The 288,358-nt window shown below is 33.5% G+C and overlaps 10 protein-coding genes, 1 long non-coding RNA gene and 1 pseudogene across 16 annotated transcripts in view; 4 read left to right on the top strand and 8 right to left on the bottom strand.

Moving 5' to 3' along the window:
* Positions 1-35,745, bottom strand: part of LOC134254833 (uncharacterized) — a 255,399-nt gene extending 219,654 nt beyond the window's left edge. Inside the window, exon 1 of the long non-coding RNA XR_009989390.1 lies at positions 35,682-35,745. This is a non-coding gene — a long non-coding RNA (uncharacterized LOC134254833). The remainder of the gene's footprint in view (positions 1-35,681) is intronic.
* On the bottom strand, positions 16,444-30,765 carry LOC134254800 (protein trunk-like). Of its 4 annotated transcripts, none has more exons than XM_062737321.1 (3): positions 30,685-30,765; positions 19,293-19,677; positions 16,444-17,896 (listed from the first exon to the last, which is right to left on the bottom strand). In XM_062737321.1, exons 2-3 carry the CDS (start codon positions 19,374-19,376, stop codon positions 17,030-17,032), a joined length of 951 nt encoding a protein of 316 aa, XP_062593305.1. In that variant the 5' UTR covers positions 19,377-19,677; positions 30,685-30,765; the 3' UTR covers positions 16,444-17,029. The 4 variants fall into 4 exon arrangements, with proteins under 4 accessions (XP_062593305.1, XP_062593302.1, XP_062593304.1 ...); XM_062737318.1 differs by lacking the exon at positions 30,685-30,765 and adding an exon at positions 21,075-21,436; XM_062737320.1 differs by lacking the exon at positions 30,685-30,765 and adding an exon at positions 21,075-21,436 and having other exon boundaries at positions 19,293-19,674.
* A 50,447-nt stretch (positions 35,746-86,192) lies between the features above and the next one.
* LOC134254805 (adenylosuccinate synthetase-like) lies at positions 86,193-101,571 on the bottom strand. The gene is made up of 12 exons (XM_062737325.1): positions 101,215-101,571; positions 97,912-98,067; positions 96,029-96,107; positions 92,673-92,718; positions 92,251-92,312; positions 91,782-91,863; positions 91,460-91,583; positions 90,970-91,124; positions 89,934-89,975; positions 88,723-88,831; positions 88,035-88,184; positions 86,193-87,033 (listed from the first exon to the last, which is right to left on the bottom strand). Exons 1-12 carry the CDS (start codon positions 101,432-101,434, stop codon positions 86,981-86,983), a joined length of 1,278 nt encoding a protein of 425 aa, XP_062593309.1. The 5' UTR covers positions 101,435-101,571; the 3' UTR covers positions 86,193-86,980.
* A 5,620-nt stretch (positions 101,572-107,191) lies between these two features.
* On the bottom strand, positions 107,192-121,539 carry LOC134254801 (uncharacterized; the record flags this gene model as incomplete). Its single annotated transcript, XM_062737322.1, has 6 exons — positions 107,192-107,504; positions 111,252-111,397; positions 115,665-115,824; positions 119,068-119,264; positions 120,331-120,520; positions 121,157-121,539. Coding segments are annotated over 6 exons (1,323 nt in total), but the record flags the coding sequence as incomplete, so codon positions are not given.
* Positions 121,540-124,432: 2,893 nt separating this feature from the next.
* On the top strand, positions 124,433-137,111 carry LOC134254824 (acetyl-coenzyme A synthetase 2-like, mitochondrial). The gene is given in 13 exon segments (XM_062737355.1): positions 124,433-124,960; positions 130,609-130,705; positions 131,073-131,272; positions 131,425-131,597; positions 131,999-132,151; positions 132,585-132,753; positions 133,880-133,939; positions 134,053-134,309; positions 134,531-134,657; positions 134,745-134,872; positions 135,295-135,358; positions 136,181-136,302; positions 136,493-137,111. Coding segments are annotated over 13 exon segments (2,049 nt in total). The 5' UTR covers positions 124,433-124,635; the 3' UTR covers positions 136,667-137,111.
* Positions 137,112-142,209: 5,098 nt separating this feature from the next.
* LOC134254815 (mitochondrial import inner membrane translocase subunit Tim9-like) lies at positions 142,210-156,496 on the bottom strand. Of its 2 annotated transcripts, none has more exons than XM_062737343.1 (4): positions 156,303-156,496; positions 144,305-144,370; positions 142,901-142,996; positions 142,210-142,659 (listed from the first exon to the last, which is right to left on the bottom strand). In XM_062737343.1, exons 2-4 carry the CDS (start codon positions 144,353-144,355, stop codon positions 142,531-142,533), a joined length of 276 nt encoding a protein of 91 aa, XP_062593327.1. In that variant the 5' UTR covers positions 144,356-144,370; positions 156,303-156,496; the 3' UTR covers positions 142,210-142,530. The 2 variants fall into 2 exon arrangements, with proteins under 2 accessions (XP_062593327.1, XP_062593326.1); XM_062737342.1 differs by lacking the exon at positions 156,303-156,496 and adding an exon at positions 145,426-145,485.
* Positions 145,819-207,843, top strand: LOC134254816 (TALPID3 protein-like). The gene is given in 32 exon segments (XM_062737344.1): positions 145,819-146,035; positions 146,487-147,460; positions 147,677-147,960; positions 148,272-148,414; positions 148,630-148,795; positions 149,085-149,279; positions 149,705-149,981; positions 151,572-151,659; positions 182,694-182,796; positions 184,674-184,718; positions 185,574-185,639; positions 193,721-193,935; positions 196,531-196,603; positions 197,032-197,089; positions 197,092-197,180; positions 197,449-197,614; positions 197,771-197,878; positions 198,078-198,295; positions 198,646-198,876; positions 199,918-200,129; positions 200,400-200,542; positions 201,144-201,370; positions 202,345-202,591; positions 202,813-202,970; positions 203,105-203,301; positions 203,563-203,783; positions 204,023-204,111; positions 204,248-204,428; positions 204,659-205,246; positions 206,317-206,490; positions 206,627-206,752; positions 207,187-207,843. Coding segments are annotated over 32 exon segments (6,447 nt in total). The 5' UTR covers positions 145,819-145,967; the 3' UTR covers positions 207,504-207,843.
* On the top strand, positions 164,732-167,973 carry LOC134254817 (probable E3 ubiquitin-protein ligase IRF2BPL). Its single transcript, XM_062737345.1, has one exon. It carries the CDS (start codon positions 165,536-165,538, stop codon positions 167,336-167,338), a length of 1,803 nt encoding a protein of 600 aa, XP_062593329.1. The 5' UTR covers positions 164,732-165,535; the 3' UTR covers positions 167,339-167,973.
* Positions 176,049-178,843, bottom strand: LOC134254823 (uncharacterized; annotated as a pseudogene).
* An 11,559-nt stretch (positions 207,844-219,402) lies between the features above and the next one.
* LOC134254798 (microtubule-associated proteins 1A/1B light chain 3C-like) lies at positions 219,403-228,432 on the bottom strand. Its single transcript, XM_062737316.1, has 4 exons — positions 228,256-228,432; positions 222,044-222,099; positions 221,523-221,629; positions 219,403-221,213 (listed from the first exon to the last, which is right to left on the bottom strand). The coding sequence occupies exons 1-4, from the start codon at positions 228,326-228,328 to the stop codon at positions 221,048-221,050; spliced, it is 402 nt and encodes a 133-aa protein (XP_062593300.1). The 5' UTR covers positions 228,329-228,432; the 3' UTR covers positions 219,403-221,047.
* Positions 228,433-238,768: 10,336 nt separating this feature from the next.
* On the top strand, positions 238,769-246,705 carry LOC134254825 (uncharacterized). Of its 2 annotated transcripts, none has more exons than XM_062737357.1 (7): positions 238,769-238,859; positions 241,630-242,790; positions 243,303-243,551; positions 244,100-244,182; positions 244,405-244,600; positions 245,223-245,331; positions 245,651-246,705. In XM_062737357.1, the coding sequence occupies exons 1-7, from the start codon at positions 238,835-238,837 to the stop codon at positions 246,540-246,542; spliced, it is 2,715 nt and encodes a 904-aa protein (XP_062593341.1). In that variant the 5' UTR covers positions 238,769-238,834; the 3' UTR covers positions 246,543-246,705. The 2 variants fall into 2 exon arrangements, with proteins under 2 accessions (XP_062593341.1, XP_062593340.1); XM_062737356.1 differs by having other exon boundaries at positions 245,220-245,331.
* Positions 246,706-252,736: 6,031 nt separating this feature from the next.
* Positions 252,737-262,904, bottom strand: LOC134254826 (neurotrimin-like). The gene is made up of 6 exons (XM_062737358.1): positions 262,775-262,904; positions 261,141-261,217; positions 260,703-260,907; positions 257,149-257,301; positions 253,312-253,443; positions 252,737-253,163 (listed from the first exon to the last, which is right to left on the bottom strand). Exons 1-6 carry the CDS (start codon positions 262,848-262,850, stop codon positions 252,775-252,777), a joined length of 1,032 nt encoding a protein of 343 aa, XP_062593342.1. The 5' UTR covers positions 262,851-262,904; the 3' UTR covers positions 252,737-252,774.
* Positions 262,905-288,358: the final 25,454 nt, after the last annotated feature.

Genomic DNA, 288,358 nt, shown 5'->3' with positions numbered 1-288,358 from the left:
TGATTCTTAAATTTTTATCTGCAGAGAGAAAGAGAAAGGAGTGAGATTCGTTACTTTAAGAGACTTATTATTGCGCCCCGTTACTAGCAGACCTATTTTTGTATTCATATGAATTTGTGCAAAATCTTATGCACGAAAAGAGGAAAACACTTGTTGTGGCCTTCAACTCTACATTTAGATATATATCGACGACGTATTTTCAATTAACAATGGTAATTTCCATTCTTTGTCGATACGATATATCCTGGTAAGCTTGAGATAAAAAGATACCACAGAGTCTGACACATCTGTTTCATATTTGGATATTTTTCTTAAAAAGACGTTAATGGTGTCATCTAACAACCAAACTCTTTGATAACGTGATGACATTAAATTTTCCATCGTCAACTTGTGTGACCGTTCGGCAGGGGATGCTCACTCCTCCATTGCACCTGCTCCCACCTCTGATGATTTAGAAGTCTGTGTTTGCTCTGCTCCCATTTTGTATTGTTTTATGGACTTTTGGTCTTGAATACTGTTCGTTATCTCCACGTGTTGCACATAGTATACACAAAAAAACGGCTAACGGACTACTCAAAATAGAACATTTGTCTCATCGTCACAAATAAGTTAAATAAATATGTGCAATTTTGCCCAAAACGGTCAAATGACTTTCTTGTTCGTTCACCAATATTATTATTATTACGCACCGTTTGTACAACATGAAGGTGGTGGTAATCGGTGGTGGTCAAGGAGGTTACCATTGCGGTGGAGTCCATGTGAACCTGAAATGAATGAGACATTTCTATCATTTCCCCTACAGCAGTCTTCCAGTGGTATAGCATTTCCAACCAGTCTATTACACTTTTGGTTGCAAATCTTGCTTTAGTCTCCATGTTTAAAATGCTGATTACCACATTTTTTGATGTGTTCAGTAAATGGAATAAATTTGTGCTTACTGATGCAAGATACCCAAGGCAAAATAAACGACTGCCACTCAAAATTTTCCGGTTTTCCTATTCAGTGAATACAAGGAATATTTAAGAACTTTTTAAAACAATCTTTTTTAGGAAAACAAATTCATAGACTTGCAATTGCCAATATATATTACTAGTATACTGAAGAATTTATCATTTTAAAGGAAGCAAACAATTATCATATGCCACAATCAAAAACTGCATTCAATAATTCTGCAAACACTGCTGAAGAATTTTGCTTTGATATACTCTTTCAAAGCATTGTCATAGCGGTTTCCAGTAATTGTTCGACCAAGCCTCTGTCTTTACTCCTCACTGAAATATTAACAGCAATGAAGGAGAAACTGCAGGCATACTGTCCAACATGTTTGAGTGTTGTAAATCAGAAGGGGATGCTTGAAAAAATGTTTTTAAAAATTAATAATTCATTTAATCAAAATCAATAACATTTATATGAACGACTTTCAACATTTTAAACAACCATTCCACACTATAAATATAAGTTGGTTTTTTTTTTTAACATCATAGACGGACTGCTTTTGCAATAAGTTATTAAGACTGTAATTGACCTACCTTGTCATTACTCATTGTTTTTAAAACACTCTGATTGTAAACAAGACTACTACAAAGCTGATAAACGTATGCTTGAGTTTCTTGGCAATATAATATATGAAGCTTTTGTGGAGGAAAACTAGTATAGATGTAGTCTTTGTTGATCAGGTCTTCCAACAACCAGTCGGAGTGGCACTCTGTTATTAGCAGACCTAATTTTGCATTCATATGAAGCAGAATTTGTCATTAAAAACTTGAACATGATAAAAGAAATTAAATATACCTAGTATACCAGTGATCTTGAAACAAAAAAAAAGTGTTCTTTCCTTTGAATATTTTATTTAAAAAATGACCTTAATGGAAAGCTAACAACAAAACTTTATGATAAACATGACTACTTAAAATTTCTATCGTCAACTTCCCTTATATTTGTAGCAATACTATAGTATACCCTTATCATCTCCACATGAAGTTAATGTCTTCCTTTTTCTATTTTCAATTTCTAAAACGATGCAAGCTATTGACAAACTATTGTTGAACAGTTTCGTTTAAGGTCAGCATTTCGCAAGTGTTATGGTCATTATAATGACTTTGACAACAAATACAGTCTATCACTAAGTCTGTATGCTGACTGACGTTTATTACTCTAATTTGAATTGCCTAATTTTACTTTGGTCCATTAATGACAAGGACACAAAGTACATAGTATGGAGCATGTGACCGTCCGATAGGAGATCCCAACCCCTCCACGGCGCTGATCGCACCTCTCATGTTTTTTTTTTTTGAGGTTCTTGTTTGCTCTTCTCCTAATTTGTATAATTTTATTATAGATTTGTATAATTTTATTATAGATTTGTATAATTTTATTATAGATTTGTATAATTTTATTATAGATTTGTATAATTTTGTTATAGATTTGTATCATTTTATTATAGATTTGTATAATTTTGTTATAGATTTGTATCATTTTATTATAGATTTGTATAATTTTGTTATAGATTTGTATCATTTTATTATAGATTTGTATCATTTTATTATAGATTTGTATCATTTTATTATAGATTTTGAGTCTGATTACTGTTCGTTTACATATCCAAACTTATTCATCACTAAAGGGAATGTACTTAGTACAAAAAGTTTTTAAACCGAGGCATGCTACTCGCATATAACTTAATGTTACAGGGTTTCCAACAATATCGTTTAAAGTCGGCATTTCTTAAATTCAAAGGTCGTTTCAATGGCATTGTTAGCAAATAAAACCTATGACTGGATCGTGTTTTGGACGAATTATTTATTTCCTATTGCATTTGTTTAATACTAAATTTGACTTAGGAATCTACTTGATCAATATCTAGGGCTCGCCGCGGGTTTGACAGATCTGGATGCTTACTCCCTCTGTAACTACCCTGTTCCAACTTTGTGGATTTTCCGGAGATCCGTCTTATGTCCTGTTGGTGGAATTTTTTTTATTGTAGGTTGATAAAAATAAATATATGATAATATATAACTTTAATGAGAGACATATTAAAGCAACAAACAATTAAAAAAAATGGGAATGAAGGCAAATAAATTATTCATTTTAGATATGAAAATATAGAAGGGTTTTTTGAAGATTTCAAATTAATGGTTGGATAATTTCAGTAAACTCAGTGCATTTGTTGTTTTCCGAAATCTGGGATTTAATTTTGTTTCTCATTTACTCAATGTTTTTTGCAAGCCCCAACTTTCACATCAATAAATGTTACATTAGCAACATAGGTATCAATGAAAGACAACAATACAGAGGCATCTTAAAATCTGAGTTCCAATGATTTTTTGAAGTGTTGTTATAAGAAGACTAGTTTACGTGTTGAAAGATGCAGATGCAGTCACATGCATGAGTGTGACATGGGAAATATATTAACAAAAGATGTGGGTTTACCAAGGAAGTATAGAGTACGAAGTATTGAGTTAAGGATCCACTTTCACTGCACATTTTTGTGTAAAAGGAATGTAAGATAGAACTAAAATCTGCACTATATTTCCAATAAATTAAAGTATTTAGAAGATACTTTTTAAAAAGTCAAAAAACAAAGAAAAAACATCAGTGTACATATATATTGTCTTCATAGATTAAAAAATATTCTTTTTTTAAATGCGCAGTATAATTATCCCATTAACTATTTTTGAATTAAAATGAAAACAAACACATAAACATATTATCACCTCTAAAATATGCAAATTACTACAAGAAATATATTTTATTTAAGTAAGTGTAAATAGAGCTTTCCATTGTTTGAAAGTCATAAAAGTAAGTTAAAAATGGAAATAGTACATGTATATTATTTTATTGTGAGTAAAATAATAGATGTGTATTATGTGTAAAAAAAAGTTCTTTGTGTGAAAGAATAAATACACCACTTCATGTATCAAAGAGGCTTTTGAGTATAAAACTAGAGGTATTGTGAGCAATGAGCTCACTAAATGATACCCCCCGCCTCCCATATGAATATATTGGCAGTATCCATGTTTTGCTCTGGAAAATCCAAAATATATGTCAGATCAAAAAGTAAAATAGGAGGTATATTTTATGGCAATATGTAATAAAGATTCTTGTGAAAGTTTCATTAAATTTCCTTAAAAATGGTATGAGAGGAGTATATTAAGAGATTGTGAGTAAAATAATAGATGTGTATTATTTGTAAAAAAAAGTTCTTTGTGTGAAAGAATAAATACACCACTTCATGTATCAAAGAGGCTATTGAGTATAAAATAAATCAAATCTCTGACAAGCCTAGGAACAAATTTAGGCGACCTATTGACACTTTTAACCATGGAACCCCTCAAGAGACTTGTACTACGCCAATTCAATGTCATCAGAGACTATGCTAGAGTATTTGACATTTTCATTAAGACTGTCTTCTTGGAATTTATTTAACTCTAATTACTAAGTTAATTGTTCGTTACATAGTTCTAACTATAGATTTATTATTTTATTCATCTTAATTATACTGGACTGAAGTTTTAATGCAAGACCTGGCATAAAATAGTAGGCTCCTAGAATTACTGGGTCAGTATGTCAGTTGTAGTGACAATATTAAATTATTCCAGGTAACTCGCCACCTAAGAATTCTTTCAGAGAAGGGGATGAGTTATGTTCTCAACATTCCAGAATAGATCTTATGTTTGTGAATGCAATGCAGATTTCAAGGACAACGTGTCAATTTCATTAGTGCAAAAACTGCACTTTGTTCTGTTAAAAAGGCACTCCAAACTCCAAGAACGTTTACAATAAAAAAAACCTTAGTACCAGAGGGTTCTATTTCAAGGAATTCACCAGGAATCACTTCCAAAACTAGTCATGTATAGAACAAAACTACCATCAGTAAATGACCCTCTGTGCTTTAATGACTGTGCTGCGATGTAATTGTTTGCCCACAGAATGGTCTTTTTTTTTTTTTACATGAATTAGAAATGAACACTATGTATAACGATGTCAATTAGTTTAAACTTCAACAAGACATTTCCTGTTTCTTAATTTCAAACTGTATTTCTGTTGGAATGTTAATGATCTCCCATTCAGTTTTAGTTGGAATATTTTTCAGTATACAAATCTGTCAAAAACTAATAAAATCCACCCACATTGGACAATTTTAAGTGCAAAAATCGCAAGTGGCTACTACAAAGCTACAAAAATATATCTAAAACCCCGCATTTTGTATTTATAAAATGAGTGAGCTTGTTTCGCAACTTCTGAATTCAAAAAAAAGTTTCAAATGACTTCCGATTGTGAGTTTGGATTTGTTTGTGTTAAGAATTTCCCTTTGCTGAGGGCTATACAGGTTAAAATCAAAGAAGAAACATAAAAACTGTCCCGGAAAACACCCGCCACTTTAACTTCTGTTGACTTCCTCTTCGTGTTAATAGTAAATGGCACTAGTTGTTTACTTTGGTTTTAATATGGTTGTGGTTTTCCCGAGTCTGCTGTTTCCGATTATGACAACAGCCAAAGAATAACTCCTATTTGTTTTTATACTCACACATACTTCATTAAGCTGATTAGATTTTTTTATCCATAGAATTGATAATGCTTTTTTCAATAATTGGCCTTTATTGCGGAAGATTTGAACAATGTTCTTCCTACGCTTAAAAAAGAGCAAGTCGTTTTCTCATTTGTCATTACACCGGAACATGGTACGGACTGAATCGGACTGGTGGAAATTCTACCGTCCATCTACTAATAAAGGAATAATTAATGGGTGTGTGAAATTTAAACGAAATCCATCAGCTATTGACATATCAGTTTTATTTTCAGCTACTTTGGAAACAATAAGGCACTGTTAGAAATATATCAAATGTATACTACAATTCAGAAATAGGCTTTTATAATAAATTTATTGCTATTTGAAAATATATTTCTCTTTTCTGGGGTTTTCTTACTAAAATATGTAATTAGGAGACCAGGAAATGAAAATGATATATATAAAAATTATTCAATTTTCCAGTACAATTATATCTCTCTCTCTCTCTCATAAATAGTATATTACTAAACTACTCAAACATATTTTATAACGAAATATTTTTTTCAAAAATTATTAATATAATGTACATGTAGGTTGGATAACGCTAGAGAACATAAAGAGAACAAGAAACATATATTCGTATGATCTGCAATGCTCATTGTGCATTTAGATGTTATTCACCCCAGATGCACGAATGTTCTACTGACAGAACATGGGATTACTTTTTCCAATAAAACATACAAACAAGTATTGTATGACAAAATTTTGAACAATAATACATGTACATTAATTCTAAAAATATCTGGTAATGAAATGATTAATTCAATTACATATATAGCATAGGAAAAATAATGTATGTTAGTAATAGTAATTTAAACTTCATAGTGTATTCATATAGCATATGAAGAAAAAAGGGTTCCTATTGCAATAAAATTCTAATTTTTGATTTAGTCTTGACATTTTTAAATCAAACAGACCGACACATTTACGTCTTTTCATATAACGTTTTTCATGAATTATTAAGGAATCCATTGAAACTATATAAATTGTGAGCAGAGCAAACACGGGCCTCTTGATGTGGGACCAGGTGCCATGGGAGATTAAACATACCTTGTCATCGTCATTGGGTAAAAAGAAAAAAGCTCAGTAGACAGTTAAGTAATAAGTAATCTACAAAAGAAAATGAAAAAAAATGATGGTTTATGATAAAAACCGTTTCTTTTGTTTCATCAACGTGTTTTTCAATAGCATGTCGCATTCTAGAAATTGTATGTCGAGCATGCGCTATTGAGAGACAAAACTCCATTTGCAGGTGGTAAAGATACATTGCTACATAAGTAAGGCAATTTAGCGATAGAAAAGTCAAAGTCATTATCATAAATTTTGATGTTAGTTAAATATTGACTTTTTTCCTATAAATATCTATATACAGGGTGTTTCACAATATGTGTCATACATCTAAGGACAGATTAGATAAATGGCAACAAAAGCTATATATACATTTTATATATCATTTTATTCAGCATATATTCAAAATTAAAATTTCTGAGTCAGAAGTAGCTAACATTCTCCACTTCTGTTACTATGGCAACAAAACCTAAAAATGTTATTCTTCAAGTGTTTCCCAACATTGCCCTAAATAACTATAAGAGAGAGACTAATGCTTAGAAATTTCTGACCACCGTTTAGTAAAATAAACAGAATATTTGAGGATTTTCTTGTTTTATATTTGCCTTTTTAGAACACTCAAAGTGCATATTTATTTTAATTTAAGGTTGCATTCAAATAAATGTGTCGTTTCAGAACTACCAGTATGTGTTAATTGGTGTCAACTTCTCTTTAGCTCTTCCTTTCAGTCAATCTTGCAAACTTCAACCGGCTCTGAACGGCTAATGTCTTAAAATGCTGAAATCTTAACTCAAATTTAAGATTTTTTTATTACACTTGATACACTTACCAGCATTTTTACAATCCATTTCCCTAGAATCAGATCTAACTTTCATGAGATTTTCTCAATGATTGACGTCTCTTTAATATTGTTTTCATCTTTTCATGATTTTTCTTCGGGGGGGGGGGGGGGGGGGGGGGGGGGGGGGGGGGGGGGGGGCAAGATTTAATTGTCTTTTATCTTTACATTATAATCAAGTTCAATCTCTCTAATTATTCTTTAATATATCAAAACTAGACAGCACTTTCTGTTGTGGATATTTTTCATCATCAAACCCTGCACATTATATATGATATCATTTTTATTTTATAAAATTTTACAACACAAGTTTTATTCTATTTTCAGAACATTTTGGAAGACCTGATCTCCAATAACAATTAACATAAAAAATGTCAATCGGAAACTCAAGCATCTTATAAAATCAACTTCAGAACACCGTACTTGGGTGTACAATCAGCATTATCTTCACAAAATAACTTTGCAAATGACCATGCAATGACCAAATAAAAGTATTATGAATTTTTAAACGATAATGTGTAACATTTTGTTACATCTGGTTTAACATTAGGTTAGAAGTTACAATGTTCTTCAGTTGTTTACTTTAATTCTATTAATCAATTTAGGAATAGCATTACACGGACACTCCCATATGTAATTTTATGCAATACATGCATGTGCCAAGAACGCTCTACTTACACATCCCTGACAATACACACTCTAACAATGAGTGTTCGTTATCGGGTGCGTGATGATAGGGATACCCAGCTGGTTGTTACTGATTCCACGCCCCTCCCAAACTGTGTGGTATATGGTGCTGCTAGCGCTGCCCATCTCCTTTAATTGAGGCGTCAAATACCACTCCCTGTGTGTAATCGGTATATGTTACTCGGGATGGTAAAAAAAACGAAACAATTGAAAATTTAAATTGTTTATAATAGTCGTTAAATATACAAAAGGTTATGTAAGGTGTAGAAGTTTAAAGGCTAATCTTGTTTCTACATTCTTGATTCTTGCATTGTATAGAAAAAAGAGAGTGTGGGTGATTAAAAAGGCCCTTTAGGTTTGAAAGTTTTTTTTCTCACATAGGATGATAAAAAAGATTGAGAGTAGATAAAGGATATCATTGAGAGCTGCTTTTTCAATAAAAATGGAACTCGGAAATTTACTAATCTTGACATTGGTCATTTGCAATATTTTATTTAAAAAGATTCTGATTGTAAACACAAGTTCTCTGAAGTTGACATCAGAATGATGCTTCAGTTTCTGATTGACAATATCTATAATGTTGTTTTGGAGACCATGTATTCCAACAATCTATTGGAATTCCCATAGGCACTAATTGTGTCCCGTTATTAAGAGGACCTATTCGGTATTCATATGAAGCAGAATTTGTCCAAAATCTTATACATGTAAAGAAGAAAACACTTCTTGTGGAATTCAACTCGAGGTATCGACGACGTATTGTCAATTAACAATGGTTATTTCCAAATAACCATTCTTATGTTGACAAGATATATCTGGGTGAGCTTGAAATAAAAGATATCACAGAGTCTGATACATCTCTTTCATATTTGGATCTTTTACTAGAAAAAAAATAATGGTTATAAAACAACCAAGGTTTATGATAAACGCGATGACTTGAACTTTTCAATCGTCAACTTCCCTTACTTATGCAGCAATATACCTTCATCACCGGTATACGGGGTTGATATATCTTAACTGATTCGATAGGCAAGTGCATGTTCATAAATAAAATCCCGTCAATTTTCCATAAATGTTATTATTCCTTGTGTATACCGGTATATAGGCAATAATATTATTTGAGATAAAAGTACTATGGCAACATGTATTCCGTATTACATCATTTAATAAAGGAAATTATATAAAATTACTGTGTAATATAAAATTTATCAGGTTTCTTCAAGTGGTAGTTGAAGTATATATCTTTTTTATTTCTTGGAAAACCGAGAAAGCGTTTACTATGAGCAGGTTTTGAGGTTGTATATTAATTGATTTCCCATGTTGATTAAATATGGGAATTTGGAAAGATTTTTATTAATTGTAAACAAATGATATGGCAATATACAAAGACAAATATTAATATTTATAAACAGCTTTGAACAAAAACCTTGGGATTACAGAAATTCATGTATCCAGAAACAGGTGTGTCTTAATTGTCAGAGGCATAATAAGTTAAGATCAAAGGAATTATTGCAAGACATTTACAAACAGAATGTGTTAGATAATTATTATAAAACATACATTGTCCCCAGTTTAGGTATTCTGTCACAAATTTTGACCTTATCAGATCATTAGACTTTGTTATCTGTCAAATTTCTCTTAGAAGTGTAAATCAACACAAAACTTTGCAGCCAATTTCTAATTATGTCACATTTCATACTGAATAACCCGGAGCTGCACCAATGAACATATATAGTACATAAAAGGGAATATTTTACGACTGATTTACAAAAAATAAAATATTTGCTTCAGTTATTATAAAGTGCAATTCCCGATCATTGAATATTTAGATCCTAAAAAAAATATTCATTTTACTATTAAATTAGTACCAGGCATGCTACTTGGAACCTCCCTCCTCGATGTATGATGACAAGCGACCAAATATCGCCTGCACATTCTAACTTCTCATCCTTTAAAATGTAATAATGACATGCCTGTAGCGGTCCATCAAAACCCTCTTACCTGGGACAATAAGGGCCAGTCATTAACGTTAATGATAATTGATATACATTTGAAATATGATACCACCAGCGTTGGCTACGTAATTACGTAACTATTTACAGTCATTTATTATTTTTTAAACATGCTCAGAAAGATCGTGACGTTTAAAGTTATTTAAAAATTTATATAAATTAAAAGTTTTCTACATCAATGTACTTGTTTCAATGTTATCATGACTTCTAGTTAACTAAATAGATATGAATTCAGTTAGTTCCTTTTTACTTTATTTATAAAAATCTTTATTCCTTGACTTTTTTTTCCTTTATGGATTTGACTTAACTTACAAACAGTAAATTATGAAAATTATTGTATCACTTGTGTATCTCAGCTTTCACCCATATGATAATTTATAATTCGAAGGTAAATTTTAATAATTTTAAAGAAAAGGATCTATCGTGTTCATTAACCAAGACAAGAAAAACGTGATCATTTCTTTTCGCCCGGAATTCAGCAATTGATACTTATCCGATTTCCATTTTGTTTCAAGTGTTCTTAGAAATTATTCATTTGTTAGTGACGAAACTTTAAGGGACATAGCATGTAATTCTAATTGCCTAATGTGTACAACAAAGTGGCTACCGCTTTTTTCTGTTTTTCAAAAACGTATGTAAACTTGAATCAAGGAGAATATTTACAGAACAGAGAGTAATGGCACGCGCCTTTTGACTGAATTTTTCTCGTCATTCATAACTTTTTAGTTTTTAAGTGTAACATAATGAAAAATGAAATGCTGGAAAAAGGATTCTTCTTTGTAAGCCTGAATTCATTTATGTACGTATAAGATTCTGGCAAGCAGACTTAAAATTCCTTGAATTTTGACTGGTCATTACTATATATTTGTTTATAGATACTAAGTACGAGTGTTTCCTTGTGAGTATGAGTGATAATAAATACATGTAAACTTTAATTTCCCTGTTTAACATTCTATTTTTTTTTTTCTGAAAAGAACTGATTAAAATTAGTTGGAGGTATAATTATACTTCAACTAATTGAAAATAAATAATAATTCTTTAGATAGGATGGAGTGAGGGGATCAGGTTGTGAAAAAAATATATATGAAATTACTGTACATCTCTCTCTCTCTCTCTCTCTCTCTCTCTCTCTGTGTTACTAAGCGAAGAAATTTTCATTTGTCTTCTAGGATTAAAGTGCTTAGAGGCAACATTAATTAAAAACACACAGACAATATTTTTAAAGAACAAAATAAGTTTTCCTTAATACGCGATCAATTTTCCTATCGGTACCAATTGCGCACCATAATTAGCAGACCTATTTTGTATTCATATGAGCAGGATCTGTTCAAACTCTTATACGTAAAAAAAGGAAATCACTTGCTTATGGCCTTCAAGTCGACATTTAGATATATCAACGAAGCATTGTCAATTAACAAGTTATTCTTAGTTATTCTTATGTCAACAAGATATATCCGGGTGAGCTTGAAATTAAAGATACCACAGAGTCTGACACATCTCTTTCATATTTGGATCTTTTACTAGAAAAAATGGTTATCTAACAATAATAAAGCTTTGTGATTAACGTGATCACTTTAACTTTTCAGTCGTCAACTTCCCTTACTTTTGCAGCAATATACTTTTGTCTCCCACATACGGAGTTTATACCTCAGTGGATTCGGTACGGAAAAGCATGTTCTACATATGAACAATTTCTAAAACGAGGTAATTTATTGACAAACAAGTTGATGAAGCAAGAATATCAGCAGTCTCGTTTAAAGTCATCATTTTGTAGGTTCTGTGGTCGTTAAAATGATCTTGTCAGCAATTACAATTTATCATTTAGTCAAATACTGACTGACTTTTTCATACTGATTGTTAGGCCATTATTTACACACTGAAATGTCCACGGATTTTTTCCGTTATTTCCGGATCATGACAAGGAATACACGGTAGGTGTGACCGGTCGGCAGGGGATATTCGCCCCACCATGGCACCTAATCCCATCTCTGATGTTTTCCAAGGAGGTCCGTGTTTGCTCTGCTCCTGTTTTGTAATGTTGAATAGACATTTGAGCTCGAAAACTGTTCGTTATCTACAAATATTTTATCATAGAATTTGACAGTCCTATATCTCAAATGTTTCTTCAGAAGTTTTGTCATGGCAAGTGAAAAATTATATATGGATACTTCCAATCAAGGCTTGTATATTTACAATGTACAGGTATTTCTAGGGAGTCGCTCTTAATGCTCACGTAATCCTTGTGACAAGACTCCTCTTGGTGCAATAACATTTTTGGCATCATTGCATTGACCTTCGAGTATGATCTGCATTTCAAAATGCTTTTTTAAATACAAACTACAAGGTCAAAGGGTCAAACTTGATGGTGTCCAATGGAAGGTCTTGTCACATGAAATTCACATCTATAATATATAACCCCTTAGCATCAATCATTCAAAAGATGGACAAGTGTATAGTTTTACAAAATAAGTGAAACTTTTAGGTCAAGGACAAATCGACAAAACTCTTAGTAACTTATCACAAGATATACACATATGATATATGAAAGTCCTAACACAAACCACTCAAAAGGTATCGCCAATGTAAACGTTTTTCAAATGTTAACTCAAAGGTCAAAGGGTAAACTTTTTTGTGCCCAAGGAAATGTCTTGTTACAAGAAATACACTATTATGAAAGCCCTAGCTTCAACTATACAAAACTTTTGACCAAGGTTAAAGTTTGTTGAACTTTCGTAAAAGGGGCTCAGACCCCAGGAACAAGACTTTAGTGGTCAAATCCTTTAGTAGTTAGTACTATGTACCAAAAGAAAGCCCTTGTTATACGGAATATACCGTAGTTGTGGAATATGAAAGCCATAGGCGTCGGACCAGGGGGGTTGGGGGGCTTACCCCCCCCCTTCGAACTTTTTTTGCAAATATATACATTATATAGGCATTGAACATTGGGATTTAACTTTTTTTGTTGGTTTACCCCCCCCCCCACTTTCCATTTGCTTCCGACGCCTATGAAAGCAGCAGATCCAACCAATCAAACACTAACCGAACAAAGACAGACCAAATACTAAATGGCCCCGATCAGTGTCTGGTAATATGTGTTTCTATAAAAAAATTACCTTGCCCATAAATTTGAATGTTTGGTGTCTGGTGTTAAATATTGAGTATGTATATTTTGTGACATGACCTTTCTTTAGGTGTAAACATTTTAAAGCCCTAGACCTTGGATTTTCTTTTTATAAATTCAAAAATTAACCAGGCATTCAGCTAAGCCATAATTTTTGAACAGTTAGAGCTAGGGTTTTTATATATCGCATGCATAATCAATATATTATCCAGATCTTTCTTTACTACTTTCGATCATGACCTTTCAGTTTGGCAAATTTTTGAAAAAAAACTCAAGCATTGTCTTTTAACTTTTGAATGGTTACTCGTATGGCTTTGGTATTTTACTAATGCATTCCTTGAGACAAAATCTTACCTATGGCTCCGTTTGGTTTTTAATGATCTCATTGACCTTGCAATATGGCGTACTTTTTGGAAAACTTAAACTTTTTAGGAAAGGTTGGTAACATATACATATATATTGCAATTATGATTTACATTTGAATTACTTGCTATAAGACATTTCTTTAAATATCAACATTTTTAAACGCTTGACTTTGGAGTTTGACGTACAATTTATGCAAAACCATGATTCTAAGCTGCTGTTTCACAAACACATCTTGCTTTTTACTGTAATGATTTACTAACATACTCTACAATGCTGTGATACAAGTTTAAAGTACATAACACACATAAAATTGTTTTGATAATATTGTTAATAATTGTTTTCTCAGCTAAATAAGAGCGGGTTTTGGTATAATTTTACAGTTAACAAATGCATAACTATGATACGCTTCTTAGGAAACGTATGAAGTGCAATTTTCAATATTTTGATGTAGATATTATTCAAAGAGATACCATGTTTATGGAATAGTTTCTTATATACATATGTAAATAAAGAAATATACATCAATATTTCTTGACACGATGCCTTTCTCAGTGATCTGTGTAAACAGTTCTGTCAAAGTGTGAATGCTTTTGTCACATTATATAGAAACTTACACTCCCCCTCCTCTCTGGACAGTTATTTTGGGCACCATGTTGTTTACCAAATTTTCTTGTATTTGTTATTGAACTGAATAACGCAGAAAAGCCATTTACTAAGAGCTGATAATAAAAGATATGTACTGAGAAATATCAAGAATTCAACACGTACAAAAGATGGAAAATTATACTGAAGTTGCCGCACACATCAAGAAGCCTTGGATGTCTCTTTGAAAAAGGTGAATTAAATATGACACGTTATATACAAAAATAAAAAAAATCAAATACACCTAGCAACATGGCTTATTTATTGCAGAGTTATTTAAAAAGATAAAATTTGCAATAAAAGACTGTGTCATTTGATAACTCTTGTAGTGTACGAACCCGATATTGTTATCTTATTAGTGAATTCCACTACAAATATCTTATACTAGTTTTACCGAATTCCTCCCGATGGAAAATCCCTTTGAGACACAGCTAGATTTTCTATAACCTCTACAGAGTAATGGACTTCTCTTGTCGCTATAGAACTTTTCTACTTTTAAGACAAATTAATTTTGATTACATAAACCACACTTTCAGTAGATATAATGTAAATTATAATCGGCTTTCATTTTGCTTCTTTACAAAATGTTTTTGGAATGTTCCTAAACCACAGAAGGCGCGAAAATCACACAGCTAGAAACATTGCTCAAAAAACCGCTGTCATTTTCTCGAGACACTGGGAATGCGAGATATATTACAAAATGACAGTGAAATTTATTTCAGCAGATCTAGGTAATTAATATCAAAGAGTAATGATATGCAGACATTTTTCATATCTGGTTTTTATTGATATTCTGACAATCTCAGCTTTACTCGGGTTTTGTGATTTATGAAGGGGTTAACGACTTTTTGGCAAAACAGAACATAGAACAAACAGGTTGAAAATTAATAAACACTTTGAAATAATTAAATTCACAGTGCGAATCAATCAGAATAATTGAAGAGTTCAACAAGATTTGCTGTATACTGTCAGAGGGTCGTTTATCAAATATTAGGTCACTCGTGTGGACATTGATAATCTACATTTAAAATTTCAATTTTGAATAAAAAAAGGTCTTTTACTTCATTTTTGTAAATGAGATGTTATTGTGGATGCGTTTTCTGTAGGAATAATTAAAATTTTAGTGGCCGTTATGTAGGTAACATAACGAGCGTAAAGAGATGAATGCGCTTATCTCTGCAGATGACACAGATAACCATTTAATTAAGCACATGTAGGTAAAAGTTTCTAAAGAGTAGGAGAAACTATTTCCATTTTAAAGTACATCTTAGCTGGGCGGGTCCTCGCCAAGTTGAATAGTTTTTATAGTTTCTACAGAAGTTTAATGTGGTGTGCAGTTTTTGGAATCTCTGCTTGACATTTCAGTTCAATTAAATCCTCATTTCAAACCTACCACAGTCTATATGATCGCGAGGTAATGATCTGTCTTTCATCACGAAGCAGATTACTTTCTAATAAAATACACACTTTGAAGATGGCAGCCTGGGTTGACACTGTAACAATTTTAGAATACCTTATTCAGCTATGCATATCCACGGGATGCCAGACGTGATTTATGACCGAGATTTGTGTTCGTGTGTGGACATGCATGTTGTGTAACCCTATGTCAAAAACAAAAGTTTGAGCTTAAGATATATTGCATTTGAAAGGAATCTACAGTACTACCTGAATAAAAAAAATCAAAATTCGGTTTTAAGCCGGGATTTTTAATAAATGGAGTTCTCTCTCTTTGAATGTATCGCGGGTGATACCAAAAGCTGCTGACACTTTAATGGTCGTTCTTACCACTGTGGCAGTGAGCTCGGACACGCGAATGCTTTCTGTCATATTTATCATCATTAATAAGGCCGTGTAAAATGACCTTGGGTGGTAGGGAGCACATTCCATAGAAACCCACGAGTTCACAAAGTAAGCCAGGCTGAAAGTCATACAGGCATCTGATTGTTTGGCAATAAGATATGAATCTTTGTCACCAGAATTAACATAGGACAGTGTCCTAAGAAGTATGTACATTATCAGCAGGCATCTGAGTGTTAATCGGAGTCGGACCTGATTTGCCTCACTGTGTAAAAGACACCATCTGAATTATAAATGTTGTCAAAATATCTCTCATACAGGATTTTCTCATCAAAACAAACGGAGGTTTAGGTTTTGTTATTTTGTATTATTTCATAAATACAACAAATAATTTAAATAGATTTAACAATTATATTAATATACATTATTCCCTGCACTGCAAGTGTTGATGTCACTTTCTTTAACTTTATACATGGCTCAATGCAAAGTTCATTGTTCATTCGAACATATCCTCATATCTTTGATTTTGTTGTCTTTAATTAAAAACAACATTAACCAACACAAATAGTTTAATTTTTCTTAAAAAGGTTTAAAAATGCGCCTTTTTGCGTCACACTGGCCACATCGTATATGAACACATTTGACATGGTTTTGAATCACGTGTATTTCACGTTTCTGGATTTCGAAGTGTGTGAAATTGTGTGTGGACTGTCCATATCTGGCAGGATCTCACGATACTGAATAATAAATACGAAACATACAACATTCACATACACTATATCCAATAAGAAAAATTGCACAATAATTAAGTGTTAATGTCAAATATTTTAAAATTTGGATTTCTTTCGGGAACCGAGTGTATTAAAATATCACAGTCGGGTACGATGGTCCTTCGGAATGTTGGCACGTGGAATGCACATTAAAGCTAGCTTTCACGACCGTGACTTTCTGCCGCCTTTGCCCCTCCGCCGACCGGAACCAATGCCACATTCACAGAACACGGTCACGTGGTACTTATCGAAGAACCATCGTTCCTCATAAGTTGTGTTAAGTCCATAACTTGGAACAGGATTGCAATTGTTCGGATCTCGTTTAAGAATCGTTACAGTATATTTCTTTGGAATACACTCATAGTAATTGAAAAAACACTTTTTAGACTTACACTGCGTCGACCGTATATATCCTGGAAAATATCCATCCTCCATTTTCAACCACACCTTCTTTGCTTTGCAAGTCCACGGTAATTTCTTTTTCTGTTTTAATTTTTTTGATTTCCTAATGAATCGTTTAAATTGTTTTCTCTTGGCTTTTGATTCCATTAATAACTGATAATGTGTTTTGAATTCATCAACACTTTGGAAATTGTTCGTATCCCTTTTCCGCCGCATAAACTGCATCGACTGAGGATAGTTCGGATGATTGGGATCCTCTGTGTATTTATGAATGTAACTATTTTTATCACTACTTGCTTGTTTTTTAGTACTAGATTCTTCCTCATCGTCAGAATCGTCGTCTGAGTTAAATCCATCATCGCTTACACTCGGGTCGTCACTTTGTAATAGATCGTCATCTATACTTCTTTTCACGGTGGCCTCGTCTAAGGCCATTTTAGAAGTGTCAAAGAAGTCTCCCATTCTCTGAGTCAAATGCTGCGGATCTACAGGTTTGCAGATCTGATTGCGAAACATGACAATTGTCCTGTTCTGTTGATTGACGATTGGACTAGGAAAAGCGTTGGCACACGATATCATCGTTAGGACACACAAAAGAAGGTGAAAAGTGTTATACTTGCTTTGTACCTGAAAAATAATTTAAAAATACATTAGAAAAAAAAGCCATATTTATTTTTCATTATATCACATGATTAATAAGCTGGGTTGAAAGTGAAGGGTAACCAGGTATCCCCCCAGCTGGGAGACCGAGTATTATCTGACAATTCATCTTCCACATCAGCATGAAATTCCTCATGCCGAGAGAAGAATGTCGGGCCCACAGGTAAACTACTTGTCCTGCATTTAAGTCCTCTCCAAATCACTTCATCTACTTATGCATTGTTAAATAAGAAAATAAACCATACAAAGTACACTGTCTTTATTTATTGCAAGTTGCCAAAAGCATTAAATATTCTTTACAAAAGTATTCTACTGTAAAATATTTGAAAAATTGCTATAATACCCAGCGACAGCGATGATTCGGCTCTTTTTCAAATTTACATTTTTTCATCTAAAAACCTAACAAACAAGCAGAGCAGCACAATGGTTCAAAGAATGTTGTTTTTCTACCCGTCGTTAACCAGGCAACGAGTGTGACCATCGGCCCGGGCCGGGTTTTCACTATCACTTTACGTAAAACAATCCACAATCCCCAGACCAGATATGAAAAACGGAATTTTTTACCCTCAAAAATTGTTAATTGAAGTATATTGAAATAAAAAAAGTCTTTTAAAATAAGAAAACTGAATGTAACAATTAAATAATCTCAAAAAATAATTTTAAAAGACTATAAAATAAAGGGGAAAATAAATAATAAAATAATGATGTAAAATGAATTTCAAAATTCAACAGATGGGGCTGTATTCCCAAAGTCACCAAAGCCTTCAAAAGAATGGCAAAAACTTGCAGATGTTGGCAAGTATTTGACGTGTATTTGTTTATAATCCGTGTTCAATTACACCGGCCAATTTATGGTCAAATTAATTCTAAAAGAAATAGCATGGTTCTTTGATAAGGTTTTTAAAAAAAGTTTGATAAGTCCTTATATATTTTTCTGCACTACATGCATGAGACAATTAGGAGGGGCTGTCATTTATAAAGAGGGGCTTCTGGGGAGGGTCTCATAAACTGGGTGACAAGAAAATTATAAATGCCATGTGGTTCTAAGCACCGTCTGATGTACCTGCCAACTCTTACACGTGTTATAAAGTCGGGTATTTTCATGATTTGTCAAACTGTCTTTAAAAGGTATTTAATGATCCAAGTTTTTTGAAGCTTTTAAATTTCATACGGAAAAGAAAAATTCACATTATACTGCAACCTAACTAAATTTTAGAGATTTACAGGTTCGAAATCTTTCGATACTGAATAGAACCTAGACAAAATTCTCAAGGTGTCTGCAAGGGGAATAGTATTATATAATCAAGCGTTAGAAAAATAATAAAGAAAATGTAATGGATGACATTGAGCAAAAAAGGAATACCTTTAGCACAGTCGGAGAAGCAACCATTTCACGGTCATTGGAACAGTAATAAGTAGTTTTTCTCTCTGTTGTTAATGAAATCATCTCAGCAACACGGCACAATGGAGTGGCCTTGGACGCGGGGCACCACGCCTTAATCTGGCCATCACAGATACTGGTTATATTCACAAGAACAAGTTATAATCCTCAAGGCAGGCAATCAACAATGAAATTAACTTCCAATAAACTTTATATATAGAGTGAAAATAACGTCCTCATCATCCAAATGAATGCGAGCGCAGGGCCTTTTCTGAGAAGTGTCTGGACCCGCGTTAGCAATGATCACTGGGGGACCATATTATACCAAACACCCACGCTGGTCTGTATGGGCACTGCTTCTGGTCTGCTACAAGGAGAAGTGAACATCACATAGATCAACAGTCAATAATATTCCTAAACATTTCATAATGATCTCTTTAATACTTTAAATCGATGTACCGCCTTACCGATACTCCGCCCAAATTCTAAGGCATTTGGATGATACAACTGAACATAAACACAATGGAAACGAAGGAGCCCGTGTAATTCTTAAAAAATATCTTTAAAAATTTGAGCGAAAATTATTCCGCCTGACTATCATGCGTAACCAGAATTATAATACATCCACACGTTGTGTGATTGTGTGTTCATTTATCAAATAGTTTCCCACTTAATGCAATGTTAATAAAAGTAAGCGATGCATTACAAAAACAGACAACTCTTTCAATATCTTAACTTCGAGCAATCGACTCTTCTGTGAAGTCAAAATATGTAATGCCAAACATGCACAACTTTCTATTTTAGAACATTTACGCAAGCATAGCGTAAACCCACGATTTCCAAACATGACAAAGGTCTAAAATATTTTATTTACAAAATACAAACCCTTTTCGTGTACCGATTTCAAACGCCTAGAGATGCGAGTTTGGTTTCAACCCCTCCAAAAAGTATTTGTTTAAGTGCCTTTATTAGCACAAAATTTCTATTTATGGAAGGGTATGCGATGATGTACTACAAACAAGAAAAAGTACAATACAGACTACAGTACGCTATTTCAAAAGGCGTCCAAAAACAGCGACATTTTATCGAAATCTAAATAAAAGTTTTCGATCACGAGTTTCCCATCATTACAGAGCTAGCTAATTTGAAAGTATTTATAATATCTTTATGTTCGTCTTCCGATCGCAACCTAATGTGGAATAATTTGGGCTACATTTTAATTGTGTTAAAATTACAGGGAGCTCATATAAAGTGCAAACAACGTTCTTCACTATCGTTTGAAACCCGAAAATGCTAAGCTTGCCTTATAGGCGGTAACTGTGTGTGAACTATTTCAAATATTCACATTTTGTGAAAAGATTACCTGACCTCGTAGATTTATGTGCAAGTATAAATTAAACTCGAGGGTAGATTAAACATACAAACACTGGTTGACATTTCTTTTTAATATTTGCAAAAATATTTTGTCATCTTGTCAATTGCGTAAGTCTGTGTCACTGAGACATAGATATCAGCGGTGCTTCTACCGGTGATCAGGTTCGACATCTGCATGCATGCGATTGAATTGTAATCAAAATGAACCTTAAATGGAAGAAAATCGATCTAAATAGTTTCTTGGGGTAGCATTTTAATCCTGTCTATAGAAATGTAAACACAAAATCAAATTGTTTGGGTAATATTGGTATCAAGATGCCCGATTTATCTTACACTCAGAAAAGTATTAAGATTTTGTTATCATGAGGAGAGCGAGTCGACGTAACTTACCTTCAAACAGATATAATCCACTCTATATTAAATTCCGTTTGTTCTAAAAAGTTAATTTATAAAAATCCCAAGACTAGAGAAATTAATCATTCACTTTGTTTGGAAGAAATGCTTGATTATTATACATCAACGAGGAGTGAAGTTACAAGTCGACTGTCACAGCGAATGCTTTAAACCCTTCTGCTAGCATCTAACGAAACTCAACTTATTCACACATCCGCGCCTCACCTGGGCTATTCATACCTGTGTATAGGACCGTAAAGCGAAGACCACTTTAATACCAACCCTGATAAATATATATGGGGATTATACGAAAGCCATGAAAACCGCAACTTATTCCTTTTTTAACTATCGATACATGATATTTTTTAATTCACTTTTGACTACAACCAAAGGAATTCACAAAAAGAAACTGAACCTTCCGGGTTAAAGAAAATTAATTCACCTTTAAAATACTTATGTTTTAAATTTTTAATCTCTTTTATGTGTAGTAACATTTTGATTCATTTATAAAGAAAAAAAAAACACGGTGATATGCGTCAATATTTGTGTTGAATATTTCCATAGGACCAGTTTCTATTTCAACATAATATCTACAACAGATGCTTTATCAAGCATAATCCTGTATGTTTTCAAAATTTAAAATTCACAGTATAAAGATTTAAAAGATTAAAACATATACATAGAGATGATTATATGTTAGTTTCTGATATGAAGTAAATGTTTGGTAATATACAAGCTCACAATAATCAGCCCATTTAGAATCATTATAGCAGATCAGATATTGAACTTTAAAACCCTAGACATATTTTGAGTAGATGGTCTTATCACCAATAAGTTTAACCCTCTTTAAAAATCATATGGGGAATTATTCACAATTTAACTTTCACACAAAGGAATTTTTTCGCAAGCAGAAAGGAATGAAGAAATTTGAAGGAAATATTTCCTTGCGTTTTACCTCACAAGCGTGGAAAGTCATGTGGTTTTTTTCTGACAAAGGGACACTTAAAAAATGAGATACACAGTTACTACTGTCCGTAGGTCCAAAATGGGTTATACAGAAATGGAGAAAACTAGACAGACCCCAACAAACCATCAATATTGACCTAAAAGCCGACAACCTGTTATTTACGACTTTAAAAAAATGTCAGCTACGCGCATCCAAGATATCTACTCTAACAAGCATGAAATATGTGCTTATTTGGGCGTTTATTTCGCGTAAACTAAGACGCTGGGACCATTCTTCCATTTCCGTAGCGTTGTAATCCAATTAACAGGCTGGTGGAATTAGCCCGCCCACTTATGTCATCTGTCAATTGTTTTTTGTGTTAATTTTCCTTACGGATTGAGGGTATTGTTGTCTTTTTACAAAAAATAATCCGAGCCCAGACGATGGATTCACCAAAAAGACCAATTCCAGTGTCTGGTGAACTTAATGCGAAAAATAAAACATGTTAGAATGGAAATCATTTACTCTAAATATCGCCTCCGAAGGTTAACTTTTTACTCTTTAATCCCGATCGTTGTAAGCCTGTGCTAATCCCATTAAAATGCACGTTATTGTGAGACAGAGTCAAGGTTTTCAACTCTTATCAAAGCTGAAAACGGAGGGGCCCTCTAGTTTAGTAAACTAAGGGAAAGAATAACTTCATTAATCATTTGTCAGTAAATGTTGACAAAGCTTTTTGGGAAGTTTATAAATGTACTTAAAGACATTATGAATATTAATAGATAAGTTTGAAACTTTAACATAGTATTACATATGCTTTGCATTCTTAGTGATTATGTAAATGGTTTGGTTTATTGTTGGGACAAATTTTATTACAATGTTTATCCGTCTTTTAAAATACATTAGATGATCGTGATGTTAAAACCACTAACAGGTCACAGTCAAAGTCCCCTGTCAATTTCTTTTTAAATAATGATCTTAGTCAAAAGTTTCCCCCTATCTGTCTCATAACACAAACTTGCACAGAGTGGGCAACTAGACGGGTGGCTCTATGAATTTATGAATTCTAATTGAAGGAAATAGCATTCTTATCATTTCAGTGTTAACAGTTAGGAAGGCATCGTCACGACTGACGGTAAATTCATGAAAAAAACTTGTTTTATTGACATTTTAAGATATTTCTGAACTTTGCCGAGAAAATGCATCTCTCTCTCTCTCAAAGTGGAAGTGCTAATAAAACTTGTTTCGAGTTTGATAAATTGCTAAGAGTGTTTCCCCATTCCTCAAACGTGTTAACTAGTTAATCTGAATACAAATGAGACTAATTGTTATACCGTTTGCAAAACATCTATAAAACGTTAAAACAAAAAACCGATACATCACCACGCAACAGATAACGTATATTGTATCCTATAGACCCCTCATGGTTTTCTTGCTTTGTTAAATGTTTGCCCTTACTTCCTATTTTATACCCCCCTTGGCTTTGTCCATTTGACCCCACGTGTATGTTTACAAAGTCAAAACAACATTTATCTTGATCATAGAAACAAAACATTTTTGCATGTATCTGCTAAAACGAATGGAATTCTCAATGATTTAAATATGCAACTTTTCTTGGTCATATGACAGCAAGTTTCCTTATGTTTTTGTTAAAAAAACATTGTGCATATGAACAGTATATAAAAACTTCTATGATAATAACAAATTAACATTAAATTGCTTTTTTCCCTTAATTTTCAGAAATCAGTGTCATTCTATATAGGAGACTTGGCAATTATTTTGGACAGGTGTTCAAGAAGCGCGTGTTTTACTTCAGATCACTGTCTTCAGATATACACCTACTTATGTACAATACTCAAGCACCGTATAATTATAGAAATTTATACTAATAAACGCTTTTTTATTGAGTCCTTCTTGAGTGCTTTACAAATGCATTCTATTTTTCTTATATTCCCGTCTTTTGTTGAAAACTTAAAAAACTTAAACACTCAGTCAAGTGTTTGCCTACAATTAAATATTTAAGGAAAATGAAATACGCCTATCATGTTCAGAATTTATAAAATACAACTTGTTTGACATTTAAATTCCAATATATGTACTGGAAATCAAAGGAATGACTTCATACATATTTTAAGGACAAACCACGACTGAGCACTTTGACATCATATTCTAGAGAAGGTCTCCATCCGAGAGGTCAATTCATGTCGATTACCCCCCCCCCTCCCCTACACACACATATATATTTCCTTAACATATGAAATAGTTGATTAAAATGTAAAAAGTTTTCAGAAACATAGATAATTTCCTTAGAAACTTCTGAGTGCGCTAAGAGTTCAGACTAGCTTGATCCATGGAGAGTTCGGTTCCGTGTTAAGTTTTTAATGAGTAGAATAAGCTACCTGTCATCCAGTAAAAGACGGCTGGAAAATCCAGACACAACAAATCACTAAACTCTCTCAATCCAAGCCAATTTTGGTCCTAACACTCTTACTTCAAAGCCAAATAAAAAACAATTCCTTTGACAGAAGTACTCCTGAAAACACACAACATACCATCAACGACCTTCACGAACCTAACGCACTACTCACAAAAACCGCGCAAGGAAACCGGGCTTTTACAATGTTTGTCACTTTACAAGTGCAAGAACATCTTACCATACCAAATAAAGCCGTAAACTATCAATTTTGACATATATTGGCTCAAGGAGAACAAACTGCAAACAAAATTTATCTGATCACGCTCTTAAAAATTAACCTAAATACGCTCATTGAAGTTCGAGGCGACCTATGCCCAAACTGACGTCAAATTGCTTCTAAACACTTTCATCATTTGACTCTTTGACAAATCTCTTAATTCTTTCTGTTTAATTATCAACCAACATCTGTATTTTCCAAACCACAAAATATAATTTTAGTTAGAATTCATTAGCTTAATTTGTGTTGAAATGTTGTCAGTTTATCATTCATAAAGTAGCGTTTTATCACGCAATTTAAATCTTTCGCTGTCGGGAGAAGTTATATAAAGTTACGTAAGAGCATGCAAACCTGCAAATTCTGTACTACAAATGTTCTTGTCGTGCAGGTCTAATATTTTTAACTCGTGTGTCCAATTTAGAAATATTTCCCATGACCCTGTGTAACGCTTTCATTGATAAGCCGCTGGTACATCTTTTATGACCTAATTCATGAGGAAATTTTTATCAATTTTCCTATAACATAGTCAAGATTTCCTTCCAACACCTTTGGTTGTAAACACGAAAAAATGCACTTCAGAAGTTTCCATACACTTATTTAATTAAACTTTAGGGTTTTCGAGTGAAGGTAATATAAAGGCATTTTTTCGTGTTTTGTTTGTTGTTCTGGTTCCTGTTATTTTTATACGATGCAATAATTTTTTTCTTTTTAAATTCGTATATCTACATAATATTAGAGCTACTTGAATCGAAACGTGCCCCCAGATGTTTGGGACGGCCTCCTTTGCACATACCTTCGAAAACATAAAGAAATAATTCAAACTACATTGAAGAGTTCCAGCAGACAAACAAATGAGGGGAAAGTAAGCACACCTGTAAATGGAGCATAGGTAACAGGGAACAGTGGTACTATTGCGTAACAAGGGATGATGCTAGGGGGTATGTTTATTTGTGCCTGTCCCTAAATGATGAATGTAGGGGAGCCCTCCACCATCCCAAATCTTTCTAGATTCATGATGCTTTACAGGTGTTTATTAAAATATAAGTAATTAAGAGAATTAAATGGTCAATTGATTCACAAAGTGTAGCTCTGGTTTGTGGTTTTAAAGTTTAATTCGGTCTTCGAAGACACACATGATTGTCATGTGCAATGTTAACGAGATTCTCATAACTTTAATTTTAAGGCAGGCATTGTGTAGAGTTTCAAATCTTGAATAAATTAATTAAACATTTATATAGTCATTAGTGAAAATCTTGATTTATGTCTGTTGAGGCCACCGACTTTTTACAAGCATGCCCTTGAAAGTCATATTTATATTCAAATACGCGACACCGAACGTTATACTGATACGACAGAGGTATTTGGCTTAGCGGACAGATCACCAGCTTGATGGAGAAAATTAAACGGGATACATGTGCCTAGTCAGATCTCAAGTAAAGTAACCTCTGAATTCCGCGATGTCACAACTGACACTGCGCAGGTACATCTACCCCTTACCAAGAATTCCTCCCCAGAGAAAGAAATGACCTGATTTCCGGTTTTCATGGTCTTGGGTTAAGTAACGGAAGTTTGAGGAAAGACGTTTAATGTTTAATAAAATTTTTATCTTTTTCATATGTAATAAAATTTGCATTCATGCATTTTCGTTTAGATCAGCTCAGAGAGCACTGCACTGTTTCTTGTCAAAACAGTCCCCTGATCGTAAAAGATTGTACACGTACAATGTACCAGTATAAAAGCAATCAAAATTCAGCGCAGTCTTCTTCAACAACTTATTAGCGTAAATCATCTAGAGTAAAGCCTCGTTTTGATTTTATCAATCATTTAATTTTACATAGACGAGTAAGCAGCGCAAAAGTGGTTCAAATTAATATTAGTAACAAAATGCAGATAGGACGTAACTTGCCGAAAAGTTCCCTTTTTTAAGCTATATACAGTGACAAACTTAAGAAGAAATTACAGATAGGAGGTTACCATAAAGTCTTCAAGTTACTACAAAGTGCCAAAACTAATCACAAAACACTTATAGGACGTTACCAGCCTAAAAGTTATTTTTCTTATGTTATATACAGTGTGAAACCAGACAACAAAATACAGATGGGAAGTAACTAGCCAAAAAATAACGTTTTCTATTTTATGCTTCGTGCAATGTCAGAATTGTGATAAAAAAATTAAACTAAAGGTGCGAATAATGAAAATGCTCGGATATATATCCTTTCACCTACACTTAATAAAAAAAAAGGAAGGAGGTATAATTTTTTAAGGAATAGAAATGACCACAGCGTGTTTAGAAACCCGAGGACAGCCTTCACATTTCAGGAGTATCTGGATAGTGTATCCTCTACCTTGTGAAGTATTATTATTCTCTGAAGGACACAAAAATATTATTACAAGTTACCAGTATAACAAATAACAGACAACACAAACAGTGTTCAATTATTGTCACAAGATGGATGTCTAGGGGGTATTTAGCATGTACCTAATAAAATACACGCGACAACCACAGGTTAAACTTGACCGCTGCAAATCTTATTACAAGGGTTCATGATTACATAAATAAATACCTTCCTAAAAAAATAAACTAACACAGTATCCTTTACGGGAAATTTTGCATTTGATTCGCCTTTAAATTTTGTTCACTTTAACAGCCATAATCTTTGATACAGTTGTTATTATTAAATTAAAAAGTCATATAAAGTGTTTCTGGTTCGTGCTTTTATTCATTTTTAAATCTTTTCAGCAAAATAGTAAGCTGTTCGTTTGGTTAATACGATGTTGACAATTTAATTTTACTGTTTTCGGAAGTTTTATATTTTAATTTAAACAAAAAACAGAAAAACCGCATAGATTTCTAGGATTCACAGGTGTTTGTTTCATTTTTTTTTTTTTTGCACGCTGTATGGAGGTTGTTTACAGTGACGTAAAATACCTAAAACTGAAAGTAATCCACTAAAAAATCACCTGCTGTGAAATTTCGCTCTAGGGGATCAAACGAAGACCCCCGATTTAACCTGCTATCCTCTTCCGCTTAAAGAGTCTAGGAATGTGAAATTCAATTCACATCAAATATCAAAAAACGTCGCCTTTTTCCTGTCATCATTTTCTTTTTAACTTTATGACATCTGTGTTGTCTTTGGCAATTAACATTAAAAATGTTTTTCTTTTTATCAAAAAAATGTGTGTTCATACTTATTGGCACAGAATACGCATATGAAATTAAACAGGTAAGGGAAATGCATGTCAGGCAAGGAATCTCGCGGATTGCATAATCAAGTCTCGATAGGGACCCAAAAGCCGACCCGTGTCATCAGTCACTTTGTTGGCTTTTTATGTGATGTCAAAGAGCCCCGTCGAAGGACGATGTGATTATTGATTGAAACATACGTGCCATTCTTTTTACATAAAGATAAATACATACTGAATAAAGTCGTCGGCCTTCATACTACCTTTTTTTCTGTAAAAACATTTTGCGAGTTTTCCCCGTACCACTCACACTACAAAAATGTATTAAATTATATAGTTTCGTAAGGAACTGAAAATTCCTAAGATACGAAGTAATAAGATTAGAGAAATATCAACAGATCAAGAGAAATAAGGGAACGAAAGCAAATCCCTCGCTTCAGTACAAGCGGTTGATGGTCGAGGAACGACAGAGCTTCTGAAATTGTATACACTATTTACTTATATCTAAAGGGGTCCACCCATTTGGCATCAAGTTCACAGTGCGCCACAGTCAACAGCCCATACAATTTTGACAGAAATAAATTGAAATCATATCGGATCCCAAATAGAATATTAGATTTCGTGCATATAAACCAATAATAACTCGGATCATCTTGACACTTAAAAAAAGTACAAAATTCCGGGCATTCCGCTTCAAAAGCATGTATCTCTGTATAGGCCCTACTCGTTATCATAACGATCATTCCACGCTTTAAAGGACTATTTACTTCACAGACTGTCGCTTGAGAGCTGACAGAACATTTTTTTTTTCTTTTCTAGAGGTCCTCGTACACTGAAACGTTTACCCAAAGTTGTACAAACCAGGCAATACATGTAGTTCTTACAGCGCCAAGCCTCCTCCCTGCTTGCTGCCTTTACTGCTGACATGGGCGCGCTGTTGGCACTAAATCTGAAACTTGACATAGTTGTGATATCTGGCCTCGCGGTGCAGTGTCAAGTGTTAAGGGCACCGACATACTATTAATGCAGCACGACATTGCACAAAACGTTTCTCTAGTTGATCATCATCTATCATAAATCAGGGGCCTGGCAAAGAACAGCAAGAGATTATACGGAAATACCTCGCAGAAGGTGCTCATATTGGTTTGAAGAAATACCAACTGGATCCTTTGATATTCCGAGTTCAGAATATTTGTTATTGGAGGAGAAATAGTCCAATATATTTCTATAATAAGCATATCAGTCTAAAATTTATAAATGTTAATCTGTCAATCAATATTGAACCTGTCATAAAAGAAACGTCTTATTTAAGACATTATTGTCTTTCAGTCAAGTATTGCTTCATTAATCAACATATATTCACATAATTCATAGGAAAAGAAAAAACAAACATGGGAATTAAAATAATATTTTACTTTGTGTACAAGTTTTGAGAGAAGAGGCTTATTAAGGAGGGACTAACCTTCATAAATTTTACTCCATACATAATATTTCGAATGAAAATATATCTAAATAGTGTCCTTTCTGAATTCTGACATATTTCATTTTATCAAATAAAATCGACAACAAAATCAGTCACGTCGCAGATTTTGATAAAATAAAATAGACAGTAAAGTTTATGATGAATAAATAAAATGCCAATTTGAATTGAGAAAGTATTAGCAAAACGACTAGTAGGTAAACCATCACAAAACTGTAGATCACAGATACTTCATACCGAGATCTCAGTTCAGAGGACATAAATATTACAGCTCTGTCTATCTGGCTGTCTTGTCCTTAGCTCTAATGTTGCAAATAAATTTACAGTACATTCCGAATGAGCATAAAAAAAATCATCCCTCAAGATTTTCAACTTAAATTTAATAATTTTTAATGAGATACTAATGTTGTTTACTTTTTTTTATTTTAGGTACTTAGTAATTCAAATATATTTATTTTTTAATTTGAAGAAAGGGGAGAAAATCAGCAAACGAGACACTTGTGCAGGATCGAAAATGAAGCTATTAAGGGGCTTTTGTCCATGTGATTTGTGCCTGGGAGAAATTGCATTTGGCACTAACACTTGCAAATTATACCTTGTTTAATATCTAAATCAAAGATCAAAGGCAGCAATGTATGAGTTTTAGGAGATTCGACATAGCATTTAATGCAATGTACACAGTTTTGAACTCGGTAAGGCAGCATTTTTTCTAACTTGAAGAGATAACATAATGTCAAATGCTTAAACACAGCGTATAGAAACACTTGTCCCGTCTACCTGCAGAAGTATGCACACATTAAAATGCAACTTGAAACCACTACATAACTTGCATAACCTCTTCAAGTAGTTCAACTAGTTTGGAAATGTAATTTGATTATAAAATCTGAAGAAATATTTGCATGCATTAACCATTTGTTTCTCAGATCTCTCTATCCCTCTCTCTCTCTCCCTCTCTGAGTCTCATTTTCTTTTCACTATATTTCAATCTTGTTTACTATTTGCCTGAAATAGAACAATGAAAGAGATAATCCTGGATTAATAAAAATGCAAAAATGTACCATCCATTCGAATAAAGAACGAATAATTGAATGCCAGCGTATATGAGTTCCTAGGATTCATAAAGAATCTATATCTGTTCTAATAACTAAGGTGTGTATAGTCTAGCAATCCTTTTGCCAATTTCTGCCTTTTTCTGATTAATTAGAAACCCCACATTTACCTTTAAAGCAAAGTTATTGATGTAAATCAAAATTTCAACTTCTTACTCTAGTTTTAAATTTTCTAAATGAAATTCACTTTCCTTACCTGTTGTATCTGTATATTGCTTCATGTAATTTTTAAATATAAATTTCCCCTATATCACGACGAAGGACATATCATTTTTTAATCTCAGGTAAACATTCTGAATAGAAATATTTCAGCCTTTCACATCCGCCGAATCACGTTGATCCAACATTGCACAAAAAGACAAGTGACTGACGAGTGCCTATGACCTATATTGGACTAGTTTAAAAGACATCTCTAATCTGTAGAAATTGAGGAATCGAAAATTCGAAATATACGACCATTATTTTCAGTATCAGAAGAAATTGAGAAACTGGAAATATATACGACCATTATTTTCAATACTTTGAAAAACTACATTCAAACTAACATAATGTTGGCTAGAACGTAACTTTTGCTTTTTTCGGTCAAATTCCGAATTTGCACTGGTTTTGTTGAAGATAACCTAAAACATAAGGTCCTGTAGGACTTTGCTATTTTGCTTATGTTGATTTAAGCAGCTCTAGGACTGTATCGGTGCGAAGTTGATAAATCCGTTTACAAAATTCTTTTCATCAAAGTAATCGTGTTTGCATATTGATAATATGGATCAATTACAGTGTGAAATCTAAATATAAACAACGTTCAACTCCCTTTTTATAAGTAGCTAGATGTCTTGAGGTACGATATATCGTAATTGTCGAGAACACTCTATGTACAGTGGCTCCTGAAAATATTTTGTAACACTATACAAATTCCACATCTAATAGCTTTCTTGAAATATTTGATGATCATTCAATGACAGAATTACACTTGATGTAAAGACAGAAAAAGCTTATTTATAATTGAATCTTATCTACAAATAGGGCGTTAGTTAACATTTAGTTTCCTTTTATTATCCTGCTCTGGGCCTGTTTACTTAGACCTTAAATGTGTACATATCTGTATTACAAGTTAGCCTGTGCAAACTTTAAAAAAGACAAAAAAATAACTCTAGAACCCCTTTTCTCTAATTAGATACCCACTTCTTGCATCCAATGAAAAATCCTGGTTTCACAGTCGGTGAATGTTAATTTCTCAATCATTTTACAAGTCATGCTAATCATTACGCTAAGATTTTGAATTTAATACAATTACCAATAAAGGACTTTGATCTTGTTCATTCCTTTTCAACTTTGTTAAATTCTCCTTAGATTCCAGAGCAATAACAAAGAACTGGAATGTGTGTATTTACAAATCATTACACTATCTATCCATTCTCCTCTTCTTCCTTTATCTATCAAAGGACCCGCTGGATGAATTTTTTGTTGGTTCTCGACTTTTGCTAAGTCATTTCTCGCACAACAGCAGTGAAATTGCTGAATCTGAATGCTTTTTTTCTTAGCACCGAAAAAATAATTATTTCTGAAAGAATGTTATGGTGTGAGTGAGTATACTTGTTTGATATAGAGAGCATCTTTTTAATTTCTGTTGGGCATTCTGTTCAAATGATACAGTTTAAACAATTCAATAATTGCCTGATGTAAAAATTACTCATACATTTATGATGATACATGTTTAAGTAACATATTCTATTTCTCCCACAAATATTTTAATGGTTTTTCTTCATTCACCATCTTAAAAATTAAAATTCGGAAAATGTGTTTTATGAAGAACTTTTTAGATGACTAACTTCTATTCATCATAAACATTTAGCATCATTGAGTAAAAATTTCTCTGCAGCAAAGCTAAATATTCTAAACAAAATTTGTGTATGCTCGACATTGATCTACGGAAAAAAATGTAAAGAATGAGAGCTTGCTTTAAGTAACCTGCGGACAAAGAGCGCACTGAAACCGGTGGATTATCCATGTTCCTTACAATAGAGCCCAGATATAAGACCCCAGACATTAATTACAAACGAGTCTTCTTTAATGCAACCCGTTGAGATAGAAATGTACATATAGCCCTTGGCCGGACGCGATAAATAAGACGATGATATAGCAGAAACGCTTTCTTTTTTTCTGTTAGATCCCTATTACAATGCGTAAAATAGCGGTCAAAATTGGCGGTCAGGTGACCATGGAACCAGCAAGGGTGACAACTGCACGAAACCAAATGTAGGAATCAATCGAGCGGAAGTTAGACAATTGGTCTCCTGGATAGGTATATAAGTATGCTGGAAACCATATCCCTGGGATCCTTACTTTCCATACTTATGATAGCAGTTATACTTATCTGGTACAGAATTTGAAGGGGTGTGGATTTCGTCCTCGCGTGAGATTCTATGGTGTTGTGTTTCAAACTGGAGAAAACTACAATTTCTCTTCTCGAGAAGATATTTGTAGGTCGTCTTTAACATGTTGTATTACCTATATGCCCGGAGTATATTCTTTGGAAGCTACCATTGCTTTTTTGTCAAAATTATATCTTATTTCAAATGCATTCACGGGTTCACTATTACACGCTAAAATATGTAAAGCATACATTTAAAAGATTTTCATTTTGGTCTTGTATTGTTGAATGTGTTTTCTTGAAACGAGGACCTAATAAAATCAAGCATAAAAATAATGTGGAGTGTTTGCGTCAACACACGATTTTTTTCAACCATAACATCGCTTCACCTGGTAATTATGTTGCTTTCTCATCCTTTAATACCGAATTCCAGTAAACAAAATGTAAGAGATATGTTTAGGAAAATTATAACACATTTAGTATTTTATTGTTTGGCTAAATCTGAACTTACCACCCAACACTAAGACCGATTATTTTTCAAATAATCATCACTATGAAACTTAACACTTTGCAGAGATTGTACTGATAGCGAATTAGGTTCTTTTCGTTGTTGCGTTCAACAGATGTGTTTTAGTGTACAGGGGCTGTGATCGAAAGAGTCCATCCTTAGACACTTCTATCTCACTGCCGAATTAAACCCAGGTCATTGCATTCTTCTTAGAGATAGTTATCGCGTATTACGTGACAAATTATGGTAAGGGGATATATTTATTGTATATATTATATGTATATATTATATGAAATGCTCACTCTTAAAAAAGTTTTACTTAGTAGTCATTTTTTACTTGAAATAACAAAGATAAGTAATAGATAATTACTAAGCATTTACTTAGAATTTTAAATCAATTACTGAAATATATGTCATTTACTAGATTCAAATGTTTTACTTGATTTTTGTATTTTAAAGAATTGTTTTACTTACACACTAAAAAGTTTTACTTAGTAATTTATATTTACTTAAATTTGTGTATATAAGTAATAACATTACTTGGTCTTTACTTACATTTTACCACTATTTACTATATAATTAATATTTTAATGCCCCCGTAAACAAAGTTTCGGGCGTATATAGTTTTTGTCGTGTCCGTCTGTCTGTCTAGCTGTCTGTCTAGCTGTCTCTCTGTTTGTCTGTTTATCCACAGAAACTTTTACCTTGCCCATAACTTTTGATTTAGCGGAGCTATGACTTTCATATTTCACACGTGTATTCCTTGTGACAAGACCTTTCTTTGAGTATCACCAAATTTGACCTTGACCTTGAAGTTTGACTCACTTATACACAAAAAATCCAAACTTATTCTTTATCCAAATCTTTTGAACAGTAAATACCAGGACATGTATACTTCACATATATATTTTTTGTTGAAAGAACTTTCATTGAATACCAACAACTATGAAATTTTGACCTTGACCATGGGGATTTCCATCCTTGGGAAAAAAACTTTAACCTTAGCCATAACGTTTGAACGGTAAGGAATAGTGCTTTCATACTTACATATATGTAATCATTTTGAGAAGACCATTCATAGGATACCAAGAACTTTGACCCTTTGACCTTGACCTTGGAGTTTGACCCACTTTTAAAAAGCAAACCTTGACTCTAACTTTAAAAGGATTAGGGTCAGTGCATTCATACTTTACATAGTTCATCCTTGTGACAAGACCATTCTTTGGGTACCACCAAATCTGTCCCTTTGTCTTTGACCTTGGCGTTTGACCTACATTTCAAAATTGGTAACCTTGACCTTAACTTCTGAAGGGTTAAGGCAAGTGTTTCCATATTTCACATATGTATTTTTTTTTGGCAAGACCTTTCATTAGATACCAATAACCTTGACCTTTTGACCTTGGAGATATCAAGAAATCCCAATAATTTAAATTTGCATTTAAGAAAAGTTTAACCTTTGAAATGTTGCCATACAGGGGCATAGGTGTTTCACAAACACATCTCGTTTGAATTGTATTTAATTGATTTACTTAAAACAAAAATTTATTTACTAAATCTAGAATTCAGATCAGTAATTACTTAAATATGGTAGTCTAATCACTAATTGTCTGTGAGGAGGAGTTATCTTTCTTCTAAATATTCCTTCATGTGAAAAAAAAGTCACACTAATAAAAATGCGACATTCTTGAAATGTTTAACCATTTTTAAAATGGTCCTTAAAAAAGTCACACTAATAAAAATGGTACTTGAAATATTTTTAAAATGAAACTTATTCAATTTTTAAGGCTTTCGAAGTATTACAAAGAAATTGGCAAAAGAAATAGAAAGTATAATTGTTTCCATCATGAGTAGATTTCTTCTATTAAACTATTCAGAGGGCCCAGTTAGGGAACTCTGAATTAAAGAAATCTGTGAGTAGTACTCACATGTCAGAGGGTCGGTACCTTGCAGTGTTTCTAGTAAATAATGTCGATTTTAGTAAATATGATAAGTATTTCATTTACTTAGTATTCTTTTGAGTAATAATATTCTAGATTTTAATTAATTTCAGAATTACATTTACTTAGTAATAATTCATAAAATTTAGTAAATAGAAAGCATATTATCTCTAAATTAAGTAATAATAATTTAACAAAAATGAGTAGTTCATTTACTAACTTTAAGTAATACAATTCCTATAATTTAAGTAATTCTATTGATACTTAGTAAATCATTTTATAAGTAAATGAATTCATCCTTATTACTAATTATGTTTACAATTACTAACCATGATAGTCATTTACTTGCTATTCTGACTAAATGGATTACTAATAATTACTAGTTTTTCTTAATCTAATATCTTATTTTAAAAACAACAAGTAAAACTTTTTTTAGAGTGCTCTTCTGAAGCATTCTGGCCTGAGAATGTGGATTGTTCTTTTGCATATATTACAATAGGAGGATTTATGTCTATCATATCATATATAAAACTCAAGGTTATGGAGCATTAAATGATTTAGCATTTAGGTTCAACATTTTTACCGGCAAGTTTGTGATGGTAACACACTTGAAGGTGATTGCAATATTTTAAGTACGACTTTCCCGGGCTTTCAAACGAACAATTTTTCCAAATAACTGACTATAGGCAATTGCAATGTTTCAAGTGACTTTACTAAAGTTTTAAAATGCTGATTTCTATACATCTTTGTCATGGTGATTCGGTACGGGAATGATCTAATCTTTAGTGCATCGAGTACTCGGTCATTATTAGAGAAACACGGTGTCTACTACATGATGATGGATTTTAAACAATCACTGGCAGTCTATAGTGCACAGTCAGAATTTGTATCACGATTACCAATATGTTTTCCAAATGAATCATACATAAAGCAAACAACCTTATAGACACCTTTCATTGCAAAAATGTATGCCCATTTAAGAACAACACCTTTTAACAACATTACAACAATGTTTCTGGCAAATTTTGCATATAATTAAAATGTTAATGAAAGCGATGAGATGGAAGCTATAAGGAAGGTGTCGTATTCTGATTGATCAACTTGTCGTCTGATGGATCATCAGTGCACACTTTTACAAAACCCATACCTTATTTAAAAAACAAAACAGTGCAACACTGAGGACCCGACAGTGACCAACACGGATCTCAAGAAATGGACCTCTTACAAAAGTCCACAGTTGTAAACGGGAACACACAAACTTACGGCGATGTAAAGAAAAAAGAAATCATCGTAGATTATTATTTTATTCATTAGATAATAGGGAACCGTGTCTCTTACGGGACCTTACCCCTTACTATACAGCCGTTTAATAAACGACTGTTGAAATTTAATTTTTTGTTTAGAACGTTTCCTCTTGAGTCGAAAAGTATGATTTGATCCCTGCGTGGCAGGACGTTTAGACCAGGCCCCCAGATGAGACTGTATAAAGCAAGGTACCATGTAGCAGTAGGTCATTGCACGAAAAACAGCCTTCGCTGCTGAATGACAGTAAGTGCCTATAGTGCAAGACTAAATTCGTACCCCTCTATCGCCAAGCGGTGGCGTTTCAAAATGAGTGTAAACTTCTCGAAGGAAAGTTGAACAAACATATAAAAAATTTAAACATTTTAAAAATAAATATTGCCCTTCATATTTGAAAGTAATAACGCGGCTTTTTGAAGGTCTGGTCATGATCTTGTAGTATATAAATATTTAGCTCACCTGAACGGAAAATATGCTATATGTACCGGTCGGGTATTTGCTTATTAAAATGAAAGGTCTTGGTGCTCTTAATATCGCCTTAAGGTAGTCCGTTCCTCAGGTTTATAAAATTATCAGTTAAGTAATCAAAACAACTCATAAAAGTATCTATGAATTCACAATATTACATAAATTTATCCACAGTATTTCTTTAAAGTTAAATATTAAAGTAAATCATGTTATATAGGGAAAATTATCAAATCTCCAATATTTTTGCAGAAAATGCGAATTGGAATATCAGCAATCCATTTTCTAATTGCAAATTGATCAACAAATATATTTTAGGTTAAAAAACGATATGTATCCAGGCAATCAGAGAAATTGTCTTGATTTTGATAGTTATTTGGTATTTTTTGTCCTCTATTTCCGTCATTTTTTCTACAATACATAGTGAAAAAGGCTTTTGCTACCATTGCAAGACACCACAAATCATTTCTTATTTCATATCATGCTAATAAGCATTGGTATCTAAGGCTGGATTCAAGAGAATCTTATTTCTCTAAAACTGTATTTATTTGTTTTCCTTTTATAGGGTACAAATGTAAACTTTGATAAGACCTTTACTAAGACTTCTAAAAATCTTGAATCTTATAAAGATGCATAATATGAAAATTGTTGCATGAAAAAAAAATCATTTTGAAGCTTCATTATGATGCATTTCAAATTAAATATCAATTTTTGGTGTTATCCTTCCTGGCTGAGGATCGGATATCCTTAACCCAGTGTTTATGATTTGACAAACTTTAATCTGCACCACCTTATCATGTTAAATAATTAAGTCACTACTTTTATGAGGAGCTTTTTATAACACAATGAGTTTATGAATATATCTTAGTAAGTTGTGCTATTTTTTAAAAGAAATAAATGTCGATTAATGGCAATGGTTATTGATTTAGAAATAAAATGGTACAGTTTGATTTTTAAATACTCGGTAACTTACTTAAATGCTTTAAAAATGTGTTCTTTGTTGAATTTCTAGAACTTTCAACAAATAGCGAGATCGGACATAAACGGAAAGGATTTGCACATTTTGTCTTTTAATCAATGACCAAAGTTTATTTCTTTTATATCAATTAAATCAAGTTTTGATTGAATAATTCATAAATGACGTTTTATGAAATAAATAAGCGCTTGCTTGTTGTCAGTTTTTTTTAATGCCAGTTACTTAGATCCGCCACCCCTTTTCTCTCTTCAGTGCTATTTCGAAGCTGTTATTCGAAAATGAAAGTAAACTTTTAATTTTTACGATAATTACTATGCGAGTGAAATCTGAATCTAATTTACGGACATTACCTTATACCTAGTGTATTCCTACAGACTTAAGGAAGAGTTTATTTGCAAAATTTGTTAATTTATAAGTATAGATTTTTCCATCTACAAGTATTCCTTTGCACAACTTTGACCTTTTATTTGGCACCAACCTATCCCTTAAGGTTAGTTGGAGAAGCTTAAATCGGAAGCTTTATACATATATTTTTTCTGACCCAGTACTTCTTGAGCAGAAATTTCAAATGACCTCACCCACTTTTCACCCATTCATAATTATCTCCCATGTATACAGGGTATGGTCCTTCATTTGAACTAATCCTTTTCATCCAAATATGCCCTGTGACAAGTTTGGTTTAACTTGGCCATTGGATCTGGAGACAGTAAAAAGGCGAAAAGATGACGACAGGCCATGGACAAATACTGAACAGAAAAGCTCAAGTGAGCTAAAATGAGTGGATTGGGTAGTGGATATAACATGCAACTCTCCTGATCCAGACCAAGGCTAGTATATGCAGGAAGTTACTGTTAACAGTCCATCTTTTGACCTGCTACCGATCATGTCGCGGTGTCTTCAATAAAGGCATTCTCTATTATTGTGTTTAGGGGGTCAGTTATGTCGATACGTTCATTAAAGTTCAGTCAGGGTTGTATATTCCATTCGTGCATTTACCTCTTTTTAAATGGAAAAATAATTATTTCTTGTCACTTTAATTAAATGCTAGCATCTGCTACCTACGCTTACGTTACGAAGAACAGAAATTGGATTTATTTCGATATATATTGCCCTTAAACACGAATATTGTTACCTTTTAAGGAATTCTTCGTGAGTAATTAGACGATATTTTCAAATAAAAATTCAAATGCGATGAGTATTCGCGTGTTTTCAAAACCGTCTTCATTAGACGTTTCTTCAAATAAGGGTTATATTTAAAAAAGTTTAGAATCACTTTGTTTGTTTTTCTTGTGAATGTCTTTAGTTTTTTTTTTTGCAATGTTTTTAATGAATCTAAAAAGGAAAGTTGTTGTTAGATATCAATGTACGTGATTCAAATAAAACAATATGGAGCGTTGCTTGCAAAAATCATAGTAGTATCAGCTTTTGACCTCGATCCAAATGACGTCACTAGCGTTGCGCACAAGGACAAACACACACGCACAACTCCTCCAACTCCGTTGCGATGGATAATTACGCTGATATTACTCTATATTTATGCATTATTGTGTTTCCTGATTTAGCTTTTCAAGAACTAAAATACTGACGAACCCGAAAAGTAAGACGTTTGATCCGAATAATCAGTTAAAACAAATTCCTACACTCTAACATTTTTTCGATATGTCAACTAGAAGTTAGAATAATATTGCCTAAGGAGGAATATACATTGTGTAATTAAATTTGACATGCTTTATTAAATGATTTGGAATCGAAAGTACATTGTCGAAGGACTAGAAGTTGGAAAAAGGATAGGAAGTGCGGAGCACTTGCAAATCAATAAAAGAATAAAAATAGAAAAAAACAAACATTATTCAATAAAAATATAAAAGCACCTGAGGACGTTTTTGCATTATCCTTGTACAAAGTATGCATAAAACATAACTCTATAGATATTCATTGTTAAAGACCATGTAGCAGTGAGCCAAGGTGGTATTTTTGAGCAGGTTTGAATCGGGTGCATCGTGTCAAAGTGGCCATAAATCTGATTGAACGTAAACCATCAATTACCGCCTAATTACAGTGTTTAGACCTCCAGTACGAACAGTAAAGACATGGTTTGGGCTGTCATGAATTCATCACCCGAAATCTCAGATTTCTTATATATTAAGTGTTTACATCCCAGAAGCTTAGAATACCTGGTATTATTGTTCATTTGTTCATTATATATGTATGTAAGCTGTACAATGGAGAGATGATTCAATAAGTAGAAAAATGTGACTTTTTGGCAAAAGAATGTTGAAAAGTTTTTTGAAGAGGGGTCAATATATGTGAAAAGTGATTGTGAACTTTTTCCATAGATTATTGAAAAAGTAAGAAAAGAAAAATTCCAGCACAAAAATGTATGGGGAAAACCCAGTATGTTAATTGTTAAACGGAAGTCTATATGCTTGACTTGAAAGACAGGAATTTATTGATTAACAAGAGTTTATTGGTTGACGGCAATAAAATGACTGGAGGTAAAGGTGATGTATTTATGACATTTGCTGATTGACATGTTGAAATATTGGAGTATAAGTTACATTTCAAAGAAGCTTAAAATATTATTTAAAAAATTGATAATGAATCATGAATGTCACGCTGTTATTCGAATTTCAATCATAATTTATATAAAGAGTATATTTAACCACCCTCCTATGTGTAGAATCTTTGTAAATTATTTGTAGACATTATAGAAGTATTTATAGAATACTCAAATTTTTGTGGTCAGATTGAATAGGCCTTACGGTAGGATGTCCCGCGGAAGAGAGTAAGGATGGCGTAAAACGGGGCCGATAAGCGCGGCGGACGAAGATAAAACTGATATTTGACTTAATCTGGTCGTTGGTTTCTCTTCAGAACAGGCTTAGAAATCACTGGTGGTGTTCATAACGCTGACCCCCGGGGCCCTGTCCAATGGTAAACAAACGGACAAATGACTGCCGACACCCAAAGAGACTAAAGCTCTTTTCTGAGCACAAACACAAACATGTTTTTAAAGCTTTTGGGTGCAAATCTTACAGTAATGTACAGTTTAAAAGATTAACTCGGGTGGCGACTTCTGTCAATGTAGATGGACAATGTTACAAAACCCAATGGCTGTTTTTCATTCTAATCAGCAAATATATCACAGAGAGGTCATCTAATATATGAAAATGTTTTTTAACGGGATAATTTATTGAAACTGCCATTGTTTTTACACAATGGACATTTAATGCTCAAATGTCAGCAAAATCAGTTTTTTATTCAAATTTGAATAAAACATACTCGGCAAAAGGAAGTCTTGTTTCCTTAATGCGACAAGACCCCTGTTTCTATGATGTAAAAAGGACGTTTGATTACAAATGTCTTTGTTCTTTCATGCGCAATGAAGGGTGTTTGTAATTCATATTTATTTTAATTTCTTACTAATTAATTCATAAGTTCTTAAAGAGGCAATAGAATATCTGGGATTTATGTTTAATATATGAAGCGTAAATAACGATTTCTACATGTATGTATGACTAATTACTGCGCATGAAATTAAATTTAGTTATTTTTATCTAGACTAAGTCACATTGCCAACCCGCATGGCAAATTATTGATAATGTTCATGTTTTTTATTTGAAAACTTTCATTGTTTTTTTTTAAATATTGTTTATATTTACATAGATAATAATGAAAATTAATCTGATTATCCTTATGACAAGGGGTTTATTGTTATTAAAATAGAAAACAAATAAAGAGAAATCAAAGAACTTTTTTTCATTTTGTTTAATTCACACCACGATCGACTATTAATGATAACTTAATTAAAAAAGAAACGAAGTTTGTTGTTCAGCAATATCACATGATAAGAAAAACATGATTCCATTTGCATGATACTTTTTTGATTCCTTCTCTACCTAAACAGAAGTTGGATAAAGGAAGTAGCTTTCCTTAAGTATTACAAAGCATTTTTTTTATTAGATTTATTTTCACCAAAGAAAAAAATATATATATCGAGAAAAATGCTAGAATATATAACAAAAAATGTTATAAAACACAATTGTTTGTAATCACCATGAAGTTCATATTTATTATATAACAAAAAAAACACAGCTTTCATTCAATCTAGCATTGAGGGCACGAAATATTTTTTTTAAATTTCAAAATCCTCTGTAAGATTTTAATTTTATTCTATACCAAACCTTTACATTACCATGGGAGAACGAAATAAATGTCTGGACTTCTTAAACCAGACCAATTAAAACTATTTTAAAATGATATTATCTACTTATGGAGTATTTCTAATTATTTCCGAGCCCAGACATGAAAACCATTTCAACATGCATTGCTGCAAATGGACATCCCGACCGCGAGTAAGCAGCTTTATCAAAATACATAAATACCACAAAGTATTATATGTGAGATGCCAACAATTCTATTTATAAAATTGTTTTTTTTACCATGTTCTTTTTCTTTTTGGTATTTGCGAGAGCGCAAGGGTGGTATTAAAATGTTCTCCTTCTCAGTTTACATTTATGTTTGTATGTAGAAAAAAATCAGAAAAAAATTAAGAGCCGGAAATTTTGCAACTGATTTTTGATGTTTATGATTATTTAAAATTATTTCAAATATAAATTTTTCAAAATTTTACAATCACAATCAAATTACATTGTTTTGTTTATCATTTTAAAACATTTAAGATGAACGTGAACATCACACTGTTGTTAACAAAATGTCAGAACTTAAATCAATTTGAAAGTGTTGCCGAGTCAGCATTCAGCAGACCTTGGATAAGCCTCTTTTATCAAGTTCGACGGAATCGAATCTAAAATACAAGAATTTTATAGTACAGTTTGTGTGACAAGGTCTTAATAATAGAATACCGTGTTTGCATTAGTCAATATTCATAAATATATTACGTTATCGTTTTGACAGATATTAATAAAAAAATTATCCAGCTTTAAATGGTTCAAAGAGTGCACAGCCCCTTCTTCACAAACAGTACATAACATGTCGATAATATTTAATGGCAAAAATAATCGGAGCAGAAATGGCAAAACTCAGTTAAAAGTACAAAATACTTTTCAACATCATTTGATGTATTTACATGATCCATATACGGCTTTAAAAATTATAAAGTCACAATAGGAAAATCTTATTTAATTTTTTAAACAAGAGGCCCATGGGCCACATCGCTCACCTGAGTAGCTTTGACCATGCTGTTCTTTACCAGATTTCCCCCTTGTAATAACCTATTGTGATTCCAAATTATGGCCCCGTCCTACCCCCGGGGGTCATGAATTGAACAATTTAGAATCTACACTACCCCAGGATGCTTTCACATAAGTTTCAGCTTTTTTGGCCCACTGGTTCTTGAGAAGAAGATTTTTATAGAATTTTCCTATATATTTCTATGTAAAACTTTGATTCTTTATTGTGGCCCCGCTCAACCCCCGGGGGTCACGAGTTAAACAATTTAGAATCTACACTACCCCAGGATGCTTCCACATAAGTTTCAGCTTTTCTGGCCCACTGGTTCTTGAGAAGAAGATTTTTAAAGAATTTTCCTATATATTTCTATGTAAAAATTTGATTCCTTATTGTGGCACCACCCAACCCCTGGGGGTCACAATTTGTATAATTTAGAATCTACACTATCCCAGGATGCTTCCACATAAGCTTCAGCTTTTCTGACCCAATGGTTCTTGAGAAAAAGATTTTTAAAATTTTTCCTATATATTTCAATGTAAAACTTTGATTCCCTATTGTTGCCCCGCCCAGCCCCCGGGGGTCATGATTTGAACAATTTAGAATCTACACTATCCCAGAATGCTTCCACATAAGTTTCAGCTTTTCTGGCCCCGTGGTTCTTGAGAAGAAGATTTTAAAAGTTTTTTCCTATATATTTCAATGTAAAAATTTGATTCCCTATTGTGGCCCCGCCCAACCTCCGGGGGTCATGATTTGAAGAATTTAGAATCTACACTACCCCAGGCTGCTTGCACATAAGTTTCAGCTTTTCTGGCCCACTGGTTCTTGAGAAGAAGATTTTTAAAGTTTTTCCTATATATTTCTATGTAAAACTTGGATTCCCTATTGTGGCCCCGCCCAACCCCCGGGGGCCATGATTTGAACAATTTAGAATCTACACTACCCCAGGATGCTTCCATATAAGTTTCAGCTTTTCTGGCCCAGTGGTTCTTGAGAAGAAGATTTTTTCAAGACCCCACCCTATTTTTGTCTTTTCTTGATTATCTCCCCTTTGGAGGGGACTTGGCCCTTCATTTTAACAATTTAAACTCCCCTTTACCCAAGGATGCTTTGTACCAAGTTTGGTTAAAATTGGCCCAGTGGTTCTTGAGAAGAAGTCGAAAATGTGAAAAGTTTACGGACGGACAGACGGAGAGACAGACAGACGGACGGACGGATCAGAAAAGCTCACTTGAGCCTTCGGCTCAGGTGAGCTAAAAATAGATTGGTCAAAAATAAGAAATAAGACATGTTCTACTTTTTATGAAGAATTTCGAGACAACGCTTAGAAAATGAATTATTCTTTGATAGGATTTTAGGATTTTTAAAACATGTTTTTTTTTAATCACCAGAAGAGTAAAATTCCAACTTTACAGTACGGCTTAATACAGTATTCAAATTTTTGAAAATTGAAACTCTTAACGTAAGTAAAACAGCTGTATATGTTATTTAAAGTGTATGTGTCATTATGTGCCTGTTGCGTTTCCCGTTTTGTCCGCCTCTTTTGGTGGAATATCTTTGGGATGAAACCGAACAAGCGCAAAGCGCCTAATTGCACACGGTGAGCAAAATTTACATTCATGTATATGCAAACTTTACACATTGGTGTATTTTTAAGCGCGTGTCAAATAATTGCATGGAAATCTTGATTATCCCAATCAAGATTTTCATGCAATTATTTTTACTCCTAGTGTAAAATTTACATCTAATCAGACTAGATGCAAATTTTTAAACTTTTAAGTAAGTAAAAATATAATTCCAACGTATTTTCAGTCACGTGATCACGTAGCAAAAAATATTGAAATTGTCTATAAAATATAGCATCATCGATTTCATTAATAAGACGCAATTTTTCTTACATTAGAAAAAAGAACGTTGATAACATGTTGCTTTATTAATTTTAATAATTATTATAAGTCGCTTTTAATAAGAAATGGCAATGTTTCATTTAGTGAAAGTTAAAAAGGAACTAGTCGATAGCCCAAACAAGCACATGTACTCACAAAATACTGCGAAAATGCAAACTTCACACTGATTAACATACAAATTGAGCGCGCATGTGAACACATCGCAAAAAATACCCATCAAGAGTAAAAGCAAATTAGCGCATCTCAACTGGACTTAAAATTCAAATTTCATTTGAGACAAAATCATGTCAAAATGGGGCCAAACTGTCGGGCTTTTATCCTATTATTTATCACTTTTATTTAGTTCAGGTTAGAAATTTATTTTAAGTGCCGACTCTATCATTTTATTTACTTAAGCTCTATTTGATATTTTTTTAAAGAAAGACTTAAGCTTGGATTCACATCAATAACAAAATAAGAAGATAAATTCGAGGTGATAGATACAGATCGACTCGTTTGACCACCAAGAACGGCATTAAAACATAAGAAAGTTTATAAGAGTCGACATATCTGGCCAAGATGAGGAATTTTGAAAATAATTGAAAATCATTTTGCAGCGAAGGATATTAAAAAAATAAATTGCAAACTACAGCACTTCTGTCCTTTACATGTATCATTATTCACTGCATTTCGATTAAGTAGTAAATTTAACAAGCCAAATTTTCTTTCATAAGTATATATATAAAATCCATTTACGATATGTATAATGAAGCAATATTGGATGAAAGTATCCAGTGTTGATAAAATATCATCATTGATTAACCTCAGTTTAACGAATGACTTGACTTACTTGACTTATTCCTGTTCGTTTCTTGGGGATCATAGGGCCGCACCAACACCGCCCCAGCAGACTCGTTATGGGCTAACCTTTCCAGACATTCTCCAGGTTTGCTTGGGTCTCCAAACTCTGTCTGGAGATGTGCCTGAAATGTGGTCAATCCATCCTCATTCTGTATGTCAATATACTTATATGGGATTTCGGCTGGTCCTCTCCCATAGACTGTTGTTGATATGGTGTCGGCCATCTGTTGTTAAGGATATGACAGAGACATGTATTGATGAAGTACTGTAGCTTGTTATTTGTTGTTTTTGTTACAGGTCTCAGAACTATATAAGAGAAATAGTTTAATTGACATTTGGGTTCAAAAATGCTGATTTTTCTGTTGGTGGAGAGTGCTTTATAATTCCAGATTTGATTGAGGGTATGCCTTGCCTTATTACTATCTGATTTTTGACATCGTCATCTGCACCACCTTCTTGTTGATGATACTCCCAAGATAAGTGAATCGTGAATCGGTAAGTTTTCCCATTTTTGGATTGATAATTCCTGTTTGTTATTGATTCTCTGTCCTGTTTTGGTATTTACTGAAGGCCAGTTTTTGAGCTTCTGATTCCAATCGTAATACCGTATATACTCTTCTATAAGTCGGTTGTATTTTTTGACGTTATTTTGGTTGGATTTGCTATTGACCCACTTATAAGTCGGTACAATTTTTTGCCAAAATTTGGTGACAATTTCAAGTGAATCCACTGATGTTTTAACCTGGTTTCAATTAAAATTTTTCGAAATGACGCTGATATTTAATCTTAAATTATTTTTAAAAAGGCAATACTCTCGTAAAATACAAATAACATTATTAAAATATGTAAATACTTGTACTTTTTATATGTAATCTAAGAATACGTAATTTATCTTATATATCCAGACATTTTCTTTGATAATCGTCGGACATGCAAATAAGATACTAGATCTACCTTTTAGCCTCCAGAAAAGTACCAATCTGTTTATGACTCGCCTGTAAGCCGGACATAGAGTTTTAGACCAATATTTAACTCCCAAAATACCGACTTATAGGCAAGTATATACGGTAATTTATCCTGAGTATGTTGTTGCTTGTGCGAAAGCAAGTCAAAGTCATCTGCAAAAATCAGGTCCTCAAGCTGTTTGGTGAAGGTTCACTGGAATCCGGTCTTACTGTCATTTGTTCTTTCCTGCATGATCCAGTCAATGACTATCAGGAATATGGTTGTTGAGAGGATGCAACCCTGTCTGACTCTTGTTTCCACATTAAAAGAATCTGTGAGCCTTTCATTGTGAATGATGTGACATGTGGCAACTTCCTGCAGATTCTTGATGACACTTGTGATCTTTGGTCGTATTCCACAAAGTCGCATTAAAAGTCCAGATAGTTGACGCCTTCTCAAAGTCCACGAAGATTAAGTAAAGAGGAGACTGCCATTTAATCTACTGTTCAATGATAAAACGAAGTGTTGCAATGTAATTTGTGCATGATCTGTGTTGACGGAACCCTGCTTGTTCTGATCTTAGTTGTAGTCCAGTGTTCCTTTCATTCTTTCCAAGATTATTCTTATTAGGATCTCACTAGCAATGAAACACACGATGCCTCGCCCATTTCACATTGCGACAGGTCCCCTTTTTATCATCTTCGCTAGCCAAGGGTTTCTGATACGCTACTCTCCTCATAAACCCTTGACATACGGTGAAGTCAAAAGACGGGATTGTTTTCGTCACGTGATCTCGAATCTATCAGGTATACCGTAGATTGCGTCATCGACAGAAATAAAGACGCGTGTAAATAAATTTAAATCAAATCTTTTCAAGAATAATTAAGAAGCAATAATTGAGTTATGTTTATAAATCTGAAGCTTCAATATTAATTCCTAATCATATATTTAGAAGATGTTGGATGACACCATAGCTATTCATAGAATAGCTTGTTATCTTATGGATCGTTGTTTACTTGCGTTTTTCATTTCCGAGACGAAAGAGTCAAGAAGTATCCCGAACGCAAATATCGTCATTTACAATAAACAATTGCTGATTGGTCGACCTGGGTGTACCGAATCCCAATCAGAACTCGAGAAAAAAAACCCAACTTCTATCTACACCGTATGCCAAGGGTTCATGAGGAGAGTAGCGTTTCAGAAACCCTTGGCTAGCGAAGATGCCTTTTTATGCGTAGTTTAACTATGTATCCTGCTTTCCACGCATCTGGTACTTTTTCCTTTTTTCCGTATATTTTGCAGTAGTGGTTTTAACATTCCTGTTGACGTTGTTGGAGTAGCTCGTGCCTTGGAAGGGATACCATCTGGACCAGCTGCCTTTCCATTTTTCTGTGTCTTTATAGCCTTGATGATTTCTATTCTAGATGGTGGTCCTGCATTGATGTTAAGTTCCTCTTTTATTGGTGGTATACTCGTAAGACTTGGTGGTTGATAAAAAACTTCCTTAAAGTGCTTTACCCATCTAGCTCTTTGTCCAATACCGATAATGATAATTTAACGAATAATAACGCATGTATGATAAAAATTATACAAAGATAAAGTGAACGGATAAAAAAGACATAAATGCAAAACTAAAAAATTGCCAAAAAACAATTCAAAATAAAACAAACTTAAAATAGAATCAGAAGACTGGCAAATCAGCAGGCTTCATTGTAAAACCCATTAGTTTGAGACTATGATTTCAATTTATGTGTACGATTCTTTAAAATTATAAGCACTACATAGAGAGATCTCAAAAAGTACTAAAAAATCAAATGTTACAAATACATTTATATTATGTTCCATAATTTACAGACTCTACAGGCATCTAGCATTAATAAGGAGTACTCATTAATAAGGATTATGACTTTGTCCTTTCTGCTTGCCATATAGCGTCAATTTAGAAAACAGCTGCTTTCTGTCGTCCATAATTGGTTGCTTCGTATTACTACATGTATATTATTGGCACCATAAGGAATTTTAAAGTAACCGAGGCCTTAAGTCATATCTCTTTTTTGGGGGAGAAAAATATCAAGCGCCTGTGGCACTTTTTAGTGTACTTCTCAAAAATTTGTTTTGTCTATTGGTTAAGTCTTTTACCTGTGAAGCACAATCAATTGATCCCAAATATGACAAAAAAGACGATGAACACTATATACTTTCCATAATTCATAAACACTTTTGAAACAATATAAAATCTTTATGTTCGGGGCATTTCAATTGTCAAGTCACAAGTTTTGCCCATGGTCAAATAAAAGAATATTAATTCAATTACAATACATTTGACTTGTAAATAAGTTGAAGAGATATTTAATCTTGAATTACAATCTACAGCTTTATGACAATAAATAAAAACTAACCAAATATCAAACAATCAGGAATGATAGGATGCTCTGTAAGCATTCAGAGAGAGAGAGAGAGAGAGTTCATTATACATAGCAGAAAATAATAGTTAACACATCTTGAACAATTATACATGCAAATATTTCTTTTAAAATTACAAAATACGATATGTGTCCTGTTTACATAGCTTCTAGTATATACGAAGACAGATTTTAATTTTTTTGTGAACAATATTATTTGCCGTCTTTAGCTGAAGTGTCAAGGACTAAAAGGGTCTAATGTGGAATATTGTACCTTGCCTTTTATAATAGATAAAAGATCTTAAAGACAAACTGTGATCTCTCAAAAAAGATGTACTGAATTGACCCTTAGTTCAAAGGTTAAGGTTATTTATAAGTCATTATGGTTTTAACTGATGTATCAATGACAGCCATAATTAAGTGAAATTAAGTGTCAGTGCAAATTTGTATATTACATGTATGTTGCATGCCAATGTTTAGAGAAACATTAATTAGTGAATAGAAATACATGTAAGTTTGATTAATATGTTAATATGATGGAAGAAATGACCACACAAACTGTAATTAAGCTTCTCGTAAGGAGGGTTGACTGAAGTCTACTGTTCGTGCAAATAAACATTAAACAAAGCGCCTAGGTCCAAAACTCGTTCAATTAGGAAAACTGACGATATATGGGAACACCTACATACAGAAATTCTACAATATCATTTAATAACCCCTTTTTCCTCTGGAGGTATTACGAATTTTCAATTAATTAAAATATTTTTGGAAAGCTAATTTCGAGTTTTGCCTTTCATTACAAAAATGTGAATATTTTTTTATGTACGAAGATGAAAATAGTATTTACTGTAAATTAATTATTGTGCAATAAGTAACATTCTAATTCCTCCTTGCAGCCATGACTAAAAAAAAATCAGTTGTTTTTTATCTTTAGAGAGAAAGTTATTAACCAAAATTTGTACTTAAAATGTAACTTTATCCCGAGATTCCCCAATTCCTCGATTTATTGACAGGGTGACTTGGCTCTTTTAATTCTAAAGATATATTCTTTTTTATTTCCAGCCAATAAAACATCATTAAGTAGCTTAAAATATGCTTTTGACGATAAGAAGCCAGAAACCCCTGGGGGTAATGTCGATATCTCATTTGTCCTTGAAAGAGGAACATTTAAAAAGGATACATTGGCAATATTCAATTTATGTACACGATGATGCGATAGTGTCAAATACATTTAAATCGTATTGCTAAATTTAGCTAAGTTATTCTTTTCCGACAACCAGGGGTGTTTAATAATTTTACTTTTGTGCATCTAAGCTCACCTGGACCAAACGCTGAAAATATAATTTATTTCCTTTCAGTTTGTATGTGGCTTTTTTTTTTTTAAATTCAATCTTTTTTCCAACACATAGTTGACTCAACGAATTAAGCAACATATAAAAACACTAGTTAAAGTTTTGGTCATATTAATAAATGAAAGCATCCTCGTTTAAACATCGAGTATACACAAAGGAACATTTCGACATCGTTGTCTTCTTAATAAAATAATCTTTTGAAAAAGGACTTTCAAATTGGTTTATCTTTTCTCGAGCAGATACATGGTTGTTAAAATTACATGTAGGTCAAATGGAAGCAAATACTAATATTACATAGAAAGGTGCAATTTCTTTCTATAAATGATTAAAATCATTTATATTCTTTTTCAAAAATAACAGATCGATACAATTATATAACCTGTATTAAGTCTTTTTAGATTGTAAGGTTTGTTGTAAGTCGAGAAAAACTCGAGTTACATGTACCTCCAAAAGGCTTCTTAAATTGATAGGATGCGTTTTTGCTTCAAACTTTTTGGATTGACTGAACTTCTATATGACTCTCAATTCCAAGCCTTATGAATAGCAAATTATACTTTTGATTCTATTTCCAAAATAATTCTAAGCCATGTGATCTATCTTGATTTTATTTCTGGTGATCTTAAAAAGGGACATCTTTTAAAAAATCAAACAAACAAAAACGAAATCAACATTTTTATTGAGACTTCTGTCCAGTTGGCATGATTGTCTGTGTTGATATGTAAAAGTACTCCAAATTTTTAACCTTTATAAAATGATGGATTTGAATGTGTTGCAGATGACTGCTATTGTGCCAATAGATGTATTTCTCAGTGTCCTTATGTATAGCATTTAAAAAGAATTTCGAAAAAAAAAGACACGCCGAAAAAATAAAGTTCTTCATTTTTTGTCATCTACAACCCACATTCCAATTAAAGTATTTGTAAATGATTGATAAAAAGAAATATTTAACACATCTTCTTTACCTAAACAAAATTTAATATACGCTTTCAAGGCATAAAAAAATGCTTTAACCATTGTTGCGCACACTAATTTCCTAGGAATGGGCACATCTTTACCAGAATAGAATCGTCCTATCTTTCAATTATATGCTCTTTGGTTAAACATTCACTCTTAATGTAAAGTGCTTTTTTTTTTTACATAGTTTACATATTAAATACTTGTTATGGTGTATAGTTTCTTAAATTGGATTTTAATTGAGATTTACAACACATTAGTGTCATTTGTTGGCGCATGCTCTTTTGAGAAGCACTGGACTGCATCTTATCATGATGTAATAGTGTCTCCTGGATCCAGCTTCGGTATTTTTCCTAGAGGTTACCTCATAAAAGCCAAAGCTCTGAAAATGATTTATTGACAAAAAGAGGGAAAAAATCAGTATATGAGTTTTCTTTTTAGCTAACCCGAGTTTAAAGTTTAACTGAGTTTAACTTTTTGGGGGGTCTGTTTATTGACATTTTACATACATATATTCAACTTTACAAGCACGTCATGTCTAATTCCATTTGGGTAAAGTGAACTTCCCAAGAGGCCAGGAATATAGTATCCAAGATTTTTTATTCACCTTTTTCTGCATATCAAGGAATTTTTATTGATAGTGACGTTCTTCCAAACTGAAAATATTTGGTTGATCCCCTCCTTATTGAATTTGCTTCCTTCTTTCCTTTATAATGTTCTGTTCAAAATATAAGATAGTTTTCTTTGAATTTTGAATTCCTTCCATATTAAATGCGCCAGATTGCGACGATCGAGGGCGAAAAGGGCAAAACATTCATGTATACAGTATTTTAATTCATCAAGAAGATAGAAGAACATAATTACATGTATAAAGTCTTGAACATACACTTATACATACACTTCAAAATTTTGTATATGATGTCAGAATGGATTTTTTGAGTTCTTTACAACAATGGAAATGCCACATTTTGCCATTTAACATTTGCCAAACTTTAAAAAAAAAAAAACAAGTATTTTTTTTTTTATCTCTTCACAACAATGGAAATACATTTTGCCATTGGTGTGCATACATGTCGTAGAAAATGTTAGTAGTAAAAAAAATCAAATAAAAAAATATTGAGATTTTTCAAGGAATAGTGAAGTTTATGCTCACAATAACATTGAAAATGCAAGCATTTCAATTCAGTTCATCCAAGCAACGGACCTGGACCTTTGGAGAGGACAAAGTCAGAGTCAACTGTTGTCCTCAAGAACGACTACTTCTTATACCAACTTTTATTTGCAGGCGAGAAATTATGACAAGATTTTGCGACCTTCATCTTTTCCTCGCGAATATTTCTCGTCGAGAAACATTTATTCCAGCTATCATAAACTAAACATGTAGGATCAAAAGAAAATATATATATATCTTGTGAAAATCTTGTGAATTTGCTTGATCGAAATTGGGAAAATTTTCCGTTTTATTTTAGACAAACTAACACATAAGATGAATTATAAAATGCGTACTCCAGTCGTCGATTCATTTTTAAAAATTCAAAGCTTTGAAAAAGTCCAAGTATATATGCACAAAATTATTTTTAATGTAAATGGCCTTTAAAAAAAAGCGAAAACAATAGGAGATCTTGTAAATGATATTTAATATGTTATATAAAGTGCGTATTGTGTGGACAGAATTTTTTGTCTTTGCAAAGTTTAAAGGTATTCAGGGGCTCGTTTACCTATGCCCAGAATCTACAAGGAAAAGTGAGCATAATTTAACAGGCTAAATTTTTACTTCACTTTGTTGTTAACTTGTACAACTGTATATTAGAGCGCAAAATGCTGAACCCCATTGTAACATTTTCAAATATCTGTTCATTTACTTCTTAAAATGAATTTTTTCTTGCAGGAGCACTTGATTTGTACAATAAAGTTGATTTGGTCCTCAAGATTTGATAAAAAAGAAAAAAATAATATCAATGATGGTTGTTCAATGCGCTTCTTTATAAATTCTGTCCACAAAAAAAAAAACACGTCTTGTAAAATAATTTTACATTATGAGCAGGTAGTCGGCTTATCAAGTATTTTTGAATTGAAAATTTCTGTATGAGTAATGAGGAAATTTAATCATCTTTCACTGAGATTCAGGGAATACATTCTGTAAGTATACATATATACATTTGTGTATTCACCTCGTTTATTTTTATTTTAAAAGTACATATAATAAGGATTAATAAATAATAATACCTGACATCCAGTATTGACAAAGCAATGGTTAGTACAGGTTTGACATACTAGACGTCCTGATTACGTTTAGGCTTCTTTGAACCAAGTTAAAAAATGGAAATACCATATTTTGTCATTTATAATGCGAAAACATAATTTAGAAGAGACCCATATAACAGTACTTTGTATCTAGGGCTAGGAGAATGCGTTTACATCAGTTCAAAGTTTAAAAAGATCAAACTAAAAAAAAGATAATTTTTCAAGGAATCGTGAAAGTTTTTACGTGTCATAATGATATTGATATGCAAGAATTTCAAGTCAGTTTATCCAAGAAACGGACCCAGACTTTTGGAGAGGACAAAGTTAAGGTCAACAGTTGTCCTCAAGAACAACTTACTTATACCAACTTTTTTTCACAGCCGAGAAAAAACGACACGGTTTCGTGCCATTAATCTTTTGCTCGCAAATATTTGTCGTCGCGAAAATGTAGGATCAAAAGGAATAAAAATTATATGTTCCCTAAAGGATCTCAAATGTAAAAAATGTGAGACGGTTGAAAAAAATATACATTTATAAGAGTCGTTTTCACATAAATATACCGTGTTCTTTATAATTCTACCACTTTACATAAAGCTAGGCATAGAAAGCCTAGGTGATTTTTTTTTATCGAAATTGGGAATAATCTCTGTTTAATTTTAGACAAACTGACACATAATAATAAGTCGTCGTTGTATTTTTTGAAATTATGCGCTTAGAAATGCCTAAAAGTATATCGGTATCAACACAAGTTTTTTTTTCTAATGTATATAGAGATTGCCAATTAAATAGCAGATCTTGTTAGTAATATTAATTTGTGATATACAGTGCATCAGCATTTTTTTGTTTTTACAAAATTAAAAAAAAAAAAGTATTCAGCGGCCTGTTAACTACCGTATATACTCGCCTATAAGTCGGTGTTTTGGGAGTTCAATTTTGGTCTTAAAGTCTATGTCCGTCTTATAGGCGAGTCATAGAGAGATAGGTATTTTTCTGGACGTCAAAAAATACAACCGACTTATATGCGAGTATTTACGGTATGTCCAAAAATCTGTAAGGAAAAGTTAGCATAATTTATCAGGCTAGATTGTTACTTCACTTCGTAGTTACATGTACAGTGTATATTAGAATTAAAATGCTGAACCCCATTGTGACATTTTCAAAACTCTTATCATATATATATATTTTTTTAATTACTCTTTATTGCAGAACTTAAATTGTAAAATAAAATTTATTTGGTCTTCATCATTAATGAAAAAGATTTACATACAGTTCCCGTTGAACAATTTGTCCTTATAAAGTCTGTCCACAAAGATACGTGTACATGTCTTGTAAAATATTTTTACATTATTAGCAGATTGTCGGCAGATCAATTTTTTTTAAATTGAAGATTTCTATTTGAATAATAAGGAAATTAAATCATCTTTCATTGAATTTCACGTATTATATTCTGTACATATGGATACATATATTCACCTTGTTTATTTTTTTTTTATTTAAGTATATCTAATAAGGATAAATAAATGTTAATACCTGACATGCAGTATTGACAAAGGAGTGGTCAGTACAGGTTTGACATACTAGACGTCCTGATTACGTTTAGGCTTCTTTGAACCAAGTAAAACATTTTTTAACACAAGTGTTTTTTTTTTCCTTTTTACAACAATGGAAAAACAACATTTTGCCATCTGTGTGCAAACATAATTTTTGAAACGATTTGAATACCAGTACTTTGTATTGAGGGCTAGGAGAATACAACTACATCTGTTCAAAGTGAAAAAAAAAATCAAACTAAAAAATTTGATTTTTTCAAGGAATCGTGAAACTTTTCACGTCACGTGCCATAATGATATTGATATGCAAGCATTTTAATTCAGTTTATCCAAGAAACGGGCCCAGACTTTTGGAGAGGACAAAGTTAAGGTCAACAGTTGTCCTCAAGAACAACTACTTAAAATACCCAACTTTTTTATTCACGGGCGAGAAATAACAAGAAGGTTTCGCGACCTTAATCTTTTGCTGGAGAATATGTCTCGTCCCAAAACAAGTTTTTTTTTTCTCGAGTTATTCATATACGCATAATCTTGCCTCAGTCGCAAAAATGGGTAGTCGTGGATGATGACGAAGCTAAAGTATCAATAATGAAAGATGTCGCAAATAAAAGTTGGTCTTCAATATCTGAAAAAAAAATTTTTTTTCGTGATATATATATCAGATAACTGATATTCTGAATATGGTATGAAGCAAAGAAAAAAAGAAAGAAAGAAAATGTCACGTGGATAATACCGAAGATCTGGTCACGTGGATAATACCGAACAGTTTGCATGCTTAAAGTCAGTTACTGAAGTTTGATATTGGATCTTGATGGCATTCTCTCTATCTTAGTTTCATTTTCTCTACGGGAAGTCCAAGGCATCAATCATCCAGCATAAAAATTTAGTTGTACTTCATTCATGTATTTTTCTTTAAATTTCCCATTCCCGCTCATCCACTCATAATAAAGTATGACCCTGGGTTAATCCGTAGAAATCATAAGTATGCCGTCCCATTGACAAGGAGGAGTGTGTTTCAGTCGGCGTAACAGCTGTGTAAAGGGGGATTGATTTACTCGAGTAGATGGCTGATGACACTTGCATAACATTTTGTTTACCATTCAATAAAATGCAATAAACAAGATGATATGTTATTTATTAGTTTCAATACAAATGTCCATTACAAAGAATTGCGAATAAATTCTTTAAAGCATTTCAAATATTTTATCGCTTTCGTTTCAGAATCTTTCGGTTGTTGTTATCAAGAAAATCTTTTTAAAAAATCGACAACCGGCAAATATCAAGGAGAATTCCGTCATACTCTTCTATTAAAAAATAACTCCATTGGATACATTTAAATGGGGAGATGGAAGCTTTTAACCATCAGCCGTACAAAATAAACCATGCAGAAATGTGACATATCTCAAATCCTATTTCACAGAAATTTGACCCCAATAATATTTCACGTATTTTTCAAGGTGAAATAATGAAGGGTGGGCGAACCTAGTTTAACCCCGAATTTCTCCATACTAATGTGAAAAATCAAATGTACAGAGGGTCGTAATATGTGACACCCGCTCTGTGTTTAACATTGTGAAATTCTTGATACATTTTTATAACATATATTTCAATTTATGCATGTGAAAATACCATACTACCCCTAAAATCATATGGTCGAAGGTTAAAGTTTATATTATTGAAAGATACCAGAAAAATTGAACTCAAATGTTTTGAGAGGGAGAGAAAAAACCAATTCTCAATATATGACAACTCTAAGAGAAAATCTAGATTTAGACGCATAAACAGTATTACTGTAATATAATAAATTTATCATAAATGAATGGAAAGTCTTTAATTCTCCAGGAATAGAAACCAAAGTTTGTAATGAACTTTACAAGTAGGATCAAAAGAAATAGAAATGATATGTTCCCTAAAGGGATTCAAATGTCAAAAATGTAATCTAGTTATTAATTAAAAGATATACTTATACATGCATGTGTAAGAGTTGTTTTCACGAATATATACCGCTTTCTTTATAAGTCTGCCACTTTACAATGAAGTTCGGCATTGGAAGCCTATGTGAATTTTCCTTATCGAAATTTGGAAATTTTCTAAAATATTGATGAATTATGAAGTGTATATTCAAATCGCTGGTTTATTTCTAAAAATAAAAAAAAGCCCAAAATTATATCAACGACAAAAAATAGTTTTATTGTAGAAAAAGAGAGGAAGCAAAAGCAGATCCTGTAATAATTGATGATTAATATACTTAACAGGATTTTTTGTCTTTGTAAAATTTAAAAAGTATTCATCGGCCTTTTGACCTATGCCCAGAATCTACATGGAAAAGGTACTCATAATTTAACAGCCTAAATTCTTCTCTACCGAAAAATTACTTCATAGAGTGCATGTCTATTAAAATGCTTATAACCTTATTGTGACATTTTCAAAACTCTCTGTTCATGATGATCAATTTTTAAAAAAAATCTTTATTGAAGGAGAACTTATTTTGTAAAATAATGTTGATTTGGTCTTCATCATTGGATAAAAATGTAAAAAAAAAATATTTACAGAGTCTATTGTACAATGCGATTCTTTATATGATCTTTCGACAAAGAAAAGCTTGTCTTTGATAATTTTACATGAGCAAAAAGTCGGGTTACCAATTAGGGTGAGTTCACCATGCATCGAACACATGCCTTGCTTCGGACAACTTTAGGCAATGAACTCTCTTTCAACTTAAGAGTTCTGTGTATTTATTTGTTTCTGTCTTAAAGATGAACATTTAATTTTTTTAATGATACTGATTGTTTTCATCATGTCGTTATAAAATTACCCCGAGAATGGCCTTGAAGTTACGTCATATTTTACATCATCAAAGGGGCATAATCCGAAATTTATGATATTGCAATTTTTAGAGTTATCGTTCTTTTAAATTCGACTTTCACGGAACGAGTCGGACTTAGATGAATTTTGTCAGAGATTAGTAATTTTACAAATATTATAAAGAAATTTCACTTCAATGTTTGTTTAATTCTTATTAGAGATGGTTTTTACTAGTATACTCATTTAACCGTACATCGGACACAAATTAACCATGCATCGGACACTTTCTGATGCAAAGTTAATCACTACCATTTTCATACAGAACCCAACTGACAGTTGGTTTTTGCTGAAATAGAAAATAAAAACTCTGAATTTACAGTCAAAATACAAGTTATCGATATATTACGTCTTGAATCTGATTCAATTCATTTCTACAAACCAGAGTATTTTAACGGATGAGAAAAAGGCGCGAATTACCGCATTACAAGCGTTTTAAAGCCTTTCAAAGGCAGAATAAGGCATATTGAATATTTCCATATTTGTGCAACGATCTCGTCAAATAAATTTAATTTGAGGGTTATTTCTTAGATAAATTATAAAAGTATATCTATATCAAGGATTTTAAAGCACTGTGATAAAGGTATGATATTTTTCGGTCGAAATACCGTCTGTCCGATGCATGGTTAATAATGCCCGATCCATGGTGAATTTTGAGTTTTTTAGAAAAAATCAATTTTTGGTGATATTTTCTCAATAAAAGGCTTATAATTGTGTCCCATATTTATATTTTAATTCATACTAAGTGTTAAACTCCATTTTTATAATTTTCCGTTGGTAGCGATATCACTAGAACTTGTTGAAGTACAAGGGTATCCGATGCATGGTGAATTCACCCTACATGTATTTTTGAATTGAAAATTTCAATATGAGTAATAAAATTTAAGCATCTTTCATTGAGTTCCAAGGTTCACATTCTGTACATATAGATACATATGTTCAGCTTGCTTATATTTAAGTACATCTAATAAGGAAAAACAAATGTTAATACCTAACATCCAGTATTGACAAACGAATGGTTACCACAGGTTTGACATATTAGACATTCTGATTAAATTTCTTCTTATCTGGAAGATGCAGCAAGTAAAAAAAAATCAAAACACAGGGAATTAGACAAGGGTAAAAGCAACTTGTAATATGCTACAATTTGCTTTGAATGTTGAGTTATTGTGAATGAATAATAGGAAAATTATTATTCTTACATGCTTATTGTTAGACCATTATTTACACACTGAATTGCTGACGGTTTTTTCCCGATCATGACAAGAAGCACACGGCGAGTGTGACCGGTCGGCAGGAGATGCCCACTCCTCCATGGCACTTGATCTCACCTCTGATGTTTTGGAGGTCCGTGTTTGCTCTGCTGCTATTTTGTATTGTTTAATGGACTTTTGAACTTGAATACTGTTCGTTATCTCCATATGTATATTTCATCTTAAGAAAATTAGATATCTTCTTCAATGTTTGAAACGTTGGTGCAGTCTTTTTTGTGGGTTAGAATGCATGGATTAAACTCTCTGAAACTAGGAATAGAAACAGTTACAAGATAAAGATCACCTTAGCTAGGGAGCAATATAGCCGAAAATAGAACGACTAAAACATAATTCATATACATGCTAATTAGGAATTTCAAAAACTATTTTTGGTCCATCGTAGAAAAAATCAGATTTTCATTTATTATTTTTTTTATTTTATTTTATTTTTTCTATTTTTTTTATTTTATTATTATTTTTTAAATATATATATATTTTTTTATTTTGCATTTCGGCCAAAAATAGCTCATGCAATTATACACGTTCCGTTCCCAGTGGGATGAACAAGCATAGATTTTGTAACATTTGTTGATACAAACCGTTTAAAAGCCTTCATTTTTACTTTACTGGATTAAATTAAAGAATTCCAAGATTTTATTGTCCCTGACTAAGACCTTTCACAAAACATATGCTTATAATTATATATTTAGGTTCAAGGATACAATTGCAATGACATTCTAATTCTGAATAATGGTATTCCTTGTTATAAATATTTTTCATGATATTGTCCGCTACCCAAAAAAAATAAATTGAAAAATTCTAAATTTTTGTTGAGGGCAGTATGACATTATGCATGAAGTGTAATATCAACAAAATACGTGTTTAGGCTTAAATTTTGATACACTAAAATTGAAATAGATTCAAACATTTTAATTAATGTGCTAAAAATGACTGTTCTCAGTAATCTGATGCCAAGGATCAAAGATTGTTGGGTTATATCAGAGATGCAAAGTTATATGATTACTTCTAAAACATAATACTTTGAAAACATTTCAAGATGTCAAATTTATTTATAGTACAAATTTGAAAGGCCACCAAAACTTCTTATTTCCTCACTTCTTTAGTTATCCTCTCAAATCAAATCACTTTGTATAACTTTGACATTTGAATTCATTGCCTACCCAAATTATGTTAAGGAAAATCTAGCATAGTCAAATTCTAATAATAATTTTCCGTTCTTCATATGAAGTAGCGAAATATCGCTAATTCCATTACACCCTCGGAAATCAATTGACAAAAATAACGGGTCATTGGTCCCTCCCTCTACTGTTGTAGTGAAACAGGTGTCGGGGAGATATTCCGAGTCATTCTCGTCATAACATCAATTCAACTGCAATCACAAGTAGGTGAATCGCGTGAAGTTTAATTGTGAAATAAGAGCTTATCAGAGTAATTTATTTGATATTGAGATAGAAACGCCTTGCAGCTGACAATGACGATACGATTTTGGTTTTAAATTGCTCAAGAGAAAGGGAGATAATTCATTTAGGCCCAAGTGATCCTGAAAACGCCTTTGAGACGGAAATGAAAATGACTGGAAATAAAGTGTACTAGAAAAAATGATATGAATATGTATTTGACTCATCCAGAGACCGAAAAGAAATTCTTCAATTCACTTCGAAATTTCCTAATCAATTATTAAAACTTCTTAATTTTCAAAAAAAAAAAAAACTCTTTGCATATAGTCATCTTACATGTTGAATTAATTTTTATTACTCACTCAAATTTTACAGCTACGAATTTACGATTTATTGAAATTAAAACATCACTTAAACATAAAGAAAATTCAAAAATTTCATGGTCAGGGTGTCAATTTTAAGAATAATATTTAATTATTTACTTTTATGGTTCAGTGTGCGAAAGTTGTGTCATAATATCACTCTTCAATCACTCTACAAATTTTCAGTAGTTAGAGCGTCTGCTCTACAGTCGCGAAGTAAGGGGTTGGTCCTTTCATCACGGGTTCGAATCCCGCCGTGGGAAGGGGAGACTGGTCCTTCGAATGAGACCGTACAAACCGAGGCACCGTGTCGCAGTAGGTGCTGACACGAAAACGATCCCTCACTGCTCAATGGCAGTAAGTGCAGAGTATATATGTAGGACACAATTTGCAGCTCTCCAAGTGGTGGCGTCTCTATGTGAGTGAAAAATTCTCCAGAGGGACTTTGAACAACATACAATTAATGAATCTACAAACTTTAAATAGACATTTTCTTAATTATATTTTGAAACATATGATTTATATTTCCTAATACTAAAGATCTCTTATTGTAAAATCAGCTCGTCAATCAATAATCTACATTCCAATGAACCCAGGCTTTTTATGCGCAAATACATTCCAGCTGGGTTCCTTTAATAACCTTTATAGGAGAGGCAAAAAAGCGTTACGTCATAAAGGTAAAGCAGGAAAACTAAAAATTTAAGATATTTCTTTGGATGATTTTGAATTGAAAAACAATTTTTAAAAATGATCAAGTCTTAGGTTCACGTTGTCATTTTCAATTTAATAAATTCACAAAGAGGGTGTGAATATAGACAACAATTGAGAAAATAGCAACTGTCAAGATTAAAAGCTAGTTACTACACCCTCTCAGTAAATTAAAACTTGAATATGTCATATAGATAAGCGAACTTATTGGATGTCTTCCGCTAGGGGACATGACTAGGACCAATTCTAAGGACCGTCAATACGAGTACAAGTACTTAACATAGTTTTAGAACATTTGGATGTTTATGTGCATATTTTTCATTGATTGGGCTGTTACAAGTACATATATATTTATCAGAGTTGATACAATATTGTTATGTTTGTGGAATGTGCAAATACCGGTATATAAGGGCATAAGTCTTAAAGTTTGACAAATCAACGAAGTCTATTGCATATCAGACAAATAAACGCTTCAATAGACCCACAGCAAATCATGGCAGAGCCTGATTCCGCCTGTAACGTTTGTTCGGACGCATGACAAAATGCCTCTGTGTTTTCAAAGCTTGAAATCTATGTCTAGGAGTACCCGGTGTCTGTATGAAGGAAAACAATGTCTATTGGTATGAAGAGTATGCACGACGCGGCAGTTTAAATTTTTGGTAATGATCACCCATTTCACTGCCAATCTTAATATTTACACGAACTATTTAAACAGCATCACCTCTGACAATAAGACGCTCGGGGTTTTTTGCACTGTCTTTGATCTGGGCGGCGCAATGTTTCTTTCAAATTCCATATTTATGTCTTGCATTACCTTTAGGTAATTTTTTAGGTGCACATTAAAATTCAGACAAAAACTATTTATTTAATAATAGCTACCTTGAATTCGTCATTATTTTTTTTTCAATATTTTATTAACAAAATGTAAAATGCATGTTTTTTTTTCTTTTTTTTTTAACCTAAATCAAAAAGACTATGTCACATTAAAATTCAAATATACATGCGTTATCTTAAATAATAATTTAAGCAGAATTTACATGTATCGTAGAAAAAAAATGTTTTACTTGCACCTAGTAAAGTTTCAATTTATGCACATTTTATAATGTAAGAAAGTACAAATAACTCCAGAAGGCTGTATAGGAGGAAATTTCTCAGAATTTTTAATATTCACACCTAATATATTCATACGTATGATCATTTTACGTGAATTGAAGACATATTATTAGTTACACAGTCAGTTAGTGACCTAATACGGATTCATACAGGGTGTGAAATGGAAATCCATATTTGGCGAGGCGAAGCCGAGTCCCAATACGGATTTCCATTTCACACCCTGTACAGTGGCGTAGCATCGTTTTTGAAAGTGGGGGGGGGGGGGGCAGGCAGAGAAATTTTTTTTTTTACTTACCTGAAAAAAATTGACAAGCAAAAAAAAAAAAAAAAAAAAAAAAGATAAAAGTTGCCCGAAGTCGAAAATCCTATTTCGTGGGGGGAGAAGGTAAACTTTTTTTCAGTGTCAACTACTTTTAGTACCAATTCTTATACTACATTTTCGGTACATTTCTGTAAGTGGGGGGCCAAACAGGCTTTGAATTAACATTTCCTATAGTGTAAGTAAGGTTGGGAAAATAAGTGGGGGGGGGGGGGGCAGGCCCCCCCGGATACTACGCCCCTGCTGTATGAATCCGTAGTAGGTCACTAACTGACTGTGTTACGAATTTATCCCGCTGAAGACCTTTTTCAATATAAAAAAAAAAATATTTGTGCATAGTATGAAAATATTAAGTTTTAATCCAATAACAATCAACATAAAATATCGTTACGGTAACAAGAAATTTAACTAAACTACCTACGTAAACCGTTTCTTAGACAAATTTGTAGATTGCTGATTAGTTAAAGGCTGATCACATGACGCCCTGAAATTTTCCATATTACGTCGCCGTCAAGGAGTAATATGAAAATCGCGCACGCGATTGCGTTCGAAGCGTTGCTTTTGTAAATAAAAATGGCGGCTTAGATTGGTCCTAGTGCGTTATTGGTCGACAGTCGATACTGCGATCAGTGGCGACATGATGATTGGTCCTAGGGCGTTATTGGTCGACAGTCGATACTGCGATAATAAAAAAAATAGACTCTATCCGGGTTCCATACAACAGTGGTTCCACAGTTCACGAATTTTATTCTCCATATATATTTTATAATTTTTCATACAAAACCCAAATTCTCAGTAACATTTATAATGGCAGTGTGCAAATGTTTTATTGCCTTAATCTAAATACGTATTATATAAGAAAAAAAAAGAAACGTTTGATTTTGTTTTGAACAATAGGGTTACAATGTGTACCAAAATGTTGATTTTGAGGCGCAGATATGAACATTATAAAATTCTGGAATCCTTGATTCGGAATACCTCATAAATACTGGCATATCTTCAAACGGTAATATTAAAGGGGTCAAATCTGGAAAAAAAAATTCCAGTACCTGAGCTGTATTGTGTTTTGATGTACAGGCATCCACAAATCGTCTGTCTTTTGAAGAATCATCTGAGATCAAGTTCATATCGAAGTAATTACTACGTATAGTGTTTCACCTATTGATACAAATTTTAATACTGTATCACTTTTCTGCAATTTCATTCTATTTTGACCAACATGAAGGGTCACGGAGTTATTCAGCGATTTACGGTAAGGCAATTCTTGTTGTACAGAATTCCAGCTGATGACTCGACTTAGTCGCCTACCGAACCAAAACTCTTACAACTGGACCTTAGGTAGTATTTCAGACTTCATTTTGATAGATAATATTAATTAGGCCCAGACCCATTAAAAAGATCGTCGATTAATCTTCACACCGAAGTATTTCTGAACAGATGACAATTAAAATATTAACACCATGCATTGTCATTCTTACAATTGGAATTTCGTCGTCCCAGACTGTGTTGTATCTTGTCCCATATAAACGGCACCACGGCAAAGAAATAGCCTTACTCATTCTTCTCCGCCGTCGCGTGGACGTAGTAGTCATGCCACACGCTTTGTAACCCCCTGATCCCACCCCCTAACCCAGGCAGCCGCATTGTCACACCAGTAAAGTGATGAAATGATCACCCAAGATAAGGAAGATAATTATGTTATTGTTCTGTTTAGATGTAGATATAGGTATATATAGGTGTAAGGGAATCCTGTGTGTCAGTCTTGTTTATTTCTTTGTTGTACATCCCCTGCTAAGTCGATGTATCAGTGATAATGGCTGCTGTTTAGATAGAAAGACAAACGCGGATTTTTGCCTCTGACAAAGGCATGGCTGTTTTATTTTCCATAAATGTATTTATCGTTTTAAATTTTTGACATATTTTGAGAATTTCCATTTCAATACTATCTTGTAGCCATTATAAGCATCTGACAGAACGTATTATTCGCATCATTTGCCTATGGATGATAGGAATAATAATCTTTTGTACACAAAGACTCAAAACGTGTCCCGTCATCGGTGAAAAAAGACGAATCTTAACGAATACACACAATATTAAAGGGATCAGCTGTACCGACTGATACATATCTCTCATGTTTTGCATTTAAATAATGCACCCTGTACAAACCACAAACGTGTGCCAAAATTGCAAAGTGAGTGACTTCACAAGTTATAGTTGGGTTGTCAATTCGTACCCCCCGACATAAAATTAGCAGCATTTACTTTTAATGTGTATTTATGTATACATCTAGAAAAAAAAATCATTATTGAGGTCGTGTATATTTTACTTCTTTTCAAAACAACAATCTCATGAAAATAATTAAAGTTCCATCAAATAAATTTTAAACTTAGGATTTGACTGTGATGATGTTTTACATCCTGTATACTAATAGAGCTTTTGAATGACCAGAAGTCTCTGTCGAGACTGTAGCTCTACTGGTTTATACTTAAAACAAAGGAAGAGAAAAGTAGCAGTTGGGACTCGAAACTTTAAAACAGCAAGAAATCAAAACCAATGCACAGAATTATGTATCTTTGTGTAGTCTACTTGTGTGCTAAGTTATACTGAAATCAGACCAAAACTGTAGGAGGAGTAGCAATTCGAAAGAATTTCACAGAAATTTCTTTTTTTAGTAACCACGACAACACCGTTCATCGAAATCAAAAACCGATGCACAGAATTATGTATCTTATTGTAGTCTACTTGTGTGCCAAGTTATATTGAAATCAGACCAAAACTGTAGGAGGAGTAGCATTTCGAAAGAATTTCACAGAAATTTCTATTTTTAGTATCCATGGCAACACCGTTCATCGAAATCAAAAACCAATGCATAGAATTATGTATTTTAGTGTAGTCTACTTGTGTGCCAAGTTATATTGAAATCAGACCAAAACTGTAGGAGGAGTAGCATTTCGAAAGAATTTCACAGAAATTTATATTTTTAGTAACCACAGCAACAGCGTTCATCGAAATCAAAAACCGATGCACAGAATTATGTATCTTAGTTTAGTCTACTTGTGTGCCAAGTTATATTGAAATCTGACCAAAACTGCAGGAGGAGTAGCATTTCGAAAGAATTTCACAGAAATTTATATTTTTAGTAACCACGGCAACATCGTTCATTGAAATCAAAAACCAATGCACAGAATTATGTATCTTATTGTAGTCTACTTGTGTGCCAAGTTATACTGAAATCGGACCAAAACTGTAGGAGGAGTAGCATTTCGAAAGAATTTCACAGAAATTTCTATTTTTAGTAACCACGGCAACACCGTTCATCGAAATCAAAAACTGATGCACAGAATTATGTATCGTAGTGTCGTCTACTTGTGTGCCAAGTTATATTGAAATCGGACTAAAACTGTAGGAGGAGTAGCATTTTGTAAAATTGTTTACAGACAGACAGACAGACGGACAGACAGACAGACGGACGGACGACGGACGCATTACTATCGCATAAGCTCTTCTGGTCTCTGACCAGTAGAGCTAAAAAAAGTAAGTGTTCTAAATAACGTACTTTCTAAGTAATTTTGTGAACTTAAAAAAAATACTTACTTTACTGAATGAATATAGGAGCTGATCTCTCGGTATAAAAATAGATTACAAGACGCCCATCGGCCACATCGCTCACCTGAGTAACGATGGAGGTGCTTTTCTCCACCACCCTCTATACATCTATATTCATATTTAAAACTCAAATCACGTAATGTGTGCCTAACCCCAACCAACCCCATCTCAGCGGTAAACAAATTTGAATCTACACTACACTATGATGCCTATAAATAAATATTACTAAATCACTCTTTAGGAAGATTATCAATCCCATATATTCTTTAAAAAAAATTGGTCGTCCATTATGGCCCTGCCCTACTACCAGGGGTCATGACTTGAACAGACTTGGTCTACACTACATTGTACCACGCAGTGCTCCCATGTATATATTAATATCATGGCTTAGCTGTACTAGAGGGACATTTTGAGGAATTTTCCAATTACGTGTACCTCCATCGCCCAGTTTTGGCCAATCCTACCCCGGGGGTCGTAATATAAACAAATTTACACTACCTGAGGGTGCTCCCATATACTAATACATGTGTAAAGTTAACTAACAGCTTCGCTAATTTTGTAAAGCTTTTTCCCCTGTACACTAGTGTTCCCATTTATAAAATTAATCGCCTATTTAGGCCCCTACCTAGCCATGGGGGCATATTTTATTTTTAAAAAAAATGATGAATCAATGATATGTATTGCAGCTTTGGCATGTTTAATTTCTTCTCTGGCACAGTGTTTACTGAAAAGATGTCTTTAATTTTTCACTTAATTGCCTCCCCTTATTAGAAAAAAACTTTTGAAAAAAAGATCTCCTTTACTAAATAATGCTTTGTGGCAAATTTGGTTGAAAAATCACCTAAATGGTCCTACAATAGAGGTTCTAAACACAGGCTCCTGGCGTTATTTATTTTTCTTTTAATAAAAAATATACCTATACCTATTATTATTATTATTATTATGTGGTTGAAAATGTGTGTGTGTGGGGGGGGGGGGATTAAAGACGACACAGGACAGACGGATGCCGGGACTCTTCAACCCGAAAAGCTCTCCTGAGTAGAGATAATACAATAGCAAAAAATCTTGTTCTTGCTATTTACCGGTTTATCATTGCATGAACACGGAGAGCAGAATGTATAATCATTTAAAAGTTAAAAACTGAAATTAATTTTCATATTAATACCTTGAATTTGATGAGCAAATTTCTAACAGGCTTTTGAAGCTAGAAACGATTAAACAAGTTATATCAGATTAATCGATTGCTGTTTGCATTGTGAAGATCTGTCTATAAATTGTGTGAGGCTCGCAACTAATTCAGTCAGGTTAGTTTGATCATCATCTTACTGATTAAACGACTAATCAAATTATTAATCAAATCCATTTATTGGCTTCCTCGGGGCTTCACCTTGAAACCTTTTAAAAATTAACATTCCAGACTAAAATGCTTTGTCACCATTGCTTTATAATTTGTTACATAACTTTTTCCGCCTCAGAACAAAATCATTTAGTTCTTAATTATTGTATTGAGAAATCAAAGCATTTTTGACAGGTAAATTGCTGGGCTTGATTGACCAGCGCTAGTTAAGTCATCGCCCTCACATCAGTTATTGCTTGAAAATGTTGCGTGTGCTAACTCACTAACATACGGATGTTGATTGTTTAGGAGACATTGTTTCTTATACCTACAGGACAGACCTATATCTAGGGGACAGGCCTATTTGATGTGGTGGGCTGTGGTGGAGAACTGTGTAGGATGAATGCGTGGCCCGGTACTGTATCGAGGGAGGTGTTGGGGAGAAATTCGTTCCCCATGTCTGGAGGGGACCATAAAGGAAACAGCGTGGTTTGACGAAGAGGCGTTGATCACATCAAGATGATGAATTAATACTAAAATATTTAAAAAATTACACTAATATTGCACTTTTTGTCTAATAAAATTTTGTTGGTATATATACATGTTCATCAATGACAATCTACGCCAAATAAAAAAAAAATATGTATACATATTTTTTTCTGTTACTTCTTTGACCTGTTCTGAGATAATAAGACCTTGCTTCCATTCGACGCATCATCCAAATTTCAAATATGAAAAAGTGATTGTATTCTATATAATTTTAATATCCTGTCTGATAACAAAAATTAATTGATTAACATTAAGAAATATATGCATGTATGGTTTTTTAAAGTAAAAGCTTCAATATCGTAAATTCTTGATGATGATTTCATTTCCCAATTTATTATTGACAATACGGTGTATTGTTAATTTTATTTCAGCATTTTTTTAATTGACCAAAAACTTGTTCAAAGTTATACCCGTTATATTTGAATTTTAATGATATCTACAATGCTATAACATTTATGTTATATTTAAATAACATACATTTAAATATAGGTTAAAATATTCTTCCTTTGTTAACATTGTAGATTGATTGGTTGTATGTTATTTAACGTCCCTCTTGAGAAATTTTCACTCATGGAGACGCCAACACTTGCCCGTGGACATCTTTGCTAGCCAAGGGTTTCCGATCCGAAATCTACTCTATAACGGTTGTAGAGAAGATTTCGGATCGGAAACCCTCGGCTAGCAAAGATGGCCGGTGGAGAGCTGCAAATTTTTTGTCCTATGCTGCACTTACGACCATTAAGCAGTGAGGAATCTTTTTCGTGCCAGCACCTACAGCGACACGGGACCTCGGTTTATACGGTCTCATCCGAAGGACCGGTCTCCACGTCCCAAAGTGGGAACTCCTTACTTCGCGTCAGTTCGCGACTCTAGAGCAGACGCTCTAACCGCTGCGCCACGCAGCACTGCAACCTAAAAGAGAGAGAGAGGGGGGAGGGGATGAACATTTCCATAATAAAGTAACGCTCGGGAAAAAAAGGGATAATATTTTGTGCCTGCAAGCCATATCAATACGCCTTCTTTTGGATTTAGATTGCACTTTACACCAAAAACAGAAATTAATAGTGCTAATTCCAGATGTGAAGTATATTGAATAACAAATTTCCCTTAATTGTTTAGATTATAGCCAGACAGACAACAATGAAAGGCGGTCAGATCCTATACCACAGATCTGTATAAGAATTTTATTTACCAATAGATTAATTAATTTGATAGAGATCTCTGGAATGTTATTGGAAGTTGTAGAATTGATTAGGCGATCGCAACTCTATACCACAGACCAAAAACAGTTCCTCGGTCGCAGACGACGGGAGCTGAAATTTACACGCTTGTTTGTTTTAATATAACGTATATATTGAAATTGTAAATATTGGGAGGAGCTGTTATATTAATAAACCTCGGCCCATAAATTAAGATAGAGCGATATCTCTTACTTAATCAAACGCTGCATTGAAGAAGGAATTCAACCCTTTTGAAATGATAATAGATAATGCCGAGGCCCGATAGAAACTAGGTTACTTTTAATTTACGTTTTCCCATAAATGACATAAATTTAAACATATTATATATAGGTGTGAAAATTAAAAACTCTTCAAGACACATAGAAGTAAACACAGAAGAATATGAACCGACTTTGAGTTTTTTTGTTTAGTTCCTTCCCCCTTTTTGTGAATTTTACAGTACAACTTCTTGAAAGTTAATCATCTGGATGACTTTTGTGTAATTCTTCGAATTTATAGAAGGGCATTCATTTATTTTTTATATGTCATCATTTTTTCTTTTGTTGGACACAGCAAATATAAACTAAGATTAGCTGTCACAAAATAAGACCTCAATTTCTTTACTTTTGACATAAGGTATTAATTTGACTTATCTTGTCATAAAGGATAACACGTTTATGTAGAAAAAGCCTACAAGAGAGAGAGAAATTAAAGTGTATATAATATAGCAAAGATATTTTAATCACTCTGAACTCGTGTAGCCCTGACATATGAAAAAATGTGCTTTATTGATGCAAATGTTTAACAATAAAGGTTTGTAAATCAAATCCAAATAAATATTCAGTTTATGTTAAGCCATGATATTTTTTTAGTATACAGATGCTTGGTTTATAATGATTTCTCGTGTCGTATACGTTTATCCCGAGCAAACTACTGAACTGAAAAGTTCTTACGAAATGATATGTTAGGAGGAGGTGGAGGAGTCTGAATGACATTTGTATATTATAATTTAGTATCTTAGACATTTCGTTAAGAACTGTTCTACTTCAACTGAAGTATTTTTATTTTACTTTTGTAGACAGTTTAGTAGACCTATGGACACGCAAGTTTTATACCCCCTAACCTTACATAGATTTATATACAAACTTGAAAAAATAGTGAATGTCGTGATGTTCGCTGAAACATTGCGATAACCACTCTTTTCTGCAATATTTCTACATATATTTTTAGAAATAATGTGTTTTTCAAAGAATTTTTTATTATTAGATTTGTCGTGACAACCTAAATTTAGACATAGTTATCCCCCCCCCAAAATATACTGATAGCGTACTGGCCACACAGTTTGAGTACAGGCGCCCCTAATGTTTAACAGCTCGTCAACTTTCATCCTCTTAGACATTTAGCTGGAAGCTGCTGTTGAATAATTTCTCCACTAGATTGACCTAAGTGCTGTCTCTGCTATGGTTATTTCTAAGAGAATTCTAAAAATTCTTTTATCAGATATAATTTCGTAAATATTAACAGCAGACGGATTACTTCAACTCGAAATAAAAAACGGAGAGAAAAAAATCAAGCAAAATTTAATAAATGTATCAGACACACCCAAATTCCATATTTGATATCGAAATTGATCATTATAAGAGTTGAAAATATATTAGATAGGCAATGAAAACGATCACCGACTGATCATCTTAAGGAATTGATCTCCAAACAACTATGTAATTTGACAGCCCGTCTATGATGTGCAGCTAATATAAATCCCATATATGCACCACGACGATACACAGCGAGCCGATCTTTTATTCAACGGGTGACCTTCTATAATGTGGGCCTGAAATCATCTTAGTTTATGTCATTTTTACAATAAAATCGATCAGGGGTATTAGAGTGCTTATCAAATGGTTATCAGTCCCCCTGTTTTCTCTATAAGGATTTGATCATGTCATTCTTCGTATTTACAGATATATACGATATAAATGTCCGTGTCAATCACACAAACACCTAATATTAATGCACTTGCAACCCTTAACTTGCAACTTCTGCAGTTTGTTTTGGTATTTATTATTTTTATTTTCATTTTAAAGATTAAAAATGCTGATGTTTTTAATTTCTACTCCGTAAAGCTAATTTCAAATTTTCTTCTGATATGTCAAATTTCTTTCATTTTTTCCCATCTTATTTTCGTAAACTGCATTATGAAGAGAAATTGTGGCGCCATGTAGATTTTAACGGAAAATTAATCACCGAAAAAAGGTAAAAGCAGACGTTCCTTGTGTAAATTTCTTACAGAATGCTCGATTACATGCCTAATGTGATGTAAAGTATACCTGTAACGCAAAAAACCTTCACAGACAGTTAAAATTTGTTGGGGGGGGATTAAGTATATGCAATATTTGATTTTAGCATTTTGTTTAATCTTTGATTCTTTTGAAGTTAAATTTACTAGCTGTTATATTTCAGATTATAATAAAAATATATAATTAGGTATAACCTGTTTTATTGTTTAATTGAAAAAAAAGTTAATACACAGTAAAAAAAATAACTAGTTAATGTCAACTAGTAGATTCACTGTCCATACAATCACAACCTTAATAGTAGTTTTACCAGATATATTTACTAGATAAGATTAGTAAATTTAGAAATGATAAGTAACTTTCACTAGGTATTTAAGTATCTATACGACCCCCGCTCCACAACTCACTATCTTAACCAGTAAACTGAAAGTTTACTAATCACGACCAACGCTTTACGAAATATATTAGTTAAATTCACTAGGTTTTTCTTTCATTGTAGAATAGGCATTATCCAATCTTCTTAACTAACAATTTTCTCCAAGAATTGACTAACTTTTCATTTTACTTGCATGATATTTCCTATCGCGCCCGACGCAGTGGATAGAGCGTCAGTGCTAGTGTTGCAGAATGAACAGCGGGTTCGAATCCACTGTTGGACCCGTGTCGCAATAGATGTTGACACGGAAAAAGATTCATAACTGCTGAATGCCCCAGAGTTCAGAGTTTCGGTATTTTGTGGTTACGTCCCCATATTGAGTGAAACAGTCTCAAGAAGAACGTACGTTCAACAACAAACATTTTATGATATTTTTCAATCGCTCGAAATCAACAACAGTAATTCTTTAAATGTTACAGGCTGAAATATCTGAGTTATCTCCTTTTTTACAGTGATTTTAATTTAAAAATTTCTCCACGTAACTTCAAAATTGGGTGCATTATCAAATTTTAATTTTAATTGCTTTGCTAAAAATGGTAAAAATAACAGATTTTGTTGATAAACCCCTAGCAAAAGAGTTGAATTTTAATCTTTCAAATATGCAAAGTACACACACAGGTGACTGACTTTTTAGGCATACCCGAGCTGTGTGGGCTTTTTTGAATTTTTCAAGTTCATTTTTTCATGAACATTAACTACCATTAGGATTCAGAAATCTTTCTGATGACATGCAAGGTCATGGCCAAAATGATTTTTTTTGGTTGTCTTCTTGGGAGCAAACCTTAAATATGCAACCTGATAAAAAGTATTTTTAAAAGTTAATAAAATCAACCCCGGGTCATTATAATATTTTCAACAAGACTGTAAAATAAAAACATCTACCATTGTAGCTCATGAGTCTCTTGTTTCCCTCTTACAATGGAGTTGGAGGAGATATAGTAACGCCATCGTGTGTGTTCTTTTGTGGGTGAGTGGGTTAGCGCTGTATGAAACGGAAATGAAGTAATATGCAACGAGATCAAAGTCGAATGCTGATTTGATTTACAGATAGGCTCTTTTCAAGCATCGTCTTAAGCCACGGTCTGGAGTCCGTATATACAAACTGTAGACAGATCTCTCCTACCCGACGGCCAGAATGGGAAAGGATCGTACATTTTGGCCTTGGTTTGCGACGATGCTTTTAGAGGGGATGCTCCGCTTTGCGGTGCTCTTGGTTTTATTTTAAACGAAAGTTCGTTTCATCTCAGCACATACTTTATTTGAAAGACATTTTGTAATCTTAATGGAGCCATATAATGTCAGAATTTGGAGCAAATCAGGAAACAGAAAACATATTCCAAACTTAAGTGCGGAAAATAAGCTAAAAGACAATATGTTTTAATGCCTTTGTCGTGAACTAGGAAGACATGTTAATGTCAAGATGACAAGCCAAGCAGAGAACTTTAAAGCCAAAAAACAAGACTGCGGCATGTCCAAGTATGTTACAGGTCAAAGGTACCTGTCAACCATTTGTATACCGTTTAGTTGACAATTTTAGCATAAAACAACGAACATTTTTGAAAATTCTAAACGCATGGTTCAAATAACAGGTTAAACAATGAGTGAATTTTAAAAAAAAAAATCGTTGAATAAACAAATATAAATGATAAAAAACGAGTAAATGTTTCACGCTGTTGTCTCAAAATAAAAAAAAAAACAGTTATGCATCTGTTTATCGGTAGATATTGACTCAAAAAATTAAATTATTCATGCAAAATTACATTGGGGACAGCTGAACATTACAACTGAATATTCCGCTAGATGCATATCTAGATGTAAAATCCCTATAAAATTGGGCTGGAGAGGTTTTATCGTTTTTTAGGAATATTCAAAAAAAATTATCCGTCATATTGAAAATATGATTATCCAGTTATGCCAGATGATGCATTGATTCTATTACAACGGACTTATAGTTTGTTGGGAATGAACCTGCTTTGAAAAGTAAATCAAATCCAGTGTACAACCCAAGCAACTTTAATCCAGGCGGGCATAGAGTTACTTGAGAATTGATCAGTTTGCTAGATCTAGCATCTCAAACCTGTCTTATATGTACATCCCCATATATTAAAGTAAATCATTCATGTCAGGTTGGTCCAGTGATGCTTAATGCCACATGGGAAAGAATCTGCTGCATAATATATACTAGTTGGTCAGATTCAGCATCCAAAGTCTAGACGCATACAGTCCTTAGATGCATCATCCATCCATCCATCGGATTTATTTTAGTACCCCTTAATATTATAAAAGAATGGCAATGTCCATGTTTTGCCACGGGCAACCTGAAATACATGTATGTGTCCGATCAAAAAGTATAATATGAGGCGCACAATGGCAAAATGTAACAAAGATTCTGTGGTAGTTTCATTAAATTTCACTCAGTGGTATGAGGAGTTGCAGATAAGAGATGGGTACCCCAAAGCGTAACAGAAGGACGTACACAGCCTAGGCCTGATCACTATATATCTCCATGCTTTTCAAGCGGGGAATAAAAAGGTGCTGTTTTGAAACCGTTTGTTTCAACAATCAACAAAATTTTCAAACCTACAAGAAGGGGTTTAGGGATTGCAATATGTGTCTGCAAATTCTTGCAAGAATAGCATTCACATTTTTAAACAAATACGCTGCTCACCTACCCTCGACTGACATTCGGCAGGCTTAGTTGTGTATTTTGAAAGACCGACTAAGTCGAATCTCATTCTACGAGTAAATCAACCGCTGCCCTCCACAGCAGACTCCAAACCACCAGAGCTCATAAACATTAAATGTCGTTAGTGTTTTGTGGGAGGGTTTAACAATATGAATTGAGGATAAGCCGAAGACTGGCCCCTCTCACCCGTAGTAGCGCCCTGGTGCTGTATCTACACAACCTCAGTCGCTTCCCGCGCGGCGGGTGATGCCCAAGTCCATTTGATCGCGTCACGCTCGTCCGCGCGTTTTGGACCCGTTTCATATTTTGATTGTAGGTAAATAGGACCTGTAAGCTCGCTCTCAATACGATCTAAAATTCTGAATACGATCATTTCAAATATCAATTTACATCACTTGACTCACGGTGAGAAAATGACATGAGTTTAAACCATCTGGTGAATTAATTCAAATTTCTTTCTCTTCAAATTTATTTTCACAAGCATATTCTTCAAGGTTTATTTAATGGTTATAACATTGAAATCAAATGGAATGAATGTTGAGAACTAATCTTTTGGAAAGATGTAAAATGATGTACGTTTTCTTTAAATCTATAACTGTCAGCATGAAGCTATCATTTGTAGTATCCTTACCTTAAGGATATCAAAGTATGTACAAAATGTAAAGCATGGTTCTGAAATCCCATACAATAGTCGCCTAATTTAAAACGCATCAACTTCATTTGTAGAAGGTCAACATAAGTCTACAATGTTGTTGTCAACAAAGCCTAACCACAGCGAAGGTATTACAAGAAAGGACATGACCCTGTTTTGAAACATAAACTGTCAATTACTTTAATGCGTTACAAAAACGATAAAATTCATTTTCTGTCAAAGGAATAACTTCTAGAAACCCATACATCTATAAAATGACATATTGTTATACTTTCTAGTGGACCATTAGCATAAATACCTATGCCTTGCACGTAAATCAGGATGCCAGTGTAAATTTTTAAGACGTGCTTATTCGGCTGATGTGATAATTTTATATTTTTGGTACGCGAAATCACGACCAATTGAATTCTGTTACAAGACATACATTTTTTAACATTGTTAACATTAATACCAAAGAGGGTTAAACAGTATACATCCTTTCATTATTTGATCAGTCAAGTAAACGGAATATTTCCAAATGTGTTGAGAAGGACTAAATGTGTTCTAGACTAATATGCCAGAGGCCAACGGTCGAGGGAAAAAGAACAAATGGAGCTGTTCTCAGCACAGAGTAGCTGCAGAACTGTAGTTCTGTGAAATTTTTTTTTAAAAAATCGAACAAATATTTAAAAACTTTTAGCTGTTAAATTTTCTCAAGCAGAGAGCTAAAGTTCTGCAGCTACGCTGCACAGAGGAAAAATACACTGTGTGGTGGTTTAATGACTTGTCAGACAAAATGACTGTTTATTACCTAATGGGTGCTCTAGTCCAACAGCTCACGGGTCTCTCACTACTGACAGGCGGTCAAATGCATTGCAAATTGTTCAAACAGAACAATTTATAGTCCTTCATTGTAACCCCCCCCCCCCCCCAAAAAAAAAATAAACATGGTACAAAACCAAAGTGGGGTTAAAATAAAATATGCTGTAGTTTTTCAATAATCCTATATGTTTCATTTCCTGCTTAACTAACATGCAAAAAACAATGGAAAAAAATTAGTCTATATAAAGAAATTTTTTACCTGAGTAATTGTGCTGATCTTCACAGACCTGTAATATTAAAGTTTGATTCAGAATTTTTTTTTACATAATTCTTATGTTGTCGTTGCCAGGAGCAAAACCGAACACAAAAAATGGTGGCACAACCAAAGGACTCCGAACACGACATCATCAGCATGAAATTTCCCTTTTAAGTATTTTGTATTTATTGAAGTTTACAAATCTCTGATACTAATTTGAGACAGCTTGCTCCTATTAGGAAAACTTGTAGAGAGAGACCTCTGCTCTCTGCGTTTGAAATTATAAAAATAAAAAAAAATCAAAGAAAGGCCTTTTTAATTAAATGCATACTTGTTAGATATTTGCACGTCGAGAAATTTTTTATGAGGACACTATTTTACTCATTAAAAATACATTTGCAAAGAATGAGTTTTCCAGCTATTGAGCAATTATGTCGAGTCATGGAAATCCATTACAAAACCCGGAAATCCGCATTGTTTTTGTCGTGACATGCCCCGACACAAAACTCATTATGTTGTCGATTTTAAGCCGTTTTTGTCGGTCACCCTAATCACTGAAATTGTGATTGTGACCTATATTCTTGATAGAAGACAGAGATTAACCGGTTAATCCCCTGTCTTAAATATTTCAAATTTCAGGAGTCCTTACAGCTCTGCACACTATTTCTTGTTAAAAAATTACTCTTTGTATCATATTGCTGCGATACGATCAAATTAAACGGAGTTCTGAAAGCGACATATTAACCTTGCTAGGACAAACTATTGACATGTGCCCATTAAAGGCTTACATCTGAGAAGAACGACTCGACCTGAGTTATTTTGTTTTCAAAGATATCCCGTGAGCAACAATTGTTTCGATAGGTTAAATATCTACTGTCCAACACCTTATTTTAAAGAAGACGACCCCCTTTGTGAAAAACAACCATCTTATCTCAATTGACAACAAAGCAGCTTGCTTTTTTCATTTACTAAACTTGTAATCAAACCCAGCTAAACACCACAGATTGATGTCACCAGCTTGTCTATTTCCTCGATTTTATCCCATTTATGATATAAGTAATGTTATTCCATTTGAGGAAATTATCAGCCGTTTTAAAATTCTTACTTCTGACCTACAAACTTCAATTGGTATGCCTCTATATAAAATTTTCTCACACTATATGGTTGCACACTCAAGCTATGTATCAACAAGATTGATAATTCATAGATAAAATTAAGAACAAGTTTTTAAGCGATCACTTCACAAAAACAATATTTGAAAATATCTCTAATGGCCTTAGCAGATGACATAACCTTTTCAGTTTCCTTGATTTTGACATAGATAGTGGCCCTGGAGGTATTTTTTCAAGAGAAATATTCTTTAAATTCAATTTGAGGGAGGAATCTTTCATTGTCTCGACATTAACCAGTTATAATAATTACTTGTATACAATGAATATCTAACGTACTTTTAGATGAAACGAATAACTGTAAATTTAATGTAATTTCTGTGCCATTACATTGGCAAGACCCTGGGATAAAGTGGACATAATATTGACGGCGGTTTTATATCTTATTATGCCGATAAATTTTGAACTTTAAACGTTTAGCAAAATTCTGTAAACACACAAACAAGGGAAGGGTTGCTGCAAATCCTTCACTTGTTGGGTTTACAGCTCTCTCTTTATGAATGATCTCCTTCATTATCGTTCTATTTCTGTTGTTTTACGAGGCTTTCAAATATTTTGGTACCATATACCGCTAATAATTACTACTGCATGGGATCGTCACACTAGGATGAAAATAGGTTTCTTAGAAAAACAATACCCCAGAGTCACGTTTTGTAAATTTCATTTATATTGATTGAAAATGTACACTATAATATGCTATTATTTGAAAAGTAATTAAACACAAGTATTTTTTTTATGATAATTGAGGACATTCAGATACTGTTCTTTTTTTTAATTAAAAGAACAAAATTTATTGTTATGCAAAAGCAAATGCAACGGAAAAGTTGTTCAAAATTAAGATTAAAGAATTGTAACGGTGCTTTGGTAAAATTTTCGACTGCTTCGTACGCACACCCTATTACCGGCAACTGCGACAACCGATGCAACTGTGACAACAGACGGCAAAGTAATCAATCGCTATGACAGAGACCTCATTGATATCATAATTTTGCATATTTATAACATTCATTTGTGGTTTACCGTTTTGATTTAACCTTAAACTATTTTTCTGTTAAATATAAAACTTTGATTTCTTATTGAAACAAAATAAGAACAAAATAAAGCTAAATTTCAATCGCTGTGCAGGAAAAATTGGTCAAATTGAGCTTATATGATAAAAGCTGCTATTCTTTGCTCACATTTCTTGTTGGATATAATAAATTTAGACTTTTTGAGGCATAACTTCAAAATATGGATAATTTTTGTTGCTTAATAAAAGCGCCACAAGCGTTTAATTTTGTTTGGTGAAATCATTTTGGCTATCGTGTACAACAGACGAGGCAAACAATGACAGCAGATTTAAAACGAAATACTTGTTAAGAAACAGTGGATACAAGTTGAATAATGTATAAATTTGCTGTATCCTGGTAAGCATCAAATCTCCTAAAGACATATTTTGGCTGTTAATATTGGTCATAAAGACATATTTTGGCTGTTAATATTGGTCATATGTATGGTACTTGCTATCACAGGTATTTAGGCTTACATCTGAGATTTAAAAAACTCATCGTTAAGATCTATTTTTTTAAATGTTCCTATTAAACACATGATGAATAAGTGTAATAAATATAATTTGTGGAAAAAAAATGTCCATTACACCTTATTTTATATCGAAGGGGGTGGGGTGTTCCTACCCCCTGTGTGAAAAACAACTGAATCAAACTATTATTCAATTGACACACAATAGCAGCTTGCTTTTTTCCCCACTTTACTAAACTTGTAATCAAACCCAGCTAAACACATTACAGATTGATGTCATCCAGCTTGTCCCATTTCCTTTATTTTATCCTCTTTATGATATAACTCGTAATGATTAAAATTATTTGTTAGGTTGTTGAAAATTCACTTCAAGCAAGTTTTAAAATTCTTACTTCTGACCTACAAACTTCAATTGGTATGCCTCTAAGGTAAAGTTATCCTCTCCACTATATGGTTGCACACTCAAGCTATGTATCAACAAGATTGATAATTCATAGACAAATATATATAAAACAAGTTTTTAAGCTATTTTGATCGCAACATCACAAAAACAATATTTGAAAATATCTCTAATGGTACAATTTTATGCAGATGATCATAACCTTTTCAGGAATCCTTGATTTTATTAAAACACCAAGTTAACTATTAAAACTTTTACATAAGAAATATTTTTATTATTTTTGAATAATTTACTTGTAGGTACTTTAGTGTGGTCCTTGATATTTCACCAGTTATAATAATTACTTGTATAAAGCAAAATCTAACGTACTTTTACCATGAAACGAATAACATGTAAATTTAATAACAGTTTGATTTTGCTGTGCAACCATTACTTGTGGCAAGACACCCCACCCCTCCGATATAAGTGGCTTAATAATTTTTTCCACAAATTATATTTATTACACTTATTCATCATGTGTATTAAATTTTGATCTTTAAACGTTTTTTTTTTAAATTCTGTAGGGACACACAATAATAACTGTGATGCAAATCCTTACATATGTTATTAACAGTCAAAATCTCTCTTGAGGAGATTTGATCTCTTACCAGGATATAGCAAATTTATACTTTGTTCAACGTTGCTTTCAAATATTTTGGTACCATATTTCGTTTTAATCTACTGTCATTGTTTGCCTCGTCACACACGATAGCCAAAATGATTTCACCAAAAAAATTAAACGCTTGTGTCACTTTTATGTAAAAAAATTTCCATATTTTGATATTATGCCTGAAAAAGTAAATTTATTATATCCAACAAGAAATTTGAAAAGTAATTTTTAAACACAATTTGACCAATTTTTCCTGCACAGCGATTGAAATTTAGCTTTATTTTGTTCTTTTTTTTTCAATAAGAAATCAATTATATTTAACAGAAAAAATTTATTGTTATGCAAAAGCAAATGCAACGGAAAAGTTGTTCAAAATTAAGATTAAAGAATTGTAACGGTGCTTTGGTAAAATTTTCGACTGCTTCGTACGGGAGGCGACTACCGGTAATGCCCGATTGCTCCGAATATAGCACAAAAAGTACTATGTGTGTAGTCCGATCGGATTCCTTTATTCTTCTCACACTTTAAATCTGGTATCATTGGGTTGTTGTATAGCAAGATAATAACAACATTGTGATAAGTGGGTGGGAGGACCCACGACTCGTACATTGTCCAAACATTGATGTACCATGACGACGCAAAAAAAGTAAACTTAACTGGCCAGTACTTTGAGTGTGAAATTACAGGTGCAGAGAACAAAGGGAGACATATTCGGAATACCCCCGTCTTTTTATTTCTTCAATGGGATTAAATTTCAAGTCTTGAAATTCTTATGGTAATCAACATGAAAAATACCTTCATATAATGTAGTTTTATGTAATGCGTGCTAATTGTGACGGATAGATTTTTTATTTCTAGTTAAGTTGTGTAAAGAAAAGTGTCAAATACCCGAAGTAAAAAAGAGCTTAAGAATTACCATATGTATGTGTTCTTCTGTGGGGTAGATCCGTAGGTAAGGTCGCGAACGTTGACGTATTGTTTGGCGTTTTACGAGTCGTTTGAACCTCCTCAGATGGAATTCAAGATGTGAGCACAAGATAACAAAATTAGGTAAAACTATTTTGTATTAATGCATACAATATGATAAAAAGACATTAAATGTTACCATTAATGTCTGAAGATATCCAAAAGCGGTCCTTCTCTAAGTGTATGGTGACGTAAAAGTACACCACCTGCAGAGTCCAGGACAAACCCTTAATTGTTACTGCGCATGACCATACGCACAGATGCACAATGATCCGTGCACTACTTCTGAATTATCTCCCTTATGAACCACATTGTGAACTTTCCTTAATTACGAAGAAAGATTTAAAACAGAGAATTTACAAACACATGAATCTCACGTAAGATTGACCTTGAAAACCTATTAAAAGTTATTTTGCTGCCGCGAAATTTTTGTGAACGAAAAAGCAACCACCACCTCCACAACATCCCCCACACTTTTTTTAATTAACCACATAATTTTTATTTGTGTGTCCGGAGGCGCTTTTTATGCACCACTTTTGTTTCCAATAAAGTTTGATGTTGTATTTTAACGCATTATCACATCTGTACGTTGTAACAATATTGTGGCTGGGAGACCACTGTTTTGTAATCATTTATTGAACTGCATTTCTGGTCAAGCTTTCCATGATTCTGGTATGTCTCCCAGCAAAATTCTTTGGTAATTGTTTTTTCTAAATGGACTTCATTTTCGTCAAAATAAATGACAAGATTTTTACACTTAACGTGTCTTCTGTTATGAATTTTGGAAACAAACAGAGCTGCTATGTTGCCTTGGTCTGCCAGTGAAGTTTTCAATTTTTAAACCGAAAAAGCTACTGACAAATAAGTTAATGTAACAAGGATTTCAACGTCTCCATATATATTTACCTATGGGTTGTATTTTGCCTGACATGTATTATTAATTATACACATGTACCATTCGAATTCTTAGGGTCCTTGATTGCTTTCATGCTAAATACTACGGAGTACTATGTAAACTTAATCAATACACAGGGCCCACGGCGGGTATTACCGGATAACAGGGTATTCTTACTTATCGTAGACAGTGATCCTACTTCTGTGTATACTGGATTTATGAAATTGATCACTGGTTTGTACATTTCCAAAAAACTCCTGTCTATCAAAATTGAGACGATAAATATATGATTGCTATATGAGTCGTTTACAAGGTAAAAATTAATAGAAACCATTTGTTCCATACTATCAGATTGCTACCTTTACTGTAGCCTAATACTTGAGTTTTATTCAGAACTGAACATTGCAACAGATGCAAGAGCGATAACTCAATCTCCAATAAACCCCATCCATGGTATAATAAAATATATCCCCAAAGCCTTTGTTATGTAAACCTGTCCGAAGAGCCTTCCCAAACTGATAAAGAAAGAATTATGATAACGTTCGGCATTCTTTTAGACTGAATGATTTCACATTCAAATCCGACCTCAAAACAGCTTCCAAAAACTCTAACCTGGTACCTTTTTTAACAAGCTAATTCAGAGAATTCGTGTCCCCCGCTTAGGGAAAAAGTCGGCTCCCCCTGACTGAATTTGTAGAATTATTAAATGTATACATGTATACTGAAGGAAATAAAATACATGTATGTCAATATGCATATAAAGATTTGATTGCTTATTCTTTAGTATGTGTATAGAAGATTTTTTTATATGGAATATTTATCACACTGTAATGATGATTTTATAACCTCATGAATTTTTCATTTCGCATGCTGAATACTATCATTTAGTAAAAAAAAAGGATTTAAAAAAAAAAGAAAGGTCCGTCCCGAGATTCGATCCCGGGACCTCTCACAGTCAAAGCGAGAGACATAACCACTAGACCACGGAATCGCTTCACGCGATGAGAAGTATATGCAGAACTGAAGTCACATACATGTATATATTCATGTTTTCATGTTCGGTATTCTCAAAATTTTACACAATCCATGGTGTTTGATTTATTTAGCCTTTATTAAACAGTTCTAATAGATGTAATAAGAACATAAAGTCCGCCGAGAACCTGTTTTATACGCAATAACTCTCCTCATGCCCCTGCGCTAATAATAGCGACATGTAATACTATAAATACTAATAAAAAAAACCGGGGCGGGGCACTTTGAGAGGGGCGAGAGACGTTTTAGGGAGTTTTGGTATAAAATTACATTGCATAAGCTCAAAATCTTCTTGAAATATCGCCCGGAAATGATAGTGTTACACACAGACAGAATGTCAAACTCCTTTTGACCTCAAAATCAATAGGGGTCTTCTTTAGGCCACAGGGAGTTGTTATGTAAAATTTCTTTGCAATAGCTCAAATGGTTCTACCTTTGCTTATTTATGACCTTGACCTTTGTTTTGACCTCAAAATCAATAGGGGTCCTATTTTTAAAAAGTAAAGGTCATACGTGCAATCAACATTCAAAGCAAGTCCAGTGCATTTTCATACTGCTGTTACATGTATCTCCGTATATTTCATTGCTAAATGTTACTACTTTGATTCTACTTTGGTTTAAAAATGAATAGAATCTTTTGGATGTCAGTCAAATATAATAAAAAGTTCAGATGACCAAAGAAAAAATTCCAAATAAAATGCACCAGAAAACTACATATTTTTTTTTTACAAGTGTGTTAATCTTATCCCGCATCATAAACTATTTTCAATACATTCTGAAGATTTTATAACCATCGAAATCGTGGGAACGGATGTTGTCCACCGAAAAAAAATCCTCGCCATTACCCTCTCTATCTATTTTCTTATGTCACATCACCAGTATCGTGTCCTTTGCTACCGTCCATTGTGTTTATATTTGCCAAATTAGCGTCAAGTGATATTTGTTATACCCCTGTGTTCTCACTTCACAGTAGGTGTTTTTATTTTCGAAAGAAAAGATTATCAGTGGATTTGGGGTCGTTACTCCGGATTTTTCTACACTTTATAAAAACTTTAATGAGCATCCTTTGATAATCCATGGAAGAGATACAAGAGTAGGATTAACTCGCAGAATTGGAGTGACAAGAACGGGAGAAAGGACCGCCATATTATTACTTTACTAACAACCTGTCAACGTGGCGCTAATCTTAATCTTTCATTTCTCTACAATTAGTTGGTTTCGGTTTACACTTTAAACTTAAAAAGTCACAAGACACGTGATAACGATGGAATTTTAAGATGACCACACATCAAAATGCAACAAAATATTTAGAAAATATATTTCATCAATAAAATGAAAGGGATTCATTATAATATACGTATCAGATTTTTTAAAGTCCAGGGTTCAGGTCAAAATCAATGATATAAAATGAAAAGTCTTGAATTTAAAACAAGAGGCCCAGGAGCCACATCGCTCACCTGAGCACATCGGCTAGGAAAAAGCACAGATCAGGTCAGAACTGAAAAGTTTACTGAAGGGGTTTACTAAAGATGACTAAAGATGGATTTTTCCTTTATTTTTCTATGTAAAACTTTGATCAACGTTTGTGGCCCCACTCTATCCCTGAGGAGGGAAGGGGGTTTATGATTTGAACAAACTAAAATCTACACTAAGGAGGATGATTCCTTATAAATATCACTAATCATAGCTTTGAAGTACTTGAGAAGAAGATTTAAAAAGATTTGCCTATATATTCCTATGTAAAACTTTCATCCGCCGTTATGGCCCCGTCCTACCCCCGGGGGTCATGATTTGAACAAACTTGAATCTACACTACCTGAGGATGATTCCACATGAGTTTCAATTTTCCTGGCCCAGTGGTTATTGAGAAGATTTTTACAGATTTTTCCTATATACTCCTATGTAAAACTTTGATCGGCCATTGTGGCCCCGACCTACCCCCGGGGGTCATGATTTGAACAAACTTGAATCTAATTAAACTACCTGAAGTGAATCCACATGAGTTTCATCTTTCCTGGCCCAGTGGTTCTTGAGAAGAAGATTTTAAAAATTGCATTTATTTTTCACTATTTCAAAATTATCTCCCCTTGGAAGAGGGCGTGGCCCTTCATTTGAATAAACTTCAATCCCCTTTACCCAAGGATACTTTATAGCAAGTTTGGTTGAAATTGGCCTAGTGGTTCTTGAGAAGAAGATGAAAATGTGAAAAGTTTATGACGACAACAACAACAACGACAGACAATGGACAAATTTTGATCAGAAATTAAAGATAAAATCAGGAAATTATGTTCTAGAAAATTTTACAAGAACCCTTTTTGAGCAAATAGTACAAAATTTTCTTGAAAAATATAGTGATGTTCATGTTTTAAGATCCAGCAGTGTTCATCAACATGAAATATTACATAAAAAGAAAATAAACAAACTGATGGATTTCAAAATCAACATGCATTGTTGCGACTTCAAAAATAGTGTTTTCAAATAGGAGCTGTCTGAAAATTATCATTTAAACAGAAACTCAGTCAATTGAGCATCACTAGATGAATTTATTTAGTGCCTACTAACTTTCCACAAATGCCCTATTAGACCACATTTAAAAACGATTTAAAACTTGTTCCAAATCTCCTTTATGAACACGCAGCTATTTCAATAAATTTATAACACAGAAAATATAAATATGAACACAATGAAGCAATACCCTCAAATCTGATTACAAGTAGACATTGATTAAAACATGTCTGTTACCCAATGAAAACATCTTATAACAAAATTTTTTATTTATTTTTTCACATTTAAAACGTAAACCCCAAAAAAATCATAAAAACAAAAGTTACAAGTGTTCTTTTTATCATCATTTAAAAACAATAACAATTTGGTGATCACAGTCTGTCAATTAAAACATGATTGATTGGAATTGTCTATTACCAAGTTTGGGAAAGTTCCACCACCATTTAGTACAGCAATAGTTTTTGTAAACATATAGGTGTGGATTTCAATAATTTTAAAATATTCCCATGCTTCCCCCTTCACTGGTCAAATCCCCGGGAAAATGTTAACTGACTTCAATGACAGAGTCCCTGGATTGCCCAACTCCAATCCACTTCACTGAAAAAAAACAAGACAGTAGTGTTTTACAAGATGCTATTACAAATAAACTAGAATAATATCGTCTGTTTCACAAAAATAATACTGCAAATTACAAAGACCTTAATCTTGCTTAAGGACAGATGAACAAACAAACTTTTGTCAAAAAAATTGAAAATAACAACTTGAGTCATGTTTGAATGAGTAAAATGAATAAGTTTAACCGCATAGTTTTTAAATTTTTATTCAAATTCTCACAAAAATTGGATTGGAAGTGAAAAATATTTGTATAGATTATTTAGGATGGTTTCAGAGACATAGAATTTTGAACATCATAGAAGGTTTACAATTTCTTTATACATGTGTATTCTAAAAATTTATTTATATAATACATCATTTTCAATGAAATAAGACCAAACAATACATGTATATACCAATCCAGGCATCCATTTTCTGTTTGTATCATCTGTCCTTAAATGTATAACAAGAATGTGTTAAAACTTCTTTCTGTGATGCATACAATATATTATTTTTCACAGTTTCTAAATTCTTTGACCTTGACATTGTCTACATGACCCTAGTTGAGTAGTTCAGGGTCATGCCATATCCTTTGACCATAAATAACCCTGAGGGCAAGTAATATTTGAAGTTACTAGCCGTGATAATGATGCATTTTTCCTCTCACAATTTCATTTATAAAGGAAACCCTTTCTTAATTATGCTATAGATATCTACAGGTCCTGTCTCAATGACTAAGGTATTTACCTTTTGGTCATAAGCAACTTTTATTCCTTGCATACATGTAATCTGCAAGTGTTTTTCTCCACTTGAAGTGTGGCAAACTCAAATGGTACAGTGTATATATTAATTCAACAAAGTTTGACCAAGAACAATTATTTAGTTTCAGAAATAAACTTGGACAAAATGTGTCTATAGACAGGCAGACACAGTGATTCCAATATGATGCCCTAAATTTTGTTAGTGGGGGTATAATACACTCATCAAAAGATTTCCTAACATACCTGGCACTCCGACCAACTCCTCGACCTTGTGTATGTAATTCTGGGCATTCTGAGGTAGATCTGAGAAATTTCTAGCTTCAGCTGTGGTTTGTTTCCAGCCTGGTAATGTCAGGTATTCTACCTTTACTCTGCAGAGATCCTCATCTAGAGCTATAATTACAGCAAGAAAACTTTATAATGAATGTGCAAATTAAGTGTAACAAAACAATCCATATAGGTAATACCTAATGCATGTTACTTTTAAAATATACTCAATATTTTATGCTTTTGAATACTTTTAAATGGGCAATTCATCAGCAGTACTCACTGATTTATCAATTCCTGACTGAATATCTGGCCCCGGGATCATGAAACATCTTAAGCTTAAGTCAAAATCTTTGAGTTGTACTAAATTGTTGTACAGTTGTACAGGCCAAAAGCAATCTGTTTTACAATATTGTTTTACAATAGTGTTGTTATTTGAAAAATTAAAGATTAATTCAATTAATAATAAATATTTTACAGGAGATCCAAAATCTGACTTAAGTCTAAGTCTCTTTCATGATCCTGGGCCCAGATCCTTATATTCAATCTTGAGTTAACAAACATCTGACAAATGTTCAGTGTGTCAAAATGAAAAAGGTATCTTATAAAAGAACACGTAATTTAAATATGAAAAATATAAACAATTTCTACAATGACAACTTACCTGGAAAACTGTCATAATTTTTCTCTCCATCTAGTTCATATGCTACACCTATCTTCACTTCATCAAAGTCGTCTAACACATCCAGCTTTGTTATTGCCAGACTGTGTAAATAAAAGAGGCCCATGGGCCACATCGCTCACCTGAGAAGCTTTGACCATTCTGTTCTTTAAGTTTTTGTTATACTTCCCCACCCTACCCCACTGATCATAATTTAGACATTTTTTTACCCCATGATCCTTCCATGGGCACACATGTTTCAGTTTTTTTGGCCCAGTGGTTCCTGAGATTTTCAAAGATTTTTCATATATTTCTATGTAAAACTTCTGCACACCAAATGCAACAAAGAATGCTTATATTCATAAGTGGTTCTTGAGAAGAAAATTTTCAAAGATTTTTCCTATATATTTCTATATAAAAAAATTGTTATTTTCTGTCATTATTTGAACAAGTTAGAATCAAATTGACTCAAAAGTTTAGTTTTCTGGCCCAGTGCAAAAATTTCTATATAAAACTTTGGCAATTTTGACAGCATGTTGATTTGAACAATTTAACACATTAGTTTTGCTTAGCCATAAGTTTCACTTTTCTGGCCCAGTGGTAAATTTTCAAAGATTTTTCCTATATATTTCTATGTAAAACTCATGTTTCCCCCGGGGGTCATGATTTGAACAATTTAGAATCTACACTATACCAGGATGCTTCCATATCCAGCCACCCAGTGGTTCTTGAGAAGAAGATTTTCAAAGATTTTTCTCCTTTCTATATAAAACTTTGATTCCCCATTGTGGCCCCGCCCTCACTCATGATTTGTACAATTTAGAATCTACATGCTTCCAATGTTTACTGGCAATTTCTCATTTTTTAATGACCCACTTTTTTGTCCTGATAAATGGAGGGGATATGTCCCTTCATTTTAACATATATAAGGATGCTTTGTAAAGTTTGGTAAAAATTGGCCCAGTGGAACACTCTCGAAAATGTGAAAAGTTTATCTGTGACAAAGTTATACAGGAGTTTTTGTTCTTCCAGAATTTTTTTATCTTGATTTAACAGCAATAAAACTAAAAAAAAAATTCTTTCAAATAAAAAGTTGTTTTTTTTTTTAAATTAATCAAAAGCCTGAAAAAATACACTGGCAATTTTGACAGCATGTTGGAGGAAACAACACATAGTTTTGCTTAGCAATTTCAAAAGATCTGCAAATAGGTCACTCCATACTCATGCCCAATGTTCACCAATTTCTCACCCACTTCCTGATAACATAATAATATATATAGTAAAAAAATAGTCTTAACACAAAGTTATACAGTATAGTACTTCCTTATATTTAACAGCCTAAAAAAAAATGTGTCCAAATAAAAAGTTGTTTTTTTTTAAATTAAAAATGGAAGGGACACACAAAACTTCATCTTCATTATCTGTTATACAATAGATTTGCAATGTCCATCCTAATAATATAAATCTAATTTCTTTTCTTTTTAAAAAAATAATTATAGTTACATTGTTGACATATGAAGGGTTTCATAAATTATTTTAATTAATTGCCATTGTCGAAGTGTTGTTCTGTTGTATAGTGATTGCATCCACACCATGACTCTAATGTTACAAGTACGATCGACTTACGATAAGGCGCGGTAAACAAATGGAGGAAATGGATTACAGTAATACTGGCATTACTGTACACACCCCTTGTTCGGCTAAAATTGGATTGAAGATCGTAAAAGTAAAGTCCTGATTAAAAAAATCTTTATATTGTTGTATTCATGTCTAAAAAATTACAGATTGTTTGTATTACAGTACTGGTCCAAAATGTGATTCATGTCATTCGACGCACCCTCTCAGTAGAAATTCATCCGCAACAACCATAATGTTTTTCTTGCGTGAAAATTAAACATAATATCGTTGTTTTGTAGTAGTATTAATTGAAGATACAATTGATTTAATTTTATATTCAAGCTATTATTCATTGTGAACGTTTTAAAGGAAATTGATTTACAGCTGTTGCTATTTTCTATTGCGGATGCATCCACTGACACGTGCGGTCACGTAAACCTGACTGATCGCTAGATGACGATCGGGCAAGCCCGACGCCATAAAAATGGAAGGGACACACACAACTTCACCTTCATTATCTGTTATACAATAGATTTGCACTGTGAGCAGATCCAGTAATAATATAAATAAACTTTTACAGCAGCAAAAGCTAAGCTTTCTTTGCTCTTTTTGAAGAAAATAATTAATAGTTACATTGTTGAGCTCTGTGGGAAATCCCCCACTGCCCACTCTTGTGAGGTAAGCTTTGACCACACCCACAATGTCCCCTAGACAGTGAGGAGGGATTCCTAGGCCAGTACACACCCCTCCAATACTGCAGTTCGAAGACGTCACGTAGGGATAAAGTCCTGTTAAAAAAATATTACGTTTCATAAATAAATTACAGAGTATTTACTGCAGTATGCAGTATTGAGGGGAATTCCAAGAACAGATTTTTATTTCTGTTAATCTAAATCTAGTACTGAAATTTTCATTGAAAGGTTGTTGGCCCAAATCCGTAGATTGCAAAGAGTTTTCAAGTTTTTGGGGGAACCCTTTAATTTGCTTGTCAATCATTCCCAATCCACCCTGAATAATCTATGATGCTTCATATCTGTATCAAAATGACCTTCAAAAGTGTATGCTTCTGTGTTTTATTTTCTATTCAAATTCATTTCACTGCTACAATTATACACTGTCCTACCAAAGTCTATGTCTAGAACATTAGACTGGGCTCCTTCAACCAGTATTGTTTTCCCATCCTTGATTGCCTTGGACAGAATTGGAATTGTATCCCTCACAAATGGCTTGACTTTGTTGCGCAAGATCTGGAATGCAAATTGACAAGACTAGCCTGTTGTGTGTACTGACAGTTTATAATTCAAAAAGTATCCTAACCTCATAAGGCAGTATAACTTGGGTAGCTATTAAATTTATTCCTCAAGTAGATTTGGAGGATAGATGGTATTTATGACTGGTCTAAAAATAAAACACATGATTACAAAGAAGGAAGTCAATCTCTCTACCTTATATCTCTCAAGTTCCTTGTTAACATCCACTTCTAAATCATGATGGTGACTCTTATAGTAGTCTATTAACTTCCTGAATCTGAAACAAGAGTTGAATACATCCATATTATATTCTGCGTATTTCTACACAAGTAAAATAAACATGGAACACAAGTTTAATACTTTGATCGTTCAATCCAACTCAATGAATAAAATATATTTTAAACTAATACTTTGTGAGAGACACTTATTTTTCCTTTCTGTGGTGTTAACAGACCTTCTGTTAAGGTATTTGGTAAAGCCTTCACACAGAGGTCTATGTGATTAAGAATTAATCTGTAAAATATTTTTTACATCTTAACACATACAATTCATTCACTCCCCTTTACCTTGATATATCCTTAGCTACTGTAATGAAAAGAAATTCAAGCATTTTGGAAACACAATGAAACTTAGGAAGGTGTGTAGGAAATGGAGCCATACTTACTTTTCTGTAAATAAAGAGAAGTCCCCCACAAGATCACCCACACGTAAACCATTACGAGTTGCCTGACAAAAATCAAATACTGTGAGTGTATTTTCAAATGTAGGTTCTATTAAAATGCTTCTATTCACTGAATCAACTACAGGTGACTTAAAACTCTTCACCCTATCTTTTTTTGTTTTGAAACTGAAAAATTTTGAATAACTTAATCACTGATGCTAAATTGTTAACCCAATCTCTTTATAAATTCATAAAGTTTCTTCCTCTTATTTTTACATATGTAAAATTCAAATCAAGGAATGAAAACTGTAAATTTTTTCCATGTTCGTCTTTAAACCAGACAAGCTTTAAGTTTTATATTTCCAAATAATTTCTTTCCACATTTTCCATTGATCCTTTAAGAATCAACAACAGATTTTGCATACCTTAGAGGAATAAGCTGGACCAATTCCCTTTTTAGTTGTTCCAATTCTATTTAAAAAAAATCATGATTAATAACCTACTGTTATGCAAATCTTACGTTACAGAGGCAGTATTACATTCATATTTTTATTACTATAACTACAGGGTTGTGGAAAACCACTTGCCCAGTCACAAATGCCAGTAAAATTTGCTGTGGGTGATTAATACACACAATAAAAGATCAGAATCAAAATCATTACATGTATATAACTTAATATGCACCGATAATCAATATATGCTTCAGTTGCATGGTTAAACAAAACCTAGTTGTCTCCCTTGACTCCAACAAAATTTGTTGCCATTTCCATCCCACATTGTGTGTGTTGTATTATTATGCTGTAATTTTTTAAATAAATTAAAATAGTGTGTTGTATTATTATGCTGTAATTTTTTAAAGAAATCAGAAAAGTTATAATTGGTGTTTTCAATTCTCATCCAACATTGTGTGTGTTGTATTATTATGCTGTAATTTTTTAAATACAATGCTATGAAAAGCAATGCATATATTATTGCAAATGGATTTATACATTCAGAGAGATCTGGCTGGTTCCAATATTTTTTTTTGAGTTCAAATAGCAAACACATGATGAACGCATTATTTGACGTGATAGATTTTTCAAAATGTTTAAATGAACTTATCCCTTTTCTCTCTCAATCTATTTTGGCATTAAAAGAGAAAATTTGAAAACCTGTACAAAAATTTCCTAATACTTTTTCTGCAAAACTTTATAGAATGTTTAAAAAGAAATCAGTTTTTAAAATTTTCAAGGCAATATTTGTTTGGATACTCCATGTAAAATTTACAGTAAAATTTCATAGAATTTGCAGAATGAGATAAAAATTCTATATTTTATGGAACAAAAGTGTTTCAACACATACTTGAATTAACGGGATTTTTGGATGTCAAATGTTCATATCAAAATAGTTTATCTTAGTTACACTTAGGGTTTCGTTTTCGATTGCGCCTCTCCTCATATATACGATTGCTTACAAAAACTTTACTAATTTATTTAAATATAAAATTTATGATTTGTGGTTTATTCTATAGATAGAAAAGATGATGATAAGTAAATATCTTAAAATTCTTTGATGTACCTGAAGCGGTTTTAATTTTAAGGCGCTAGTCCACGAATTTTTTGATAGCCCCTCGTACTTTCAGTTCTTTAACAAACGCTCTACTAACCTATATTATTTGTATTTGCATGCAAGCATATTAGTCAAACATGTTCGCCATTTATATCAAACATGAAGATTTACTGAAGTAGTTAATTTGCAATCTCCTTTGAAGTTAATGACAAGAAAGCAAACATTTGAGATTGTTCTTTAAGAAATGTTTAATAATCAGCTATGGCTGTGAACACTTCAGACTTAGTTATTCATAAATAATTTGAATAAATATAAATGCACACATTATTGCTTCTTAGATAAAATCATTACATGTACATAAAATTAATATGCCCCAATAAACAATAATTTTTTTTTAAACAAAACCTAGTGTCTTTATTTCTACAAAATTTATGGCCATTTCCATCCAACACTGTGTGTGTTGTATTATAATGCTGTAATTTTTTAATAAATTAGAAAAGTTATTTTTTTTTCACCGTATGCCAAGGGTTTATGCATGGAAAATGCAGAGAAGGCAAAATATCATGGAATGCAATATTCAATTAAAATGAAATGAACATAATTATTATTGTATCAAGATTTTTAAGATGAGAAAACCTGACAAAAATTTGAATGCTGCAAACATATTGATATTGTGATTTAAAAGAAATCATTTTAAAAAATTAAGAATTTTCTTTTGTTTTTATTTTTTATTAACATTTAATGACCTCCTTATAACTGTGAGCCCATGAATCCAAACATGAAAAGTTAAACCCAATTTAACCTTTCAAATTAAGGTAACCACAACCCTGAACTATACACCTGAATTTTATCAAAAGGTTTATTTACATATAAACATGTTGAAAATTGCACATGTCAACAACATAAAAAATTTCTAATGAAATATACTTGTATGTTTTATGCTTAGAAAAATTAGAACGAAATTTTGTTAAATGCCTTTATTGTAGTGAAATGGGGGCACTGTCAGAGATAGACATGACAAACATTTTGCCCTGGCCATATTACATACGGCAAAACTCTTCAATAAACAAAGAAATTTACAAATTAAAAAAAAATACATGATGAAATTCTTTGTTTTTCACATATATTAGGCCATTTTCACCATCTGTAAAAAATGAAAAGAAAAAAATTGCAAGGTTGCAGCACACAAAATTTGGAATTCATCCACTATGATTTTGTTTGTCGCAATGGGTTTACATAATTCAACACACGATTGCAATATTTTGTTTAAAAAATAAATAATTATATATTTTGAAATAATTTTTTCGCCATGCTTTATTTTTCTCTTAACACGCGACATTGTTTTAAATTTTTCCAAGGGGTAGAAAAGGGAATAGCTCTGTCAAAAATGGTTTACTGATATCATGTAATATATAGAAAAATAAAATATTCATTTAATTTAAATGATTTATAGACTTATTTTATTTTTTAAAAAACTGTAATCCATGCATATTTAAGTCCGCAATAAAAAGAGTGTGTATAAACACTTCAACATTTTTTCTAAGAGAAAGACAAAATCGTTTACTTTTAGTTGCAGTGTTTGTTTTTTTTTTAACTCACAAATTGAAATAAAACAGGATAAAATTAATGAATCTGTACCAAAAAAATTGATCCCTCAGTATTTTAGGTTGTGAAAAATAACTAGGTTCCAAAGTTGTTTATTAATTCAAATATTTAAAAAAATAATAGAAATGCCAACTCTCAATGCATAGTCTATAAAGCTAATGGTAAGCAAGATCGGCAAACATATAACTTAGACGCAATTTGACGTCATTTTAATTGTGACGTTAAATTTCATGTTCAATTGTGATGGCAGTCAAGGGTATTGTGACGTGCCTGAAACTGCAAATAATTGAAATTTTTCTAAGTTCAAGGCGTTAACTTTACACATAAAACCATGAAGACATGGACAGGATACATGAATTGATGACCTCTGTATAACTTTAGATAATCCAAACATTAAGTTCAAACTTCATTTAACCTTAAATTATTTTTAGAACTGGACTTACAAACTGTCCGGTTTCTCTTTACATATAAACATGTCACACTGCACATGTTAACAACATGCATTAAATTTCTAATGAATGGCATTCTGTGGTTTAAGAAAATCATGGTCGAGATCTAAAAGTGTTGCTAAATGCAAATAGTGACCAATGAAGGGAAAGATGACAGGACAGAGATAGACATGACAAACACTGATATATCAGGCATAAGATCAATACATAATTTCATTTCAGTATCTAGGCCATCCACCATCTGATGAACATCAAACACTGCATGAAAACAAAAAGTACAGTCATATTACACAACCTTACACTGCCAGTTTTTCTGACAATATAAAGCACTAACACCAGGCATATGGTTTCCTGTTATTTAAATTGATCATCATTTATCAATTTTCAATTTAAGGTTGCAGTATATCATGTAATTCATCCACTATGATTTTTTGTCCAGTATCTGTTTTTAATTTAAATCTAACAGCTTTTGTTTTAAGTTTATGAAATTATATATTTTTTAAAAATATTTATATGATTTATCTTGGTTGCACAAAGGGCAAACTTTCTCAAAAATGGTGCAATTGTAAAAAAACAGAACATTGTAGGTTTTACAGTAAGCAAGATATTTCTCCATTAAACTTAGCATCTCTTTGATGGTCCCAACAAACCCTCATGGGGGTCAAGGTTTTAAACAATTCGGGATTTCACAACATAATTTAAAAATTCATCCATAAGGATTTAGCAATGAATAATTTTAAATAAAGAATCCCACCCAATTTTATCTGCTTTTTTCTCTCCCTTAAGGCAGAGCCATTTCTATTCAAAATGAAAAACTTGCATTGAACATGTTGAAATTAAATCACATAAATTATACAGTTGCACAAAAAACAATACATTTCTATGAAAAGATGCACAACAGGGTAACATGTACCAAATATACTTCGTCTTTAATTATTTCCTTCTAAGGTTTCTTATGGATAATTTAAAAAGTCAGCATTGTTTCTTAAATTTGAGTTAGAAAAATGCTAAGAGCCTTCAAAAGGGCAGGAAGAATAAAACAGTTATGATCGAAAATATTGATTTAAAAAAAAAAAGCAAAGTTAACAAATTTTAGAACATGTTCATTTCTAATAAATCAAAGAATTCTATTTGACCTCTCTTATTCATACAATATTCAAAGTCAAAATAATCCATGATTAAGTCAATCAAATATTGATAGACCAATCATCTTAATCGATCTCCTTGATTAATAAAATATATACAAGGTCCTAAATCTTTTTTTGATTAAAGGGACATTTATAATTCATGAACATAAATCCCTATTTTGTATCTGCCACCTTCACATCAAAGAAACCATTTATATATTGGAAATTGCATGCATTTGTAAATATAGTTTGACGTCTTAGGAATAATGCACCAAATCCTTCATTTACAGACTCTGGTGTCATTCATATAATACAGTTGTGCGTTGTTACTCTGGATGCTTGGGTTCTCAAGCAAATTGCCTTGATTATTATAATGTCCTCCAGATTACTGAAACATACTTGGTATATACAGCTTATATCCTTTTACTTCACCATTGAGAAATTTTGTCAACTCCTGAACTGCCATAGATTCATTTACTTCACAATTTTTTCTTTTTCCAATATGTGATAATAAAACATTTTTTAAAAGTATTTTATCAGAATTTAAAATTTACAACAAATGTACCAAGTATTTAAAAAGATAGGAATTCATTTTGAATCTGGAAAAATTTCTGAGGCTTTATGTCAAGAAGTACAGACAAAAATACAGCAAGCTGCAAATAATTATTGCTGTGAATGGGTTTAACATGAAGCATATAGATCTATGAAAAAAATTGATGGCAACATTTATTTCCCTATAATAGGTCAAGGATTTCTCTAACATTCCATTTTACTAACAAGGCCTACACTGTGACAAATGAGTTATGAAGTCCTACACTACCTAAGTGAGCTCGGTTGGAGATCAATGAGTTATGACGTCATACAGTACCTAAGTGAGCTCGGTTTGAGATCAAAAGTCTACATTGTGACAAATGAGTTATGAAGTCCTACTCTACCTAAGTGAGCTCGGTTTGAGATCAGAAGTCGATCCTGCCAACCCTCCATTCCTTTCTCAGCATTCTTTTCAATTTCCTCAAACAAGTTTGGCAGATGTACCACAACCCCATTTCCTAAGGAGAAAATAATAAGATATATATTCATGTCCATGATAAAAATTTATAGAAAGAATGCATTGAATATTTTGGTTTAAATTGAATTGAAATTTCCAGTTTAATCCGCATGTTGAAAATTAAACGTGTGATTTTTTAATAAGAATGTCACTATAATGTCTTACATTTATATTAAGTACGTTTGACCTTTTTTTTTTTTACCAATAAAGCCTAAAATTTTGCAATTTTTTTTATTCAATTATCAATTAATACCATATAACTGCATAATTAAATATTCTACAGTATATTCATGTCCATGATAAAAATATATAGAAAGAATGCATTGAATATTTTGGTTTAAATTGAATTGAAATATTGTACAGAGTCCATTAATTCTATAGAGTTATCCTAAGCTTTGTAGTCAAATAACAATAAATCATGTGTGACTTTGCTAATAAGAATGATGCTTCTAAAATAAACATGGCTTACAGGTTTGAGTGGTACTGTTTGACCTTTTTTTTTTTTACCTGAATAAAGCCTACACTAAATTTTGCAATTTTTTTTTAAATCAATTATCAAAATTTAATTTTTTGAGGTTTCAGCATATAATTTACAATTTGCAATAAATGAGAAAATAGTTTGGGACTATGAAGTATAAATCTTCAAGGAAATGTTATGTCCAGTGTTTAATATAAAATTTCAAAAAGCAGTCTTTTTTGGTCACATAAACTTCTAAAATCACTTGGTTGGAAAGTTTCCCCTGTGATTTGTAAAAGAAATAATCTTTGTTTACAAAGATTAAAAAAAAATTAGAAAAATATATGTCTAAAAAATTTTACACGTGCAATTTTGATCAGAGTTAAAAAATTTGTTCATTATTGATGCATATGAGGTATGCAATTTTTGTCATATAGACACATTATGAATTTATTGCAATCTTGGGACAGTTTACGGAAGTTCAATGGGGTCTTGTTTTCTAGGTGCCTAATTAATGACAAAGGCAGACAACGGTGACAGCTGTGCACTTCTTGTAAATTTTCTCCACTGGGCAGTAGGTGGAAAATCAACCATGACGATGACGATAACGCGAAACAAGGCCATGTTACAGTATGACCAGCATTGTTTCGCTCACCTTCAACCAAAAAACAGAATTTCTAAGCATTATAATCATGATATAAAAATTTGAAGTTAAACATCTTTTCATGACCAATATATATTTTTCTTTCAGAAATTTAATTTTTTGCATTGTATCACGATGTTAATTTACAGTTTGCAATGAATGAGATAATAGTTTGGGACTATGAAGTATAAATCTTCAAGGAAATGTTATGTCCAGTTTTTAATATAAAATTTCAAAAAGTAGTTTTAAATTCTGAGTTCTAAACAACAGCTTAGAGCTATATATAGGCAAGCCATTTTTGGGCATGCATGTTCTAATAAAATCTCAATCTTTAGCAATAAATTAAGGCATAGCATATGTAATCTGCTTGCATAACTTCCACTGATTACTATATTTACATATAATTCAGGGCAATGTTCTTTCAAGTATTATCAAGTTTGACTTAAGTAACCCTCATACACGATGAATAAAAAAGTGTGGTGTTTATAACTCACAAATCAACATACATGGATCTAATGCTAGAAAACTGGCACTCATTCAATTTCTTTTTGGTTTATTCTGTGCATACTACTGGTTAATTCCCATAAACACTACTTAAAAAGTAAAACTAATTCCAAGGTTCAAAATCACTGAGGACTGGTGCCTGGGGCTAAGTTATTTTGGATTCCACATTGCAGTTATTTGGGGATTTTCTTAATATTTCAAAGAAATTATTACATCATTCAATATATTAAATACAACCCAAACAAAACAAAAAAACTATTATAAATAGAAGAACTTAAGAAAATCAATTTCTATATTTCATGTATTTTTTCTTAAATTTTAATAATAATCACTGAAAATTTAAATTTATCTCTATAAATGATAACTTAATTCTCTTTACCAGTAAAATAATTTATCATGACACATTTCCTGAGAAGGATCACACTTATAACAAATTTTAAAATTTATGTCTATAAATCTCTTTCAGTTTCTATCCCTAGGATTGTATTTTTATGTCTTTATTTTGGCCAAATTTAAGTGAAAAATTAAATGTCATAATCAAGAGAACTTGACAAAATTTACTCAAATTAAAAAGGAAACGACATAAACAAAGTTTTTTTTTTTTTAAATTAAAATGTAATGACTAATGTTATGCTTAGAGGATATTTCATAACAATGGAAAAAAATCTTCAAAATCTAAAATTATATAGGATTTATTTTTCTTATTGACAAAAAGGACATTAATTATACCATTTCCAATGCCTGGCAGTAGTAAAAACTGAGCATTGATAAACCCCAGGATATCTTTATCATTACTCCATAGAAATGAAAAAATCAGTTGTCAGGGACATTTAAATTAACCTAAAGAGAATCTGCACATTCAAAATCTCAGGAAACATTTTTCACTTCTGGAAGCATTACAATTTTTGATATTATAATTATATATTTTAAAGTGTTTATGAACATGTATCTGAGAAAAAAAATAAAATGCTACACTTGTATATATATATATACATTCATATGCCCTGTTTTATACAGGTGTCACTAATTATTGCCACTTGTTCCAGTAATTGCTCACAGCATTATTCTACTCCACTAACTAAAGACAACAGGCAGCCACATGATGCCAACACCTACATACACATCTTGTCCTATATATTCACTAGAGGCCTGCTAATACATAATATATTTAGTACAGCAAAGTGGCATTCATGGTAGTTCTGAAACCCACGAACGAAGTTTCATTCAAAGAGAGGCATGCAACACAAACAATATAGGCCTATTAGTAAATACTTTTTGAAATCTGTGTATTCCAAAATGAATCCAAAAAACATTAAAACACGATTATCAAATCCAATTTTTTAAAACAAGTGCTTATGTTATAAATGTGTAATATCAATTACAATAACTTCTTTTAAAAAAAAAGAATTAACAATTTTCTTTATAAAGCAATGTGACTATATGTTGACTCCAATATATTTTCCGAGTTTTGAAATCACCCCTGAATAAAATGCGTGGAAGGTCGGCCAAGGTTAACAATACACACAATGTTTAGCAATTCCATGATCACACAATGATGAAAAACATATTTCAAATAATTCTTTAACATTCCTGGAAGCAAATAGTACATAAAATGATAAAAACATGCAAAAACACGGAAATACATACCTGACATCGGCAGCAAATGTCGGCACTAGCAGCAATCATGTCAACAATTTTTCCTTTCCCTTCATCTCCCCATTGTGACCCCAGGACAACAGTTACAGGGTTTGTGGGTGCTAGTCTAGGTTTCTTAAGGGGTACACAGCCATTTACTGGCAGTGCCATGTTTTTGATAATATTAGGCTTTACAGCGCAAAGAAAGATTCGTGTTGTGTATCCAAACAGACAACAATCGTGTGCGCATGGCAGGGTAAAATAGCGCCAAATGATGCGTTCCGACTTTGACAAGTCATTCACTATAGCGCAGTCGACAGTTAATTTATCAAAAATGTCTTCAAGACAGAAAATTGATTTTATAGAGGAAGTTGTACTTAATTGAACTGTTAAACAATTATTTGTATAAATTTTTTCACCTTGAGAAAAAGGATGCTTTCAGATACCTGATATTAAAAAAAAAAATTCCAGCATGTGGAAATCAAGGAATTATTTAACATTTTACGTTTTCATGAATATCATAAATAAGGTAATACTGTACATCTTCCATAAATAAATCCATTGGAAAAATGATTTATATTTATTAAAATACCTGAAGAGGTAGAGCCACTTTAGGCCATATTTGGCCCTGAGAATTTCTGAAAAATCAAAACCAATCAGTTTAGGTTGCAAATGCAGTATTTATCACTTGGAGTGTTGGTGACCACGTGTCTATTAATCATGATGTAATTTCCCATCTAGTGAATGCATTATGACGTCATAAAATGCGTCATTTTCCTCATACCCTGTAAATTCCTTTGAAAATGGCCTAAAGTTGAAGCTTTTTTTCAATATTTCATATAGAGCACAACCTCTGATCCAAAATATGCAAATACATAATGAAAGCTCTGTTTCTGAAGATCAAAAAACATGTTTTATTTTTTGGATCATGGGCTGTGCTTATATGTTAATTCTTTGCTGAAGGTAATCAAATACGCATGTTTTCTGCAAATTTCAAGAACATTGGAATTTCTCAAACCCGTTTTCAAATATCTGGATTAATTCTCAAAAACAAAATTTATTATAGGAAATGAGAGCACCAAGTATCTACTTTCTTTTGATATATGACATGGGAAAGAGGGTGATAGTTAATTAATTGATATAAGTACAGGGCCATTTTATGTATAAGATGGCTCATGCTCTTTGATCATATTAATTGATGTAACTGACACTGCTCCCTTGATGCACCTGCATGCATGCATCTCATGCAAATTAATTAAAAACATGTACTTGAAGCACATCTTTTTAAAATTGAAAATTACATTACATTACATTTATTGACAATTATTGAATAAAGCAATCAAAGGTAAAATATAACTTTTATTAATATCACAGTGATATATTTTGGCACAGTCTATAGCATGGTTTGAACATATAATCATATCTGGTATCTAGAGAAAATTAACTTCTCCCCTAAAAATGTCTTAGGGGAAAAAAAAAGAAATAATAAAAAACAAGAGATGCTCGTGAAACACTTATGCCCCCTCCCTCTTGGATAAACATGTGAAGAAAATGAACAGAAACTGCAAATAATACATTAAGGACGTTCGATCCTGAGATTTTGAGTGGATTTTGGTCATGTCTTTTATTTATAAAATTCTGCATCATTTTTAAGTTCTAACAATAAATCTGAATTCTACAATGCAAATTGAACTATAATCAATCAAAAAACAGCGATTAAATTCCATTCAAGTAGAATTAAGCTAGGGACTATATTTTGTGGCGGAAGGTTTTTTAGACGAAAATGATCAGTTTTTCCCCTTTTGAACTATAACTGTATTGTTAATTTTAGATTCCTATTTCTCCATGCTGGTTGCACAGAAAGCTGTTTTTTGCAGTAAAACGTGTTATGCTGGTTCTGCAATATCTATTAAATTATTTCTTATGAATTCTTTCAACAAAGTGTGACAAATATAGTAAATGTATTCTGAAAATCCCGGAAAAAATTGAGTCAATTTTAACGTAAAATTGACACTTTTTTAGTAATATTTGAAAATTTACATCATATACCCCCACTTTTGATGTTCTTTTCTAAATATTCAAGATAACTTTGACCTATTTGCTTAAAATCAGAAAATGTTTAGGACTTTAAAATAATTTTCTTGCTTATTAAATTTTCAATGCCAGAAAAATCACATTTATTAGTGCAGAAAGGTTAAATAATTGATTATGCGAAGCAATTTGAAACTTTTTCTTCATCAAAATTTTAAAGTGTCCTTTTTTAAATAGACTTAGAGTTCATTTTGTTTCATGCATTATTTGGATAAAAATATTGAAGGGAAAACGTCGAAGATGTAATTTTTAATAAAACACAAATTTCAGTGCAAAATGGTCATATTAAATGTACTGTAGCACCAAAAGAAGCATTGACCCTTGTTTTTTGATTTGAATTTTAATTAAGCTATGTATGTAGAAACTAAAAATATACTTGGCAAAAAAGTTTTAAAACTTTAAATATCAGGATCGAACGTCGTTAATTGGAATTTTTCTAAGTCCAAGGGGCATAACTCTGCCAAAAATTGCTTGATCCTATCCAAAACATAACTTGACTTAGATATTCTTATGATGAATCTATATATCAAATTTCATTTCAGTATGTGCAGCTTCTGCAATAGGGCTGGGCAAAAATATTGATATTTCTGTATATTGCAATACAATGACAAAAAATATATAGTATTGCAATACGTTTCGGTAATATCAATATGCCGGCAAAATCCCTGACTAAGGAATTTTATCATTAAAGTATAATAACCAGAAGTCTCTGTCGAGACTGTAGCTCTACTGGTACTGATCAAAAACCGATGCACAGAATTATGTATCTTAGTGTAGTCTACTTGTGTGATAAGTTATATTGAAATCAGACCAAAACTGTAGAAGGAGTAGCATTTTAAAGGAATTCCACAGAAAATTCTACTTTTAGTAACCATGGCAACACCGCTCATCGAAATCAAAAACCGATGCACTATTCTATGTATCTTAGTGTAGTCTACTTGTGTGCCAAGTGATATTGAAATGAGACTAAAACTGTAGAAGGAGTAGCGTTTTAAAGAATTTCTCAGAAAATTCTATTTTTAGTAACCATGGCAACATCGTTCATCGAAATCAAAAACCGGTGCACTATTTTATGTATCTTAGTGTAGTCTACTTGTGTGCCAAGTTATATTGAAATCAGACCAAAACTTTAGAAGGAGTAGCATTTTAAAGGAATTCCTCAGAAAATTCTATTTTTAGTAACCATTGCAACACCGCTCATCAAAATCAAAAACTGATGCACTATTTTATGCATCTTAGTGTAGTCTACTTGTGTGCCAAGTGATATTGAAATGAGACTAAAACTGTAGAAGGAGTTGCATTTTAAAGGAATTTCACAGAAAATTCTATTTTTAGTAACCATGGCAACATCGTTCATCGAAATCAAAAATCGATGCACTATTTTATGCATCTTAGTGTAGTCTACTTGTGTGCCAAGTGATATTGAAATGAGACTAAAACTGTAGAAGGAGTTGCATTTTAAAGGAATTTCACAGAAATTTCTATTTTTAGTAACAATGACAACATCGTTCATCGAAATCAAAAATCGATGCACTATTTTATGTATCTTAGTGTAGTCTACTTGTGTGCCAACTTATATTGAAATCAGACCAAAACTGTAGGAGTAGCGTTTTAAAGGAATTTCTCAGAAAATTCTATTTTTAGTAACCATGGCATCACCGTTCATCGAAATCAAAAACCGATGCACTACTTTATGTATCTTAGTGTAGTCTACTTGTGTGCCAAGTTATATTGAAATCAGACCAAAACTGTAGAAGGAGTAGCGTTTTAAAGGAATTACTCAGAAAATTCTATATTTAGTAACCATGGCAACACCGTTCATCGAAATCAAAAACCGATGCACTATTTTATGTATCTTAGTGTAGTCTACTTGTGTGCCAAGTTATATTGAAATCAGACTAAAATTGTAGGAGGAGTAGCGTTTTGAAAAATTGTTTACAGACAGACGGACAGACAGACAGACAGATGGACGGACGCCGGACACATCACTATCGCATAAGCTCTTCTGGTCTCTGACCAGTAGAGCTAAAAATAAATATGAGAAAGGTTGTTATAAAGCCAAATAGTAAGACAGATGCTGTTTTATGAGTGTATTTCAGAGCATAACTTTAATAAAAGCGTGATCAACAAGATTTTTTTTTCGTTTTGCTTACTTATCATATTTAAGTACATTCTGCATGTTAAAGTTAATATAATAAGAAAATTATATTTTAATAACGATAAAAATATTGCAATACATATTGCAATACAGTTAAAAATATCACAATATATCACAATATGAAATCCATGGCCAATACCCAGCCCTATTCTGCAAAGAAAATGAATAGAAAATGTTGGTAGATTGACAGACAGACAGACAGTAGCAAAGCAATATGCCCTCCCTTCTTCAGAGGGTGGCAATTAAAAATAATGCCACTGTAAAATCCTTTTGTTCATTGATGCCTTATTTTCTTCACACAGTTTTTCATGATCAAGTCTATCAATTAAGGGTATATAAGCATTAAAAAAATTTCAATTGCAAAATGCATAAACTTAAGTTATATAAGTTACATAAAATGCACATATATCACAGTTCTGCACACAAATATTAGTAATATTAGTCTTTCATTGACAACTTTTCAAGGAATAACTGTCTTATTTTTCATTTTCATGATGTGATCAATCGACTGGCTTGCGTGATAATTTGCATAAACGCCTTTATGCATAAAATTATCACGCAAGCCAAATGATTGATCATCGTCATGAAATCAAAAAATCTGACAGTTATTCCTTATATTTACATGCTCTTGATTCCACCAATCCAAGTGCTACAAGCCCTGCTTCTGTCTAGCTATTTGTCCCGCCCTGCACGTGATTTTTTTTAACCGCGCCTATCGATGAACCAGTGCATTGATGGAGAAATAAAATACATTAACTACCCGTATTTGTAATTTTATCTTGGACAAAGACATTGGAAATGTAAATATATAGAGGATATTCAATGTTTTGTAGTTGAATATGGAATTTATTTCACGAGTGGGACAGGATTTTTTATATTTTCACGAGTGCGAAGCACGAGTGAAAATATCAAAAAATCCTGTCTCATGAGTGAAATAAATTCCATATTCAACTACAAAACATTGAATTTTCTGTTTATTACATTTTAAAAAAAAAAATTCTTTGATTTTTCCTTTGCCCCTGTCTTTTTGTAATATAGTCATAGGCTCGTGACGTCATAGTTGAGCGGTTGAGACGTCATAGCTAAGTGAGGTGAAAAGACTGTAAACATGAATTTAGCAACATATTTTTGGTAATTTTGACAGTTTTATTCGCTGTCAGAATGGTTTATTTATTTCCATCTATCTTATATTAGGTCAAGGAAGTTTTTTTTACAGCAATCTTCGTTATGGGAAGGGAAATCGAGAGTTTTCCCGCACTTCTGATATTCGTCACACTGTGACAGAATATCATTTTGATATCCTTTCACACTGTGACAGGATATCATTTTTATTCAATGAATAAATTACAGTATTTCACGGGTAAAAATGTAATAGATATGGATCATTCATCCAATGGTGGACCATTACATATGATTTCCTCCTATGTGAAAATGACAAACCATCTCTTGGATTATAATACATGAATCAGAAATGCATACATTATCTCTGTCAACAAATAATTAACATGTAAATCTGTATCCATCTACCCTTTGCTGGTCAGTCAGCATAAGACTAATGTATGCAATTTCTAAAAAATCAATGCATTGCAAACTCTCTCAAATATCTCAAGGTGATAAGCCGGCCCCCATTAATTTTCTGTTTTCTCTCCCCCCCTCCCCCAAACAAAATGCTGAGGGAATTGAACATTTTGTTACTACATGTAACTATGATAAAGATATGTTTACCATAAGGCAATGCATGATTCTTAAGAAAATGACCATTCTACATCTGATCCTTCAGTATTGAGTGAACTAGCAAACTGTGAGGAGTAGGATCCGTGGAATCCCACGGGATTGTAATGGCTGGTCTGGGAATCACTGTTGATGACGACACACGTGGAGGCCTCTATAGACTGGTAACTGTCTGTGGAGCAAACTAGAAGTCTGTGGCTCTCCTCTGTTGTTTTGTCAGCCATCTTATCCTCTTCTGAGGTCACAGGGGTCTCAACAGAGCTGGAAAATGTTAATGACATAATCACTCAGACAAATAATAATTGAGGTTTGTAAGGAAATTTATTTTTGCCCCCCATTTTATTTTGGTCCTTTGCACCCTACTTACAGATGGGATAATTCAAAGAAGGGTTGAATTCAAAGAACACATTAGAACTGTGACTAGGCAAATTCAAAATGGAGCAAAACTGCTTTCAAGTGTGAAAGAGCAAAAATAATGAAAGAACAAGAGGCCCATGGGCCACATTGCTCACCTGAGTACTGTAGCTTAGAAAAAGTAGAAATTGGTTTATTATTGAAAAGTTAAAATCCAAAAGTAATCCCATGATCAATCATGTATTTGTTATTCTTCAAAGAATTTTCCCATATATTTCTATGTAAAACTTTGGTCGGCCATTGGCCCCGCCCTACCCCCTGGGGTCATGATTTGAACAAATTTGAATCTACACTACCTGAGCATGCTTCCATATAAATATGATGAATAATGGCTTTGTCATTCTTGAGAAGAAGATTTTTAAAGAATTTTCCCATTAATTTCTATGTAAAACTTTGGTCGGCCATTTTGGCCCCGCCCCATCCCCGGGGGTCATGATTTGAACAAATTTGAATCTTCACTACCTGAGGATACTTCCATATAAATTTGATGAATTATGGCTTTGTCATTCTTGAGAAGAAGATTTTTAAAGAATTTTCCTATATATTTCTATGTAAAACTTTGGTCGGCCATTTTGGCCCCGCCCTACCCCCAGGGGTCATGATGTGAACAAACTTGAATCTTCACTACCTGAGGATGCTTCCATATAAATTTGATGAATTATGGCTCTGTCATTCTTGAGAAGAAGATTTTTAAAGAATTTTCCTATATATTTTCATGTAAAACTTTGGTCGGCCATTTTGGCCCCGCCCTACCCTCAGGGGTCATGATTTGAACAAACTTGAATCTTCACTACCTATGGATGCTTCCACATAAATTTGATGAATTATGGCTCTGTCATTCTTGAGAAGAAAACCTTTAAAGAATTTTCCTATATATTTCTATGTAAAACTTTGGTCGGCCATTTTGGCCCCGCCCTACCCCTGGTGGTCATGATTTGAACAAACTTGAATCTTCACTACCTGAGGATGCTTCCATATAAATTTGATGAATTATGGCTCTGTCATTCTTGAGAAGAAGATTTTTAAAGAATTTTCCTATATATTTCTATGTAAAACTTTGGTCGGCCATTTTGGCCCCGCCCTACCCCTGGGGGTCATGATTTCAACAAACTTCAATCTACACTACCTGAGGATGTTACCCCATAAGTTTCATCTTTCCTGGCACAGTGGTTCTTGAGAAGAAGATTTTTAAAGAATTTTCCAATATATTTCTATGTAAAACTTTGGTCGGCCATTTTGGCAAAACCCGCCCTACCCCCGGGGGTCATGATTTGAACAAACTTGAATCTACACTACCTGAGGATGTTACCCCATAAGTTTCATCTTTCCTGGCACAGTGGTTCTTGAGAAGAAGATTTTTAAAACATGCCACCAAATTTTCATTAATTCCCAATTATCTCCCCTTGAATGAGGGCGTGGCCCTTCATTTGAACAAACTTGAATCCCCTTCACCCAAGGATGCTTTGTGGCAAGTTTGGTTGAAATTGGCCCAGTGGTTCTTGAGAAGAAGTCGAAAATGTGAAAAGTTTACAGACAGACAGACAGACAGACGGACGGACAGACAGACAGACAGACGGACAGACGGACAGACAGACAGATGGACAGACGGACGCCGGACAAAATGTGATCAGAAAAGCTCACTTGAGCCTTCGGCTCAGGTGAGCTAAAAAGTGAGCAAGCTCACATACCCCACACTCCCCCAAAAGTCGAAGTGCTGAAATTCCCGGAAAATTTAAAGGAATCGGAATTTCTTGGTAATATGCACATCTACACATTGTGTCCTGAATATCTGCAAAGTTTCAAGAAATTGTGTGCAGCGGTTTATGAGGAGTTGCGCTGACAAACTGTTTATCTCTATATTAAATTTAAGATATGGACAAAAATCTCAGTGTAAAAGTGCGAAAATGCCCGGAAAAAATAAAGGAATTGGAATTTCCTGGTAATATGCACATCTACAAATTGTGTCCTAAGTATCTGCAAAGTTTCACGAAATTCTGTGCAGCGGTTTTTGAGGAGTTGCACTGATAAAACTAAGTTGAAAAGTGCCGAAATTCCAACAAAAGTAAAGGAATCGGAATTTCCTGGTAATATGCACATCTATACATTGTGTCCTTAATATCTGCAAAGTTTGACGAAATTCTGTGCAGTGGTTTATGAGGAATTGCGCTGACATAATGTTCATCTCTATATTCAAGGTATGGACAAAAATCTAAGTTGAAAAGTGCCAAAATTCCCAAAAAAATAAAGGAATCGGAATTTCCTGGTAATATGCACATCTACACATTGTGTCCTAAATATCTGCAAAGTTTGATGAAATTCTGTGAAGTGGTTTATGAGGAGTTGTGCTGACAAAATGTTCAACTCTATATTCAAGGTATGGACAAAAATCTAAAATTTTATCATTTTAGTGTGGAAATTCCCAGAAAAAATGAAGGAATTGGAATTTCCTGGTAATATGCATATCTACACAATGTGTCCTTAATATCTGCAAAGTTTGATGAAATTCTGTGCAGCGATTTAAGAGGAGTTGCGCTGACAAACTGTTCATCACTATATTCAAGATATGGCCAAAAAATCTTAATAGGAAGTGTGGAAATTCCCAGACAAAAATAAAGGAATCGGAATTTCCTGGTAATATGCACATCTACACATTGTGTCCTAAATATCTGCAAAGTTTGATGAAATTCTGTGCAACGATTTAAGAGGAGTTGCACTGACAAACTGTTCATCTCTATATTCAAGATATGGCCAAAAAATCTAAGTTGGAAGTGTGGAAATTCCCAGACAAAAATAAAGGAATCGGAATTTCCTGGTAATATGCACATCTACACAATGTGTCCTAAATATCTGCAAAGTTTGATGAAATTCTGTGCAGTGGTTTAAGAGGAGTTGCACTGACAAATGTTCATATCTATATTCAAGATATGGCCAAAAAATCTAAGTTGGAAGTGTGGAAATTCCCAGACAAAAATAAAGGAATCGGAATTTCCTGGTAATATGCACATCTACACATTGTGTTCTAAATAACTGCAAAGTTTGATGAAATTCTGTGCAACGATTTAAGAGGAGTTGCGCTGACAAACTGTTCATCTCTATATTCAAGATATGGCCAAAAAATCTAAGTTGGAAGTGTGGAAATTCCCAGACAAAAATAAAGGAATTGGAATTTCCTGGTAATATGCACATCTACACATTGTGTCCTAAATATCTGCAAAGTTTGACAAAATTCTGTGCAGTGGCTTAAGAGGAATTGCGCTAACAAATTGTTCATCTCTATATTCAAGGTATGGCCAAAAACCTAAGTTAAAAAGTGTAAAAATTCCCGGAAAATTTAAAGGAATTGGAATTTCTTGGTAATATGCACATCTACACATTGTGTCCTGAATATCTGCAAAGTTTCAAGAAATTCTCTGCAGCAGTTCATGAGGAGTTGCACTGACAAAAAACAGGACTGACGGACTGACTGACACTCTGATTGAATGACGGACGGGTCAAAAACATTATACATCACGCAACTTGTTGCATGGGGTATAATATGGGATGAAAACAACCCTATATACAGTATTGAAAATGTTGTTATAAACTGTAGCTTACCTTCTGTTGTAGCAATAGATGGATGGCAACATGATACAGATCGATGCTATACTGAGCCAGGTAGAGAGATGGACATCTGGGTGCCAGTGAAATGGCTGCTCATCAAACAAAGTCCAAAACAACACAACAACCGGGGTCTGTAGGCTCTAACAATCACAAAATGCCAAATAAGATGAATTATAATAGTAATTAATTCTTCTATATACATGTACTAATAAATAATTTAAAAGTTATATCCCCTTCATTGGAGTAAAAGACTTCAATCTTTCAGGTCTGTTTACCTAACAAGGTGGTTGGAAGCAATTTCAAGGGGGGATAGAGAAATTCCTTGATAAGTAAAAACTAGAGGTACTGTTAGCACTGAGCTCACTAAGTGATACCCCCTGCTTCCCATATGATTATAATGGCAAAGTCCATGTTTTGCTCTAGGAGACACGAAAAAAGTGTCAGATCAGAAAATAAATAGGAGGTGCACAATGGCATTATGTAATAAAGAATCTATGAAAGTATCATTAAGTTTTATTCAACAGTAGAGGAGGAGATGCAGATAAGAGATGGGTATCCTTCAATATTATAGAGAGAATAGCAGGTATCCATGTTTTGCTATGGGGAATCCAAAATATGTGTCCGATCAAAAAGTAAAATAGGAGATGCATAGTGGAACTCATCGTCGCAAACCACGTCCAAAATGTACGGTCCTCTCCCATTCCGGCCATGGTTGCATGAGACGAGATTTTCTCGTAGCTCATTAAAGTATTGACCAATGCGAGTAAAGCATAGTCGGAAATTGACCTTTAATGCGACCTTTCAATACCCAATCGCAGTGTAGGAAATACTGCTAATGTAATTTTTTGATTTCAATTGTGATGGAAACAAAACTTGTCATTGACTGAATATGACGTCACAATAGAGAGGCGTAAATATTCAAAATTATGACACTTTTTGTGATCAAGCAGCTACGGGTAGGAGAGATCTATATGTAGACTCCGGACCATGGCTTGAGATGATGAGTGGAACTATGTAACAAAGATTCTGTGAAAGTATCATTAAATTTCATTCAGCAATATACGAGGAGTTGCGGATAAGAGATGGGTATCCCAAAATGTAATGGACGGACAGACATACACACAGAAGGACAGACCAACTTACAGATGGACAGACATCATAATTACTATATACTAGTACTCTCCCACTTTTCAAGCCGGGGTATACCAAAATGTACATGTCCATCAAACACCGTTCCAATATCGCAGCTCATAGCCAAAGTTAAAAGATTTATTTCAAAAGTACATCAAACTCCAATGTCAAGAGGTCAAATGGTACCCAAAGTAAGATCTTGTCACAAGGAATGTGAAATAGAAAAGCCCTAGCACCAACCATTCCAAAGTTAGGCCAAGGTTTGAGTAGTTCAAAAGTAGGTAACATGCTAAGATCATGAGGTATAGAATACTGGTAACCAAAAGAAAGGTATTACAAGGAATACACATATGTTATATGAAAGCCCTTCCATCAACCTTTCAAAAGTTATGGCCAAGGTACACAAGCGCATCTGATTAACTTTGGCCATACTGTTTACCAGATTTCCCCCCATGTAATACCTATTGTGAACCCATCCTACCCCCAGTGGTCATTATTTGAACAATTTATAATCTACTCTACCCCAGGATCTTCCACATGTGGTTCTTGAGAAGAGGATTTAAAAAAAAAATCCTACATGTATGTATTTCAATGTAAAACTTGGATTTCATATGGTGGCCCTGCCCTATACCACAGGGTCATGATTTTCACAATTTAGAATCTACAATACCCCAGGATGCTTCCACATAAGTGTCAGCTTTTCTGACCCAGTGGTTCTTGAGAAGAAGATTTTTAAAGATTTTACCTTTATACGGGGTATATGAATGTAACACTTGCATTTCATACTTTGGCCACGCCATACTGCCTGGGGGGACATGGTTTTAACAATTTAGCATTTACTCTACCCCAGGACGCTTCCACATAAGTTTCAGCTTTTTAGACCCAGTGGTTCTTGAGATTTTTTATGACCCCACCCTATTTTTGTCTTTTCTTCATTTTCTCCCCTTGTAAAGGGACTTGACCCTTTATTTTTTAAAAAAATTTAAACTCCTCTTAACCCAAGGATGCTTTGTACCATGTTTGCCCAGTGGTTCTTGAGAAGAAGTTGAAAATGTGAAGAGTTTACAGACAGAGGGACGGATGACAGACAAGCAACTAGAGGTACTGTGATACATGTACCCCCGCCTCCCATATGATTATAATGGCAGTGTCCATGCTTTGCTGTGGGAAACCCAAAATATTTATTAATCAAAAAGTAAAATAGGAGGTGAACAATTGCAATATGTAATATAAGATTCTTTGAAAGTTTCATTAAATTTTATTCAGTGGTATGAGAGGAGTCGCGGATAAGAGATGGGTACCCCAAAGAGTAACAAACCGACGCACATACAGATGGACGGACGGACATACTGATTGCTATATACCTTTCCACTTTTCTAGCAGGGGGGGGGGGGGGTTAAATCTACACCTCCTAAGGATGCTTTTGAATTAATATGACACTTAACGGCTTTGTTGTTCATAAGATGAAAATTATTATTGATAAAGTCTTTACATTTCTCTAATGGCTCCTCTATCCTACCAAGTACCAATTGTCACAATGTAAACATGTTTAAATTTACATAACCTATTTTGATGCTTGTATGTTGATGATCAATCATGGCTTTGTTGTTTTTTGTGAAGAATTTTAACTAATTTTCCCATGTATTCCTACATAAAATATTGATCATCCACTGTGGCCCGACTCTTCCCCCTGGGATCATAATTTGAACAAACTTAAATCTACACTACCTTTTTTGATGCTTCCATATAACTCTGACCAATCATGGCTTTGCTGTTCTTGAGAAAAAGATTTTTAAAAGATTTTTCCTATGTAAAATTTTGACCCCCCAGTGTGCCCCCATCCTACCCAGAGGGTCATGATTTGTATTTCTTTGCTAAACTTTGATACCCAATGTGGCCCCACCCTACCCCAGGGGTCATAATTTGAACAATTCTGAATCTTCACTACCAGAGGATGCTTCCACATGAGTTTCATCTTTCCTGGCCCAGTGGTTCTTGAGAAGAAGATTTTTAAAGATTTTTCCTATGTATTCCATGTTAAACTTTGATACCCCATTGTGGCCCAACCCTACTCCCGGGGGTCATGATTTGAACAAACTTGAATCTACACTATATGAGAATGCTTCCACATGAATTTCATCATTCCTGGCTCAGTGGTTCTTGAAAGGAAGATTTTTAAAGATTTTCCCTATTTATTCCTATGTTAAACTTTGATACCCCATTGTGGCCCCACCTAACTCCCAGGGGTCATGATTTGAACAAACTTGAATCTACACTACATGAGGATGCTTCCACATGAGTTTCATCTTTCCTGGCCCAGTGGTTCTTGAGAAGAAGATTTTCAAAAGATGCCATTAATTTTTCACTAATTCACAATTATCTCCCCTTGAAAGATGGGATGGCCCTTCATTTGAACAAACTTGAATCCCACAATTTTGGTACACTCTTGATACTTACTTTGTTAATTTAATATCCAGAAGCAGAGAAAAAGATTTTTAAAGAATTCATGTATTTTCACTATACCTGGGGCCATAAAATTCACAATTTTGGAAAGGCACTCTTACTCATCATAAATATGTACTTAGTTGGTTTCTTTGAGCAGAGAAGAAGATTTTCAAAGAAATAATGCATTTTTCACTACCTACTTAGCAACTTGAACCCAGGGGCATGAATTTCACAATTTTGGTAAAGGACTCATTGCTGATTACAATCATGCAAACAGTTTGTCACCTCTTAAAGAAGAAGATTTTTAAAGATTGCATTAATTTTAGTGGTTTTGGCCCCACCCCTCAGGCCCCAGGGGGGCAAGATTTACCCATAGATGCTTTGTGCTAAATTTGGTTGAAATTGGTTCTGTGGTTGCAGTGAAATTGAAATGTTAACCACTTTTACAAAAATATATCAAACTTTACCCTTGGCCATATCTTTTGAACAGTTGGTACTAGGGCTTTCATACTTCAGTCACATGGGTATTCATTGTGACAAAGCCATTCAATGGGTAAAAATATTTTTGACCTTGTGACCTTGACCTTAGAGTTTTGCCCACTTTTAAAAAACTTTAACCTTGGCCATAACTTTTAAACAATAAGTACTAAGGCTTTCCGTATTTAACAGGTGTATTCCTTGTCAAAAGACCTTCCTTTGGATATCAACAATTTTGACTTTGACCTTGGAGTTTGACTTGCATTTTTAAAACTTCAACACTCGCTACAAGCTGCCATACAGAGGCATCGGTGTTTTCACAAACACATCTTGTTTAAATCTTTAAGTCCTTACCATGATAATAATGAGATAATTTGCTCCCTCTGAGAAATGTAAAAATAATACAACAAACAATCGTGTCAGGAGCATGGCTAGAATGGTTATCCCTGAGTACAGGTGTGTGACGGAGGGGCAGTCCGCAGCACCCACAAAACACTCAAAGTTAAAACTCAGTCTGAAAACAAAAACACCACAGCTTATTAACAGGGCTAAAATATAATACATGGGAACATATTTGAAACATATAAACAATACAGTAATTAAAATAAACATCACAGTATTTAAATATCCTCTAATTGACAGAAATACATGTTCATGTATGACTACAAAGCAAGTTTACGTAAAAAAAAAAGATGTGTTTGTGAAACACTGATGCCCCCGTATAGCAAAACAGCAAAGATTAAACTTTTCTAAAATGCAAATTAAATATATCAGTACCCACAGGAGGGTCTTCTCACAAGAAATAAGATTGTGAAATATGAAAGCCCTAGCACCACCTGTTCAAAAGGTATAGCCAAGGATAAGTTTTTGAAAGGTAGGTCAAACTGCAGGGTCAAGGTCAAAGGGTCAAAGTTGTTGGTTTCTTAAGAGAGGTTTTGTTACAAGTATTACATATGTGAAGTATGAAAGCCCTAGCCCTATACATTCAAAAGTTATGGCCAAGATTAAAGTTTTTACAAAGTAGGTCAACCTCCAAGGTCAAAGGGTCAAAGTTCTTGATATCCATGAAAGGTCTTGTCACAAGGATTAAATATGTGAAGTATGAAAGCCTTAGCCCTAGCCCTTTAAAAGTTATAGTTAAGGTTTGTTTTTTTAAAAATAGGTCAAACTACAAGGTCAAGGTCAAAGGGTCAAAGTTCTTGGTATCCAATGAAAGGTCTTCTCACAAGGATTACATATGTGAAGTACAACAAAACTTGTTTAGTACGAACACGGATATTGCGATTTCATGGATATAATGAAGTTTTCTTGGATTCTCCACTTTGAAAATTTTACAAATTCTTGATACAGATACTGTATACAGGGTTATTTTCACCCCTTGTTATTTTTGCTCTTTCACACTTGCAAATAATTTTGCCCCGTTTTAAATTCGCCCAGTAACAGTTTTGTATAAGAAATTATGCTGTGTTCTTTTAATTCGCCCCGTTTTAAATTCAGCAAATTGTAAGAAGGGCGACAGGGGCAAAAATAAAACCGGGCGAAATTTTCCTGTATATAATATAACGAATTACGGATATAGAGAAGTAATTTCACAGGTCCAAGTGACTTTGTAGTAACAGAGTTTTACTGCATGAAAGCCCAAGCCCTTACCGTTTAAAAGTTATGGCCAAGGTTAAATTTTTTTCATATGTACAGAAATCTCCAAGGTCAACGTCAATAGGTCAAAATTGATGGTCAATCAAAATGTAACAATCTGTGAGCCATGGCTCACTAGTAATACCCTAGCTCTGATGTGAATATACACTATATCACATTAATATACACAAGTTCAGTTATGGGATAAATAGGAGGTTAATATATCAAATTCATACAAAAATAAATCCCACCATATGGCATGCCTCAGCAAATAATGAGTTAGAATTTTAAGCATCTGCAATGAGTAGTTACTGAGAAAACTGTGATGAAAATTTGTTATGTATGGTACTGACAGACGCATGGATAAACAGGAAGATGACATCGGATTTGAACAAAAATGAATCCCATTGTATGGTATGCCTCAGTAAAGAACATGTGCTAAAATTTCGGGCATCTGCAGTTAGTAGTTTTTGAGAAAACTGTGACGAAAATTTGTTATGAGTGGTAGGGGCATGGATAAACACGATGATGACATCAGATTTGAACAAAAATGGATCCAATTATATAGCACGCCTCAGCAACAAATGTGCTAAAATTTCAAGCATCTGCAATGAGTAGTTGCAAAAGGTAAAAAATTTGTTACAACAACAGACAAGACAGTGGACAGATACACAATGGCTACAAAGTGAAATATGAAAGTCCTTTGGAGCAAGGGTATAAAAGCAAAAGGCCTCAAGGTTAAAGTTTTTGGCTAGGAAAAAACACAGACAGCTAGAACAGAAAGTAAACTGATGGACACAACAAAAACTATATACCCTCCCATCATAGATTAAACAAAAATGAATCTACACTACCTATTTCTCCTGTAAATATACAGTTGGCTTTGAATACATTGAAAATATAATTTAAATGGTTTCCCTATATGTTCTATGTAAAACTTTGATCAATTTTGGCCCCACCCTAAAAAATATTTGAACAAACTTTAATCTACACTACCTGAGGATGATTCCACATGAGAATCATCTTTCCTGACCCAAAGGTTCTTGAGAAGAAGATTTTTAAAGATTTTCCCTTTATATTCCTATGTAAAACTTTGATCGGTGGCCCCACCCTACCTCCGGGGGTCATGATTTGAACAAACTTGAATCTACACTACCTGAATGATTCCACATGAGTATCACATTAATTGGTTCAAGTTCAGTTAGAAGAAAAATTTTTAAAGATTTTTCCTATATATTCCTATTTAAAACTTTGAAAATGGCCCCACCCTACCCCCGGGGGGTCATGCCTTGAACAAACTTGAAACACTACCTGAGGATGATCCCAAAATTTCATCTTTCCTGGCCCATTGGTTCTTGAGAAGAAGATTTTGAAAGATTGTTCTTATATATTTCTTGGATCAGCCATTTTGGCCCCACCCTAAACCCGGGGGTCATGATTCAAACAAATTTGAATCTACACTACCTGGGGATAATTCCACTTGAGTTTCATCTTTCCTGGCCCATTGGTTCTTGAGAAGAAGATATTTTAAAGATTTTTTCTATATATTCTATGTAAAACTTTGATCGGCCATTTTGGCCCCATTACCCCAGGGGGTTTTTGAACAAACTTGAATCTACACTACCTGAATGATTTGTTTTCATGTTTGGCCCAGTGGTTCTTGAGAAGAAGATTTTTAAAAATGCCATTAATTTTTCTCTAATTCATTATTATCTCCCCTTGGAAAAGGGCCTGGCCCTTCATTTGAACAAACTTGAATTCCCTTCACCCAAGGATACTTTGTACCAAGTTTGGTTGATATTGGCCCAGTGGTTCTTGAGAAGAAGATGAAAATGTGAAAAGTTTACGACGACAACGACGACAACGACAACAACAACGACGACAGACAACGGACAAATTTTGATCAGAAAAGCTCACTTAAGCCTTCGGCTCAGGTGAGCTAAAAAGACAAACTGTACCAGTCAAATTTTATATATCATTCCAAAATCACCAAGTATGAGCTTTTAACAAATTCTTTTAATTTACCTACAAATATAAATACTTGTATACCTACATGCTGAAAATACGCATGGCATTAAGTTAAGAAGGTACACTTGATATGAGAAGAAGAGGACTTAATTACCCTTTCCAGAACATATTGATGGAGGCTGCATCCCCAAATCCAGGAATAAGATCAGTCCAGAAAAGAGCTAACAGAGATAGGAAACAAAATAAGTAGGACCAGAACATTATATACAGGGACTCCAGTGTAACATGGTCTTGTGTTCCTGAAGATTTGGCAGACTTCTCCAAAACAACATTCACTATGGTTTGTGGAATCTGAAAGTAAAAATTCTCACAGGTACTTTCATTTCCTTTTGTAAAGAGGTAATCATCAAAGCATCTGTTAGAAAATGTACTTCTGTAATGATGACATTTTATCTCAATGTAATGGCATATAATTTTGTGATGTGTCCTTATAAAAAAATAAAATTCTCATTGATAATAGTAGAAGGATAAGGTATATGTTTTTTTTAACTGATCAAATGATGAATATGTGGACTTATTTTTAATTAAAGAAAAATTCTTAAATAAAATATTTTAAGATTGCTTAACAATAAAGCACTACAAAGGTTATAACAAAGGTTGTTATGCACCATTCCTCAATATCTAGTAGATTAGACCACTGTAGGCTATAGCTTGAAACGAAACATTATAATGCAAAGATTGTATTTCAAACTACAAATTCCAGAAACTATTACATGTTCACATAGTAATACGTTCTATTTCCACTATTGAAGAGTTATAGTTCTTAGTGCGCTCTTTTGTGAAAAATTCGGAAGATATCTTGAAGATTTTTTTCTAAATTTAACATAAACATGTAAACAACACGTTGAATGTCGATGAACAAATCCTAACAAATGCATATGAAATATTTTATTGTTGTGGACTTTATTTGGATATTAATTTACATCTATTGGTGATCGTATGTATCTATTTATCGTAATGATACATTTAAAGACAAAATACATTTCGGAAATGTGCATATTTTTTCTCTAATGGACGATAAAGTTATCCCCCCTCTTTTTTCATATGTCTTTTAGTTCTTCTATTCTTTAGTTAGAATGACAAATGCACTGAACATTTAAAATTGGATTGATAATGGCATGTTTTTTATTATCCGCATTGCCATGCTGTCCCAGTCAGACGACCAAACGCATCTCTAATTCTGAAGAGTTCACTAATGGAAATACAACGTATTTGAGCAAACAAGTTAATTGATTTCTAAAATACATATATACAAGGTACACATGTATATCAAACAATATGTGCTCATAATACACAGTTTCAACTTAAAACCATCAAACATATTCTGAAGGAATATTCTTTCTGAGTGAATACTTACAAAACCCACAAAGTAGCATAGAGGCCATAGAATCCCTGCAATGCCAGAAGCTCCACCGTCATCTTTCTTTGAAGATTCATTTTCTAGATTTGGAAATATGCTTGGTATTAGAGCAATAAGCTCTGCACAGAACACCATAACAGCTGAGATTGCTTTCTGAATAGAAGGTTTCCTTCGAAGAATGATAAACCTAGTATAGTTAAAAACAAGAATAAAAATAAAAGTAATTAAAATAGGTACATGTAGCATTTTAAACCTGATCACTGATAGACCTCATAGAGTATTATACATATAGAAAGGATAATGATCCAATGAAGAACTTAAATTTATCAAGCGAGGTTTGATGAGGTGGTCAAATGAGCTATATAGTTAATTCAATCAATCATGCATATTTATAATTTGAGGATTATTTTTTCAAATCATTTTTAAATGAAGCAGCTTCATTTAAAAATGATTTGAAAAAATAATCCTCAAATTATAAATATGCATGTTCAAGCATACAAGTAAAAACAGTGGAGCATTCATTTTAAACAAGATTTTGTATTCGGTGAACAAAGGTTGATTTAATTGCCAGCTTAATTTTAGTCGATTGTAATCTATCAATTAATAGTGTTTGTTATCGACCTTACAGAAGGAGGAATATGATATAAGGCAGGTTTGATCAACAGTGGCCAGATTAACAGCTCAGTTGATATAGCACCTGACTAGTGATTCAGGAGACCCAAGTTTGAATCCTGGTTTGGTGCATATAAAAAACAAGATTTTAATATATCTGATAAAGGATCTAGAAAAATAATTATGTATATGTATCTGTGATCTAACAAACCTTGTCAAGAATGTCACAGGTATTGCAAAATTAGTTGCAAGTGCTTGTAGATATGGAGCTGTACGAGATCCATTGGCTGCATATACGAGAAAAATAGTAGACACCGCATCAGCAAGTCCGACAAAAAACAAGTCTCTTTTGCCTGAATTCACTTTTGCTTGGAACACATTTAGTACTTTTCCGAGTAATAAGATTGACGCTAATATCACTGTTGCTAGTACAAAATTAATTATGCTTACAATAAATATGACAGCGTAATTGTCTATCACATGTGCCGTTGAATTTCCACTTTTGTTGGCGGGTATCGTGGAGCTGCCAGCCATTGAATCCAACCATAATGGCGTGAAAATGGTTGATGTTGAAAGTCCAGTTACAATTCCAAATGCAAAGAAGCAGATATGTATTTTCGTTTACAAATTCCAGAAATAATGCTATAGTACATGCCCTGATTGATGATTGCATATATTTACTGAAAAAAGAGTTTTTATGTGCATAAACAACATATTTTTATTGGAAATTGTGAATATTATCAAACATTCTCAAAGAAGTTTCAAGAAAATGCCAAATAAAATATTTTTAAGGAATATTTTATTTGACAGAAAAATTACAGGGGTATACCCCAAATTTTAGGGTATAATGACCTGAATGACCTGATAAAATGAAAACCTTTAATAAAAGCAAGTTTTCATAATATTTGTTGCATTTTTCAAATCTAATTTATTTTCAGTAAGATAAATAAAGGTTTAACAAAAAGATTTTTCAAAAATATCGATTTTTAATTGCTCAAATGTGCTTTTAAAGAATTCCCTAATAATTTGATGTTCATTAATATATTCTTTTATTTCAGTCTTCATTCCATTTAAATAAATTTTTGAATGGTAAATATATGGAAAAATAATTTTAAAACTGTCAAGGTGTACATGTCTCTTTAATTCTGATTCATATTTTTAAGACCACAAAATGTATAATACACAATATCATGCATTTTATTGTAGAACTCATTGTCATGCATTTTTGCTGTGCTAAGGTTTTTTGGGCACAATAAAAATCTTTGAAGTAACTTTGAAAGCTTTGAAAAAATTAATGAACTTCGATTTTTTAATGAACAAAATTTATGAGAGACTGCATGGTAGGCAAATGTCAATTTCCAAATGCAAGAAAAAATGCAAATGTTTTAAATATACCTGGAGGAAATAAATGTTTTAAAACTTTGAGGAAGAAATTTAATTTATTTTTTTTCTTAATATTTGTATTTATTTGTATTTTCAAAACTTACAAACAGTCAGTTTACTACTAAAGTAATTTTTATTATTAAATAATATGTCGAATGAATGAAATATCTTGGGGATATAATTTCAAGTAGGATAAAAAGAATCACGAAAATTTTCAGTAAATATGAAAATTATGTAATATCTATGTACTACTTAAAAAAAAAAATTATTATTATTTACTTTTTTGTAAATTTGATAGGGATGCAAACTTCTTTGAACACGTACATGTATATGATCATATGCCAATATTCATCTGCAATATTCTATGGCAAATTGATCAATAAAAAAAAAAACAGTTTTGATATTCAAAAATTGCTTGTTTTTTATGTTTTTATTCTGTCTGATAGTGTCAAAGAGAACATAGAGGCCATACATATCCCCTTTACTACCTGGGGGTATATCCCATTTATGGCTTCTGTAATTATCACCTGTGTATTCCCAGTCAACCATGTTCTGCTGACCTCATACTTCATAAACACACCTCATAGACTCGTAACTCTCTTATTTATCCTTTAAATATTATATTAAAGACAAATTTAACAATAATAATAAAACTTTTGAATTTATATACTTTTGATAAGATTTTGATATGTCTATAACTACAAGTAGAAACAAAATTATTGGTTCATTAAAAATTGTTTTATCATTAACTAAAATTTATATTATGAACATTGATTAATCAAAATATCACGGCATTTCAAAATTTATTTTTTTTCAATTTAAATTGTTCTATTTAGGTATTTTTAAATTAAATTACATTAAAAATTTTGTTTAAGAAACATAGGTGTTGGAACGGGGAGGGGGGTTGGGGGGTTGGGTTGGTAAAGATTGAAATATAACAAAGGAATTGAACATTGGGGCGTAGGTTAAACAACCCGCCCCACCCCACCCCTTCCCAAATTTTTGATTTAGGACAATTTACTGTTTTTTTTTTCTTTTTTGTGTCGTTTAACATATGGGATCATTTGAAAATAAAAAGTTTTTTTTTCTTCAGTGAAATAGCAAGTTTTGGGATGTGTGGAAAATGAGATCTGGTTATTTAAAAATGCAAATTTTTCTTCGATTGAAACCAATAATGATTTTTAAAAAATCAGCTTTAATTTATTTATAAAAAGATATTCAACAATCAAGTCATTCCAAAATATTAGGTCATCAGATTATGTATCGGGTCATTTCAAAATATCAACAACTAGGTCATCAACTTTTTTTTACTATTATAATAAAATTCTTAAAATAATTTTCCTTTAAAAGTACATAGACTGTAAGTTCCAGTACAGAATCATCAAATATTATGAATAATTCCACCAATAATTTATTATCACATGCAAGCATGTTTTACATGATGCTATCAATATGCTTCATTTGTATATGCCTTTATTTCTTTCTAAAAAATTCACTATATATTTTTTCAAATATTTTTTTTCTAATATCTACATTAAGATTATATAACTTAAGATTATCAAGCAATTAATTAAATCACACATTTACATGTAAATCAGGTCAATCGGCATTATCAGGGCATTCAGAAATCAGGACATTATACCCGTTGCAAACTTCAAAAGCGATTTCCAACAATATACAATAGATAATTAAGCCCACACTGAATTAAACTACTTTTATATATGATCCTTAAAAGGTATAAAATCAAATTGTAAATTTTAAGTTTTGCTAAGTTGGGTTTATTAGAAGTTTTTATACTATCAGGTCATCAGGTCATTATACCCTAAAATCAGGACATTATACCCCTGTCAATTTTCCCTGTCAAATAAAACTTAATAAAAATATTTTATTTAGCATTTTCTTCATGATTCTTATAGAAAATAATGATATTAACAATTTCCATTAAAAATAACATTGTTTATGCACATAAAAACTCTTTATTTCAGTATACATATGTAATCAGGTCAATCAGGGCATTATACTATCAGGGCATTATACCTTTCCTTCAAATCATGTGACCGCAGCCTTATCATGTGATCTACTTTCGCTTTGGAAAAAACAATGTCAAGTGCGTAAAATCATAAAAATGTACTAAAAACTTTGTCAACTTTTTTTGACATGTTTAACATTGTACCCTGTTATTAATACGTAATTTTAAGACATTGGATTACATGGATTTTTAGTCTGTAACAGTAATTTATATATATGGTCAAAAAGTCACGTGACTGAAGTTATCGCTGTCCAGTTTGCAGAGGTAGTGAAACTCAAATGGCTTGCACAAAGAAGTACAGATTTCTTTTGAGCAAATATTTTGTACGTCCTTACAGTGCAAAAGATATCGCGAGGACAGCAGCATGCATCCACTGGCTGCAGCAACGACAGCTGACAACGAAATTCCCCGAATTTCAGAATGACCAAAACCTGCGGGGTCATGACCAAATTTATAACTTCAGCTTGGAGAATCCCGATAGGTTTTGGAGCACTCTCGCCAGATCTCGATTACAATGGGCTAGGGATTTTGAAACTGTTAAGGACTGTGATATTAGAAAGGGGCATATACGATGGTTTTTGGGAGGCCAGCTGAATGCATCAGGTAATTGGCACAAAATTACAATATTAACGCCGCAAAGGGGCTTAGACACAGAATAGAGGTTTAAATAATTATATTTTCAGTATTATATCACGACTAACGTGTTGCCAGAGTATTTCACATTGAATTATTATGAAAATGTGTTAATTAAGAATTTTTATGTCACCTTCACTTCATAATAATCTGAAATTGAATCTGATAAAAAATTGTAAATTAAAGGGCAATATGCAACTATGTTCAGGTCCCTTCAAGGGTTTTGAATAACATGAAAATTGCAGGGTAAACAAAGATATAAGTAAACTATGCAATTGATAAAAATTATGGAGTTCACAAATTACTATTAGAAAGTAGGAAAAGAATTAAGGGGTCAACAGTAATTAATAATAAATGTCATAAATTCACACAGGGATGAAAGGTTAAGAGCTAACAGTACTTAATTCATACTTTAAACAATGCTTGTAATGCTACCTTTTATGGATATCATTATCTTTATTAACTCGATCATAATCACAAATCATGGCCAATTTATGTATGATCCTCTCCAATTTTGGCCGGTAGGAAAGGGCTATGAACAAACTCTGGACCATAGCTTGAAAAGATGGTTAAAATTGTTAGTCTGAACAATTCCCAGTAGGGTAAAATTGCAATTGGTTGCCAATATGGCACAGTGGTTAGAGCATCTGCTCTTAAATCGCGGATTAAGGAGCTGATCCTTATGTTGCATGTTCAAATCCCACTGTATAAAATCAATCAATCAATCAAATCCCACTGGGGGACTTGGAGACTGATCTTTCGAATGCGAATATATAAACTGAGATTCCACAAACAAACAATATTCCAGTTGCCTCACATTTACTCTTACATAGAGTTTTCACTACCAGAATTGATGCTACAGCTAGGCTTAAGATGATGCACATATTAATTTTATCCATGTTTTAATACGGAGAGCAAACTTAGCATGCATTCTTATATAGATATCTCTATGATGTTGCATAACAGAAATGAATTAAGGTATAAATGTTGACGTGGGATGTTGCTTGTGACATTATTTTACAAACATTCCAATTTCTATTTAGGAAGTTTTGTTCAGTACCTAACTATTACCTTAAATAAGTTTATAATTTTCATAGATGTCAATGCAGATGATCAAGTGCGAATAAGTACTGGTATACATGTGCATAAATTTTCATCATATATATGTTAAACTAGAGGTAGTGTGAGCAATGAGCTCACTAAATGATACATCCCACCTCCCATAGGAGTTTAATGGCAGTGTCCATGTTTTGCTTTGGTAAACCCAAAATATGTGTTGAATCAAAAAGTAAAATAGGAGGTGCACAATGGCAATATGTAATAAAGATTCTGTGAAAGTTTCATCAAAGAACTATATGCGGTATATTGCATATATTTGCCCCCACAAAAGTCAAATTTTGAAAACTTCCTGAAATGTGCTGAATTCAATAAATTGTATGAGAAATACAAATTAACAGAAAATATTATAGTGTCAAAGCAGTGTATTCACAGTTTTTGTTTTTATGACGTCACAAACTAGTCTGATTTATATCCTTTTTTCAGAAAGAGGACAAAATGGACAAAATTTCAACAATTTTATCTTTTAAATTTATAGAGCGCAAGTTTGTTCAGGAACAATATTGACATATTTCATTGATATTATCATTCTACACATTATATCAAAATATTGATCCTGAACACACATGCACTCGGTGACTTTTACTCAAAATATCGACGAAATATGTACATTTTTCTGTAAAATTCATAAAAAACGAAAATATACGTCATGTTTGTGACGTCATTACGTACATATGGCGTCATTACTTATGAAAATATTCAGTGCTTTGAAGTCAACATGTACTCCCCTGTTCAAGAACTTAATTAAATATATCTCCATCAAAGTTTGATTTGGGGGGCAAATATTGGTTATTACCGAATAAAGTTCTTTCATTCAGTGATATGAAAGGTGTTGCGGATAAGAGATGGGTACCCCAAAGCGTAACAGACAGACGGATGGATGTATGGACAGCTAGACGGACATACCATATACCCTCCCGCTTTTCAAGCAGGGGTTATAATTAGGCAATATTATATTGGCTTAAAAATAACATTTTGAGCAGTAAAAAATAATCATTTTTTCCAGCCCTATTAATCAAATAGTGATAACCTAGCTGATACAAGTGCATAGTATAAATTTTCATATAACATTTACTTGTAGAATTATAGTTTCTGTTTAACAAATTTTACGTGAATTACAAAGTTTATAAATTTTATGAATTAGACTTTGAGCCTGAATATTTAAATACCAGAAAATACTGGTAATGGGTTATATTTTTTTAATACTTCCTAGTGATTTATCTAAGCTTAGACTGTGTACTTTGATCCTAGACTAGCTTGTCCTTATAAACATGATAAATAATAAAAGAATTTTTTTTAAATCACCTAATTCAGTCAGGTGATTTATCAATGTTTTTTGTTATGCATATAAATTTCTCCTCACTTATTTCAGCAATCTAAAGTAGTGTACATTCATGCTTGTTCATGTTTTGCCCCTCGTGCATAAATCACCTCATAGGGAATTCAACATTTCATTAGATACGGCCAAACCATGGACTGAGAAAAAAAGAGATATTCTATGATTCGATCAAGAGAACAAGATTAAATTAGAACATGAAGAAAATGCTTGAGTTTAAATAAAGGGTTTATATAATACAGTTGAACTTCGGTATCTCAAACTCTGATATCTCGAATACCATGGATATATCAAAGTGATTTGGAAGTCCATACCGTATTCTTTAAGTATTTTACCTTCGATATCTCGAAATCTCAGATATCTCTCAGTTTTTTTCTCAGTCCCATCAGGTTCAAGATAACATTTTGACTGTATATTTTTTTCAAAATTTTAATATTTTAGTTTGATTGTTTAAAACATGTTCATGAGTGTCAAAACCTCCTATTTACACATCAGCGCATTTATTTTTAGCTCTACTGGTCAGAGACCAGAAGAGCTTATGCGATAGTAATGCGTCCGGCGTCCGTCCGTCTGTCTGTCTGTAAACAATATTTCAAAACGCTACTCCTCCTACAATTTAAGTCTGATTCCAATATTACTTGGCACACAAGTAGACTACACTAAGATACATAGAATAGTGCATCGATTTTTGATTTCGATGAACGGTGTTGCCATGGTTACTAAAAATAGAATTTTCTGTGAAATTCCTTAAAAACGCTACTCCTTCTACAGTTTTGGTCTGATTTCAATATAACTTGGCACACAAGTAGACTACACTAAGATACATAGAATAGTGCATCGGTTTTTGATTTCGATGACCTACATTTTATGTTGCCATAGTTACTAAAAATAGAATTTTCTGTGAAATTCCTTTAAAACGCTACTCCTTCTACAGTTTTGGTCTGATTTCAATATAACTTGGCACACAAGTAGACTACACTAAGATACATAGAATAGTGCATCAGTTTTTGATTTCGATGAACGGTGTTGCCATGGTTACTAAAAATAGAATTTTCTGTGAAATTCCTTAAAAACGCTACTCCTTCTACAGGTTTGGTCTGATTTCAATTTAACTTGGCACACAAGTAGACTACACTAAGATACATAAAATAGTGCATCAGTTTTTGATTTCGATGAACGGTGTTGCCATGGTTACTAAAAATAGAATTTTCTGTGAAATTCCTTAAAAACGCTACTCCTTCTACAGTTTTGGTCTGATTTCAATATAACTTGGCACACAAGTAGACTACACTAAGATACATGGAATAGTGCATCGGTTTTTGATTTCGATGAACGGTGTTGCCATAGTTACTAAAAATAGAATTTTCTGTGAAATTCCTTTAAAACGCTACTCCTTCTACAGTTTTGGTCTGATTTCAATTTAACTTGGCACACAAGTAGACTACAGTAAGATACATAGAATAGTGCATTGATTTTTGATTTCGATGAACGGTGTTGCCATGGTTACTAAAAATAGAATTTTCTGTGAAATTCCTTAAAAACGCTACTCCTTCTACAGTTTTGGTCTGATTTCAATTTAACTTGGCACACAAGTAGACTACACTAAGATACAAAGAATAGTGCATCGGTTTTTGATTTCGGTGAACGGTGTTGCCATGGTTACTAAAAATAGAATTTTCTGTGAAATTCCTTTAAAACGCTACTCCTTCTACAGTTTTGGTCTGATTTCAATTTAACTTGGCACACAAGTAGACTACAGTAAGATACATAGAATAGTGCATCGGTTTTTGATTTCGATGAACGGTGTTGCCATGGTTACTAAAAATAGAATTTTCTGTGAAATTCCTTAAAAACGCTACTCCTTCTACAGCTTTGGTCTGATTTCAGTATAACGTGGCACACAAGTAGACTACACTAAGATACAAAGTGCATCGGTTTTTAATTTCGATGAACGATGTTGCCATGGTTACTAAAAATAGAATTTTCTGTGAAATTCCTTTGAAATGCTACTCCTTCTACAGTTTTGGTCTGATTTCAATTTAACTTGGCACACAAGTAGACTACACTAAGATACATAGAATAGTGCATCGGTTTTTGATTTCGATGAACGGTGTTGCCATGGTTACTAGAAATAGAATTTTCCGTTAAATTCCTTTAAAACGCTACTCCTTCTACAGTTTTAGTTTGATTTCAAAATAAGTTGGCACACAAGTAGACTACACAAAGAAACTTAAAATAGTGCAATGGTTTTTGATAAGTACAAACCAGTAGAGCTACAGTCTCGACAGAGACTTCTGGTTTTTGAAGTTTTAACTTTCTACTATGTTTTTCATGCAAACTTTTTATGCGCCCGGATCGATAGATCCGAGGCATATATTGTTTTTGTCCTGTCTGTCTTTTTGTCTGTTTGTTTGTTTGTCTGTTTGTCTGCAAACTTTATCCATCGCCATAACTTTTGAACCACGAAAGATAGAGACTTTATATTAAGTAAGCATACTCCACTTATTAAGCTCTTTCAAATGACAACAAGGTCAATGACCTTGTGATCTTGACTGTGGCCTATATGCTAAAAATAGCTTTTTTTCTCCAAATTTTAACCTTCACCATAACTTTTGAACCATGAAAGATAGAAACTTCATATTTGATAAGCTTACTCCACTAATCAAGTTCTTTCAAATGACACCAAGGTCAATGACCTTGTGATCTTGACTGTGACCTATATGCTAAAAATAGCTTTTTTCACCTTTGTTGCCGCCGGGCACATAGTGTTTCAAAAACACATCTTGTTAACCTAAGTTTTATTTGTTCTTTTAATTTTCTGTTTTAAAGGAATATAAATTCTTTATTACAAACTCATCGAAACTTGTATTAAGCAGCTTTAATCTTATTTTATATGTTATATCTGTGCTTAATTAATTCTTATAGTCTTATTAGCTTTTTATGACTGGTAAATTTTGAATATACATTTGTATATGTTATTCTTAGTTAGAGTTATTGTTTTTAATTTGGATTTCGATTTGTATCACTGTATTGTATTGCTATATCTTGTTTGTTGTAAAGCACTTTTGAACATTTCCATGAAAAAAGGGCTATATAAATCTGGTAAAATAAAAAATAAAATAAATAATCAAATTATCAAAGTCAATGTGAAATATGACTTTTTCAGTGAATTGTGTTGATCGGCATCTTGACAGTCTTGGAGATTCTGATGCTTTGATTTGGGAGAAAGACGAGCCAGGCACAGAGGAGCATGTCACATACAAGTTAGTATCGATTACGGAAATAGTCACATACAAGTTAGTATCGATTATGGAAATGGTCACATACAAGTTAGTATCGAATACAGAAATAGTCACATACAAGATAGTATCGAATACGGAAATAGATCATCTGTCAGTCTCCAGTACTGAAATACTTTCACTGTCAGTCTTGAGAACCAAAATAGTTTTACTGTCAGTCTTTAGTTCTTAAATAGATCTTTTGTCAGTCTTGAGCTAGGAAATAGATTCACTGTCAGCATGGTCAGTCTTGAGTTCTGAAATAGATTCTCTGTCAATCTTGAGTTGAGTTAAACGTATATTCAGTGCTGAAAGTCTTTATATTCACAATTTTTTTTCTCATTTCCAACAGGCAACTATCGCAAATGGTGAACAGAATCGCCAACATGCTGAAGAACCATGGAGTGAAGAAAGGAGACAGAGTTGCCATCTATCTGCCCACCTCCCCTGTTGCCATCGCGGCCATGTTGGCATGTGCCAGGATAGGGGCAGTCCACAGTGTTGTGTTTGCAGGATTCAGTGCTGAGGCATTGGCAGGCAGAATCCTGGATGGTAGATTTTGCTTACTGATTTGCTTACTTCTATCCTGAAATGGAAACCTTTAATGTCGGTTTAATAACCTGCTTCAGTTTTGTTAAGGTAACTTTTTTCTTTGATAGTGATATGATCTGTTAATTTGTACTCTTGTCATTTATTCCTTTTAGCCGATGCAGAGACAGTGATCACTGCAGATGAGGGTGTACGTGGAGGTCGATCCATTCCGCTAAAGAAAACTGTGGATGAAGCGGTATCTCAGTGTCCCTGTGTCAAACGAGTGTTTGTTTATCAGCGGACAGGAAATGGATCATTAGGCAAGAATGACTTCTCCTTGGACGAAGTATGTATTCTGATTGATATATAACAATTTATTTGTATGCTATAAAATCAATTATTATCATGGGGCCTTCATCTGAGGAAAAAATACTGGTTTTTAGTGATCTGATTTCATGGTTGAAAAGGCAGACTGAATTTATAGTTATAAAAGTTTTAATTTATTTGATACAGGTATTGATATTGAACAATTATCCCCTAAAATAAAAGAATCTTTACTTTTTGTATACCCTTTAATTCTAATTTAGAATAACATAAGTTTGTAATAGATTATTTCCAGCTTTACTGGACAGGAATTATGAAACAATTATTTAAACTGTGAAAGTCAAACTATGCATGTTGTGCTGAAATGTACTCACAATGTGAGTACAAATAAATACATAAAATGCAGATTTGTTTTCTCCTCAGGAAATGGCCAAGGAGTCAGATATTTGTGAGCCAGAGAAAATGGAGAGTGAAGATTACTTGTTTATGTTGTACACCTCAGGGTCAACAGGAAAACCCAAAGGCATTGCCCATTCCACTGCTGGGTACCTGTTGTATGCTCTGATGACTCAGAAGGTAACTTTCTAACTGTACCTTATATCATTGCTCCCCTCACTCTTTACACAAAAACATTAATACATTTACTGGAACAGGTAAATGTTTATAACTGAATGCATGAGATGACCTGGGTCTCACTAGTTTTAAGCATTTATCACATTTGAACTTAATATTCACCCATTATACCAATATACAGAGTGTATAGAGCTTGTTGAACGATTTCATTGAAATTTAGATTTTGAGCACATAACTATTTTCTCTGTACTGAAATTAACTTTATTTTGAAAGCATGCATATATTTTACTACAGATTTGGGGAGAGATTTGGGTGTGTGGCAGACATTGTATAAAATGATTGACTTTGTTTTGCCTCATGTATTTGACTACAAAGTTGGAGAGAGATTTGGGTGTGTGGCAGACATTGTATAAAATGATTGACTTTGTTTTGACAGCATGTATTTGACTACAAAGTTGGAGAGAGATTTGGGTGTGTGGCAGACATTGGCTGGATCACCGGACACAGTTACGTGGTGTATGGACCGCTACTTAATGGAGCCACCACAGTCCTCTTTGAAAGTACCCCAATTTACCCTGATGCAGGTCAGTGAAAATGGGCAAAAAGTAAATAAAAATGACATTATACAGTTGATATTTTATGACAGTGTAAACTTCATGTATTGGTTCCATCTTCACTTAGTAGTGTTGTTATGATAGATGCCGGCTATCAAAAAATTGTCGCTGAAGGCAGCACATTGGCGACAATTGATAGAAAATTTTAAAATCAATTCACTAAAAATTTTTAAAACAGATTGGTTTATCTTTAAAATTTATCAAAGGACAATCCTATATTTCAGTTATTTCAATTGTACAAAATGTTTTTTAATCCAAATTGTTGTCTAATCCGGCAAATATCTCTGGAACCAGTGATGGTCAGATTAGACAAGTTTTACTGTATATTCAAATGCCATGTGTTTTCGCACTGATTTCCCAAGAACGTTTTTCCATATAAAATTCTCTTTATAACGCCAAATTCGCAGATACCCTGTTTTCACAACAAACGTCCATTTTTAAGTGTCAATTATCTCGAGAGACAGGTGCATGTGGTCAGTGAAGCGCGGCTAATTGGTTGACGCAATCCCTGTTTTAAAGCATTCAAAGCCAGTCAAGGTTCATGCAATTAAGTAAATTAAATTAACAATAATTTTAACATGAACTGTTAGAATAATTTTGTTTTCTGTTTAATAAAATAATTTATAAGTCAACGCTTCGCCACGAAAGCGGTCGTTGTAAATTAAAGTACGCCGATAACGATATTATTTTGATGATCTCTGCTTTTAAAACAATGCAAAGTTTGCTTAAAAAATAATTATAAGTCAGAAATTGTGAGTTTCATTAACAATGATTTCATAAACAATGAATTTATTCAGGAAGCTATTTTGGATGTGGCTATATATCACGACGGGCATTTTTTTTTCAAAACGTACATGCATACACATTTACTTGTCTTAATTTCAACTGTATATTGTTTTATTGTATTAAAAAAATTACTTGAAGTATTTTCAAATTTAGAAATATGTTTATATATACATGTACATGTGATAATAAGAATAGAAACGCTAAATGGTATTTCTAAGAACGATAACTCTGTGTCTTATTTCCTAAAAGATGGAAAATTCAATTCATCGCCAAATTCGTTATACCGCCATGATCTCTAAATTACAAAAGTATATATGTGTTACTTAACAAGTTACAAGTGTGAATATGTACCTGGCCCCCACAGCTCTACAAATACTGATATGTTCTAGGATGTGGTAAGAAATTGATTATATTGATATTTTCTTGCTTCTTATTTTATTAAGTCTCTTACTAATTAAAAAAGAACCTCTGGTTAATTTAAATATTTACATGCATATGGATATTGCTTTTATGTCAAAACATATTCATTGTCTATATTTCTCCTAATTTTTTCAGTTGGGGAGCCACTGAACCATGAAGCCTTTGAGTGGTACCGCGATGTGGTGGGGGAGGGGAGATGTGATGTGGTGGACACGTGGTGGCAGACAGAGACCGGTGGAATCTGCATCACGCCCCGCCCCTCAGAGGCGGGGGCCCCAATCCTGGCAGCCATGCCAATGAGGCCTTTTTATGGAATTGCTCCTGTACTATTGGATCAGAATGTAGGATATATTTGTACACCAGTGTTTACATGAATTTTTGTATTGTTTAAGTTTCTTCCTGCTTAAATTGTTAAACACTATATTTTGTGAAAATTTAAGAGAGATAATTTATTCCATTAGGGAGTACTGAACTAACAATCTGATGTTTTCCTGTAATTCTTTTGCTAATTGTCCTCTGATGTTATAATCATTAAGTTAACAAACATTTTTGTAATAACTAGGGAAAAGAAGTAGCTGGCAATGATGCTAAAGGTGCCCTGTGTATCAAGTCAGTGTGGCCAGGAATGGCCCGGACAATTTATGGTGACCACAAGCGATTTCTGGACACCTATTATAATCCATACCCAGGTATCATGATTACCCATAATTCCCCCTGTACATTCCCTATACATTCTTCCTTTCTCTTTTTTTATCATTATTTATTGCTATTTATAGGATATTACTTCAGTGGAGATGGAGCCAGGAGAACAGCTGATGGGCACTATCAGATAACAGGACGGATGGACGATGTTCTGAATATTAGCGGACACAGGCTGGGTACAGCTGAAATTGAGGATGTATTGGTATGTTTAATGACTCGAGGTGCTGTTTAATTAATTTTTAAGTTTTTGTGTTCCTCCTTGATGCAAAGGTATTTATTATCTTTATGTCCATTCTTCCCATAACTGTTTGTTCATCACACTTCTGTTTCAAAGAAAACTTTTAAAGATATTTTCGTATTACTGGTACACTGTTACAAAGGGAAAAATGACATGCATTATTTCCTGACTTTGACCTTCCTTATGACTTAACCTTACTATTAGTTTCTTACTTATTGCATTTAGCACAATTAGGAAGAAACTGCTCATAAAAAAATTTTCAGTATTTTAATCACAAGCTCTTTTTGCTCCATATAGACTTGGTCAGATTACTAGTATGTTATATGAGTCAGAGAAGCTGTTTATTTTGCTGTGTTTTAATTTTAAAACTCTTCATTTCTATAAAGGATGACCAGGAAGAAATAGCAGAATCAGCTGTTGTAGGGTATCCTCATGACGTCAAGGGAGAAGGCAAGTAGTCAAAGGGAAATAATTCAAATAAGACCTGCCTACCCTTCCGCTTTTGGCGTAATTTTTCCACTTTTAACCACGAAATTCCATTACGCCACTGATATTAATTTTATGCTTTTGATATTTTGGTTTAAAATTCTTTATGATTTAGAGTTAAATGAGTTTTGTATGAAAATTTTTGTGTTAGTAGTTACAAGCAAACTGGTACGGCGAAGATTCGAAAGAAGACGAGAGGGCACTACTTACGTTAACTATTGAATGATATTGCAATAAGGACAGCAATTTTTATGCTCAACTTAGTTTATTTTAACATTGCTATAGAGAAATGCGAGTGTTAAAAAGATGTAGTACAAGGTTATAATGAACGATTTGTGTAAACTTGCAAACGCAAGCCTGCAATTAAATGACTTGATACAAATTGACCAAAGTCTTCATTAAGGATGTAGGGTTGAATTGAGTTTGATATAGGATATTGGAATTTTACATTTTTTGCCAAAAGATGATTCGAAAAAGAAAATTTTATGCCATCTTTGCTTAGTAATGTACAATGTTGGTTGTTTGAAAGAAATAAAGTACATGAATAATAGTAAAAACAACAAATGAGGAAAACATGATTGATTACGCTTTTACCTCTAAAATTCCACCAAAAATTTACGGAAATTACACCCTTGCAATGAAAAGGGTAGGCAGGTCTGAAATAAGGCTAAGATCAAAATCTAGAGTGGAGAATATTCCATCATAAGAATTTGTTGTAACGATTGCAATATAATTGTTTTGTATATTTTTGTGTTTGTGAATGTGAGGTAGTGTTTTTCGTTTTAGGTATTTATGCGTTTGTGGTTCTGAAGGGTGAGTCTCACAAGGCTGATGACAAGTTAGCGGAGGAAATGAGAGTCATGGTGAAGACCAGGATTTCTTCATTCGCACAGCCAGATAAAATTCTGGTAGATATTCTCCGGTGTTAAAAATAATTATTTGGGTATATATAATACGAAGGTCAATATCTACAAGTATTTATTCAGAAGTAGGACTTTGAAATATGATTTGATTCAATTGTCACTCTAGGACTTATGAGCTTGATTATATACTGTTAGTTATTTCGATATCCATTCAATCATAAAAAATGAATTTCAGTTCACTCCTGGGCTTCCTAAGACAAGATCTGGTAAGATCATGAGGAGAATACTGAGGAAGATCGCGGCAGATAAACCTGACGAGCTCGGAGACACTTCCACGCTGTTTGATCCATCTATTGTCGATGCCATCGTAAACAAACATCAAACTGTCTACGGAACAAAGAAGGACTGAGTGGCCCTTAATAGTGGGTTAAATACAGACTGTGGATATTCTCAGTTATGTAGAGGCCTTTATTAATCTTTGAATGATTTTTACAATTTATTGATAATTGTTGTAGATTAGCATGTTTTAGAAAAATCAGTATTAAAACAGGGATCTGATGATTTATATATTCTTTAGGCTGTGGTTGGAACTCTTTTTTATTCAATGTTATTTAAATGTAGGCTACATGATTGATATAGCAACTTCTTTTTTTTTATATTATATATATCATTTCGTACAGCACAATTTTTTTTTATAAAACTGTCTTATGAATCTAAGAGGTTAAATGTTTGATTGATTGATTGAAACCTGGTTTTGGATGAGATAGATGCAATATTTTTTTTACATCCAATTTTTGATAAAACTGTCTTATGAATCTTAGACGTTAAATGTTTGATTGATTGAAACCTGGTTTAATTTGCATAAGATATTTTTTTTTTTACATCTTGATTGCTTTTAAAAATAAATGAAATGATAGTTTTATGCATTCAAAATGCTTTCTATAGTGCATATCCAAGATAAATGTATATGTTTGTGGCCATTATTTAAACAAATTAAATCACAATGGGAAATTTTTCTTGTATGAAAATGGAAAATTTTGTATACCGGTAATGCAAAAAAATGTTAAATAGAGGGTGGTTTATGCTACCAGTAAAAAAAATGCCAATCAAAGCATGCAATACAATAAAACTTCATGAAAGCAAACATAGTTATTTACAAATTTGTGCTTACAATAAAGTTACATGTATATGTAATCATCCACTGCTTGAAAAAAAGAGCAAATAAGTGGACATAACCAAAACTGAAAGTAACCAAGCAAATTCTGCTGTCCTTGACAATCCCTATAATTGGTTTACTTATACATTTATTTGGAATACAGTATTTTTTTTTAAACTATGCATGCTCTTCCTGTTCCTTGGAATATGATAAATTCGTTGAAAAACAGCTTTAATTTTCTATATTTGAAAGTATTAATTATTGTCACCATTTCAATGCATCAGTCTATGTACTTGAACATGTATAATTTTTTTATGAAACTTATATGTTATTTTGAAATAATTTTCTAAGAGTTCTTTATATTATTTAATATTGTAATACTGAGTGCTAATGAAGAAAAGAATTTCCTTAAATATTTTTGAAATTTTCTGCCACCATAAATTTTTATACAACACATGTTCATTAATTATCAAATTTTTATGTAGTTAATTGTTATAGTTTGTTAGAAATCCTTATAAGATTTGTTACTGTTAAATCAGAAGTCATTGATTGATAAATTTACACTTGTATATATATTAAAGTTTAAATTTTGTTTTTATAAAAATAGTCATATAGAAAATTTTCTGTTAAATAGCAAAACAATGTTTTTATTGTTTTTACAGCATGCACCCCTGATATCAGTGTGTAATGAATGTTTTTTATTCAAGACCTTGTTTTTTATGTAGTTAATTGTTATAGTTTGTTAGAAATCCTTATAAGATTTGTTACTATTAAATCAGAAGTCACTGATTGATAAATTTACACTTGTAATGAATTTTGTTTTTAAAAATGATTATAGAGCAAGATTATTGTAATGAATGTTTTGTATTCAAGACCTTGTTTTCTTAGTCCATGTGACGATCGTTTTTAAAATTAAGCAAGATTATGGATTAGACATCCAGATTAGTCAAGTTTTACTGTTTATGCTGAAGGTCTCTTACAGGAAGAATTTTGTATTCATGGACTTTTTTGTGGATCGCTTGCATGCTTTTTCTGCCTGTTAGTTTAAGGTGCTGCTTGTTAAATGATTTTTTATAACAAGAACAAAATGTTTATTTTCCACAATGTATTCAAGCTACACTTTTGAAATTTTTGTTGATATAGATTTTAGTGAAACTGTTAAAGCTTTGTATTTTTTTTTTTTTACACATGTGGTAAAATACTTGTCAGATAAAGGTGCCTGTAAAAGTTGTACTAGTTGTCTTATGGTAGTCTTTTATTAATTTGAAATAAAACGAACAGCATTACTTTATATTACCAAATTAGACATCTCAGTGTGAACTATGTTAACAGAGAGTAGGTTGTATAATTTGTATCACTGATGATTTCTGTGTTATCATAACCTAACTTTTCCTCATCCTGCTACATACATGTACCTGTAAGCTTGCTTATTGTATTCTATCTGTATTTGAATTTGTATACATAGTATATATCATATACAAGTAGCAAAATTTTTATATAAAATCTGGTTATGGATGAGAATAATTGTTGCTTATAGAGATTGTTGCTTTTGTGTACCATAGAATGATGTTACCATAGAATGATGACATATTAACTGCAAATAATAGATGTATTCTGTAGGAATTTTGTTGGTGTAATGTGGACTCTTTTTTTAATATTCTTTACATACACTTTTTTATATGCATTATGAATCAATGGGTTTATACTTGTTTGTCATAAAGCAACGATGTTAAAAATAATGCAACAATTGATTTGAATTCCTTGAATATGTCTGACAGCTAGTGTTGAAAAAAGTATCTATACAATGGTAATTATTAAATATATCCTAGACCTATGTTTTAAAGTTCTTTGTGCACTTCAGCCATTTAAAGGCTCAAAATATTTTTAGCTCGATCATCTTGGAAAAAAAGTCAAGTTTATGCTGCATTCTATTCCTGTGTAAGATTTAGGAACAATTCCATTCCCAACTTGAATGGATGATAATCTAGAGATAACACTCTACCAGCATCTAACTTATTTTTTTTTCAGATGAGTGATGGTTAAAGTTTTAGAGCACACGAAATTTTTTGGAGCAGGTCTCATTCATAAATATCAGTAACTTTCTATGATAACTTGCAGAGATGAAGATGCACATAAAGATATACACACTTGCTTCAGATGCTGGAAATGTCTAGATGAGAGTAATGAGTGAATAGGTCTAGAATTTTGGAGCAAGTTCATTATAAGTAACTACTGGAGTATTGGTCATTTAGGTATGCTTCTGAGACTGGATGGAACCTACACATTATGGCCAATTAAGCAGTTGAATTTTTTGGATAAGGTCCATCGAGTAATTTTAATTCAATCCTACTCAGACAAGAATTCTGTAGATGATGCAGTCATAGGGAAAGACACTACCAGAGCACTTGTTTGATGTGAAAATTTGCTCTACTAAACAAGGGTTGAGAAGAGGTTTAAAATGTTTTCAAATGTGTTTTAATAAAACCTGCATGTTTATATTTTTTAAATTTTCAACTCCAGAATTATGGGATCATTGTCAAGCAAACTGTGTGAAGAAAGGATCAATTTTTACTTCAGAACAAAGGGGCTTAGGCACCTTCCCAGCTCAGGCTCTGTAAGACAGAGCACTTGATTCTCCTAAATCAAACTGGGATCCACAACCTTCTGAAGTTTTCCTGAAACTTTTATCATCATCAAAGCACATACTCACAATTCCGTAGACAAATGACAGCTTCGATAGTCAAGAGGCCCATGGGCCTTATAGGTCACCTGAGCATCATGCAACAACTTTCCAATGATTGAGTTTGGTTCATGTTTTAAACTAGCATGGCATTCAAAATTTTGAAAAAGGAACCATTACTCATCATAACTAGATTTAACATATTTTCACTATAATCAATAGAGCCCCACCTTAACACAAGAAAACTTTACCCTGGGGCCATAAAACTCACAATTTTGGAAGAGGCATTCTTGCTCATCATAACTATGTACTTAGTTAGTTTATTTAATACCCAGGAGCAGAGAAGAAGATTTTCAAAGAATTAATGTATTTTCACTATATAATCAACAGAGCCCCACCCTAACACCAGAACCCCTGACCCAGGGGCCATGAAATTCACAATTTTGAAAGAGACATTCTTGCTCATTATAACTATGTGCTTAGTTAGTTTATTTAATACCCAGGAGCAGAGAAGAAGATTTTCAAACAATTTCTGCATTTTCTCTATATAATCAATAGAGCCCCACCCTAACACAAGAACCCCTGACCCTGGGGCCATAAAATTCACAATTTTGGAAGAGGCATTCTTGCTCATTATAACTATATACTTAGTTAATTCATTGAATACCCAGCAGCAGAGAAGATTTTCAAACAACTTCTGCATTTTCTCTATATAATCAACAGAGCCCCGCCCTAACACAAGAACCCCTGACCCTGGGGCCATAAAATTCACAATTTTGGAAGAGGCATTCTTGCTCATCATAACTATATACTTAGTTAGTTCGTTGAATACCTAGGAGCAGAGAAGAAGATTTTCAAACAATTTCTGCATTTTCTCTATGTAATCAACAGAGCCCCACCCTAGCACTAGAACCCCTGACCCTGGGGCCATAAAATTCACAATTTTGCAAAAGGCATTCTTCCTTATCATAAATATGTACTTGGTTAGTTTATTTAATATAGTTTATTTAATATACAGGAGCAGAGAAGAAGATTTTTAAAGAAATAGTCAATTTTCACTATATAATCAATAGAGCCCCGCCCTAGCACTAGAACCCCTGACACTGGGGCCATAAAATTCACAATTTTGTAAAAGGCATTCTTCCTCATCATAAATATGTACTTGGTTAGTTTATTTAATATACAGGAGCAGAGAAGAAGATTTTTAAAGAAATAGTCCATTTTCACTATATAATCAATAGAGCCCCGCCCTAGCACTAGAACCCCTGACCCTGGAGCCATAAAATTCACAATTTTGTAAAAGGCATTCTTCCTTATCATAAATATGTACTTGGTTAGTTTATTTAATATACAGGAGCAGAGAAGAAGATTTTTAAAGAAATAGTCCATTTTCACTATATAATCAATAGAGCCCCGCCCTAGCACTAGAACCCCTGACCCTGGAGCCATAAAATTCACAATTTTGCAAAAGGCATTCTTCCTCATGATAACTATGTACTTAGTAAGTTTATATAATACCCAGGAGCAGAGAAGAAGATTTTTAAAGAAACAATGCTTTTCACTATATAATAAATAGAGCCCCACCCTAGCACTAGAACCCCAACCCTGGGGCCATGAATTTCACAATTTTGGTAGAGGACTCAATGGTCATTACATTCATGCCAACAGTTTGCCTGCTTGATGTCCAGGAGTAAAGTAGAAGATTTTTAAAGATTGCACTAATTTTAGTGGTTTTGGCCCCACCCCTCAGGCCCCAGGGGGGCAGGGACCATGAAATTCACAATTTTTGTTCCCCTTCACCCATAAATGCTTTATGTAAAATTTGGTGGAAATTGTTGAGTGGTTGCAGAGAAGAAGCTGAAAATGTTCAAATGTTAACACACGACGCACGACGAACGATGCACGACGACGGACAAAAACAGATAGCCAGGTGACCTAAAAATCTTGATAAAGCTAAAGAGATATTGAACAAATTAGGTAAAAAGAATGTAAGCCCTACAAAAAATCTTCCCAAATCTTTTTTTATGGGGAATAAAAACTGATAAAAACAATATGTATCTCCTCCCCTTGATCAGATAATAAAATGTCCCAGACCTGAAGGGTTAAGAAAGACAAATTTACTTGAACATACAAGTAATACTTTAATACATATTTTTGACAATTTATGTCACATTTCAGTCATTTCACATCCATAAAAAAAATGCCTAACATTTTCATTTCTCAATATTTTGGTGTACTTGATTCCATGATTTTGCAATTTTTAAAAGAATTCATACATTTTTATATATAAATTTTCATAATCATGACAATTGTGCTTCCAAAAAGAATTGGTGATGACATCCCATTTCTCTCTACAATTGTCATTATGGACACAACGATCCTTAAAATGGATCTTAACAAATCTAGTTAAATGTCCTCCTAAGTAAAATGGCAATCATCAACTCTTTCCAGCCATTGTTTTATATGGTGAGTCATCTGTATGCTGTAAATGGTGCTCCTGGAATCGGGTAGATATCCTCTGTGTGGACTTCAAATATTTCTCTAAGCAGTTTAGGGAACAGCTATTCTGAAATCAGAAATAAACCATGATAAATGGTGAGTGGATCAAAAATTTAGCTTTCAAATATTTCATTAAAAAAATGTAGCAATATGGGAAAATATGACTTAACTGTATGTGTTGAAGAGGAAATGTTTACTAACATTGGAGATTGTTAAAAAGGGAAAAATATGTACTAAATCATGTTTTAGGCAAATAGCAAGGCTCATGTATATCTTAATGTCACAGAAGTTACCAAAACATTACATACCTCAGCATTTGAAATTTTTCTTGTAGTAAAATCATGAATACAGTCTTTAAAACACATCTGTGTAATTTTATTATATGCTCCAATAAACTCTTTAAACTGAAAATAAAAACACCGCAATATTAGTTCAGCTTGGAGTGAAACAAATAAATTAAATATCTGTATTTTACTAACACAAAAAGGGGCTTACTTATTTCTAGAAATACCACATATATTCTTTAATTAGATAGAGATATTGCCCAAAATCACTTCTCAAAAAATGAACAAGAGAATTGTTTGTAAAACACTTATGCCCCCCTCTCCCATATAACTTGGATTTATTTTTTTAGGACATACATCTGTCAAAAATGGCTTGGTCATACCCAAAACAGAACTTGAGCTAGATATTCCTATGATAAATCTGTATACTAAATTTCATTTCAGTATGTGCAACCTCTGAAAAGAAAATGAACGGAAACTGTTCTTTAAAATTTCTTGGTCCAAGGGGCATAACTCTGTCAAAAATGGCTTGATCGTACCCAAAACAAAACTTGACCAAGATATTCTTATGACAGTCTTCACGAAAAAGAAAAATTGTCACAGGACATTCGGACAGACAGTTAACACAATTTTACAGGACCAAACAAATTTTTACCAGTCCAATACTTTTATCATATAATGATCATAACGAAGTTACTTCATAGCATTTGAATCAATCAACAGATACCACATTAAAAGATTAACTGAAATGTTTCTTTTTCTTTCCTGGTACTGTTCCATCGAAATATTTTAGAGACATCGTGGCGGAAGTAGATTTTAAAACAATCACAATCAACAAAACATTTTTAATAATGTGTTTTGGTATTAGTTAATTAAAGCATCTATATGATGAAATAGGAAATATATATAATTAAAAACCTGACCAAAACAAACTTCGGACAAACGGACCGATTTTACTAGTCAGTACATCGGACCAATAAGATTTTCACCTGTTTTGTCCGACGGACCGGTGCTTTTGGGATAGACTGTTATGATAAATCTATATACTAAATTACATTTCAGTATGTGCAATGGTTATGAAGAAAATGAATGGAAACTTGGTGGAGCGACCGACAGACAGTAGCAAAGCAATATGCCCTCCCTCCTTCCAAATTGGGGGGGGGGGGGGGGGGTAAAAAAAATGAGAGAAATTTCACACATCATTGTTATACTTATTTTTTGCATACATACAAACTTGCTATTCAAAATTTTACTAATTATATCACAAAGGCACTGCAAAAGTAAACGTCAATCTCTTTATAAGTTATTACTTCTGTTGTGAAAATACTAACACATACTCATAAGAGCATTACTATATATCCTCCAACTTTGTTGCCATGGAATAGTATTTAAGCATATTTATAATAGATACTCTAACAAGTAGCTAACCTGCTTAACTGCAGCCTCAGGATCTATTTCTTGTGTTTCTTGTGTTGCCATGCTCTATATATTTATCTGAAAAAAAAATGTTTTGTAAAACACTTGATGCCCCCGGCCTATATGACAGTTCATGGCAAAGATTACAGTATCTTAAATGCAAGTCAAACTCTAAGGTCATGCAAGCAAAAATAAAGATACCCACAGGTGTGGCCACAAAGACAACACTTATAAAATATAAGAAAGCCATAATACCAACCATTCAAAAAAATTATGACCAGGTCATATGTTAATTGCCCAAAGAAATGTCTTATTACAAGAAACACATTTTGTAAAATCTGAAAGCCCCAGCACTATCTGTTCAAAAGACGTAGCCAAGCTTAAAGATTTCTAAAAATATGTTGAACTCCAAGGTCAAAATTGTTGGTATACCTGAGGGAATGTCTTTCTTATTGTTTATATAAAAAAAAAACAAAAACAAAAACAAAAAACACTAGCAACAACTTTTCTAAAGGTTAATGGCCAAAGTTAAATATTATTTTAAAAGCAAGTGAGTCTCTAAAGTCAAGGCCAAAAAGTAAAAAATTGTACCCTAGGAAAGTTATGTCATCGATCGTTGGCTACCCATGACTCCATCATCACCAGGTGATAGGTAAACAACAAGATCACATGTGGGTATCCAACGAGGAAGAACGGTCTTATTACAATTTTTTAGAATACAAAAATGCAAAGTATGAAAGCTATACCACCAACCACTCAAAAGTGCCATAAGGACAAGGTTAAAGTTAAGTAAAATTTTGCATAATATGAACAGTTCCCTGGTATATTCATTCAGATAACTCATTCCTTGACCTTGGAGTTTTATTTGCATTTTACTTTAAAAACTTTAACATTCACAAAAAAACCCCTCCCAAATGTGAATACCAGTGTTTCATAAACACATCATGCTTAAAACTTGGATACCTTCATTGAACAAATTCGAAATGACATTGAATGATTTATAAACATTTTCCGTGAGTTACAAAATATTTCGGTTCAAACCAGATTGTTTTAACTATTGTCATAAAATTGTGATCACAATAAGTCAAATCACTGTAAGAACATCCAAAATGCAACGGCATGTGTTTGTTTACCTTCCCACGTGGGTGCTTTTGACAAGTTTCAACATATACTTCTTCTATCGTAAATGATTCAAAGAAAACCTAAATCCAATAAAATAAATTTTGATTGGATAATCTATATTTACATTTCATAAAAGTAGAAATATATTAAGAATTACAAAATCTATACATGTAAAATTGATGAATTATATATCTTTTAAATAAATATATGAAATTAATTATAAAAATGTAAATAATTTTACTAAAACATTATTTATCAACATTTTACGACAAGCATGAACTAGAAAATGCACCAATGAAAATTCTCGTTCTATTCGAAACTCAAGAAATATTTTTGTTGACGATATGAATGCAGCGGGTGTAACAAAATAGTTTTGATAGAAAAATACCAAGAAAACGTAGCGTATCGCGTATAATAATTATGAAGATGTGATGGATAAGTATTAATGAAAATGTAAAGTGTTACAAGAAAATCACGCAAGTAAGTGCATTTCGCAGTGTAGCAATATGCATTCGAATTTCCTCACTTGTGAAATGCACTGTGAATAGAAGAAATGGAGGGTATGCTTGAGTTGCTGTCAACGACAGACGCAGCAGTTAAGGCCTTAGATAGAACAAGCAGGTAAGTGCTTCAAGCTAAATATGCTTAGTGGTTTGTATAAGCTTAAAGTTGACATGATATGAGGTAATTCACTATATTTAAGGAGTGTAGCTTATTTAACAAAAAATGTAGGCCCACATTTTCAATGCCTATGTTATGTCTATCTTAATTATTTACAAAAACGGGGGTTGGGGGTGGGCTTAGCACCCTCTCTTTCAGTTATTTTGCCTATGCTATTTCCTATTACATTCAGCTAAAACATTGACGTCACATTTTTAGTAACCTTCTATGGCTCGTGTTTTTTGAATATCATATAGTTTCCAGGAGATCAGTAGCTCCCTGGTGGGAAAAAAATTGAGAGGGATCATTGTAACCAGGGAACATCAGTTAGAACTATATATAAAACACTTCTTCTCATATAAAAAGAGATTATTTTAAAAACTCTTATGTTAGTTTGTTGGTTATATTCCAGATCCCAATCATCAATAAGCAGCAGGTCATCATCAGGATCAAAGAAGAAGAGTGCATCAGAAGTACCAGACAGTGGAATTGGTCAAACTGAGGACAGATCTCAGAAATCTAAGGCATCTCACAGTAGAGATACTGATGAGCTAGATATATCTCAGCACAGCTCTGATGTCAGTACAACAGCCAGCGATGTATTGATCAGGTCCACTACAGCAGCACCGGGAGAGAAAAGTATCTTAGATGATGTAACTTTTCAGAGTGTTGATAATACAAGCAACATTTCAAAGTGTTCAAAATATTCCTATGGAAAAGAAAACTTCAACAGTTCTGGACCTGTTAAAGTGAAAGTGTCTTCTAAATTGCTGAGAGAAATTAAGTCTCCTTATGAAAGCCCAAGGGAGGAAACAAATACTGGAGAGGAATCCCCCAAAGTTCAGAATGTACAACCAGAGTTCAATCCAAGTAAATCAAAGGTACAGAGTAGCAGTATAGGGATACGCAAAATCTCAACAGAATCTAAGGCAAGTTCTAGAGGAGGAGATACTTCTAGATCACACAGTGGAGCTTCAGATGTTCATAAACCATCTAGTCGACCAAACTCAGCAACTTCAAAGTCCTCCACTGTTAGCCAGCCTGGATCTATAGCTAAAGGACCTTCTTCAAAGTCACTAAAAGATTCAAAGACAGTTAGCGAGACTTCTGTATCAAAACCTGTAAGTAACAACCCCAAGGATATCATAACTCTACAAAGCACCCCACAGAGAAAACAGCCTGCTCAACCTCAGAAACCAAATACACCAGAAAAACGAAGGAAGACTGAAGGATTCTCTCAACCTGGTTTTGTAGACCGGCATACACCTGAAAAATTGTACAGAGACAAGAAAATTCTTCGTAACGAGGATGATGATACAGGCAGCTATATTGAAGAGTTCTGTAAAAAACCAACAGAAAGACAGGATGTGGTGCCAGAAAAATTAGGTATTATTATGAGTGAATTGTACAAAATTAAACATGTCTATCAGTTTATGAAAAACATTCAAAAAAAACAAATTCTTTTGTTCATATTTCAGAAATGTAAAACATCATTCCTAAAGTTACTTGCCTGTGTTTCAATGTCTCTTTTATCTGACCTATTTTTTTTCTGAGGAAAAAAAAATGTTGAATTATTCATTTTGTTTGTTTGTTTCCAAATAGTAACAGAATCAGTAGAGACCAGCATTAACAGTGCCACTAGTAGTCAACCAGAGATTGTCACCATACCCGAGAGGATTGTTACCATATCAACCAGGAGCTCAGTCTCCTCTGACCACTCACTCAGTGACTCGGGTCAGATCCTCACCGTCCAGGAGAGACTGGTCACGATCTCAGCAGGTCAGCCAATGGAGGACGAGGATTTTACTGTCAGTCACACTAAAGTGGAGGAGGAGGAAGAAAAAATCCCACCAAGACTGCCTGATAAATTCCATCAATATACCAAGGTAAGTCCTCAGGGAGCCTCATCTAACAAATACATCTGCTCAGGAAACTGGTTTATTTTTATTCTGTGTTGTTTTTTTTAAACCAGTTTATAAGTTTTTTTATCATTTACTATTAATTACTATCTTAAACCAATCTATCATCCCTAAAGGATTTAGTAATAAAAGATTATTCAGAGTCTGGAAATTCCTCAATAAATCATATTTAAATTGCATATTAATTTTGTAAAATTCTCCATTATCAAAAATCATAAAGTTTAACAATAGATTTGTAGTTTATGTATGTGTACCAAATATTCTTTCCTTCCATGAAGCACCAGAGTGGTGGGTTGAGGCAGGGATCAGAAAGCAGTGGAGTTTCTGTTATGGAGCATCCATCTGATTCAGATGACATCCATGTTGAAAAGTTCCGCTTGTCAGAAAAGCAACAGTTGATGAAAGAAAATTTTACCAAGAGGTAACATTAAGCAACAATTGATGAAAGAAAATTTTACGAAGAGGTAACATCTTCAAGAAATAATACAAGAAGAACTTAGAATAAACCATTTACTTTGTGTATTACTATAAAAATTCAAAATATTAAAAATTTGAAAGAGCATGGAGAAAAATGAAATCTTAAAAAAATTCCTGTTCATGTGAATTTTATATGTTCATCAATTTTTTGATATTAAGGTTGCAAGGGGGTCCTAAAAAGAGGGTTGTTCAGCCTAGACTTATTGGTCCAGCTGCCAAGTCAACAAAGAAGGAAACTAAGGAGCCAACTATCCAGAACACAGAGGCCATTACTGCTGCAGTGGCTGCTAGTGCCGCAATAGCTGCCACACAACCATTTCTTAAGGTATAGCTGTAGGACCTAGTGGAAAATAGCACTGAATGATTTTAAATGATAAAAAAAGATCTTACTTGAAATTTTTTACTTAGTATTGAATTCATAATATATCATATATTTTGGAATTTCCTTTCATTCTACTGTGACAATGTGTTAGTCTGTATACATAGGTATTTTGATTATCAGCAAGCACCTCTACGACTGGAAAAAGCTTGCTTTTGATATACACTTTTATGATCAATGATGAAGATAAATATACATATTTGCTGTTTTTAAAAAAAAACGTGTTTAATGTTAGGCACAACAAGAACTAGAGAACAAAATGACCAGCATTCTGAATCAGATAGGCAGTCTCCAGTCTGACGTGGCCCCTCCACTGAAGGGGGATACAGAATCTGAGAGGGTAGCCCAGCTGGAGAAACAGCTGGCCAAGGTCACAGAGCAGAGAATACAACATCTAGAGAAGTTACAAGAACAACAGGTGGCCATGCAGGTATTTTATGTTCAACCTTGCAGGGTTACATGACTCCTACCTTTTGGAGAATTTTCAGTAGTTTGGCCATTTTTAGTCAGAACAGAGCAACCAAACAATTTGTTAAAGATGGCCTTAGTCATATATTGATGTCCATGTGGACAGAACTAACTTTTACATCTAACTGCTAAGGTATACAATTATAGTTATTTGAACTCTTGGGTAAATGTGTATGTTTTTTTTTAAAATAGCAATTAGCATTTCAGATTCACCTCATTATTAATTGAAAACAGATAATATAACAAGATCCTCAACAAGTTAATTTTCTGTTATCAGTATTCATCAGAGCTGTAATGTAAATGTGTATAAAAGGTTTAGATTCATAATAAACCTTTTAATACACCTTTTATTCTTTTAAAATTATTCATTAACTTTTACTGTTACAGGCAAAATTGTTATCGTTATCAAGAACACCACAAAATCGAACTGAAGTTCCCAGATCTAAATCACCAACAATAAGGTCTCCTTCATGGAGTCCACCTGTCCAGAGGAAGAAAGAATTTCCACCAAAACCAATCATAAAGACGACGGTCCCAAAACCTGGTCACGGGGATTACAACCAGGAGCAGTTCCGGGATCACAGATCCCCCGAGACCCCCAAACCCAGGACCAACCCTCCCAAACCTCTGTCTTTTGAATTCCGAAACAAGAAACAACCATCAAGTAAAGTATTTCTGACTTTGTCTGTAATATGTGTATATTTTCTTGTACTTCTCTATTTATGTGTACTTAAATTTATGCTTCAGGTGTTTAACATTTTAGAATTATGATTCATCAAAACTTTATATTAAATTAGTCAAGGTGAATTTAACCCTTACTATATTTCAAGAATTGATAGTTTCTAAATTAATTGGATATTGGTGTCATTTTCAAAATATTTTTTAGTCACCATTGACTAGTAAAAATGGCCAATAGCAAGTCTGTCCAAAAATGGGCCTGAAAAATTCAACTGATGTATAAATAGATCAACTTATAGGCGAGACAGCATTGTGGATTTTTTTAGGACAAATCTTGATATTTCCTTGAAAGAAATCATTCATGAGGATTTATTTTGTGGTAGTTCAAAAATTCAAAGACACATGCATTGCCAGAAGAATGGCATATCTTTTCAAAAATGTTTGCTTGATGATAATTGCAAAACTTTAGAAATCACAAAATTTTCACCTTGAAACAGAAATCCTCCAGCATCGGGGAAGCCTTCGTTAACCTGACAACTCTCAGCTCAAAAACTTAAGAGTTCTTAGAGAAATTGTTTGAAGTGGCCATGAAAAATATTCAATGTGCAATGACATCTCTTCTTACGTGATTGTAATCTTTATCAACAATTAAAGAGGGAGTCAACTTCTGAATTAAAGTATACCAGAATTTGGCTCTATGCTAGCATTTCACTCCACGGTATTGCAAAAATCTGGATGTTCATTTTTAAAAGAACCTCAATTTTGGATAAAAGCTTTAAAAATTATAAATTGTTGATAAACACTGGGTTATTCTACGTGTTTGCAGGGGATTCCATAAAACAATAACATACTATTTACCAGTGTTTTTCTGTTTTTCATAGCCTTGATTTTGTTTATTAGTCAACAAATATGTAGTTTAAATATTCTTGTTCTACATGTATAAGCTAATCAAATTAAATGTATTATTAGCACTTTAATGTCAAATCATAAGACATTTTTTTCAAAACAGATTGACAATTTTATAATCATTGTTAATTGTATGAAATATTTATATTTTTTTGTTGATATGAAATATAAGAAGGTCATACAAACAAATATTTGTCTGATTTTACAGACAAAATTATTGACAATTTACTTATGGAATTACATATGAATTTTTCAAATGGAGCATATGTTTATTCAGTTAAATACAGAATTTTGATATTTGAAATAAGATGATACTTTAAAGTTGTTCACATGTTTACTGATAAAATTGATGACTTTTTCTATTTATTCAATGATGATTGGTGTCACTTATTGCCCATACTTAGAACTGAATCTCTGTTTGCTGGAATTGTGGTTGTTGTTCTCTTACCATGTATGGATATGCAGGAATAGTTTTTACTTCAATTATTTTTTTAATGATTTGCATGCTAAGTTTTAGCAGATCAATTTAGACTTGATAATTAATTGTACCATTATTTAACCCTAGTACATCTAGAAATATTTTGTTTGTTATTCTGCCAGACATACTTGTTTACAGTATTACTTGAAATGAGAAAGTTGAAAGTTTAACTTTGGTATCCTTTTTTTGCAGCTCGAGGGATACTGGAGGAAATCTTGGCATCTGATGCATCCCCTCGCCGTGACGTCCCAGAGCCCACCAAATACGAAGACAAAGACAAGTAAGTAGTGAAGGGAAAAATGACAAATGTCAAAATAAATCATGTAAATAGGGAGAAAGTCAGACTTCCTCACGAGTATAAAGAGTATAAAAAAAAAATTAAAAAAGACATAAAGCCCAACTTACGGAGAGTTGGGAATTCAGACAAGCAGAAAATGTGAAGGAAGCACAACTCAAATAAAATATAAAGTTTGATGTCAATTTCCAACACAGCCAATCACAATTTCTGGCTTGCAAGAATTAAATAGAGGAGTAAATATTTCAAGTGATTTATACACATTAAAATCCTGTTTCTGATCTGATATTTTTTTTTATCTTTGAATTTATGATGATATGAAAAATAGTGTTTGTAACATCACTATAAGCATGTTTCAGTTATAACATGGGTAGGATGTGTATAAAACATCCTCATTTTATCTGTTTGGAAGTACATATAGGTGACTTTTCTTCTCTATATATATGCAGATGAACTGAGTTTTAGAGTGTGGGTTTAAGATAATGTATTACAGACTGATTTTTTCTTCGATGAGTGCACTTTTAATTAAATTACTGCCTTTAAGGAGATTTGCAACAAGACGTACAAAGTACCTATAGCTTTAAATATATAAATTTCATACTGGATATGTTAATTTAGAACTTAGAGTTTATGTTCTTATGATCAAAATGAAGAGATATATACCTATGAGTGAATTTTTAGCTCTACTGGTCAGAGACCAGAAGAGCTTATGTGATAGTAATGCGTCCGTCGTCCGTCCGTCTGTCTGTCTGTCTGTCTGTCTAAACAATTTTTCAAAATGCTACTCCTCCTACAGTTTTGGTTTGATTTCAATATAACTTGGCACACAAGTAGACTACACTAAGATACATAATTCTGTGCATCGGTTTTTGATTTTGATTAACGGTGTTGCCATGGTTACTAAAAATAGAAATTTCTGTGAATTTTCTTCAAAATGCTACTCCTCCTACAGTTTTGGTCCGATTTCAATATAACTTGGCACACAAGTAGACTACACTAAGATACATAATTCTGTGCATCGGTTTTTGATTTCAATGAACGGTGTTGCCCTTGTTACTAAAAATAGAAATTTCTGTGAAATGCTTTCAAAATGCTACTTCTCCTACAGTTTTGGTCCGATTTCAATATAACTTGGCACACAAGTAGACTACACTAAGATACATAATTCTCTAGATCGGTTTTTGATTTCGATGAACGGTGTTGCCATGGTTACTAAAAATAGAAATTTCTGTGAAATGCTTTCAAAATGCTACTTCTCCTACAGTTTTAGTCCGATTTCAATATAACTTGGCACATAACTAGACTACACTAAGATACATAATTCTGTGCATAGGTTTTTGATTTTGATGAACGGTGTTGCCCTTGTTACTAAAATAGAAATTTCTGTGAAATGCTTTCAAAATGCTACTCCTCCTACAGTTTGGTCCGATTTCAGTATGACTTGGCACACAAATAGACTATACTAAGATACATAATTCTGTGCATTGGTTTTTATTTTGATGAGCGGCAAGGATAATTTCTCTATTTATTGCTGTAAAAACCAGTAGAGCTACAGTCTCTACAGAGACTTCTGGTTTTAAATTGTGAAAAACAAAACTTTTCTGCAAAATATTCTTTTTGCAAAATTTTTATCATACACTGTACTTTTATAAAAATGTGTGTATTCTTAGGGTTGTTCAAACCCAAGCAATAAAATTTTTTTTTTCTTAGAAACTCACATATTAAACCACTACACCACAGAAATATGACAGAAACATACTCGCTTCAGTCATGTTAAATATGGCTCTTTATAAAGCTGATTTCAAATATTTCTCAGAAAAATGTGAATGTTCATTGTCATTAAAGTGTATTAAATTTTTATGGTATAAGGTCTTTTATCCATGATTTGTTATACAGAAAAATGAACATTTTTTAATGTATACTTTGAGGATACATTTGAAAAAAATGAAATGAAGAATCAGTCAAATTAGATTTCTCTAGAGCTCATTATTATTTTATAAATCTGAATACAGGTAATTGAATGGACCATAAGATATTGGCAACAGTAAATGGTGTTATGTATCTTCATATGAATGAATGATTCCAATCAATGGATTATACTCAATTTTACTAGTATATTTTACAACCTCAGATAGATTGTTAGAAAGCATCCATTTCATTACTTGAGATGTAAGGAACACAAGTATGAGATAAGCTTGTTTATCTCCTAGTAACCCACTAAATTATCTCCTCATTGAATGGGACAATAACATTGAAATATATACAAATTAATTGATTCTGTTCTTATGGAAATGGTATATTAAAAGAGTTTAAGTGAGATGTAAAAAACGAAGCCTGTTTACTTCCTGGTTCAAGAAAACATGGGAGATAACACAAACCCAAAACTTTTCAAAACATTGTCCTTTGAACAGAATTTTGTATAAATATTAAAAAGATAAGTTAGGAGAAAAATCTAAATGACTGAAAGGACAGAAAAGTACTAAGCTCTGTTACACAGAATACATGAGTATATTAATTTTCTTTGAGAATTAATTTACAAAAAAAAAAAAAAATAAAAGCTGCAATTTTTCATGAATAAGGGTATGTTCATGATTTATAGGTGTATAATTATACTATACAATGGAATTAAATCGTTATTTAAAAAAAAAAAACAAAGAATCACGAGAATGTGGATTGAGAGAGTGTTGATACACTTAACAAAAAGTGGGAATTTGAGTATTTGCATTAACACTAAAATTATTGATTAGTAGACATATCTACGGAAGCCCATTAGTGCCAACCTGTATATATAAAGGAAAAGCGATATATAAAAGCAAACCTCTATATATAAAGAAAATGCGATATATATAAAGAAAACCTCGATATATATAAAGAAAACCTCGATATATATAAAGGAAATGCGATATATATAAAGAAAACCTCGATATATATAAAGGAAATGCGATATATATAAACAAAACTTCGATATATATAAAGAGAAAATTTTCCACTGCCTGACCTTTAACATGTTTAATGAGCTACATTACATCGCCAACATATGATAAGCAACTCCCGGTCCAATGTTTTGATTTCAATCAGTTGGTTTTGCCGTTTCAGGATGGTATTCAGCGTGTTGTGTTTTCTTCCTTTGTGTATCTTGATAATTATGACAATTAAATCTAAAGCTTAAACACTCTGTTCTCCTTACATTTCAGACGTGTTGGGCAGAATTACACCAATGAGTGATTTTTCGGCTTAAAATGTATATTACATAGCACTAAATGTTGGGAGTCTTTTTCAATCGAAATATAATTTTCGGTGCAAAAATACAGATGTGTTTTATCATTTTTTATAAGTTCTTTAACGTTTTACTATGTTTTTACATGATGTAGATTTTCAAATCGATTTAATTTACAATGTGGGACAAAAATCCGCAGTTTAATTATGTAAATGTGCATGCACTGACTCGTTTCTTTTTATCTTTTAACAAATACTTTATTTTTTTCACACCAAAAGACCCTTAAATTATTACATACTAGTATACGGTAAAAGTACATGTCGCTTTCTTCCCTCATATTCAAATGCACTGGGTACCTTCATCTCTCCCCTCCCGATTCTTTTTTTTCTTTTTTTTTCAATCAATGGGCGTACTCGTAAATTATTTTTATAATGAATTTAAATAAATTTGAATTAGGGCATTAAAAAAGTTCTTGTTAAGACCCCACCTTTAACATTATATTTTCATAAATTCTCGATTGTGAAACCAAAGTTAGTAAGTTTGGTGAAAAAAAAAACAAGGTAGGTTGTAAAAAAACGAAGTTAATCAAAATACATGTAAAGCCAATAAAACACAGAAAATACAATACATATGTTACATTAAAACATGTAAAAGTTTAAATCTAAAGTTTAAACTTATCTGTAACTATCTAGATAAGTTTAAACTTTAGATTTAAACTTTTAATGTAACGCATATACTTAATTATGAATGCATTTAAATAAATGTTCTTCTTCTCAATTAAGTGCATTATTTTAAGTAATGTTGATATATGCATGTACAAACAAATAAACACTATTAAATAGCAACATTTTTCCGATTCTGGGAAAGTTCTGAGTACTGTATAACTGATTTCCCCCTGCCAGGAGTTAATCTGTATATAATCTTGATGGACAGCTGAGTGCTACAGGTCACGCAGTGGAAAAATTTCTCTTTATATATATCACATTTCTCTTTATGTATATCGAGGTTTTGTTTATAATATATATATCGCTTTTCTCTTTTTATATATCGAGGTTTTGTTTATATATATCACATTTCCTTTATAGATATCCAGGTTTCGTTTATATATATCGCATTTCCTTTATATATATCCAGGTTTTGTTTATATATATTGTATTTCCTTTATATATCGAGGTTTGCTTTTATATATTGCATTTCCTTTATATATAGAGGTTGGCACTAATGGGCTTCCGTACATATCGGGTTATTTTTCTGATAAATAGCAGTGAAAAGGAAGTTTAGTATTAACATTCCTCAGTAAACAAGCTCTTCTTTTTAAGGAGATAAAATCTGATTAATAGGCATAACTCAACATCACCTTAAACTGACATTTAATCTAAGATAAGAATATTAGTATAATCATATAGATCACCATGGGCTTATTTGGTAGAATCCTACAATTAACAGCTGATTTGTATGTCATCTGTATCATGCTGTACATCACTCTGTCACCCCCAGACAGCGATTAGTGTCGGTACACGCCCACCTGGAGACGGTAAAGCTGCTGGTATTGTCTCCTGGCAGGTTTCCTGTGTCTCAGAATTCACCCTGACAGGAATCACGTAGGCAGCTGTTAAAATGTAAAACAATTCCTATAGAGAGGTGCATGTTTCTGAGTCCTTAGTGTGATTATATTTATATAACTAGGATATTCTGATCAGGGAAAAAGGATTGATACATCTGTACGTGTCATAGAAGACCAAGTATAGTAAATTATTGGCTTTGCGAGTAAAGGAAATTTTCAACAAGCTATCGGTATTTAAAAAAAACACACAAACACAAGAAATAAAGAAATAAAAATCCATATTGAAAGAATTGTACATGTGTTACTGTAAACATAATATAGTGGTAAGTATGTTCCATAGGCACTTGTTTTGGTAAAAATTGTTTTAATTAACCCATAGTATAATAATAACACACAGCATCCAACTCCAAATTACATGGAGTACCGCCCTTCCCAAAATTACACTCATTTACATACACTCATTTACACTTTCAGAGGAGATGCTCGGACAGTGTTTTTTACCATTGTGTTTTTAGGATATTTTATCTACACAACCATATGCATGCTTGTCTTTATTTTCTTTTATCTCCATAAACTGCATCAAAACTCTGCTTGACATGTGGAAAAGTGGAATTACACCCGTTAAAAACTAAAATATATAGACAACACAAGCAGAAAACAGACATTGGACACTCTCTGATCAGAAATGTTCACCTGAGCCTTAATATGGCTCTGAGTGATTTAAAATGAGATCAATTATACAATATGACATAGATTGTAAATTACCAAATAAGTATCCACTATCCAACAGAATTCAAATTAAACTGCATATGTTTAAATAGGGAGATGTTCTTGAATGGGAATTTTCCTTTGAAGAATATAAATAATTATTAATTAGTAAAGAATCAATATAATACAGACTGCCCATCATTTTTATCTTTTTATCAAACTTCATATGCTGATACATATTGATGAGAGCTTTTCAACTGCATCAACATTTTTTTTTACCTTGACTAGTTCAGTTTAAAGAAACCATTCAAGATAGTATAATCAAACTTCATATGCTGATGATAAACATGTACTAGCTATTCAACTGCATCAACAATTTTTTTTTTACTTAGACTTTTACTTTTACCTTGTCTTCAGTTTTCTTTAAAAAGTATTTAGCTCAGTTAAAAAAGTTAAAAGATTGGTGAAATCAAACTTCTTTTTTTGTTACACGCTGATGTTAGCTTTTCAACTACATCAACATTTTTTATCTTTAACCTTGACCTCACTCTTCAATATTAGTATATAACTCAATTTTTAATAAATGTTCAAGATAGTATTATCAAACTTCATATGTTGATACAAACCAAAATAGGCTATTCAATTGCATCAACTTTTTTTTTACCTTGACCTTTCCTTGGACCTTGACCTCACTTTTCTTAAATAAGAATTTAGCCCAGTTTTTAGAAAAATCATCCAAGATAGTGAAATCAAACTTCATATGCTGATACATTATTACTGTACTCTATTCAACTACATCAACATTTTTTAACCTTAACCTTTCTTTTAACACTTTTCTTAAATTTAAGTTTAGCTCAGTTTTAAAGAAACCATTGATTCAGAAGATATTTTTATCAAACTTCATATGCTGATACATATGATGTAAGCTATTCAATTGCATCAAAATTAGGTAAAAAATAAAGAACTCTGTATACTTTTAAGAGCTTGTAGAAGGTAAATGAATTTTTGTATAACCATATTTACTGTGTACATTATTGGGTTATGTCAGAGACCATGGAAAAGCCCAGTGTCTTAATAAACTTTGCTGGGCCATAAGATTCTATCATTCTTTTCAGACCAAATTTTGTTTGCCATCTGTCTGGCATCTAGCATAAATCTGTCATCTGTAAAATTTACAGTCTGACATCTTCCTCAGAAGCAACCTACCAGCCTCAATCAAAATTATCCAAAAGCATTAGGAGCACATTTCTCCCCAAAGGCAGAATAACTATAGAGATAATTAAATAACTATAGTCTTTGTCACTGGAGTAAACAAACAAAAAGGCAACAATTTATCCATATCATATATAATATAATATAGTGTGTTGGAAAATGTTTGAAACTGTTTTTTCTTTAGAGACAAGGATACATATAGAAAATTCAATGTTGTTTTGTTGGATATAGAATTTATTTCATGTTGGGATATCAATTCTAAAACATTGATTTTTTTGTTTGTTATATTTACGTTGATTTTCTTTTTGCTTCACATTTTAATAAACTATAGCATCAAACATTGAAGGTTGTGACATGTCATAGCAGTAAATATGGATATTAATAATATTTTGATGAAAATATCAGTTTTAGTCTGTCTCATAATCCTTTCTATACTCTTTGCTATCCTATATATAAAAGAGTACTTTTTTCATAAGTGCTATTCATGAAGTGGATGAAAATCTCAAGTTCCACAGTCCTTCTCTGAAAAAGTAAATTGCTTCAAAATTTGTTTTAAAAAGTCATCAAATACAAATGACTATAAACAGATGAAATCAATTTTTGGGGGGGGGGGGTGGTGGAATTAATCAATTCATTTATTTACACATAGTCTAAGATTGAGGAATTTGTCAATAAAAGAAAAGCAGCTATTTTTTTTTCAGAAAATAATACAGATTGAATAATCATATATTTCTGAAAATATTTTTAATTTCTATAATTCAAAGGAATGTAATTGACTGCTTTACATAAAATGGCATTAACTCTTGCAAATAATTGATGTAAAAATCAATTTATTGCATAAGTTCTCATTTTCCACATTTCTGTCAGCATTACAGCATTGCTAGGATGCAGATGCTATCTTGAAATTTCTAGAATTCTACAACAAAAGACACTAAATGAGACCTTGCCTAGTGTATACACTACAATGGCTTCCTGCTATTAATAGGGTACTTGGTCTGACATGGTATAATGAGTACAAGGCATTTTCTGGAAAAATGTTTATCAGTTCACAAAAAAGCAAGTGAGTACTTTTGTACTGGTATGTAGTATTGCATAAATTCAGTTCTTGGAAATCCATACAAATAATTCTTTCTTAATTCATTATTAAATACACTGACAGAAATATTATGATATTTTTTTCAGTTTTCTGTGTACAGTTTCTTGAAAATTTGTCACATTTTTTAAAACACAATTTTCTGGGACACCCCCTTCCTCCATAGAATAAATATACTCTCTGTTCTGTTGTAAAAGTATGTTATTTATACACCATTTATCCATTTCCTTGTACATGTGTGGGTGGTTATGATTTATATTGTCATGGCTTTTTGTCTGCGGAGTCCAGTTGTGATCCCCCTATTTTTACGATAATGATTTCTCCTTTCCATGACTTCTTCACCCTTGGCATTTCATCCTCGTTAATCCTAGCTAGTAATTGACAGAAGGCATGACTAACCATTCTTATTTGCAGTTAATACTTTTTTTTCTTTTTTAAACGTGTTTTTTCATCTCATGTGGTTCAAGCATTACTATTGACTAAGTCTCAGAATACCATTTACGTGGGTTGATCCAAAAGTTGTGTCACAACTACTTAAAAAAAGAACTTAATATAGTAATCTTTTGGCGTATTTTTGACATTTGCTTTGAAGTTTCTTTCAGATATATGCAATACTTTTAAAAATATTAGAAACACAATGTAAGGTCCCTCCTATGCAAGAATGTGCCAACTTCGTTTAATATGACGTTTATATATAATTTCAATATTACAAAGTCTCAAAACAAGACCTTATAGCAAAATGTCTGTCAGGGTAATGAAAAAGAAACACTGTAGAGGATAAAAAGGACATAAAAGGTATGGGATGGGCGGTCAACATTACCGCTACATCGCCAAAAATTTCAACTCATTACCGCTACATTTTTTCAAATTTTCGACCGATCATTACCGCTACATTTTTTTGGCCGAAAACAACTCATTACCGCTACATATTGAACAAGCCAGGTATGGTACAGAATATGATTTCCAATCAACAGAATTCACTCACTATATAGTTGAGTACAATTTCGATTTGAATTCTAATCAGAAGAATGTGAAGATTGTGGGTTTTATCTATGAGCAGTGCTTGATTTTATTTTTAAAACTTTTAAAGTGGTTTATGAAATAAAATTAGATTTTTAATATAAAAGAAAGTAAAACATCCTGCTCAAAGTCTTATTTTTATCTCCCAGAGCAGAGGAAACCAGACTTATACTTGTATAATATGTTGTACATGTACTTTACACATATAAGCGGCTGGCTAACGAAAGAGACAATGTAGCGGTAATGTAAACTGTTATATGTAGCGGTAATGTAACGTTTTTTGTAGTGGTAATGACTATGTAGCGGTAATGAAAATTTCGAAAATGTAGTGGTAATGATACGCACCCATGTGGATGAAGTGAAAATTTGTTTCGAAAGTGACATATATAAAGTTGGTAAAATTCGTGCCGGGCGACGATAGACAAAACCCTGAAGGTTGTGCTAATATTTGAAAAGGTTTTTTTTTATTGAATAAATTTTAAAGCGAAAATCAAAATAGATAGGCATATTAATATATATCATTTAATTATTTAAAGATTTAATTTATAGCAGCTATTAAGACATTACTTTTGGACATTACTTTTACTTTTCGTAATATCCATGATTCACTGGAGTTTGTGATTACAAGAAAATAAAAATTAAATGTTATCACTTCACAGTGATTCGAAATCGGTATTGTTCTAATGGCTTATTAGTATATATGGATGTATAGTGTAAAGAACATCTCATATGATTGATTTAAAAGACAAACGAACAGAAAGATTTTTACATGCAGTATTTATGCCGTTTTCAAGTTTCAACAGTTTTATCAGAAATAACTACATTCTTGCTAACCCCCCCCCAACCCCCGCCCCCCAAAAAATAATAATAATAATAATAATAAAGCAATAAAAATAAACTCCAAAAATTAAACTGTTGTGTTGTAGGCAAGTTTCATTAGTGTAATAAAAAAGGTTATGTCTACTACCACTGAATATCAGTTTTTATAAGCTTCATATTCTTGCCTTGTATGTGTTGTGTGCTGCTACAAAAGTGAAGGGGGTTCTACCATTTTTTGGCTGCTATTTTGTGATCCCAAAACACCTCAAAATTCTTTTGATAATGAGATTAGTAGACAATAGAATATTTTTGTTTCAGATTTTTTTTCCCATTTATTAACTTTGGAAATTGTTAGGAAAACATTTTGGAGCTTATAGAGAAGCAGACTAGAAATATACGTGAAGTTTTAAATATATTATAATATGTTATTTATTCTCGTAATGCCCATGAAATATATTGGATATGATCTTATCACTAAAGACAGGTATTTAAATTCATACGAATCGTAAAAACCTGAAATTATAGTACTTTCGTTTAACATACCAATTACATTGCAACGTTTCACATTAACCCATAAAATTATTTTGAACCTATCAGCGGTGTTATGATATTGTGCATAGGATATAATTGGGTCATTCTTTTAATGTAAATGTTACTGCCGGGAGTGAAATTGTGGGCACTTCCTGTTATTTTGAGCCTCCGTGGTGCTTATCTGTAGCGTAGCAGGGGGTCTCAGGAAAACATTGTGTCACTAAATTGGGACATGTTCTGAATTCATGAATATCAATTTCACAGAACTTAATTTTTTACGAGTCCTGGAGGATTACCTTGACCTAAATAGTAAAAGAAAGTCCCTCCATATAATTTCTTGGTACATACATATGTGTCTTTATTTTTGAAAACAAGCATATCTCAACAGTGATTCACCTTGAGGGGAAATCAAATTACACAGTCTTCAACACCTACAGTACTTAAATAATCCACGGCATGCGAGCTTTGACAAGAAAGCTCACCAAAAATATCCGAGTCTTTCATTTATCTGATACTGTGCAGTGTATATAGTTCTGCTTTTGTCAGATGTCTTGGACAGTGTTCAGTTATCTGTCAGTCTGCTAAAAATGACGGAAAAACAGGGTCATTGCATGAAATAAATTACATCAAGAATTCACAGATAATTTGCTTCCAATTTACGTCTAACGTCACCACACAATTTCATTCAGTACTGTCATTGCGGTTATTTAAAGCTACATGTATGAAACATCTCAATAGTATTAATCATTGTATTGTCTTTTGAAATGTTAAATCATGTTCTACTTTTATCTTCTACTTGCGTGACAAAATGCCATACATTTTATTGTTTTATAAGCTTCACTGTCATAATTGTAAACAGTGCATATGTATTTAAATATGCAACTCGCATGTCGAAGGGTGATCGAATTGCTGGAAAACTTATTAATTTCTTATCATTCGTGCCGTCTGTACCGCGACTTGTCGTGTGGATCTACGGAGTTGCTAATTGTCTTCCGTGCCCGAAGCCTGTCTTTCGTTGTATCTGGAAGTGAAGTTGCGTGACTTATCGAAAATGACACAATCTGTCATCGACGCGCCAATCCCCTTGCTAAGTGACCGTGCTGCCGACTTATCTTTTTTCCAGTGCATCTATCGTATACATTTCAGAGTAATATGTTGAAAACATTCACATCATAAATGTAATATAACATCCCCGACTACCCCTTAATATGTATCGGCATGCACATCTCCTGTGGATTTTTTTTCTACCACTATATAATCTAAAATTTCAAATAGGCATGTTGCATCGATTTTCGAAAGCACCCCCCCCCAAATACAGCAAGACACCCCTCCCTCCACATCAGTAACATAGAAGTATCACATGAAAGGTATATAAACTTCCCACCTTTTGTTGTTAAGCCTGACTGAAAATAATCTGAATATTGAGTACACCATTCTGATGTTAAAGTAGTACATTGTTTATATGTACATGCACTAGTCCTTTTCATCGCAGTTTTGAACATACATTGTAGTTTGTTCACAGTACATACTTGTAGTTGCTTTTCATTTTATTCATGGGTAATTTTACCCAGCCCTTTTCAACTATATAAATTTCTCTAATTTTGTTATATTAGATTTAAGAATATGGACGACCTATTCTTTAGAATATTGCACATTTTTTTTATAGATTAGATTAAAAATTATGTATACAACAATACGCACATGTATAAACATAATAATGCTAATTCTCATGATCATTCTAATTCTCGTGCCGAGTGGCACAGTGGTTAGAGCGTCTGCTCTAGACTCGCGGAGTTACTTACGTCGCCGGTTTGAATCCCACTGTATGACGTGGCGACCGTTCCTTCGGATGAGACCGTATAAATCGAGGTCCTTTGTCACAGTAGGTGCTGGCACGAAAAAGGTCTCTCACTGCTGCAGCTCAATGGCCTTAAGTGCCGAGTATACATGTAGGTTAGAATTTGTAGCGCTCCACCAAGCGCCTTCACATGAGTGAAAAATTCTCGAGAGGGACGTTAAACAACAAATAACCAAATAACCTAATTCCCATGCTACCTAAATGTTTTGTTTATGTATCTTTATATTCTGAGTTTTTATACTGTATTGCAAGTTCACAGGAATGTATATTTGGCGATTTTTGATATTGATTAATATTTGGAAGTTAGTTTTGAAAAAAATGGTTAATGACACGAACGACGATATCTTTTGTATAGGTCATCGGAATCGTTCAGGTGTCAGAAGTCTAATTTAATTACTATCAATAAAGGTTGACTCGTGAAAAAGATTTACATGTAGGTCATGTATAAATTGCTGTAAATAAGAAATTAGGAGGTGAGAGTAGAAATCATTCGTTGTTTCCAAAGAAAGCAATGACGTCATCGCCTCCTTATGTTCACCGAAGTAATAAACTGCCTTACATATATTTTAATTCTAAATGCACTTTTCAAAGCATAGATTTTTTCACCCCTCCAGCAATTGACATTTAGGGAAAGAAAAAGACGTAATAGAAAATAGTTTAATGACCTTCACTGATTTTCCATGACCTTGTTTTTCTCGGATACAGTTAAAATTGCGACATCTGTAATTTATTACACAAGAGATGCAACAGTGAAACGTCTAAAAAAATAACTTCAACTCAGCGGAAATCGATTGTTGATGAAAATAGAACTACTGGCTAAGTACCAATTATCTATGGCTGTGACGTCATTTTGAACATCGAAACGATTTGTTTCCATGGCGAGAAGAAAATTGGGACACACGCGGCAAGGTTCTCACACGTTTCGATAGATTTTTTCATATTGATTTTCTGTTTTGAATACAGTTTCTTTTTACAAGATATGGACCCCTTTCTGACTTTAATGCTAGGTTATTGATGTTCCTGTCTGTGTTCCAAGTTCATATCAGGGGGAATCTGGAAATCGCGTTCCTGTCACGAACGTGAAATGACATAAAGACACGCAAGTGAACGCGATTTAATTAATTCTGTGCAAGGAAATTTGTTTGCGGCACGAACTTTCTCCATTTTATCAACACAATTTTTTCCGATTTTCATGTCGAGGCATATAATTCACGAATACACCAATTACTACATGTAAATTTCTATCCCGGGACATGGTATTGTTGGTATAGAATGTAACAGTTATCGCGTGTTGGCCTGTTGTTTAGGAAGAAAATTGCCAGTCTTGAGCAGTTTAAATAAAAGCCACCTTCGGTGAAGACGTGTCATTTTGATTTAAAGCATATCATAACAAAATACGCCTGAGCCGATTTGATAATTATGCGATCTTTAGTCACCTAGAGATGAATGAATAGCCGAGATATTTTGTAAGTTTGCGTGACGCTGTATATTTTTGTCCTGATGTCTCCATCGGATCTCCTCGCTAGTACATTTGGAATCCAATTACAATTGCGTGCAAGGGCTTTATGGATGGGTTTTCCGGTGAACAACGCATTGTGCAGGGAGAAGTATAATGTGTCTATCAGTAGAGTAACTGTCGACTGTGCAAGCCTGATTGAGTTTTAAGTATTGAGAAATCCGCATGCGCAAGAATGCTTTGTATTGTTGATTTTCAAGTGGATGGCGGTTTTGTTGACATTCGTGTGTATGATGTGATAGAGTGTTGACGTATAAAAGAAAACTAAGTGACTTGCCTTGGGATACATTGTTTTTACATTCCATTTAGGGAAATTTTAGACAATGTCGATGCCTCACCGAACACAGAGACAGCAATGCTACTTGTGCGATTTACCCCGCATGCCATGGGCAATGCTGCATGATTTTTCCGAGCCCGTGTGCCGAGGATGTGTCAACTATGAAGGAGCAGATAGAATAGAAATGGTTCTGGACAGTGCAAGGAGTATGAAAAGGTCACATGGTTTCCACGAGAGTCGTCAGTCTATGAAACACCATGGGCTGCCACCCCAGAGGACTGCAATTGACCAACACAGTTCTTTGGATCACCCACGTGGTCACCCGTCTTTAGAACGGTACGACAGCCGCTCGAGAAACATGATGGCTGACTATAACTCGCCGCCACAAAACCATTCAAGCGCAGTTCCAGCAAGAGTCGAGGACCAGCTCCCGGAGCACCACCGTGGGCCTAACATTCCAATTTCGTCCGCACGGGCCGTTTCTGCAGTTTTCCCCTTACACCACCTTCCTGACCACAATGCCCGATTTTGTGCCCATCCACAAGGAAGACCCGGGTATGTACCAAACCCTAATGTAACGTCAATGGGTGGTCATACTCTCCAGCATACCAAGAAGCGTAGCGCGGATCATGATGAAGATGAATCAACGAGCGGTCACCATGAAGATAACATCTTTAAATTCACGTCTCCAGAAGATATGGCTAAGCGTCCACAGATTGTGCGTGAAACAATTGCAGCATTGTCATCTGCAGTGCCATTCGAAATCCGATTTAAGAAAGACCATCATTTTCTTGGCCGCGTTTTTGCATTTGATTCCACTTCAAAAAATGGAGTTGATTTTGAATTAAAAGTATTCATGGAATACCCTCTTGGTTCAGGTAACATTTACAACAGTGCATCGAGTGTTGTCAAGCAAATGCATTTAGATAGTATGAAAGATGTAGGGAAGGGGTTATCTTCCGGTTACAAGTATTTGGAATATGACATGAAACATGGTTCAAATGACTGGAAAATTTTGAATGAACTTTTATCTGAGACTGTTAGATTCTTTAAAGAGCCAGTAAAACCAGAAATAATTCCATCCCCCTTCCACAACCCAAGCTTACCGCCCTTACCGACACCAAATACAAGACCCCATGTTCCTTTAGTCCATACCAGAAGTCAAGGCTCTCATGGATCGTTTGAGGGACAGTCGAAGAAGAGAAAAGCTTCTCCTGAACCTGATAATGATTTAGGAGAACAGAGAAAGCGTCAACAATGGATTCAAAGCCAATCGGAAGCACTCAAAATGACCATGAATTCGACTGGGTATGCGTCTGCGGGATCTTCATCAACATCTCCCTCCAGTAACCATACCCCTACACCGCCAGATGGCGCAAATATGAACGGCCCTTCGCCAATGGCAGCACTGATGAATGTCACTGATAATATTACTTCTGGTCCTGTTTCACCTAACAACCGGAACTCTCACCATTCCCCGGGTGGCTCGCAAGGACCGTCTGCAAGACGAGGACCGCCAATGTCCATCAAAGTTGGCACCCCTTCGTCGTTACTGGAAACCAATGTGCAGAATTCAGAGACCTTAAAATGCACGCTTTGTCATGAACGTCTTGAGGACACTCATTTTGTTCAATGTCCATCTGTGAGTGAGCACAAGTTCTGTTTCCCTTGCTCTAGGAATAGCATCAAGCTACAAGGGGCCGCTTCAGAGGTGTATTGTCCCAGTGGTAAAAAGTGTCCTTTAGTTGGGTCCAACGTACCGTGGGCCTTCATGCAGGGGGAAATCGCTACAATCCTGGGAGGTGATGTAAGATCAGATATGAATATTAAAAAAGAGCGCGATACGTGACTAAAATAATAAAACGACAGTTTTAAAAAAAGAAGAAAACCGTTACCCAAAACGGTATGATTTTCTCTCCACTTATATTGTCCAAGCCTGTGTCTTGAATGCTGGACGATGTTTGCGATCGATGTTTTTCGAAGAAAATAAAAACGAATCGCCTATTTCACGTGTCTGAGGGAAACAGAAGTTTTTGAAAAGGGTGAAGGACGATTAGAAATTGATAGTGCAAAGGAAGAGTTGACTGGGTTAAAACATGCAAGAATTTTAACTAAAAGTGCGTGTGCAGTATCACAGATACATATACGTGTAGAAATATTTCATTTTTTTGTAGTTTTTTTACACGCTGAAAACCATATGTTTACGTCAACAACAGTTTATGAAAGCTTTCTGAACTTTTAGTGTTTAATTAACACAGCATCAATTTGTCTTAGGTATTTTTTACGTCTTTGTTACTTTTTAGCTTTTTTAAATGTGCCCAATTGGAATCTTGCATGTGATGGTACTTCACGACTATTCGTGAAGGAGCACGTGCTAGTACTTCTTTGAATACATATGTACTTTCTGTCGTGAAGAATGTATTGTTTTGTTTGGTTTATTTAAATTTTTATTGTTATGTATATACATGTATGTTATTCGTGAATTGAATACAAAAAAAAAAAGTTACAGTGACATTAAATTCTGACTTCTGGTTTTATTTAATTTGCAATTTGATTAAACGAGGAACATTTATATTTCTTCACGTGTTTGTCGTCTGCACCATCCATTGACGAAACGTCTACGGTCTTTTTTCAGAATTTTGCAATAGTAACCTATATTTTGTTTGTTATTTCAACGAAGCGCGTTTTCTTTGTTGTAATTTAAACATTATCAAGTGCCCACTTGAATCGTCAGAGTTATATGCAATTCACAGTTTCTCAAAAAAGCAGTGTGCATATATATAAATAAATAGAGGGAAGTTACACGAGCCGCGTTGTCGAGACGACGCTTCCTTTCTCATGCATTACAGGGTTTCCAGATTTTAACTTGTATTTCGGGAAAAAGTTTCTTTATGAATTGGAAATGAGCAACGACTTTTTAGTGCATGTGGCACGTGCCTCTCTGAACCTCTTTGGTTCACTGCAAGAATAATCTTTATTTGAAAAAAGAATCGAGAGGGGAAAAAATTAATAGTTTCTTGAAGAAAAATTTATCTTAATAAGGATACGTATTCAAAAATAAAGATTTCTTTCCCCAGAAATAGAAGAATTTGTATATATTTAAAGCTAAGTTAGCAGACCTAGTACGAGAAATGACGCACAGTGCCGATATTTATATTGGACATGTGAGTCATTAACATTTAGTCAACAGAGGAGCGCGAATTTGTCGTCACGTTACCTGACGATTAAGATATTTGATGGATGGGGTAACTTTCTCAGTAGTGGATTATCATAAGTTTCTACGTCATTAAAAAAGGAGATGCAATTATTATAGTGGAAATGCTGTTCATTCAATTATTTATATGTACAATTATTTATGTACATGTCACATTTACGCTATAGCATGGATACTGGTATTTAGCTCACTTGAATTTGGTTATGCCCTTTTTTTTCTTTTTTTTTTTTTAATTTTCTAATTCTTTAAGACTATTGGGTCAATTTCAATCATACTTAGCAGAATATCTTTTTAGTGAAGGGAATACAGATGAGGAGCTTTGCCTTTTTTCAGGATTTGGTAATCAGTAAAAGGCAAATGGCGTTGTTTCATTTAGAAATCTACCCAAGAACCATTTAGCTATATAAAAGATCAAAATTACAGGAGAGCTTCATGAAATACGTATTTAATTACACTTTAAATTAATTTTACAATAAAACTCGAAAAAATACAATTTATGGCGTAATGATTGTAAATATTGTTAAAAGAAAAGCCGCATGAGGTTAAAAAGAACTGCAGAATATTAATAAGTTTTATGGAATACTTGAGGCTTCATGAACTGATGTTTTGTAACTTTATTGACATCCACTTCTTAATGCCGTTTTAATGGATGAAAGGTCTTCATCTGTCAAATTCATTCCCGGAAAAAAAAGAAACCAAAGTGCACCGAGAAAATTGGTGGTGCAATATAGATTCAAACATATTTTCTTCCTCCTGGTGTCGAAATGGAGTGGACTTTAAAATTTATCGCCGCTAAGCAGAAACAATAGCGCAATCGTGCATGTGTGTTTGTTTGTGTGTTATGTCCTCTGTGAAACAGAAGTGACGTATAGATTGAATCGGTATAGATGTCGAACGCTGAAATGCTCTTTTCGAGGGAATGCTTATTTGGGGTGCCCTTGTTTAGATTATAGCTTAAAATTTAAATTCTGACTTGACTCGCAATTCGGTATTTTTCAACAAACGGATATGCTAATACATATTGACGAGCATTGTTTAACTTCACTAATATTTTATGCCCCGCCATGATTATGACCGGGGTATATAAAGTTTGTCATGTCAAACTGCCATCCTTTCATCCTTTTGTCCTTTCATCACGTTTTGCGCATAGCTCAGTTTCTTAGCTCATTTTTAGCTCTACTGTCTACTGGTCAGAGACCAGAAGAGCTTATGCAAAAGTAAGGTGTCCGTCGTCCGTCTAGCTGTCCGTCTGTCTGTAAACAATTTTTATGTCTAGTTCCTGTCAACAATTTTTCAAAATGCTACTTCTCCTACAGTTTTGGTCTGATTTCAATATAACTTGACACACAAGAAAACTATTTTAAGATACATAATTCAGTGCATCAGTTTTTGATTTCGATGAAAGGTGTTGTCATGGTCACTAAAAATAGAAATTTCTGTGAAATTCATTTAAAATGCTACTCCTCCTACAGTTTTGGTTTGATTTCAATATAACTTGGCACACAAATAGACTACACTGATATACACAATCCAGTGCATCGGTTTTTGATTTCGATGTACGGTGTTGTCATGGTTACTAAAAATAGAAATTCCTGTGAAATTCCTTTAAAATGCCACTTCTCCTACAGTTTTGGTCTGATATCAATATAACTTGGCACACAAGTAGTCTATACTAACTAAAGATACATAATCCAGTGCATCGGTTTTTGATTTTGATGAACGATGTTGCTGTGGTTACTAAAAATAGAAATTTCTGTGAAATTCCTTTAGAATGCTACCCCTCCTACAATTTTGGTGTGATTTCAATATAATTTTGCACACAAGTAGTCTACACTAAGATACATGATTCTGTTTATTGTTGCCTGTTTCAAAGTTTTAAATCTAAATGCTACTTTTCCTTTGTTAAATGTACAGACCAGTAGAGCTAATATTGGTGAGAGCTTTTCAACTGCATTGATTTTTTTTTTCATTACCTTGACCTTTCCCTTGACCTCTCTTTTTTTAAATTAGTGTTTACCTTAGATATAAATTAGCCATTCAAGACTTCTTATGCTGGTACATACTGAAGTAAACTATCCAATACTTCAAGATTTATTTTAACCTTGACATTTCCTTTGACCTTGGCCATCATTTTTAAAAAATAGTTTTTTAATTCAGTTTTAAAGATACCATTCAAGACATGGTTATCAAACTTCATATGCTGATACATACTGAAGTAAGCTATTCAATTGTCAATCATCATTTTTTTTACCTTGACCTTAAATAAATGTTAGTTCAATGTAAAGAAAAAAAATCAAGATGGTATAACCAAAATTCGAATGCTGATACATAATTCTGTGAGCTAAACAATTGCATTAACTTATGTTTATCTTGACCTTTCCTTTGATCTTGACCTCACTTTTCTTAAATTTGTGTTTAGCCAAGTTTTGAAGAAATCATTCATGATATTTTTGTCAAACTTCACATGCTAATACATTCTGATGTAAGCTGTTCAACTGCTTCAACAATTTTTTACATTGACCTTTACTTTGACCATGATATCACTTTTCTTAAATAAGTTTAACCCAGTTTTAAATAAACCAATCAAGACATTTTATCAAACTTAATATGCTGATCAGTGTCAGAAATAAGCTATTCAACTTAATAAAAAAAAGAAACTTTTGACTTTGAACTTTTTTTTTGACCCCAACCTCATTTTTTTTAAATCTGCATTTTGCTTAGTTTTAAAGAAACCATTAAAGATATTTTTTATATAAACTATATGCAATTAAACATAATTTGTTGAGAATTTATCATATATATGTAAGACTCCAAAGTCCGATGGTGACGCCAAAGTCCGATGGTCTTGCCAAACCCCGATGGTCTGCGCAAAACCCCGATGGCTCATTGTCTTTACGGGCGCCAGAGTCCGATGGCCACACCAAAGTCCGATGGCTCGTTTCCTATGAGACGCGCGACGTTAAAGTGCAATGGTCTGACACGCCGAAGTCCGATGGTGCGGATGAACAATCAACGTTTATGACGTCACAATAATCCGACGTCAATCCTTGACGCTGTTGTCCTGCATTCAAAAGCAATCATTTCTGAATTCGTCCTCGAATACAATTTTTATTATTGATTTTGCTTATTGCTTGCAGCTTCCAGAGATATTAGGGTCAGTCCTCGCACACCACTCGATTGATTAGGGTTAGTCCTTGCAATTGCACAACCCGAGTGAATTAGGGTTAGTCCTCGCACCCAAGTCGAGTGATTAGGGTTAGTATTGCCCCAACTCAAGATATTTAGGTAATTGTTAATACACACTTTTCGAGCAGTAGTCTCGCACCTGCCTGAGAGTTAAGGGTTAGTTTTCGCATTTATTTAAACTTATTCTAAAGACCTTTGCATGTCGCGGCATTTAGGTTTGGCGCATTGCTACTATGACGTCATAAACATTAATTGTTTTCCGCACCGTCGGACTTTGGCGTGTCAGACCATCGGGGTTTGGCGCAGACCATCGGACTTTGGCGTGACCATCGGACTTTGGAGTCCCATCGCACTTTGGAGTCCTACATATATATATATATATATATATATATATATATATATATATATATATATATATATGTATATATATATATATATATATATATAGGGCATGTCCTATGGACATATTTTCTATTTTCGTTAGAGAGAACATATTGTTGAATATGTTGCTATGTATATGCATTTATTCTCGTGCTTGATCGAAAAAATCTTAAATCATTCATTTTTTAATGGCAAGAGAAAATAAGGTCAGATGACTAATTCAAAGGTAATTGATAGGTGTTGATATTGTGATCATATTTAATTCAATATTCCTTTTGTAGGAAATGCTTTACTTTGCAGTACCTTTGTTTGATTTGTAAAAGACCCCTCTCCTCACATAGGGGTGTGCTGAACATGCTAATTAGATGTTGAAGAGTCATTGTTAAAATTCTTATATCATATAAGATATGTCACTGGTTTTTCTTTATTTAGGTAAAATTAAAAATAGAATTCTTCATTTCTTATTCTATTTTATCAGTAGGTAATAATTGAACATTTGTTATCAACCCTTAGAGAAACTGAAATAAAACACCCATTCCATTGAAACTAGACCTAGGCTAGAAACATGCTGCCATATTATATCTTAGAGACTGTCAGTCGATAGAAGAATTGATTGCTTGTAAATCTAACATTGAAATTTTTTTAGAAAGTTTTATCTGTGATGTCTGTTGAAGTCTAGCTTTTTATTAATCTAGATTTTAGAATTTTCCCAAGGAATAGCTCTGTTGACCAGTCTAGCACTGGGTGGGTCAATGCAATGGAAGAGGCCCTTATGACACATGCACTTGACCTTTTCATTTCGTTTCCATTGACGTTATCTCTACATTAAATAAGTTTTATAGAATAATTATTTGTTTTGATGCTACACAAATATTTGTGCAAAACAACATATTAGAGAATGTCACAAATACTTGTTTTCGTACAGTGATTTTTCAGTCAGTTTAATCAATAAAGTACACCTGTTTATGACAGGAAGCAGAAAATATTGCTATTTTCAAAAGTTTCTACTGTTGCTAATTAAGGATTTCAGCTGATTTGTACAGTATAATTCTGTGATTTCAATTATGATATTTCTGACACTGAAACAGATAAACACAAATAAGATACATATATTTGAAATAATACATGCGTAAATTACTTCCAATTTATTATTTCCATGAATGTCAAAAAAAAATGTTGCTTTTTTTAAAATATAGACAGTCTTAGTTGATAGGGACAACTAAGGAGCACACAAAATCTTCAGCTGATATTAAGAGTCTATAACTAGCTTGCTTGTGACAGATTATTTCCCGGGAATTCCAGTGTTGCTACATGCCAACACTTATCAAAATTAATCTGTTGCCTGGCATATACTGTACTAGGAATCAACATGGAGATAGAACCCAGCTTGATGATTGTTGAATGTACACCCACGGCAAAAGAATTGACACAAAAGACAATCTTGCAATTAAATGGGATGCATTACAATCTTTTTATCAATTATACCCAGTCTTTTTGCTTTTTTCCCCCTTCTTGCTGTTTTTTTTTTGAAAGTTGACTGCAATATTTATGCTGTTATATAGGACAGCATAAAAGTACATTGTAGGTCTCTATATTTCATAAGAAAATGAGTTGCTCTGGATTGAAATATGAAGAAGTACATAGACAATGACACACATTCAAACTTAATATTAAATTGAGCTCAATCGGACCAAAAAAAAAAAAACAGGATAAAATATCTGAGGGTTCATATATATATATATATATATATATATATATATATATATATATATATATATGCTGGACATGGCATAATGATGATCTAGAAATGAAATAATGATGATCTGGGCATGAAAAATGATGAACATGACCTGACAGAATAAGAAATAGCAAAAATAGCAGGGTGAGGAAGTAGGCAGGATATAATGAGGAACAGGGCAGACATCATTAGGAAATGGAAATGACATGATGACGGTCTAGATAATAATATAGTAAGGAAAGATCATGACATAATGTCAGGAACTCAGGACTTGACATAAGGAGGAACAGGACATGGCATAGTGAGGAACTAGTTATGAAATAATGTGGAAATGGGCATGAAATGAGGAGGAAACTTGACATGAGAGAAATAGAAACTAGACAGAATAAAATGAGGAACTGGAAAGCAATGACTAGTAAATAAAATGGCAGGATGAGAAAGATATGACATAAGGAAGTGGAATTGGCATAATTATTATCTCAGAAAAGTGTAACGCAAACAAATGGTAACTTGAAATTAATTTTATTAAAGTGTGGCGATATTATGGGCACGGCTGTTATTTAGTTTCAAATGCAAAACAAACAATATCATATGGGCAATGGGCAGCCAAGACAAGAGCATGCCCCAATCAAATGCACAAACAACATTCAACATCAAAGCAAATCATATATCAAGGTCATTACCAAAGGTCAAAGTTCATATAGTGGTAAGTCAAAGTTCATACAACATCAAAAGTTCAAAGTTCACAACATCAAAGTTCAAAGTTCACCATATATATATATAGAAAGCATTGACCCTGGGAGGTGCAGAGGTCAAAGCTTACAATATAATTACCAAAATGCCGCTTATATGCCACAAGTTCCCTGAGATGAGGATCAGAATGAAACTCATCCAGGGAACTCCGCCACCATGGTGGGGGTAGAGCGGCATATACAAAGCCGTACCCAGGACCCTTGCTAATTGGGAAAGCAGGATTGACCATGGGCAACGATAGCCTCAAGTCCCCCCTGGAGAGAGTTTAGAAAAATGTTATTCCCCAACGAGGATACAGTGTACCCCATCCTGTAAAAATAAAGCTGGATCAGGTTTAATGTCTGAATGGCGAATTATTTTGCAAGACAATTGCAGCTATACCAGAATTAACCCGTTTGCGTGCATTTTCCATAGCTTTTAAATTTGCTGAATAGCGCCATTGGAAATTAAATGACCATATAATCCTACTGTTTCGAAAGTGATTCCTTTTAAAACCAACTGCTTTGCAACCACCCTTATTTTTCTGATCGATATATATATATATATATATATATATATATATATTTATTTTACTTAACTGGATATATAACCCTGCCACCACAGTGAGATGTGTTTTCTTTCTAATGTCAAATTTGTACCACCTGGTCTTAATACAGCTTCCAAAAAGGCGTGCTTGATTATTGATGAACCCACCAACCATATTGTCTGTATATCTAAAATTAGATTAAAACTTTGGTATGCGAATGTAGGATTTGTAAGAATCAGATTTCCAACGACCAGATCTCTGAATGTCATGAGTTGAAAATCCTTTTAACGCGAGATCAGTACTCGCGCCGATTTGAGATTTGTATCCTGGATACCAGGAAATTTAGGTGCTTTACTGCCTTACAAAGTACCCCCGTAAATTGATATCGTGTGAGTGGGGATAAATCGAAGTGTCATAATGTACCTGAATCCTCTGGACGGATGCTGACGTATTTAGTAATGAGCTGATATGGACATGCTACACCACCCTGCTTATCTATTTGAAGTACTGTGCCTTTACCTAACTGGTCCGTTTTCGAATACCGGATAGTCAGTAAGAGAGATTGCGTTTCGTGATTAATGGACAAATTGTCGAATTGAATTGTGTTTTGTTGATCACCTTCTCTTGTATTAACTGTTAATTCGCCAACTCTTAAAAATCCATGAAATGCCAGGGAAAATGCAGCCGAGAAAAGAGCTGTTTCAAAAGCATTGGTACATATTATGGGCAGAATTGAATAATATTTAGCAAAATTGTTTTCGTTATTGGCAGTCTAGTTTTTTATGTCTCAAACGTTTCATGCCCTGCAATAACTTTGTAACCAAGAACTCTGGGGTTGGATCGTGAACACTCTGCAATTTACAATAAAATGAAATGGCAGACAAGTATGACCTCACGGTACCATATGCGAGGCCGGATGATGATGAATGCAAAACGAATTGCACGACTGAGTTTAATGTAGGGGGCCATGGCGTGCAATCAATGAGTCTACATACTTTGTAATATGCTGCCATTCCAGCCCGATGAGATTTATGTGTGTTTTCAGATACTGAGGCGTCTAAAAGTTTAGCAAACTCAGGCTGGAGATGATGTTGCGGAAATTTTTTCCCTGGCATGTGGAGCTGCTTTAATCTGGCCCACTGCTTACGAGAAATTGAATCAGCAACTACATTGTCTTTACTTGGTATGTAAACTGCACGAAACAGAATATTATAATTCATAGAAGCAAGGACAAATGGTCTAAGTAGTTTCATGACCCGCTCTGATTTAGAAGTGAGTTTATTTATTATAGCGACTACAGCTTGATTGTCTATATGGAGAATGATCTTTTTATTAGCGAGTTTGTTACCCCATAAATAGACGGCCAAGACCACCGGAACTAACTCTAAAAAGGTCATGTCTTTAAGTAGGTCATTGGACGCCCAGGTCTCTGGCCAAGGGTAAAAACACCATTCCCCTTTGAAATAAGCACCACATCCCAAGTAAGACGAACCGGAACTATCTGTGTAAAAATTAATGTTGTTGTCTGACGTCCACTCAATATCTAAAAAATACACAGTCCCATTAAATGATTCAAGAAAATTAATCCACATGTACAAGTCCTGACGCATTGATTGAGTTATCCTTATGTGATAATGTAATTCTGAAACTCCTATTGTAGCATTATAAAGCCGACGCAGAAATGCCCTACCTTCTTATGGCTCTTGTAAAGAAATTCAGTTTACCTAAAACAGATTGTAATTGTTGGAGTGTCATCTTGCGTTGAACAACGAGATGGTGTAAAATACCCTGTAGCTCTAAGCATTTTGAATTGGGGATCTTAACTAGCATATGATAAGTATCTATCTCAAAACCTAAAAATGTCATAACCATAGTAGGGCCTTCAGATTTGTCCTCGGCAATAGGAACACCTATATCATCGCAGACGTCTTGAAAATTCGACATAAGATCTTGACAGGAATGGGCATCCCTCCCAGCAAATATAAAATCATCTAGATAATGATCCATTGTTGATGTTTTAGAACGCTTTAGCCCACTGCAAAATTGTAGAAAAATCCTCGAAAACCTTACACGAAATGGAGCACCCCATAGGTAAACATTTGTCTATGAAATAATTACCCTGAAATTAAAAACCCAGGAGATCAAAATCGCCGGGAAATATTGGAAAAGTCGAAATGCGGATTTTATATCTCGCTTTTTTCCCTAATTTAGCAATCATCTGAATCACTGAATCAAAGGATGAATATTGTACAGCAGTTTCACAAGGATCTATGTATGAATTTACACTACTAAACTTCGGGAAAGAGAGGTGCGTTATTTTATCCCCCTTCGGCACTAGCCCAATTGGAGATAACCTAAGATTAGAAATTGGTATTTTCGTGAAAGGACCCTGTATCCTCCCCATTTCAATTTCTTTATCGATTTTCTCTTTAAGTTCATTAGGATGATCGTCCGCGGATTTCAAATTATTACATTGAATTGGTAATCTAGGCCCATGATAATGAAGTTTAAACCCTTGAGAGAACCCTTGGATTAGGCGATTTGCTATGATTCTGTTAGGATAGTGGACGAGACATTTTTTAAGGGCGTGTACATTAATAGGCGTTGAACCTAGACGCCATAGATTGCGGGGTGAGGAATCTTGGTCTTGAGTAGGTGGGGCGCTGGGTGTTGCTGCTGGAATACCCCCTATAATTGGTATTTGCATTGGTTGAATACCCCTTATAGTTGGTATTTGCATTGGTGGTTTGTGGAAAGAACTTGACTGTCCATAGAATTGACCACTTGAATTTTGTTGGCGAAATATTTGTGCGGAAAGTGTTTGAGGCTTGTGTAAGGCAATGTATCTGTTTTACTACCACATCGAATACAACTGTGTTTATACATGCATGGGAATTTGTCACAAGATCCCTTGTAATTGAAATTGAAGCATTTATCATTATTGGTTTTGGGTGCATTTGTTACGTTATAAGCGGGCCAGAATGCATATACATCAACCATAATTCCGAGTCAATTTCACCCCAAGAAGACACAGGATTTTGCTCTTTGCGCAGCCTAAACTGCGTATCATATTCTTTCCAAGATATAGCCCCCCTGCTAACACCCATTCTTACGGTCTGTATGTACTTAAGTAGGTCAAGAGTCTTGGCGGGATGTGCACTCAAGTACACACTTGCAAATATGAGCATAAGGTCAGTCCATTGCTCAATATTTTCTACCTTTTTTGGGTTGGCATCTTTATAAATTATCTCACCCATACTATTCATAACTAATTTCTTTTCATCAGACCCTGATTTTGGTGTTAAAATGTGGCCAAATCAATATACTGCCCACTAATAATACGTTGTTTGACTGTGCTAGAAACATTCATACCAATCATATGTATTGATGGGACAGGAGCAGGGGTGGTACCAACATCTGTTGGAGTTGAGATTGTTGCTCCAGAGGTGGTCGGTGCAAAGGATGGCCCTGCACTTGTCGTCAACATGGGTTGCGCTTCCGCCACAACGGAAGTTGATGGAGCCTGGGTCGGTGGTATTGGTACATGTACTGGACATCCTGCCGTACGCCGTCGATATATCTGTGTTCACAGACACCGTAGCCTGACTACCACTTGGCTGCTGTGTGGCAGTCGCTGCTGGTTGAGCCATTCTACGCTTCTTAGCTCTCGGTGGCATCGTGTTCAGAAAAGAAAAGAAAATTCTTTATTTATATATATATATATATTATTTTTTATATTTGTAAGAAGAAATTTAAATTAATTATCTCCTCATTCTCACATGCCTTATTATTTCTTTTTATAAAGTTAGCCTAATTTTTTATTTATTTATTTATTTATTAAATTTTTTATTATTATTATTATTATTATTTTTATTTATTTATTTTATTTTATTTTATTTTTTTTTTTTTTTTTTATCTCCCCTTGGTATGGAAATCTGAAACGTGTCGGATCAATTTATAAAACAAAGAAAATTTAATTAAGCCAAAGCAATATGATATAAATCCTAACGATCAAGATAATTGACTTAATAATCATTATATCTTATCACATACTTACATCATATAATCTGTTTTAATGAAAACTTATATAGATACAACGTGGTCGGCTAATACAAAATGGCCACAACAGACGCTAGAAAAAAATTATCATTATAAAATCAAGGATCATCGGGAAATCATGAAAAAATACTCCTAAATTGATTGCAGCAAACAACTACCAAATAGATAACAAAAACATCCATAGAATTATACCCATTAACTATTTTTCTAAATATCTAAATTTGCAAAAAATTATCCTTTAAAATTGCACCAACCTCATTCATATAGTCTGTGAATGAAAAAGGATTAACGGAAGTTGACTCAGGGGGAATAACTCTAATTGATTATAGGGATTATAGGCGGATCTATGGATTTTGTAATATGGGAAATTAACACTTTCTTCGATAAAAGCCTCCAATTCGAATAGAATTGGATGTGATAAAAACTGGACGTAAAAAATGAGGCATTAGACATAGATAATAAAGGAACTAGACATAAAATAATGAGGAGCTAGACATGAAATGATGCAGAACTAGACTTGAAATTAAGAGGAACTAAATATGAAATAATGAGGAGCTAGACATAAATAGTGAGGAACTAGACATATTAAATATTAATGAGGAACTAGACATAAATAATGGGGAACTGGATTTTAAAATGAGAAACTAGATATGAATAATGAGGTATTAGACATAAAAAATGAGGAACTAGCCATAATTAATGAAGAATTAGACATAAATATAGAAGAACTAAACATTAATGATGAGGAGCTGGACATAAATAATGAGGAATTAGGCATAAATTATAAAGAATTAGATATTAATAATGTGAAAATAGACATAAAGAGTTATTAGACATAAATAATGAGGAACTAGACATTAAATGGGTCTATGAGGAACTAAATAATAATGAAGGATTAATCATGATATTTAATGGAACTTGGATTTACATGTATGAGGACCTCTTTGTGACATAATGAGGCACTAAAAAAGTCGAAATATATTACAGAACTGGACATTAATAATGAGGAACTGGACATTAAATAAAAAGGATTTTTTAAGCATTTATGGCCATTCCACAATTTCAAAGTTTCTTATAACAAATTTCATTGTGGCCTGCATGCCAAATTTCAGGTATGAATTTTATACACTTTAATGATTTATTGGGTAAAATAAAGATTAAGCTTTATTTATATCAATTGCCATAGTCATCTATCAAATGTAAGTTTTCTGTATATATCATAGAAAGGAATAGGATTTAATAATTTATTTCACCTCTTTCCAGAGTTACAATGTATTGGACAATTAATTTTGTTAGTTTAATAAAGTATTATTTTGTAATGATTAAATGTTCACTTAAAAAAAATGTTTGCTCACAGTTCTATGATCATCTTTTTAAAAAAATTTTACTCCAGTACAGTAAAACATGTTTAGTATGAACACGGATATTGCGAATTCATGGATATTATAGCGAAGTTATCTTGGATCCTCAGCTATATAAATTCAACCTACTCCTCATACGGATATAAAGTAATTTCATAAATCCCAGTGACTTCGTTATAACCAAGTTTTACTGTATCTGTTATTTGCACCTTAACTTATCAAGAAGTCTTTTCAAAGGTGATGTTATTTCTGCTTTTAAAAATGTATCTCAAGCACTATTTCATTCTGGTGAATTAAGTCAAAGTAAATTTGAGTATCTAACAATTTTCAACAAGTTTCACAGGAAATATTGCAGGCACACCTTCACAATAAAAACAAATTGTCCAATGTTCAGAAAAAAATAATTTAAATATAATTGAGACACTTTCCTGACCAAATTACCTCTTTTTTATGCTCATATACAAAGGATGTCTTCAATGAAAAAGTGATTTATGAGCCATCCCTTTAAAAGATAGTGACAGAAGATGTCAGGCAATTGGTGTTTTTATCTTAAATAAGTGTCTGATCGTAAAATAACAGGGTTTATTTGTCACAAATTTGCTGAAAAATGATTAGAAAATAAAAAAAAAAAGATTGAAGCAATATCTTAGACTCGTTGACAGGTGTTTTGTATTCTAGTCCATTGAACCAGATGCTTTTTAATATACAGGACTTGTGATTTGTCAGGACTGTACGTGAAAAAATGTGAAGCATATGAATGGAAATGATCCCTTGTTTTCAACCAAACACCACATATGGAAAAATGATCTTCCAATTTACATGCAAGACATGTTCAAGTGATTTAGAGTGGCAGGCTGCAAACACTCATTAGTATTCAAGAGCAGAGCTTACAGCAGAACTGATTCAAGTCATACAAGTTGTGTAAACTCCTTGGAATGTTTTTGGGCGATCCTTTAAAAAATCAACATTCAATCATTGTCTTTTTGCAAAAATAAAAAAAAGCATTAGTTATCAAAATTATGTTTCTTGTAAAATTAAAATGGATTTTTAGTAATGTCTTAATTCAAAGCCTGTAAATAGAGAATGAATACTGGTAACTGGTGCAGAAATGTTAATATTCAGGTAAATAAATGAAGTGCTTTCTAAATGGAAAGTGTAATGGATATTTTTAATTTGAAGGAAATCATTTTGAAATAACCTTTTCTAAGGAATTTCAAAATTCTGTTCATGTTTTGCTCTGATTCTTAAAGTCGACACTTGAATTGCTAAAGAGATTGAAATGGGTTTTTTTTATGTTGCTTCAACTTAATTAAAAGATAATTTGTTTCAAATGTTTCTTAGAGAATTTGGCCAGTGATTTAGTCTTTAAATTAAACCATTTTGGGGCTGGAAATCTGTTATAGTCAAAGGTTTTTGTTCAGTTGAAAATTGCATTCATTTCTTTGTTGATGACATATTCTTATGATATCATCTTCATACTTTACAAAAAAGTAGATAAGGATGATATTTTTGAACACAATTTGAGGGTTAACCTTAAAATTTGACCTTGACTTTAAATAAATGAAAAATGTATATCTGTTGAGGATGACCTTCAGCTTCTAATAATAAGCACACACAAATAAAACGAGATCACATACTTTACTGGGGTAAAGCGTAAATTAAAGAGTTTGTAGTTGGCCTTGACCTTTAGTTTAAGAATTTGGTTAATATGAAAAATGTATGTCTTTCCCAAAGGTTTTAAAGAAAGGACAGTGAACTTAAGGGATATAAGCAATTACATTTATATCAAAGCAGAATTGTAGGTCCTAGACCATTCACACTATACATACTGTATACTTTTTGGAAGGTCCTGCAGTGTCAAAAATAGGGCACTATACATGTACTGCTTTGAATGAGAAACAAGTTTAACCATTTATAAACATGTTTTTGCATTGATCACATTTTGAATTGTGTAAATTTTTGTAAAGTGTTAATTATTTTGTGTAGATTGAGAGGAGAGGGTGTGGAGAAGTCACCAGCCGTGAAGAGAGCCGAGAGACTGGTTCACGACATTGAGGAGGTCAAGGACAGATTACAACAGGAAGTCTCTGTAAGTATGCTTATCATCTCTGTTGCTTAAACTGAATTTGTCTAGCTAACATTACAGTACAAAAAATGTATCATGCAATTAAAGTGAATTCATGAAACTTAATGATGTAATTTATAAAATATTTATTTAATAACACAATTTATCTAATAGATAAATGGCAATAAAAGAAAAAACAAATTGTAGTTGATAATTTTAAAGTTCATGGATTTTCTTTAAACTGGATGTGAAACATGTCCTTAAATCTTTTTTTCATTTTTTCAAAACAGTGATGGGGTATGAATGATTTAGATTATGATGACCCAATTTCATCTCTTTTTTATTTATCGATATGCTATTAAAATGTCAATGCAATTCTAGAAAACATGTGCTCTGATTGAATTTTAAACTTTAAAAATCCAATTAATAGGTGATCAATTAAAACAAGGAAATACCTAGTTTATTCTATTATTCAATTACTAACTGATTTACTGTGATATGTGCTTCAATTGTCAGGTCATATTTGATCTCATTAAAATTTGTCAGAAAAGACCCAGCCCCATCCATACAAATTATGTCAGATGCAAATACCATGTCAGAAAGCAAAACAGCACACTGCCCTGGAGCAAGTTATTTTGGAAGCACAGATAAATGGAATTAATTTTAATGAAGTATCTTTTGTTGACAATTGACCAAGTTTCTGTATATATTCTGTGTCATTATCAGGGCTATAAAGTACGTAAATGGAAACTTTAGAGAACATAAATTTCAGATGGCATTCCTTGCAGGTCATTAACCGCAGCATTTCCAGGGTAGACAACTTGAAATTTTACTTTTACAGTAGGGTTCAATAAATAATGCAAAAGGCCATAAAGAATAAGAAAAACACCATAAATCATTAGGTTTTTTGCTGAATGTCTACAAAAATATCATGATTTGTTCAAGTCCTTGGAATTAATTTGAGCTAAAGCTGTGTCCACCATGGGCTTGAACATAACCCATGATATTTCTGTACACAGTACTAAAAAACTTTAAGGTGTTTTAATTTGTCGAGGACTAATAACATTAACAAAACCTACAAAAATCAATTTTTTTGTCTGCGAAATTCTCTTTCTCTTGTCATCTTGTTTACTGATTAGGTCACAGAAAAGGGGCACTACTCTAAATTCAATCACAATATTGACAAACTGGTAAGGAAGAATGAATTTATCAATTTTTTTAAAGGGAAAATAATCCTGGGCAGGCATAATTTTTCCTTATTTTATCTGCATTCTGCTGTCTTAATTTCACTTTTCACTATCCAAAAGAAACATATGACTTTCATTAAGCAATGGCAGACTGTCATTATAGTCTGAGCATAGCAAAATTGAACTTTAATGAGTTTCTTTAAATTTTCATTTTTCAGTTTTTTTTTTCAATGTGTTGATCTCACCATCTCTGGTGTTTTACTTGTGTACATAACAATGCTTCTACAAACTATATAGATCAAAAGGTCAGATGTCAAAGAAAAAAGAAATATTCACAGATCTTAATTTTAAGTCTGATCTCCGTCCTCATATCCGTGGGTGTAGAAATTGACCTATACATATTATTAGACCTCTAATGTGAAATAAAATTGAACTTGATTTTACATGTATTTCTTGAATTATAAAGGATATATTTTGAATTATAAGAGATAAATTTTCTTCATATGATTTCAAAAATGTATGTTAAATTAGTAAGAAATTTTCTTGTGATGTTGAGTTGACCTTCCATATGACTAATTTCACAATTTCTGCACCACATTTTAAAATAGAAGTATTTAAGGAGGCCTACATGTATATAAGGCTTGTATGTTTTGCTAACATGTTCGTATAATCCTTTCTTTTCAAAATGCTAATAATGATTTTTTTTAATTTTAGGATGGAGAAAAAGCATTAAAAGAACAGGAGGAAAAGAAAATCCAGGTAGTTCACATGTTATTCAATAAGTACATTAAGTACACATATTATTAAAATCGCACACTTTTCATGAGGACATTCTATAAAAAGTTGACCCTGATTTATTTTTGTGCTTTTCTATGTTGGAAATATTTTCAAATGACGTGATAAGAGTTTGAAATCAGCCGACTTCCTGATTTTCAACCAAATCTGACAGTGTCATTTAAATATCTGCTAATTGGTAAGGTGTCTGCCATCAGTCTTTTCCTCCAATCACTCTACAAGATACACAGATTTCATTCCTGTAAGACCAACTCTCATTTTAAGTTAGAAATTATATATTAAGTATAAAATTAATGGCATCTTAACTAATAGAAGCAAATCAGGTGCTGGACAAGTAAAAAAAAAAGAGAGAGAACTCTTTTTAAAAAGCTTTTGTCTTTCGAAATTTTTTCTATGTATACTCTTAGAAAAAGAGGCCTCTAAGCGTTTGGTCAAAGTACAGTGTAATGGGTATAAAATCTCCATGAATAAAAATGATTTAGGAATGCATCTTGTTTTAATTGGTTGCATATAAATGTATAATGATATCAAAACAGAATGAATCCCCTGTCATGATCAAGCAGATTAACAGCTGTTACAGAAAATGCACAGAAATACTTGTTATATGCTTCATTTGTTATAACTTGTTTAAAGAATGAGTGAAACCATGACTGGTTTATAAATCACATCTATTAAATACATACTCTGTTATTTAGTTTTCAAATGTGTGGATCAGCATGTACATGTAAATATACAGTTCAAATGACCGGATAATTTTTGAAATATTTTGTGACCTTCTCATAATAGAGCTTTCATCGATATTCTTTTTCATTAAACTAGGATATGAAATTTGATGTAAAGAAGATAGAGCAACTTCATGGGCCATCCCCACTGGATCCTTATTTGGTATGTATATATTTAAGAAATTTGATTGTTCATGTATGTTGTCCCAAAAACATTGCAGTCACTGTAATTAGTAATTTCTCTACAGAGCAAATAATCAGCCTTATTTAATTTGTAGTATTGTTAGAATAGAAATAAAGTTTGTGTTGCTATGGATTACTCACGTTAACCTCTCAAGTCTTGAAATATTGTTTGAAATATACCATAGCGTTGACCTACATCTTAGTTTTTATATTCCCAAAGAAGAGTTCTCTAAAAGCAACATTTCGCAAACTCAAAAGTTATCCTGCAATATCCACAAAATTGCATACATTTTTCTTAATATGAATAAGTTAATACAGAGATACACAAAGAAATAGCTCAGATATCCTATTTTCCAGCTGCAGAGATCTCATTTTCATGTATATTTAAAAAAATGTTTAAAATGAAATGTTATGCTCCAAAATTTTATTCCTTGCTCTACAGTGACTATCAGAAATTTGAAGCTTAACTGAGATCTAATTTTAATCAGATTGTATACTTATATTTAGGAAGTTGTATTAATTTTGTGAGTTTAATTGATCTGTAGATCACACAGATTTGTCACAAAGGCATATTTTATCAAACATGCTAGGTTTTACAAAATGATTACAAATGCTTTATACAAGTATTTATGAACCATACATACAAAAATTCTCTGCAATTTTTTTTTTTTTTTTCAAATATCCATCATTTGAATTGAAGTGATGTTGACTGTCACTATGATCTCTCATTCTGGAAGGCATTAGTTTCATCATACTGAGGGTAAAGCTGTTTTAGCTCACCTTAACTGAGGCTTAAGCAAGCTGATCAAATTTTATCAATTGTCTGTTTTGGTCATTGTAAACTTTTCACATTTTCACCTTTTTTGTCTAGAACCATTTGGCAAATTTCAACTGGGTTTGGCACAAATTGTACTAGCTAGGGTAAAGGGAATTTTTTTTTCAAATAAAGGGTCAGAATCTCTTGAAATGTGACATAGTGTAGAATCAAATTCCTCACATCATGGCCCCAAAGGATAGGATGATCACCAAAGGTGATCATAGCTTTACTTGAGAATATTTGGTTATGGTAATATATTTTTTCACAAACCAGGTGGAAGAATAGTTATATTAATATGCATGCATTCCCACAATAGTGTAGGGCCATAATAGGATGTTATAGTTTTAATTAATCTCTGTCTAGTTTTTTGGCTATGCGAGGGCATCAACAATAGTTAGAAACGTGGGATAATTTGTATAACAGCAAAAGCCTGCTATGCATAAATTACCCCACGTTTCCAGCTATCCTAGATGTCCTTTATATACCTGATGAACTAGACAGTGATTCCTCATATTTCCATTTTATTGTCACAGTGAGATAAAATTGTAAATTTAGATTCAAAGAATGTTGTTTTAATAATACATTTAAATTGCACAAAGCCTCCCATGTCAATTTCAAAAGTCCCTGCCCACTGACGTCAGACACAAAGACAGCTGCACAAGATTTACATGCATATAAGGCCTTCTTAGCTCATGACACGAAATTTACATTCTAGTTGAATTATTAAGAAATCAACTCACCTCAAGTTCAAAGAGTTATCACAGAGAAAACAAATAGAAATTAAAATATACATATGTAGGAAAAAATCTTGCTTTTTATGGACAGAATATTGTCCAATTGTATAGGTTGGAGTATAAAAGAGACCCAAAGAAAGAAATCTTTTAAAATTTCTTCTAAAGAAGAGTATAACCATGATTAATTATATTAATATCCAAGCATCCCCAGGAAGGGTAGTTTCAAAGTTGTTCAAATTATGGATCTAGGGCTAAGGTGGGTCAAATTGTTCTGAGAAAATGAGTGCCAAGATTACTCAGGTGAGCATTGTCTCCCATGGACCTTGTTAAAAAATGTGTCTCAACAACTTTAACTAATTTTCACGAAAGTATATCATGAAATTTAAATATATAAGAAGAAAAAATAAGGTCATCGTTCTTTGTTAGCCTAGAAATAAAAGTCTTATATCCACCTACCACCCTCCTGACAAGGAAATAAAAAGTATACCTGAGGTGAAACAGACATTGTTGTTTTTAATTGTTCTACTCTGGATTTGTGTGGGTAGCAGGCACTGATATGACAATTTGACTATTCCTGTATTATCTTTAGATGTAACACAAATGTTTGCTGCATTTTCAGCAAATATGGAGTGATATTGATCAATCTGACTTGTACACAGGGATTCATCACACCCACATATATAGCAGTGATATTAAACTTTGTTAAAACAAACTGGGGCCAAATGACAAGAGAGTGCATCATTAACACATTTTTGTACAATTTACAAAAATATGGTGTCAAAATTATGTCACATTGATATCATAACTTCCTCATTTAAAAATAAATAAGGCCAAGCTTAAAAAATCCTTTGTTTGCAGTTGCCGGGCTATAGTTTTTAGACTGGGTAGGTAGGTAGGTATTCTTTGGGTTTTTTTGAAAAAAAAGTTGTTTTCAGATTTTTGTTGTATATCAAATAAAAGAACTTTTCATGGGCCTACTAAACATTAATAAGCTCTGCATTGACAACTCTTGTTATATCTAAAATCACTGATTGATAAAATTAAAAGTCAAAAATTGAAAATGAAACAGTTTCAATATCCTGAAAAATTGAAGAAGAAAAAAATAATTTACTAAATGGCTATAAAAAAGTTTGGGTCAGGTGCATTTTCAGTGGGTCGATAGGCAACTGCAAACAAACAAATTTTTATTTTATGCCTAACCCAGTATTTAAAAATTATTGGGATCAAGGGTAGACAATTGTTATAGGGGGGTGCATATATATGTTTTACACAGGAATCTATAGACTTTACCAAGTACAACACTATACATTGTACTTTGTGAAAATATGCAAGTATCAATAATGTCTTGTTTAATGGTCTTGTTTTTGAAATCTGTGAAGTTTGATTTGAACTATCATATTAAATATAAAATGTACATGTACCAGATTTTAACCCTAAAAACTAAATATTTTTTCATATCTTTATATATTTGTAAAATGATGGAAACCTATATGTATCCATTTTATCCATTCTAGCAGCTACCTTACATTATGATACATGTACTATGATTATTTGTGGAAGCTTAACACCTTAATGTCGATGTAACCATTAGTATATTGGAGATTAAACAAATTGTTTTTACTGAAGGAAAAACTTTATTAAATAGAAATACATGTATATTTGTATACTATTAGGTCTTATTAAGGTTTTCTATTGAAAGAAAGAATCATTAATTAAATATTTATTTGAAAAAGGGAAAAGCATAACTTCTGGTGAGCATTGTAGTCCTTGACACTAGTGATGACTAAGTAGGTAAGCTATCATAGAGGGTTGTAAATACTATTTCAGTAAATCCTGACCAGTCTATTTTTTCACATGATCTATATGGAATATCCACAATAAAGGATATCTTTTTATCAAACTATTTATTCATAACCTTTTATCTTTTGTTGTCTTCCCCTTTAAAGCAATGAAGATCCCTCACTGCTCAATAGTCCTGAGTGTGGGGTAAAGGTCGAAATTTGAAGCCCTTCACTGGTATATGGTAATGTCTCTGTATGATTGAAACTAATTCTCGAATGGGAATTAAAACAACATACAATCAATCAAATCAGACAAACAAAGTGCATGGTTGCACCTGTTCCAAAATTGTGAAATTCGTGGAATACCCCCTGGGCAAGATGTTGGGGCAGGAATAACTTGAACATGTAGTTAAAACACATTAATTCCTTGAAAAATCTTCTCTGCTCATAGGAATTAAGCAGTCAAACTGTTAAGTATAGGATTATAGTGTCCTCCAAGATTGTGAAATGAAGAATCCTGCATCAGAATTAACAGTGCTCTATTGATCATAAAATGGCAATGTACCATATAATCCCTATTAAACACCCCTGCCCCTATAAGTGCCCCTTAGGTCTTTTTCAATTGTCAGGAAATAAGGGCCCCCTGTACAGTGATTAAGATTATCTAGAAAGACTAGAATCGTATCAAAAGTTTGGAAAAATTTGAAGGAATTGAAAATGAAACTTGTTTATTATCCAATTTCTTGGTGGAAAATGATTCATTTAGCATACTTTGGGAGGATTATCTTCATTTAAAGTAAAGTTAGACATTATTTTGGAGATTCTTTGAATTTATTTTTTTTTTCTCAAAATAATTTTTGAAGTTAATTAATATATGATATTAAATATTACAAAGAGAATACCTAAATAACCGCCCCCTTTCCGCAATTTTCTAAGGGCCCGGGGCGGTTAATAGGGATTATATGGTATAAATTCTCCAAAAGTCCTCTCTTCTAGGCAAAATCTAGGAGGTAAACAGAATACAAATTTGAAATGATCCAACAGCCGGCTTTTTATTACCAGAAATTCTTCACCATTGGCTTGGCAGGTTTTTATTGATCTGTTTAGCACTCTCCTTTTAGAGAAACTATTATAAACTATTATATGCTCAAGCATTGTGTTGTGTTGTATACTTTGGTGATGGTGACAATAGAAAGTGTCATTTGCATCTGCACATATTTCTTATTTTTATGAGTTGTTGCTAAGTTGCAGGCTATTTTGCTCATCCCTGGTTGTCCTTTTTCTCTCTTGGTTTTGTGCAAAATATCTTTATCTATCAGTTTATTTTGTTTTTATTATACATATACTTAAAAAAATCCATTTCTGTAGATCCTCTAAAGGATTGTATTATATTAAGGTGACTGTAAGTTCCTTGGTCCTTTTGTTGTTTTTTTTAATTGTAAGAAATCTGCCACATACTGCACTTTAACTATTTATTTTAGTCTTCAGGCTGGACAATACACTATTATCTGAATTTCAAGGCTGTCTTGTAGAATCATTTAAATGTTTTAATGATCATTAAACAGTATATAACCTTTTACATGTAATTATAATCAAGAAGATTTATGAAATTACATACTGGTAATGTCTGCATAAAAGGAAAATAAAAAGAGAGAGTAGGCTATTATAGCTTTAATTAAAGTGATTTACATAAGATATAATTTTCTTTTAAGTACATGGGGAATTTTTTCTGGAAAAGGATAGGAAGCATTTTTTTTGAGAAAGGTCTTTGTCTGCTTTGTCTGGTGTTCTTTATATTATGTCTGGTTATTATGGTATAGTAAAACTTGGTTATTATGAAGTCACTGGGACCTATGTAATTGCTTTGCTATATCCACAATTCATAATATCCATTATCGTATAAGGAATTCGTAAAATTTATATAGCTGGGTGGGGTGGGGTGGGGTAGGCCCAGCCCTTCCTGGTTCCGACACTTATGCCAGAATACTACAGTTCTGTATCATAATTACAGCTGCATCACACAAAATATCACTTTTCAAAAAATTTTGAAAGACGTCGAATGTTCATTTATGTTCATGATTTACAATTTTCTGTAGTAATAATTAAACTGTAGATCTGCAGCTTCATCTCAGTAGATATTGATTTATCCTTTAATTAAAGTTTACTGGTCAGTGGAGAACTAAAATTGGGTCATAAAAATTAAGTTATTAAGATATCTAAGATTTATTAGCGGTGTTTTAAAATTTCCATTAATTGAAAGATGCAGCTTCCTCTTGATTGTGAGGAGTTGACAAGTGTATCTGATTATTTCATGATGAATACAGAAAAATCAATAAATATTGATTTTTTTACATAAATTTTCATTTCATGCACTAGGTGCTGCAGGCACCTGTAGGACCTGATGTTTTGATATACTAATATGTTTTTTAATCTACTTACAAACTGAAACATCATTCAGATTATGTATTTTTCTGCATTCTGCTATAAAAAGTCTGATTCCACTAGATGCTGTCTGACATGCTTATTAAGAGATTGTAAACAGCATGATGATTATGAAGATCAATGCTTTCTCATTCCTGTTTATGTAATTTGATTGTTTGTCAAGGGCAGTTAGATTTTCTTTTCTCTGTACAGTGAAGCACGTACACTAATATAATGAAGTGCCAGGGACAGATGGTTTTTCTTCTAGGCACTAAATTACAGGCATAATTTTTTATATCCTTTTTGTTTACAGTATATTTTAAAGTCATGGGTATTAAAGAATCACTGTAAGCATCAATTCATTATAAGTGTGTTCACTATAAGCATGTTTTACTGTACATGTGTATGTAGAATTTCTTTTCACTTCAGACTGTTACTATCCTCATTAAATAGGCAAAAAAATCGAGTTGGAAGTGATGGTATTTATCAGTGAACTGAATACTGTAAATTAAAATCATATTTCTTATAGGGTCAATTTTTTACGATTTGAAGAAAAATTACGTGTTCAAGGGGATTTGCTTTCATGGTTTTAAAAGAACTAACATTTTGTACAAGCAACACATGAAATTTTTACATATCATGAAGATACCCGATATGAATTCTAAGGTCTTTTTATACCTAAAATTCTGAAAATTTGAAACCTCTCAAAATTTTGAAAACACAGTAAATAACAGACCTGACTATCATATCTAAATATTGATATGTTGTGTTTCCTGTTAAGTCTATCAAATATCTGTGATCATTTCTCGGACTTTTTTCCAATAACTTGGCATGATATCATGTTTCATCAACATGTATAGCCATGTCTCATGCCTTTTTATAGACAGTAAATTCATATATGTGTGTGCGTATGTGTCAAATTAAAATCATATTCCTGTATATTTCATGTAATACTCTCTTTATTCTAAGAATACTATATCTGTTAAAGTACATACAAACTCATGTTCTTGGTTTATCTGGATTTTGTTTGTACTTTATTCAAACAATCCTTTATAAATCTTAAGTATACCTCTCAAGGCCTATGAAATACTTAAAATTATAAACATTTTAATAATACACATAGTAATTAGGTGAACTTTGTTGTTTAAGTGCTTGCACAGTTAAACAAAGCTGAGGTTGCACCCCGAGCAGCACTGACATAACACAGTAGTCACGTGCGGAACAGTAACGAAGGTCTCTGTGGTTCTACCACTCACTTCTGGAGGAAGTCTGCACCCAGCCAGGGAATCAACTTGTCATTCATTCAGTGCAGGCAGTCTTACACGGAAAAATATTTATATCCTATCAAAAACATTGTTTATTCACTCAGAAGACATAATAGGCACCAATCTTTGGCCTCCTTTCAGTGGTATTATTGTATAAAAAAAAACAACAAATGTCTGTTTGGTTTTTTTTTAATCTTTTAGAGTGATTTTTCAAGCTCAGTTGCCCACTTCTAAAATATAGTCCACATTTAATCTTGCAGGCTGTATTTAGTTTAAACTCTGCTGGTCACAGACTATTAGAAAGTTATGTGTTAGTAAGGTGTCTGTCATCAGTTGTTTGTCTGTCTGTAAACAATAATTATTGTTCAAAATGTTACTCCTGCTATAGTTTTGGTTCAATTCAAATAAGACTTTATGCACTAGAACTTTATATGGATTAAGATACATACATAATTCTGAATATTGGTTTTTGATTTGCCATGGTTAAAAAACCAGTGGAGCTACATTCTCATTAGAGAATTCTGGTTACATAATCAACTCAGTGTGTCCAACGAAGATCTGACATAAATACCGGGGGGGTATTTTCTTTTGTTTTTCACAAATTATATTACTTTTAATCTGATAATGATAAATTGTGTGAATTTTTCAGCATTAAATTACAGTATAACTCAATTTCATTTTCTGGTGTTATGGTCCTGACTACTTCTGCACAGATGGACATATAATTTTTTTCAGAGTCTGTATTTTGAATTGTGGTGACTTTGGATGATCACTTCTATATCTTAGCATAACCCCCACCCCCCCAACCCCGTAAATGTGTGGGACTTTAAACACTTACATGTACCCCTTCTTTCACAACATAATTCACAGATACTAGGGGTACTATTTCTTGTTACTTTATGTATAATACTAAAGTTGTAATTAGTTTGTTTTATGCAGTTTTCTTTACAAGATGTGGCCAAATATCTGTTGTATAATGTGTGTTGTGAATATCATCAGTTATCTTGTAAAAAATTTTTCATTCAAAAATTCGTTTTTAACAGCTACCCCCACAGAAGGAGCTGAGGAGTCCATACAAATCCATTCCAGGCCCTGGTAAAGGTGAGGTACCGGTCCCCTCTAGTTACTGGGACGCTGCTCAGATCCTACAGCAGGTGAAGGAGAACAGAGTCACACTGGAGGCCAACCTCGAAGCTGTGTTTAGGACGAGGCAGGAAGCTGAGGTCTATGCCTTGATGGAGAATCTGTACCAAGAGGGGTATGAGCACTGGAACTTTTCATTACTGGTAGTAGACAACTCCTTGTAGCTGAAACATAGCTAGCTTTTTGTTACCCATAGCAAGAAGCCTTCTTTAGCTGTAACATAGCCAACTTTTCATTACCCTTAGCAGAAAGCCTTTTATAGCTGTAACATAGCTGACTTTCCATTACCCATAGCAGTATTAGTCTCCTGTAGCTATTACACAGCTAGTTTTTCATTACCGAAAGCAGGAAGTCTTCTGTAGCTTTAACATAGCTAGCTTCTCATTACCCAAAGCAGGAAGCTTTCTGTATAAGCTATAACACAGCTAGCTTTTCATTATCCATAGCAGGAAACTTTCTGCAGCTTTGACATTAACCAATGATTGATTCATTATTTTCGGCCATATATCTCTTCCACACAAATTAATTAAGAGATCTTTAGTTTGGTAACATCTGCGATGTGTAATAAATCAGCCATATTAAGGTTGGTCCGTACTTTCAAAATTTTCTGTCAAACTAATAATTTTTTTAATTAAATATCTTAAATAACTCATAAACTAGCTAAAACACCAATAAAAAATACATCTTTGCAGGTTTATTTTTATACAACATGTCTCAGAGTACCTACCTCTTAAAATTGAACAGCCAAAAGTGAACATAAAGAAGTCTGATATCATATTTCATTTTGCTATGCACCAAATCACATCAAATTCATGTTAAATCTTGTGAAAATCAAAAATAATTAATATACCAGGAAAATATTTGAAATTTTCTCTGAAAAACATTTAAAAATTGATGTTGAATCTGTCCACGTCTATCAGAAAAAAATCTCAGAATCTCTTTATTTTTAAAAATCTCAAAATCTAAGTTGTTTATGTGCTATTTTTTCTTTAAAATTATAAAGAATTATATGTACGGTTCACAAAAAGGCATATTTTATTATTGTCGACCAGAAGAATTTAACAAAACAACCTTTTGAACTCGTATACCCCCTATTCGGAATATCAAATTTTTCAATTATTCTTGCATAATTTAAAAAAAGGGAAAATTTAAAAAGGAGACACATGCTTGAAATAGATGAAAAAAGATCTCTAGTTAGTTTGTAAAAAAAAAAGATAAAACGTTTTACATTGTTTTAGGTCTATAAAGAAAATTTATGCCTTTGTTTTTTAATTACATATAGATCCTATGAACAGAGTACAAAGTGATAATTTCCATAACAAATGTATATCAAATGTTTTGTATGCACAATAACACTGTAGTAAACAAATATATACTTGCTATATTATTATCAATCATCAAAAAAGATTTTTATTTCTTTTGACAAGTGATAATAAGAACTTAGTATTGATGTGTAAAATTAAAACCGGATCCGTAAAAGTATGGACCTTCCTTAATTTTAATTTAAATTCAAAAGTGAATTTTGATTTATTTTTGCATTGTTTTGCGCATGGCTTAAGAGTTATTAAATAAAGCAATTTATAGGCATTGCTTATTAGCACTTGATTGTTTTTGACATATGTACACCTCCAAGGAAAAATTAGAAAGAAGAGTTTATTTATAAACATGTATATATGAAATCTGTAGATGACACCTGTCAAGTCAATTTCTTCAAGTTGTTACAAACAGTGTAAAACGTTGATATTAATAAATATCCTGTTTTGACGAACTCAGCATTAGAACATTCACTTGATCAAAAATACACGACTTTGGTGCCATTTACCTTTAAAGGAGATGGGTGAACTTAGCGTGCAGAAAGCCTAATAGCTTCAAATATATAAAAATCATATTCAAATTTTGATATATAGAATAAAGATCTCATCATTGATTTTTATGAAATCATGAAAACAACAAGTTTGAGGAAATTTTTATATATATTCTTTTATATAAAAAAATTAATGTGGTATCCATTGGGTTCAAACCCTGGCAATAAAAATACTATATATGCATTCTAAATTCACGCTAACCTTTTACACAAGTCCTGATGAAGTGTGGCATTTAAATCATGGTTGTGATATGACCATTGACTTAAGGGACTTCAAGTATTTCGCAAAAGATACAAAAGTTATGTTAAAATTATATTTTTAAGGTATAGTTTAATTTTGGAAACCAAAATATGTATGTTTTTATGCAAACTTTGAGGATTACCTTTCAAAAAAATGCATCATAACGAAAAATAGTGTTATAGAGTGAAAAAATGACTCGTTTTGTCCTCTTTCGTGTGTGCATAATATTTCATAGGCGAATAACTTCAATCTTCGTGATTTATGCAAGTTGTAGAGATTTTACATAAAGTATACTTTAATGTTAGAAGAAATATTAAGGACAATTTTGATATAAATTATAATTGAGATTTAATTTTTCATCTTCATGTTTGTTGCGTTTTGGGCTTATCTCTCGTCATGTTCACCCATCTTTTATTACATGTAATGCCAGTAAGTCTGAAGGAGTTAATGTTCTTGAGCAAGAATCCTCATTTGTGTCTAGTAAAGTATTCTTATTAATTTGCCATTTTGAACAAAAATATCCAACAAATAATTAAATAATTCTAAATAAATATTACATCAACTATTATTTAAGTAATAATCATTGTTTTCATTTTTTATCAAAGGAATAATGCAGATATGCTGAGAATCAGGAAAATGGTGGACAAAAAGATAGCTCTTCTGCATTCCCAGGTGCAGGTCTGTATATGATATGTAAAGTTACATATATTTTGAAGGTAATATCAATGAATCACAAGAAATTAATGTATCTGTACAACCCAATACATATATATAAAATGACATGTTTAGAAAAAAACATTCTTATCTATATATACACATAAGAATGTCTTATCTATATATTGTAAATTCCTTATTTTAAGCGAGTACAAAATATATCGCGAAATGGCTTGTAGACAGCAAATCTCAAGAAAAATTATTCGCGAGTGGGTGGTTTTTATGAAATTTTACATGTACCGGGATTTTAGCATCATAAAAATAAAAGTGATTAACTTTATTTCTTCTCATATATTTAGGAATTTACAGTATATACACATATGTAATTGTAAAAATCAGCTGTCAGCTTATCTTGAGAAACTTGATTTATTTAAAAGTTGTGGTATATTTAGAGAGAAGTCAATGATGTGATTTTGGCAAAGAAAAAATCCCTCATATATTTCATACACCCAGTTTTAAAAATTTATCATTTTGTATATCTGTGAGAGGGAAAGAAAATAAACCATCAGCCACTACAGTGTTTAAACCACCCACTGCAAAGGTAATAGAAGAGATCATTTATCTGAGAATGTTTGCAATAGTGTAAATTAAATTAAGGGCCCAGGACTTTTTACACATAATCAGCTTCTTTCTTTGTGAAGATTGTATGTGTTTACATGACCAGAACAAAAGATGCATTTGATTTATAATTAGCAGTTGAGATTTGATAAAGGTGTCAGGGTTAGCCATTTATCTTTTTTTCTACAGTTTTGAAGAACTGGCCAGTATAATTCACCTGAGCATTGTCCAGAACTTGTTTTTTTTTTCAGCAGCCAAAGATAAAATCTGTCTTTGAGGATGAGGAATACATGACTAAAGTGTATGGGAAAGCCTCTTATCAAAACAAGAGAACTACAGTGAAAGATCCATACCTACATTACCAGAATGTACCCAAACCAAAGCCGGAGAGGCCAGCAGGGGCACCTGATATGACAAGTAAGTTGTAAATCAAGACAAATAAAGTTGGCTTAGAACTAATGGTAATAAACTGAATTTTACATGGAACTTCACTTCATAGATAGCAAAGGCCTTATAAAAATCAGTAAACATCTGTGAATGTACATTGGTTTTGATTTCATTTTGTTTTTTAAGCTGCTCATTTAGTCAAGTCTTCTAAGACCCAGACTTCCTCAGGGATAAAACAGTTCTACTTCAGTCCTACCCACGGTACATACATCCCTGTCACCTCCGCAGAACATGGTAAGTTTGTGAAATAAAATTAAATCAAGTGTAAACAACATTTTTTTTTCTCTGAAAATTTTTTGAATGTCATCATAATACTTTTTTCCTTGGTTCAAAATTTAGTATTTTTGAAAGTACTTGAAGATTTTCTGAAAGAAATACAACTGATAAATACAAACTTGTATTAATTTGTGACCAAATAAATTGTTTTAATCAGCTCCCATACCAGGGCAGTTGGTGCCCATGGCAGTTCCCCTTGGTGGCCCCCGCATAGACAGTGGACTAACCTACTCTGCCCCTCCCCCTCCTGGGCCCCTCACTACCTCCACCCCCTCCTCTCAGCCTCCAGTGTCAGCCCTCAGGAATGTGGCAGTCATATCTGTCCCTGTAGAAGATGACCTTAGGAAACCTCCAGAGCCGGAACTTAGCAAACAAGTACTGAAAAAAATGATTAATATTCTATACAAATGAAAAAGGGGAACAGGTAATATAAATGTGTACATGTGTTTCACCTAAAAACTATTTGTTTCAATGTATTTGAATTGCTGTGTGTTATTAATGAATGAAGAAAGAATAGTAAAATTTTTACTGAAAGTTAACAATGGTTTAACTCGGTATAAATTGTTACAGTAATAATAAAAATTAATTTGTCATATTTAAATTGCTTCATGATCATGAATATCCATCTGTATTTGTTTGTTTTGGTGTAAGGGTACACTACTCCATATGATTCTAAGCAAATGTAAACTAGACTTGTACCTGTGATATAATTTTTATTTAAACAGGTTCTACCGAGTGTAGATATAGACACTGACATATCTGAAACTTCACCGATTCCGAAATCTCGACCAAGATCTGCCTCCCCAGACAAGCCCCGATCCTTGTCCCCGGAGAAAGACACTGTGAGCCTGAGTCGAGCCTCCACCCAGCATGGGGAGGTACAGCTGAGGTCCCCCCAGAAGTCCCCCAGCAAAAGCAGGCTAGAGGTCACCTTCCACAGAGAGGACGAGGACGAGGTGTGAAGAACTTAGTATTATAGAGTTGTTAATTAGTATACATCCTGCTGATAGATTGTGTCATGTTGAATTTAAGGGGGCCGACTATAGTTTTATTGTGTGAAAACTACAATAGCGAAACTCTTCATTTTTATACCGTATAAAACTTACATTAACTTCAGTGTACATGCAAAGTTTGGGGGAAATCCTATTTATGAGAAAATACGGGTACAATTACTATAGGATTATATAGGAAAATGCCAATTTTTAGCACTTTAAAGCAAATTATACAAATACTACAATAGACATTTTGTTCAAACTATAATATTTGATTAGTAATACTATGTTATACAATATATGTAAGAAGCACAAAATTCTACCGTCTTTTTACCAGAGGGGGCATCTCAAAATGCAAAAAATTAGCAAATTTTACTATTGTTATAGAGTATTACAAAATATGACGTACACAATGGATTCACATGAAAACATAATAAAAATATTGGAGATATTCTCAAATTTCTATGATTTAAATTTCAAGAGTTATGTTTATTACTTTTTCTTTAATAATATTTTTATTTCCCCTCTCTCTAAGAGCTACAGATTACCATAACGTCAAAAGCACACTGCAACGACGTCAACCTACCTATCAATTGCAAAATCGGTTAAAAAATCAGTTATATCAAATTGTAATTACATTTTTATATCTACAATTTCTTAATTTTGTTTAATTTTAATAATTAAGCAAAAAAAATTGCATTAAAACAGTAAATACGCTTCATTTTACTATGATGCGCGAAATATTGCGCAATGGAAACTATAGTCGGCCCCCTTAAAATTAAAATGTTTTCTATATTTAATTCTTGTGATGTCAGTCTTTAAGGAATTTGGATGAATACATTTTTAATATTTCTTTTACCCCTACCACAGTCAATAGTGTGCTTTCAGAGCTTTAATTTAGAGAGACTATAATTGACTTTTAGCACAAGCATATAGATCACTTAATCCATGGTCTCTTTATTGGGTTGAGACTTGACTTATAATTAAGCTTCTTTGCTATAGGAGACCCTCACTGATGTTTCTGGAGACTTGAACCCAGAGGATGCCCCTGGTATCGCCCTTCCTGGGTACCACCCTCCCTCCCCAACCCCAGCTGAGGCCCGACAACCTGTGTTCCCCCAGCAGAGGCTGTTAGATTACAACGCCCCCATTGTGTCCGATGTTTTAGCAGAAGACATTAGAAGAAGGGATAATCTGGAGAAGAGAGCTGAGGAATGGTAAGTTAATATCGTAAGAGATGAGGAGTATTAATTTTCTTACATACATAATTTTCGTTACATATTTATAAATAAGATTTAGGATTGATAGTCCAGAGAAGCAGGAAAATCTCATCTTTTTTATCGAAGTAAAATTTCTCAGCCAAATGTATTTAATATTGTTAAAATATTAAATATTTATCACAAACAGCATAGTCTTTACAATGCTTCATCAAAACAATACAGAGTACCCGTATGTGATCTCATCAGACATTTACTGTACGTTTACAGGCTTCAGCAGGAGTTGCTGGCAAAGATGATTTCTGAGCTGTGTCCTACTGAGGAGGAAGAGGAGCTTCCTCCTGGTCTTCCTCATTTTGTGGATGAGGACTCCATACAGAGTGAAGTAGAGGACAAGGAACAGTCCATGTTTGGTCAGTGGACTTGATGTACATTTTTTAACGGAGATTAATTTCTCTATGAAAGCGACAACAGCTTTTCCCCAAAAATTTTCATCGAGTATTGAATGCATTCGAGATGTACAAGAGCTTAAAAAACTGTAATTTTCCACCCGCAGATTAAAGAGATATTTTCTTATTCTGTAAAATACATGTATGATTTTATGAAAATCAAAAATTTGTTGATGACACAGAATGAACATATTTTTTTTCTTTGCATATAATTTAAAAGAATCGTGGAATTTGATTCTTGAATTTTGTCTGAAAAATATACTTTAATGAGCCTTTCTTTGCTAGCTTGCAGCTTTTACCTATTTGTTTTTAGTGATGTTGATATGGAAAAAGCTTGAAATTTATTCCCAAGAGCAGAAACCACTTTAAAGGAGCTAAAAACTTACAATTTTGAATTTTCATTTTGGCTGTGGATGGAACCTATATTATATATTATAGAAAAAATAGAATAAATACTTGAAGTTGCAATGTATCATGCAGAAGTTTTAGAAAATTACCTGAATCTCTATGAGAGACACTACAGTTAAGTTCAACATAAACAAGAGCTTTACTTATTATTTGATAGTAATGGACTCGATTGGCAGAGCCGGCATGCAGTTATTTGTGGACGTTGGTCAGCCAGTGAACACTGACCTGGTCAACAGTTTGATACGCGAGGTCCTGGTGGAGAAAGTGGTCACTGTGCTGGGACAGCGACCATCAGACGAGAAGGAGGCGGAACAGAGAGTGGTTCCCAAGTTATCAGCCACTATAGACGAGGACAAAATGGGGACCACAGAACCATCACCAAGGGTCAGTACAGCGGTCATGTCTGTGTTTGACAGTATCTGAAGCTTTCATTCTTATAACATTGCAACTATGAATATGAAAGGAGTCCTCTGTGAAGCAGCTTTTCTTTAAAACTTCATATAACAGTTAAAAGAATGTTCATATTTAAATAAGGAATACACTCAGAAGTAGATTTTCTTGAGCATTCACTCATGCATATATCAATAAACATTTTCATCATCTTTTCATTGTAACATCTTTTAGTAAAACCTTTCATTAGGCCATATGAAATTAATCTTTAGTGAAAATGTCCCGCCCCGATGTTTTTTATTTTGATTTTTGGGTATTTTCATGTATTTTTATTCAGTAAGAATTTGCAAAGTTTAAGAGTTATCTCCCGTCTGTATTAAAAGTCGCGTGTCGCTATTTATAGCAAAAACACCATGTGAAGAATAGAAAAATTAAAAGCAGTTTAAATGTGTAAAAAGATAATTTTTATAGAAAGGCAGAGAATATAAACACATATAGATACCATCAGGCAGGAGCAAGTATGATTTTCCACCTGGTCAAGTTATATATAACATCTCCAGCTGTGTGACTTAGCTTTGAAATAAAAAAAAATCCTATTCAAGAGAAGGCCTAGATTTTTCATCTTTTTATATATAGATTTTGCAAAATAAGAAGTCACGCATACACAGTTTATTGGTATCTTCATTTTGTTCAGTGCCGTATAATGTGTAAATTTGTTAATTAACAATAAATATTTAACTTTTAAAGCAAAAATTTTCTTTTTTTAAAAGAATATGAAAAGAATTAAATCTATTCATATTTGCATTAAGGTAATAAAAAAAATGTATCCATTGTTTTGTTGATACTTAGGCCTATATATAAATTAACAATTATAAAAAATAAAAAATAAAATCCGACCAATTTTTTTGCAAATTAGGATGAGAATCTAAAGATTAATTTTACCTGGCCTTATTGTTTTTTTTGTACAGGAGTATTTGTATAGCCCAGACCAGATTGAGACACCTCAGCCTACCCCTAAGGCCACCCCCATAGCCTCTCCAATCAGAGTCGTATCTCCCCCGGTCACACCAGAGCTCTCCCCTCCAGCCTCCCCCAGGAGAGAGCCAGTGAGAGTAGAACCACCTCCACAACCTGTCAGACTCCGACCACAACAAGAGGCCGAGTCAGAAGCTTCAGAGTCTCTGGATCTCAGTGAGGAGCTCAGAATCCTCAGACGTACGTCTACTGTCAATAAAAAAGTTATCCTGTGTGTAAAATTTTTATCTGATTTTGGTGTAGTATATGAGATAATATTATAGATAAAATCTGATAAGGAATGTCTGATTATTTGATTATTTGTTATATGTAAGACTTTAATGAAAAGCATATATGGCAGAATGTAAATGGCATAGGTCACAGGACGTGTCATGTGTAGATGATAAATTTTTCATTCACAGAAAAATTGGTTGTTCCTGTGACTACTGAATCAGTAGCAGAGATGCATGAAATTGAGACCCCTGTACCGACCCCAGTCCCCGAAGAGGAACCCCCTCAAGAGATCAAGCCAATGTCCCCTCCCCCACCCACTCCAAGACCCGTGGAATCTCCCCCTAAGGTTAGTAGAGGTCGGAACTATTAACAGTGGGTGATGTGCTTTAATATTGTAATGCAGAAAGTTTTAAACACTTATGCTGAATGAAATATAAAATCATTGAATTGAATATAAAACTATATACTTCTTGAATTCAGGTTGTGGAACCTCCCCCAGTTGAGGTTAAACAAGTTGAATCTCCAAAGATAGTCCAGGAGGAGACTATTGTAAAGAAACCAGAGGTTACTGAGGAGACTGATAAAACTCCCCAGCCCTGGGGAAACCCAGAGTCCCCCCGCCCAGAGGAAAATCCAGAATACAGGAATGAAACAGAACCAGACCAACCTGAACCCATGTAAGTTGGCTAGCTACTAAGATTGGTTTTTTCTGTAGATGTTCATCAACATAGGTTTTTATCATTCTTGAAAAATTGTGCACACTTGTTTCATTTATACCCCCCCCCCCCAAAAAAAAAAAAGGAACATAGGTTTTTTTGTTCTTGAAAAATTGTGCCCCCTCCCCCCTGTATTCTTTGGAAAATTTATACAGATGTATTTTCAATGCCACAAATTCCTGATCAGAGTATCAAGAAGCTTTCTGATTATTTATGTTGTAGGATTATGCATCCATCAGAGAGCATGGTAACTCAGGAGGACAGAAGATCTCCATCTCCCAAGAGACAGAAATCCCCTGTCCGTCAGCCTAGCCCCACCCCTTCAGTGATGGAGAGTGTGTCAGAGTCGTCAATCTCAGACACCATTAACCAGAGCGTGTCAGAGGGACAGTGGCTCCTCAACAAGAGTGAGGGAGAAGTGGCAGACTTTCCTATAGATGAAGGTCTGTTGTTAGAACGCTTTTTTACTCCTCCATTTATAGGAGATCTTTTATGTCCGTTTCTTTTCTTAAAATTAACATTTTAAAACCACACATATGCTCCAGTAATTTTAAGTCCACTTCTAGAGGCTACATTTTGAATGCACTAAGAATCCTACAAGCAAGTGTTTCCAGAACAAATGATACTGCACTAGATTATGATTATGATTCTTACTGACTGTAGTTGATGTCTTATATTGTAGTAACAAGACAGCGGGCATTAGAGAAAGCTCTGAGGTTAAGAGCTGAACAGAGCATGGCAAGCACACTCAAAGATACCTCAGAAATTCCTGTAAGCATGGAAACATAACTTTCATATTCAGCTTTTTTTGGTTAAAATAAACAGCTAAAGGATCAGCATTATAAAGGGTAACATTTGCTTTTAAATTTGAAATAATAATGAGTAGAAAATAAAATTTTTACAACAGGATGAGTCGACAGAGTTTCCCATTAGTGAGGGAGAGTTCCAGTATAACCCAGCAATTGCTCCAGAGAAGGACCCAGTTCTGTTGTTACTGTCCAGACTCCAGCATGGTCCTATCCACCCCGGACAGCTGGACATGACATCAGCCCAGGTCTCTGATCTACTGGACTACACCGGCACTAGTGGTAAGTGAAATTCTGTATGTTAAAAAGGTATATAAATGTGTACTTTTTTTATCTCCTGTGTCATACAATTGTGTTTCCTTCTTTATCTGTGGTAGTCTGAAGAAGATTATTAAATAATTCTTTTATTAACCCTTCATTGCCACCACAACTTTTTGCATTAAATACTGATAAAAAGTTTTATGAATTGTTAACCATGGAAATATAAATTCAGTTCTGAAATATTCATGTAGGTGACCTCAGTATAAACCAGTTGAGAGCATCAGTTGACAGAAGTATGGGAGAAGTCCGGCCAAAGAAGCACCGCAGACAACATGCCTCTCCCGAAAGGCATTATGGGAAATATGCCTCCCCTGAAAGGGATTATGGGAAATATGACTATGGTAGACAACTAAGATCTCCTTCTCCTGACCAGACAGGGAGGCAGTCTCCAAGTAGAGGAAGAGTGTCACCTGGTTATCGTGAAACTTCTGGAAGAAAATCTCCCGGCAGAAGACAGGAATATGATGAGGGGGGAAGAAGATCTCCAAGCAGAGGAAGAGCCTCTCCAGAAAGAGGGTATGATGGGTATGAAAGACCTCACAGTCGAGGGAGAGATTCCCCTCATAGAGACAGGCAACAGAGGGATCAGCGAGACGGGCGATATTCTCCACAGCGGGATGGGCAATATTCTCCACAGCGAGATGGGCGATATTCTCCTGAGAGGGACCAGCGAGATGGACGATATTCTCCTGAGAGGGACCAGCAGGGCAGGCGATCTCCTCTCAGATCTAGCTTGGACAGTGGAAGAAAGTCTCCAATGAGAGTTTCATATGAAATGGGTGAGATCATTATGAAGCATTCCATTATTTTTTTAGCTCACAGTCCGTTGTCTGTCGTTGTTGTCGTCATCGTAGTCGTTGTCGTTGTAAACTTTTCACATTTTCATCTTCTTCTCAAGAACCACTGGGCCAATTTCAACCAAACTTGCTACAAAATATCCTTGGGTGAAGGGGATTCAAGTTTGTTCAAATGAAGGGCTTCGCCCTTTTCCATGGGGAGATAATTATGAATTAGAGAAAAATTAATGGCATTTTAAAAAAATCTTCTTCTCAAGAACCACTGGGCCAGGATCTCCTCTCAGATCTAGCTTGGACAAAATAGGAATATATAGGAAAAATCTTTAAAAATCTTCTTCTCAAGAACCACTGGGCCAGGAAAGATGAAACTCATGTGGAATCAAGATAGTGTAGATTCAAGTTTGTTCAAATCATGACCCCTGGGGCTAGGGTGGGGCCAAAATGGCCGACCACAGTTTTACATAGAATTACATGTATATAGAACAAATCTTTAAAAATCTTCTTCTCAAGAACCACTGGGCCAGGAAAGATGAAACTCATGTGGAATCATCCTCAGGTAGTGTAGATTTTTGTTCAAATCATGACCCCTGGGGCTAGGGTGGGGCCAAAATGGCCGACCAAAATTTTACATAAGGATATATAGGGAAACCTTTTAAAATCTTCTTTTCAATTACTTCAAAGCCATGATTAGTGATATTTTTCTATTTAAATGGAATCATCCTCAGGTAGTGTAGATTCTAATTTGTTCAAATCATGACCCCCTGGGGGGTTATTAAACTTTCAGTTCTGATCTGATATGTGCTTTTTATAATGTGCTCATCATTGAAATTTTTAAAAAAATGAAAAGATGTTATATTAAAGAGAACATCTACATAATCTACCATTAATGTAATTATTGTAGAATGCTTATTTTGGATATGCTACAACTGAATTAAGATAAAACAATTTATTATCAAATTACTAACGAAGCTTTTAATAATTAAAATGTTAAACTCTGATTTGTTTGAATCATTATGGATATTTGTAAAATTTGTCTCCCTTTCCATGTTCAGATTCTGAAGGCAGAGATGTAGAAAGATACATTGTGGAAGCTACAACCACCACAACCAAGAAAACAACAAGGACCCCTCCTCATGGTACCCCCAGTAAAAGGACCCCCACCAGAACCATGACCCCAGGGGGTGTGTCCCTAGGAGGCAGTCTGACCAGTGGACGAAAGTCTCCAGGTAAAATCATTTTACAAACCCAGAAAAGTATTATGTTTCCCAGGAAGAATTTCATGTGCATATGGAAACTACTCTTTCATAAGTGAATTTCTTGAAATTGTTCTGAGGCATTATAACTAAAAATTTCTCTTTACAGTAAAATCTGCCTTAAAGAAACCCCCACAAGCCACCAAATCCCCAGGATTACCAGATAAATCGGTAACCATGACTGGACCAAGGACATACCCAATGCCTGGGTCTGATGACCAGAGGGGCTCACAGAGTAAGATTTCTGATAGTTTGTCATGTAGACCATAGCTAGAGAGACTGATAGTTTGTCATGTAGACCATAGCTAGAGAGACTAACTCTCTTTGTATTGAACATTCAAGATTTACTGCTAACATAGATCAAAAACTGTTCATATAATCATGAATAAATGTAATCAGTATTTTTATACTATGAAGAATACATGTAACTACTACTTACATGTATATTTCAACTTTCTTTATCAGTTTTTATGACATAGCACACAATGGATTGTACATGTACCAATAGACAAAAAAAGATGTTTGTAGATCAGAACAGAGTTTTGCAAGATAAACCACAATAATTTAATCACATTTCAATAAATTTTAAAGTGTACACTGTAGGAGAGAATAAACAACACACACGAGGGAGATCAATAACCATTATTATGATTATCGATTGTTTTGTAGGTTTGAGTGACAAGGGAACGCGGGCCTTCACACCGGACCAGATGAACATGGAGGAACTGTTACAGTCAGGCTATCTCTCCCAGACCTTCAGTCAGTCCTCCGCAGGGAGAGTTCCCTCCCCTGAGCATCCCCACAGACAACTCAGCCCCACCCGTCTCAGCAGGGACAAGAAATCTCTGGGGATGACTTATTCATTCGAATCAGAAGGAGGTGCTGCGGACTCGTTCAGCGAATCAGAACTCCGACGACTCGCAGATTCTGATTCGCTGAAGATGTCTGTGACCTTGCCCTCCATGGATGATTCTGAATTTCTCTAATTTCTAGGATCTGAATAGATATTTATAAAAGTATATATTAGAATGCAAATTGCTTATTATGTAGTGTATTATGTCTTATACCGTTCGAGAGTCACAACTCACAATATTTATATTTTTTTGTATATCATCATAATTTATTGATTTTACAATATTGCAGTGTACTTTTATTTATTCAGTATATATTTTAGAAAGTAAACTTGTATATTAAATGCAGATAAATCTCATTATATATTGGTATAAAAATCCAGATCTGATCAAATCACTCAGATTTCTTGTGATGTGTGTAAATCATTATCCGTCCAGACTGTAGAATTTGTTGATTTGTGTGTGTGTGTGTGTGTGTGTGTGTGTGTGTGTGTTTAGTATTGTGACTGGACAAAACAATTTAATTTTTAGTTTCTCTGGCACCACCACATCAGGTCAAACACTGCCGGACTGATAAATTTTATTGTATTGACAAAAGATTTATATTTTTTCAAGTTAATAAATTCGAGTTATGCCCCTTTTCAAATGATAGAAGTTTTTCTTGGGTACCGATTTTTAAATCTTTCTTTAATATGTGTGTGGTTTTTTTTGTTTTTTTTGGTAAAACAATGTTTTGAAAAATATTTGTTGAAGTTAAGTATATATGATTTTTAATATAAGAGTGGAAGAATATAAGGATCTGTTATTATCATTTTGTTGACTGAAAGAGAAAGAGATTCTGCTTCACAACAAAAAAAAATTAAGGTGTCTGTAACATGAATTTTTACAATTTTTGTCTGAGAAATTAGTGATCTTTTTTTTTCCCCCTTTTTTTTTTGTTTTTGGTAGATTCTTATGTAGTGTTAAGAAATGTACATCATAAAACATTTAATGTATCGCTAAAAGTGATTTAGGAGGAAGAAATGGAAAGTACACAATTGAATTGAATATTATTTCAATAGTTTCATAAAATTGTTAATAAAGATAGCTGATTATCCTGAGCATCATCAATTGGAAATTAACTGTGAATTCTTCAAAAAATCTAATGACTTGTAAATTTCCAACAGTCCTTTCGTATGCAAGATAATGAAGTTTGCATATGATAGTGTTTTAATTGATTTCTAACGTTATCATTATTATTTGACCTCTTCTGTCTTAATTCAGCTAGACATGTAGGTGAAAGATATCTCAGTAAAATTAGTTATATAAAGTTACTATCCTGTAGAACAGTGTACTAGTTGTTCTTTGGACTATTTATAATAGATATACAGTTATATCTTATATCGGCTTATTTTTACAATATCTCTAGCCTCATTCAGATATTCATCTTGGGAGATAAACCAGAAGGGGGAAAATGAACTTGTAAAGGTTACTTTCCTAAGCTGTTTATTTGGAAGAAAGCAAATAATTGTCATCAGCTGCAAAGTTTAATTTGAACAACATTTTAAAGTTCAAAACAACATGTTGATTTCACTCTACCTACAAGACCTTTACACCTTGCCACTTGGTGATTTTTGTACGTACATTGGACAGTTGTTATAAACATCCAGAACTACGTGTATACACATGGACCTGTCCTTGATGTGTCATATTTTCTGTGCATTTAAGTAAAACAGGAAGGGGAAAATATATTCTTCGATCAGAAAAGGTTTTGAAGTAATGCCCACAACTCTAATTACTAGCTGATATGCTCTACCAATGGACTATCTAGGTACCAAGTAAACAAGCCTGTCTGACTATTACATGTATTTAAAGCATACAAACCTTCTTAGGCATTAGAGCTTCTAAACCTCCTGTATTCAATATGGTACATTAACCAAATCAAGATGTGTTTTTGAAACACTGAAGCCCCTATATGACAGCTTTTGGTGAAGGTTGGAATTTCTCAAATACATGTCAAAGTCCAAGGTCAAAGGATGAAAAAATATTGTTACCTTTCCTTTCTTTGGGACTTGTTCTCAGTGAGTACCTGTGATATTTGAATGTCCAAGCACTTACCATTAAAAGGTTATAGTCTTTTGAATGTGTGTCAAACTTCAAGGTCAAATTAAACAAAAACAGGAGAAGGCCATCGTCAAAGAAAATATTAAAGTTCTAGCACCAACTGTTTAAAAGTTATGGCTTAGGTTAAAGCTTTTCAAAGTAGGTCAAATGCCAAGGTCAAAATTACTGGTATTCAAAAGAAGACCTTGCCACGTGGAATACACTTATGAAATACATATTACTAACTGTTAACAGTTTTCTCCAGATTAAAGTTTTTCAAAAGTGAAACAATTAAAAAGGTCGAGGTTAAAAGGTCAGAAATATTAATATCATGCACAGAAAGGTGTTATCACAATGATTACACTTGTGAAGTATGACATGGTTAAAGTTAGGTTAATTCTTTCAAAATTGGGTTGGACTCAAGGTCAAAAGGAAATATGTTGGTACCCAGAGAAAGGCATTGTCATGAGAAAAAAAAGTGTGAAATATTAGAGTCATGGATCTAATCAATTAAAAGATGTGAGCAGTAAAGTTTAGTAGACAAACTAAAGGGCAAAATAATGTATGCAACACCTCTCTTTCTCTTATATTTTGTTCATGTTAGGAACAGGAAAAGCAAGATTTGTCAGTGAAACAACCATACCCCAGTATGGCAGCTTATGGACAGGATTGAAGTTTCTCTACTGCAAGTAAAACTCCAAAGGTCAAGGACAAAATATCTACTTTGTTGGTATCCAAAGGAGGGTCTTGTCACAAGGAATACATCTGTGAAATATGAAAGCCCTACAGCTAACTGTCAAAGGATATGGCCAAGGTTAAAGTTTTCAAAAAGTGGTCAAACTCCAAGGTCAAAAATCTTTATACTCATCGAAAGGGACAGGGTCTTGCAACAAACGTGTGACGTATGAAAGCTCTAACACCAACTGTCAAACTCCAAGGTCAAGAGGTCAGTTTTTAATGGTACCCAAAGAAAGGTCTTGTCATGCACAAGGGATATATTTTCGATTTATAAAATCCATATCCTTACCCAGTCAAAAGTTACGGGCAAACAGACTGACGGATATGACAACAACTATATACCCCAAAAACTTCGATCATGAGGGCATAAAATACGAAAGTCCTCTTATTTAATTATTATATACCTCCTAATTATTAAAAAGCAGGTTTGAAAAACGTGTGCTTTCCTCGGACTGTTGCTACCTTACTCAATAAGTTTCCGGGAAAATATGACTCTGCCCCTTCCATCTAATTCAAACAAAGTTTGTGGTAATCTTGGGAAAGTTGGATTGTTGGGCAGATACTGGTCAAGTATGTCAATGTAAAGCTCTATACACAAAAGTGCAAGCACAATCCTATAATTTTTTTAAAGGTGTCCCTTCTGGCCCCAGCCCTCTCTCTACCCATTTTTAATGTCATCACTTTCCATCTGGCCCACGTTAAAATGTTGAAGGACAATAGAACAACCTGGACACGTTCTTGTACTTCACGATACAAGTGACCTTGGAAATACTTATCTGCAAGGCTGTGTGGTTTGCACAAATATTTATTGATAAATTGATATCAGCGCCTGTCACTGTCTGGATGTAGATGTGGGTTTGTCAGCATTTTTTAAACTGATGAGTGATTAACGAATTGTCTGTATAAAAGTTCACTGACTACCCCATAACCTCCGCTTTTAAATTAATGCACAAAACAGAGCTAGGGATGTAGGTTTGAGTGCTGGCTGCGAATTTGCTGGTTTTCAGTTTCTAAAGGGTGGGCATGAGAAGCTCACTCACCTAAATTTTCTTTGGGTCGTAAAATGCAATTGATAAAATTTTCAAGATTTTTATCGCTTGAGCTCACCTGAGCTGAAAGCTCAAGCCTGGGTGAGTTTTTCTGATCATCCGCTATCCGTCGTTCGTCTGTCAGTCCGTCTGTAATCTATTCACATTTTCAAATTCTTCTCAAGAACCACAGGACCAATTTTAACTAAAATTGGTAGAAATCATCCTTGGTAAAAAAGGAAGTTTAAATCGTTTAAAAGAAAAATAAAAAGACAATTAAGTCTCCTTCAAACGGCAGGTAATCATGAAAAGACGAGAATAGGGTTGGGTCATTAAAAGAATCTTCTCAAAAACCACTGAACCAGAAAATGTCATTCTAGTATGGAAACATCCTTGGTCTAATGTAAATTTAAAATTTCTCAAATTATGACCACGGTGGTAAGCTGGGGGAAACAAATAGTTTGCAAATTTAATATTGAAATCAACAGTTTTTCTTTTTTTATTTTCTTCTCCAGAACCACTGGGCCAGAAAAAACTGAAACTTATGTGGAAGCGTCGTTAATGAAAATTGACAAATTCAAAAAATTAGAATATTGAAATATTTTCAGAAAGGAGCATATATAGAAAGTTTATTTTTCAAATTATTCAAATCATGACCCCAGGGATATGATGGGGCCATAACAAGTATTACAGGGGGGTCTGGTTAAAAACACCAGGGCCAGTTACTCAGGTGAGTGTTGTGACCAATTGGCCTCTTGTTTCTTTTACGTGGTAGTAAAAAATAATATCCCTCTTCTCATCCTGTGCCCTGACACCTTAGCAATGAACAGCTATAATATTTACAAAACAGCAATAGGCAACTACCAACAAATATTCGGAGAGTATTGCATTAGCAAGACTATGGTTTGTCATCTGGTTCACTTTAAAAATTGAAAATGTTAAAATTCCGTAAAAAATCATTAAAGCGGAACGAAATGCAGATACACTCACATACCAAAAATCAGCTTAATGTCAGTAAGCTTTAAGTGTGGAAAACCAAATGAGACAGACAGAGGTACAGGCAGACGCTGACGAAACCTATAGTCCCCTTCGGTTTGACTGGTAGGGGACTGAAAAACAACCGACATATTCAAAAGTCTGAGACAGTACAATGACTTTTTTCCGGGATTTCCATTTTACAGTGTACATGTACCAGTAGGCACCCAATTCGAAGACAACTGTATTGAATTTAAAGTATTAGGTTATTAATCTGCATTAACAGAAAACTAACGTTTTATCAATTTAATCGTTAATGAAGCAGTAGGAGAGAAAATCTCACCAATCAGAATACAAAAATCGCTATAATTAATTAATGTCGCTACTTTGGGAAATACGAAGTTTTCATCTACGCAATAAAGAGGCGGAAACTGAGATATTTGTCTGATAAAACTCTAGATTCTACCAATAAAACGATTGACCCTATTTATTCTGGTAATCCCAAAATTATTCCCATGTAAATAAGACAAAATTGCGTTAAAATTGCGATACTAATATGGATATTTCCAACTACTGTAGTTAACATTGAATTACTGCGTAATATTTGAACAACTATTTTCCTTTCACGTGTTTACATCCCTTAAAGATACTTCTATAATTAAGCAACAATTAATAAAGACCATTTATCATTTTAACCGGTAGTAGATCCATCTCAGATTTAGCATAAAATATCCTAAAGACGAGCCTTTATGTAAAAAAAAACGGTGCTCGATATTTTTTTAATATAGTCTTTTGTGACGCCCATATCTGATCAACCCCCTAGTTTACCAAACGAACACTCCGGAAACCGATTACAATGTTCAAGTGAAAAGCCTTTTGAATTCGTCTTTCATGTTACTATAAATAGAAATGGGATCTACTTTGATTTTGCTGCTTATCTATCAAAAACCGCACACCATACCGCATCGTGATAGGAGTTTTTTTCTTCTTTGACTCATTGTGTAATTTGTAAAGCAGAAACAACCTTTATTTTAACAACAAAGCAACAATCGTGAGCTAATTAATGAAAATTCGTTCATTTTTGAAATAATATTTTTTCAAACTTTTTTTTCAATTTCAGCGTGTAAAGCCAGATTCTCACCAAATATTTAGGAATCTGTGAGAAATTTTACCGGGGTAGAAGAAATCTTTGAATCAAAATGTCTTTCACAAGTTTTTAGCTATAGTTTTGCCAACTACCGGTATTTACAAATACATGTACATATATCAGATTTTTTAAAAAAGTTTTAAACCTTTCAATTTAACAATAAAATTAAGGTTCATTGACCCTCTGAAAAGAGAGATGACTCCTCCTGAAATTAATGTTATTCTCTTTATAAAATTATCCAGTTAAAAAAGCAATTTCTGGCAAGTTTGACAAATGCAAGGAATGCTGATATTTTCTGGATTTCATTTCTAATTTCAGGTAGTCCATCACTTTTGAGCAAAAATAGGGTGCAATTGTTACTCCAGGGGTAGTGATTTGAACAAAGTTGAATCTACACTAGCTGAGACTTAGTTATTAACCAATTTAAGTACTTAGGCAAAGAGAAGATTTTCAAAGACACAATTTAGTTTCATTTTATAATCAACAGTGACTCACCTACCATTGACCCTGCTGTCCATAAATTTCACAGCTTTGGGAGAGACACTCTATCCTACCATATCATTGCTAAATATACAAGGCAAGAGATTTTTGAAAGAATATACGGTATGCATTTTCTTTTATGATCACAGAAACCTCACCCTAAGTTACTCCATGGCTCCTGACTCTGGGGCTATAAAATTTGGTAGAGGGCTCAGTGCTTGTTACATATATAACACTTAGAATGCTTAGTGTCCAGAAGTAAAAAATCTTACAGAAATAAAATACCGGGTAAAAATTTTGATGGTTTTAGTCTTACCCCTAAAGTCCAGGGGGAGAGACAATGACATTTTTATAAAGGTTTCTAATCCACTTCTCGTGGATGTTTTATGCCAAAGTTGACTGAAATTGGTTTTGAAGTTTTAGAGAAAACAAGAGGCCCATGGGCCACATCGCTCACCTGAGAAGCTTTGGCCATTCTGTTCTTTACCAGATTTCCCCCTTGTAATACATATTGTGACCCCACCCTACCCCACTGATCATAATTTAAACAAGAGGCCCATGGGCCTTATAGGTCACCTGAGCATTATGCAACAACTTTCCAGTGATTAAATTTAATTCATCATAACAATTCACTTAGCAGTTGCTTAGTTTGTTTACTCAATACCCATACACAAGGTAGGGGAACAAAAAATGCATTTCAACTAATCAGTTATATTCAGCAATAATCAGTAGTGCCCCTACTACACATGAACCCCTGACCCTTAGGCCTTGATATTTGATTAATACCAAGGAGCAAATTTCAAACCATTCATTCATTTTCAGTATATAAGTACACACCCCCATATTACCCCTGACCCTGGGGCCTTGAAATTCACAATTCTGGAAGATTAGGGCCCTTGTAGATAATAACTATATAGGTACTTCATCTGCTTAATACCCTAGAGCAGAGAAGAAAATTTTTAAAGATTTAATGAATTTTCACTATATAATCTATAGAGCCCCGCCCTAACACCAAAACCCGACCCTGGGGCCATAAAATTCATAATTTTGGTAGAGGCACTCTTGCTCATCATAATTATGCACTTAGTTAGTTTATTTAATACCCAGGAGCAATGAAGAAGATTTTCAAAGAATTCCTGTATTTTCACTATATAATCAATAGAGCCCCACCCTAACCCAGAACCCCTGACCCTGGGGCCATAAAATTCACAATTTTGGTTGAGGCACTCTTGTTCATCATAACTATGCACTTAGTTAGTTTATTTAATACCCAGGAGCACAGAAGAAGATTTTGAAAGAATTCGTGTATTTTAACTACATAATCTATCGAGCCCCCCCCCCCCCCCCAGCACTAGAACCCCTGACCCTGGGGCCATAAAATTCACAATTTTGGTAGAGGCACTCTTGCTCATTATAACTATGCACTTAGTTTATTTAATACCCAGGTGCAGAGAAGATTTTCAAAGAATTCATGTATTTTCACTATATAATCAATAGAGCCCCCCCCCCTAATACCAGAACCCCTTATCCTGGGGCCATAAAATTCACAATATTGGTAGAGGCACTCTTGCTCACCATAACTAGGCACTTAGTTAGCTTATTTAATACCCAGGAGCAGAGAAGAAGATTTTCAAAGAATTCATGTATTTTCAATATATAATCAATAGAGCCCCGCCCTAACACCAGAACCCCTGACCCTGGGGCCATAAAATTCACAATTTTGGTAGAGGCACTCTTGCTCATCATAATTATATACTTAGTTAGTTTATTTAATACCCAGGAGCAGAGAAGAAGATTTTCAAAGAATTCATGTATTTTCACTATATAATCAATAGAGCCCCACCCTAACACCAGAACCCCTGACCCTGGGGCCATAAAATTCACAATTTTGGTAGAGGCACTCTTGCTCATCATAACTATGTACTTAGTTAGTTTATTTAATACCCAGGAGCAGAGAAGAAGATTTTCAAAGAATTCATGTATTTTCACTATATAATCAATAGAGCCCCACCCTAACACCAGAACCCCTGACCCTGGGGCCATAAAATTCACAATTTTGGTAGAGGCACTCTTGCTCATCATAACTATGTACTTAGTTAGTTTATTTAATACCCAGGAGCAGAGAAGAAGATTTTCAAAGAAATAATGCATTTTCACTACCTACTTATTTAGCCCCGCCCTAGCACTAGAACCCCTGACCCCAGGGCCATGAATTTCACAATTTTGGTAGAGGACTCATTGCTGATTACAATCATGCAACCAGTTTGACTGCTTGATGCCCAGGAGTAAAGAAGAAGATTTTTAAAGATTGCATTAATTTTAGTGGTTTTGGCCCCACCCCTCAGGCCCCTGGGGGGCAGGGATCATGAAATTCACAATTTTTGTTCCCCTTCACCCATAGATGCTTTGTGGCAAATTTGGTTGAAATTGGTTCAGTGGTTGCAGAGAAGAAGCTGAAAATGTTCAAATGTTAACGCACAACGCACGACGCACGACGCACGACGCACGACGACGGACGAAAACGGATAGCAATAGGTCACCTGAGTTTACTCAGGTGACCTAACAATTTGAAATCTACACTACCCCAGTATGCTTCCATATAAGTTTCAGCTTTGATTTTCAGATTTTTTCTATATATTTCTATGTAGAACATTAAACCCACATTGTGGCCCCGCCCAACCCCCGGGGGTCATGATTTGAACAATTTAGAATCTACACTACCCCAGGATGCTTCCAAATAAGTTTCAGCTTCTCTGGCTCAGTGGTTCTTAAGAAGAAGATTTTCAAAGATTTTTCCTATATATTTCTATGTAAAACTTTGATTCCCCATTGTGGCCCCGCCCTACCCCCGGGGGTCATGATTTGAACAATTTAGAATCTACACTACCCTAGAATGCTTCCACATACGTTTCAGCTTTTTTGACCCAGTGGTTCTTGAGAAGAAGATTTTAAAAGATTTTTCCTTTATAATTCTATGTAAAACATTGATTCCACATTGTGGCCCCGCCCAACCCCCGGGGGTCATGATTTGAACAATTTAGAATCTACACTACCCCAGGATGCTTCCAAATAAGGTTCAGCTTCTCTGGCTCAGTGGTTCTTGAGAAGAAGATTTTCAAAGATTTTTTCTATATATTTCTATGTAAAACTTTGATTCCCAATTGTGGCCCCGCCCTACCCCTGGGGGTCATGATTTGAACAATTTAGAATCTACACTACCCAAGGATGCTTCCACATAAGTTTCAGCTTTTCTGGCCCAGTTGTTCTTGAGAAGAAGATTTTCAAAGATTTTTCCTTTATATTTCTATGTAAAACTTTGATTCCCCATTGTGGCCCCGCCCTATCCCCGGGGGTCATGATTTGAACAATTTAGAATCTACACTACTCCAGGATGCTTTCACATAAGTTTCAGCTTTACTGGCCCAGTGGTTCTTGTGAAGAAGATTTTTTAATAACCCAACCCTATTTTTTTTTTTTTGAATATCTCCCCTTGCGAGGGGATATGTCCCTTCATTTTAACAAGAGGCCCATGGGCCTTATAGGTCACCTGAGCATTATGCAACAACTTTCCAGTGATTGAATTTGATTCATGTTTTAAGCAAGATGCTATGGCATTCACAATTTTGAAAGAGGCACCATTGATCATCATAACAATACACTTAGCAGTTGCTTAGTTTGTTTACTTAATACCCATACGCAGGGTAAGGGAACACAAAATGCATTTCAACTAATCAGTAATATTCAGCAATAATCAGTAGTGCCCCTACCATACATGAACCCCTGACCCTAAGGCCTTGATATTTGATTAATACCAAGGAGCAGATTTCAAACCATTCATTCATTTTCAGTATATAAGTACAACCCCCACCCCTCTATGGTACCCCTGACCCTGGGGCCTTGAAATTCACAATTGTGGAAGATATGGGCCCTTGTCCATCATAACTATATTGGTAGTTCATCTGCTGAATACCCTGGAGCAGAGAAGAAAATTTTCAAAGATTTAATGTATTTTCACTATATAATCAATAGAGCCCCGCCCTAACACCAGAACCCCTAACCCTGGGGCCATAAAATTCACAATTTTGGTAGAGGCACTCTTGCTCATCATAACTATGTACTTAGTTAGTTTATTTAATACCCAGGAGCAGAGAAGAAGATTTTCAAAGAATTCATGTATTTTCACTATATAATCAATAGAGCCCCGCCCTAACACCAGAACCCCTGACTCTGGGGCCATAAAATTCACAATTTTGGTAGAGGCACTCTTGCTCATTATAACTATGTACTTAGTTAGTTTATTTAATACCCAGGAGCAGAGAAGAAGATTTTTAAAGAATTCATGTATTTTCACTATATAATCAATAGAGCCCCGCCCTAACACCAGAACCCCTGATCCTGGGGCCATAAAATTCACAATTATGGTAGAGGCACTCTTGCTCATCATAACTATGTACTTAGTTAGTTTATTTAATACCCAGGAGCAGAGAAGAAGATTTTTAAAGAATTCATGTATTTTCACTATATAATCAATAGAGCCCCGCCCTAACACCAGAACCCCTGACCCTGGGGCCATAAAATTCACAATTATGGTAGAGGCACTCTTGCTCATCATAACTATGTACTTAGTTAGTTTATTTAATACCCAGGAGCAGAGAAGAAGATTTTCAAAGAATTCATGTATTTTCACTATATAATCAATAGAGCCCCGCCCTAACACCAGAACCCCTGACCCTGGGGCCATAAAATTCACAATTTTGGTAGAGGCACTCTTGTTTATCTTAACTATGTACTTAGTTGGTTTATTTAATACCCAGGAGCAGAGAAGAAGATTTACAAAGAAATAATGCATTTTCACTACCTACTTATTTAGCCCCGCCCTAGCACTAGAACCCCTGACCCCAGGGCCATGAATTTCACAATTTTGGTAGAGGACTCATTGCCGATTACAATCATGCAAACAGTTTGACTGCTTGATGTCCAGGAGTAAAGAAGAAGATTTTTAAAGATTGCACTAATTTTAGTGGTTTTGGCCCCACCCCACAGGCCCCAGGGGGCAGGGATCATGAAATTCACAATTTTTGTTCCCTTTCACCCATAGATGCTTTATGCCAAATTTGGTTGAAATTGGTTCAGTGGTTGTAGAGAAGAAGCTGAAAATGTTCAAATGTTAACGCACAACGCACGACGCACGACGACGGACAAAAACAGATAGCAATAGGTCACCTGAGTTTACTCAGGTGACCTAACAATTTAAATTCCCCTTCACCCAAGGATGCTTTGTACCAAGTTTGGTCGAAATTGGCCCAGTGGTTCTTGAGAAGAAGTCGAAAATGTGAAAAGTTTACAGACGGACGGACGGACAGAATGTGATCAGAAAAGCTCACTTGAGCCTTCGGCTCAGGTGAGCTAAAAATGAAAATGTAATCACTAATGTAATCCAAGATATAGATCTATCTACAAACAAATAGCAAGATGTCCATCTAATTATCTCATATGACCTAAAAAAAATAATATATATATACTATATACCGAATCTAAAAAAAACTTTCACAATTTTGAGAGAAAAAAAAATAAAACAACAATATTCGTTATTTCATAAAGTTTATTACATATAAGTTTGTGAACAATCACATTCTTTTTCTACATGAGAAATACCTTTCACCACCTACAGGCAGAATGGAGATAAATTCATAAATTAATAATGATTATCACAGACAAACAAATAGCACAAACATCATTAATGCCTTCCTATGAGTGGTGTAATGATACATGTAATATCATCTTAAATGCCAGTTTTCACAAACCTCTGTAATGATAACATTTATTAAATATTTCACAATTTTGTTTGTTCAGATTGAAGAAATTGAATCGGATTTAGAAAATAACAAATCATGAATTGATCAGCAATGACATCTGGGTATCTGACAAGACAGTAACTGAAACTGTCACTTCAAGAACTACAAAACAATCAATGTCACTTCAGCATAAATAATTTCAGATACTGCCATTACCAAGCAATTATGAATGAAAGTTGAGCAACATGATACAACTTTCTAATAAAGATTCAAGTCAATCAATGACTAATGATTGAACAACATGTACATGGCATTTATACTTTCAACCACTGAATACATGTAACTATATGAAATTTAACATCAACATAAAGATTGTGGAGTCTTAATTTATCATGTACATCACAATGAAACACATGTATCATTTTAGACTAGAATCAGACCACTTCATATACAACATTATTCCAATACATGTAGCACTATCTTCATCAAGTTATTCATATTTGCATACACAAAACAAAATCCTGCATAAGGTATACCACAAACCAAAGTCTATCATAATCTTATCAAAATGCAACTAGCGAATTCACTATCTGAATTCAAACTACATTGTGTTTAGAAATCTTTCAAATGTTTTCTGTCACAGCAATTGCCAATATCCATTTGTATTACCCCTGGTAAATACATATAAACTCAAGAGAAATTTTCATGTGAGATTCAAAAGTTCAAAGATAATCAAAGCAAAGTAAAGCAATACATGTGACAGCTTTGGGACATTCATCCAACATAGCAATTAATTTGTTCATAACATGCACTGCAGACCCTGATGTCCAATTTGTTTATTGTTTTACACAAAATTTTTAATTAAAGGGAAAGCAAATGTGTCTGTGTGTGTGTGTTCGTGTGAATTTGATGTTGTTGTTTTTTTTATTGCAAGACTGCAATTTGCTATGGAAGACCATAATTAGCATACAAATGAAACTACAAAGCATAAATAAATAAATACTTTGTACAGATGTGTTGCAAATTAAAAACAAAAATGTCAATTAATACAAAAATTATTCAGCTTCACATTTACTTCATTCTAGAAATCTGATCTTTGAAAAAAAAAAATGGCTGTCTGCAAAATAAATAATACATCGTACAAGGGAAGAAATAAGGTGTTTGACGTAACTCCTTGTGCAATGAAACTTTTGGAACAGGAGAATGAAATAAAATATGGATATATAATTATAAATAAGCATGGCAACAAAATCATTACACTTAATTATTCAGGATGACAATTTTAAGTATCCACTTTTATTTCATGACAAAATGTATGAACCGATTCCATAGCACTGGCTCCAAAACTCCGAAAATTCTGCCCCAGAAGCAAATTCCAAGACTTGATCACATGATCAATTATTTATTGCCCAATCACAACATTGCACTGAAATATCAACACCCTCCAAACATTTCTTGAGAGGCGTAAGTCATGTAAAGGAAGCCATCATCATCTTTGTCATCTCTATACACTTCAGCCAGAGTCATTGACATGCTTGAAATACTTTTGTTGTTCACTATGAGATAAAATGCTTGATTTGAATTCAGTGACATTCGATTCCTGAAAAAACAAAATATCCATTCTGAAACAGACAAAATGAACAGTCATGTCCTTCTATTTTTATTCAACAGGCATTACAGAATACACATGTATATAGATGTACATGTATATATTATTGATTCAATGCTTCACAGTTCATCATTTTGAACATGGTGTAGTCAAGATTTAACTGACTATTGTGTTCAACATCATTACAAATTTTCCTTCCAAATAAGGAATGTTATAAACTCCGGGTTTTTATAAAATATTTTTTTTTTTAGTCAAAAAAAAAGTTAATTTTATTTTTGTGTAATCAGACATGTACCCTACCTAATGATAGAGGCAAATTGTGACATGGAGAGCTCTTGAGGCACCAGAAATTTAGTTTTATCCAGCATTGGCAGATGCTGCTCCTTGTAATATCTCTCTACAATCACCTACAAATACAATGTCAATAAACTCCATACAGAGACGTCATTATTACAGTGACTTGGATAACTGCGCCATGTCCCTAGACAGATTAAAACAAGCTAAATCCAGTACAGTGTAGACAGGTCTAAGATGATTACAGCTGGCTGGTGCCTGTCGTGGTTGAATTTTTTAATGGACAATGACAGTTTTGTTACCGGGTACAACTGGTACTAAATGAATATCAGACACAAGCCTTTTTATGCAAATTGTTACAGTGAAAGTATTAAAGAAAACAATTACAAGTACATGACTTTATAACAAGATTACTGAAAAGGATTGCCAGATGCAGTTGTGTTATCAATAAAAGCAGACCAATTTATTTAAACCAATAAAAAAGATATAACTGTCAAAATCAAAAACACTAAACCTCAATAACGTACCGGTACTTTTGTAGGGAACTTTGATCTTATGCCCACTACCTCTTCCTTCCGCACAGCTGAAAATAAAAATTATCCGTAAATGAACTTTGATGAGACAAAAGAGTAAATTAATTTACAATCAATTTCTATATTAAGGTAAAAAAAAATTCCCTACATGTACATAATTAAAAGAAAAAAACATTTTTCTTCTTTCTTGCTTCAACACAGCTGATCAAAACAGCACTTAATTGTCAGAGGTGTAGGTTACTGAAAGAGAGAGAAAATTAAATTTCACTTCTTTCAGATTTCTTGACATTCCAGAGTCTGTGATCCTAACACACTGGACCTACTGGATGCCTCCACAGACACCTTACCACTATAACTGTGTACACATCTTTCTTTTTTAACTTATGTCTATTATTTACATAAAATATATCAACAAGTAATTTATTCACAAACCCTGGTCTCCCACGCCTTACGGAAATGGAAAATTTGTCCAATAATACATATTAAATGTATACAACATTCTAAATGTATAAAAATAAATGAACTTTTTATACATGTATGTACTAGCTACTACAAGGAAAACAGACAATTTTTTTTTTTATCATTTTTTTTTTATATGTTAGAAAAATTGATAAAAGTTTTACTTTAAATGTGAAATTAATTTGTTAAATTAAAGATACCCATGCATATATAAATTATTCAGCTCAGAGGGTAGCATTCTTTGAATTTATTAAGACGCACATGGTATATGACTAATCACAAACATGTATGATATTGAATCATTGAACTTCAAAGTGTTTTATGCCGTTAATAAAGCGGGTATCATTTATTGTACACTAGCTGATTTAAAGAATAATGACCTTACAGAACATGACCTCATAAATTAATGTGTCAAAATGTAAACATCCCTTACAAAATGTCATCAGGACACTGGCCCCTCACTATCTATAGACCACTTGACAAAGAGAAACGGAATGTTAGCTCATTACGGATTAAATAACAATCAGAGTCCATACAAAGAAGCTCTCTACTAAGCCTATATACATGTTCTCTAAAGTACATTCATATAATTCCCTGTGTTGTGCAGTCTCTAACTTTGAACATTTTCAAGTCCAATTTAACAAGTATTAACCGAATAACGTAATTATATGTTAAGAGGGCACTTCAATGTTCTAAGTGATTTAATAAAAAGAAAAAAAAATTCTTTAAGAAAATAAACATAAATTAAAATATAACACTACCATCATGAAATTTAAAAAAAATGAGCGATCCCTACACTATTAATTCACTACTGATACAGAAATCATTCTGGATTATGAAAGTAAAAATCTGTAGCAGGCACTGTAATTAACTATAAAAGGGCAGTTTCATTACTATATACTGCTAAAATTATCAACTCAAACTTTTACTATGCATCTCAATTCATCTTTCATTACTTGGCTAAACTTGACATAAACTCTAAACATAGGTAATCAGAGATTACAGAGCTCACCTCAACGAATGTTGTCTTTAAGTAAGGCAAAGTCACACAATTCACCAAAAAAAAGTGTACATCCCAAAATGAAAATATTTATGCAATTTTGATATGATACTTTGGAATAGAGCTGTATAAAAACTTCAAACTAGTTCTTTTTCATGCAGCATCTAAAGCAAATTTGAGAGTTTTCATCCCTTGATGCATCATTAGTGCAAGTTTGGTTTACACAATGTTATATATAAGCCTTATAGTTTTTTGGTAATAGACCTGCACCCATAACTTTTACCTGGTCCATTATCTGAAAAATGTATGTCTAATTCAGCATCCGAAGCAAGTCCATTAGTGTGCATCCTAAGATGTATCGTTCATGCAAGTTTGCTCATTATAGGGCTCATAGTTACTTACCTGCAACAAAAACTTTAACCTGCGCACTCAACCGGAAAATGTAGGTCAGATTCAGCATCCGAAGCAAGCCTGGTAGTATGCATCCTTAGATGTACCATCCATGTAAGTTTGGTCATAATAGGGCTCAAAGTATCTTGGAAATGAAAACTGCACCTAAAACTTTCACCTGTTCAGTCAACCGGAAAATGTGGGTCAGATTCAGCATCCGAAGCAAGCCTGATAGTATGCATCCTTAGATGTACCATCCATGTAAGTTTGGTCATAATAGGGCTCAAAGTATCTTGGAAATGAAAACTGCACCTAAAACTTTCACCTGTTCACTCAACTGGAAAATGTGGGTCAGATTCAGCATTTGAAGCAAGCCTGGTAGTATGCATCCAAAGATGTATCAAACCGGCAAGTTTGGTCACTATAGTGCTCATAGTATCTTGGAAATGAGACCTGCACCAAAAACATTAACCTGTTCACTCAACCGGAAAATGTAGGTCAGATTCAGCATCTGAATCAAGCCTGGTAGTATGTGTCCTTAGATGTATCATCCATGCAAGTTTGTTCATTATAGTGCTCATTACCGTCTTCCAAAATGGAAGACGGTATTGTATAGTTGAAGTTTTTTACAGTCTTCGGACTATGCACTTCCTCTCTTTTGTGATTGGTAGAAAATGCATGATGAGAAAATTTTCAATTATTTCATTGGTTGAAATGCTGTTCAAGGCAAGGGAGATAACTTTCTGATGATCTAATTTTCGTACGACTTAACAATTTTGCAAGATTTTCAATCTTAAAAAAAAATGACAAAACGAACAACAAAATCAGCAGTAATTAATTCCTAATAACATGATTTTTTGTATAGCAAAAAATAAAAAGATCTCTTTAACTTCATTATAAATAAAATTTGATTTTTATTGCTTGCAGGCTTTACAATTTGTTATTATTCTTTTCCCCTTTCTTGTTTGAAGAAGGAAATGGAATCAGCCGAGGTTTGCCGAAAGCTCTCGGCGAGTCAAAGTTTACGGAGATGACCGAGCGACAACCGTGGTAGGGCTAATGCCAGTAAAAAGCTAATGTAGAAATACAAAATCAAGAAATTCAAAAGAATTATACGGCCTGATAGGTGTAGATCAGTTTACAGTTTAAGTTTGTTGCTAAAGACGGGAAGCTTTTTAAAAAAGCTCTACTTGTAGTTACTTGGAAATGAGACCTGCACCAAAAACTTTAACCTGTTCACTCAACCAGAAAATGTAGGTCAGATTCAGCATCCGAAGCAAGCCTGGTAGTGTGCATCCTTAGATGTATCATCCATGAAAGTCTGGTCAACATAGGGCTTATAGTTACCGGGTACTTGTAAATGAGACCTGAACCAAAAACCTTCACCTGTTCACTCAACCGGAAAATGTAGGTCAGATTCAGCATCCGAATCAAACCCAGTAGTGTACATCCCTAGATGTATCATCCATGCAAGTTTGGTTAACATAGGGCTTATTGTTCCTTGGAAATGACACCAACACCAAGAACTGCACCAAAAATGTTAACCTGCTCCAAAAACCTTAACCTGGTCATTCCTTTGCTGAAATTGCAGCATCTGAAACTTTGACTGGTACAATGAAACACACTAGAGGCATCTTCCATGCATGTCTAATCAATATAGGACATAGAAGTACTTTAAAAGAAAACTGCTCCAAAAAACTTAACCTGGGACGCCGACACCGACGCCGACGCCGACGGGGACGCCGAGGGTATTACATAAGCTCCCCCAACTTCGTTGAGGTGAGCTAAAAACAAGAAAACCTACCCATTTTTTCTATTTACAGAGTTTCCGAAAACCAAATATTTCTATCAGTCATTCGGACTGATGACTTAATGTGTTCTACCAGTCCGAAGCATATTCTATCAGTCCGAATAAATTTTAGAATATACAGTGTATATTTCTTATCAGATGTATGTTTTAAATAAAATGGCATTGAATATGTAAAAAAAATTCTATGGCTCACCAACACTGATTTTGATACCAGGGTTGTGCAACTTAAAAATATTTCAAGCATGGCACCAGCCCACACAGGCTTGTGGCAGCTTATCAGCCCCAAGTAAATGTTGGGGGAAGGAAACAACTAATTATATAAATAAAAAGTTCATTCTTCAAAAAGAAAATTTCTTTAGGTTTCTAGAATTATTTTTTAAATTAAAAGTTTAATTCTCACTTGTAAAATTGAATCATATATAAATAGCAGTTATGATAGAAATTCAAAATAAAAATAAATTTTTAAATTATCTTTACGTTTTCTCAATGGGCATTGCACTTCATGACCTACATACTGCATGTGTTTACCATTAACAGAGGAATGGAGGAAATTCGAATTAGGAAAAAACGATCGTTTTTGGAAGTAAATAAGTCAGGTAGAACTGCAAAATGGATAAGATTATGGATATTTACGAAGATTAGGAGCTTGCTGCATTGAAAATTTTCATTTATGAAGGCATTGCAATAGATCAGAGTACAATAGATTAATCAGGACATTTGCCCTCACCACAATCTGACAATCGGTCACACGGACCGATACTACTGCGAATTTCATCGGACATTTCAATTTTCTATCGGTTTTGCCGGTAGGACCGATAGTTTTCGGAAACTCTGATTTATAATAGTCAAGAAACAAATTTGTAAAGGTACATCTAGCAAAAAAAGCTCATATCATATATACAATAATGTAAATATAAAGAACAACCAATATATCAAATCTCTGGTTTGATACAGTCTGAGATATTAAAGTATATTATTTAAGTATTGTGAACGACAGTTACTGGTACCAACTTAACATTTCAGATTAATATGGTATAAGCATCAGGGTACACTACTACATTACCCTTTTTTGACTTCACTGTGACAAAAAAGGGGGCACCCTTTTTTTGTTGCAGTGAAATTAAAAAAGGGTAATGTTGTAATGTATGAATAAAATTTGGAACTGAAGAATGTTCATTGTTGAAACCTATGCCGCCCCCCTTCAGCTATGATTGTACATGTACTACCATTTCTAATCTTTTTGAAAGTCTTTAATATGTCCTGCATTTGAGCTACATATAATGAACATCACTTGTGTTGTTACAATAGTTGCTGACAATCAAAAATATCATCACTGAAGGCAATTTTTTTAAAACTACATGTATAATATATTTTTTATACAAACTGGTTTATGTTTTATCATTTAGCATGTTTCTCTATTTTTATTGCAAATGGCAGACAGATTATCTATAACTAAGCATAAACGGATGATTAATTATGTAACAGATTTGAAATGAAATACTTTTTCATTTCATAATATTACAGAATTTCTGAATATTTCATGGTTAACCTTATATAATTTGATCTTTAGATTAAAGTTAAAACTATTAATCATATAATGGATTGTATGCTACTGATTCCGTTTGATAATTGATAGTAAATTTGGTACGATTTTGCAACACTAATCACTTGTGACCTTTTTTTTTTCTGTGCATGTACAGATAAATCAATGGTGATCACTTATTTGTTTTAGATAACTAGGGATAATTCACACTGCATGTATGAGTGTTGTATAGTTGTGTCCTTGCGCCTAACGTACCTTAGGCTTACATTTCTGATTTGTCACATGACATTTTATACCTGAGTCAAGGTCAATATTACGCTAACATACTTAGGACACTTTATTGTTAAGATTATTCTTTCACACGAATTTCACTTTTTTTCTACACATTGACAAAATAAATCAATTTTTTGATGTAGACAAGACCAAGGGTTTGTGGATACTAGTGGTATTGTGTATCTTTAATGATGCCTACTAAATTAAAATAATCAAATACATCTATAGACTGATCATTAATATATCAATTAAACAAGTTATTGATTAATTATAATATAACTCTACATGCAGATCACCTTAACTAATACAAGTACTCTCTTAACAACTTAAAATAGGTTTTTTGACACCAAATCTCATTGGTCATATGCATACACATAGGCCTATATCAGGGACCTATATACTATATCAACTTTACTAGCACGTCTCGTCATGATTTACGCTGTAGTTTTATTATGTATTTTCTTGAGCGTTTTAGAGGGTTTTTTTGGTGCTAGTTCATTTTAATTTATTTTTATTAATTATATATTTACTACAATAAACTGGATATACCAACAGGTGAATTAATTACTTTACGTGCAATAACACGCTATTGATATACGAATATAAATAAACATATCATGTGCCAGATACCTACATATGAACTAATATTACAATTGTCAAACCATGAGACCATTGGATTTCACACAACATACAATAATGCTCAACAGGTGACACATTCAAAAAAAGCTTACCAAAACTTTTCCTCTGTTTAAAAGTTTTATACGTATCTCCATTTTTCTCTGGCATTGTCACCGTTAATACCATTCACATGCAGAGACGATGTCAATGATCAGACCTTATGCGAAGTTAACCACTGTTTGACACTCTGCTCCCTCAGAAATGGCGCAAACAAATGACGTCGACGATATAAATCATTAGTAAGGTAAGAGGTGTTCCGAACATAAATGATGAGGATTTCCCGCGAAAACTCAAATTTAAAGCCCATACAATCATATCTTGAAAAGGGGGAGTGGAGGGGGTGCTTCCCCTCTTCTGACCAAATGCATGAATAAATAAATAAAACATGAATAATTTGGATGATAAGAATTCTTCTGGTTTCTGGTATAATATAATCTTCAGACTTGTCATTCAAATATTAATATTTTTTTAAAACTATATATCTTCAGTTTCTTTTCTATCGTGGCCCTACCCCTCGGGATCATGACTTGAAGTTGAATAATCTAAAATCTAAAACTTTTGACGATGTATCAACATCGTTATATTCATAACATTTCTGTAATTGAAAAAAAAAAGTTTTTAAAAGATTTTTTTCCAACAAAGTTTTGAACACTCTAGCTTACTCCCCTAAATTGTCGCCCACCCAACCTCCGGAGGTCACACTAAAAAAAAATACCTTGTATCTTCACTATGGGATGGAGGTTTAACTTAACTTTTAGCTTTTTGGACCAGTTGTTCCTGAGAAGATTTTTATAAGATGACACGTACTATTCTTCATAGATCTCTCTCCTAAAGAAAGAAACATTTGAACAAATTTGAATTCCTTTTACCTAAAGATGCCTTTCACATGTTTGTTTGAAATAGACCCAGTAGTTCTGGAGAAGAAGTCGAAAATGCAAAAAGTTTACAGATGGACACACAGACAAGAGAAAAAATTTCATCACAAATGATATCATTTGAGATTTTATCTCAGACGAGCTTATATCTAAAATAAATTAGCCCAAAAAGATATCTCCTATGTGCAGACATCCAGGAATTATGCAGGGAGAGAGTAGGAGTGGGGATGGGGTTAGTTTGAGCATATCCAGTACGAACATATATCAGATTTTTTTTCAACTATGAAAAGGTACAATTAGTCTAAACTTCACAAACCTACTAGTATCTTAATTGTGATTATGTGCGTATGTGTTGAAAGGGCGTTGGGGGTCGATTCCTTTCAGATATACTAGTACTAAAGATCCTCTTTCAATTTTATCACGGGTCCATTTTTTTTTGGGGGGGGGGGTCATCTTTTCCTGTATCTGATTTCCCGCTACATCTCAGCAAGACAATGACTGTGTCAAACAAAGATGAAAGTTATTGAAAGCTTTCTTTAGGTCCTTAATGAAAGTATATTCAAGTCTGTAAAAAAAAAAATGGTCCCATGGTCAGAACGGGGACAGAGATTAAAGTGTATCAAATTGTAACTGAATGTGTAGGAAACAACCTTTATAAGCATTAAAAAAAAATCATTTTTGTTCAAATCATTATGCGCGGATGGAGAGGGGGGGTATTTGTAAAGTTTTTAAATTTGTATAGCATATGTAAGGAAAGGACCTTGGACCCACCACTGCCCCCAGGCCCACCCCACCCCGACCACCATTTTCACGGAAATTAGTTTTTTTTTTTAGTTCGAACAACTTTACGTTTTTTACTGGGAGTGTTTGTTGTTGTTTTGTTATATGGGAATATATAGAGAAAAATTATTTCAATAATTTTATTTTCTGAACAACTGCAGGACCACAACATATTATTATGCTAGAATCTCCAGAAAGTTGGGATTTATTTTATTTTTTCAAAATGGCACTAAAAAAGTTGGTCACAATCCACAAAAAGAAATCAAGATATTCAAATAAATCAAAGTTCCTTTCCTTTTAAAACAACTGGCCACAATTTCCTATATGCAGGTACTCACAAGATAGCACAAAGACTATTTGAGATTCAAAGTTTTACATAGAATTATATATCATTTTTACTTTATACGAAACCTTTTCCCGAAGTAATCGGACTGTGTACACTTATTCATACATGTTATGTACATGTATTAATAATCAAGCCGAAGGGAATCGGTTTTCTCAGATTATTGTTGTGGCTAACATTGGGTAAATTTGGGTATCGAATGAGTGTGGAAACCATATCAAATAAAATGAATGTGAGTACGATATTAAACCTTAAAAGTGTGAGGGGTAATATGTCATACAACTCATCAACATACCTGGTATGTTATGATGTCTAAAAATCACAACCCATTCTCGATTTCTTTATTTTACGTAAGATCTATATATTTTTAAGACATCTTCATTGATTTTCCATCAACATGTATACCATATAAAGTCGATAGTTTCATTAACATAGTTTGAGATTTTTATTGTGACCAATTATTCCAAATATTTGTCTACTTTATATTTTTTTATGGTTAGAATTGCTAAATATTAAAAAAATATATTGAAAATTTTTGAACGATTGAAAAATTGGATATAAGGAAAAATAATAAAATTACTGTTTTTTTCCCAAAACTCAGCACTATCAATTTTATTAAAAATAATAAAATTACTGTTTTTTTCCCAAAACTCAGCACTATCAATTTTATTAGATTTATGCCCATATACATAAATGGAATATTGATTGCTAATGATTGGAAAATTTTTAATAGCGTCATAAACTTGTGCAAAAAAATGTTGAAATAACTAGACCAATATAAAATGACAGCACAACCGCGTAATATCTTTGAACATCAAAGAATATATTTGAGGTACGTAATTTCTATTCCCCATATAGAAGTTAGAAACAGCGATAATTATGATTGCAATCAAGACAATCGGAGTTACCGCGCTTAGGCTCAATGCACCCCAGTGCCTTACGAGATCCACCGCCACGAACAATAATGATTCCCCAGTATTTATATCCATTTTGTGGATGAAGAAAACCGGTTTTGATCAACGCCACCTTAATATCTAAAATTATTTAACACATTTAACGAAGGAAGTGTGAAATCAAAGCGGCCTAAAAAGATTATTACTTAACTTTTATACTCCCGTGATCGAAGATTCGAGGATATATAGTTTTTTGCTTTGTCTGTTTGTTTGTTTGCAAAAACTTCAACCTTGTCAATAATATCGATGATTGGAGCTAGGGCTTTCGTAATTTGATGTGTATTCCTTGTGACAAGACCATTCTTTGGATCCCAAAATATTAGACCATTTAATTTGAGCTTGACCTTAATGCTTTAAGGATATCCGATCCTCAGCCAGGAAGGATAACTCCAAAAATACATATTTAATTTGAAATGCATCAAAATGAAGCTTGAAAATGATTTTTTTCATGCAACAATTTTAATTATATTCATCTTTATAAGATTCAAGGTTTTTGGAAGTCTTAGAAAAGGTCTTATAAAAGTTGACATTTGTACCCTATATAAGGAAAAAAAAAATAATACAGTTTTAGAGAAATAAGATTTTCTTGAATCCAGCCTTATATACCAATGATTATTAGCATGATATGAAATAAGAAGTGATTTATGGTGTCTTGCAATGATAGCAAAGGCCTTTTACACTATGTATTATAGAATACATGACGGAAATAGAAGACAAAAAATACCAAATAAGCATAAAAAGCATGACAATTTCTCTGAATGCCTGGATACCTATCGTTTTTTAACCTAAAATATATTTGTTGATCAATTTGCAATTAAAAAATGCAAAGCTAATATTCCTATTCGCTTTTTCTGCAAAAATATTGGAGATTTGATGATTTTCCCTATATAATATGATTAAATTTAATCTTGAACTTTAAAGAAACACTGTGGATAAATTTACATAACTTTGTGGATTCAGAGATACTTTTATGAGTACTTTTGATTACTTAACTGCTAATTTTATAAACCTGAGGATCGGACTACCTTAACCGCTTTTGCAAGTTTTTAACAAAATTCATCCTAGAATATAACGCGTGAAAATTTGTAGCTAGAATTTCAATGCTTTACATGTGTATCCCTTGTGACAAGTCTGTTCTTTGGGTTTTAAAACACTTTTGACCTTGACTTTGGAGTTTTAACCTTGGCCACAGGTTTTAAATGGTATGAGACAGGGCATTTTTAGTTCAATGTGCATTTCTGACAAGACTGTAGGTAACAACAATTTATAGCTTGACCCTCGAGTTTGACACATTTTCTGAATTTGCCGCTTGGTTATGACGTTACGTGACTCAGCAGATGACAGGGTCGCAGAAGCAGGGATCCAGACAAGGACAGGAAGAAAGTGGTCAGCGAAAACATCAGTGGATCAAGCAGAGCGTATGCTATATTCACGAGACATCATTGAAAACACAAGCACTCGGCGACTCGGTGTGGGAATTTTACACTTCCAGCAGTGGTCAAATGCATCAGCATCAGAGAGGCGCACCATGGTTCAGGCTGAAGTAAGGCGCACTGAGGAAGATCAACGGAATGCAAAATCAACAGAAATTCGAAAACAGGGGCCTGAATGAAGTGTGACCTACCGGAGCGGGAATTAACCTGGGCAGAACTTTGGAGGAAGGACCAGTTTAGAATCTCATTCCTGTTGGTGTATGACTTACTCTTATCTCCTTTTAAACTTGCAACATTGGTGGCAAGCCGAAGACTCTAGCTGCAAGCTGTGTGGAAAGAGAGGGACAATGACGCATATCCTTTCGGGATGCCAAGTTGCGCTGACCCAGGGAAGATATAGATGGCGACTTGACAAAGTCCTGCGGGTGTTGGCTGATGTTTTGGAGGTGAAGAGAGAAGAGATCAGCAGACAAGAAACAAAGACAGATAGAATTTGTGAGACAGGGTGAAGCAATGGCTGATACAAGAGCAGCAAGGCCGACATTCGTGAAAAAATTCTTGAAGAGTTGGAAATAGGCATGCATCATTTGGACAATGTGTACATTGTAAGGCAATATTTGTGAGAGAAAAATTTTAACACTGAAAAAAAACCCCGATTTTATCATTATCTCAGTGGGATGCACCAGTTCAGTTGAATGTTGGCTATATCTTTTCTATATTTTTGTGTAATATGTTTTTAAATACAATTTTGGGTTAATTTTTCAATAACTAGTTTTGAATGAATTTAGTTCTTATGTGTTGAATTCATTAACTAGGTAAGGGGACTACGATCATCAGTGGCGGATTTAAAGGGGGGCGCACCCGGCGCGCCCCCCCCCCCCTAAAATTGTCAAAATTAAAGTTAATCACAGTTTCGTCTAGAAAATGTAAATATCAATTTTTACCCTACAAAATCTCTAGATTCTGAAACCTTATCATCGACGAGGCGCCATCAATTAATCACCATCCGAAAGATTATATTTACTTTACTTAATTACGATCCTGTTTTTTTGTTGAAAAACGTCTTTTTCCGAACCCCTAATTACCCTTATGTGAAAAATTGAAATATTATTGCACATCTTCAAACTCTCTCAATAACTTTTTTCAAAATATGAGTTGGCTACTGTGATAAATAAAGGGGAAAAAAACATTTTTTCCGACTTGTACACTTCAAATACAATATTCAAATGGTGAATTTATTCAAGCGTAAAAAGTAAACTTCTGAAATATTAATTCACATCTAAAGGACGTTCTCAATTTCAATCCAAAATATGAATGGTCTACAATGTAAAAAAAAATTGGGATGAGTTCACGAAACCAGAATTTAAAACTTTTTTATATATATTCAAGACGCCATCAACCATATTCCAAAAGAAGAATTGACTGGTGCTAAAAATGTAAGAGTAGTCTGGGGAGAAAGTGTGACTGACGGACGGACCGGGATTACACCAAGATACATGTCATTGTACATGTACTGATATACTTGTATCCGAACTTTTTTGAGAAAGGTGTAATAAGACACCACGCAAAATAAACCAAGTAAACACAGTTTGTCCTTTGACCACCGCAAAATTAATCTTAACGCATGGAAATCGCAAAAAATTCCCAGTAAAATTACTTTTTAGTTAAAATTAAAAGACACACTGATTTGAATTCAGTACGTTTGTCCTCAGCTTATGGTCTTGGGTTCATGATTCTTCTCTTGATGAGAACGATAGCGGTATCTTGAAAGACATCGACATTTCTTGCCAAAAGTACTTTTTAATTTTGCTAATCGGAATAAAATATTTAAATGGAGAAAAATGTTTATTTTCATTTAAATTTTTCTATTTTGACTATATTTTTAAAAAAATATTCATACGGTTTTCTTCTCTGCTGTTTTAATGTCCTATATGAAATTTTTTACGGAGGTGAAGATGTCACCTAGTTATCAGGGGAAGTGCCAAAATTATTATCTTTGCAAAGCGTTAAAGATCCTAGAAATGTGAGTTCTTTATCGTACATACGACTATTTTAAGGTATTATACTATATAAGGACCCTTGACTGTCCCTTTTTTGGCCGTGCACATGGCGAAGGAAGGTAAATTTATGGCACGCCAAATTCACAAAAATGAGATAAATCTAGTTTCACAATTGATAAACTAGGTTTATCGACTGTAAACTATAGTTAACGATTCGTTAAGTATAGTTAACGATTCGTTAAGTATAGTTAACGATTCGTTAAGTATAGTTTTCATCTGTAAAACTATATTTAACGGTCGTTAACTATAGTTTACGAATGCTAATCTAAGTTTATCTGTCTGAATAAAGCGTTAACAATAGATTTTGTTGATAAACATAGATTCACGTTTGTAAACTATAGTTTACAATCGTAAACTATAGTTAAGAGTTGTTAATTATAGTTTCACAAATTGTGAAACTATATTTATCAGATCGTTAACTATAGTTAACGGTTTGTAAACTATAGTTTACAAATCGTGAAACTGTATTTATCAGATAATCTATGTTTTGCAATCGCAACTGATTGTTTTCGGTGTTAAGTATAGTTTACGGTTGTGAAACATAGATTATTGCGTTAACTATGGTTTACAGATGTGAAATATAGATTAACGTTGTTAACTATAGTTTACGGTTTGTAAACTATAGTTTACAACCGATAAACCTAGTTTATCGATTGTGAAACTATGATTATCTCATTTTTGTGAATTTGGCGTGCCATATAAATAATATATGTTTAATATTAACATCTTAGATTTGAGGCCCCGTGGGGATCCGGGTTAGAATAGGTCCTTAGTACCCCCTTGCTTGTCGTAAAAGGCGACTAAATGGGGCGGTCCTTCGGATGAGACCGCATAAACCGAGGCCCCGTGTCACAGCAGGTGTGGCACGATAAAGATCCCTCCCTGCTCAAAGGCCGTAAGTGCCGAGCAAAGGCCTAAATTTGCAGCCCTTCACCGGCAATGGTGACGTCTCCATATCAGTGAAATATTCTGGAGAGGGACGTTAAACAGTATTCAATCAATCAATCAATCTTTGATTTGAGGCGCACCGGGAATGAGAATCGAACATGGCCCCCATATTACGAAGTGAGTACTATACCGTTAAAACTACCGCGACCAGTAATATTGTGAAGTAAAGAGGGATATAAGCAAAAAATATTATCAAGCCTTTCAGAAAATCTATATTCACTTCTTTTCATTTTCAATTCGCAATAAAACGCCTTTAGTAAACGTGCTTTCTGTGATTGATGTTGTTCATCTTTATTTTGCTTTTAAAAAGTACGCCTTTTTAGACGGAGGCTTAGCCTCCGCTCTATTGGTACCGCTCAGCTGCGGCGGAAGGGAATTTGCGATCGTCATCTAGCGGCTAATCACGTTAACTTTGATAAGCTTGGTCCCCCGGCTCATTCTTTCCAAGGCAGGAGTACATGAAGCAAAACAGGGACAGTAACTAGGCCTTTGATAAACTGTTCCTGATATCGGATATGTGCTGTATACAGATAGGTGATCAGTAATGTTTAGAGTCCGCTGCTGACACACTCATTGGCTGATAAAAACACTCGCTGACATAGAATTTAAATTGTCGGGGAAACCAAAACAGATCACCGAGTGCAGTTCTCTGCATCTGCTTTTCATGCAATTAATCAAATTCGGTCACAATATTTTACACATACAATACATAATTCTTTTTTTTCTCATGGACCTATAATTATCTCACACCTTTCACCTCACCTGGGGAATTTTAATTAGTTTGCGAAGGTCCTATCACATTAATACCCTACATTACCTAGATAGAAGAAATCTGCTTCATTGTTTCATTGAAACTGATATAATTTAAATGTTCACTCATTGACTCAGCAAAGAGCTGCGGCTTGTCTGTTTATAGCTCTGCTGCATCCTTTTTTTTTTTAGAATTCCTTATCACATGTTTCAGAAGTTAGATGGGACAAAGTGACCCACATGTTTCTATGTTTACATGACCAAAACCAAAACAGTGGCTTGAATCTTACTTTGTGCAACATGGTATAAATTTAGTAATATTATGGCTAACCTGTGCAAAAAAGGATATGCAATAAAACACTGTTGTCATGGAATCTGCAATATATCAAATATTTTAAAAAAAATATATGCAAGGAGTTCAATTTGTTAATTTCAAACCTTGGAGAGATATTGAAAAAGTGTCAAGGATGGGCGAATGCTTGTAAACGGTTCATTGGCGGATCCAAGGAAGGGGGGGGGTCCGGGAATTGGAAGCCCTCTTTATTTTCTGACTAATGGAGAGAGAGAGAATGAAACGTTTTCTGAGAATAAATAAAAATACATATATTTGTACGTCTAACTTATGTATTGAATAGATATATTCTCACACATTAATTTTCTTCCACTCACTTTTCTTTCAAATGATATGATTAAAACGGTTCTATATTATATGAACCGTTTTAGTCATATCATTTGAAGGAACTAACATGCAACTCTTTGTTTTAAACCCAAACTGCATCCACCACGGATTTTTTTTTTCAAACTCCAAAAGAAAATTCTTTGTACTCTTTGAAAATGCTGCAAATTCATTCAATTTTAATTAAGGCTTCAGTAGGTTTTTTTTTAATTTTTTCTTTAAATTCGGACTGGGGGACCAAAGAAATAAATGGACGTAAACAAATATTATTTACCGAAACCTAAGATCTTCCATACGTGTGTGTGAATCCTTGCTTGAAAGTGTGTAAGGGGGGGTATATGGACAGTACAACCCTGGAACCCCTCTTTCAAAAGTGGAAGGATCTGCCTCTGAAACGGGAATGATTTTCAACGAAAATGGGTATTATCCGTAAAATCGCGTATAATACTGGATATTAGGGTATCGTTGAATCCACAATATCTAGTCAAGGCGGTGTAATCACTTTATTAAACTTGAACAATGGGGTGGCATATTTTGCGGGATCAACTTTCACCTAGATGCAAATGTTTCTAAAGATATCACCAGTCAAGTAAGAATTTGGAAGTCAGGATTAATGTGCACTGGACAACAAATACCCATAGAGCTTAGTACATTTCAAGATCTGCACCCAAACAGGTGTTTGTTCTGCTTGATGTTTTTCATAATGTTGGAAATATTTGGATCTTCTGTATGTTCATACCCAACACAACAGAAATATTAATTAAAATTTGAATGTGCATGTAGATCTATGCATTGTATCTTGTATCTCTAAAAGAGTTAGAGATACTAAACACTTTTTGGCTTTCTCACATTTCAGGAAGCTCTTACCACGAGTCACTAAAGAATTGAAATTGATATAGTTTATTGCAATTAGATTGGTTTGTCCTTTTGATGAAAAATAGGAATTCAGTAAATTACATAATTAAACATTAGACCACGGTAACATAAAAGAAGAAGATGTGTTTGTGAAACACTGTTGCCCCCCCCCTATATATCTCTTATCATTCAAAAGTCATGGCCAAGGTTAAAGTTTTTTCATCAGTATAAAATATCGAAGGTCAAGGTCAAAAGGTCAGGTTTGTTAATATCCAATGAAAAGTCTTTCCACAAAAAAAGATATATGAAGTAATAATGTCCTGGTATCTACTTTTCAAAAGATATGGCCAACTACCCTTAGGCAAATGTTGGGGTCAGAATATGAATAAAAAATTCCCAAAGAGACAAACAATCATGTTCATTCCAGGCCTCCGTCTATCAGTACTTTCAGTACTTTGATTTACCTTTTGGGAGAGCGTTAAAACGCCTTACTACGTGGCATTATTATTTACCTTTTGAAGGCGTACCGTTCTGCTTTCTAACTTGCACTCCGTAGTATAGCGCCTCTCTAATGTTCAAGTAGTTTTATCTTAATAACCTTTCGTAGTTTCAGGTCAGAAAGCATGCGCACATTACATAATATTAATAAATAGCACTTGGAATAGAAACTAAAAGCATGCTTTACGAATATTTACATCCAATTAATCGCTTAAATCACATACTACTAACACAACATTTAAAAGAAAATATGAAAGATTTTTAAAACAAAGACCCACAACTAAACAAGAATCATTAGAATTCATATAATACTCGATATCTTCCGCCTCATGCAGCCATTTTGAAAAAAAAAGATTTGTTTGTTCAAGAAAACATGGACGCGGCAGACCTCCGAGTTTGTACGAATGATGGTATGTGCTCATCATTTCCCCTAAAATTATGTTGTTTATGGATGACTGTTCATGGATATCAGCAAATTAATTATTGGTAAATATCAAATATTTTAAAAAGGAAGTGAATTCAAATGAATTCAGATGAAATGAACCATCTGTTTGACGTGCCAGAAGGATTTTTTTGTTACTCTATGACCTGTCGATACCGTCTTACAACTTACAGTAGGACACTAGTAGCTGGTTAGATAAATTTCTAATAGTCTAACTCTATTTAGTTTAGGAAAGTACATTTAATAATATTATATTGCCGACCTTGGTCAGAAGTGTTTTTTTTTTTAAATTTAATTCAACAATGTAGTTTTTGTTTGTATTTGTCTGTAAGGCAGCATTTGCAAACTTGGTTTTAATTCCCCATTTTATTATCAAACAATAACCCTGAGTTCCCTTCCAAAAGATGGAAATCAAGATCAGTCTTCAGAGTACATTAATTTAATATTCCAGTCAATGGAAATGAGTTTGATATTCTGTACCAGTATTGTATATGCACTAGTATTCCAAAACTCCATTATGTGATAAAAATCTTACTTTTAGGCATATCAATTGCAGCTAGTTCTAGGAAATGTTCAGCCTAGCTTCTCAAAAATATTAACTGCTGTTAAAGAAAAAAAATCAGATGTTTTGTTTATAATAACAAATTCAAGATATGGTGTAAACCAAAAGTCGCCTCTAAAAATAACTCAAAAGGAATTCTGGAGAAATTTTAAACCATAAATCTTCTTAAACATGAAAAAAGCATCAAGACATATAATTTTTCCTATGCTTTATTCAACAATTTCTTGCGATAAATAAAAGTGCAGCATTTTGAACAATCACTACCATAATAAAAAATGAATCTCGACAATTTTTGAACAATCACTACCATAATAGAAAAAAATGAAGCTCTACAATTTTTGAACAATCGCTACCATAATAAAAAAAATGAAGCTCGACAATTTTTGTATCGTGCGATTCGTCATCTACAAAATCTAAAAAAATATTCTGATACTATAAAAAGTACTCTAAACCTGATATTGAAAGAATGCTGGGGTTTCGCATTGACAATATCAACGTTGTTTTAAGAGACCATGTCTCCCAACAATCTGATGAAAGTCCGATGAGCACTAATTGTGTTTCGTTTATAAGCCAACCTGATTTTATTTTCCCTTCAAAATTTTTTCATGAAAAAAGCAAACTCTTGCGATGACCATTCAAATCAACGTTTATATAATCGACAATATCTTTATCAATTAAAAATTGTTACTTTTATTCATATGTCGCCAATAAAAATACCAGTGTCAGAGCCGTTAATAAAAGACACTACAGAGTATGTTACGTCTGTTTCATACTTGGATATTTTACTGAATATAAACAACTTTGAGGGACCTACTGTAATAACTAAAGTGTTTAACAAACAGGATCCAGGATCATGAAACACTGACAGACAGACCTAAAACAAATTTACTGTCTCCTGCATATTATATAGATTTTTTATTTATTGAATTAATCTCTGATTTTGCAAATATCAACACTTAAGTAAAACAGCTTGTTGATTTTGGCCAGTTTGACTTCAACAACATGCATTCATGTACAACAGAAAGATATTGACTTAATATGTTTCAAGATCCCGGGGCCTGGATGGAATATTTTAACATCACTTGTAAAAATACCGATTTGATACGCAAGACCATCCTATGAAAACGATCCTTCGTCTTTTGCAAAGTGTATCGTTTTCAGGCTTTTAGATATATGACACTATCCATTGCACTGAATTGTTATATTGCAATTACAGGAAAGCTTAATATATCTAAATAAAATAAATGCTTAATCTAAGAAATTATTTCATTGTCTGTTTACATTTTACAATGCCAACATTTGATATTTTATCAATGCAGGAAGTTTACAAAATATTTACCCACATTATAAAATGGTAAAGTGCATCAAAATTAATCAATTTATTACATAGTGTATAATTGATTTTATATTGTTAACGTCCCTCTCGAGAATTTTTCACGCATAATGGAAACGGCACCACTTGCCAGTGGAGAGCTGCAAATTTTTGTCCTATACTTGGCACTTAGGGCCATTGAGCTGGGAGTGTTCTTTTTCGTACCAGCACCTATACTGCGACACGGGACCTCGATTTATACGGTCTCATCCGAAGGATCGGTCTCTACGTCCCACAATGGGATTCGAACCGGCGTGTAACGATCCACTCCTTACTTCGCGACTTGAGAGCAGACACTCTAGCCACTGCGCCACGCGCGGGCGACCACATAGTATTTGAATTATTTTGCATCAAGTACGATTACTGTATCAAAACATCTGGTTAAATATTTTTTTGATTTTAAAGTGATTGAAATAAATCTTACACTTTTAGTACAGAAAGGTTAAATTCACTGTGCTGTTGCTCATTCATTACAGATTAAAAAATTCATTTGTAATTTTGATATACGTTTATTAATTCAAAAATTATATTATTCCTTGCCAAAAAATATATATATCCTTGATATGTGCAATGTAAAAAGTAGCAAATCTTCACGACTGAATTTTGCAGAAAATACCTGAATGCATTCTAAGATAAAGAAATTACTCAGTCAACGAACAACACTCTAATGCAAATAATACGAGCAATAGAGAAAAACTTGATAAAAAGCCCTCATGTTAATACAGGTAAAGCTTTTACAAGTAGTGATGTATGTAACAAAGAAATGGTCTTAATTAAACACAAAATACAATCCTTTTGATTTATTCAATAAAATATGTTCAAAATGAAACAAAGAATATACTTGATATGTTTGATAACTGGCCATTTCCTTCAATTTCAGAAATACGCATTTCTTCAACAAAAATGGAAGAAGAGTCATGTTTAGTCTGTAAATTGGACTTTGGACTCATCGAAAGGAAGCCATACATTTTGTTTTGTTGTGCAAAAACTATATGTAGCCATTGCTTGTTTAAATTTTTTGAAAATGAAGAAATTGACAAAAGGTGTCCAAACTGTAGAAAAGATTTGCCCGAAGCTCTAGAAAATTTTAATTTAAACGAAATCATCATTGAGGCATTGAAATTTGAACAATTCGGAGAGGTGAGCTGTGAGCAGTGTACAGAAGGCAATGTCCAGAGAGCAGTGAAAATGTGCAAGGAGTGCGGATTGATATGCAGAAAATGTTTAAGTTGTCACGATCACATGAAAATCTTCCGCGGTCATAATTTAAGCCCCATACCGCTGAATAAATGGTCAGACAATCTACAAATGGCCTTTAGAGCCCCTTTGTTTTGTGAAAAGCACGACCAGAAACTTGAATCTTTCTGTAGGCATTGCGGGGTAGCTGCTTGCCAAGAATGTCTTGAAATTTCTCATATTGATTGTCGACCCATGATTTATCCAATAGATGATGAATTCACGAATGTAGTACAATCTCTTAGAGATGATTTGCATCAGATCGATTTAAATAAAATAAAATCCTGCAAAAAATTAAAGGAAACACAAGAACGCCAGCTAATGGATACAGATAGGGAAATACAAGCCTTAAAGGAGCAGTGTCTGAGTACATTGAACAATAATTTTGACGCAGTGAGAAAAGGATTCCAGCTCAAAATGCAAAAATTTGTAGAAAGTAGCAATAATACAATGAAGCAATTGGAAAAGCTGAAAAATCGCCACGCAGATCTGTTAAATTTTCTAGAAAGGGCGCCATCACTGCACAACAAAGGCGGATTTTTGCAATTTACAAAAAAAGTAAAAGATAGCATTCAGCATCTGAGCAAAAATTTGGAGGAGGTAGACAAGATTGAAGTAATTGACTACCTTAGCCTGACAAAAGACATTTTCAGAGAATTACAATTAGCAGTTGGCGAGGACTCGTCAGTTGATTTTGCGTTAGATGTTGCTGAGAGCGACAATTCTTATCCTTCAATTTTAAACATTTTGAAGGAATACCGTCACTCAAAAAGAGGGAAGGAAACAGGCATTCATACAGTGGGAAGTAAGTAGACTACGTTATACAATTAATGAATAGTCATTGAATTTTAGGAGGAGAACCATTATTTTTAAGTGCTGTAAGGCAAAGTTAAAATAACGAACAGATATTGATCAAAAGTTCTTTCAAACAATTCAAATTCGTGAAAAGAGCATAAGGCACTGTCTCTTGGAAACCCGAAAGGTTGGATCAGATGCCCTAGATGAGTAAACATCCCCTGTCGACCGGTCACAACAGCCGTGAGCCTTTTGTATCTGTATATAGACGGAGTAATCCGTTATCAAATTTAGTATAAAACCATGGTCTGACAATACTGTTATATGACATGTTAGGTCTAAAACATGGAAATGTAGAAGCTTAATTACATTGATAAATTAACTGAAGATAACGATAATTATGAGGAAGCGGGATAATTGTGTAGTGCGCAAATTAAAACAATGATTCTTAATGAAACATTAGGTTTGATGCATGTCTTCTTTATAAATTATCTGAGTGACAATAATATTTTGTTTCTACAGTGTTTTCTGGACAACATCCTCTTTATCGTGTGACGTTTGGACTGGACACGTTTCCACGGTTCGAATATCATTTGGAACTGGTCCAAAAACTAATTGACCATGAAGAATCAGTGGACAGTGAAGTTATTACACCTGATCTACATGAAGCTCTTCCTGCTGCAATTTTGGTCGCTGGAAGGGTTACAACAGACAACTTAGAACTTCTGAAACCTCTGAATGCTGATAAAGTTGATGAAAACGAATTCCCATGTAAGACTGATAAGATTATTTTTATGCCACCGAAATCGAAGGTTCGCGATATACATATCTATAGTTTTTGCTCTGTCAGTCTTTCTTTCTGTGTGACAAGATCTTTATTTGGGTACCACCAAGTTTGACCTCTCGATCTCGGAGTTTGACTCAATTTAAAAGAAAATCAAACTTTAACATTTGCCATACCTTTTCAACAGTTGGTGCTAAATGTTTTTGACCTTGACCTTAGACCTACCTTTAAAAACTTTAACGTTTGAACAGTTTGTATTAGGGCTTTCATAATTCACATATGTATTCCTTGTGATAAGACCAACAATATTGACTTTTGACCTTGACCTTATATTTTGACTTGCATTTGAAAAACCTCAATCTTCGCCATAAGCAGCCACATGGGGGCATCAGTATTTCAGGAACATATCTTGTTTTAAATCAATGTGGGAGCCCCAATATATTATCACCTTAGTCATTTAAAATGAAATTATTCAAGATAAAACTTTTAGATACTTGCTTTTTGGCTATAATTAAATTATATCTTTCCGTTACAGTGTCAGAGGGACTGAGTCATGCTACATTGATTTATTTTATTGGTTTCGATGGTGCAGAAAACAGAAACCAAAGTGTAGCACAGGTATTTAAAAAAAACGAATATTCTCTCTAAAACATCCGTATTTGCCTTATCTGAGCAATAAACTTGAATCAAATGTTAATTGAGAAATAAGTATTTAGTATTTTGGTTTTTTGACCTGATCAAGCAATTGGTTTGTAAGATGTTAAATCCGAAAACAGTAAAAAAGTAAACAATCGAAGAGAAAATCATTTTACATAATTTTTTTTATCTATTTCTTAATAGGAAGAAATTATCAAAAGCTCAAAATGGTGTGTGTTCGTAACATCGGAGTCTGAATTAGGAGAGGATTACTCGAGGCTAAAGGAAGACGGGTGTTTCTCGGTTGTTTCCTATGAAGCAGATGCAATATGGGATAATCTGACTTCAGCACTAGAGCTTTCTCTAATAGAGTATCTTAACAAAAAGAGGAAAGGACAAGGTATTGGAACGGCCGAATCTGGCCCCTTATTTGGTGTAAAATTCAGAACGATGTTTAAATTGTGAAAGATTGTAGTTAAGAACTTTGATAGAACGCTTGTTTTGAAACCAGCACTAATTTTGATTCAAAGCTTACATGGAAGCCACTAGAGGGTACAGAAGTATGACATTTTCTCGAATTTTCTCAATTTTGCTGATTTTTTTCAAACTTGGGATACTTCTTTGGGAAACATAGAGCACAAGCTTGCCTATCTGAGATTTTTTATACATAAGATGCATCTGAAATTACTCAAATTAACGTATAAAATATACATGTATAGATTTGGTAGATAGGCAAGTTTGTGCTCTATATTTTTTGAAACAAAATGTGTTGTAAAAAGAGCAATTTGCAGTAGAATGAGAAAATTGGGAAAATGACATATTTTATGACCTTCCTGTAACATCCGTGTATCCCATAAGTTAGAACTAGTATTCATTTTGTGACAGGGATGACACAGGTTTTAATAATTAACTAGTTCTGTTGTATCATTCTAAAAGACATCCGAAAACAGGGGCCAAGAAGAAGTCTTAACCCATCTTGCCCTTTTCAAATCGAAAACTGAATTCGTTTTTTTTTCTAGCAGATAGTGAAGCCATAATTACACGAATGCAAAAATGCTCGTCCTTTCCTGTGGTTAAGGCTGGGCAAAAGTCAAGAGAAATTCCAAAGGAAATTAGTATCATCTTGGAAAGGTACCTACCTCTCTCAATCTCTCCCCTCTTGAAAAAATATATGCTTTTAAATCAGTAAGACTGCATACTTTGAAGAATACATACTAGTATACTAAAGTATTTGAAGAGGATTTTCCAACCTTTGTTACCTTCTGATTAAAACCAATTTAAATTTAAAATGTCATTGCCAATAATAAACTTGTTGTATATTCTGAATCAAGGTCAAGCCATGGAACAAAAAGATGAAACAATTTAATCTAAAGTTTTTGCACTTGCTATTCCATGAAAATGTAAACTTATAGAAACTTATAGTAGCTTATAATTTTTATAATTCTTGCAGGTTTAAAAAACACATTGTCAAATATGGCTTTCATTTTGAAGATTTTCGAGTGATTGTGGATGACTGTTACGAATCTGATATAAAAAATGAATTTGAAAAAGTGACTTCAACAGATTTTTGTAAAATTGTTGTAATATCTGAACAAAATTTAAAAGAGGAAATCAAACCTTTTGCCATCTCCCAAGCTCAGGGGATGAAACTGTATCCCTCACTGTCCGAGCACAATTATGGGACTCTCGGCTGCCTAGCAATACTGAACAAGGAAAAGGTGGTTGCATTATCATGCAGACATGTGTGCATAGAGAACAATACGGTATATATAGAAAATGAATCAGGTGAGCGAATAGCTGTAGGAAAGTGTCTTCATAATCCAAAAGGAGAAATTCAAACAATTCAAAGCGATCTAGCAATTGTAGAAGTAGATGAAGATGTAGAAAAGTCTTTTCCCAGTAAAGGACTCCTGAATCACAAGAAAAAACCAACAAAAGCTGAGGTATCTCCTCTAGACAACAGTCTGAAGTTCATTGACGACATCGTTCATAAGCTAGGTGCATCATCAAAATGGACACAAGGTAAAATTGTGTCCTCTGAAATCATCGGCAATGTACACGGTATTATCGCAGTGAAGGGGATGAATGATGAAGAGTTCGGTAAACCGGGGGACTCTGGCTCCATAGTGTTTCGAGAATCGTTCAGTACGAGGGAGAGAAAGCTGGAAGTCATAGCTGTACTTACCGCTGGTAGATACGAGGCCAGATCTGACTCAGTGGAGGAAGAGAAAGAAGAAAAACAGAAGTTAAATCTGGTCGTATGCTCGCCTTTTAAAAATGCTTTTGACATTTTAAAGAGAAATGACCCATCTTTGGAATCCATCACTTTTTTCAATGATTGACGTCTGTCATGAAATACTATGTTGTTCACAAAAAAGTACAAGTAAAACCTATTATTTTAGACTAATGATGCCTCTAAATAGAATAGTGTAGGTATGTTAATGCTTTCAAACTATTTAACTATTTAAAATATGTTTGAATAAAACTTGGAACAATTCACAGAAAGTTACTGTTTGTATGTGTACCAGTCATACCCCTGAAATGATTTGACAGAGGTGTTCTGGGAACCAATTCGACCCAAATTTATCGCCAGGGTAAAAATGAAAAATGTAAAACTTCACTGCATATTAAATGTTACTAAGATTTGAATCTAAGTATTTGATTTTGTAAAAATTATAAGTAAATTCATTGTTCTATATATTAATTTCGAGTAAAAAGAAGAAAGATAAATTTCACTCATAATAAGTTGCCATCAACAGACGCCATACAGAAAAAGTCGATTACCCCTCCCGCTTTTCAGATTTATAAAAATTCAAACTCGTTTTTTTTTGATTACCTATATATTAATTTCAGAATTGTATAATTGTGACAAACTCGAAAATAGAATTGTATAATTGTGAGTATCTTCTGCTGATGTAAAAATACATATGTAGATCAAGGAAGAAGATTGTGTGGCAGACAGAGCAGGATAACAGCAATAGCGCTGCCTTTCTTCAGAAAGTTCGGGCATGGTTAAAAAATGTATTCATCTTGGAATATTTTAGGTGTAAACATCATTGCCAGTGTTAAGACTTGAGAGCAGAAATTTGCTATAGTCAGGTTCCCCCAAAATCTGTTCTCCAAAATGAATTTTCTACTAAAAATTATAAATGCTTACAACAAAACAAAACCACTGCTTGGGTGAAGAGTAAGAATGTACCTTCAACTTCAGCAATGTACGTGTTAATGGATTTGAAAACGTGATGGGCTAACCTGCTCTTCAAGACAAATAATAATTTACATATCCTAGTTTCAGCGTTAGAGCTCCTTTAAGTTTTAACTATAAAAATGAGTAGTATCTATCTCTTAATATACGTTGTATTTTCTTCAGAAATCTTGAATGTATCAGATGTAGAATTTTTAAAATAAATAAACATTTTTTTTCTTTTAAAATATTTGGAAGAACGATAACTTCTGTTTAATATATAAATTACAAAATAAATATTATTTCAAAATAGCCACCATAATTTTGATGAAACTTCGCCAATTATTTCTGCTTGACACAAAAAATATATCATTAAATAAAATTTCGTTTCTATGTGTCTTCCTTGCCATGGCAACAAATGGAAAATGTGGAAAAAAGGAGATTTTCAGCTATTTTAAATCTTTGTAGAGCCCTAATAAAGACTAGAAGAAAAAAACTGTTCTCACCTTGTTGCCATTAATACTATAAAGAAACTGTTAAGAATATATCCCAAAGTATAAGTGGTTACTATGCAGGGATCGAAATTAACTTTTTTGACCACTAGCAAATGGGACATATAGAATATATTAATAAATTCAAATGATAAAAAAAATCTTGAAAAACCCTTAATATTAACTAATGATTATTGTTACATCATCAAACTCAATCAACAGTTTAAGAAAGACAATAAAGGTATTTGACATTAAGTATTATTACCCTAAGAATAACTTTCATGGTCGACATGGAACCAAAGTGTTGCCAAGCAAAATCTGTTACCAAAATTTGTTAATGTTATATACCTGTCCAGATTGCATGGCATATATATATCCTTAGAACTTTACAACATCGAGAACATAAGAAAAATACTAGGATTAACTGCTACTTCGCAGTGTAACCATGGAAACAACTAACCAGTGGTTTATAGTAGTTTATTTGCTCCTTTAGGAATTAACTTGCATTTAATCAAGAAACATATTTTTTGACTCATCTTGAATAGTCCTTATCTGGCAGAGCTAATTTTATAGTTTAAGTCTAAAAGAGGATTTGATTTTACAAAAATAAGCATAAATTTCCACCAAATTCTGGAATGTCCGTACTATGTACAAGGCAGGAAAGCAGGCTCAAGTAGTCAGAGTGAGGAAGAACAACAAACTACACATACTAGGAGTAAGTAAATGCAAAGGGACAGTTTTTGGAAAGAGCATGACAAACAGCGGTGAAGCAATCATTTACTTAGGCAAGAAAGATGGTAGACATCACGAGGGATCGAGTAACAATTATTCTGAGTAAAGCAGCAGCAAAGTCCCTGATAGAGTACCATCCTGTAACTGAGAGATGGATAAGAGCGACTCGACACAAAGCCTATTAAATCATCTGTCAAACAACTCTACTCTCCTACTAATGAGGCAGAAGATGAAGCCAAACAAGACTTCTATGATGTACTACAAGCTGAAGACGAAAGGATTCCAAAACATTATTTAACCATCATCGTGGAAGAATTTAATGCAAAAGTAGGCCAAGACAACACCGGCTGTGGTACATGACTAAGAATGGTGAACATCTGGCAGAGTTTTGTGGTAACAACAACTTGGTTATAGGTGTAACATTATTCCTACACAAAGGAATACACAAGCTGACTTGGGTATCACTCGGAAGAAGAGACAAAAATCAGGGACCATATTATTATAAATTGTGTTATAAATATATATTAAGCTTAATGGAAACAATCTCTTCAGGATGTGATAGTAAGACGAGTTGCAGATGTAGGCATCGATCACCCCCTTGTAACTGCAGATTTTAAACTGAAGAAAACTATACCTAAGTACAGCTGGAAAATATTTGATATTGGCAAACTAAGTGACATCGAAACCAAGCAAGAATTTAGATTGGAGATGAAAAACAGATTCTATATCTTGCAAAGTAGTGATATAGACGAAGAACAGATAGACGAACACTGGCAAAACTTAAAGGATACAATGCAAGCGAGAAAATTATTGTTTAAGAAAACAGGTACATAAAGAATGGATAACACCAGGTACATGGACACTCATTGACGGCAGAAAAGAACTAAAGAAGAGGTCGTGTAACACACATTCAGAAAGAATCAAAGAGGAATTAAGAGAACAATACTCAGACAGTAACAAAGAAATAAAGAAGGCCACAAAGAGGGGTCGTAAGAACTTCATTGAAAAACATGGCAAAAGAAGCTGAAAAAGCGACTTCAGAACAAAGAATGGGTGATGTTTATCAGATCACAAAGAAGCTAAGTGGACAAAGAAGAATGCATGTATGCTAGTAAGAGACAAACAGGGCTCAATGATTACATCAAAGAAAGACCAAGAACAAAGATGGAAGGAGCATTTTGCAGAGATACTGAATCGCCCATATCCAAGCAACAGAATAGAAATATCCGAAGCAATCTTCGACTTTGAAATCAACACAGCTGAACCATCAAAATTAGAAACAGTCCCGGCAATCTAACTTACCAGCTGAAATATTCAAAGCAGACCCTATCCTTCCAGCAGGTATCCTTCATCCTCTTTTCTGCAAGATATGGAAGTACAACATGATACCCGAAACATGGTCTGAAAGGTAGCATCATCAAACTACCAAAGAAAGGAGACCTCACAAACTGTAACAACTGGAAAGGTATTACTCCCTCTATACCAAGCAAGATCTTTAGTAAAATAAATGTATGCAGAATTTAGACAGCAGTGGTGGATAAAAAATTAAAGAAAGAACAGCCAGGCTTCAAAAAAGGAAAGAGCTGCTGTGCCCAAGTGTTTATACTAAGAAACAGTGCACAAAAAACCAGAGGTCTCTGTCGAGACTGTAGCTCTACTGGTTTGTACTTATAATAAAGGATGATAAACGAAACCATTGCCATCAAACCAAAACTGTAGAAGGGGTAGCGTTTTAAAGAAATTTCACAGACATTTCTATTTTTAGTAACAATGGCAACACCGTTCATCGAAATCAAAAACCGATGCACTGTTTTATGTATCTTAGTGTAGTCTACTTGTGTGCCAAGTTATATTGAAATCAGACCAAAGCTGTAAAAGGAGTAGCATTTTAAAGGAATTTCACAGGAAAATCTATGTTTAGTAACCATGGCAACACCGTTCAACAAAATCAAAAACCGATGCTCTGTTTTATGTATCTTAGTGTAGTCTTTTTCTTTGCCAAGTTATATTGAAATCAGACCAAAACTGTAAAAGTAGTAGCATTTTAAAGGAATTTCACAGAAAAACCTATTTTTAGTAACCATGGCAACACCGTTCAACAAAATCAAAAACCGATGCACTATTTTATGTATCTTAGTGTAGTCTACTTGTGTGCCAAGTCATATTGAAATCAGATCAAAACCGTAGGAGGAGTAGCATTTTAAAGGAATTTCTCAGAAAATTCTATTTTTAGTAACCATGGCAACACCGTTCATCGAAATCGAAAACCGATGCACTATATTATGTATCTTAGTGTAGTCTACTTGTGTGCCAAGTTATATTAAAATCAGACCAAAACTGTAGGAGGAGTAGCATTTTGAAAAATTGTTTACAGACAGATGGACAGACAGCTAGACAGACGGACGGAGGACGGACAGCTTACTATCGCATAAGCTCTTCTGAATCTCAGGGGCGTAGCAACTACTTATCTAATAGGAAATGTTAATTGAAAGCCTGGTTGCCCGCCCCCCCCCCCCCCACTTTTAGTGATGTACCGAAAATGTAGTATTAAAATTGGTACTGAAAGTAGTTGACACTGAGAAAGTCTACCTACCCCCCCTTCCCACCACCACGAAATAAGATTTTCGACTTTGGACAACTTTTTCCTTTTTTTTTTTGGCTTGTCAAATTTTTCAGGTAAGTAAAAAAGAAAATTTTCTCTGGCTGGCCTCCCCACTTTCGCGCCTGCTAAAAAGCTAAAAAACGTAATAAAATACAGATGGAGATGGATAGGCCATGTCTTGAGAAAGCCAACAAATGGCATCGCAAGAGTGGCACTTAGATGAACGCCAGAAGGGAAAAGGAGGAGAGGCCGACCAAAAACAACATGGAGGCGAACAGTGGAGAAAGAACTTAAGGAAATAAACCTTACTTGTTGAGAGGTGGAGAAGATTGGAAAGAATAGAGAGGAATGGAAATCCCTAGTCTTCTCCTATATGCCTCCGGGTGCAACAAGGACTAGCTAGATAGGTAGGCACTATAATATGCTTTAATATATCAATTTGCCTAAAATTAGCTTCCGTTAATTAAGTTTCATTTTCATAAATTTTCATTATATTAGTATATTGGTGAGGTAAATTTATGCAAATTAAGAAAATGTTTTTGCAAATTTTCCCTTATTTATGTAACTTTATGCAAATTAAGCTACTTTTCCGCACAAATTCTGTAAAGCAAATCAAGGAAATTTGTACAGATGAATGTTAATTTATGCAAATGTAGACTTATTTATAAAATATTTACATATTTAAGAAAACTTATGCAGATACGAAAATTCTATGCTAAATTAGAATGTATGTTGATCTATGCAAGTAAATGGGATTTTATGCAAATGTACCGAATTTCATATTATGCATTTTTGTAATGAAGGATATGTAGATAACAACCAGTATTCAATATCAAAGTACATAAAACTATACAAAATAGGAGCACAGTCACCACAGACCTCCAAAACATCAGAGGGGGGATCAGGTGCCATGGAAGAGTGAGCATCCCCTGTCGACCGGGCACACCCGCCGTGTGCCGTGTAATTTATATTTATCACTGTATATTATTTTGATCTATAATATATTAATATTAATTCATGCTATTTTGTGAATTTTTTTGTGCTATTTTATGTAAATTAATGACATGTTGCTACCTTTTAAAAAGTTTTCGATGACATTTTTGTCGCGAGTTTGAGTAGTTTTTTATCCCTTGCCTAAATATGCAGTTTGAAGCCATTTCTTCAATGTGTTATGTCTATTTTCAAAAGTCGCCTGCGTGGCGCAGTGGTAGGAGCATCTGCTCTTGATAGATTTTTACATCATGGGTTTAAATCTCATTGTGAGAAGTGGAGTTTGGATGAGACCGTATAAATCATTGTCCCTTTTCATAGTAGGTACTGGCACAAAAAAAATCCCTCACTACTCAACGACCCTGAGTCCCGAGTAAAAAAGGAGTAGAGGGCATTTTCATATCAGTGAAAAAATGTTCAAGAGGGAGTTATACAACAAATAAACTATTTAAATACAAATCAAAATATTAATCTGTATAGGATTTTTTTTAAAAATGTTTATTTTTCTTTCATTTTACTGTAGAAACAATTTATATATCAACAGCAGATAGGGAAAGCCACCTTTTTCGAATAATTTAATTTTGCTTAGGCACAGCGTTTACAGAATTTTCTTCTGAACCTAGTTCATTCAGTACAACACATCTGTACCTAGAAAATGTATACTTGGCATCTAAAGTGAATTTTAGTGGAAAAGACAAAAATCTGGGCTCCCTTTGATTTATCTGGATATTGGACAATTCGTACACATAGTTGTTCGTGTCCTTGTCATTTCGTTTTGGTTTAGTCTCTCCTGACGAGTATCTCCCTATTTCTACTTCGTCTCTGTACCACGTGACAGTTGTTAACGGATTGGCTAAAACGTCACACACCAGTTCTACTTTATCTGCTCTTTTTCCAGCAAAAGATGATACAACCTTAAAATTTCCTTCGTTGAGCTTAGTTTTTATTTGAACATCAGGCAAAACTGGAATAAAAGGTTTAGAAATTAATAAAATACTTTAGAAGGCTAGCTACGAAAATGAATATTTTGAAAAAAAAAAGTTACCAAGAGACATGAAAAACTAATGAGTATTTGTGAACAATCTTCTGCTAGTACTGGCGGTAATACTCACATTTGACATTGAGAGTTATGTTCTGTACAGCAGCCTTATCCCTGTAATTATTGGTTGCTCGACATTGGAACTTAGTCGCACAGAACCTTGAAACATTGTGAATCCCAAGCATGCTACCTCTTATTCCAATATCTGTATATAACACATGTAACGTTTAAAGTACAAGAATTGCATTCATTTTCATCTAACTGACATAGGCGTAGTCACAGGGGGGGCAGCGGGGGCACTAGCCCCCCCACTTTAAATAAAATAAAGATATACTGGGGGGCAAGAAAAGGATTATGTCTGTGCCCCCCCCCCCCACTTTTTAATGAAGAACAAAATCACAGCTATTTTGAGGTAATAATAATACATAGTAATAAAATTGTGTAGAAAAATTGAAATTGAAAGTACATTGCCTTTGAAAAAAAAGTTGGCCACTACCCCCCCCCCCCCCCCAAGGTCAAGGTCAAAAGGTCAAAGTTTTTGGTATCCACGAAATAGGATTTTCGAGTTTGGGGAACTTTAGTTTTTTTTTTTTGCTTTTCAAAGAATTTCTGGACTTGAGCCCCCCCACCCCCCACTTTTAAGCCTTTGACTTGAGCCCCCCCCCCACTTTTAAGCCTTTTTTTTTTTTTTTTTTTGTTATCATAATCATGTCAAAGAATTTCTGGACTTGAGCCCCCCCCCCCCCCACTTTTAATTTTTTTTTTTTTTTTTTTGGGGTTTTAAAATAATTTTTGGGGTTGAGCCCCCCCCCCCCCCCCCCCACTTTTAAGTTTGTGACTACGCCTCTGTAACATACAAGTAGTTCAAATTTACCAGTTATCCCCCCCCCCAAAAATAATCAGTATTATAATAAGTTGCCATAATATTTTTGAAGATGGGAGACATAACCAAACATAAAAATCATACTTTTTCAGTAAACAGTTTTATACGTAATTAAATAAAATAAAGAAAATATACATTTAATCAAAAAACCTTTTACTTCACAACATTTATCAGTATACCTATTGAAAAGCAATCTTCCAAAATATTTTGGGCTGTTGGGTAAGAATTTGAATTAATAACAGTTATCATCATAAGAGGATGGGAAACCTATAGTCTTTGTAAGTGTCAGATATATCACCAAGTACAACAAGCAAATTCAAAGAATTGTGATCCCCCGCTTTCGGTGTCTTTTTGGGTGAGATTTTGTGTCTAATATGAACGCCCTATCATAAGTCTTCTATTTAGTAATCATCACTGAACTCCAAGGTCAAGGTCAAAGAGTTAACGTTCTTGGTATCCAATGAAAAGTCTTCTCAAAAGGATTACATATGTGAAGTATGAAAGCCCTTACCATTCAAAAGTTATGGTCAAGGATAAAGTTTCATCATAAGAACAGAAATCTCCAAGGTTAAGGTCAAAAGGTCAAGGTTGTTGGTAATGAAAGGTCTTACCACAAATAATACATATGTGAAATATGAAAGTCCTGGTATCTACTGTTCAAAAGTTGTGGCCAAGGTAAAAGTTTTTGAAAAGTAGGTCAAAGTCCAAGGTCAAGGTCCAAGGGGCAAAGTTATTGTTATTCAATGAAAGGTCTTCTCACAAGAATTATATATGTGAAGTATGAAAGCCCTAGCTCTTACCATTCAAAAGTTATGGTCAAGGTTAAAGTTTTTTCATAAGTACGGAAATCGTCAAAGTTTTTGATATCCAATAAAATGTCTTGCTACAAAGAATACATATGTGAAATATGAAAGTCCTAGTACCTACCATTTAAAAGTTATGGCCAAAGTAAAAGTTTGGAATTTTTGTGTAAAAGTGGGTCAAACTCGAAGGTAAAGGTCAAAAGGTTAAATTTGGTGGTACCCAAAGAAAGGTTTTGTCACAAAGAATATATATATGAAATATGAAAGTCATAGTTCCACTAAATCAAAAGTTATGGGCAAGGTTAAAGTTTTTGTGACGGACGGACGGACAGACTGACGGACAGACAGACGAATGAGATTTAATGTCCCCTCGCTTTCGCGAAAGCGGGGGACAATTAAGAAATAAACAACTATATCAAAAGTTCTCTGGGAAGTAAAAACATGGACTTTGTTATCATAATCATAGAGGAGACGTGGGATATCATTGCAGTGAGCTCAGTGCTAACAGTACCCCATAGTTTCTCTTTATCCTTTTGAAATACAAATAACTTACTTGTAAGCAATTATTTTCACTTTTCTTGGGCATGCCAATGGATATGTGTGAGACGGATATTTTTTTTAATTTAAGGTCGAATTGAATGGGAAGGAACTGCTAGGGTATTCGGAACTCGTTGGCTCATTCGGAACTGGTTAAATGAGTACCTTAACTTGCTAAACATATTTTTTTTGGGGGGGGGGAGGGGATGGCGGAACTTTTATGAAACAATATCTAATTCCACAGGTCATTGAACTACGTTTGACAGAAAAACTTGATTTTGAAATAATGCCTCGTATATTTACAGCACCGCCGAATCGGTTTCTTATTCGGAACTGGTCAAATAACTGTATTCGAAGTCAAAAGCGGCGGTATCGTCTGTTTTAGTTTACATAACTCCAAAGGAATTTGGTGTTAAAAAGGTAAGTGCGGTTTTAAGTTAACTATAGTATTCAAGACATTATTCACATCGAAAGATGATTTATTGTACATTAACAGAATTTGTCAAACAATTTTGCTTTATATGTTTGCGATATATTAGCTTTATGATAGATAAACTGATTTTATAATTATTTAATAAACTTGGACAATTATGCACCTTTTTCATTTGTACAAACAAATCATCTTATTAATTAATTGAATAGCTGAAATGTCTTTTTGTCCAATTGTGCCCCGCAAGCTATGCTATAATTGTTAGTATTTAACTAAATACCCTGATACATTTCTTTTCAAGTGCTACTGTTAAGCAAATACTACAAAATCAACTTATTCAAAATTGGTTCAGTTATATAAATAATTCCCCAAAAGGAAAAAATTACAGAATTTTTAAACAGAACTTTGGATTTGAAAACCATCTTCGTAAATAATCCCCTAAATTTAGAAAAATAATGTTAAAATTTCGCACCAGAAATCATCATTTACCAGTAGAAGTGGTGTGGTATACCGCTTTCTGAAAGACTTTGTACACTTTATAATAATGGTCAAAAAATTGCTAATGAATTTCAGTATATTATAGAATGCAAAGCTTTGGATAATGTATTAAAAGAAAATATACCTAGGTAATTATTATTCTAATAGACCGAATATTATTAAATTTACAGAACTTATGTCAACTCAAAATGAATAAATTCTGAAAAAAATTATGTAAAACTAAACAAGTTTATGACACTGTCTGTCCTCCTTGATATTTTACTTACTCTGTTATTGTCTGTTTCCCCCTCTTTTTCATTTTGTAACATATTTTGTATTCTATATATTATATTTTTTGTACCTTTGACCAGTTTGTTTGAAATGTATGTTTTATTGTACCCCATGTACCAATATTTTAGTTTGGGAGAATAAACTGAACTTGAAAAAAAAATGAGTTGGAGCAACATTAATACGAGTGAACAGAGAGATTTCGTACCACCATGACAATTGATACCAATAATAAATTCTCATAAAACAGACGAGTTGAGAACAGAAACACGTAGTAGATTCACATTTGCAAGTGATGATGTGCAATCAACAATTTATTTGTTAATTTATTTTATTTATTTATCCATCGTCGGAAACCCATGGGTGATCTCGTCTTTACTTATTTATGATAAGTAAAGACGAGATCACCCGTGGGTTTCCGACGATGTTATTTATCATTTCTTTATTTACTTTATTTTATCTATTAATTTAATTTATTTATAATCAAGATACCTCTAAACAGTTCTTCCTGTTGATTTGTAACTTCCATGGCATACCACGTGACGGTAGGTTGTGGAATTCCCGTCGCATTGCACCATAAATGAGTTGTATCATGTTCCCTGACGTTCACTCTATCTCCGCTATATCTAGGTATCTCAGGTATTGCTGTTTTATTCCAAAAAAGAAAACGTTACTTTAATTTTTTATCGGTCAATTCATGTTGTTGCAAAGTCCCAAATGCTTTTTAGCTCACCCGAGCCAAAGACTCAAGAGAGTTTTTTCTGATCAAAACTTTCGTCGCCGTTGTAAACTTTTCGCATTTTAACTTCCTCTCAAGAACCACTGCACCAATTCAACCAAACTTGAAACAAAGTATATTTGGGTAAAGGGGATTTAATTTTGTTCAAGTGAAGGGCAACGCCCTCTTCAAAGGGGAGATAATTATGAATTAGTGAAAAATTAATGTTATATTTTAAAAATCTCCTTCTCAATAACCACTGGGCCAGGAAAGGTGAAACTCATGTGGAGGCATCCTCATATAGTGTAGATTCAAGTTTTTAAATCTGACATGACCCCCGTGGAAAGGTGGGGCCACAACGGGGTATCGAAGTTTAACATAGGAATACATTAGACAAATCTTTGAAATCTTCTTCTCACGAACCACTTCGCCAGGAAAGTTGAAGCTCATGTGGAAGCATTACCATGTAGTGTACATTCAAATTAAAATCTTCTCCAGAACCATTGAACCAGGAAAAATGAAACTCATCTGGAAGCATCTTCGTGAAGTGTAGATTCCAGTTTCTTCAAGTCATGACCCCCGGGGGAAGGGTGGGGCCACAATGAGATATCAAAGTTAAATAACATAGGAATTCATAGGAGAATTTAAAAAAAATTATTTTTCAAGAACCATTGGGCCAGGAAAGATGAAACTCATGTAGAGGCACCCTCTGGTAATGAAGATTTAAATTTGTTCAAATCCTGACCCTCGGGGATAGGTTGAGGGATCAAAGGTTTACATAGGAATACATAGGGAAAATCTTTTAAAAATGTTCTCAAGAAAAGCAAAGCCATGATTGGTCATATTTATACGGAAGCATCCTCTGTAGTGTAGATTTAAATTTGTTCAAATCATGACCCCTGGGGCAACTTAAGGATGGGGCTATTATGGGGGATTAAGTAGGAATACATAGGAATATTTTCTCAAGAACAGCAAAGCTGCAATTGGTGATATTTACGCTGTATATGAAAGCATCCTTGTTTGGTGTAGACTCAAGTTTGTTCAAATCATGGCACGCAGGGGTAGAGTGGGGCCAAAATGGGTGATCAAGGTTTTACGTAGGGATGCATTGGAAAATCGTTAAAATTTTTCACAAGAACAACAAAGTCGTGATTGATCATGAATATAAAAGCCTCAAAATAGGTAATATAGATTTAAAGAATGAGTGCACTTTAGTACGTCATTTGGAACCTTTTCGGCTTTTAATCTTTGCATTACAATATATCGCTAAGTTAATCTATGATTATTGTGCAAGCATATTTTTTTATATCTATGCCTTGAATTTTTTGTCATACATATTTCTGTAATTTTAGACAATGCCATTGAAAAGAACTTTATACGTCTTAAATTCCGGAAATTTCAACGGGACCACTATCGAATTAAGATACCCGCAAATAGGCGGAAACATTTAAATCGCATGGATGTGGAATGTAAACAATATAAATTGTTGACACTCGTGGACCTGTTAATTTAGTGGAGAACTCGACGGTAGTTTGGAGACTTTTTCACACCAGAAGTCTCTGCCGAGACTGTAGCTCTACTGGTTTATACTTATAATAAAGAAAGAGAAAAGTAGCAGTTGGGACTTAGAACTTTACAAAAGCAATAAGTAGAATAATGATCCTTGATAACGTCTCTTTTGAGGCAAGATTGCAATGAGACTACAACTGTAGGAGTAGATTTTAATAAAATTTTACATAATTTTTAATTTGAATAACTATGGCAACATAAATCATCAAAATCAAAATCACAAAACTGTTAATTAAGTATCTCAGAGTAGTCTGCTTGCATGCCAAGTTATATTATAATCAGACTCAAACTGTATTTGGAGAAGCATTTTGAAAGTATTTCACAGACATTTCTATTTTTAGTAACCAAGGCAACACCGTTCATCGAAATCAAAAAACTGATACACAGAATTATGTATCTTAGTGTGGTCTACTTGTGTGCCAAGATATATTGAAATCAGACTAAAACTGTAGGAGGAGTAGCGTTTTAAATGTTTTTCAAAGAAATTTCGATTTTTAGTAACAAAGGCAACCCCGTTCATCGAAATCACCAACTTGGCCAACATTTTCCTTTGGATATGTATAAATTTAAAATTAAAATTCACATTCTGTGCAAATAAGACCAATGGTCAAGTGGCGGTTCGATGTAAACAATGTCGTTGAAAACTGGTATATGAATAACAATAGAAAAGTGACAAAACTGTTAGACCCCCGCCTCAAAAGCTAGTGTCGCTCGGCATTATTTAGTACTTTCATGTAATATAATATACCAAAACCTAAGACATTGTTTAATACCTATAAAACATAAATTTAATGAAATTCTTGATTTTATTTTGCGCAAAACACCGGGATCCAACTCTCATGGTTTAAGTGCACTCATTCTTTGTTCAAATCAAGATCAATCAGGAGAATTATAACAAAGGAAAATAAAGGCTATATCATTAATAATTTTCAACTTATAAACAGCAATGGAATTATGTGTCTTATCAATTCAAAAACATCCATAGGAAGTGTAGATTTACGTTTGTTCAAATACCACCCCCTCCCGGCTCCACCGAATTGAACCCACTTTTATATTTAAACTTTTCAATACTAAACTGATATTTGCTTTTACCTAGCCAGTTTCTCAGGTGAGCGATGTGGCCCCTGGGCCTCTTGTTTCTCTTCCTTTTTTATAAGTTTAAACCAGTGGAGCTACAGTCTCGACAGAGACTTCTGGTTATTAAATAATAATCAGTATGTTAGGATTATTATTAGACATTTGCAGTTATTTCGGCTGTAATTATCGTCACTATGAATGGAGCCTCGACATCTGTTAAAAAATCTTAGATAAAAATGTCCTAAAGGCTATTGCGTCTATAAATTTTATTATTCATGTCTTCTTTCTTGAAGTTAAAAAAGTACCAAATTTACTAAAACTACAAGAGTTATCCCCTTTTCTCTATTAATTTTTTAAGGAAATTTATGTACAAACCCTAAATAATGCTTTTTCATCGTTTGATTCTGTTAGATTTTTATTTAATTTCTGCATTCTAGAATTTATTTATTACAAAAGAAGTTGTGTTGCAATAGTTTGATGTTTCAGGCTAAAATAGATACGTTTGACAATAAGCAAATATGTACAATAATCTTATACAAGTAACAGTGTATCTGAAAATATAAATATGATCTATATACAGTTCCTACTCTTATAATGCTATTAAAATCAGCTGTTCTGATCCGTAACCGCTTTACGTTTAGCGTATCAGAACAGCTGGTTTTAATCTGATTGAAGTTCTTACCTTTTAATATGAGGTGATATTCACTAATGATGGCTTGAGTGTCCCTGTTTCTACACACATATTTACCCTCATCGTAAGTTTTCAAATTTCTTATTTTCAAACTTCGATCTGTAGAAGAATCTTTGTTAACTGTAATCCTTTTATCTGTTGTAATCAGGGCATTGCCAATGAAGATCACTTCAATATTATCTTTCTTCCATATAATCTGTGTAGGAAAAAAATAGAGATCTACAATTTTATGTTTATACGTATATTGCTCATCATTAAAGATTTACCGCACTACATTACGTGTTTTCTACGTATGAAAAAGAAGGAATTAACATTGCAAATATTTATTTTTTTCTGTAGATCCATTAATAATGTACATTTTTAGCCGTACCAAGTTCTTCATTTAAAATTTACCACTTTTTCCCTCTTTCAGATTATACATGTACACACCTCTTCTCCTTTCTTTATATCACATCGAAATGGATTCACCAAATCCGACCCAGCTTCCTCTATTCTGAGTTCATACTCTACAAAAAAATATCAAATTTCAAGTCTGCATATTTAAGTGCAAACGGAGAAAAAGTGGTTGAAAACTTCATTTGAGACCCAGGGGTGTATGCTATATGCGCTTTGCGATTCTACTCCATGAAAAACAAGATGCGTTTGTGAGACACTGATGCCCCCGTATGGCAACATAGCGAATATTAGACTTATCTTAAATGCAAATGAAATATTTTGGTACCCAAAGTAAGGTCTTCTAACAAGAAATACAACTGTGAAATATGAAAGCACTAGCACCACCTGTTCAAAAGTTATGACCAAAGATAAATTTTGCGACATAAAGTAAGGCAGATCAAACCCCAGGGTCAAGGTTGTTAGTTTTAAAAAAGGGTCTTGTCACAAGAATTACATATGTGAAGTATGAAGCCTTAGCCCTAACCGTTCAAAAGTTATGGCCAAGGTTAAACTTTTTTAAAAAGGAGATCAAACTCTAAAGTCAAAGTTGTTGGAATCCAGTGTAAGGTCTTGTCACAAGGATTGACCCTAATCCTTCAAAAGTTATGGTCGAGATTTGTTTTTAAAAAGGTCAAGATCAAAGAGTCAAAATAATTGCATCCAATAAAAGGTCCTCTCACAAGAATTACATTTGTGAAGTATGAAAGCCCTAGCCCTTACCGTTCAAAAGTTATGGCGGAGGTTGTTTTTTACAAGTACGTAAATCTTCAAGGTCAAAAGATAAGATTTTTTGAAAAACAATGGAAGGTCATGTCAAAAAAATGCATATCATGATATGTGAAGTATGAAACTCCTCGACTCTACCGTTCAAAAATATGGCCAAAGTAAAAGTTTTTAATTTTGGGGTAAGTGTCCAAGGTCATATTTTGTAGTACCCAAAGAAAGGGCTCTTGTCACAAGGAATACACATGTCAAATATAAAAGTCACAGTTTAGTTCCACTACTGAGTATTAAATCAAAAGTTATGGGTAAGGTAAAAGATTTTGCGGACAGACCGAAAGACAGACAGACACGAGAAAAACTATATACCCCCGAATCTTCGATGGCGGGGCCATGAAGATTACATAAAATAAACATTAAAGCTATTTTAGCTGTAGAACAAGAGTTCTGTGGTTGAAAATCAGACAAACAAGAAAATTACAAATTCGATTTACGGCGACGGTTTTTTGTCACAGGAATCTGAGGTGTGGATAATCCCCCTTCCCAATAAAAAAAAATATATATAAAGAGCATTTACAATGTAATTTCTCAAAAATATGAGATTTCCCCGTCTATGTTATCGATATGTCAGTCTTTGTAAGCAGATTAAACTTTTTCTTACGTCAAGAAATTGGATTGGCCTTGCATGTACGGTAAAATTAAATTACTTTTTTTGATACCTATGATTCGCATTTTCTCAATCAGAGAGCTCAATCTTTAGCTAGACTTAAAAATAATACATGTAACTGTATATAAGATAATAAATGAACTTTGATTAATATGAAAGAGAGGGATTAAATACATAGAGCTGCTTCCTCATTGTCTATACTGATTTTCTTTAATTTAGACCTATCTGTATGAATACATACCTCTGGATAACTGGAAATGATAAATGTGACAATTTAGAATAATCCAAAAGGAGCATTTTAGAAATGCATTCATCATCAAAAGGCAACAAATATTTGATGTAAAAAAACGTCTTAGTGTTATTGTTCTAGTGTAATTGTACCATGAGATTGGAATGTAACACTTTATATGGTCATTTCCTGTTAGGCTCACAAAGTAAGCGTTCCTCTTAGACGCAAGTTACAAGCATCTGTAACCCTATGTAAAACACTTATAACACATACATGTAATTCGTTTTTTTCTCCCTAAGGGTTTTGTTGTTTACGGAATTATAAGGAAAAAAAAATCCATTGCAAAGGCCACGGACTTGAAGAGATATCATGTGGAAGCTAGGGGTTTCAGACAGAGAGACGGACATACCTTTTATTTAGCGAATAACAGGCGAAAAAGTCCCCAACTTTAAATATAAATTTTAAAAACTATTCCTATGAAAACTTAGCATAAATTTTGGCTCAATTGCAAACATTAGCATAAATTTTAGCTCAAACACGACCTCACATTATCCGAGTTTCACGGACAAGACACATGGCTATGCTAAATCCTTCAAACAGGGAGACAATCTTTCAAATTTAGTAAAAACTAGAGGAACTGAGAGCAATGAGCTCACTCAATGATACCCCCGCCTCCCAGATGGTTTTAATGGCAAAGTCCATAATTTGCTCTGGGAGACCCAAAATAAGTGTCAGATCAAAAAAGGAAAAAATCGGAGGTCACAATTGAATTATGAAAAAAAGAATCTGTGAAGTTATCATTAAATTTTATTCAGTGGTATGGGAGGAGTTGCGTATAAGAGATTCACACAACTTTATTTCGTGTGCTCTATTCCGGGTCAGCTGCTGTATATATTTTTTTATAATAATGCAAATAAATCCAATATTTAGCCTAGGCGTCAGAGATTAGAGATTATAAACTCATATAAATGGTGAATAAAAATTTTTGGAAACATTAAAAATAAATTACAAGCTTACTTGGACATTTTCCTGAAACGTAGTTAACGAATTTCATACATAACAAGGAGAACCAAATATAAATTGAATCCAGATATGATCAAGTCTTTCTATGACAATTAAGTGAAAATACGTCACTCGAACAGTAAATCGTGTTTTCTTTTATGTGAACAGTAATGGTGTTTTTCAAATAAATAAATATAAACAAGAAGCCTTTAAGCCTTTTGGCATTAACGCTCATCTGCGTCGATATGACCCTACTGACATTTATCAGCACATTTCCACTTTAGCCTCTGGTAAACATTGATCGCCCCTATACCCCACCCCCGCGAAATGGTATGGACAAAGTTGGAACTACACTACTAAAGGATACTTCCGTATGAATACTATGATTATTCATGGCTTTGCTGTTCCTGAGAAGATGAATTTTGTCCATTTATTCCTTTTAAAAAAAAAATAATATTATATACTTTTCAAGTTTGTTGCCCTGCCTCCGACGGTCTGGGGCGAAAATAAACATGTATTCAGTAAGTTTGATGTCCGGTACTTTGCTCGTTAATAAAAAAAAATGAAATCAAAATCCAAGTAATTTGCACAACTTTGATGTACTAGACTTGAGAAATGAGAGAGCTTCTACCGTAAAAGATAGAAGAAAGAATTATCTAGACTAATTAAGTACCCCTTTGAACCCGCCCGTCATTTTTTTCATTCCAAAAAAAACCAGAATTTTCCTGAAGAAAACGTGCTAAACAGATGAATACAGTGACAACAACTTTCGCAGTTACGCTCTCTATGACAAATTATGAAGTGAATTAATTTTAAAGTACATATAATTTTTCCATGTTCATTTAAAATTTTCAAATACGTTAACTTAAGATTTTTGAATTGTTTGTTTGACTAAGCATGGAAGATCTTAAATCTTTAGTAAGTTAAGTTTTATGACAGCATTTTGTTCTTTTATCAGGAGAAAAAAAGGTAAATTGAACATTCTCAGTTGAAAACAACCTTAATCATATCCATGCATATAGTTTGATTAAACCGCCCAGGAGTATAGAGGTTCTGATGATCTTGGCGATATATCATCTAAGTATCTCACCCCTCCGCGAAAGGGAGCATGAAATTCACAATTTCCCCAGAATCCGTAGATACTACTAAGATACCAACTATCCCAATACATATACATTGAGATTGGTTTATACTCAGAAGATCTGCTATCGCAGTGCTCATAATTTAAAGCATCCGCATAACCCCGTCAATGGTCATCCATCTATATCGTACATATTTCTATCATAATAAACTTGGTTTTTAAAAATAAAACTTATTTCACCCTTCAACTGAGCAGAGAAAAGCGGGTCACTGAATTAAAGTGCTTTTGCGTAGGATTTTTAACAGACGCAAATAGAAAAACATTATGTAGAATCCTTTGTAGGAGGAGATCACGATCTCTTGAACATGAAATGTAACTGAAATATTTTAATTGATATTTTTTATTTTTTTTTAGAGACAGCCAGCCAAAAATACTTCACGGATATTGTCCGTTTAAATCCTCAGCACCCCTACTAATGTTATTGTGATTTAAATTCAAGACACGTGGTTTAGGTTGATCTATTCAAAGGTTATAGGGTAGAACCGGTTTTATAAATAAAATTGGCAGTAAACATGATATTGCTATAGCGTGTTTCTTTAATTAACATGTCCTGTAATAAATGTTTCCAGACCTTTCTGAAAGACTTTCACGATTTTTAACAGAAAAAGGTTGGCTAAAGGAGGGGGTGTTAAAATAACAATTTATCTTATGCTTTTCGGCAAAAATTAGAGCTCTCTAGTGACCGATTCGCTGGTAAAAAGTGTGCATTATCATCTACACTGACAAACCCTTGTTTGCCTTATATGGCTATTGTTATAAATGCGCACAAGGGATCTTACCACGAGCAACTGACCAATCGTTGAATGAATATCGCAGCGTTTACGCCAAATACATGTTTACATTTTACTTCGAACACGTAGTTCAGGTCAATCTACGATCATGTTAATGGACTGCAAAATAAAGAAAATGTTCTTACGAACAAAATACAAAGATAGGAAACTATGAAAGATGTTGATGAATGGAAAAAAATGTTTAATGAAATGTAGCTATATATATGGTTTGTGCATGTCTAGTTCAGAACACCAGCGCTTCAAGGGTAAGGAAAAAGAGCAGCATCTCATAGGCATTTAAATGGACAAAACTTTGTTTACGTTCGTGACCACGTGTTTGGCCAGGGAATTCACTGGAAATTGTATTCACCGATAGTACAACAAAGGAATTAATACAGACGCAAATTGCTTTTGCAGTATGACTTTCGGAAACCTGGACTTCCGCCGTTTACTTAACAAATGTACTGTTTGTCATTATGAGCATGAAAATACTATTTTTAAAAATTCCTTTCATTTACCATAAGATTTTCCTTTTTATCAAGCGTGAAATTCCTGTAGTATTCGTAGTAACCCATAATGCAATACTCATTCAGCTGATTGGTCAGTTAAAATCATGCTGGTGCCACATTTGCTAATCTGACGCCCAAAAATATAGTCCCAGTTCCCATGCAAAATATTTGTCCAATAAGAAATTTTAATTAATTAATGACTGCAGAAAATTGTATTATAGAGAATGCTTATGTATTTAAGTTTGAATGAATGTAAAAGAGATCGATTGATTGAAGTACATTTCTACAGACATTATCAGCTGATTCTATGGTGGTGAAAACTGAAACGCAACATAACTTTTCTGTTTACTATGCCTCCACGTGCCAGTCACTTCCTAGCCACATTTCCGTGAATAATTTACCCATCTCGCTGAAGTCTCGCTAACTCTCGCCAGAGCCACTACCAGAGCTACTCTGAACTCATCGGGTTTTATAATGTGCAGAACACCGAAAAATAAAGGGTTCCGAACACATTAGTAGGGGTGCTCAGGAGATGCCGCTCGGTTTCCTTACCCTTGAAGCTCTGTTGTTCTGAACTTGACACAAACTACATTTTATTATACAACGTACATATTTTCTGGTAAACAACAAATTAAAAACGCCGGTGACATCTTTCATAGTATGACATCTTTGTATTTTTTCATATGAACATTTTTTGCGGCCCATTTCGATCATAGATTGACCTGAACCACGTGTTTGAAGTAAAATAAATACATGTCTAGTTAGCGTAAACGTTGTTATGCTTTCAACGATTGGTCAGTTGGTGCGTGATAAGATCTGCCATGCGCATTTCCCGATAATGACAAGGAGCACACAGCGGGTGTTACCGGTAGGCAGGGGATGCTCACTCCTCCATCGCACCTGATCCCCCCTCTGACGTTTTGGAGGTCCGTGTTTGCTCTGCTCATATTTTGTATTGTTTTATTGACTTTGATATTGAATACTGTTCGTTATCTCCATATCCTTCATCCAGAGTCTGAGGAAAATTATGCCCCTGTGTTTTTGGACTAAACATGCAACAAAATTATCATAATGGGAAATGAAAAACAGGATGGATGACATTTAGATGGGAAACATTATTAAAACGATGTCAAATGAAGAGTCATTAAGTTCGAAAGGTTTCAAGTTTTCTGGGGACCAGGTAATGGAAAAGTGGAAAACTTTTATCTCGGCATTGATTGTACGTCGTTTAACGTCCCTCTTGAGAGTTTTTCACTTATGTGGAGAATCCACCACTTGCGGGCAGAGAGCTACAATTTTGTCCTATACTCGACACTCATGGCCATTTAGCAGTGAGGGATCTTTTTTCATGCCAGCACCTACTGTAACACGGAACCTCGGTTTATACGGCCTCATTTGCAGGACCGGTGTCATATAGTGAGACTTCCGCCATAGCGAGACTTCCCCCCGGAAGTCTGGCTATATAGTGAGTCTTCCCCCTGGGGGGAAATATGACTATATAGTGAGACTTCCCCCCATAATGACCATAGTGAGTCTTCCCCCTTCGGTTTTCGGTTTGGATTTTATATACATTGACATAATTAAATATTTATTGTATGCTTTAGCCTTTTAACTTTTATAAATTTTAGGGACCTTTTAACTTTTATAAATTTTATGAAGTATTTTTAGGATTTGTATTTCATTTTGAAATTAAATTTTCGCGATATTAATGAAATTACATCACTATAAAATCAAATAAGATGGATTTGAGTTCTAATACACTTTAAATCAAATTCTGACTGTCATGCATATTTTTAGCAAAGGCACCGGATGCTTGGATTGGGCTTAACCCCCCCCCTTTTTTGTTTAAATTTATGACCGGAAAAATTGCATGAAAATGTGTGCATCCCCTAATCATCACACCCATACATCAATTCATACAATTATTTTTTTCATTTTGGTCGTGTTTTAAAAATTATTTATTTAAAGATATCTTATTAAACTGGGTTTGGACGATTGGATGTTTGAATACACGTATAAAAAATACGTAAAATTAAAAAATATATATATACTGCATTGCAATTGTCACTTATTTGACTAAACTATTTTGCACTAAAGTCGGAGATGGCTAATTGTCAATTTTAGTGTGTAGATCTGTTTTGTAAATGTTAACAAAAAGCAATTTCATTTTTACACTTTTTGAAACACAGAGCGTGCATGTATGCATCAGTCATTACTTGATTGAGATAAGATATTTGAATATGAATTAAAAAAATAACAAAAATAATAATTATTATTCATTTGTTAACTTCAACACATGTACAAACCAATAAGTTGTTTGTTATTCTACACAAATTGAAAATAAGAATACCAAGTTTTAATGCGTGGGGCGAAACATACTGGTAACTTTGAATCAGGATGTGCCATTCAACTTTTTAAATAAGTAATAAAAACTCAAGGATAATCACCATGAAATCTTTTAATTACTTATTTGGACAGCGAGTAGACATAGTCAAAATGCACCCCTGAATCATTGACAAGATATATGCATTCATTTTCACGTGGTTCCTTGCTAAACATACTCGCGGCATACTTATTCCAAACAAGAGTATTGTTTTGTCTGCATAAAATGAGAATATCAGTACCTAACAATGCAGCAGTAGAAAGAATTTTCGCCTCCGTCGCCCAGATCCCCACCTGTTTCATATTGCTTTTTCCCAAATACTCTTTTCCAAAATGCGATTTGATAATTTTGTGATTTTTTTGTCATCCATGCTATCACGGCTTCCCTTGCTTCCAAATGGTAAGCCTGAGAGCCTGAAATAGCGTGACTAATTGATCTAAACCAGAAGTCTCTGTCGAGACTGAAGCTCTACTGGTTTGTACTTATAGCAAAGGAAGAGGAAAGTACTTCAGCAGTTGGGAATTGAAACTTTACAACAGCAATAAATAGAATAATGATCCTTGATTAAGTCTCTTTATGTTCTTAGTGTAGTCAACTTGCATGCCACAATATATTATAATCAGACTAAAACTGTATTTGGAGTAGCATTTTGAAAGTATTTAACAGAAATTTCTATTTTTAGTAACCAAGGCAATATTGTTCATCGAAGTCAAAAACCGATATACAGAATTGTGTATCTTAGTGTAGTCTACTTGTGTGCCAAGTTATATTGAAATCAGACCAAAACTATAGGAGACGTGGCATTTTGAAAGAATTTCATAGAAATTTCTATTTTTTTGTAATAACGGCAACACCGTTCACCAAAATCAAAAACCAACATTATATAAATGGTGCCTGTTTTGGAGGGTAACAGTTGAAATTGACACCCCAAGGAAACAGTTGAAATTGACACCCAAAGGAAAACCATTGTCAACCGACGCGTCAGCGGAGGTTGACAATGGTTTTCCGAGGGGTGGCAATTTCAACTGTTACCCTCCAAAACAGGCACTATTTATTTTATAATACTGAATGTCTTCTTAAATTAAGTCAGCAAAAAAAAAAATAGTCGATCATCTTTACGTTCACGTATAGAAAGCTTTTAAACTCCTCGCTACTTCTAAAAAGATTTACTGACCTTTTTATTGTTTGTTTGATACTCTAAGAGTCTTTTATCATATAAAGTTTCGTTATTTCTGCACTCACAAGCATGTTTCGTCTGTCGTTTGTTGTTTTCAAGTAAGCTACATCGGACGCAAGCTTTTATTGACGTCAAGTTTATTCCAGTTCTTTCAAACGCGCAACTGACGTTTTGAGAATTCTACGGTGAACCGTACGCGCATAATATCCACGCATGTGGCATTACCGTTGTGTTACCCGTTGTCGCATGCTTTCCTAAGGCTGAGGGTAATAGAACGGATTGTTAACTGCGTCTAAACCATACAGATTTTAGTATTTAACATGAAAGTATAATAAAAAGAATTATGTACCTTAGTGTAGTCTACTTGTGTGCCAAGTTGTATTGAAATCAGACCAAAACTGTAGGAGACGTAGCATTTTGAAAGAATTTCACAGAAATTTCTATTTTCAGTAACCACGGCAACACCGTTCATCGAAATCAAAAACCGATTGTTTCTAAGATAAGCAGCTGTAAATCGCCACAAATTTATATCCGTATGCATGTACTACAGATTGTAATTTTGTTACAGTTATAAACGGCAAAGATATATGATGAGAGAGAGGTGAAGCTCTCGTTTACATGTACTAATGATATGTCTACATGTACTAATGATATGTTTAAATTGATATATTTCAGCAACAAAAAATCATAGTGTCCATCTCCATCTTCAATAATATACCTTGAGAGTTACCATCGCTGTGTTCTCTTTCTATGATGACGCGTTTTATTTTTCTTTGGTCAGGTTTTTCTGCATCTTGCTTCTTCCGTTTTTAACAGCTTTTAAACTCTCGTCATGGTTTTCCTTATTTTCAGTAACTTGCTAAATCTCTTGACACATATTTTTTTCAGAAGTTTTACATTATATTTTGTTTTCAGAACTTTCCCATGTTCGTCTTGCAGAGAAACTGTCCCCTTTGAACCGATATCTGATATAAAATATGGTCCTTGCCAGGTAGCCTCCATCTTTGACCCCTTTCTGCCAGCTTTTCTGGAGTTGTACAACAAAACATTATCATTTTTTGCAAATTGTATTTTGTTGCCTCTCTTTCTTTTGTGCTGAATGACCTGAATTTCTTGAGCTGTTTTGACATTTTCCATAACTTTTTCGTTTACAGTGTTTCTTATTTGTGATAAATGTTCAAATATTTCATCTGCAGAAGGGATTTTAGAAGGCTCTTATTCTAATGTTGAGTCTTGCCAGTGTTTTCGGCCGTACATGATTTGGAGGGGGGCTGAATTTTGTAGATTTTTGAGGTTGAGTTCTATACGAGAAGAGAGCTTCATCAATGCATTCATCCCAATTGTTGTGGTCCTCGTTAGCTGATTTGAACAACATTTTCTGAATTGTTTGATTAAAGCGTTCAACGAGACCGTTTGTTTCGGGATGGTAAGCAGATGAAATACGCTGCTCAAATTTCAATTTTTTGGACAATTCATCCATAATTGAGTTTACGAATTCCCTTCCCTGGTCACTATTAATAACTGAGGGGAGTCCTCTATCCAAAAACTTTCTGTATAGAGCCAGTGCAACTTCTGCAGAGGTCTTTGATCGAAGGGGAATTGCTTCCGGCCACTTTGTAAAAAAGTCGACAATTGTCAATATGTAATTGTAATTGGAATTTGAACGAGGCATTGAAACTAAATCAATACAAATGTGATGCCAGGGGGACACGATTGGTATGGGATGCAGTTTTTGGGTCACTTTCGAAAATTTGCCACACTTTTGGCATGCATGGCACGAGTTGACATACTCTCGAACATTTTCGTACATGTTGTCCCAAAAGAACAGTTCAGATATGGTCTTATATGTCCTCTCTATTCCCATATGGCCTCTATTATCATGATATGTTTCTAAAATTTCTGTCATTTTTTGTTGCTCCAAAACTACTTCTCTTAATTGTTTTGAATTATTAATCCAAAATAATTTTTCGCTTTTGATAATAAATCTTTTGGATTTAGCCCTGATTCTCCTTTTCTCATTTTTATCTACCTGAAGGGGATATTTTCCCTCACAAAGATAGTCTTTTATCTTTTCCATATCCTCCACGTGTATTACTTTAAATATAACAGGATCTAGCGTTTGGTACGTAAAATATAGGTATTTTAATTAAGAAAAAAATTCCCGGATAATTGATTGAATTAAATTAATCATGTTTATATATCTAACATCTAATGTTTATGCACACTTATTTTAATAAATGTGTATTGTTAAATCAAAATGTGAATACCCTTTTATTCATGAATTATTATTATGAATTAATAAAATGTAAATTGTATTTGAAATATAAAAATCCGCAGTAAATTTCAGACAAAATGTATCATATGAGTCAGAAGAAATTTTATTATAAAAAAAGAACAAACAAAAATACTTCCAGAAAGAGAGACACAGGCATTTATTCAGAATAAACATTTTAATTCTTTCTTTGAACTACAAAAACAACCAAGGGGAGATCATTTACTTTGAAAAGGAGCTCAAATTTGGTTTTTTCATTTACATGTTGAGAACAAAATCCTGTATGATTATTGCCATAATGAGCATCTTAAAAAAAATGTACGCAAGAGAAATATCTTGCCAACCACTTGGGCGACGTTTGTTTCTACGAAACCATGTCAAAATACTTCATATTGAAGGTGATGATACTTTTCAACAAAAAAAAAATGTCCCTTATTTACCAAATACAAATGGATGGTAACGACATGAACTGTTATTTCCAACTTGTCTTATGCGAAGCTTTGGAGGATTTGATGTGTGTACACTATGATAACCCCCAAGACCACGAGCTTGCAGACTTTATCTTGGATCTGACCTTCGAAATTGAAAACAGAATAAAACATGTGAAGCCAGGCGATATTTATATTCCTGGAGCATACTTCCAATTTGTTGGAAGTTTCCGGGCTTTTTTTGGATTAATGGGCTTTGGAGATCATCTTGATGACCATCACCAGGCAGCGTCTACTGACTGAACATGAGCATCTTATGAAATAAACATGCAAATGAAATAAAATGTTTGTTAAAAAATTGTTTTTCAAAATCAAATTTATTGTCTTTACATAAATATAAGATTTATTTTTTTTTATTTAAAAATATTCCATATCAAATTAATTATATTTGCGAAATAATCTTAGGCTAGATCATCATGACAAAGTCAGGAGCGAGGGAGTATGAACGTACCTCCGCGATATTTGGTTCAAAATCCTACTTGTAAAGAGTTACTCCTTCTTAATACTAGTTATCTAATTAATTCACTCGCAATAACACACAGCGGACGAAGAAAATGAAAAAAAGGAATAGACAGAACAAAAAACATGGACTGTATTACGAACGGACAGACAGAATTGAAAAAAAAAAAATCACAATGAGATATTTCAATGCGTACATATATTAGTAGAGAAAGAGAGAGAGGGGGAGGAGATATTCAATAAAATTATGCAAAATATATATTAAACATGTATATTTTAGTCATTCCTATATTGTATTTTTTTTAATTTTAAATTCCTCAGTTAGGTTTAATAAAATTACGTATATGTTCTGAAATATATGTGTTTAATAAAAATAAATCTAAGCGCCTCTGATCCTGAGTTAAATAATATATTATTTCAAGAAAATCGGTGAACTATTGCTTTTCCAATAATTTTTATTATCAAATCGGGTTTTATCTGCTTATATTTAATATATAAAGTTGTAATAATTTTAAAGTTTGTTTTATAAAATGCGTGCATACTGGTTTTCGTCAATTGGAGAAAAACGACCACGGCGCTCAAATCACTGACTCTCTCGTGATTTCAGCAAATTGAATCATGATCAGTTACGGACCTTTCATAAAAATCTGAGATTTATGTGCTGTAATGTAAATTTTTGTCGAACCACTGATCTATGAAGTCTTTTCCCATCAATTTTACACTTCAGCAAATCTATTAAATGATGCTTAAAATTATCCTTAAAGTAGATTTAAATTTTATATACGAGGGGCATTTCAAAAGTCCTGAGAACTGTTTAATAAAAAATTAACCGTTTAACGGAAATTAACGAGTTTTGTATCATTGGAAAGAGCAGAAAAATACACACATATTGTGACGTCACTTTATAATTTTTATGACGTAATAACTCCGATAATGACGTCAAACTTCCGCATTCTTACAATACTGACCATAAAAATGACGTAACAAAAGACACAATTTCATCAATGTAAAATAAAAAAAAAACTTTTGCTCATTACTCGGGTGCAAGCTATCGGACGTAAATGACAGTTGGTAGAATCTTAACATAGACTACAATCTATCATATGGTGATCTATTTCAGAGATCTTCTTGTTCTGAAATGGTTTAAGCGATTGTCAAACATCGCAAGTTTTTATCGAATCTTGCTCAAAATATTGCGTAAAACAGACCCAACTGTGAGAATAAGGCAAAGTTGGCAATCAAAGAAAAATAAACGATCGTGTTACTTAATTTCATGGCATCAATTCGTCAGGTGTTTTCACCATATTTGTGGGATCGATGAAGGCTCAAGAGAAGTTAAGTTTAGTGTGCCCCATATTTTCTCGTGAAATCCAAAATGGCGCGGGCGCAGCTGTAACCCCACCGTACCTCCACATATTCGCAAAAATTAATTCATGGAAATTAAATAAGATTCGACATGTCTGTGTAACTTATAAACCTTTTTTGGAGTCAAAAGTCAAAAGCAGTACTGAGTTTTGGGGGCGCCGAAGTTGAATTAATGAGAAAAAATACGTACAGAAACAAGTCAGGGGCAAGACTTCTGTACATTTTTTTTGTAAACGGCTAGAATACTGTTACTCAAAATATATTTGTTGAAAATTGCATTAATATACTTTAGTTTTGTACAGAAAATGTTTTATTTCATACAATGGAGAAGTATATAAAAGACCGAAAATCCAGTCGTATCACGTAACTTAAAATCTTGGATGAATGTCGATGATAGCATAACCGGACATAAACCGCGCTAGTAAACGAACAAAACAATGAAATATAGTATTGTTGATAAAAAGTACCATAGTCTTACTCAACTTCTTTGCAAATAAAATTTTCTTTGAAATATATTTTCAAATAAGCCTTTGGCAGCACTTTTAAAATTGTGCCATGTGGATAAAAACGCGAGTTTTCAGTATGCTAAACATTCTATATTCTGACGTCATTTTCGGAGATATTACGTCATAAAAATTATAAAGTGACGTCATAATAATTGTATATTTTTCTTATCTTTCCAATGATACCAAACTCAATAATTTCCGAGAAACGGTTAATTTTTTATTAAACAGTTCTCAGGACTTTTGAAATGCCCCTCGTACATGAAACTTTCGATAAATATAGTTAGGAACTAAGAAAATCATAATTGAGATTTGGAATGCATGTTTTATTTTTCACATTCGAGCACAATTATTTTATTTCTCGCATCTAGTCTTGAAGTACTATAAATTTTTCTTCTTTTCGCTACATTTTTATCTCTACTGGTCAGAGACCAGAAGAGCTTATGCGATAGTAATGCGTCCGTCGTCCGTCCGTCTGTCTGTCTGTCTGTAAACAATTTTTCAAAATGCTACTCCTCCTACAGTTTTGGTCCGATTTCAATATAACTTGGCACACAAGTAGACTACACTAAGATACATAATTCTGTGCATCGGTTTTTGATTTTGATGAACTGTGTTGCCATGGTTACTAAAAATAGAAATTTCTGTGCAATTCTTTCAAAATGCTACTCCTCCTACAGTGCTACTCTCTCCGTTACACTGCGTTAAATGCAGTGTAACGGAGAGAAAACCCGTGGGTTCCGACGATGACAGTTTTGGTCTGATTTCAATATAACTTGGTACACAAGTAGACTACACTAAGATACATAATTCTGTGCATCGGTTTTGAATTTCGATGAACGGTGTTGCCATGGTTACTAAAAATAGAAATTTCTGTGAAATTCTTTCAAAATGCTACTCCTCCTACAGTTTTGGTCTGATTTAATATAACTTGGCACACAAGTAGACTACACTAAGATACATGATTCTGTGCATTGGTTTTGATTTCGATAAACGGTGTTGCCATGGTTACTAAAAATAGAAATTTCTGTGAAATTCTTTCAAAATGCTACTCCTGCTACAGTTTTGGTTTGATTTCAATATAACTTGGCACACAAGTAGACTACACTAAGATACATGATTCCGTGCATTGGTTTTTGATTTCGATGAATGGTGTTGCCATGGATACTAAAAATAGAAATTTCTGTGAAAGACTTTTAAAATATGCTACTCCTCCTACAGTTTTGGTCTGATTTCATTATAACTTGGCACACGAGTAGACTACACTAAGATACATAATGCTGTGCATCGGTTGTTTGATTTCGATGAAAGGTGTTGCCATGGTTACTAAAAATAGAAATTTCTGTGCAATTCTTTCAAAATGCTACTCCTCCTACAGTTTTGGTCTGATTTCAATATAACTTGGTACACAAGTAGACTACACTAAGATACATAATTCTGTGCATCGGTTTTGAATTTCGATGAACGGTGTTGCCATGGTTACCAAATATAGAAATTTCTGTGAAATTCCTTCAAAATGCTACTCCTCCTACAGTTTTGGTCCAATTTCAATATAACTTGGCACGAAAGTAGACTACACTAAGATACATGATTCTGTGCATTGGTTTTTGATTTCGATAAACGGTGTTGCCATGGTTACTAAAAATAGAATTTCTGTGAAATTCTTTCAAAATGCTACTCCTGCTACAGTTTTGGTTTGATTTCAATATACATGTAACTTGGCACACAAGTAGACTACACTAAGATACATAGTTCTGTGCATTGGTTTTTGATTTCGATGAATGGTGTTGCCATGGATACTAAAAATAGAAATTTCTGTGAAAGACTTTTAAAATATGCTACTCCTCCTACAGTTTTGGTCTGATTTCATTATAACTTGGCACACGAGTAGACTACACTAAGATACATAATGCTGTGCATCGGTTGTTTGATTTCGATGAAAGGTGTTGCCATGGTTACTAAAAATAGAAATTTCTGTGAAATTCTTTCAAAATGCTACTTCTCCTACAGTTTTGGTCTGATTTCAATATAACTTGGCACACAAGTACACTATACTAAGATACATAATTCTGTGCATTGGTTTTTATTTTGATAAGTGGACCATTTTCTATTAATTGCTGTTTTAAAGTTTCAAGTGGCTACTGCTACTTTTCTCTTCCTTTGTTTTAAGTATAAACCAGTAGAGCTACAGTCTCGACAGAGACTTCTGGTTTATTAAATCGGTTGAACCATATCTAATGTGTAAATAGCTAATGTTTGTACACAAACAGAAAAACAAACAAACAAAACTATGCTATCAATTCTTTTTATTCAAATGCTGAAACAATCGTGAACTAATAAAATTATTCGTTATCAATACATGTAAAGGAAAGGGTATACATATTATATATATTATATCATCTCAATGTACATGCATATGTTATAATGGATATCAAACAGTTAAAACGATATTCAAACTGTTCATGCATTTAAAATAAATATATAAATAAATGTATATATATGGAAGATAATTTCGTCATTTAACACTGTTAGAATTTTTTTAAATAATAAAACAATGTTCCGGAAACTATAATAAGAGGGGGAAGTCTCGCTATGAATGGGGGAAGGCTGGCTATAAAGTGAGCCTTCCCCCCGGAAGAACGGCTATATAGTGAAACTTCCGTGGGGGAAGTCTCACTATATAGCCAGCCTTCCGGGGGGAAGACTCACTATATAGTGAGCCTTTCGGGGGAAGCCTCACTATGGGGGAAGTCTCACTATACGACACCGGTCTCCACGTCCTACAGTGGGCTAACCCGCGACTTAAAGATTGACTCCTCATTTCATGATTCTGAAAAGAACTAATGACAACAATCAGACGAGTGGATCAAGCAAGAAGACGTACCCGTTTTAAAAAGAATATTTTTTTTCTAAGGTAATCCAACTATTCAGCTTACTGCAACTACAAGTACAAATACAATGTAATTGCTTACGCTGTTTAACGCAAAAAAGGAAAAAAAAAATCTTCAGCCAGTTAAGTAACACCGTCTGAAGTTCGCCAAGCAGCAACAGCTGAGCAAGAGAAACGGAGTTTTTTTTCAAATAGATTTCGAGTTCATAATTTTCTCTTTTTCAGATAGGTGTTTTTTTTAATAATCCTGGAATTATTTTGCTACAATTTAAATAGAAAATCATAGTAAAATTCATTATGAAGCATACAAATGCTTAAAAATTATGCCTCTCCTAGAAGTGTTAATGTCATACAAATATATTTATAATTGGTATCGGAAACACGTGGTGTTGTTTGTTTACGTGTTTAGAAAGTATTTATAGTATCTAAGATTTGATTGGATTTTAACGATTGATATGAGTTCAAATGAAATCGTGCGGAACAGGTAGTTTACCTGTGTCCAGATATTAAGAATTAGAAGTTATTCGAGGTTTCGCTGCGCTTAGTGCAACAAGTCACCGCCCACCCACCCTACTTTATAATGTATATATCTGATATGATTTAATATTTTCGTTTTTTATTTTGTAGAATGTTGTTTAAAAGAAGAATATTATTTGTAACATTTATGTATATGGCCTTGATTATATCTCTAATAAATGTCTGTTGCACAGACGCAGGCGATGCCGTTCCTAAACATGTGTTGGAGTTTTGAATTTATAAATAATTTATGTTCGGTTGAACTGGTGAAATAGAACATAATAAACAATGCTAGCGTACGTATTTTGATGTTTATTAGTCTGCCATTGTTCATCTTTCTTAATATTGCATGACTCTAGATTGAGCAAACTCATAGTCGAGAAATATAAATGATGTACAGTTTTTTTTCTAAATACAACAAAAAGATGCATATCAAACATCTCAAATGAAAAGCTCAATGAAATATAGACCCAAGTTTGACATGATTTTCTTTCTTGCACAATATGTTTGTGATATTTAATTAAGAAAACAATATTTGGTACAGCTCACATTATGGTATACGTCTTGTTTACCATCATCATACGCCTAGACATCAAAATCGATCTCTCCTATTACATGTATTACTTGCTTATGTTTTTTAAAGAAACATTTGAGTATACAATATACTACTTGATTTGCACATTTCATTTATCACTTTCGCTTTACGAAAAGAGCCTGTTATATAGTAAAAAATCTTTATCAAACATTCCACCTTTTCTTGTAAATACGAGATCCCAGGATTACGGAATGCCTTCAATTTCATGAACAGTTGGAATCGGTCAGTATACTAGTACTGTATTTGAAATTTATTAATGAATTTCGTGTAACCTCATCACTTGGCAGTATAAAAGCTAGGGCTTTACAATTTGGCAGAAAATTTTATGTAGACAAAACGATAAAATGACCAAAAATACTAAGTAACGCCCGTCTTTTACTGTGGTACAAGTTACGCAATTAAAAACCCCAATATAACGCGTGACGTCATGTATCGTTTTCACATTACCAAATGTCTTCGTCGAAAAGCCGCCTAATCTGAGTGTTCTAGAGGATTTGATTTATTGTAAGTATTTATAGCAGACAGTCACATGATATACATTCTGGTTGAATTTCCCGATTCAATTAGTACAAAAAACCAACAAATACACACAAACATTGTGTAACTATATTCCCTCTAACTCTGTTGCGAGGAGATAAAGATAAGAGGAAGGTACGGTTTCAGCTTTATTGTGCCCTAAAATGTAATGTCATCAAAAAGTTTTGAAACTGGCTTAACTATTAGTTATTAAGTATATGACTCTGATAAATCAGGAAAGAATATGGCATGAAGAATTACCATTCTGCAAACATGACGCCATAAATTTTATGCACTTTTCTATTTTACACAGAAAAAGCTTCAAAATGGTCCACTTCAAGGGCAATTTTCCTTTACATAGTGTCCACAGCCGTCGCCCACTTTAATTTTTTGATATGTTGCGCAACAGTAAATAAAAAATCACATATCTCAAAATCTTTGTGAGCGATGAATGTGGACAATATTATCTGAAAGAAAATTCCATTGAAAATTGGTGTCTTCTGCAACTTTTTAAGAAAAGAAAAGAATTCTGCATGGAATTTCAATGATATAAAAAGCATGAGTTTTCACCTTTTACATCAGTTTCATTTTTTTTTTAGGAAATTGTATGTAAACCATACCTTGTTCTTCATTTTGCTTAAAAAAAAAATATGTTTGTTTCCTGTAACATTCCCAAAAAATTAAGGGTCGGTAGGTCGGGAATTTTTTTTTTTTTTTTTTTTTTGCTTTTGAATGGTCAAACATCCCCGGACTGAATATACCAGGTGTCATATTTACAGTGGACACCCAACATGGCATCCAAAATGGTTGCTTAGCGGCAGAAAACGAACTTCAGAAAGTTGTAGGGGGAAATTGTTGTTCCAATAATGATTACTCTTTATAACTAAGGTAAATGTAAACTAGGTTGACATATTTTATGTCTCAAGTTAAGCTACAAGCTTTTTTTTCTGATAAATGGAATCAGCTGATTGATCAAACGAAGTTTTGCCATTTGTCAGAAAAAAAAACCCACCCGGGGGTAATTTGAATGGGTCGGTCGGGTTACAGGAAACAAACATTTTTTATGCCTTTTCATGATTTAGAAATCACGAAATCTTGGACCACGTGTGGCTAGTGTGACTTAACACTCTTTTGTTGCAAGCACTTTCACTCTGATATGAACCTAATCCTACTCAGGCTTATTCTCCCAAAAATGCGACTTTTGGGATACCACGTGTGACAAATATATGAAAACTGGGAAACTGCATGTCGGATATTTTCTTGACACGAATAAAAACTGGTTTAAAGAATATGCATATGTCAAGTTCTTGGCTTGCACTATATCACTTCAAGTATGCATAGGTTTTTTTTTAGCTCACCTGAGCCAAAGGCTCAAGTGAGCTTTTCTGATCAAAATTTGTCCGTTGTCTGTCGTCGTTGTCTTTTTCGTCGTCGTGTTGTTAACTTTTCACATTTTCATCTTCTTCTCAAGAACCACTGGGCCAATTTCAACCAAACTTGCTACAAAGTATTCTTGGGTAAAAGGGATTCAAGTTTGTTCAAATGAAAGGCCACGCCTTTTTCCAAGGGGAGATAATTATGAATTTGAGAAAAATTAATTCCATTTTTAAAAAATCTTCTCAAGAACGACAGGGCCAGGAAAGATGAAACTCATGTGGAATCATCCTCAGATAGTGTAGATTCAAGTTTGTTCAAATCATGACCCCTGGAGGTCGGGTGGGGCCAATATGGCCGATCAAAGTTTTACATAGGAGGATATAGGTAAAATCTTTAAAAATCTTCTTCTCAAGAACCATTGAGACAGGAAAGATGAAACTCATGTGAAATTATCCTCAGGTAGTGTAGATACAAATTTGTTCAAATCATGACCCCCGGGGGTAGGGTGGGGCCAAAATGGTCGATCAAAGTTTTACATAGGAGGATATAGGTACAATCTTTAAAAATCTTCTTCTCAAGAGCCACTGGGCCAGGAAAGATGAAACTCATGTGGAATCATCTTCAGATAGTGTAAATTCAAATTTGTTGAAATCATGACCCCCGGGGGTAGGGTGGGGCCAAAATGGTCGATCAAAGTTTTACATAGGAGGATATAAGTAAAATCTTTAAAAATCTTCTTCTCAAGAACCACTGGGCCAGGAAAGATGAAACTCATGTGGAATCATCTTCAGATAGTGTAAATTCAAATTTGTTGAAATCATGACCCCCGGGGGTAGGGTGGGGCCAAAATGGTCGATCAAAGTTTTACATAGGAGTATATAGGAAAAATCTTTAAAAATCTTCTCAAGATTCAGAGGACCAGGAAAGATAAAACTCATGTGGAATCATCCTCAGATAGTGTAGATTCAAGTTTGTTCAAATCATGACCCCTGGGGTGGGGTGGGGCCAAAATGGCTGATCAAAGTTTTACATACGAATATATAGGAAAAATCTTTAAAAATCTTCTTCTCAAGAACCCCTGGGCCAGGAAAGATGAAACTCATGTGGAATCATCCTCAGGTAGTGTAGATTCAAGTTTGTTCAAATCATGATCCCCGGGGGTAGGGTGGGGCCAAAATGACCGATCAAAGTTTTACATAGCAATATATAGGAAAAATCTTCTTTTCAAGTACTTCAAAGCCATGATTAGTAATATTAATGTAGAATTATCCTCAGGTAGTGTAGATTCTAGTTCGTCCAAATCATGATATGTGCTTTTTCCTAGCTGATGTGCTCAGGTGAGCGCTGTGGCCCCTGGGCCTCTTGTTGCAAATATTGAATGATATACTTTATCAACAAGAAGTGATTTTAAATGCCTTTTTTAATATATGTGGTATAATGAAACATGTTTGGCTAAAATTTACAAAAAATGATGCTACCGAATTAATTCTGTACATACATGAAGTCAAAGAAAGTCCACAAAACAGAGAGTCATAGAAAGGTCTTTTTTGCACAAATTTTCTACCATATTGTTCTTTCTCACACGAATAGTCAGTCTTTCACTTTTTCTTTTGAATCCCCTGCAGGAACCCGTTTTCGTTCTCTTCAGCAATGGTATCTAGTTTCTCCATTAACTGTAAGTCCTCAGCCCCATCCTGGTTTACGGTGATTTCCCTTTTACGGCCTCTTCTTCTCCTCCTCCACCAAAACCCCTCTGAATCCTGGATATGGCAAACCAAAAGTAAGACGATCAAAAACAGCCCAACTCCACGCTTATTCTGTAAACGATACAATTGATTAGAATATCACTTTCATTTGGAAGTTCAGAAAGGACAAAATACAAATAAATACATGCAAATATATGTTTAAAAAATTCTGAAAGAAAAACGCGAACTTAGGAATTCAAATCAACTTACCATTTTCCCATTCGCCGTAATTATGCTCGTTCGAGAAGTTTTTTTCCAACCGCTAAAGTTTTTGTTATATTGAATCTGCGCAGAAAGCTTGTTTAAATACCCTTGATCAAAAGGTCCATCCAATAAAATTTAGTTACTTTAAAACATCGGTAGACACTTTCATATTATTGGGTGCTTTTATATTATTTATGTATTTGTTGATTTATTTTTTTCTGATCTTTTTAAATTAGTCACGATTTCTATAGAAAGACTGATAATTCACGCCATAACAATGAAGCGTTTTCATGCAGTGCATTTTGATTAAACCATTAAAAAACCCAGATCATTTCATTTTTTAAAAATAAACCTGAAATTGTTAAGAGTGATCACTATGATACTATCCTTATTTGCAGAAGGAGGGGCTCCGAATTTTGAACTTAATCCCCTCCCTTTTTCAGGAGGCTCCGAATGTCAAATTAATCCTATAGAGATTCTTTAAGTTGATCAATTTTTTCCAAGATACACGAAATTATTTTTTTAATACTAGTAAGTAGGTATATGTAAAAATTTTTTAGAATAAATATTCATGTATATGTGTAAATTACTCGATATTTGTCTATGTTTTACTGAGAAAAAAAACCGACATTGAACCGCTGAGTGAGACTTTTAACCATCGTAGATATGTTGGACTTATGACGCTTTTTTCGTCACACTAGAGGCAGAATCCGCATAGTATTAGTATCATATTAGTATATACTAGTATTTGCATTAGTTGTGTGTTCAATAGTTACGGTATTAATCAAGTTTAAATCCGCAATAAGGATGAACCATATTTAAATCCAAGCATCGCGAATACAGAAATCATGTTAGATATGTCAGAACAAGAAGGTAATTATTTTTAAAAGTTGTTTGATTCCAAGTCATATCGGTATATCTGGTAACACTAATGCTGATAGTGCTAGAGGGCCGTCGGTCTAGTGAACCTTCGGACTAGAGGGCCGTCGGTCTAGTGAACCTTCGGACTATTAATGGGCAGACCCCGAATAAACAGGAAATTGACATCGGATTTGAAAACCAGAAGTCTCTGTCGAGAATGAAGCTCTACTGGTTTGTACTTATAACAAAAGATTAGAGAAAAGTAGCGGTTGGAACTTGAACCTTTACAACAGCAATAAGTAGAATAATGATCCTTGATTAAGTCTGTTTCATTGGTAATAAATAAAAATTAGACTACAACTGTAAGAGTAGCTTTTAATATTATAATGTTACAGTATGAAGTAGCATTTTGAGAGTAAATGTATATCAAAAATTTCTATTTTTAGTAACCAAGGCAACATCGTTCATCGAAATCAAAAACCGATATACAGAATTATGTATCTTTGTGTGGTCTACTTGTGTGCAAAGTTATATTGAAATCAAACCAAAACTGTAGGAGGAGTAGTATTTTGAATAAAAAATGTTTACAGACAAACGGACGGACGCCGTACGCATTACTATCGCATAAGCTTTTCTGGTCCCTGACCAGTAGAGCTAAAAATGAATCCCAGCATATTGCATGCCTCAGCAAAGAATGCTAAAATTTCAAGCATCTATTGATGAGCAGTTGTTGAAAAAACTGCAACGAAAATTTGTTATGTATGAAACGGACAGGCGCACGGATAAACATGAAGTTGAAATCGAATTTGAACAAAAATGGAGCCCACCATATGGCATGCCTTAGAAAAGAATGTGCTAAAATCTCTTTTCTGCCATTAGTAGTTGCTGAGGAATTAAACTAAAAATTGTTATGGATAAAGAGACATGTAAGAGTAAAACAGTATACCGGCCTCTCCTACGGAGCGGGGGTATGAAAAATACCAAATGATTCAGCAAAATCATTTCGTGCACTGTGTTTTTGGGCAAAATGCGTTCTACTTAACCCTCAAACCGTCCATTATGCCTACGGCCTTATGCCTCAGGCAACGAGTTTGGATCTAAACATGTTTGCTCTCCAACCTAATAAATTAATGCACACTTGTGTATAGAATTTTAGAAGATACTGAATTTTGGTTAAACAAGAGATGTTTGTAAAACACTTATGCCCCCTCCTCCCTAATTGGAACTCTGTCAAAAATGGCGTGATCGTACCCAAAACAGAACTTGACTTAGATAGTCATCTGATAATTATGTATACTAAATTTAAATCATTTCAGTATGTGCAACCTCTGCGAAGAAAATGAACGGAAACTGAAAATAATTGGAATTTTTCTAAGTCCAAGGGGCATAACTCTGTCAAAGATGGCGCGACCGTACCCAAAACAGAACTTGACCTAGATATTCATCCGATATATCTGTATACCAAATTTCAATTCAGTATGTGAAATGGTTGTGAAGTAACTAAGGATATAGAGATAACGAACAGTATTCAATCTCAAAGTCCATTAAACAATATACAAAATAAGAGCAGAGCAAACACGGACCTCCGAAACATCAGAGGTGGGATCAGGTGCCATGGAGGAGTGAGCATCCACTGCCGACCGGTCACACCCGCCATGTGCTCGTTGTCATGATCAGGAAATAACGGAAAAAATCCGTCGTCAATACAGTGTATAAATAATGGACTAACAATTGGTATGAAAAACGTCAGTCAGCATTTGACTCAATGATAAGTTGTATTTGCTGACAAGGTCATTGTATCGACCATAGAACTTACGAAACGATGACTTTAAAAGAGACTGTTGATATTCCTGTTTCATCAACTTGCTTGTCAATAATTTACCTCGTTTAAGAAATTGTTCATACGTAGAGCATGCTCTTGCGTATCGAATCAACTGAGATATATATACTCCGTATGCAGGTGATGAAGGTATATTGCTGCATAAGTAAGGGAAGTTGACGATAGAAAAGTTAAAGTCATCACGTTTATCATATAGCTTGGTTGTTAGATTACCATTAGTGTCTTTTTCAAGTCAAATATCCAAGTATGAAGCAGAAGTGTCGGACCCTGTGGTATCTTTAATCTCAAGCTCACCAGGATATATCGTATCGACGTAGGAATGGAAATTATCAATATTAATTGACAATAAGTCGTCGATATATATAAATGTCGAGTTGAAGGCCACAGCAAGTGTTTTCTTCTTTTCACGTATAAGATTTTGCATAAATTCTGCTTCATATGAATATAAAAAGTCTGCTAATAACGGAGCGCAATTTGTACCCATGGGAATTCCAATAGATTGTTGGAATACCTGGTCTCCAAAAACCACACAGATATTGTCAATCAGAAACACAAGCATCTTCTTGATGTCAATTTCAGAGTACTTATGTGTGCAATCAGAATCTGTTTTAACAAAATAATTTTGCAAATGACCAATGACGAGGTAAGTAAATTTACGAGTTCCATTTTTATTGAAGAAGCAGCTGTCAATGATATCAAAAAGCCTGGATTTTAATTTGTCGTGGGGAATTGTTGTGTATAAAGTTGAAAAGTCGTAAGTTTTTAAGCTGTTGGTTTTTGTAAAGTCTTGTGATTTCAAATTGTCCAAAAGTTCTTTAGAATTTTTAAGTATCCACATCTGATTTACACCACTTTTTGAATATATAGTTGCACAGTACTCTTGAAGTTTTTCCTTCACTACTGTCAATATCTTTGTGAGGAGTAACGAAAGAGGCTTGGTTGAACATTTACTGGAACCTGCAATGTATCTTTGTTTGTAAGGATTCTTATGAAGTTTCGGAATCCAATTTATATAAGGTAGTTCAAATTCATTTTGGCTCTGTGGAATATTGAAAGTATTCAAAACTGACAGGTGATTTTGAAGAATTTCTTCCTTAGAAAGAGAAGTATGAGTATAATAGGATTACCACTTGTAGAATTAAATCCAAGTTCTTCTAGAATGCAATTTATATAATGAGCCTTACAAACGAAGACAGTGTTGTTACCTGCTTTGTCGGCAGGAACCACTACGTACTGATCGTGTAATCTATCTAATTCTTTTTTCACTTCTGGTTTATTGAACACAGAAGGATAGATGGTTTTCATTTTGCCCCTCAATCTTTTAATACGTGACTTTAACATGGATCTGATACATTTAATCCATTCTGACAAGGTGTCAACGTCTTCTTTTCAAATGAACGGAAACTACAAATAATTGGAATTTTTCTAAGTCCAAGGGGCATAACTCTGTCAAAAATGGCGCGACCGTACCCAAAACAGAACTTGACCTAGATATTCATCTGATATATCTGTATACCAAATTTCATTTCAGTATGTGCAACGATTGTGAAGAAAATGAACGGAAACTAAATGGACCGACCGACAGACAGCAGCAAAGCAATATGCCCTCCCTTTCTTCGAAGGGGGGCATAAAAATTCATAATTGGGTTACTTGTTAAACAAGAGGCCCATGGGCCTTATAGGTCACCTGAGTACTGTGTAACAACTTTCAAACAATTAAGTTTGGTTCGTGTTTTAAACCAGAGGCCATGAAATTTACAATTCACAATTTTGAAAGAGGCACCATTGCTTATCATAATTATAAACTTAGCATGGTTACTCTATTTACTTAATACCCAGAGGTAGATCAGAGTAACAAAGAGAAAATGCCCAGTTGTGCACCTCACCCCAAAGGAACCACTGACCCAGGGGCCACATATTTCAAAATTTTGAAAATTTCATCATAAAATGGTTGATTAATACCAAAGAGCTTATTTCAAAGCATTAATTTATTTTCAGAATATATAAACCCCCCACCCCCCCACCCCGACCTAGGGGGCATAAAAAACCACTTTGCTAGATGCACCTTTCCTCATCATAAATATATATACTTGGATCATTGGTATAAAACCCAGAAGCAAAGGTAAATATTTTTAAAGAATTAATGTATTTTTACTATACAATCAATAGAGCCGCACCCTAACACCAGAAACCCTAACCCTGGAGCCATAAAATTCACAATTTTAGAAGAAGCACATTTGCTCATCATAACTTTGTACTTAGTTAGTTTATTAAATACCAAGGAGCAGAAAGAAGATTTTCAAAGAATTAATGCATTTTCACTATATAATCAATAAAGCCCCGCCCTAACACCAGAACCCCTGACCCTGGGGCCATAAAATTCACAATTTTGGAAGAGGCACTCTTGCTCATCATAACTATGTGCTTAGTTAGTTTATTTAATACCCAAAAGCAGAGAAGAAGATTTTCAAAGAATTAATGCATTTTCACTATATAATCAATAGAGCCCCGCCCTAACACCAGAACCCCTGACCCTGGGGCCATAAAATTCACAATTTTAGAAGAGGCACTCTTGCTCATCATAACTATGTACTTAGTTAGTTTATTTAAAACCCCAAAGCAGAGAAGTTTTTCAAAGAATTAATGCATTTTCACTATATAATCAATAGAGCCCCGCCCTAACACCAGAACCCCTGACCCTGGGGCCATAAAATTCACAAATCTGGAAGAGGCACTCTTACTCATCATAACTATGTACTTAGTTTATATAATACCCAGGAGCAGAGAAGATTATCAAAGAAATCATGCATTTTCACTATATAATCTATATAGCCCCGCCCTAGCACTAGAACCCCTGACCCTGGGGCCATGAATTTCACAATTTTGGTAGAGGACTCAATGCTCATTACATTCATGCCAACAGTTTGCCTGCTTGATGTCCAGGGGTAAAAAAGAAGATTTTTAAAGATTGCAATAATTTTAG

The sequence above is a fragment of the Saccostrea cucullata genome, unplaced genomic scaffold (genome assembly GCF_032062105.1).
Source record: "Saccostrea cucullata isolate Sc308-1 unplaced genomic scaffold, CSIRO_AGI_Scuc_v1 ctg75, whole genome shotgun sequence".
NCBI classification, from domain to species: Eukaryota; Metazoa; Mollusca; class Bivalvia; order Ostreida; family Ostreidae; genus Saccostrea; species Saccostrea cuccullata.
Note: the sequence above shows the minus strand (reverse complement) of the source record. Positions and strands in the feature narration are given on the sequence as shown.

Coding starts and splice junctions, on each gene's coding strand:
- LOC134254800 (XM_062737321.1), bottom strand. CDS start 19,376: ATGATTTCATTAACAACAGAGAGAAAAACTACTTATTACTGTTCCAAT. Junction 17,897..19,292: donor CTTCTCCGACTGTGCTAAAG/GTATTCCTTTTT, acceptor ATTATTTTTCAG/GTACAAAGCAAGTATAACAC.
- LOC134254805 (XM_062737325.1), bottom strand. CDS start 101,434: ATGGCACTGCCAGTAAATGGCTGTGTACCCCTTAAGAAACCTAGACTA. Junction 91,864..92,250: donor TTCTCTTTATTTACAGAAAA/GTAAGTATGGCT, acceptor CTCTTGTTTCAG/ATTCAGGAAGTTAATAGACT. Junction 87,034..88,034: donor GGAGTTGGTCGGAGTGCCAG/GTATGTTAGGAA, acceptor GTTTTTTTTCAG/TGAAGTGGATTGGAGTTGGG.
- LOC134254815 (XM_062737343.1), bottom strand. CDS start 144,355: ATGGCAACACAAGAAACACAAGAAATAGATCCTGAGGCTGCAGTTAAG. Junction 142,997..144,304: donor CTGAGGCTGCAGTTAAGCAG/GTTAGCTACTTG, acceptor TTTTATTTTCAG/TTTAAAGAGTTTATTGGAGC. Junction 142,660..142,900: donor GAAAAATTTCAAATGCTGAG/GTATGTAATGTT, acceptor TTCTGATTTCAG/AATAGCTGTTCCCTAAACTG.
- LOC134254817 (XM_062737345.1), top strand. CDS start 165,536: ATGTCGATGCCTCACCGAACACAGAGACAGCAATGCTACTTGTGCGAT.
- LOC134254798 (XM_062737316.1), bottom strand. CDS start 228,328: ATGGTATTAACGGTGACAATGCCAGAGAAAAATGGAGATACGTATAAA. Junction 221,630..222,043: donor AGTTCCCTACAAAAGTACCG/GTACGTTATTGA, acceptor TTGTATTTGTAG/GTGATTGTAGAGAGATATTA. Junction 221,214..221,522: donor CAATTTGCCTCTATCATTAG/GTAGGGTACATG, acceptor TTGTTTTTTCAG/GAATCGAATGTCACTGAATT.
- LOC134254825 (XM_062737356.1), top strand. CDS start 238,835: ATGGATATCAGCAAATTAATTATTG. Junction 242,791..243,302: donor AGGCATTCATACAGTGGGAA/GTAAGTAGACTA, acceptor TTGTTTCTACAG/TGTTTTCTGGACAACATCCT. Junction 244,601..245,219: donor CAAAAAGAGGAAAGGACAAG/GTATTGGAACGG, acceptor TTTTTTTTCTAG/CAGATAGTGAAGCCATAATT.
- LOC134254826 (XM_062737358.1), bottom strand. CDS start 262,850: ATGATGAATGCATTTCTAAAATGCTCCTTTTGGATTATTCTAAATTGT. Junction 260,908..261,140: donor ATATAAAGAAAGGAGAAGAG/GTGTGTACATGT, acceptor TTTCCTACACAG/ATTATATGGAAGAAAGATAA. Junction 253,164..253,311: donor CATAACTCTCAATGTCAAAT/GTGAGTATTACC, acceptor CTTTTATTCCAG/TTTTGCCTGATGTTCAAATA.